Source organism: Schistocerca serialis, chromosome 2 (genome assembly GCF_023864345.2).
Source record: "Schistocerca serialis cubense isolate TAMUIC-IGC-003099 chromosome 2, iqSchSeri2.2, whole genome shotgun sequence".
NCBI classification, from domain to species: Eukaryota; Metazoa; Arthropoda; class Insecta; order Orthoptera; family Acrididae; genus Schistocerca; species Schistocerca serialis.
Genome location: NC_064639.1, coordinates 128,697,473 through 128,985,830, shown reverse-complemented (window position 1 = coordinate 128,985,830; position 288,358 = coordinate 128,697,473). Strand labels below are relative to the sequence as shown.

General features: G+C 41.1%; 2 protein-coding genes, 1 non-coding gene and 1 pseudogene across 3 annotated transcripts; 2 read left to right on the top strand and 2 right to left on the bottom strand.

The window, feature by feature from the left end:
• Positions 1–13,507: 13,507 nt before the first annotated feature.
• Trnad-guc (transfer RNA aspartic acid (anticodon GUC)) lies at positions 13,508–13,584 on the top strand. Its single transcript has one exon. It is a non-coding gene; the product is annotated as a tRNA-Asp (tRNA).
• A 106,478-nt stretch (positions 13,585–120,062) lies between these two features.
• Positions 120,063–121,132, bottom strand: LOC126455774 (piggyBac transposable element-derived protein 4-like). The gene is made up of 2 exons (XM_050091538.1): positions 120,238–121,132; positions 120,063–120,151 (listed from the first exon to the last, which is right to left on the bottom strand). Exons 1-2 carry the CDS (start codon positions 121,130–121,132, stop codon positions 120,063–120,065), a joined length of 984 nt encoding a protein of 327 aa, XP_049947495.1.
• Positions 121,133–165,109: 43,977 nt separating this feature from the next.
• On the bottom strand, positions 165,110–284,012 carry LOC126456820 (integrator complex subunit 4). Its single transcript, XM_050092617.1, has 17 exons — positions 283,720–284,012; positions 276,062–276,214; positions 262,966–263,094; positions 250,547–250,693; positions 238,733–238,900; positions 214,009–214,148; positions 212,850–213,042; positions 210,053–210,227; positions 206,877–207,082; positions 200,901–201,023; positions 197,224–197,359; positions 195,818–195,951; positions 193,092–193,265; positions 177,315–177,487; positions 174,981–175,145; positions 166,402–166,561; positions 165,110–165,751 (listed from the first exon to the last, which is right to left on the bottom strand). Exons 1-17 carry the CDS (start codon positions 283,771–283,773, stop codon positions 165,305–165,307), a joined length of 2,877 nt encoding a protein of 958 aa, XP_049948574.1. The 5' UTR covers positions 283,774–284,012; the 3' UTR covers positions 165,110–165,304.
• LOC126459000 (5S ribosomal RNA) lies at positions 208,511–208,628 on the top strand (annotated as a pseudogene).
• Positions 284,013–288,358: the final 4,346 nt, after the last annotated feature.

Below are 288,358 nucleotides of genomic sequence, written 5' to 3'. Positions count from 1 at the left end.
ATTACAGACATACATCATTTTACGTTCTGTTATAACCGCCAGTCGCGAATGGTTTTTTTTTTCTGTCGCAGTAGGGCCGAAATGCCGCTCAACTGCTCAGTTTCCACGTTTTCTGCGTATGACATTACTTTCAATTTATAACCCGCATCATATGAATACCTTTTACTTTTTCCATTACGAAACTAGCTATTAACGAAAATATTGTACTGTTACCGATAATACAAATCACTTTCAGTTCAAATTCACTGGCACCGTAGACTGCAGTGACGCATCATAGGCTAGACAGTGTTCAGTGTTTGCGTTGGCGGGGCGGGAGTTGTCCTACTCCTTTGTCCACATGGTGACTTTAGGATCTACCGGAGGTCCAAATTTATAGATAGAGGTCGTTAACAAGTACGACTAGTGTGGTACTTAGCTCTTGCGATGATGGCTGCGTTGCTGTCCTCATAGTATATCTTGGTTTCGTGAAGTCAAGAGGCGATTCCACTGAGAGGTTCCCGCCGTTTTCTTTGTGTTAGGATGAGACTAACTGGTTTGTAGGGAAACGTGGAATTTTTTTTTTTTTTTTTTTAGAGAGCAAGCGTTACTTTAGTTTTAAACATCACTATTTAATTAATTTATTCACATTTAGCACTTCTACACCAATATAAAATGAAACACTGTCTTCCATCACATCTGTATCACCACCTTCCCCACCCAACGCTAGAGATAAAAGACCGGCGACTGCGAACTTCGTCTTCCAAATATCCACACCCTCCCCACATAACCAAAGTTATCTCTTTTAGTTGCTAAACTCGCAGTCGAAGAATATATTTACATAAAATATTACACGTAAAGAAATTACAGACATACATCATTTTACGTTCTGTTATAACCGCCAGTCGCGAATGGTTTTTTTTTCTGTCGCAGTAGGGCCGAAATGCCGCTCAACTGCTCAGTTTCCACGTTTTCTGCGTATGACATTACTTTCAATTTATAACCCGCATCATATGAATACCTTTTACTTTTTCCATTACGAAACTAGCTATTAACGAAAATAATGTACTGTTACCGATAATACAAATCACTTTCAGTTCAAATTCACTGGCACCGTAGACTGCAGTGACGCATCATAGGCTAGACAGTGTTCAGTGTTTGCGTTGGCGGGGCGGGAGAGGGACAGTGCAAACTTGTGAATCCCCACAACTCACGTTCGTCGCATCGGTGCACTGCTGCTGCTAGTTGGATTCAAACTGCCAGTTAGAGATAGGTTTCCTGCGGCATCGAATATATGGCCATTTTTAAGATTGGCGGGAATTTTAAATCAAACACTGGACACTTTTATATTATTAGGTCTACAACTTTGCTTCCGCCGTTTTGCAGTAGATGGCAGTAGTGACAAGTGGGGTTCAGGTGGTTGGTCATAGGTGTAATACAATAAGCTTAGGCATCTGTAAACATAATGCCATAAAAATATTAGTCGATTTGTGATTGCGTCATAAGGTTATTCTCGATTAAGCATGTCAACTTACGTACCCATTTCTCGCCATTTGCGGGAAGTTTTAATTTTCTGCTTTAACGTGAAGAAATCCGCGGCTGTGGCTCTTAAAATGCTGGGCAAGACCAATGGTGAGGGAACTATTAGTGGAACAACGTGCAAAGAATGTTTTCAACGCCTTAAGAACGGTGATTTTGATTTCGAAGACCGGCATGGCGGTGGAAGACAGAACGTTTTCGTAGCTACTGAAACAGACGAAGATAGTCACAGGACATCATTATCGAAAGCAATCGTTGCGTCCGAGCCCAGCACTGAAACGCAAACGGCCACAATAGAGCGATAGACACGTAAAGGTAATATTGCAGCAGGTCAGTGCTCGACCCCACGTAGCAAAACACGTCAAAATATACATGAAAACGCTGAAATTAGAGGTCCTAGCCCTCCCGCCGTATTCTCCATACGTTGCTCTCTCTGACTACCACCTTTTTCGATCAGTGACATACAGTCTGGCTGACTAGCACTTCCGATCATATGAAGGGCTTATTTCAATAGTGGTACAAGTCCATTACCTCCACTTGTCTGTCTATAATGCTTCTGAAATGAATGAGCCAAACAAACAGAAAGAAAGGTTCATCTCTAGCAAGAAGCCATATGCGTGAATATTTCTCGTTTCTCAACAGCAGATTTTTCAGCGCTCATTTAACTTTAGGAGTCTGTATCTCAATATGGTCCGCAGCTCGTGGTCTCGCGGTAGCGTTCTCGCTTCCCGAGCACGGGGTCCCGGTTTCGATTCCCGGTGGGGTCAGGGATTTTCATCTGCCTCTAGATGACTGTGTGTTGTTGTGTTGCCTTCATCATCATCATTACAGTCGGAGGAAGGCAATGGCAAACCACCTCCACTAGAACCTTGCCTAGTACGGCGGTGCGGGTCTCCCGCATCGTTCCCGTACGCTCTGTAATGGAGTATGGAACTTCATCATCATAATCTCAATATGAACAAAAATGGACTTCTACCACTATTGAAATAAGCCCTTCACACGAAAAAGTGCAAAATTGAATCGATTCATGGATCCCCACAAAAGACGCCCAGTTCTCCCGCCACGGGATTCGTACGCTATCCGAAATATGGGAGAATGCTGCGTCCAGCGATCGGAAATACTGTGAATCATAATTTTTTTGTAAGTTTTTCTCAATAAAACCCCGAATTTCGAGATAAACGGTGGAAGCAAAGTTGTAGACCCAGTAATTTCGAGTATAAGACGCACCTGATTTTGGGAACCATTTTTCTAAGAAAAACCTGCGTCTTATAGTCTGTAAAATATGGTATTGGTGAAGAATCGTCCATAGCTGTCTGTATAGCATAACGTGCAGTGCGCTAGTTTGTGGGACAGCCCCAACGTTAGCCAAACCCAAATGAACGACCATGGTTAGTACACAGGCCAGCGGGAGCGTGCTTTTTAGATTGTCTCCAACGTTCGTTAAGGAAAATGCTGGGCTAGACCCACTCTCCTACTCAGATAACACGTTCCACGGACAGTTAAAATGCGACCACACGCAGTATAAAGTTCACACAAATTTGCAGGCAGGAAGAGACTCGAGTTCCCATCCTTGAGCAACAGACGATTACGACGACAGGATGGGCACCCGGCCACATAGTTAAACACACTACTGGCCATTAAAATTGCTACACCAAGAAGAAATACAGATGATAAACGGGTATTCATTGGACAAATATATTACACTACAACTGACATGTGATTACGTTTTCACGCAATTTGGGTGCATAGATCCTGAGAAATCAGTACCCAGAGTAACCACCGCTGGCCGTAATAACGGCCTTGATACGCCTGGGCATTGAGTCAAACAGACCTCGGATGGCGTGTACAAGTACAGCTGCCCATGCAGCTTCAACACGATACCACAGTTCATCAAGAGTGGCATATTATGACGAGCCAGTTGCTCGGCCACCATTGACCAGACGTTTTCAGTTGGTGAGAGATCTGGAGAATGTGCTGGCCAGGGCAGCAGTCGAACATTTTCTGTATCCAGAAAGGCCCGTACAGGACCTGCAACATGCGGTCGTGCATTATCCTGCTGAAAGGTAGGGTTTCGAATGGGGTCGTTGAAGGGTAGATCCACGGGTCGTGACACATCTGAAATCTAACGTCCAAAGTGCCGTCAATGCGAACAAGAGGTGACCGAGACGTGTAACCAATGACACCCTATACCATCACCCCGGGTGATACGCCAGCATGGCGATGACGAATAAACGCTTCTAATGTGTGTTCACCACGATGTCGCCAAACACGGATGCGACTATCATGATGCTGTAAACAGAACCTGGATTCATCTGAAAAACTGACGTTTTGCCATTCGTGCACCCAGGTTCGTCGTTGAGTACACCATCGCAAGCGCTCCTGTTTGTGACCCAACGTCAGGGGTAACCGCAGCCACAGTCTCCGAGCTGATAGTCCATGCTGCTGCAAACGTCCCCATCTGTTGACTCAGGGATCGAGACGTTGAAAGGTGGCTACACTGAGCCACTGCGCCAGAGATTGCGCCAAAGAGTATTATTAAGCCGCCTCCAGAGTGCTTGTCGAGAGCTCGTCGTAGTCAGTGCCTGTCGAGGTCTCGTGGTAGTCTGTGTTGAAATGTTGTAGCAGAGAGTGTTTGTTGAGATGTGCTATTAGGCAGTGCTTGCTGAGATGTGATATTGGAGAGTTCTGGTTGAGATATAATGTAAGAATTAGAATGATTTTCATCAATATAAATGAGGTAATTAACTCAGTTTGTTTTTATTTTAGTGTCCTAAATAATGCGTCATTACAGGTTCAGTCAACAAAGCATCTGGCGTGTGTTCTTGTATTAGAGTGTAATTCTACTTTCCTTGAGCAATTATGGTATTTCTAATTTTCTTTTATCACGTCAGTATAATTGGTATAATTATAAATTCTTGTCTTGTTGAAGAAGAACCGTGCCAGATGTGTACGTTGAGTCACACTCCCACACACAGAACAATTACATTTGTGCTGGGTTTTGTAGGTTTTATAGTTGCTGGGGACTTAATTAATTAATTGTGTTAACGAAAAATTTCATTTCATTCTTGTTGTTGTTCTTTGCAGTCAGATAGCGTAATAATACTAGTCAGGGCCAACCGTTTACGATACACAGCGTAATCGGACATAACAGCTACAAAAAACTAAAAGTATTTTTAATAATATTTAATTAAGCCCCCATGCACGTGGCGACCGCTGCTTAGGATCGTCCCTTGGAATTCTTCTGATTGTAAAAATGGTAGACCGTAGTATTGTTGTAGTAATTTGTAGTTTAGTAATTGTAGTCTGTATTGCATGTGTAGATTTGGTAATTGTCATTTTTCTAATGGTATTTTTCAAAATTTAAATTGTTGTCTTGTCTACGGGTTTGACAATTTAGTGCAATTATTTCGATTGTTCGATTAATCGTGTTTGAGGGAAACTTTTCATGTAAATGGTATTGTTGGAGATAAGGAGGCATTGTGTGTAATTTTCGTACAGTGACGAATTTTTTTTATGTTTTGTAAATGATTACGCGATCGATGAAGAAGGCAAAAATGATGGATAGTGAGAATGACGAAATTGTTAACATGGCGAACTCGCCAACAGAGGAAAACAGTGTGATGAATAATGAAGTGGAAAACAATGTAATAAGTCGGGAAAATAGTCCGGAACCTTTTCAAAATTTTTCTCAATCAGAAAATTCACAGAATACGAGATCAACGATAGAAGATTCTGAAATAGTATCGAACACAGATAGCCTTATGGCTATGCAGAAGGAAGTTAGTTTTGCGGGAAATGTTAGGGGCGAAAAGAGTTTCGAACCGGCTAACATGGAGCAGTTGATGGATGCTATATTAAATTTGGGATCTCGGTTAGACTTACAAATGGGAACAATGGAGCAGTTACGATCTGAATTAAAAACAGATAGGGGAACAATGGAGCAGTTTCGATCTGAATTTAAAACAGAGATTGGAACAATTAAAACAGAGATGGGAACTTTGGGATCTGAATTAAAAACAGTGGCAACACGTTTAGAAACAGAGATGGAAACAATGGAAACACGGTTAGACTCACGAATAGGGACATGCTTCAAAAACATGAAAGATGAATTAAAGAAATAAATCAGAGAAGAAGTACAACCGATTTTGAATTCTCACAATAATGGATTAATTGCAGTAGAGATTAGACAAAGGGAACAGGATAGAGAACAGGAAGAAAGAGATCGCGTGATAGTACAGAAATTTTCAGAGTTAAATTTACAACGTGCAAACGATAAGAAAGAAATATTTGAGAGAATCGAGGAATCGTACAAATGACAGATTAAGTAACCTAACACAACAGTATGAACAGTTAACTACTAAATGTGTTAATACTGAAACCCGAGTCGCGACACTTACGGAAGACGTAAATAAACAGAAAGAACAAATAGGTGATTTATCGGAAAGAGTTGAGGAGATTTCAGATAAATTGACAAGTCTTAGTTTAAATGGGGACAGAGATTCAGATGATACAGCACCATTGCCATTTGCAGAAACCGAAGAGTACCAGAACATAAATAAGCATGTTGAAAATCAGGGAAAATTTAATGAACGCGTTAAAAGAGAAGTTGAGGCATTACGAAAGCAAGTTAAACAGATCGAAGGCGAAATTGTAGGAAAAGACAGCAAAAGAAATTTGGAATCACAGATAGCAGAGGGGTTTGAAGAAAATAATTTGTTTCATTTACGGGATGCAACAAGAGAGCGCCAGGCGCGCGAACTTTACAATAATCGTCATTGGGACTGGGACAGACGCGGTAGGTCTTTGTCGCCACGAGGCGAAAATTTTGACTATAAACACTTTTTGACTGTTCGAAAATTTAAGATCTTCCGCAAATCTAAGAATGACATGCATCCATGTTCATGGCTAGATCAATTTACGTACGCACGTCCACCAGATGTGCCACAAAGTCACAAACTGGAAATTATGTGCGGCTATTAAAGTCCTCAGGGGATTCACTACTCTAAGTGAATATGTGCCGTAGCGAGCATAGGGCCCCGAGCTTAGTGGTGCTATTTCTCTTTTAGTTTTCTGCACCGCTGCCTACTCTTTTACTATTCTTCGCATCTGTCAAAACAACTCTTCGACTATCAATCTATCTAGTGAGTAAGTAAATAATAACCTGATATGACTAATTGTACCTAAAAGTGATTTCGTAAATTACCATTTGGACTTATTGTATCTTCATCAGCATTCATTCGTAGTTTAAATGAAATTTTACCTGTTTATCTTCGTGACAACATTACTTCATATGTTGACGATATTCTTATTGCTAAACGTTCTTGGGGTGAGCATAACAAAATTTTGGATTCATTATTACGTATTTTTGCAAATGTTGGCATTACAGTGAACTTGGAAAAATCTGAATTTTGTCGTTCTCAGGTGAAATTTCTCGGTCATATTATTTCTACAGAAGGTATTCTTCCTGATCCAGAGAAACTAGACGCTATTCGTAATTATGCTGTTCCTACTACAAAACGTGATGTTCGTAGTTTTCTTGGTGTCTGTAATTTTCTTAGACGCTTTGTTAGATTGGACAATTTGGCCACACCTCGTTTTTGCGAACTATCTGGAAAGTTCTTTTTAAATGAAAATCGGTCGACAGCTCTGTTTGGTTAGTTTGTATTCCTGATGAGTGGGTTAATAAGCTGATTTGGTATACGCATTTCAGTTATGCGCACTTTGGTCCCAGAAAATGCTTTCATAAATTACGAGAAAATTGCTACTTCAGTAATATGGAAAAACGTATTCGATCTGTTCTGGCCAAATGCAAATTATGTCAAAAGGCTAAGCCGCTAACAGTTTCTCACAGAGCACCGTTGTTTCCTATCATTCCAGCGAAATTAAAGGAGATGGCTGCAGTCGATTTGTTCGGTCCAGTGGTTCGTTCTACTAATGGTTTTGCGTACATTTTCGTAGCAGTGGAGTTGACGTCAAAATATGTGTGTTTTACACCTTTACGCAAAGCAACAGCTCGTTCAGTATCTAACGCTTTTATCAAACATTTTCTTAAAGAAGTTGGTCATGTTGATAAGGTTATATCAGATAATGGATCACAGTTTCGTTCTAAAATTTGGCTTCGTATTCTACAGCGTCGTAAAATTAAACCAATCTTCATTTCACTTTTTCACCCTCAATCTAACGCTTCAGAGAGATGGATGAAGGAAATCAATAAATTGTGTCGTCTTTATTGTCATCAGAATCACAGAACTTGGGATCAGTATCTTCATATTTTTCAAAACATTCTGAATGAACTCCCTAATGATTCAACTTCTTTACCGCATTTACTGATATTAAAAAACAAAGCACCAACAAATCGCATTTCTGAAATAGTTCCTTTTGCGCCTTCACGGAAATTGCGGCATTCTGAAGTTGTCAACCTGGCTCTACGAAATATTGCATCTGCGGCTGCTAGAAGAGAGAAATCAGCTAAGCGTCCTGGTCGTTTAAAAAATTTGTCAGTTGGTCAAAAAGTGTTAATTAAGTCTCACCGTTTGTCTCACAAAGGAAAAGGCTTGTGTCGCAAATTTTTTCTGCTTTATAACGGTCCATATAGAATTCGTAAAATTGTTCATGATAACACTGTCGAAGTAGAAACTCTTAAATCACGACGCTCTAAGGGAATACATCATATATCTAACGTTAAAATTTTTGTGGAATGACATACTTTTGAGAAACCAACAGCTAGATGTAAACATGCGGAGAGTACAAGGATACCGCGCTCTGTTTTGGCGGCGGCACATTCTCAAAGCAACAGTCAAGTCTGCGCGCAGCACAAGGCAGTCGTTGACCGCGAACAATTGCTTCCTACGTCACGCGTACCTACAGCTGATCGAGCGCTCAGTGCGAATGCACTGACAGCCGTAAACAAATACACAGTTTAATTTCTCCGACTAAATTCAGTATAAAGCTATAGTGACTTGATGAATTATGTTATTAACATTCAGTATTTTCCAGGATACGGTTGTATAAAATATTTAAGAACTTCAGGTAAATTCTGTGTGTCTCCGACGTTAAGAGGACTTGCTATCGAGAAATTTTCAGGAAGAATGTAATTTCGAAGAAGAAACTAATAAACTAAAAAGGGTAACTATTAATTGAGTTTATTTTTCAGGTAACATATTTCCACTTAGGTACGTACTTTAGACGTAATTTGCTGCTCGCGATTGCGTGATTCATACTTTGTGCTAAATTTCATGTTCTATGAATTTACTTGTGAAGCGACGTGCTTGCGTACGTTAACTGATTTTGACAATGATTATTAATGAACTGCGTTGTAACTTGTGTATATTATGCATCGCTTGGCTGCACTGCTTTTTCACTGATGTCATATTTTTTTTATTATGTGCATGCTGTGCTTATTTATTTAAATTATAATTGTAACCTGATTTATTGTGCTGATGTGGTTAGGTATGCAAGTTATACTTTGTGATTTATCTGCTTGCGCCTTCATGTTTACTTATTAAGATGACATATGAACATTTATTTGCTTATGCTGATATGATGCTAATGACATGTTTACTGCTTTGCGTATGGATTGCATATTTATACATATCTGTTGTTGTCATAACTACTCTTTAATTTGGTGTATAGAAATGCTGATGTACAGTGTACGAATATAGAGTTTAGGTTACACTATGGTATAGGTTACAGATTGTTCGCTTGGCAGAGCCTCGTTGTAAGGATTGTGCTGCATCCACTTTTTGACATTCTGTTCTCTACTGGTATATTTACTCGCTATTGCTTGTTTTTTTTCTTACGCTCAGTGCCTTATATTTTTAAGATAAGAAAATGAACTGCTATAATTCGACGAACGACATTAGTTCAAGAAACTTCATAGAAGTCACATGAGCTGGAGGTTTTATGGAAGCTGTATAACTTTATGCTAATAGGAAGGAGGCTAACGACATGACATACCATTACTAGGTTTAGACCATTAACAGTTATTACACTGCATTTTTCGTGAGCAATTGAAATAGGAAGTGACACTTGATACAAGAAATACTCCACATTTTTGCTTCTGCCATAATTCTTGAAGTGGTGTACACACTGTGAAATATTATGATTATTCACACTCCGTAATCGTACTTAACTACTGAGAGTTATTCGAGCTAAGTCTGTTAGAGGTCATGCATACATTTCTTTGTTTATAATTCATAATGAGTAGAAGATTTGGCTCAGATGGATTACACAGAGGTTGTGTGTTGACAATGTGTCTTCGGATTGTATGGGATGATGAGGTTTGCATTAGGATTTTATCTGTACTTGTTCGAGGAGACTGACTAGAGGAAAGAGTTGTTATGGAAGTGAAATGATATTGGTAATAAGGTTTATATGTATCGACGCATTGAAGAGGTATTATTGAGATTGTGTGAAGTTGATGATTATTGGAGTTTTGGTGGATAAGAGGTAAAGTAAGTGAGGAGCATATATTGGCAATAAGGTTTATATGTATCGACGTATTGAAGAGGTATTATTGAGGTATTATTGAGATTGTGTGAAGTTGATGATTATTGGAGTTTTGGTGGATAAGAGGTAAAGTAAGTGAGGTGCATATTTTTTTTTTGTTGGTCTTATGGAACAAGGAGGATGAAGATAGCAGACTAGAACACTAAAGTAGAAGGAAGATAGTCTATACACACTTTGTTAAATCACTAAGCAGTATATACTTTTTTTTGAAGGGAGGAAGTATTTGCATATCTTGGCTCACTGACAGTTGTTCAACAACAGTACATTTGATCTGGCTTGGCAAACATTGGTCTTGACATGATGACTATGACGTTGACTTAACTATTATTGACTGTTATACATTGCTGCCACTACTACTTGATACACATGATAAACATTAAATTTTGACAGAATTACATTTACACAGTTAACACTATTCAATTACACAGTAGTACTTAATGTGGATGAAAGATGAATGAGTGTGTTTTGTGTGTTTTCCTTTCCTAACCCTACCCACCTATCTCCTAAATATTATTTTATTTGTTTGTTGTGGTTTGCACTGACAACCATAAATATTATAGGTTTACTGATATTTGAGTATTTGTAATAGTTAATATGAAAATTATCTGACATCATTTGTGTGTTTGTTATGATTTGTATGTTTAGTGTAAAAGCATTTGTATGTGCATTCAAACTATTGTTCATGCCTGAACTGTCTGATTAGTGATGGTAAATATTATGAACTGTTCCCTGCACTTTTCAACATGATGTGTGACACTTAGAAATGTTTAATTTCTGCTGATGAACTGTGTGATCAGTGATAGTGAACATTATGGACTGTTACTTGTACTTTTCTACATGATTGGTGACACTTAGGAATGATTAATTTCTGCTGATGAACAGTGTGATTAGTGATAGTGAATATCATGGACCGCTCTCTGGACCTGCTCATCATTGCTAGGTGCAACTGATGGACTACTTGTATGGAAATGAAGTCACTTGTTGGTGTCTGCACCTGCTCAACATTACTGGGTGCACAGATGAAGCTACTTCTATGGAAATGAAGTCATTTGTTGGTGTCTGCACCTGCTCAACATTACTGGGTGCACAGATGGAACTGCTTCTACTGAAATGAAGTCACTTGTTGCTGTCTGCACCTACTCAACATTGCTGGGTGCCACTGTTAGAACTGTTTCTACTGAAATGATGTTACTTCTTGCTGCCTGCACCTGCTCAACATTGCTGGGTGCAACTGATGGACTGCTTCTACTGAAATGATGTCACTTGTTGGTGTCTGCACCTGCTCAACATTGCTGGGTGCAACTGATGGACTGCTTCTACTGAAATGATGTCACTTGTTGGTGTCTGCACCTGCTCAACATTGCTGGGTGCAACTGATGGACTGCTTCTACTGAAATGATGTCACTTGTTGGTGTCTGCACCTGGTCTCAACATTGCTGGGTGCAACTGATGGACTGCTTCTGCTGAAATGATGTCACTTGTTGGTGTTTGCACCTGTTGACCATTGCTGGGCTGGAATTATCAACTATTTGTTTTTTTTGAATAATTAAAAGTATTTTATGTGAACATTTGTATAAACTGATTTTTTATGTATTGTGTAAACTATTATGTAAAGCCACATGTATGAAAAGAATTTGTATTGCCTACTGTATTTTATATATTAGGTTATTGAAAGGTCAGTGCAAAGCCAAAATTTTAACTAATTATGTGATATTTAGGTATTAATATTATCTTTTATTTTTGTCTGTATTTTTCTGGACGAATTTGGTGGTATTTTCACCACCAATGCTGGCAAAAATACCATCAAATTCTGGCCTGTGGAGGAGGGGCATATGAAAGGTGGCTACACTGAGCCACTGCGCCAGAGATTGCGCCAAAGAGTATTATTAAGCCGCCTCCAGAGTGCTTGTCGAGAGCTCGTCGTAGTCAGTGCCTGTCGAGGTCTCGTGGTAGTCTGTGTTGAAATGTTGTAGCAGAGAGTGTTTGTTGAGATGTGCTATTAGGCAGTGCTTGCTGAGATGTGATATTGGAGAGTTCTGGTTGAGATATAATGTAAGAATTAGAATGATTTTCATCAATATAAATGAGGTAATTAACTCAGTTTGTTTTTATTTTAGTGTCCTAAATAATGCGTCATTACAGGTTCAGTCAACAAAGCATCTGGCGTGTGTTCTTGTATTAGAGTGTAATTCTACTTTCCTTGAGCAATTATGGTATTTCTTATTTTCTTTTATCACGTCAGTATAATTGGTATAATTATAAATTCTTGTCTTGTTGAAGAAGAACCGTGCCAGATGTGTACGTTGAGTCACACTACCACACACAGAACAATTACATTTGTGCTTGGGTTTTGTAGGTTTTATAGTTGCTGGGGACTTAATTAATTAATTGTGTTAACGAAAAATTTCATTTCATTCTTGTTGTTGTTCTTTGCAGTCAGATAGCGTAATAATACTAGTCAGGGCCAACCGTTTACGAGACACAGCGTAATCGGACATAACAGCTACGAAAAACTAAAAGTATTTTCAATAATATTTAATTAAGCCCCCATGCAACGTGGCTGCACGATCCGTAACAGCCATGCGGATAAGATGCCTGTCATCTCGACCGCTAGTGATACGAGGCCGTTGGGATCCAGCACGGCGTCCCGTATTACCCTCCTGAACCCACCGATTCCATATTCTGCTAACAGTCATTGGATTTCGACCATCGCGAGCAGCAATGTCGCGATACGATAAACCGCAATCGCGATAGGCTACAATCCGACCTTTATCAAAGCCGGAAACGTGATGGTACGCATTTCTCCTTACACGAGGCGTCACAACAACGTTTCACCAGGCAACGCCGGTCAACTGCTGTTTGTGTATGAGAAATCGGTTGGAAACTTTCCTCATGTAAGCACGTTCTAGGTGTCACCAACGGCGCCAACCTTGTGTGAATCCTCTGAAAAGCTAATCATTTGCGTATCACAGCATCTTCTACCTGTCGGTTAAATTTCGCGTCTGTAGCGCGTCATCTTCGTGGTGTAGCAATTTTAATGGCCAGTAATGTATAAACACCTGCCCAGATAATTGCGTGTGTTAAAGCGCCCGCTTCCGGGGTGGGGAAGTACGCCGGTCCCATTTAGAATAGGTTTGGTGGAATAACGATGAGGGCCATATAACTGGACAGCCTCGATGTGATTTGCACTATGGGACTCAACATCTGAGGTCATCAGTCACCTAGACTTAGAATTACTTAAAACTAACTAACAACATCGCACATATCCATACCCGAGGCAGGATTCGAAGCTGCGATCGCAGCAGCAGCGCGGTGCCGGACTGAAGCGCCTAGAACCGCTCGGCTACAACGGCCGGCTGTGTTTTAGGAATTCCCCACATCCCCCTAGGTGAATAACAGGCTGGTACCCACATCTTGGTTCAGATATACGCTACGCAAACACTTAGAAAGCTTTATCACACTTGCGCAGGGTATTTACTGTCCGCCCCCGGTAGCTGAATGGTCAGAGTGACGGATTGTCAATCCTTTGGGCCCGGGTTCGATTCCCGGCTGGGTCTGGGAATTTTCTCCGCCCAGGGACTGAGTGTTGTTATGTCCTCATCATCATCCTATCATCGTCATCGACTGCAGGTCGCCGAACGGCGTCAAATTGAAAGACCGCCACCCGGCGAACGGCCTGCCCGACCGGGGTCCTGGCCATACAATTAAATAAATAAGTAAATAAATAAAAGGGAATTTACTCTAGACGCAGACAGATGGACATGCTCTCGTGAAACGATTAGGAGACTGATGGCCTTACGTCAGTGTTGACCAAGAATTCGGATCACGGGCAGTGTCCTGGCATGAGTGCAGTCGTTTTCCGACTGAATGCTCGTTCTTCCCCCCCCCCCCCCCCCCTCGCCGTCACGGAATGCTGTCTGAGGAGGGGAAAGAGGGTTCAACCGCGAACGCACTACATTTGAATGGAAATGCATTTGCTCTGCATGCGACTTGGATTTATATTTCACAGTTCTCAACAACATAAATCATACCAAAAAAAAATTTCAGTATTATTTCGTTATTATGGAGGCGTTTGTTTTTTCCGCGCGCTGTTCGAGATTGGAATAATGGAGAATGAACCGTTTACCAGGCACTTAAGCGTATCCGTGTAGATGTGTAGACGTCATAATGGAGATTTTGAATCTCTACCCGAGTAAAGAAATGCAAATGCCCGGGACATTTACAGCGTAACAGGGTTTGTCTTTAAAACTGGAATTACTTTCCAGATCAGTCACTTACGTCAGCATATGCACATTACAGTTTTCAACTGAGGCGGCAAACCATCTCGAAAACAACTTGAAAACGGATGTAAGATTTGCAGCGTCCTCAAAACATTTAGGAAGCTATGATATTTCTGTGCCTTTGTTATTCTAAATTACGATTCAAACGTCCTTTTTGGACATGCGTGCCCAAAGGAACTTTGAATCGCAACTTAGAATAACAAAGGCACAGAAATATCGTATTTACCCGCCGACACCGGGTAAGCGACTGTCAAGTAAAATGCCTCACCTCTACAGGAATATGCATTATGGATATACAAGTATAGGTTCCAGGCGCATATGGAAGTTTGAGTGTGGCCGGGAGTAGTGCACGGCTAGCCGAACGGTAGTGGGACCGCTCGCGAAAGCGGGAAATCAAGACTCTAGAGTCCCAGTTCGCCACAAAATTTCATTGTCATCATTCTGTTCTACATTTGATGGACGCTGACATTCGCAATTACGAATATGTTTAACGTTCAGGAAAGTATCCTTGTAATTCTCACAAGGCCACTATGAATTCTTCACAACTCACGTTTTCCTTAACGTCAGTACGATTAGGGAACTCGACTGTGTGTGTCAAAATTTGTCCGTTCTACAATGCGATTTTCTTTCTAAATACATCCCCATCAAACCAGAAATAGCTTATTTCTCACCTTGCAGTGTCTTACTGTGGGCAGTCTGCAGTCGAGTCCACTTAAAACATCACATGTGCGATCCATTCCGGATGTTATAATTTCCGTTCCTGCACTCCATTTTCCTTCATAAATTCAACAATAACAGGTTTTGAATCCAAAAATCGTTCCAGGCATGTCTCTTGACTTTGCAGCAATATACAGGGTGGTCCACTGATAGTGAGTGGGTCAAATATCTTACGAAATAAGCATCAAACGAAAAAACTACAAAGAACGAAAGTCGTCTAGCTTGAAGGGGGAAACCATATGGCGCTATGGTTGACCCGCTAGATGGCGCTGCCATAGGTCAAACGGATACAACTGCGATTTGTTAAATAGGAACCCCCATTTTTAATACATATTCGTGTAGTACGTAAATAAATATGAATGTTTTAGTTAGGCCACTTTTTTCGCTTTGTGATAGATGGCGCTGTAATAGTCACAAACGTGTAAGTACGTGGTATCACGTAACATTCCGCCAGTGCGAACGGTATTTGCTTCGTGATACATTACTCGTGTTAAAATGGACCGTTTACCAATTGCGCAAAAGGTCGATATCGTGTTGATGTATGGCTATTGTGATCAAAATGCCCAACAAGCGTGTGCTATGTATGCTGCTCGATATCCTGGACGATATCATCCAAGTGTCCGGACCGTTGGCCGGATAGTTACGTTATTTAAGGAAACAGGAAGTGTTCAGCCACATGTGAAACGTCAACAACGACCTGCAACAAATGATGATACCCAAGTAGGTGTTTTAGCTGCTGTTTTGGCTAATTCGCACATCAGTAGCAGACAAATTGCGCGAGAATCGGGAATCTCAAAAACGTCGGTGTTGAGAATGCTACATCAACATAGATTGCACTCGTACCATATTTCTATGCATCAGGAATTGCATGGCGACGACTTTGAACGTCATGTACGGTTCTGCCACTGGGCACAAGAGAAATTACGGGACGATGACAGATTTTTGTACGCGTTTTATTTAGCGACGAAGCGTCATTCACCAACAGCTGTAACGTAAACCGGCATAATATGCACTGTTGGGCAATGGAAAATCCACGATGGCTGCGACAAGTGGAACATCAGCGACCTTGGCGGCATTATGGGAGGAAGGATAACTGGCCCCCATTTTATCGATGGCAATCTAAATGGTGCAATGTATGGTATTTCCTACGTAATGTTCTACCGATGTCACCACAAGATGCGTGACAGAATGGCGATGTACTTCCAACATGATGGATGTCCGACACATAGCTCGGGTGCGGTTGAAGCGGTATTGAATAGCGTATTTCATGACAGATGGATTGGTCGTCGAATCACCATACCATAGCCCGCACGTTCACTGGATCTGACGTCCCCAGATTTCTTTCTGTAGGGAAAGTTGAAGGATATTTGCTATCGTGATCCACCGACAACGCCTGACAACATGCGTCAGCACATTGTCAATGCATGTGCGAACATTACGGAAGGCTAACTACTCGCTGTTGAGAAGAATGCCGTTACACGTATTGCTAAATGCATTGAGGTTGACGGACATCATTTTGAGCATTTATTGTATTAATGTGATATTTGCAGGTAATCACACTGTAACAGCATGGGTTCTCAGAAATGATAAGTTCACAAAGGTACATGTATCACATTGGAACAACCGAAATAAAATGTTCAAACGTACCTACGTTCTGTAATTTAATTTAAAAAACCTACCTGTTATCAACTGCTCGTCTAAAATTGTGAGCCATATGTTTGTGACTATTACAGCGCCGTCTATCACAAAGCGAAAAAAGTGCTGCAACTAAAACATTGATATTTATTTACGTACTACATGACTATGTAATAAAAAATGAGGGTTCTTATTTTAAAAAACGCAATTGATATCCGTTTGACCTATGGCAGCGCCTTATAGCGGGCTAACCATAGCGCCATCTGGTTTCCCCCTTCAAGCTAGACAAGTTACGTGCTTTGTAGTTTTTTCGTTTGAGGCTTATTTCGTGAGATATTTGGCCCAGTCACGATCAATGGACCACCCTGTATAAAGTCTCTGTATTCTTCGTTCAGTTCCATAGAAAACTGTGTAAGGTGGCAGATTAAATGAAGGTCAGATCGGCACCTTACATGAGAGCTTTATGCATCGCAATGAGAAGGTGAATTCGGCGGTTGTGAGCAAATTTGCCAATCAGTACGTAATGCAAAATGGGATGACAGTCAATCGACGGTAATTAACACACCATTCCTATATAATGCATGTCTTTGAGCGTGATGTGGAACAAGCAGCGCGAGGCGATTGAGTTTGAAAGCCAGAGGGACAAGGGGAGACGCGAAGGCGCGCCACAGGGGTTACCACAGAAACCACTTAAATGGGTGGCAGGCGTAAAGTCAACAACCCAATTAGGTGACTCAGGTGGGAGAAACGCATGTAGTAGCACATCTGCAGAGAGACAGAGAAAGATCTTTAGAAAGTTGCGTTTCGGAATTCCACAGGGATATGAACCAAACCAGTGATGCATTTCGATCACATATCCAACGAGTGCGATACACGTGAAGGTCAGTGTACTTTAGACGCCTAGAACGGGCACAAAACGTCCGATTGGCAGAAACGAACTAGGAAGGAGAAAAATACTGAAGTTTCGACACAGTTTAATACACTCCTGGAAATGGAAAAAAGAACACATTGACACCGGTGTGTCAGACCCACCATACTTGCTCCAGACACTGCGAGAGGGCTGTACAAGCAATGATCACACGCACGGCACAGCGGACACACCAGGAACCGCGGTGTTGGCCGTCGAATGGCGCTAGCTGCGCAGCATATGTGCACCGCCGCCGTCAGTGTCAGCCAGTTTGCCGTGGCATACGGAGCTCCATCGCAGTCTTTAACACTGGTAGCATGCCGCGACAGCGTGGACGTGAACCGTATGTGCAGTAGACGGACTTTGAGCGAGGGCGTATAGTGGGCATGCGGGAGGCCGGGTGGACGTACCGCCGAATTGCTCAACACGTGGGGCGTGAGGTCTCCACAGTACATCGATATTGTCGCCAGTGGTCGGCGGAAGGTGCACGTGCCCGTCGACCTGGGACCGGACCGCAGCGACGCACGGATGCACGCCAAGACCGTAGGATCCTACGCAGTGCCGTAGGGGACCGCACCGCCACTGCCCAGCAAATTAGGGACACTGTTGCTCCTGGGGTATCGGCGAGGACCATTCGCAACCGTCTCCATGAAGCTGGGCTACGTTCCCACACACCGTTAGGCCGTCTTCCGCTCACGCCCCAACATCGTGCAGCCCGCCTCCAGTGGTGTCGCGACAGGCGTGAATGGAGGGACGAATGGAGACGTGTCGTCTTCAGCGATGAGAGTCGCTTCTGCCTTGGTGCCAATGATGGTCGTATGCGTGTTTGGCGCCGTGCAGGTGAGCGCCACAATCAGGACTGCATACGACCGAGGCACACAGGGCCAACACCCGGCATCATGGTGTGGGGAGCGATCTCCTACACTGGCCGTACACCACTGGTGATCGTCGAGGGGACACTGAATAGTGCACGGTACATCCAAACCGTCATCGAATCCATCGTTCTACCATTCCTAGACCGGCAAGGGAACTTGCTGTTCCAACAGGACAATGCACGTCCGCATGTATCCCGTGCCACCCGACGTGCTCTAGAAGGTGTAAGTCAACTACCCTGGCCAGCAAGATCTCCGGATCTGTCCCCCATTGAGCATGTTTGAGACTGGATGAAGCGTCGTCTCACGCGGTCTGCACGTCCAGCACGAACGCTGGTCCAACTGAGGCGCCAGGTGGAAATGGCATGGCAAGCCGTTCCACAGGACTACATCCAGCATCTCTACGATCGTCTCCATGGGAGAATAGCAGCCTGCATTGCTGCGAAAGGTGGATATACACTGCACTAGTGCCGACATTGTGCATGCTCTGTTGCCTGTGTCTATGTGCCTGTGATTCTGTCAGTGTGATCATGTGATGTATCTGACCCCAGGAATTTGTCAATAAAGTTTCCCCTTCCTGGGACAATGAATTCACGGTGTTCTTATTTCAATTTCCAGGAGTGTACAAGGGACATTGCGATTGGTAGAGAGAGTTTCCACAAAATGAGAGGAACGCTTCTATTGGTCGAAATAGGCAGTGACGTGAAGACGAATGAACCCAGGTGGGAGAGGCAGTTCGACCATGAATAGGAGAAGAGAGAAATTTTTAGGGACTCTTCTCTGAACTGGCGTCAAGTGCAGAACAGAGCACTTGCTCTGTACGATGCAGAGAAGAAATTTGTGTGAACACTGCGTTCACAGCGGATGAAATCCAGCTAGAAATTAGCTATAGCAACGCTTAGCTCCAACTGAGGAGAGACGAACCAGCCAATTAGTTACTTGTTCTTGCGAGAACTGAATGGGCACTACAATATGCACGCTGCTCCAACCGTGCTCTTGTATATCGCCACCTACAAAGACTAGGGCTGACTGTGAGTACATGTTTTCTTGCATAACGAGAAACATAGGGAAAGTTTCTGCTGGAAAGCTCAGCAAAGGTTTAATTAGTTTTATAAGAATTTCAGCGGAAGAGAGCGGCCTAGCAGACGGCAGCCTGTCGCAGGGAAATACTGCGTGCAGAGGCGTAAACTTATTGGTTTACCAGCTTGCGTCCACTGTAAACTCGAGCGACCTTGGGTAATCTTTCGCTCAATTTGTCACATAGCTAACCATCCACCGTAGACTTGATTGTCATACTAAATAGTACCGAACTTTGAACCGGAATCGGACAATTTACGTAGTACTGACCAACATCATAACGTATGTGTAGGAACAATTTTGTAAAGAAACTTCTAATTAAACTGCAATATTGTAGTGTTTAGGATTAATATTCTTTCTGAGAGTTAATATTTAATATTGTTGTGTATAGGATTATTTCACTTTTTGATGGTGAGATGCGTTATCCTGACACCTGTTATTATGTTGTCAAAAACTGTGTAAAAGCGTGTATTTTTGCGCTAAAAATTGCGACATTAAACATGTCATTTCACGTTACACAGTATTTCTCAATCCTAGAATAAGTAACTACGTTACAACTGTTGCAACTAACACTGGAATAAGGTGTGCGTCTTTACATATTTTACTGTTCGTACCATCAATATCTTTACGTGCTCCACGCCCGAAAATTTAGCACAGAGTTCTTTGATGTACAGAACAATGAACCCCATCTATCGATCGTCGTAACTTTTTGCTCTCTTGTTGTCAACTAAATTTTGATTCTTTCTGCATGTATTGTAATGTTGTGTCCGAGCAAGTTCGCAATACCCATCGATTACGCGATTGGTTAATACGTATTGAGAATTCCCATCCTTCTCCTCTGTGATTCCCATTCAGTTTTAAAGGCTTGTGACGATAGATTGCTACACTGCCTGTTTTTGCGCAAACAGCCGCTGGACCCGTGAACGTTCTACATATCACAAACAAATAGCAAAGAGCAAACAGCGCTGACACCACGATTCTACCGAAGCGAACAGACTTGTACCGACCAAAAAATGCCACACCACAACAGTAAACGAAATGTGCTGTACTGACTACTTCCGAGAACCACGGAGCAAAGCCGAGACAGGCTGAAAATTGCTAAACATTGAGTACAGTGGTGCCCATATCCAAGACGGTGTAAACACCAACGAAAAAAAGGAGAGCTGAAGTGCGTTTACATACGTAGCACGAGAAGGAATATCAACATTTGCGAGAAGTAGTCATAAAGTTGTAATTATCAACTCGAATTCTCGATGTCCATCGTCAATCCTATCTGATGCACATCCCACACCGCACAGCAGTATTCTGTAAGAGGTCAGAGAAGCGCAGTGCAGGAAGTTTCTGTAGCAGACCTGTTGCATTTTCCAAGTGTTCCGCCAATAAATCGCAGTCTTCGATTTGCTTTCACCACTATGTGATCGTTGCAATTTAAGTCATTTATAATTAAAATCCTTAAGTATTTAGCTACATTTATAGCATTTAGATTTGTGTGATTTATCGTGTAATCGAAATTTAGCGGATTCCGTTTAGTAATAATGTGAATGTCATCGCATTTGCGTTATTTAAAGTCAACTTCCATTTTTCACACCATCAGATATCTTGTCTAAAGCATTTTCCAATTAGTTTTGATCATCTGCCTTTACGGACAACGTCATCTGCAAACAATCAAAGAGGGTTGCTCAAATTGTCTCCTATATCGTTAATGTAGATCGGGAACAGCAGAGGGCCTCTAAGCGTAAATGGTTGGGAAAGCATACTTGACCTCTTAACAGCAAATAATCCTGGACAAATAGTGAGTATTGTGACGAATAAAGGGATTAGCGACCACGAGGCCGCTGCTGCTGGCTGAATACTGTAACACCTACAACCACCAAGAAGAAACTCAAAATATTTCTATTTAAAGAAAGCTGATAAAAATGCTCTTAATGCCTTTTTAAGAAACAGTCTTCACTCCTTCCGATTTGACCATGTAAGCATAGAAAATATGTGGAATGTTTTGAGAGAGATAGTATCGACGGCAATTGAGAGATATATATCACATAAATTAGTAAGTGATGGTACTGATCCCCCATAGTACACAAAACGCTTCACATCGCTGTTGCAGAAGCAACGAAAAAAGCATGTCAAATTTAAAAGAACGCAAAATTCCCAAGATTGGCAAAGTTTTGCACAAGTTGGAAATATAGCGCGTACATCAATGCGAGATGCTTTTAATAATTTCCACAATGAAATCTGGCAGAAAACCCAAAGAGATTCTGGTCATACATAAAGCACACTAGTGGCAAGACGCAATCAATACCCTCACTGCGGGATAACAACGGTGAAGTCACTAGTGACAGTGTCACTAAAGCAGAGTTATTAAACACGGTTTTCTTAAACTCCTTCACCAGAGAAGACGAAGTAAATTTTCCTGGATTCCAATCAGAAACAACTGCCGAGATGAGAAACATAGAAGTAGATATCTTCAGTGTAGCAAAGCAGCTTAAATCACTTAATAAAGGCAAGACCTCCGGTCGAGATTGTGCACCTGTCAGGTTCCTTTCAGAGTATGCTGACACAATAGCTCCATATTTAGCAATTATATACAACCGCTCACTCAGAGAAAGACCCGTACCTAAGGACTGGAAAATTGCTGTAGTTACACTAATACCCGAACAGGGAAGTAGGAGTAATTAGATGAAATACAGGCCCAGTGTTTTGGAATATATACTGTTTTCGAACATTATGAAGTACCTCGAAGAAAACGATTTGTTGACACATAGTCAGCACGGATTCAGAACATATCGTTCTTGTGAAACACAACTACCTCTTTATACTCATGTAGTAATGAGTGCTATCGACAGAGAATGTCAAATTGATTCCACATTTTTAGATTTGCACACAATGGTCTTCTAACCAAACTGCGTGCCTACGGAGTATCACCTCACCTGTGCGACTGGATTCGTGATTTCCTGTCAGAAAGGTCACAATTCACAGTGATAGACGGGAAGTCATCGATTAAAACAGAAGTAATATCCGGAGTTCCCCAAGGAAGTATGATAGGACCTCTATTGTTCCTGATCTACATTAACGACATAGGAGACAGTAGCCGTCTTAGATTGTTTACAAATGATGCTGTCATTTACCGTCTTGTAAAGTCATCAGATGACCAAAACGAATTGCAAAATGATTTAGATAAGATACCTGTATGGTGCGAAAAGTGACAATTGACCCTGAATAAAGAAAAGTGTGAAGTTATTCACAAGAGTACTAAAAGAAATCCACTAAATTTCGATTACGCGATAAGTCACACAAATCTGAAGGCTGTAAATTCAACTAAATCCTTAGGGATTAAAATTACCAATAATCTAAATTGGAATGATCATATAGATAATGTTGCGGGTAGAGCAAACCAAAGACTCCGATTCATTGGCGAAACACTTAGAAGTGAAACGTCCCCTTAGAAAAATTATTGAATTACTGTGCTGATAAATCTCTTACATTATCTGATTTTCAAACAGCTGAGCAAAACTGAACGTACTCAGACATTTCGCTCTTTACCTATTCTGATCAACACTAAACTGACACACAATATTTTTTTAGCGCAAAGCAATCTGACTTTTAATAATCCCTACAAAAGAATGGCCCTGACTAACATTAACCTATACCTTTCACAAATCACTTACCTCACAAAAATCTTCGTTACTCGAACTACTGCAATACAGCGAGCACCACTACTGCCAGCTAAATAAAAGATTGAAACTACTGATAGGCATAGTTAGCAAATGAAAGATTTTGATAGAGAACAAACAATGTATTTACCTTAATAGTGTTCAAAAGTCATAATATATATAGCAGTTCATGACATCCATTCTTACAAATGTACTGTTTCTGATGGACACACGTCCAGGTCATCCGCTCTCAAAAATCCGCCATCTCACTTCCCCACATCCACCACTGCTGTCGGCTCACCTCCAACTGCGCAACGCTACGCGCTGTTAACAGCCAACAGCCCAACATTACAATAGCGAATATTACAACAATGCCAACCAGCCACAGACTGCACACAGCACAGCCAGTGATTTTCATACAGAGCGCTACGTGACGGTGGCGTTACCAATATAAAAACCTAAACAGCCTACTTACAGAGGGTGCAACAGGTCTACTAAACAGAGACTGCTTACACTGCGCTTGTCCGCCCTATTCTGGAGTATTGCCCTGCGGTGTGGGATCCGCATCAGCTGGGACTGGCGGATGACATTGAAAAAGTTCAAAGAAGGGCAGCTCGTTTTGTGTTATCGCGAAATACGGGAGATAGTGCCACATACGTGAATTGTAGTGGCAATCATTAAAACAAAGGCGGTTCCCGTTGAGGTGAGATCTCATAAAATTCAGTCACCAGTTTTCTCCTCCGATTGCGAAAATATTCTATTGGCACCCGCCTACATAGGGAGAAATGATCATTACGATAAAAGAAGAAAAATCACGGCTCGCACAGAAAAATTTAATGCTCGTTCTTCCCGCGCGCCGTTCGAGAGTGGAACGGTAGAGAAACAGCATAAGGTGGTTCATTAAACCCTCTGCCAGGCACTTTATTGTGAATAGCAAAGTAATCACGTAGCTGTAGATGTAGATGTAAATTCCAAAAATCTCCTTGCTGTGTGTATAGTGAGTGCAATGGAAGCCACTGATAATTTCTGGTAATTCGTCCGTTGTATGGGGACGTTGAGCTGGGTGACGCCCGCCCTCGTGTTCGAGAGTATAAACGTCATACCAATTGACGGTTTTCGCCCTCTTCCCGCCTGACACTTTCTTTATTGCACCCAGCAACACGCCACGAGTGAAGTGCTGCTGTGGTAAAAGACTGGAGTCGTATTCAGGAAAATAGCGATGGTTTCCCTAAATCGCTTAAAGAAATGCCGGAATAGTTCCTTTGATAAGGTGACGGCGGATATCCTTCCCGAACACCAGCTTCTGCTCTAATATACTCGAGGTCAACGGGGTATTAAACCGTATTCCGCCTTCCTTTACCCTAACGACACAAGCGCAGCACTTACCTTTACGAGCACATGTCACACTCGTTCACATTGCACACAGACAAATTACACACAGCTTAAATATGAAGAGGAATCTTACCTCAATATTTCAGTGTGCCCTATACATATTCCTGAAAAGGGGCTATTTGTTCAGGCCCGAACACATTTGTTTACTAGACTAATCACATTTACTTACACTGTCGAAAGTAAAGTTGATAGTGGCATAAGCATTACAAAATGCCTCACTCAGTGAAATTTACAAACTGCTGAAAGGTGCTCAAGAAATTAAACGAAATTTTTAGAAGGAATACGTTACGTGACATTGTTTCTGCTGGCAACGTAGTGCAGTTCAGAGGAGCTGAGTTCGACAAACCTTCTGACGTACGGCCATATTTTTAGTTAAGCTGTTACGTGTGACGGCGAGTAGAATGCTGAAAGCGGCAACGTACTCCAAAAAACTAACAGATATAACAAGACTTTCAAATCCTTGGACGTCGTATCTGTTTGGCACTTAGCCGCAGGGCATCTGTCCTCGCGTTAATACAGCACTGTACATAATTATGACGTGTTACTTCTGCGCACTACTCAGCTGCTAACAGTCCTCCGAGCCAAAGTTCCCAACGCACACTAATACGGTCCTTCTCGACTCTGTGATACCTGCTTTTTTTTAGTCCCTATTATCTCCTTCTCTATATATAAAATGCAGTTTCCTGACTGACTGACTAACACACCATCGCCCAGCCCGAACCGCTAAGGACAGAAACTTGAGATTTGGAGAAGATGTGGATCTCACACTGCACGCGTCGTTTAAAAAGGGATTTTTAGGAATTCCAACCCTAAGGGACTGATAAAGGGGACGAAGGTTTTTTTTAAAAAAATGTCACTATTAAGGGAATTTTGAAGCTAGAAATAGGAAAGTTGGTAACTGGTACTCAATCAGAAACAAAAATAGCATATTTCAGCTGTTTTGGAAGATTAGCTGTATGGGCGTGAAATAGTGGATGAAATCCTTTTTTCGAAAATGTATCACTACTTAAGTAATTTTAAAGCTACATCTATGAACATAGGTATTTGACTTCTCGGTTACAAACTTAAAAAAAATACGTGTTTCAGTGTTTTTGGAAACTGAACACCTAAGGGGATGAAAATATTTTGTTATGATTAAATTTGACTTCAAAGTTAGAAACAAAAAAAAGTTTTCCGCTGTTTGCAAATTCAACTTCTATAGGGAAGAAACGGGGGATGAAAGCTCTTATGAAAATATTTCATAGTGGAAACAATTTTTTAATTAAATATATGATAATTTGTATTCGGGTTCTCTGTTGGAAATGAAATATACGAATGTCACTGTTTTTGGAAATTCAGCCGCTATGGGAGCGAAATAGCGTCACACTGATTCACTGACTTATCATCGCCCAGCCCAAAGTTTGGAGAGGGTGTGGATCTTATACTGTATGTATCGCTTAAGAAGGGATTGTCCGAAATTCCACTCCTACGGGGGTGAAATAGGCGATGAAACGCTTTTTGAAAGTGTGTCGCTATTAAGGACGTTTTCAAGATAGAACTTTGAAAATGGTATTTGGTTTCTCAGTGAGAGAGAAAATATGTGTTTCAGCATTTTCGGAATTCAGACACTAAGGGGATGAAATAGTGGGGGAAAGTTTTTTTTAAAAATAAGTAAGTACCAAAGAACTAATTAAGGCTTTTAAGGCTACATCTGTGACAGTTGATATTTGACTTCTCGATTAGAAATGAAAAATACGTAACTTCCTGACAGACTAACTGTGTGCCAGGCCGAAACTCGAACTCGGCCCGGCACACTGTTCTAATCTGCCAGGAAGTTTCACATCAGTGCACACTCCGCTGCAGAGTGAAAATTTCATTCTAAACAAAAAAAAAACAAAAAATGTTTCAACGTTTCTGGAAATTTAACCCTTACGGGGCTCCAATAACCGATGAAAATATTTAAGAAAATATTTCGTTACATTAAAATATTTTAAAACTAAATTTATGAAACTGGTACTTCATTTCTCGGTTAGATATAAAGAAATATATGTTAGGGGATGAAAGTTGCCATGAAAAATCTCCACAAGAATGCAAAAGACATGATTAACACTCTGGACTGTAGCTACCAGAATCGCTTTTTGGTCAGAAGTACGTTCGGAAAAGACCATGCTTATACGGCCCTAGTTATTGTGAAAAGTTTAAGAGGTGTTGCAATTTTTGAGCAACATAAAAATTCGATTAAATAGAAGCAAAACAATCTCTGCAGGACATATAGTCAACACTATCGAAGAAGCGGGGGGTAAGCTAATGGGAAATAAGTGGCATTAAGGGGAAGAGAGATGCGTGTATCTGTTGATCATCAGACTTTGCTCTAACGCTGTCGGTCTAATTTCCGTGTCTCTCGCTCTGTCTCGTAGACTGAGTGCCTGCGATACAGTTGATAATGATTCGCCCATTGGACGGATATGTTAAAGTTCGCTGACTCCTTGGTGCTATATCGAAGTAAGCCGTGTGCCGACACTAGTTTCGCACTATTGCCTTCCTTTCATTTCCGTGATCATTGACAACTACAGAGCACAGCAATATACGGCACAGTTACGTTTCGGTCATTGCCGACTGCGGTGGGCAGTGGTCTAAAGCATTGGACTCGCGGTCGGGAGGAGTGAAAATAAAACCTCCGCCCGGCCATCCATTGTGGATTATCGTGCACGTGTTTGGGCTTGCTGGCTGCTACTGATAACCCCAACACAAGCCGTAAAAAGAGTACAACAACAACTACTCCTCGGGCTATGAGCAATTTTTGGCACTGTATATGTCGACGACCTTCAAGAAATTATTGGAATATGTCCACTTGATATGTCAATATTGGCTGAAGAGGAATGACTACCACCACGTTCAGAATCTCATCGGACTGTAGGCAAGAGACAGAACATCACAAACATCAAACAAAGCCTCGAATTACGACATCTGAACCGCCCGCGAGGGATGACCCCGATCTGACGGGCCACGGAGAAAAACAAACGAAAGTACCTTTGGAGAAGAAGGCGTTCCAGAGCACAGTATCTGTGAATGCTCTCTGTACGTGTGCACGGTTACTGTTGGCTGTCAACAACTTCACTCAGCATGGAAAACCAGGTTTGAAGGAGATCCAACACCGCAAGCCAACAGGGCAGATCCTCGACAGCACTGTGGACGCAGTGTCCCAAATGGCATGGAAGCACATTATCATCTGAACCAAAACGCTCTCCCTGCCCTACTGGTCAGTGCAAGCAAGGAATCCAAGAGAGCAGGCTGACGTGCGGCAGCAGTAGACATGGGACGTGGCATAGCAGCATAGAACCAGGCGCTTTTCCCCAACAACTAGGCAGCACAGGAGATAACGACTGCAGTCTGAATTGAGAGGGGCGAATATTTCAGGCAATTTCACAGAGTCTTTTGTACAGTCAGAGGAGTCGGCAGTAAACCATCAGACTAGGGCGACACTGAGTGACTATTGGGAATCAACGTCGCAATAATTTTTGAAAAGATGGACAGTTTTCTGTGGTTACATACCAAAACAGTAGCAGTGATGCAAATGGTGGAGGCATATGTACCAGTAGTATTAATGGCGATGGTGGTAGTTTTAACAGTAGTAACAATAATAATACTAATAATAAAGTACTAGATATTGGCTGTCTGGCATTCGCTGATGTTCTCGCAGTACTCAGAGATAACATAGAAACCGCAGTAAAGCAAATCGGGGTACGGAAAGGAAGGCTGCAAAGGTCAGACTAAAGATCTCCTTTGAGAAAACAGAATACATGTCAAACAAAAAAAGATGCCCCAAAACAGATTACGACAAAATGTGGTGAGTCCAAGAGAGTTCAGATACACAAGAATCTTGGGGGGATGATACAAGTAAATGGAATAGAGAAAGAAATCCGCGAACAGAGAAATCATCTACCTGATTACTCTGCAATTCACAATTAAGTGCCTAGTAATGGGTTCATCGAACCACCTCCATGCCATTTCTCTACCGCACGCGGGGAAAACGAACACTTAAATTTTTTCGTGCGAGCTCTGATTTATCTTATTTTATTACAATGATCATTCCTCCCTATGTAGGTGGGTGACAATAAAATATTTTCACACTCTGTGGACAAAGTTGGTTGAAATTTCATGAGATCCTGCCGTTACGAAAATCGACTTTGCTTTAATGATAACAACCCCAGTTTGCCTATCGTATCTGTGGCACTCTCTCCTATACAACACGAGCTGCCCTTCTTTGATCTTTTTCGACGCCCTCCCGTCAACCCTATCTGAAGCGGATCCCACACCACACAGCAACACTCCAGAAGAGGGAGGAAAAGCGTAGTGTAAGCAGTCTCTTTAGTAGACCTGTTGCACTTTCTAAGTGTTCTGCCAATAAATCGCCGTCTTTGGTTTGCTTTCTCCACAACTATATCTTTGTGATTGTTCCAAATGAAGTTATTCGTAATTGTAATCCATAAGTATTTAGGTGAATTTACAGTTTGTGTTTTTATCATGAAACCGAAATTTATCCGATTCCTTTTAGTACTCATGTGGCTCACTTCACACTTTTCATTGTTTTGGGTCAATTCGCACTTTTCCCACCATACAGGTATCTTGCCTTCATAGTTTTGCAATTTGTTTTTGATTATATGGTAGCTTTATAAAAACGTAAATGACAATCTAAGAGAGCCGCTCAGGTTGATTCCTAAATCGTTTATGTAGATCAGGAACAGCAGAGGACCTATAACACTTCCGTGGGCAATGCTAGATATTGCTTCTGTTTTTCTCGATGACATTCCGCCAGTTACTTTTCTGACAGGAAACCACGGACACAGTTGCACAACTGAGATCATATTCCACAGGCACGAAATTTTATTAGAAGTCGCTTGTGAGGTTAGAAGTCGCTTGTGGGGAACGGTGTCAAAAGCCTTCTGGAAATATAAAAATATGGAATCAGTTTGACATCCCCTGTCGTTACGAAGTGGGACTTCAGGTAGCAAAGACAAGAAATAATTATTTGTACCTTAAGGACAAACTGTCTACGCGGTTCTTCCTTTGATTACTTTTAGTTTCTCAATGAAATGTAATCAAATTAAATAATCTGAAATGGTTTATAGATATATTCAAGTTGAGGGTGAGGACGCCAGAGAAAACCATACTGTCACGGATTAAGAACGAGTTACGAGTAGTCTTCGAATAAGATAGGTATATCTCTGAGCTGAGGTCTTGTTGTTGTGGTTGTTGAGCCCAGTCAGACGTCATGGACTGTCAGACGTGAGTTGTCAGTTAGTGTAGCGGTGTGGAGATGGGAGGCAATGTCAACTCGTGTCACGTATAATGGCAATTGTGCGTTCTGTTCTGAAGTTAATGTTCAAGGTGTGTACTTCCATGAAGTTTATTATTTCACTTCATAGAAGTTACAGGAGAGAAAAAAAATGTGTATGACAAATTATTTGCAGTTGTGTCCCAAAAGAGCCTTACAGAAAAATAATTCTGCAACAAGAAAATGAATCCGTATAACTGCACGGCGACTGAACTTCTACACAGGATCCGATTAACAATTCTTAGACGAAAAGAGGTCAAGGTACTGTCATAACTCGTCACTAAAACTTATAACAATAGAGAACAGTTCTGTACAAAAAAAAAATATTCTGTAGGAAGACGGTTTAGTTACGCTGTGACTGGGAACTAAATGATGGTATCGTAGGACTATACACAGTACAACATATTACCGGTGTCACAACTTCCAGTTCAACACATTTAAATACTATATTCTTCTTGATATAACATCTATTGGTTCAAATGGCTCTGAGCACTATGGGACTTAACATCTATTGTCATCAGTCCCCTAGAACTTAGAACTACTTAAACCTAACTAGCCTAAGGACATCACACAACACCCAGTCATCACGAGGCAGAGAAAATCCCTGACCCCGCCGGGAATCGAATAACATCTATTTATTACTCAATTTTTTTGTACTTTAATTACATTTTTTATTAGATCTGCTACAGTTAGCACTCATTACTTCATGAGAATAAAGAGCTAGTTGTGTTTCACAAGACCGATATTTTCTGAATCCTTGTTGGCCGTCTGTCAATAAATCGTTCTCTTCGAGGTAACCCATAATGTTCGAATACATGTTACAAATTCCTACTGCAAATACGGATCTGTAATTAAGCGGATTACACCATCGTCTTTCTTCGGTACTGGTTTAACGTGTGCAGCTTTCCAATCTTAAGGTACGGAGCTTTCGACGAGCGAACGGTTGTATATCATTGATAAATATGGGGCTATTCTGTCAAAAAGCTCTAAAAGGAACCTGACGTAAACAATTTGGACCGGAGGCCTTATCTTTATTAAGTGATTTAAACTGCTTTGCTACAGCGAGGAGATCTACTTCTAAGTTACTCATGTTGGCAGTTAGTCCTGACTCGATTTCAGGAATATTTGCTTCTTCTTTGGTAAAGGAATTTCGGAAAACCGTGTTTAGTAACTCTCCTTTAGTGGTGCTGACATCCGTAACATCACCATTGTTACCGTGCAGTGAGGGTATTCATTGTGTCTTTCCGCTGGTGTACCTTACAAACGACCAGAATCTCTTTGGATTTTCTGCCTGATTGCGAGACACAGTTTCGGTGTGAAAACTATTAAAAGCATATCACATTGAAGTTCGCTTAAGTTTCGAGTTTCTATAAAACTTTGCTAATCTTGGGCGTTTTATATTCTCTGACCTGCTTTTTGTACCATGGAAGATCGGCACACTCTCTTATTAATTTATTTGGTATGTATCTCTCAACTGACTAGATACTATTTCTTTGAATATAAACCACATCTGGCCAACGCTTACCAAGCGTATCCCTGTATACGTAATGATGATCCCTATTTGCTCAAGATTATTTATTGCAAAGAGGTCAAGTATTTTCTCGCGACAATTTACACTTCGAGTTGACTCCTGAACTATTAGTTCAAAATAATATTCTGAGAAAGCATTCAGAACGATTTCGGACGACGTTTTATGCCTACCGCTGACTTTAAACATGTATTTTCGCCATCATGTCGACGACAGACAGAAATCACCACCAACTATAATTGTATGTGTGGGGTTCTAAAATACCGATTTTTTTCTGCGTGTACGTCCCTTTGTTTGTCTTGCACACACTTTTAGACTGACGCCCTTTCTGTAATTTCCCCGGACGCTCTAACCTAAGAACCTCCCAATCCCGTCCACACAGCTCCCGCTACCCGTGCAGCCGTTTCCTGTAAGTAGTGGAGCCATGATCTATCAAGCGGAACCTGGAAATCCACCATCCTACGGCGCAAGTCGAGGAATTCGCAGCCTATACGGTCGCAGAACAGTCTAAGCCTCTGATTCAAACCCTGCATTCGGATCTGTCGATGATGTTACAGATGGTGAGCCCCGCCTTCATCTCGCAAGAAATCAGCTAGCCTCCCAAAACCAAAGAGGATCTCTTCCGATTAGACCCAACACACATCGTTGGTACCGACATGAGCCACCAACTGCAGTCGGCCGCACTCTGCGCTCTTCATGGCATCAAAAAAGTGGTTCAAATGGCTCTGAGCACTATGGGACTTAACTTCTGTGGTCATCAGTCCCAAAGAACTTAGAACTAAGAACTACTTAAACCTAACTAACCTAAGGACATCACACACATCCATGCCCGAGGCAGGATTCGAACCTGCGACCGTAGCGGTCGCGCGGTTCCAGACGGTAGCGCCTAGAACCGCTCGGCCACTCTGGCCGGCTCATAGTATCCAGAAGCAGGCTTTCCACATCTGGAATTACTCCTCCCGGTATGTACAGAGAGTGCACACTGGATTCCTTCCCCTCCTTGGAAGCCATAAGTGTCCCATTACGCGCCTTTTGGAGCTCCGAACCACTAGTAATCCCACCCTCTGTGAATGCCCAGACATTGCGGGCCGAGAAGCTTCTTCTAGAAATCGAAAGATGACTAGAGCATTCTGGAAGACTGGAAACATTTACAGTGGATCATGTATATACAGCGTAATGTGAAACTGAGACATTACGCGAAAACCTTAAACACAACAGGCACGTTTGCGATGGATCGGAAACGTGTACTAGAAAAATCACGAAATTAGAGAGCAGAATTATCGGAATAATCCTTGGGCTCAATAAGACAGACAAACGGCAGAGCAAAGAAGAGATCGAACAGGTACCTAACAGAGTACGTGATTTGAAGAAACGTCGACTGACATTTTACGTTCATACAAAGAGAATACCGAACACACGACAATATAAGCATATCATGCAGTACACAGAAAGCATTAGGAACGTGAAGTGGATAACCGTAGTCAGATATGCCACGAAGGATGCTGACACAACCGACTTAGATACATAAGACAGACAGACATTCGACTACAAAGTATTCAAGTGAGCCAAGAGACCACGAAATTTCAAGACAGGAACACCTTGGTCGGAAAATAGAAAGAAAATTCATAGTGAAAAGAAACCTCACATGAAGTAAACGTTTTACGCGGTCTTCTAGCGGCCTATACATGTACAATAACAACAATAACAATAATTTTTGCTATGTATTATACATATTTTATTTGAAGAGAATGTGGAAATGAACCTGTAAAAAATAAATTCGCCCTATCGTACGCGTAATAGGCAATAATGTAGATTAAGTGAACAAATAAAAGAAATTTCTAAACTAGTACAGACGATTTTCATCGTGGTTCCTTCGAGAAGATAGCACCGATTTCCTGCCACTTCCTTATCCAGGCCGTTCCCCTAATACCTCATCGTTCACGAAACGTTACACTCCAGTTTTCCTTCCTTATTCATTTCACCACTCATCTAAGTGATAGAAATGTTCATTTCAATGAGTTATGGGAGGAACGAAACTGTATATCACCTTCAATGGTTGGTAACCCCGTCGTTGAGCGCGCGTAACCCACACTTCAATTGAACCTTGCCAAACAGCAGAACAAAACTGACAGACTTTTCACTTGGCTGATATAGTTCGGAAGGCGTGTGATGCAGTAAGCGCACTACAAACGAAAATCAGCCTATTTGAATTTCAATGGCCAAAGAAACGAGTTAGGTAAACATCTTAGCAAGTATAGAGCGTTAATCAATTCGATATCGCAGTACTTATGTTTGTAAGAAATATTATGCAGTGTTCCTTCGGAAATGCATTCGTATACGAATGCATAGGCAATGCAGTATCGTATTTATCCGCCGATACGAGATTAGCGACTTTCGAATAAATATTTCCCTGGCTGGGTATCACGGAAACTGTACGTGTGCAAGTTAGCTACACGTGGACGACGACATATGGAATTCTGAGTGTTGCTGTGAGGCGTGCACGGATAGCCGAAATGCTTAAGGCGACCGTTCGCAACAGGCGAGAAATCCGGTTTCGAGTCCCGTTTCGGCACAAGTTTTCAATTATTATTTATTTATTATTTGATCTTCACATTACAGTCTATTATCTACAAAGCTAACATAGGCCATACAATCAGATTTTTATGGCTAGTAATAAATGTATGCATTAATTGTTTGTTCCTGCTGCTTATAAACATACATTTTTTAAATGCTAATTCTAAAAAAAAACTACTGCCCCAATTATTCCCTACCACAATAAAACTGGAATTTTAAAAAAAAAATCTTAAACAATTACGCTGCCATTAATGCTACTTCAGTGGTACTGATACTGTTCTGTTTATTTTCATATCCTAGGGTGCATCTAAACTGTTTATATATGTTTCCGCTGCTGGATCAGCCTTCATGATGGCCCGGTCAACAGCCTTGTCTTTTGGATTCTTTGGGCTTAGGGCAGCGTAAGCAGCGTTTCCGAATGCGTCAGGTTGAGACTTTCTTCAGTGCTGCTCTGGGACCCAGCTTCCTTAATGCCGGACGACCATTACCCGCTGCATCTTCGTAGAGCGCACAGTCCCTGAATGTGTGCTGTGGAGTGCCCACATTTCCTCGGGAGTAACTGTCATTAACTTGCCTTTTCATTTTGTACAGGTACGTAGCACACGGGCCATGATAAGTCAGTCCACTCGACGGCTGAAGAAATATCATTTTTAGTCTCTCCATGATGTTACGGAGAAATTCGTTTGTCCTCCTTCCGGTGCCTGAAGGGTACTATTCATTTTGCGGCAGAAACTTTCAATGACGTCATTACATTCTACAGGTGCGATTTCCCGTATTCGCAACTGTGAATACGTTTCCTGTTTATTATTTATTTTAATTTTATAGCTTTCATTAGACCAGTCTAGTCAACTGTTTAAAGGTTTATAGAGGTTGTTGTTATTTAGTAACACAATATAGTTCAATAATAATTCAATAAGACATTTCAATAGTGCAGTGGTTATACAGAGATTATAATTTATTATTATATGAAATGTGTTTTGCTCTTCTGTCTACCCAATACTTATTCATTCTTTCAGATATTTTCTTTCTTTCTTCGTCTGAGGTCACTCTTCCTGTAACCCCTTTGTTGATCTTCGTTTGTAGCCTGGTTTGTGCGTCTTGCAGTGTTCTGGTTTTCTCTCTTTTGTTTTTTAAGTCATCTACTGTAAGCTGGAGTTCTCTGATATCTTTCTTAATTTCTGTGATCCATTGAATGTTGATCTTACTATTCCACAATTTTTCTGTTACTCGTTCACTAGTTCTGTTGTATGGTGCTCTCGTCATATGCCCAAAGAGTGAGATAGGCTTCTTCCTGATCGTGCTCATTACTGGTTCAATTTTCTTGCACACACTTTCATTTAAAGCTGATCTCCAATGCCCATTTAGTTGATATTGTTTATCTATGCGTGTCTTAATTATACTTCTTTATATCTTCAGTATTTTGTCAATTTCTGCTGTATTAGTTACTTTGAAGATGTTTGCAGGTGCATATTTCTGGTTGTGTAACTGCTTTATAATATTTTAATTTTGCGTCTATGGATAAGCCCTTCAGCAGTGCTCTTGCTGCTAGTTCGCTAGGCTATTTTAAGATGTCAAAGGCCGGCGAGTGGATGTTGAAGGAAATACACTACACCCGTGTTCAGAAAAAAAAGATACCTTGAACGACTAGAGACAGGACGTTCATATTCACAGGACATGTACATTAGTGTGTTGTCCAGAAACGATTAACAATTGGACCATGTCGGCCCAGGGACTCAAGGTCAACATCGATATCTCGCCGCAACACCAGCTACCAGTAAAATGTGGCTGCTTCTCTAGTTGTGTCTATAAACCGAAGGTAGTGGATCAATGTGAGTTAAGCAGACGTACAGGATGCTCGAACCGTACCGTCCAACGAGTGAGTTTGAAAGGGGTGATTTCTTGCCATGAGAGAACGTGATGCATCCACCTGGGAAATTGCTGCTCGTGTGGGACGAAGTGTTTCGGCAGTGCAACGGGTGTGTGGAGAATGGTTCACGGAAGGCCGCAGAACGCGACTAGATGCGTCAGGTCGTACCACCCAGACCACCCCCGAGAAGATCGACACCTCAGCCGAATGGCATTGCAGGACAGATCTGCGTCCTCCTCGGTTCTGGCGCACCACTGGAAAAGTGTAGCACATACTACACTATCACGGATGACAGTTCGTCGCTGTTTATAACGGCATGGATCTCGTGCGCGTCATCCACTTCTCCGCCTATGATTAACGACTGCGCAAAAGCATGCTAGACGGCAATCGTGTGTTAAACGAAACCACTGGGAACAGGAATGGCATCAGATAGTGTTTTCGGACGAATCCAGGTTCTGCTTGTTTGAAAATGATTGACCCATTTTTGTTCGTCGCAGATAGGGGGAGCGGCATCACAGTGATGGCATTCGCACAAGAATACAGCACCAAATCAAGTCCTTATGGTGTGGGCTGCTACGGGGTACAATCACAGATCACAGTTCGTGCGCGTCCAGTGCACTGTGACCGGTATGACCTATGTGAATGACAGCCTGCGACCTGTAGCCGACTAACCAGCCGGAGTGGCCGAGCGGTTCTAGGCGCAACAGTCTGGAGCCGAGCGGCCGCTAGGGTCGCAGGTTCGAATCCTACCTCGGGCATGGATGTGTGTGATGTCCTTGGGTTAGTTAGGTTTAATTAGTTCTAAGTTCTAGGCGACTGATGACCTCAGAAGTTAAGTCGAATAGTGTTCAGAACCATTTGAACCATTTGAACCTCCAGCCATAACCTCTCTGCGTTACACCCCAGACGCCATTTTTCAGCGAGACAATCAACGACCACTTGACTTGTTGGTGTGACAGGATGTCAGCGTTTAGTCATGGCCCCCCTAATAAGAATGCTTGTAGCCAATCGAAAACGTGTGGGATACGGTGAAATGACAGGTGCAGTGCTGTGAGTCAGTGCCAACCAACACAAATGAACTTTGGAACCAGGTGAATGTAGCATGGTGCTATACCGCAGGACGCCTTTCTCGTCTTCTACAGGCCGACGCCATCACAAATGAAACAAGTTCTCAACCCTACGCCTACTAGCCAACAGGGCACATGACGAACAGAAGTGACTGAAACGCTAATCATTTCTGCAGAACATACTAACGTAATTGTCCTGTGAATATAAACGTCCTATCTCCAGTTGTTCAAGGTGTTACTTTTTTCTGACCGGTGCTGTACATACTCATTCAACATACACAGCAAATCGTTATTGAACCAACGAACACTCGACCAGGTGTCCACATTAGGAGATGGATCCCAAACTCAGTTCACCGCCAATCTTATGGTGTTACCGCCGGCAGTACGAACCGCAACAAAGCTTGTAAGATGGCTATAATTTCGCACCTTACAAGAACTCATCTACATACTTTGCCGTTATTTTCAACCGGAATTACGTATCATTTGGTAGGTTGTACATTGTATATTTGAATATTTAATGAAGACTGTCATTGCCACGAACACCTTGTAAATAGCTGTTAACCCTTATTACATGAAAGGTGATGGATTGTCTTTATTATCAAAATGGCGTAATGAATGATTGCCTATACTTGTAGAGGTTGGAACGACAGTGGAAATGGAACGGCAGGGGTAACTCAGGCGTGGGTGGAAAAGCCCACACAGGTGTGCTGGTCCTGCTTAGCACAAGAAGTAGCCCAAGGCGGACGGTCGAGACACCTGAGCGCTGGAGCACAATACGGGGTGCATTCAAGTTCTAAGGCCTTCGATTTTTTTTTCTAATTAACTACTCACCCGAAATCGATGAAACTGGCGTTACTTCTCGACGTAATCGCCCTGCAGACGTACACATTTTTCGCAACGCTGACGCCATGATTCTATGGCAGCGGCGAAGGCTTCTTTAGGAGTCTGTTTTGACCACTGGAAAATCACTGAGGCAATAGCAGCACGGCTGGTGAATGTGCAGCCACGGAGAGTGTCTTTCATTGTTGGAAAAAGCCAAAAGTCACTTGGAGCCAAGTCAGGTGAGTAGGGAGCATGAGGAATCACTTCAAAGTTGCTATCACGAAGAAACTGTTGCGTAACGTTAGCTCGATGTGCGGGTGCGTTGTCTTGGTGAAACAGCACACGCGCAGCCCTTCCCGGACGTTTTTGTTGCAGTGCAGGAAGGAATTTGTTCTTCAAAACATTTTCGTAGGATGCACCTGTTACCGTAGTGCCCTTTGGAACGCAATGGGTAAGGATTACGCCCTCGCTGTCCCAGAACATGGACACCATCATTTTTTCAGCACTGGCGGTTACCCGAAATTTTTTTGGTGGCAGTGAATCTGTGTGCTTCCATTGAGCTGACTGGCGCTTTGTTTCTGGATTGAAAAATGGCGTCCACATCTCATCCATTGTCACAACCGACGAAAAGAAAGTCCCATTCATGCTGTCGTTGCGCGTCGACATTGCTTGGCAACATGCCACACGGGCAGCCGTGTGGTCGTCCGTCAGCATTCGTGGCACCCACCTGGATGACATTTTTCGCATTTTCAGGTCGTCATGCAGGATTGTGTGCACAGAACCCACAGAAATGCCAACTCTGGAGGCGATCTGTTCGACAGTCATTCGGCGATCCCCCAAAACAATTCTCTCCACTTTCTCGATCGTGTCGTCAGACTGGCTTGTGCGAGCCCGAGGTTGTTTCGGTTTGTTGTCACACGATGTTCTGCCTTCATTAAACTGTTGCACCCACGAACGCACTTTCGACACATCCGTAACTCCATCACCACATGTCTCCTTCAACTGTCGATGAATTTCAATTGGTTTCACACCACTCAAATTCAGAAAACGAATGATTGCACGCTGTTCAAGTAAGGAAAACGTCGCCATTTTAAGTATTTAAAACAGTTCTCATTCTCGCCGCTGGCGGTAAAATTCCATCTGCCGTACGGTGCTGCCATCTCTGGGACGTATTGACAATGAACGTACCCTCATTTTAAAACAATGCGCATGTTTCTATCTCTTTCCAGTCCGGAGAAAAAAAATCGGAGGCCTTAGAACTTGAATGCACCTCGTACAGCGGCGGCCGCCCGGTGTTGTAACGGGGCCAGAAGGATAACCGGATAATACTCCGGAAACTCTGAAAACCTTGGACGCACTGAGAGGAACGAGGAAGCGTTACCTCGGAAATCACGCACGCTGGGTTATTTCTGAGGCTTTTTACTCTGAGAACGTATGAATTCCTAATTAAGGGGTATAGGTATTGCCCTCGCAAACTTTCCGCGCTGGATGACAAAAGACTAAAATATGGCTGATCGGCGTTCGGAAGAATCTGTAGAGAGGGTGTATGTTCCGTGGTTCTGAGAATATGATTCGCCTTCTGCAGTTACGAGGGAGGAGAATCGCGCTCTGCTGGGAAACCAGCGGTGGAGCGAAAGAGGTCTTCGGTTTTGAGCACCCGTGTTTGACGGTCACTCAGTATCAGCTTTTGTTGATACAGACGGACTTTCCTGTCTTTGCTCTCAGGAGTTTTTATAGTTAGTGAACGGTTAGGCACTGTACTGTTGCAAACTTATACTATTCTGGACTTCGCGTCCGGGTAGGGAGTCGTCATTAAGTACGCAGCATTCAGTGACTGAGAGCACTTCTTCTGTCTATACTCACGTTGAGACGTTATCAAAATTCCGTCCTTGTGGCCGGGAGTTTGTGTTTCTTGCCTGTAGAACACAGAGAGGAGAAGACAATATTAGATTATACTAGTCAGAGGACCGCTTTCTGCCGTCCTAGTGTTTGAATGAGTTTTTATTTAGTGGCTGGAGTTCTTCCATCGCCAGAGACGTGTACGAGAACCATCACTCCGACGCACCGGACGCAGTACATACGGTGTTATTGCTAATTGCTTCGGCTCATTAGACCTATAAAGCTAAACAGTTGTGATCACGTAAGTTTTATTTCCGCTGAGGCTGCACATCACTTAGATCATCTTTGAAAGTAGTGTCTTCTAGTGTTTGGTATGTAGTTGATGTTAGTCATCTCATGTTATTTATATAAGATCGCGTAGCTATAAAAAGGGGATCATTTGTGCATTTGATCAGCTAGATTAGTTAGGAAATTAATTTGCACCTCTTTATGCCCATTGGCCATTGATATATAAACTTTTGTAATATATAACGGGGTTTTAATCTACAATAAAAGGATAAGCAGAAACAACATTTATCATTTAATATTTACTAGTTCCCTTATTCATTCATTTACGTTTATATTGTAATTTACATGTTAAAGAGCAAGAACGAGGAAATACACTGCTGGCAATTAAAATTGCTACGCCACGAAAATGACGTGCCACAGACGCGAAATTTAACCGACAGGAAGAAGATGCTGTGATATGCAAATGATTAGCTTTTCAGAGCATTCACACAAGGTTGGCGCCGGTGGCGACACCTACAACGTACTGACATGAGGAAAGTTTCCAACCGATTTCTCATACACAAACAGCAGTTGACCGGCGTTGCCTGGTGAAACGGTGTTGTAATGCCTCGTGTAAGGAGGAGAAATGCGTACCATCACGTTCCGACTTTGATAAAGATCGGATTGTAGCCTATATCGATTGCGGTTTATCGTATCGCGGCATTGCTGCTCGCGTTGGTCGAGATCCAATGACTGTTAGCAGAATATGGAATCGGTGGGTTCAGGAGGGTAATACGGAACGCCGTGCTGGATCCCAACGGCCTCGTATCACTAGCAGTCAAGATGATAGGTATCTTATCCGCATGGCTGTAGCGGATCGTGCAGCTACGTCTCGATCCCTGAGTCAACAGATGGGGACGTTTACAAGACAACAACCACCTGCACGAACAGTTCGACGACGTTTGCAGCAGCATCGACTATCAGCTCGGAGACCACGGCTGCGGTTACCCTTGACGCCGCATCACAGACAGGAGCGCCTGCGATGGTGTACTCAACGACAAACCTGGGTGCACGAATGTCAAAACGTCATTTTTTCGGATGAATCCAGGTTCTGTTTATGCATCATGATGGTCGCATCCGTGTTTGGCGACATCACGGTGAACGCACATTGGAAGCGTATATTCGTCATCGCCATACTGACGTATCACCGGGCGTGATGGTATGGGGTCCCATTGGTTACACGTCTCCGTCACCTCTTGTTCGCATTGACGGCACTTTGAACAGTGGACGTTAAATTTCAGATGTGTTACGACCCGTGACTGTACCCTTCATTCTATCCCTGCGAAACCCTACATTTCAGCAGGATAATGCACGACCGCATGTTGCAGGTCCTGTACGGGCCTTTCTGGATACAGAAAATGTTCGACTGCTGCCCTGGCCAGCACATTCTCCAGATCTCTCACCAATTGAAAACGTCTGGTCAATGGTGGCCGAACAACTGGCTCGTCAAAATACGCCAGTCACTACTCTTGATGAACTGTGGTATCGTGTTGAAGCTGCATGGGCCGCTGTACCTGTACATGTCATCCAAGCTCTGTTTGACTCAATGCCCAGGCGTATCAAGGTCGTTATTACGGCCAGAAGTGGTTATTCTGGGTATTGGTTTTTCAGGATCTATGCACCCAAATTTCGTGAAAATGTAATCACATGTCAGTTCTAGTATAATATATTTGTCCAATGAATACCTGTTTATCATCTGCATTTCTTCTTGGTGTAGCAATTTTAATGGCGTGTAGTGTAATATCACCATTAAGAGATCCCAAACTCTGCTTCAGGGGGTAGCCAGACAGGGCCAAATCTTCATTCTCGATACTTGTTTTGTAAATAAAACTGCCTTTCCTGCTGCTAGCTACTTTATTTATCCCATACGCGTTCCGCCTTCACCTGTTGTAAGTGAATTGTTTGATAATCGTTATAGATCACACCGATGATGCCTTAGAAGAGGAGAAGGCGAAACGCGTATGGGATAAATAAAGTAAATAGCAGCAGGAAAAGGCAGTTTTAATTACAAAACAAGGATTTATATGCTTGATGCAGAGGATGGCCACAGAAACAAACTTGCTTCATTTTAGAGTTCAGTGTTTTCCGTTGCCCGCATTCATTTTTACACCCACCTGGAGTAGCATCTTGGAAGCTAACCGCATTGTTAATTCCTATTTGTCATCCTTACATAACGATGTTGTCGTTCATTGAGCCTCGTTGGGGTAGTGACTGGACCCTGATGTACGCCCGCCTTACCTCGCAGCCTATGGCAAGCGTTCTGTAATTGGCTCTACGGCCAGTTTGCGTGTCTGGTGCCGTTGGTGTATTTATCCTGTGTATGTGAATGTCATGATTGTATGTACAGTATAGTCAAGTATCGCGTTTGTGTTGTTGTTGATGTTGAGAGGAGGGAGAAGTGAAACACAGTGCTCGCGCTCGCCTTGTCCATCTCGACACAGACCACCGAACTTAACGGCGACATTCGATAGCCGGATCAGAAATACTAACACGAGCTCTCACTCCATGAGAGACAGCGGAGACGTTTGGAATTTAATTCCGGGCATTGGCGCGAAATCTAGTGGCCAGGAACCGTACGGCGCCAGCTTTCCTGTTCTTGCCAGCCAAATAGTGGCGAGAAACTTTCTTACACCACCTACATTCTCACCAAGTCGAGCGGCCCCGCTGTAGCAACCTAGGTGGATCGAGTAGTGTTATGACGGAGTGTATAGACTTGTTTGAGCGTCACAGTGGTGTCACACCCTCCGGCACAGTGCATGCAGCTGCTTGCCACACGGAGCTGTAGGCACATAGTAGGCCGCGCATTGTCAAGCCTGCGACCTTCGCGTCTCCAGCACGCGTCCTGAATCTTAACGGCGACCGTGCAATGACACCGGCTGTCGGTCTGCATACGTACACACTCTGCATGGGAGTCCCGCCGACCTATCTCAGACGAATATTTTGCAACGAGATACATACTCTCTGCGATGTTTCATTGCATGGATATAACATTTATTTCGCTAGTTTCCTTTTCCTTTTAAATTCGAGTACTTTCTGTATTGTTTAACCCCACTTTCTAGTTAATTAATGCTTGACATTATGATGGTGGCTTGTGCTGTGCTAAACAATGGTCGGTTTTGTTCCATATTGCAAACAATGATAAGCACTCGCAGCTGCTGTATTCGCATTTAGTTCCACCAACTGCCTACAGACTAGAAACTTCAACCAAGTGAGTATAAATTACGAGGCCTGTTCAGAAAGTAAGCTCCGATTGATTGCCAAATTGAAACCACAGTGAACATCAGAAATGTTTTACTTGTAACAATTAGCTACACCTTTCAGCTACTTCTCTACGTAGTCGCCGTTCTGACTTGGACTTTTGTCATAGCGTTGTACCAACTTTTCAATAGCCTCATCATAGAAGGCAGCCGCCAGTGCTTTCCGCCAGTTCTCCACGCTGGCCTACACCTCGTTGTTTGTGTCAAAATGTTGTCTTCAAAGACAGCGGTTCATGTGACCAGAGATGAAACTCAGGGGGAGACAATTGCGGACTGTATTGTGGGTAATCTAACATTTCCATTTGAAAACGATGCAGGAGCATCTTCATTGCCCCTTCAGAATGCGGCTGAGAATTGCCGTGAAGACGAAACAGCACGACAGTTATGTAATGTTAGCTGCATAGCTTCAGGCGAAATTTCTCACCAGGCCCTCGTACTTGGCGGCAGACACTATTTTCTAGACATCTTTACGCACTCACTGCGAGCTCAGAAATGAGAAGAGCGACGTGATGCTAACTGGGGTTATACTAGAGACACTACCCAACACATCTGTGCAAAGCTTTATCGGATTTTCATAGTCGTTTCCATTTCGCGACCGATCGGAGCTTACTTTCTGAACGCCCCTCGTATTTCACGTGCCGATTCATTATGTGTCAACAACATCTGCTGATTTCGTGTAACTGTTTTATAATAATACCTTGTACAATAAGAGAAAGAAGGAACTGTCCTGTGACCACTTCGGAAAGAGAGTGAGAGAAAGCAGTCGCATTAATACGCAATTACCGGTATTTGTTGTGGCGTGCTAGTGCGGGACTGTTTTTGAATCTTGAACGGTGCACTTAATGTGAAATGCTCGAGTGTGCCTTTTTTAAAAACGTATTTTTAAAAAACTGTTCACTGTATCAATTACAGTGAACAGTTTTATTTAAAGATTCAGGTGCCAAAACTATTAAAATGAAACTGATTGAAATGTCCAGTGGTCCGCTATAGATCTATTTGTTCAGCTCACTTGTAAACACACACAACCGGTTTCGGAACTTTTGAGTTGTATCGTCTGGTGTAAATACTGTACAGAGGCGCCGACTTGAAAATATTTGGGGGGGGGGGGGGCAAGAATCATTTCATTGGGTACTACATTTGACAGATAATTTTGCGTTTCCATCTACATGTTCGACACTCCAAACCAGTCCTATTTGCAGATGACACCAGTGTATTGATTGAAGGTGTGATTAACCCTTTAAATAAAAGAAAAAAAACCGCCACTATACAATTCCACAAATAGTAAAAATAAAAAACCATTAAAACCAAATATTTCTTTGGAAAACCAAAAAATTAAGTGTCACTGAAACAAAATTGCTTTGTTTACTTACAAGACAATCTGAAATTGAATTCCCACATCACATTCTTATATTCTAAGGTATCTAAAATGACCTATGCAGTGAGAATTATATGGAACAACACAAGTGCTGAAGGAGAGAGGCGTATTATGCACGCATACTTTCCCTTTTGAGGTATGGCATCGTATTCATGGGCAATTCCCCTCACAGCATAACAACTTTCAAAACACAAAAAAAGATTGTGAGGATAATGAAAAACGCAAACAGCTGAAAATCATACAAACTACGATTGGCTGGCGAATAGCCCCTACCCATCGACTCGCTGAAACGTCAAGCACAATGTCATTTCAGTCGGAGTATAGATCAGTAGTGGTAGAAAACAAATACATAAATAAAGTTGAAGAAACATACCTTGATTTTTGATGGCAAATGTAGTCCTCCTCAAATCATTCCTGCATATGAATTCACATATGGTGTCAAGGTCGAGTTTCATCGATTCATTTCTATGGGCGTTAAGAAGGGCGATGGCATTAAGACGATACTGCCTCATCATAAAACGAAGATACGTTTTCACCCTCCGCAGACAAGAAAACGATCGCTCAGTGGTGCAGGACGTTACCGGAATCGCCAGCACTACACGTATGAACTTCACTAGTTCAGGCAGTAGGTCAAACAGGTGGTTTTCCTGTTTTAGGTATTTCACTATGTCATCCAACGAACTAATATTAGCAGAATCACTGCTTCGGATAATCTCATGAAACATGCTTCAGTGGGGAAGCAAGCGTTCTTTGTCTATACCTGATCCGTAGAAAGATAAAATATCGAATGAACGTTTGTTTTCACCAAGAAGAAATTGTTCAATTTGAATTAAAAACATGAATGATTGAGTTTTGAACTGTGATTCCAAGAAGCTGATGGATGTATCCATTGTTTCATAATACAATCTTCTATTTGTCACATACTTCAGTGAATGTTTCTACAGACGAATTGATGGAGTCATCGTATTTCTAGGGAGTTTTCTTCTACGGGATAATTTTGGGGAATCAATATCCATATCTTGACATTTTGAAGTTACTTCACCCCAGAATGATTCAAAATTGTTTCTCATAAATTTAATAGAAGTTACAAGAGTGGAAATCATCTTATTGGCCTCCTTTAAGTGTAGGGATTTCCTCTATAGTGCTATGTATACGGTATCAATGTGACCAAACAATGTTACCAAAAGCGATAACATGAAAAAGCAACACAAGAAATCATATGTCTGCATATTAATCAAAAAGCCGTTTGCTTTGGCCCCAGTGTCTGAATTGTCATTTCTTGAAACATTTAGAAAAAATTCCTGAAATCCTGTATAGTTGGACAAAACTGAAGACATTGCCAAGTATCTTACGGCCCACCTTGTAGGACAGAGTGGTTTCAAATTTGTAGAGGCATCTGCCTTCAGGTGAGCAAAAAGATCTAATCTTTTAGGTGAATCTCTCACAAAATGTATTAAGTCCTTCATAACATTCAATGCATTTCGACATTCTGGAACTGCTTTCACATGTTCTGCAGTGTTAGATTTAAACAGTGTGCAAGGCAGTGCACAAACATAGCTCTCTTCTCCATTCCCATAAACTTTGCCTGGACACCATTATATAATCCGGCCATATTAGCTGAACCGTCAAAGCATTGGCCCCTACAATTAGATGTAGGCAAATCAAATCGTCCTAAAATGTCGATAATAATATCAAACAGAGCCTTAGCTGTGGTACTTTGTATTGAGTATAGCCCTAAAAAATATTCTTCAATCTCTAGCGAAGCAGATACTAAATTGCTCATTGGTGGCTATGTCTGTCGTTTCGTCTGCTATTATTGCAAAATACTCTGCATTCTTGATATCCTCCAATAATTTTCTAAGAAGTATACGACTTAAAATGGCCAAAATTTCGTTTTGCACATCATAGGATGTCCATTTGTAAGTTTCGCGCTGTAGCCATATTAAAAGTAGCTGGTTATCTTCACATCGAAGGCATAATAAATTGCCAAAGTTACTTGTTTCATCAGTATGCTCACGTATTGCAAGCCCCTGCACAGCTAAATAACAGAGGGAAGATACGATTTTTAGTAAACAAGCTCGGTTTTCTTTCATTTGTGTCAGTTTTTCTTTGGAAATCTGGCTAAATACACTGACATTCGATTTTAAAGATTTGAATTTGAGTACAGCTTCTCTGTGGCAGCCCGATGCTTCGTGCGCTTTTAACTTTCCTACCCCTTTCTTCCAGTTCTAAAAAGCAGTTTCCATGAAAGTTTTTCCATTTTGTGAGAAACCTGAAAACGATTTTCTTCTAACATTTGTCTGCAAATCTTGCAAAAAATAACATCTTTTACCTTATTGTAATCGATCCATGCAAATTGCTGTTTCCAAGAGGGCTGATAACAGCGTAGTTTTTTTTCAGGAACAGTGTTTTTTGTCATCGCCATAGTTTCGTCACTCGCTGTGTCTTTGTTGTCACACACAGCACCACTAACACTGGGTCTGGCTTTACCATCGCTAACACTTGCCACATTGTCACATTTCTTCCTAATTATAAACTTGTCCATTTTAAACTGGACAGTAAGGGACGAAAGATTAACAACTGAACCGAGTCACGGTAAGACTAACTAACCACTGGCGATGCCCAGCTCCGGAATATTTAAGTTCGCTTGCAACATTAGCTGAGGCCTGCGTAACAGTACTGTGCGCATAACAAGAAGTAGCCATGTAACAATAGTGTTGATTATTGTCAGGGCCGGCTCTAGGGAGGTGTGGCTAAATAAATAAAAAAATTAAATTTATTGATTTTTTGAAAAGAGGAAAAATTACGGAAATGGAACTGTAACTTTAGAATTTTTGAAGGGCTTTTTTACGGATTGTATTGACCAGCTTGAATGCGGACAAATTCAGTGCTGCGTGAAATATCCTTGTATTATAATTTGCCATTCCGATTAATTACATTTTGAATTCTACGTCATTGTTGATTTGATCAGAGTTCTCACCTTAGACGTAGAATTAGTCCTTCTGCCACAATATTAATTCATTAGTCGCCATCGGTGTTCTTCTCTTTGTTGACCGTGTGTATCTTCCTGAGTCGGCATCGGTCACTTCACGAAGACGGTGGAACCCAAGGAAACACAATGCTACGTCACTTTAAATAATTCTCGTAAAACTTATATACTTATCCCTATTTTTATTCACAACACAATAAGACTTGCTCTGCTCGTCGCACAAACCATAATTACTAACTATATGGCTGCCTTTCCGCACACTCCAAAAATCACGTCCACCCTCCACAAGGGAACAATCGAAAGTGTCCCTTAGCTCCTTGGAGTATGAAACAAAAGAGAATCCAATGTGAACATTACAAAGATTATAATTACATGCATCTCAATTTAATCTTTGGCGCAGCCTTTAAGGTATTGTATGTCTCTGCGTCGGAATGTGTCATTACAGAGGGACGAACCGTGCCATCGCCCAGGGCGGCAGATTTTTGGGGGCGGCAAATCTATCTTACGTAAATGAACGAATGTGAGAATAAATTGGAAATACAAATTATTTATAAAATCAAGGGTCTTACTGAAAATTATCTATGGTACAGAAACAGTGTGTTCCGATTTACGAAAGAAACGTTTCCTCCAACAGAAATGGCTTAAAATGTATTGCACTGTAAACGTATCACTGACTGCTGCTTTGATCTTAACTACATATTCACAACAAAGAGACGAAAGAGTGTGATATGTGAAAATAAGGCGTCATGTATGAAATATATTGTGGGAAAAGTTGACTATGTCGAAAAAGGGGGGGGGAGGGGGGCGGCGCTTGACATGTTCGCGCTGGGCGGCAAAATCCCTGGAGCCGGTGCTGATTTGTGTGGTGTTGTACCTAGTGATTGTCAATAGAATTTACAAAAATGAATGAAGAGTCTTTAACGTTTCCTAGTCCTTCTAGTGATCGCCATCAAATTCGGTGTCACTATTGCTCATTAGTTTCTTTTACAAGCTGCCAGCAGGCTGCTGTGGGAGGAAGTGGAGCTCGTCCTAGCAGCCAAGCTCATGGTGAGCTTTCGTTCCCCGCGTACTTCCGTACAGTAAAAGTGTGTGAATAAAATGTTCAAATGTGTGCGAAACCTTATGGGACTTAACTGCTAACGTCATCAGTACCTAAGCTTACGCACTACTTAACCTAAATTATCCTAAGGACAAACACAGACGCCCATGCCCAAGGGACGACTCGAACCTCCGCCGGGACCAGCCGCACAGTCCATGACTGCAGCACCTGAGACCGCTCGGCTAATCCTGCGCGGCAGTGTGCGAATAGTACAGATACAGGGGACAAACCCTGTCACGACAGTTCGGCATGTATGTTTGATATTGGGGGGGGGGGGGGGGGGGAGGCCCCTACTTTTAACTATTGCTATTGGGGAGGGGCACAAAGTACCTTGCCCCCCCCCCCCCTTAGTCGGCGCCACTGACACTGTATAAACGCTATGTTACAAGTCACAGGAAGCCGCAGTGTAACAATTCCCGTGCCTAGGTGAAGATTTCAACATTCCTCAATTGTTGCTGCTAATTTGTGAGTTAATCAAATATGTTTAAGTGCTAGTGATAACTTTTAAAGTGGGAGCATTATGAGTCCACACACAATATACGGAGTAACTTTTGAAACACGTGACTGGCTTGAAACATACACAGACGGAAAAAGTCACACTATCTAAAAATAATTTATGTAGTGTAATGAAATTCCGGGAATACATTCGTCTAGGTAACATATTCAAGTGATTAACATTGCAAGATCACAGATTTATGTAAGCTCGAGATAGGCTATTGCAAATGTGAAATGTTGGTACAGTAATAACTGGTGTAAACACCGTAATGTTGGAAGCAAGCACGCAAAAGCGCATGCGTCGTGTTGTACACGTACCAGATGTCAGTTTGTGGTATGGAGTTCCATGCCTGTTGGTCGGTCAAAACAGGGACGAATGCTGTTTGTGGATGACGCTGGAGTTGTCCGATAATGTCCCATATGTGCTCGACTGGAAACAGATCTAGTGAAAAAGCATGCAGAGAATGTTGGGCTACAACAGATGTTATGTGGGCGAGCGTTATTCTGTTGGAAAACACCCTCTGGAATGCTGTTCATGAATCGCAGCACGACAGGTCATATCACCAGACTGGCGCACAATTTTGCGGTCAGGGTTCGTGAGATATCTGGGATATCCACGAGAGCGCTTCTGCGGAGATAGGAAATTGCACTCCAGGTCATAACTCCAATTGTAGCTCCAGCGTGACTAGCACTTAAGACTGATTGGGTGCAGGTCGTCAGCTGGCCTCCTTCTAACCAATACACGGCCATCACTGGCACCGACACATAACCAGCTTTCATCAAGAAACACAACAGACCTCCAGCCTGCTCTCCAATGAGCTCTCCCTTGACACCACCGAAGTCGCAAATGGTGGTGGTTTGTCAGTGGAATGCACTCTGCAGGGCGTCGGGCTCGGAGCTGTTTTCGAAGTAACCGATATGTAACGGTTGGGTATGTCATTACGGTGCCAACTGATGCTCAAATTACTGCTGCAGACGCAGTGCGATGTGCCAGAGCCTTACACCGACCGAGCGAGGTGGCGCAGTGATTAGACTCGCATTCGGGAGGACGACGGTTCAATCCCGCGTACGGCCATCCTGATTTAGGTTTTCCGTGATTTCCCTAAATCGCTTCAGGCAAATGCCGGCATGGTTCCTTTGAAAGGGCACGGCCGACTTCCGTCCCCGTCCCTCCCTAATCCGATGACACCAATGACCTTGCTGCCTTGTCTCCTTCCCCAAACAACCCAACCCCCTTACGCCGAACGTGATGCTTTTCGCTCTCGGCTCGGCAGTGCCACGTGGTTATCCGTAACCCGGTTCTCTTGCAACCGAACATCCTCGTAACCACCGCTGCCAGCAATCGTGACCAGTGGCTGCATTCCTACTAAGTCTTTCTGCAGCATTGCACAAGGAAAATCCAACTTTTCGTATCTCTATTACACGACCTCGTTCAGACTCAGTGAGGTGTTATAATGGCGTCTTTGTCGCCTTAAAGGCATTCGTGACTAACATTAACTCACCACATCCCGTCTTAAAGCTTACTAACGCTCACTACCGTTATAGCGTGTATTTAAAGCAAAACCTGATTTGTGCTCTCTTAGTGGCGCTACTAGCGCCTGTCTTAGGCAACTGGCGCGAAATTGGAACAGACATCATCTTTCAGATTTTAGAAACACACCTATCAACTTTCGTTTATGTCGAACAATTCCTTCTTGCTGTTGCGATAATTTTCCGTCAGTGTACTTGTATTGACTAAAGAACCCAGTACGTTACACTAGTATGTTCCAGGGAAGCGAAAGCAGCAAAGGATATCCTCCAAGCGGGCGTAATGGGGACCTCTTGTAAAAGGTTTATTCAGAGTATGTTATTGTATTGTAGATCTAGTACTATTAATCGTTTGAAGTTCTGTAAAACATAAGTAAAGCAAGACATTCTCCCCGTAGAGTCCTCTAATCATACAATGAAGGCTTTCACGAGTGGATGGTACTGTTGTTGATAATTCTTCCGGGTTATATGCCCGTGGTCCATTCCATCAACAACAGTACCATCCGGTCGTGAAAGCCTTCATTGTATGATAAGTGAAGCAGTATGTATGTTTGAAGTACTGTAAAACATAGGTGAGACAGTATGTATTTTTGCTTTTTGTGGCTTTTTATCTTTTCTCTGTTAACGTTGCTTACCTTGAATTGTATTTATTTTGTATATGCAGAAGCAACGTAATATATTGCGTAGAATCAATATTGTTGTTTATTGTGTAATGTTAATTCCATTTATGTTTGTAGTTTCGTTATAATTTTAGGAACTTCGGGCCTTGACGAAAATGAATATCTGTAAATAATGTTACGAAGAGACAGCTGAGGAGCGATGGTGGTCTATGTTGTGAGTAATTTCCAAGAATGATTGCCTATCGAAGTCGCGGGGTCCAAACGATACGTATCGAACATGCGATAGTAAGTCGATAATGTGAGTCTCGTCGCGGGCGTTATGATCAATTATTAAGTGATCCTCCACATTACATTCCCGCGCAAATTATTTGTGACTTGATTGGAAAACCCATACGGTTTCTGTCGATAGCGAGTGTGATGCCTGGTGTTCCTGACGCTTCTTCGGCGTATTCTCTGACATGCATATCCAATCTAGAGAATTTGAAACGTCCCCTTAGAAAAATTATATATGACTGTCTTTAAACTGACAGACAATATTTTTAGCGCAACGCAGTCTGACATTCAAAAATCCCTACAAAAGAATGGCCCTGACTAACATTAACCTATACCTTTCACAAATCACTTACCTCACAAAAATCTTCGTTACTCTAACTACTGCAATACAGCGAGCGCCACTACTGCCAGCTAAATAAAAGATTCAAACTACGGAAGACACTAACTACTGATAGGCATAGTTAGCAAATGAAAGATTTTAATAGAGAACAAACAATGTATTTACCTTAATAGTCATAATATATATAGCAGTTCATGACATCCATTCTTACAGATGTACTGTTTCTGGTGGACACACCTCCAGATTATCCATTCTCAAAAATCCGCCATCTCACTTCCCCACATCCACCACTGCTGGCAGCTCGCCTCCAACTGCGCAACGCTACGCGCTGTTGACATCCAGCTGCCCAACACTACAATGGCGAATATTACAACAATGCTAACCAGCCACAGACTGCACACAGCACAGCCAGTGATTTTCATACAGAGCGCTACGTGGCGTTACCAATATAAAAACCTAAACAGCCTACTTACATAGCCCCCATGCTCCCCACAAAAAATTTTACAAATTGTTTTGGGCACTGGCCAATACAGAATTGAAAAAAATTTTCATAATCATAATAACAAATATATCAAATGCACACACTTATTGATACAATGTTGGTTAAAAGCTAAAATGTTCTCACAGTCCATAAAGACAGTCCTGATCATTCATCACAGTAAAATTACAGTGTTTTTTTTTCTCAAAGTCTGAGCAGTAAAAGAGAATGCACATGGAAGTAGTGGAATTCCATGCAGTCTTGAAGAAGTAGTGTTGTCCTTCCAACGGATAGACAGTGCTGACTCTTGACATGCAGAAAGGTAATGGTCCACAGCAGAGCAAACCCACAGCAAAGTCAGTCGAAGTTTTGAAGAATATTGGTAGGTAGGTCATCGCAGAGTAGACCCACAGTAGTCCTGGTAGAGATTATGGTATTGGTGGGCCACCAGATGTGCAGACCCACTGCAGTCCTTGTAGAAATAATGGTATTGGTGAGTCATCAAAGGTGTAGACCCACTGTAGTCCTGGTAGAGGTAATGGTATTGGTGAGTCATCAAAGGTGTAGACCCACTGTAGTCCTTGTAGAGATGGCTAGCAGCCATCCGTTGCGACTGTGCAGGTGCACAATCACCATCGAAGAGTCTTGTGGACAATATAGCAAGTCCATGAACCACCACTTGTGCACTCACAAAAATTTTTTTGAAATGTCCTTAGAACCAGCAATGCTGTTATCCAGTCCCTTGCTGAATTATTAACACACGTGCAAACACTATCAGTCCCTACTTCTCACATATTGTCCATATACTATGGACAACAGAAACGTGTGCAGTGAAATGTAACTTACAAGTTACTTAATTTGATGAACTGGTGACAATTACAATTTTATAACATAAGAATACAATTAAAAATGTACAAAATGCATTATTAAAGAACATAACAATACAGATAACATTTGTAGTAATAGGGGCATAACAAAAGAATAGAAATAAACATATACATCAGTGTTACAAGAATTATGAAATAAGTATATATATAAAATATCAGAATAACTTTTAAAACATCAACTTCACACATGAGCATTAAAATAAAACAGAATAAATAATGTCTAAGCATCTTTACAAGGTAAATAACATATTATCAGAAAAATTCTACAACATAAATCTTATTAGCTAAACACATACAGACAGGAGAAACACAAATTCACATAGTGTAATAACACAAAAATACAGGACAGGGTTTGTTTTCAGTGTAACATTTGGTACCACAGTCCAACCCAAAACTTCATTCCATAGATCTTTCGTCTTATTTCAACATTTGTTTCCACCAAAAAAATCCTATTTATCTGTATTTATATGTTCACATATTTCTTACCTCATTATTTATTTTCCATTATCTTACCTCATCATTTATTTCCAAGAAAATCCTACCTAAACCTGTTGTCCCTAAACCCTACTTTTTTGTTCATATCCTCTTTCAAAATACTTTTTTGGCCAAACCATTTTCTTATAGCTTCTCAATGGATTTCTTCCAATTCATCGCAACTTGTTCTCTTATATGGCCTACCCCATCTTTAGCTAACGTAAATCTACTGAGCTCAGATGCTAAACTAAGGGACAAGGCAATGCAGCAGCAAAAAACAATTAACACAAACAGCAATGACAAAAAATGCAAATTGGCAAAGCAAGCAGCAGTAAATTTAAATTAACAGAGAAAATGCAACATTACAACTATTATGAGCCAATGTGCAGCAACAATAAAAATCAGTAGTAAAACTGGCTTAACAGAGTAATACAAAGTGAAATTCAGTAGCACTATGCCTGGCAAATAGCAGCAACAAATGCTATAACTTATATCTAAACATGACAGAGCTCAAGCACAAAAAATAGTAGACTAAAGACAACAATGCAGATAAGGGAAATGTCTATTCACATCTTAATATCTATGTCATTAAAGTGGTGCACCACAAGAAGTTATTCTACCAAAGATATTACCAAGTAGTTGAAAAGAAAATTATGTATGCAGTAACTGTTATTAATCCCTTCTTATTGTTCTTTCCTTTCCAAGTGCTCCTTTTTCGAAGAATGTGGATCAAAAAATAATTATTTAATAGATCTGTTGACAGATAGTGTTCACATTAGCAAATGCATTTAATTTTATTTTATAAAACCAATGCTGCAACATAGCTGGAAACCAGATATCAAATTAAATAAGCAACTATGTACAAAGTAAAGCATAAAATAATCATTCAGTAGTCATGAGGCATTTCATAAGTTAGTAGAAATTCTCTCAATTCTCGTAGAAAGACACTTGTCATAATCAGGTGTGCAGATGTACAAATATTTCCCATCAATTCATAAGCATTTCAGCAAGTAGCACAAACTACGAGAAATCATATGTTTTCAAGTAATGAGCGTGTCATATTTGCGATGCTTTCTACGAAGGAATGTCAATAGCGAGGTTAATGGTCTTTTTTTCTCCACCTGTGCCTCTGAAAGGCACACACTAATGGCTTTTTCCCAGGCGACTATTGTGCAGCTGGGTGCCCGCCACGTATTACATGAAGGTCACTTAACTCTCCTACCGAAATATTTACGACAGCAGTTTGCGCTACAGTGACAGTCTCATATAAAAAATTTCACAGGTCGAGAATTTGCATTACAAATGTATAGAAACAAAATCCTATAAATACAACAGTGTCCAAAAAATTTTCAGTCGCATTGTGATACATTCACACATTTACACACGTTTCATAACTCTTTAAAGTACGATTCTTGGTTTCCATCATCGTTTTTCACAAGTCAGAGTCCCTAACCACTACTCCTTATCTTATTACACATATACATATTCATCAACACGTCTTCAAAATTTCCTCATAATAAATACAGAGCATAATCAAATTCCTCATATAGCATCTCATTGATCATAAACATACCTCAACAGCACAATACACACCGTCGTTGTAATAATAAATCATAACAGATCAATCACATCTCAAAGCCGTCGTAGCTTTCTGGATATTTTAAAACCTAAAAAAAATTCTCTACTCATTTCAAAAGTGTCATCTACCTCAAACGTACTTTAAAAATCATGATCCCATACCAAATACGACATTCAAAGCTCTCATAGTATCACAATGGTTCCGAAAAAATATGAACAGTTTACACAGTACAGACAAAATACAGTTTCATAAGTGTGAAGTTATCCAACTGTGTAATTGTGTAAACATGTGTCAATGTTTGTCTCTCAGTTAAATGATCAGATAGCTGTGTAATTCTGTGTTAGAGAAATATGGTACCGATGTGTAAAGTTGTATAACCAATACCATATTAGCTAGGGCACCTTGTGTTTGCCAGACACATAGTACACAATGTAGGCGTGTACCCCCTGAGGATTAATGAATAATACCCTCAGGTGTTACAGATTACAGCAATGGAATGAAATGTATCATGGAAAACCTTTGCATCATTGTACTTCAAATATCTTTAAAAATAAATGTTTTAAATACAAAATTAATCACTCAAATACGTGTACTGTAGCGCTAAACTGTGTGTCTTGTTGTAAGATAATCTCTGTGGAAGTGTCGTAGTTCTCATCCTCCGAAAGCTAAGTTCTTCAAAAGTCAATGTACTTACCTCATGATAAACAAAAGTGAATTCCTTTGCTTATAGATATCTTAGTTATTATGCTTATTGCCGTGATGAAGAAAGTACTGTGCTGTAACGTATTGTTGTGCTACGGAAAAGGCTGTCTCATTGTAGCTATACCACAAAAGTTACTACTAAAACATGTTTTACTTTCCAGAATAATTCAGAAAAACTGTGCAGATATAAAACAGAAACACCGCAAAAGCAACATTGTAAATTGTCACTCATTAGTATCGTCGTGATAAAATCGTGTAGCTGTCACATAAACTAACCACTGTGTCATCTGGTATCTCACAGAAAGTACTTTAAATCCAGAATGTATTTTCAAGTAAACCAAAATGTTGCATTACAATCTCATTAGCAGTACTGGTAAATGTTCTAAGTATGTGAGCCTTATAGTCGTTACGTAATCGTGCAACTAACAAGCAAGAATGTACACACACAATAACACTGTGTCGTCTGTTCACAATAACAATGCATTCGTAATTTCTATTTAAATAAGTTCTCTTGGTTCTTGACTGGATATTTAACTTCAAACATTGTTGCATGGTAACAATTTCTTAAGTCTGACAAAGCATACTGGCAAAGACAAAGTTAAAAAGCAGATTATCTTTCAATAAATGGTTTAACATGTGAAATGTGGTGCAGTCTTTTACCCTTTCCAGTGCGAAGAGTTTCAGCTTCAAAGCAATTATCATGTTGTATACGTCGGTAAAGAATACTGGAATTTTTCTCAAGGTTAGCTTATGTTATTTCTCTCTGAGCCAGACGGTGCACGGTGCACGTGGCTGCCTGCGGTGCAGGTCATTGTCTGCCTCTTTGTTGGCGCGCGTCGTTATTGGGATTTGGAGGTCTAACTTCTACAAATTCACCTTGTCGAGAGGGCCCTGCTCTGTTTGAATCTCGCCAGTTCTGATGGAATTCAGGTCTGTCGTTTTGTCGGTAGTTTACATAGTTTCTTGTTTGTCGGTCATGTGGTGGAGAATTTCTCTCTGAATCGTAACTGCGCGCTGAACTGTTCCGTCTGAAGTTATTCTGTCTCCCTTGATAATAATTGTTTTCGTTCCCATATTGTCTGTTTCTATGGTTATCTCTGTCATATTCATTACTACGGAAGTGCAATCTTTCTCTGTAACTATTACTACTCTGCCAACGGTTGTCATACGGGTGGTGTCTGTTTTGGTCACGATTTGTGTTGTGATCTAGCCTTGTCGTGTCCAGTTATTATTTCTTTCATCGCGGAATTGCGACGGATGTGACCTGTAATTGTTTTTTTCCTGTTTTCGCGTTCCGCGATTGTCAGTGTCAATTTCTAATTCTTGTAAGAGTCCCTGAAAAGCTTCAATGTCGTCTTTGCGACGTCCTGCCAAAATAATATGTCGTAAATGTTCAGGTAATTTGATTAAGCAAATGCGGATGAGTTCTGAGGGGCTGTATGGGTTTGACAGGTACTGATTCTTGTGCAACATGTCTTCAAAATATTTCACAAGACTGGAGAATTCAGATTGTTCGAAATGTTTCATCATTATGATGCTATGTCATCTCAAAATTCGGTGCACCTTGCCAATTTCTTTCATAATTTCCGAAATGCCCTGTGTTATTATTTTGTAGCTTCTCCGCATTTATATGTCCCTCTTCCCGTGTTGGAGCACGGGTGTCCTATGAAATATGTAATTTTTGTATCACTTGTGCCAACTCATATTGTACTTTCCGGATTTCTCTTTTGTATTGCGTATTAATTTGATTCTGATTTTGTTTGAATTTCTTAATTTGTTTATACTCTTCTGTGTCAGTGATGGCTACAGGTCCTGTGTCATTCAGATCATCATCTACCTTTGCAGATAAGTTAGTGAACTGATCCGAAAGTTCGGCTACTTTGTCCGATAGTGTACTTATTTCCTCAGTGTGTTTTTCTGAACCAAGTTTCAGAGTGTCCATTTGTATTGAAATCGTATCTACTGTGTTCTTTAAGTTTTCCTGAGTTTTTGCAAGTAGCGTAACCGAATCGGTAGATGCAACTGAGTCAGTTTTAGCCCACAAGGTCTCATGGTTTTCATGAACAATGGTTTGCAGTTCTTTTATGGCTGCTTCGTGATTCTGTAATGCATTTTCATGCCGTAAAAAAATAGGTTGAAAATGCTCACAAATTTGTGTTTTTACGTCATTACAGACTTTTTGACATTTCGATTCAATGTTATGTAACTCAGTAGTTAAATCTTCACGTGTTTGTTCAAGTGTGGTGTCTAACTTTTGAAGGTTTTGCTGTGTTTGTCTCTGATTTTATTCCATTGTGTCTAACCGTTGCTGTGTTTGTCTCTGGTGTTGTTCCATTGTGTCTAACTGTTGCTGTGTTTGTCTCTGGTGTTGTTCCATTGTGTCTAACTTTTGAAGATTTTGTTCCATTGTGTCTAACTTTTGAAGCTTTTGTCCCATTTGTTGCATTAATTGTAATAACAATGCACTGGTGTCTGAAACGTGTTCCTCAGTGCTATTCGGCAATGCATTTGAACCGCCAATATTCGCATTCTGAAAAGCAGAAAATGTGTCTTAACTTATTTGTGAAAACGGCGAGGACGCAAAATCTGAATCTACAGTATTTGCAAGATTGTGTCCTATCATTTCGGATTCCTGAGGCAAGATGTTGCCGACCGATCGATCGATAATGCTTCCCTGTTCACTAATTGTTTCACTGCCTACACCATTATTTGCAGCCCGCTCCATTTCCCTATTTACAATTACCAAATTACTACTTTGAACATTAGTTAATTCACTACATGGTGGCGCTAACACACTGCTTTCGTCTTCACTGTCATTTCTCAGTTTACTTTGGAGCCTAGTATTACGTTTTTCACACGCCATTATTGTCACAATATTTCCAACGACAACACAGAAAAGCGCAATTTGAAGAGCAAAATAAGAAAACACATTAACATAGCACTGAAAATAATACCTAGTTAATTGCAAGCGCAGCTGCGAAATACTTGGTGCAAATCTACATGCATGCCACAACTGTTTTACTGTACAACAATGAAAGACTGCAACTACAAAGGAGACTCTCTCTAAAATTACGCGCTAGCAATAAACAAAAGCTACACTAATTACACAAACTACAAGAAAATATCAGAAGATTCCAGTGAGGTATCCTTGGCTAAGGGTCGACATATGGAACGTCCCCTTAGAAAAATTATATATGACTGTGTTTAAACTGACACACAATATTTTTAGCGCAACGCAATCTGACATTCAAAAATCCCTACAAAAGAATGGCCCTGACTAACATTAACCTATACCTTTCACAAATCACTTACCTCACAAAAATCTTCGTTACTCGAACTACTGCAATACAGCGAGCGCCACTACTGCCAGCTAAATAAAAGATTCAAATTACAGAAGGCACAAACTACTGATAGGCATAGTTAGCAAATGAAAGATTTTAGTAGAGAACAAACAATGTATTTACCTTAATAGTCATAATATATATAGCAGTTCATGACATCCATTCTTACAAATGTACTGTTTCTGGTGGACACACCTCCAGATTAGCCATTCTCAAAAATCCGCCATCTCACTTCCCCACATCCACCACAGCTGGCGGCTCGCCTCCAACTGCGCAACGCTACGCGCTGTTGACATCCAGCTGCCCAACACTACAATGGCGAATACTACAACAATGCTAACCAGCCACAGACTGTACACAGCACAGCCAGCGATTTTCATACAGAGCGCTACGTGGCGTTACCAATATAAAAACCTAAACAGCCTACTTACATAGCCCCCATGCTCCCCACAAAAAATTTTACAAATTGTTTTGGGCACTGGCCAATGCAGAATTGAAAAAATTTTTCGTAATCATAATAACAAATATATCAAATGCACACACTTATTGATACAGTGTTGGTTAAAAGCTAAAATGTTCTCACAGTCCATAAAGACAGTCCTGATCATTCATCACAGAAAAATTACAGTGGAGTTCTGACGGACGGGGAAAGGAGGGGCTGTGTTGACTGTGGTGCTGCAAAGTCTGTAAAACTTCGTAAGAGGAATGTCGATGCTGAAATACTGTTGCAATTTCATTGCGGACAGTGCGGGAAACGAACGAGTATCAGGAAAATACGTGGTTCGACTCTTCCTAGTTATCCATTCAGACGAGCGTAATTCTTCTATCGTGCTGGATTCGAGACTACACGCTGCAAGCAACAGCATCAGAAAATGAGTTATCTGTAAATAACGTGTGTGACTATTTCGGGTTTTGCCGAGAAGTCTTTTACGTGGTAGTGACAAATCATAGTGTACCAATTGATGGAACGAATAAAGTTATAGAAGTATACGAATCTCGTACAACTAGACGGAAGAACGAGAGAGGACGACCTTCAAAAAGTGAAATCGATCATTTTTGGATATTCGGTGGAATAGAAAGAGAGTCCCGGAAGTGTTTCGTTGTGTGAGTATTGTCCCAAGACAAGGTCATTTTAGAAGGTCTCATAAAACACTTCATACTGCCTGGTACTAAAGTCATTACAGACGGGTTTTAGTCGTACAAGACTCTGAAAGCTGAAGGTTTCGACCACGAATTCGTGGACCATTCTGTGGTGTTCGTGTCTTCGGATGACCCCAGTGTCCACACTCAGAATATTGAGCGGCTGTGGAAATCTGTGAAGTCTTCCGTAAAAAGAGAAGGGCGTCCAGGACAAAGAGACGAACTGTACTCGTTTCAGTACCTCTACTTCCACAACTTGCGTTTGCAGGGAAAAGTTAACACATGCGACACTCTGCCGATATTCATGCGTGATATAGGCAGAGTTTACCCTGGCTATGAGAAAAGGGGAATTGTCCCTGTAGCGTATACATCACATGGACTTTCACATGACGATAACACCGACGACGAATAAGGTAAGTCGTCTCCTATGAAATTACAAATACTTTTGTAACGCTATTCTTTTGTCGTTGCTGTAGTGGCTACCTTAAACATATTCATAACGCCCGCCACGAGGCTCGCATTATCGATTTACTATCGCACGATCGATACGCATCGTTTGGACCCCTCGACTTCGATAGGGAATCATTCTTGGAAATTACGATGTTGAGTTGTAACTACGAGTTCAGTGAGGGTTTATGTATGGTGTATTTTGAGGGACCGGTTATCGGCGAGATAGTGGAATTTCAACACCAGAGATCGGTCAGCAGCCATCTCAGGTAGGATCAAGGATAGTAAGTAACAGGAAGTGTCGAACGCACACCTCTGCAATCACAAACTGTCGACTGTCAACCGACATTTCCTTGTGGGGACATCAACACAAATAAACTTCTATAGACAAATATTAGTTAAGTGTGTTATATAGTTTCAAGTCATTTTTAGTTTACCTTTTAACAGTTCTGCTTCAATAAAACCTCCAATTCAAATTAACTTTGTGCTGTTAAGGACAATTTCACTGTCACAACTCTACATAGTTGTCACATAACAAAGCGAGTTGACGTAACAGTTACAATTTAACTAACAATATTCTGAAGATACTAGGCTTAATAATTGAACAGTTTTGTTCTGTTAATGCTGTGACCTCACAGTATTAAAGATAGTGCTCGTGAAACAATAGAGGCATTTATAATGAGTGAACGATGACGAAGTCGAAACTGTTTACAGCTGCTTCATTTCAAGCCGGGTCATCACTCATTCTTCAGTGCTAATATTGACTTTATTCCAATCGAGAGTCATTTACTTCTTTCTTGATTGCACTGCTTAATAATTAAAGTTTCCCACCAAGGACATTCCGAATTCCAGAAGGTCCAAATAATCAATAATAAGCCATAACGCATCAGATTTGCTAGTTTTGTGAAGGGCGTTTTCGTACAGAAAAGTTGCACAGCCTACCCACATATCCATCTTCAATAGCAACCAATAACCCAGAGTTATTTATTGTTAGAGTAACTCATACTAAATAATATCGGCAGATATTTTATCTGTTTTTGTGTCTCACTTATATGTATTTATTTTGTATGTGATTGAAGTGTGCTTGTGTCCCGTATCTGTGACCTCAGTCACTCTTTCTTAGAGGTAGGTGCTATCTACCAGATAACATCAAGAGACATAGTAGTTCAGGACAGAAACAGACTGCCTAGGTGTTGGATTAAATGGGCAGGTGTGTGGCGCTTCTATCCCAACGGTCTACTAAACCTACACGTGTTACGTGCGATAAGACACTTCCAAGTTTTAGAAGGTAACTGACAAGATGGGGAAGGTAGTACCTGCGTATTTACTTGTAGGACACTGTGGAAATCGTTGTAGAACTTGTAGTCTAATGACAGACTTTCTCGTAAACAATTGTAACCGAACAACAATAGTCAATCGGAATGAATCAAAGCGAAGACGTTAGGACCGTTTTACTCTAATACAGGGGTTCCCAAACTTTTTCTCTGACGGAATTCTTTGAGAATGCTGATACTTTGATGGAATGACTTGTTCATTTTGAAGGTTAATAATTTTAAAAAAATGACGAATTACTATTTTAATCATAACAAATAACACAGAAATCAGAACAATGTTTTTAAGAAATTAGTGTCTTAAAATTGTCGAAAAAACTGTCATTTTACTATTAATTTTTCGCGGCGTACTTACTCAGTTCCCGCGGAACGCCATTGAGGGGAGCTGCTCTAACGTTCTCAATAGATATAAACGTTTTACTATGTAGGATCAGCAGCGCTATGAGATTGCTCGCTGACGATGGCGTTGTGTATAGGTAAGAATCGTCATTCGACGATCATAAAGTCATTGGACGATCATAAAGAATTACAAAAAGACTGTGACAAAATTTACACTTTGTTTAATGAATGACACCCCTCACTAAAATGGATGAGTGTGTTATAATACCTGTATAAAGAGAAGTAACATGATAGTCTCTGCAAGATTAGTGGTGGACATCTTCAGCACATCACGCCATATAAGAAGTAATCTGCAACGGGACGATCACGTAAAAGAAGTTTTAAAGAATGCAAACTTAGATTTGTTGGAAGAGTTCCGGGAAAATACAACACATCTGTAAATCAAATAGCAGACAAGGTACTAGTGCGATCAGTTGTACAGTATTCTTCCAGTGTTTGGAGCCCTTATCAAGTAGACGCGACAGCAGACGCCGGACGAATTCAGACACGCTGCTGGGATCGTAACAGGTCGGTATAGTCCACTTGAAAATCTTAACAGAAATGCTTGGGAAATTTAAACGGGGATCCTTGGGAGAAAGACGACGTAGTTCTTGCGAAACTTTCTGATTACATTTGGAGAACATGTGTTCTAAGAATACTGAGCGACCATTGTACTTTCACCAACGTATATCTCGCGTAGTGATCAAGAGTATAAGATAAGAGAGATTAGAGCACGTATTGAGGATTATAGATAGCCATTTTCTCTCGCCCAGCACGCAAGTGGTATAGGAAATAAAATCGGTAATATTAGTACGACGTAGCCTCCGCCACGCTCTGTGCAGTGGCTTGCAGACTACGCAGTGTGTCCCAGGAGGATCAATCATTATTAATGAATATGACAGGAACGACAATTCGAGGCAAAAAAAGGCTAGTAAACATGGTCTCTACAATGCGTACCTTAAAGAGCTACAAGCACTTCTTCATCTTTGACACTGCGAAACAAATCTCATCTACATCTACATTTATACTCCGCAAGCCACCCAACGGTGTGTGGCGGAGGGCACTTTACGTGCCACTGTCATTACCTCCCTTTCCTGTTCCAGTCGCGTATGGTTCGCGGGAAGAACGACTGTCTGAAAGCCTCCGTGCGCGCTCTAATTTTACATTCGTGATCATCTCGGGAGGTATAAGTAGGGGGAAGCAATATATTCGATACCTCATCCAGAAACGCACCCTCTCGAAACCTGGCGAGCAAGCTACACCGCGATGCAGAGCGCCTCTCTTGTAGAGTCTGCCACTTGAGTTTATTAAACATCTCCGTAACGCTATCACGGTTACCAAATAACCCTGTGACGAAACGCGCCGCTCTTCTTTGGATCTTCTCTATCTCCTCCATCAACCCGATCTGGTACGGACCCCACACTGATGAGCAATACTCAAGTATAGGTCGAACGAGTGTTTTGTAAGCCACCTCCTTTGTTGATGGACTACATTTTCTAAGCACTCTCCCAATGAATCTCAACCTGGTACCCGCCTTACCAACAATTAATTTTATATGATCATTCCACTTCAAGTCGTTCCGCACACATACTCCCAGATATTTTACAGAAGTAACTGCTACCAGTGTTTGTTCCGCTATCATATAATCATACAATAAAGGATCCTTCTTTCTATGTATTCGCAATACATTACATTTGTCTATGTTAAGGGACAGTTGCCACTCCCTGCACCAAGTGCCTATCCGCTACAGATCTGCATTTCGCTACAATTTTCTGATGCTGCAACTTCTCTGTATACTACAGCATCATCCGCGAAAAGCCGCATGGAACTTCCGACACTATCTTGTAGGTCTTTTATATATATTGTGAAAAGCAATGGTCCCATAACACTCCCCTGTGGCACACCGGAGGTTACTTTAACGTCTGTAGACGCCTCTCCTTTGATAGCAACATGCTGTGTTCTGTTTGCTAAAAACTCTTCAATCCAGCCACACAGCTGGTCTGATATTCCGTAGGCTCTTACTTTGTTTATCAGGCCACAGTGCGGAACTGTATCGAACGCCTTCCGGAAGTCAAGAAAAATAGCATCTACCTGGGAGCCTGTATCTAATATTTTCTGGGTCTCATGAACAAATAAAGCAAGTTGGGTCTCACACGATCGCTGTTTCCGGAATCCATGTTGATTCCTACATAGTAGATTCTGGGTGTCCAAAAACGACATGATACTCGAACAAAAAACATGTTCTAAAATTCTACAACAGATCGACGTCAGAGATATAGGTCTATAGTTTTGCGCATCTGCTCGACGACCCTTCTTGAAGACTGGGACTACCTGTGCTCTTTTCCAATCATTTGGAACCCTCCGTTCCTCTAGAGACTTGCGGTACACGGCTGTTAGAAGGGGGCAAGTTCTTTCGCGTACTCTGTGTAGAATCGAATTGGTATCCCGTCAGGTCCAGTGGACTTTCCTCAGTTGAATGATTCCAGTTGCTTTTCTATTCCTTGGACACTTATTTCGATGCCAGCCATTTTTTCGTTTGTGCGAGGATTTAGAGAGGGAACTGCAGTGCGGTCTTCCTCTGTGAAACAGCTTTGGAAAAAGGTGTTTAGTATTTCAGCTTTACGCGTGTCATCCTCTGTTTCAATGCCATCATCATCCTGGAGTGTCTGGATATGCTGTTTCGAGCCCCTTACTGATTTAACGTAAGACCAGAACTTCCTAGGATTTTCTGTCAAGTCGGTACATAGAATTTTACTTTCGAATTCACTGAACGCAAGCTCTTTGCTTTTCATATGTTGGAAGGAGGTAGTATGGAGCAAATCAAGAAAAAATAATGTCCACTAAACACAGTCTCTAAAGCGCATACCTTACGAACTATGGGCACTTGTTCAGTGGAAGAGACGTATTTCACAGTAGCGAAGTGGTCATAGCTCATAGCTCTTAAGGTATGCATTTTTGAGCCCAAGATTACTAACTTTTTTGCTTCGAATCATCGCTCCTGCCATATCCCTAAATATAGACCATTCCTCCAGGGACACCCGGTGTATGTATACGAAGCCCAGGATCTACGATATTTCCGAATCGGGGCAAAAAGTTGATAGTGGCGCTCCCCCCTCCCCTCGAGCGTTTGAGATAGGATGTCAAAAATCGAAAAAAAAATTTCGAAAATATGTTCATTTTGTAGTACGCGTCTTTCTGAAGAGTTAGTTTGGTGTATTAAACATGTATGTTCGAGGAAATGTAAGATACGTTATTTGGTCTTAGTGTGCCGAAGTGTAGTGCCACGCCTCTTGGTTCAAATGGCTCTGAGCACTATGGGACTCAACTGCTGAGGTCATTAGTCCCCTAGAACTTAGAACTAGTTAAACCTAACTAACCTAAGGACATCACAAACATCCATGCCCGAGGCAGGATTCGAACCTGCGGCCGTAGCGGTCTTGCGGTTCCAGACTGCAGCGCCTAGAACCGCACGGCCACTTCGGCCGGCGCCACGCCTCTTCACGAAGCACTCTTCTATCACACATCACTGAATTTCGCCCTGTGGAATTCAGACGCGTATATTTTGTAATGGAAGCCATCAAACCTATATTCAGGACAGTGGAAACTAAAATGTCCTACGGTGCATCTCCTGCTCCCAGTCGGCCGATTTGACATCCTACCTGCCTTAAAAAAAAATCTCACAGTTAATACTGGGTGGGATTATTTGTGACCAGGACAATAAGAACTGTTCAGAAAATTTGCACTCTTTATTGCCTATTAGCTAATAACTTTCTCTTTTGTGTGACATAGGAAACATAAAACCAGTAAAGACAAGAGACGAGCAAGACCGTACAGATTTATTCGATTCTTAGATCCCAGCATTTCTTCCTCTCTTATCTTGCTACAGATTTACACGGCTTGCTTTCCTGTCTGCGAACGAATCTATTGCCTCATGTTAAGTTCGTCAAACGTTTTGCTGCAAGAGAAATCGAAATCTCGTTGTCTAATACTGAAAAAAATGTTTAATACAAATAGTACCCAAGACTGGTGCGGTTTCTCGATTTGATTACACCTATTTAGACACTGTCTGCTAGATGAAACGAAATAGGCCTTTCCAAAATCGCAGCAATTTTAACACACGCCAAATAAGCGAGACAGTTTTGGTGCAAATGGTCATTTTTATGTACCTCATTTACATAGATAACACGACAGAACATAATTCATTATGTACCAATATCAAATGCCTGTTAGGCCTACTACAAACAAAAACTTTTATGTTAGGAAATAGTTTCACATTTCATTCATGAGCTCCAGTTTCTCAAGTATGAGATCGAAAAGTAGTAGCACGACATTTTTATATGAATTTGGAATCGTCATATTCTTGCACATAATTTGTGTGATATCCCCGCATCTTCTACTTCCTAGTTCCATTAAACAATCTTGTCATCACTAATTCTGTAACTATTCCTGGCATTGTCAAAACTTGTTCTCCGGGTAACTTCACTAACCCTGCCAGAGTCACCGGTTCAGTTAATTCCGCGTGCATTCCCCGGTTAGGTGTTACTAAGTGTTGGTACAACGCTTTTTCTCCGCTATTCCGAGAACAGAACTTTAGCGGCTGCTAACCGGGGACTGGCCCTTAGTAGTGTAGCGGTCTGGCAAAAATTTTCTGTCAAAATTTCATTTTCTTGGATACACCGAGAAGAAAATATGTAATCTTTCTTACCTATTATTCCTGTTAGTCGTTTATTTCCTTCTGGTTGTCTGAATTTATGGATTTCGCTAATAATTATAACAACGCTTATAATTCTCACACCCAAGCAACTACATAAAAAAAACAGCAATTGGCATTCACCTGTGTGGGTTTATTCGGCTCAGGTAGTGTTTTCATTTCTTGATGCGACAGGGATTCCCCTAGCAGAGACATCGTGTACACTATGCACACATTCTAAAATCAAGTTATGATTCGTTCAGAACTCAACTTAGAATGTGTTCAAAAATGTTCAAAAACTAACTGGGGTGCGTTTCAAAATCATATGAATAATGGATAGACCAACGTGCGCTGGATGCTAGGCGCTTTGTGAAACAAGGTTCTTTTTCTTCGAGTATATGAATTTGGCGTCCCCTGAAATTGCCGCCCGTGCAGATACCCCGGTTTGCCCCCAGCCCCCCCCCCCCCCTCTCTTCACCAGATCCGGGCCGGTGTATACGTAGATGTAGTTTCATTTCAAGTCATTACTCGAAGCCTCTCCGTACACCGCTTCGCTTAGCCATACACCAGCTCCGCCATTTTCTAATATCGTAATATCGCAAGAATACCTCTGCAGTGAATTGCCTGTCTGTTTGTACTACGTGAATCGATTTCAATGAAATTTGTCATAACGTAAGCACACAGTTTAAGTCGTTAAAAAGCCGCGACTATTATTCCTCGACAAATAATAGTTCCTTAGGAACGTATGCTGTTTAGTCTCCCTTGTGTGGTGGCAATACATTTCCGTGGAAGATCGGTGGCAGCGGGAAAACTTTGCAGAATCCCCAGCAGCTTGAGCCTAGTTACGTAGGTGCCGGTTGGGTGTGACACTACGATGGAAACTGTACGACACAACAGTTATGGGTAGTTTCCTTACGTTGGAGCGAAACCGTGTTGGGAGTGAAAGCAGCGAACAGGAGCCACGGCAGACTCGCTATCGCTATCGAAGCGCCGACCTTGCAGCATTCTCAGTGGGCCAAGAGGCTGCTTGACCTTCAGTCCAACGGTTCTCGGCTTTCCCAACAGACTCGCCGCACAGCAGCAGATAAGTGGCTCGGGCTCCGTGTTTCCTCTGTCGCGCCCACAAACGGAGCAACAATGCGACTGACAGCGAAAAATTGTTGTTTTTGTCGCGATCCTTCCTGTGGTTAACTTATCGAACTTACGAATTGTTAAAGACAGAATTTTAGCAACCAGATTGAGAGACAGCCATTTTCTACGCACAATACATCGACCTGGTAACACACGCAACTACAGTATTTGGGAGGGACTGAAGCAGTAGTCTAGTAGTCTGTAGGGCTGATTGATTTACTGCCTAAAATGCCAATCTAATTATTTCAGCATCATCTTACGTAATTTAACCACATTCCTTTACTCTCGTTTTACTTTTGTTCAAAAAATGGTTCAAATGGCTCTGAGCACTATGGGACTCAACATCTGTAATCATCAGTCCCCTAGAACTTAGAACTACTTAAACCTAACCAACCTAAGGATATCACACACATCCATGCCCGAGGCAGGATTCGAACCTGCGACCGTAGCGGTCACGCGGTTCCAAACTGACGCGCCTAGAACCGCACGGCCACACCGGCCGGCTTACTTTTGTTGATGTTGGTGTTAAAACCTCTTTTTTTTTAAAAAAAAATACCTTATCCATTCCATTCAGCTGTTCTTCCAAATCGTTTGCGGTCTGTTAGAGAATTACGACGTCAGAGGTAAACGTCTCTTATACCTATACGTAAATTTCCGTTCCAAATTTCTCTGTGGCATCCTTTACTGCTTGCTCAGCAAGCAGACTGAATAACATCGGATAGAGGCTACGACCCTGTCTCACTCTTCAAGTCTTGCCTCCCTTTCGTGCCCTTGGACTCTTATAACTGTACTGTGGTTTCTGTACAAGCCGTAGATAACTTTTCGCGTCCTGTATTTTACTCCTGCTATCTCCAGAATTTCTAGGAGTGTATTCCAATCAACATTGTCAAAAGCTTTAAGGGGAAGTTTACTTTCTTTGGCCCGAAAAAAGCGTGTTCTTTGAGAATTTTTTCTCGGGATGTGTTATAGATATCAATGTCAAATTTCGTCAAAATGTTTATTGACATTTCCTCTACAAACTGGAATTTTTTTCGACCGGAGGTGTCGAAGAGCAAAGGCGGAAGTGTCGTCGGGACGAAGCAAAATTTCGATGTAGACCACGCGCGGCACGTCACAGGTCAGATGGTTCGTCTGAAATCAAAATTGAGTTGACGTTAGCGAAGTATATAAATTCTTTAGGATTTGTACCTCGCTTCAGTTATTTGGGCCATAGCAAACAAAAGGGCGGTCATTTGAAAAAAATAGGGTTTTTTTCCATCGATTTTTCGACTTCGTCGGCCAAGTACATATATTTATAGTTGATGGATCGGAATAAAAGTGGTACAACTCCTAGACAATTTAGTTAGCTTCGTTGGAAACAAAGAATCATGCCAATCGGTTCAGTAGATTTGAAGTTACCAAACTGCACTATAAACAAAACGTCATTTCGAGAAAAACGCGTTTGAAGTTTTACCTACACATAAATGCAATATTATGCAACGTACGTTCAATCTGCTATTCCGGTTCCATAAACTAGTCCTTCCTCTTCCTCATAGAGGGCGCTTTGCTCGATCTGGGCCATCCTGCGCTGCTCCAGAGCCGCTCGTACGGCCGGTGACAAGCGGTTTTCGGCCGCTTGAATCCGGTGGTCGTCCGGATGCGTGGCGAACTGCGTCGAATAGGGTCCCAGGGTGACGTCCATCGTTGTCATGGCCTTCAGAATTGCTGAATACCATTCGTTGAAGCTGCTTACTGCCAGGAAAGTCGCAATCTCCACAGTCTTCGCACCAGAATGCAAATGCTTGGGGGCTAACTTCCAAACACACGCGTCCAAACTTTCATTTGAATTTTATGTGTTTCCTCCCAAACACCGGTACAATAACTCGTCCTCCGAAAGAAAAAACTGGTGCGTGAAAAAGGCCGATTTCAGGCAGGTGCCTTTTTTTGTTCATCCGCGAATAAGAAACAAATCCGTTCCGTATTCGGAAAAACCGTTTAAGGGGTGGATTCTAAACACTTTTATGGATCCAAAAATGCAAAAAAATATCGATTTTTTTAACCAAAAGATAGTAAACCTTCCCTTAAATCTACTAAGGCTATAAACGTATGTTTCCCTTTCCTCAACCTATACTGTAAGATAAGTCGCAGGATGAGTATTGCCTCGCATGTTCCTAAATATCTCTGGAACCCAACTGAACTTCCCTGAGGTCGGTTTCTACCATTTTTTACATTCTCTTGTGAATAATTCGTGCCACAATTTTGCAACCACAACTTATTAAATTGATAGTTCGATAGTATTCATATCTGTCAACACTTCCCTTCTTTGGAGTGGGGAATATTGCGGTCTTCTTTAAGACTATGGTTATTTCGCCTGTCTGATGTATCTTGAATAGCAGGTGGTATAGTTTTGTCGTGCCTGGCCTTTGTATACGTTGGGGATCAAATGCCGACGTCCGTCACTTACCAACTCAACCACCGAATCACACCATGCGCTACTGCACATTTCTTTAAAACATGAACTGTCGGAGGTCGGTGTCGAAACCTCACAAAATATAAGAGACACAAAGAAATAAGAAAAGGAGATTAGGGCTTAACGTCCAATAGATGACGAGGCCATCAAAAACAGCACTCAAACTCGGATTGAGCAAGAACATCGGCCAAACGTCGCGAAGAGGTTATAACTATGAATAAGTTTCTCTATTTGTTATCAGCTTTCATGGTATTTCTCAGACTTAAAGATCAACGGTGGGTAATTGATTACACTTACGTATGGCATATAATCTCAGGGCCTGATAGGTACCGGCCATGTGTAACACATGATTCATGAAGAGGTCAACACTTGTGGTTCAAACGGAGAGAGGTCAAGCGAACGGGAGGGCCAGTTTGTGTCAGTGTTTCCCGAGATCATCCGATAGCCGAAAATGGTCATCAGAAGCCCAGTTGAGGTCCTTGCCGTGTGTGCTGTGGCCCCATCTTATTTCACAAGCTCAGAACCTGCAATAGTCGTAATCGTGTTTCGTTATCGATCACTATGCACCGTCAATGCATTAGCTTTATCATCTTCAAGGACGTATGGCCCAGAGATCGTTTCTGACGTCATGATACACTAAACAGTGAATTTTAGCCGGCCGAAGTGGCCGTGCGGTTAAAGGCGCTGCAGTCTGGAACCGCAAGACCGCTACGGTCGCAGGTTCGAATCCTGCCTCGGGCATGGATGTTTGTGATGTCCTTAGGTTAGTTAGGTTTAACTAGTTCTAAGTTCTAGGGGACTAATGACCTCAGCAGTTGAGTCCCATAGTGCTCAGAGCCATTTGAACCATTTGAACAGTGAATTTTACAGGATGCAGTTTCCACTCTTGCATGGCATATGGGTTTTTACTGCCCCAAAACCGACAATTTCGTCTGTTAACAAACTCAGTAAGTGAAAAATGTACTTCGTCACTCGTCAGCAACCTGTGTATGAAATCATTGTTTCCTGCGATCATCTCCTATATTCGAACTGCAATACAAATCTTTGACGATAATCTGTGTGTGTTAACTGTTGGGGCAACGGCCTTGCCGCAGTGGATGCACCGGCTCCCATCAGATCACAGAAGTTTAGCGCTGGGTGACCATCCGGGCCGCCATGCGCTGTTGCCATTTTTCGGGGTGCACTCAGCTTCGTGATGCCAATTGAGGAGCTATTCGACCCAATAGTAGCGGCTCCGGTCACAGAAAACCGTCATAACGACCGGGAGAGCGGTGTGCTGACCACACGCCCCTCGTATCCGCATCCTCAGCTGAGGATGACACGGCGGTCGGATGGTCCCGGTGGGCCACATCTGGCCTAGTGACGGAGTGCTTTTTAATTGTCGCATCAGCTGGATTTTGTAAGGACTCACAACGAGTTTTAGAATTCGCCGAAATGACTGCTTGCCAACCCCAGTTAGCCACAACGTCTTCGCGTCGAAGTTCCTGCGTACTCTTCAACACTGTCTTGCACTCGTTGAATGTTGTCCTCTGAACCGGCCGATCTTTGTCTTACACGTCGTGGTAAATCGATCATCGAATCCCGTTGTCTGAAACGTTGAATCAAGCGACGGATCATGGATTCCGATGGTCCACTCCCGTCGTTGAAATGTTGGCGACATTCACGGTGTGTGAGAACAATCTGGTTTTCAAAGCGAAGGTCCACAATTTTGTTTCGTTGAATGGTGCTGAATTTTTCAGTAGGAAATCTCTCATCCTTCCTCTGTCCGAATCCCAAAGAAAAAAAGGAGAAAATAATAAATAAAAAAGTTACTCACAGGTGTAACCATTTCGTGACTTTTGGCCCACCCAATGCTATATCTATGATACGAAAAGAATCAGTTGTGCAATTATAGTGCTATTTATTTGTGAAAAATACGGCAACGTGCTGACCATTTACATGATTGAGCTGGACAAGTGGGTTTAGCATGACCTGGCCGAACAGCATGCTGTCACTTGTCTACATCTGTATCCTTGTCAGGTCCTCTAAAAACAAAATAAAAGCCCACTGTTGGTACAGGTCGTGACTTACATTCAAATCGTAAAATTAAATTCAAATGGCTCTGAGCACTATGGGACTTGACATCTGAGGTCATCAGTCCCCTAGAACTACACTTAAACCTACCTAACCTAAGGACATCACACACATCCATGCCCGAGGCAAGATTCGAACCTACGACCGTAGCGGTCGCGTGGTTCCAGACTGAAGCGCCTAGAACCGCTCGGACACACCGGCCGGCTGTAAAATTAATCGTGGGAGCAATTCAGTGATGTTATCAGGTACAAATACCAACAGGGGAAGTGAGTGACCTAGAGGGCTCAGAAAAGCACGATCATGTGCTTAGAATATAAGTCGCTCATCACAAAAGCATTGATATGAGTCATTCTCTGGCAACACTGCGCGTCTTACCGCGAGATATATTTCAGTGATCGCCAGCTCAAGGTCTAAAAAATAATTCCGGTGACGCGAAGAACAAAATATTGATATAACGGGACAAAAAACACACGCATTTCAGTGTTGTGACTCAGAGCTACAGTTCCGTCAGCTTGACCTAATTACGTTATCCGAACAACAAAGTTATCTGCTGGCCTGATATTGTAGGACAGATATTCAGTCCTTACCACAAGCAAAATTACACACTATTGTCATTTCATTATCAGATTTCACCCTGTGGCATACATTTGACTCTCTGCACTGAAGAACAAGCATATGTTACAATATCCAGCCATCGTTTGGAAAAGTAATTAGCGTGGCCTTTGATACTGGGCTGCTTCAATGAAGAATGTGAAAAATGGTGTTAGCCAGATGTGCATTTTGTTCTGTTCCACTTTCCTTTGACCACTTGATTGAAATTACACTTCTGCACATTGAAGACCGAATAGATGTGAAACAGTGTCAGATCAGTAGAAAAAGTTTGTTGTTGAGGGAGCGTAATTACTTTTACCTGAGGGAAATACAGCAATAAGTTACGATACTGAAGTATGTGTGTTTTCGGTTCTGTTGTATCGATGTCTTATTTCTTCTCATTACCAAAGTTCCTGTCCTAGACCTTGAAAAGGTGATCACTCAAATGTCTCTTTGGCATTCGAATGGCTCATAACAGCGATTTATATTCTAAGTGTATTTTCGGGCGTGTGGTTCTGAGCGTTCGGGGTCACTCACTTTCCTTGTAAGTTAAATAGTCGAGAAATTTCAGACATGAACCATAATACAGGGTGTTTCAAAAATGACCGGTATATTTGAAACGGCAATAAAAACTAAACGAGCAGCGATAGAAATACACCGTTTGTTGCAATATGCTTGGGACAACAGTACATTTTCAGGCGGACAAACTTTCGAAATTACAGTAGTTACAACTTTCAACAACAGATGGCGCTGCAAGTGATGTGAAAGATATAGAAGACAACGCAGTCTGTGGGTGCGCCATTCTGTACGTCGTCTTTCTGCTGTAAGCGTGTGCTGTTCACAACGTGCAAGTGTGCTGTAGACAACATGGTTTATTCCTTAGAACAGAGGATTTTTCTGGTGTTGGAATTCCACCACCTAGAACACAGTGTTGTTGCAAAAAGACGAAGTTTTCAACGGAGGTTTAATGTAACCAAAGGACCGAAAAGCGATACAATAAAGGATCTGTTTGAAAAATTTCAACGGACTGGGAACGTGACGGATGAACGTGCTGGAAAGGTAGGGCGACCGCGTACGGCAACCACAGAGGGCAACGCGCAGCTAGTGCAGCAGGTGATCCAACAGCGACCTCGGGTTTCCGTTCGCCGTGTTGCAGCTGCGGTCCAAATGACGCCAACGTCCACGTATCGTCTCATGCGCCAGAGTTTACACCTCTATCCATACAAAATTCAAACGCGGCAACCTCTCAGCGCCGCTACCATTGCTGCACGAGAGACATTCGCTAACGATATAGTGCACAGGATTGATGACGGCGATATGCATGTGGGCAGCATTTGGTTTACTGACGAAGCTTATTTTTACCTGGACGGCTTCGTCAATAAACAGAACTGGCGCATATGGGGAACCGAAAAGCCCCATCTTGCAGTCCCATCGTCCCTGCATCCTCAAAAAGTACTGGTCTGGGCCGCCATTTCTTCCAAAGGAATCATTGGCCCATTTTTCAGATCCGAAACGATTACTGCATCACGCTATCTGGACATTCTTCGTGAATTTGTGGCGGTACAAACTGCCTTAGACGACACTGCGAACACCTCGTGGTTTATGCAAGATGGTGCCCGGCCACATCGCACGGCCGACGTCTTTAATTTCCTGAATGAATATTTCGATGATCGTGTGATTGCTTTGGGCTATCCGAAACATACAGGAGGCGGCGTGGATTGGCCTCCCTATTCGCCAGACATGAACCCCTGTGACTTCTTTCTGTGGGGACACTTGAAAGACCAGGTGTACCGCCAGAATCCAGAAACAATTGAACAGCTGAAGCAGTACATCTCATCTGCATCTGAAGCCATTCCGCCAGACACGTTGTCAAAGGTTTCGGGTAATTTCATTCAGAGACTACGCCATATTATTGCTACGCATGGTGGATATGTGGAAAATATCGTACTATAGAGTTTCCCAGACCGCAGCACCATCTGTTGTTGACAATTGTAACTACTGTAATTTCGAAAGTTTGTCTGCCTGAAAATGTACTGTTGTCCCAAGCATATTGCAACAAACGGTGTATTTCTATCGCTGCTCGTTTAGTTTTTATTGCCGTTTCAAATATACCGGTCATTTTTGAAACACACTGTATGTGGTCTTAAGTTTTTTCTCCTTTTTTATGTATAGTGGGAGTTAGGTGAATACAAAGGAGGCTTCAGATCTTGGAGAAGCTGTGCAGAACAGATCATCACTTTAAAATTAGCCATAGCACATTACAAGAAATGAAATAAACCTCTTGTAATAACCTTCGTGGGCTTTAAAAACACCTTTGCCTCTATCCACAGACCTTCAATGATAAAAAATCTTAAAGATATTTCGGGCTCCATACGAAATTAATCAAATTGATAGAACTCACCTTAACCAACTCTGTATCAAAAGTCAAGTTCAGGGGGAAACTCTCTGAGCCATTCATCATATCAATCCTGTCTCCGGCCATCCTGATTTAGGTTTTCTGTGATTTTCCTAAATCGTTTCAGGCAAATGCCGGGATGGTTCCTTTGAAAGGGCACGGCCGATTTCCTTCCCAATCCTTCCCTAACCCGAGCTTGCGCTCCGTCTCTAATGACCTCGTTGTCGACGGGACGTTAAACACTAACCACCACCACCATTCATCATAAAAACATGTTTGAGACAAGGAGATTGCTTGACACCCCTGCTGTTCAACTGTGCTTTAGAATACATAATGAGGGAATGGTACAAGATTAACCCAAAGAACATCCAAATTGGAAGACCCAAAGACGACATAAGTTTAAATTGTCTAGGATTTGCTGATGACCTTGCTCTCTTGTCCAACAGTATTCAGGAAACCAAACAACAAGTTATCTCACTACAGAAAATAGCACAGAAAATCCGTCTTGGAATATCCTTTGAAAAGACAGTCATCATGTTAACTGACCCACCACGTAAAAACAAAATTGTCATAGGAAACCAAGAAATGAAAATTGTAGATAAATTTAAATGTCTGGGAGAAATTGTAACATATAACCTCAATGAAAAGCCAACATGGCATAACAGAATAAACAAATTGACTAGAGCACAATATATCACCAAGAACACCTACAACAAAAAGAGCCTATCAATAGCAACAAAATTAAAACACTACGAAACAGCCACTCAACCAGAAATAACATATGCAAGTGAAACCATCTTCAAAACAATTAACATTGCACAAATAGACAAAATATTCAAAATAGAGAGAAGAATCATCAGAACGTGCATCAACAAATCGTACCTGAAAGATCGACACTGGAGAGTAGCTACAGATGAAACAGTCTACAAGGAAATAGATCCGGTAATGAGTACAATCAGAAAGAAACACATTTCATTTTTCGGACATCTAATCAGAACACCAGAGAATAGCATCATCAGGAGAATAATAGAAAAATTGTGGAATAGTAAGTGCAACATTAAGTGGATTACAGGAATCAACAATGATGTTCTATGTCTGATGTAAAAAACTTTGTCGACGAAGATAGAATATTACGTTAAAATACTGCCTTCACTGTGCTTTGTTTAATATTGCGATTTTTGCACATTAGATTATAGTATAGCCGAAATTTTCCTGTGGTGTATTAAACGCAAATTGTCAGTATCATCTTCTACATCATTTTCATCACTACCGATGCAGCCTATGCTACTTCTGATGACTGTGAAAATATTCGTAGATCTCTCTGACGACGCACGTTTACGGTATGTTGTGCAAGGTAAATTGTAAGGTTTGCAACTTCAGTTACTTCGCTCGCATGACATACATCTACATCCTACTAAATCCATCAATTCTGGAAGGCCTGCAGAACTCATTCCAGTTAAGGGTATGCATGAGTCATTTTCCACTTTCCAGTCATAGTCACTGAGACATAATATAGGACGCGACAGTTGCTCTGCTGATTTCCAGTAAATGACTTACAAGTGAGCATTTTTATGTGGTTTTGGGGAACTTCATCTGTTGGTGTAAGTAACTTTAAATTAGAGGAGATTTCGCTTTTCGTTGAAAACAATTCACATAGTCTTTCGTTACACAAAAGTGAAAAAAGTTGATGCCCATCTTTCATTATCTTTTGCATCGTTCTCTTTTACACTGTGAGTTTAACACATTTTATGAATCCCTTTCCTTAATCTAATGCGTAGTTTTCGACATATTACAATATCTTCAGCAAAATTCTCCTCACCATATATTGTGTAATAAGACAAAATATATGACGTCATAAAAATTTGTGCCAAAGTGGCAACCGCCAGAATATGAGTTCTTTCGTATCTAACTGTCATCTGGATACAGGGCCGTTCCTAGGTGTTTTGCCGCCCTCGGAGAGAACTGAAAATTGCAAAACAACGCCCCCTCTTTTTTACTACCACCTGTCTCCTCGATATCCCACCACCACCATCATACAACGGCACAACAATGCAAATGTGAAGTTATACTTCTAATCATTAAATTAAGGTGAACAGACGTCCTTATTTTCTGGAACAATCCTCACTCTTCATGCTTTGTCCTCAATTCCTTTAAAATTGATTGAGAATAACAAATGTCCTCAATTTCTCATTTTTTGTCCTCAGTTTTCTAAATTTCTCAACATATTTGGGGTAAGAACTATGTGCTGAACAGTTTAAACTAGAACTCAACTGATGCAGTGCAATCAAATCTGACATGTTACTTATTGTATTTAATTGCAAGAAAATAGATTAATAAAGATGTGGAATTATTTTCTGATGCGAATGAATTTTTCGTTGAATTTAGAAGTCATGCTTTACTGACGGGATACACCCTGGAACATCAACTAGTGGATCTAGATAATCAGGGTGTAATTTCGTTTCTGTTCTAAATGTAACATTTTTAGAATGGGGAATAAATCTCATCTTTTTCAGCACCGACTTTCGTCAAAGTAGGTAAAAGCTTATTAGTAACTGTTCCGTATGCTTTTGAAAATATTTCAGTGTTTTAAATTTTTCTCTTTCATTTTTTTGTCCTCATTTGCTTAATGTTTTCGCTGTTTGATTTGAAATTAATTTTTTCCTCCCTTTGCCGCCCTAGGCGCCCACCTAGTCTTGACTAATGGTAGAAACGGCAATATCTGAAAAAGAAAAAAAAACTTTACACCAAATGTTATGGGGTAACTATTTTTTACATAGTTCACTGCCATACTAGAAATCCACTTTGCTTCGTTGTATGTTTTTATTTTGATTACAGACAGAAATTCTTACTGCAACCCATCTCCACTTGAACAGAAAGACAAGAAATGGAATATTTTCAGTGTCATTAAGAAAATTTTATTCGTTATCCAATGAAGTTGGCTGTATTAGCCAATGCAAGTCAAATTCTTCTTCTACTCGACGGCGGCGCCAAGAAGTCAGCGAAAAAAATCTCTTGGATGGAAAAAGACACATGAACAAAACAGCCATCCAAAACACCTCTGAGCAGAGTTGGCTGGTACCGAATAGTACATATTTTACACTATTGGCCATTAAAATTGCTACACCAAGAAGAAATACAGATGATAAACGGGTATTCATTGGACAAATATATCATAATAGAACTGACATGTGATTACATTTTCACGCAATTTGGATCCATAGATCCTTTGAAATCAGTACCCAGAACAACCACCTCTAGCCGTAATAACGGCCTTGATACGCCTGGGCACTGAGTCAAACAGAGCTTGGATGGCGTGTACAGGTACAACTGCCCATGCAGCTTCAACACGATACCACAGTTCGTCAAGAGTAGTGACTGGCGTATTGTGACGAGCCAGTTGCTCGGCCACCATTGACCAGACGTTTTCAATTGGTGAGAGATCTGGAGAATGTGCTGGCCAGGGCAGCAGTCGAACATTTCCTGTATCCAGAAAGGCCCGTACAGGACCTGCAACATGCGGTCGTGCATTATCCTTCTGAAATGTAGGGTTTCGCAGGGATCGAATGAAGGGTAGAGCAACGGGTCGTAACACATCTGAAATGTAACGTCCACTGTTCAAAGTGCCGTCAATGCGAACAAGAGGTGACCGAGACGTGTAACCAATGGCACCCCATACCATCACGCCGGGTGATACGCCGGTATGGCGATGACGAATACACGCTTCCAATGTGCGTTCATCGCGATGTCGCCAAACACGGATGCGACCATCATGATGCCGTAAACAGAACCTGGATTCATCCGAAAAAATGACGTTTTGCCATTCGTGCAACCAGGTTCGTCGTTTAGTACACAATCGCAGACGCTTCTGTCTGTGATGCAGCGTCAAGGGTAACCGCAGCCACGGTCTGCGAGCTGATAGTCCATGCTGCTGCAAACGTCGTCCAACTGTTCGTGCAGATGGTTGTTGTCTTGCAAACGTCCCCATCGTTTGACTCACGAATCGAGACGTGGCTGCACGATCCGTTACAGCCATGCGCATAAGATGCCTGTCATCTCGACTGCTAGTGATACGAGGCCGTTGGGATCCAGCACGGCGTTCCGTATTACCCTCCTGAACCCACCGATTCCATATTCTGCTAGCAGTCATTGGATTTCGACCTACGCGAGCAGCAATGTCACGATACGATAAACCGCAATCGCGATAGGCTACAATCCGGCCTTTATCAAAGTCGGAAACGTGATGGTATGCATTTCTCTTCCTTACACGAGGCATCACAACAACGTTTCACCAGGTAACGCCGGTCAACTGCTGTTTGTGTATGAGAAATCGGTTGGAAACTTTCCTCATGTCAGCACGTTGTAGGTGTCGCCACCGGCGCCAACCTCGTGTGAATGCTCTGAAAAGCTAATCATTTGCATATCACAGCATCTTCTTCCTGTCGGTTAAATTTCGCGTTTGTAGCACGTCATCGTCGTGGTGTAGCAATTTTAATGGCCAGCAATGTATTTGTTGTAATAAGCGTAGAAATCGAACAAAGATTAAAAAATTTTGACTCGTTCAGTTCCAAGATACATAGAATGAAATTACTAAATCAAACAGGCAAGGAAAAGAAAACTTAGTCTCATATTAATTTGTCCGTTGGCTACAAGCAGATAAAAGCATATTACGTAGAAACGTGCAACAGATCAGCTACTTTCAATTTTTATTGTAACCGATAAATAAACGCCGGCTGTTGCGGCCGAGCGGTTCTAGGCGCTTCAGTCCAGGTTCGAATCCTGCCTCGTGCATGGATGTGTGTGATGTCCATAGGTTAGTTAGGTTTAATTAGTTCTAAATTCTAGGGGACTGATGACCTCAGATATTAAGTCCCATTGTGCTCAGAGCCATTTGATTTTTTTATAAATAAACTGTTAAGTTAAAGTTTTGCGTTTATATGATGTTGCAAGTTTGTTGTGGTATCTCGCGTAGTTAAATGTTTTGAAGGCGGAGCGTTGTACTTCATAGGTACTGCATTTCGTAAAATACTTCCAGGGTAGGGATCGTACCATTCTGTAACACAACTAATATCTGACGATGACAGCGTGAAACTGCCAAATAGACTAGATGGAGAAAGTCTCTCACGCCATGTACATGCTACCATCCTATAGGACACATCGCGTGGTAACAGGTTCTTTATTGTCTCAGCAATGCTCTACCATTACTTAAGCTACGTGTTTGTTGCTCGTTTCTGTGGGGATTGTTATTAAAATAGCACTGATCGCTTTTCTCATTTTTTATAACAACACATTGGAAATTTTACGAATAAAAATTACTCGTTTTTTTAAAAAAAGGTTTATTTAACAAATAAAAATTTCGGTTTCTTTCTGGTTATTAGTAAAAATTTAAAAACAGCTGTTGTAACCGAGACCAAACAAATACCGAAAAATACCGGTTATTCAGAACTAAAATACCGTATCGGATGTCACCGGGCGGTTTTTCCCATCCCTAGTGCGCGGATTTGATCAGGATGCATCAAGCAAGCTACTTATCTAGCGGGAGGCCTGGCGAATGCTTGGTCAGAAGGCTGCGTTCACACTGCCGGCCGGGCCGAGCCGGGCCTGGCCGGGCCGCCGCCCGCTTCGATATCAAACACATGGTTCTGAATTGCGGTGTTCACACTGGCGGCCGGGCCGCGCCGACACGGCGTTCTCGCAAGCCGTCCTTGAATAGCCGATCGTGTGGCCGGTAGCCGGCGGGTATGTGGGACAAAGTTAAAATGGCGCGCTACTTGCTCAACGGTTACCTCTTCATCTGAGGGCCCAACACTTAGGCCGGTATTACACTATCAAATTTCTTTGTCAAAGATTTGATCAAAGATGTGATCCAATATTCCGTCCAATATATTTGACAAAGATCTTTGACGTAGCGCTACAAGGGGTATTACACTGTCATCAAATTTTTCGTCAAAGTTCAAGATGGCTGACAACAACTTGTTATTAACCGCAGCAGTTCTGCGTACTCCAATTGCATTGTGTGCACATGCGGAAAAGAAGTGGGGGGGATGATGATGATGATGATGTTTGGTTTGTGGGGCGCTCAACTGCGTGGTTATCAGCGCCCGTACAATTATCCAATCTTTGCTCAGTCCAATTTCGCCACTTTCCTGGATGATGATGAAATGATGAGGACAACACAAACACCCAGTCATCTCGAGGCAGGTGAAAATCCCTGACCCCGCCGGGAATCGAACCCGGGACCCCGTGCTCGGGAAGCGAGAACGCTACCGCGAGACCACGAGCGGCGGACAGAAGTGGGGGGAGAAAATGGAACCATACATACGAGGTTGACAGTCTTAAAAGTCCTGGGATTACAACTTGATAATAAATTCAGTTGAGAGGAGCACACCACAGAACTGCAGAAACGCCTTAACAAATCTGTATTTGCAATTCGAGTGTTAGCAGACATAGGCAACATAAAAATGAAAAAGTTTGCATACTTTCATTCCATAATGTCATATGGGATAATATTTTGGGGTAAATCTTGAAGTCAAACAAAAGTTTTCAAGGTCCAAAAGCGTGTAATACGTATTATTTGTGGAGTAAATTCACGGACCTCCTGCAGATACCTCTTCAAAGAACTGGGTACTTCAGATTCTTGCATTGGTACTGGGGGAAAATAAGAAAGAAAATGAAACTGTTGGCGGGCCAGAAGTACAGTGAGACTGTCGTTTGGACGTACGAGATTTGCAGGTTAGCTTTTTTTGTTTTGTATTTCATGCCTAGATACTTCCGTAGAGATATTGTTGCATGTGGATCATTATATGTAATGATTATTACAATACATGCAACGATATGTTTGTACAGTTATCTAGGCATGAGAAACAAACAAAAAAAAACTATAACTCTCGTAGGCCCAAATGACAGTCTCACTATACTTCGGGCTCGCAGGTTAACTGCTGCCTCTCAGTATATTTACTTCTTAATAAAATTTGTCGTAAATAATATATCTCTTTTTCCAACAAACAACTCAGTTCATACATACAATACCAGGAACAAAAATGATCTGCACAAGGACTTAAAAACACTTACTTTAGTTCAAAAAGGGGTCCACTACTCAGGAACACTCATCTTCAATAATTTGCCAGGAAACATAAAAAATTTAGTTAGAAATAAAGATCAGTTTAAAAGGAGCCTGAAAGACTTACTACTGGCCAACTCCTTCTACTCCATTGGCGAAATTTTTAATAGAAACAAAATGATGTATTTATTCATACTATTAGTATTTTTATTTCAGCTTAAAAAAATCGACATGTTCCACATCCACGAGGATCTCCTCAGCACGGATCTATGGAACGAAAAACTAATCTAATCTGGGTGAAGCCATGGGTCTTACGACGACACGACAAAAGCATTCAACAAAACTTGTTACGTGAGCTTACAGTGGAAGACGTCAAGTCGTACATCAATTACTTAAGAATGGATGAGCATACATTTCTGTATGTGCTCAATGAAGTGTATCCTCATATCACAAAGCACAATTTTCACTTAAGAACTGCTACATCTTCAGAAGACAGGCTCACTATAACACTCCGATTCCTTGCTACAGGAGAGGGTTATGTTATGTTAGGTTAGGTTAGGTCAGGTTAGGTTAGGTCTCCAATCTTCTTAATCTATTTTTTATTCAGGGTGCCTCACGTTGTAAAGCGCCTCATAAGCTTCAGACATCTCTATTAATTCTGTAGTTGTCGGCACACACCAATTGTATTTACCGGCAATGGTTATAAAAACACTACAGACCACAGAACGCTGCAGCGATGCTAGCGCTCCACGTGGTAACATATCGCATTGCAGTGAACAGAAGACAAGCGATTTCTTTGATCAAATACACGGCCTCGGCCTAGATTTGATCAAATATTGGACGACATTTGTCAAAGATCCCTATTACACTATCAAATATCTTTGACAAAGATATTGGACAAAGATATTTGACAAAGAAATTTGATAGTGTAATACCGGCCTTATCACCGGTACGAGAGACAAGGAAAAACAACTGCGGGTTCTACACATTAATGCTCCGTCTGTGTTCGGAAACGATGGCACGGCCAGAGCCATCTAGTGGCAGGATATTACAACAGGACTAGCCGAATACTGCCTACTAAAGAAGAGCACGCGAACAGCGCAGTGATGTCTGTTTTCAGTTTTGCTAACAGATTCGGAAAGAAATGAAACATGAAAAATAAATAACTCGAAAAGTAATTTCGTTGCGTCATACTGTTTTCAGCGTAATAAGCTGATTTATTTGGGATTACAGTCGACCCTTGCTGATTCGAACTTCGATAAATCGAACCTCTCGATAAAACTAAGTTGTATACGGGATACAGTGGAAGAATCACGCTTTACCCTGTATCAGTTCGATGGAGGGGTTTGCGTTTGTTGAAATCCGGGAGAACGTTACCTGCCATGATGTGTGGTGCCAATAGTGAAGTAGGTAGGTTATGTTATGGTATAGTGTTGCCTTTCGTTATTAGGAGCTGGTCCCCATATTGCGCTTCAGACAATGCTAAATGTTGAGGAACAGTTCGCAGACGATGATTGTATCAGCATGAAAATGCAACTTGTCATAAAGCAGCATCAATGAGTCAATGGCTTGTGAACAATTACGTTCCCGAAATGACTAGCCTGCCCCGATTGCCGATCTGAATCCTACGGAACACCTTTGGGATTAATTAGAACGTCGATGCCGCTCCAGACCCTAAATTATACATTTGATATTGTACGCTGCTATAAGGAGGCTACTACTATCGGAAGCACATAAGTTTCGAAGATGGCGTTTCTTTCTTTGTAGAAACATACTTACTTTACTTTTTCGTGTCCGGAGATTTGTTTCAAAGCCTTTCAGCCCAATGACGGGCCAAGTCCAATGTTTCTCTCTTCTCAAGCCATAGTTCGTCAAGGGTACACCTTTTGGGGCAGATGGAACACTGTAGAAGGTGTTCCATATCCTGAACTTCACCACAGTCGCATTTCTTGAAACATAAAATTATCTTTGGATAGTTTCTGGAATATTTAGACTGGATGTGCCGTCAGTCAAATCACATTACTCCTATATCCAGTAAGCCAGGAACTTCGAAATTAAAGAAACGCTATGGAATCCGCCAAGCTTTCTCAATATATCACAAAGAAGTACCAAAGTACCAACAAGATAAGCTCAGCCTCCCTTGTTCTCTCTCTCTCTCTCTCTCTCTCTTGGTCTTGCGGTAGCGTTCTCGCTTCCCGCTCACGGGGTCCCGTGTTCGATTCCCGGCGGGGCCAGGGATTTTCCCTGCCTCGAGATGACTGGGTGTTGTGTCGTCTTCATCATCATCATTCATCCCCATTACGGTCGGAGGAAGGCAATGTCAAACCAGCTCTGCTAGGACTTTGCCTAGTCGGCTGTGCGGGCCTCTCGCATCATCCCCTAGGCTCCTCGGAATATGGGACCTCATCATCATCATTCTCACTGTTGTTCAAAGAATGTTGCTTTTAGATGGTAGCTTTATTTTCCCTGGAGTTTCCTAGTACCTTTCAGCAAAGTGGAACTATTCCTAGAAGAAAATGTTTCAGATATCTGTATAAATTCCCGGCAAAGAGAGAGCGTTTCCAGCTTTTCTTATAGCACTTTTTCTACTTAAAAACTTCTAGGTGCGAAGAGGACTCAACTTTAGGAATGAGTTTCATGAATAAGGAATTATATTGGAGTTAACACATAGTCGCCATCAACTTCAAAGACAGGGAAGTGGTCATTTGGATAAGAAGGTAAAGCATAAAACATGACTTTGTTTAGGGAATTACAGTAAAATTGTACTTGATGAAGTGTCTCAGGAAAACCAGACGTGAAGTCCGAAATCCCACTCCTGCAGAATGCGACTCCAGAATGCAGAAGTAGCTTAGATTCACCAAGTTCCCCAAAGAGCTTGACCTTTTTTTAGCTTTATTGATCATTATATCCTCCGCCACATCAGATGAGGCTGGGGGTGGAGGTGGCAGAATTTACATTGCTGCTCTTCAGTCAAAGGGTAAAAAACAAAAGGTGTTGGTGTGGCTAGTACTACGAAGAAGAAGACAATGATATACCTGGCTTGTTCATCGTGTTCAGCTGCCACTACTGCAATGACTGCAGAACGCGAGGTGGTGAAATGGGTTCAGTGCAGCAGTGTGGCAAAAATAGCAGGAACAAGTCCTTGCAGAAGGACAACATCACGACAAGATCGTAGGAGTATTCTACTGGCTCTGGGGTGTAGACGGATGGCAACAGCTGAGAAGGAAAAGCGTCACCACAGCCTGTCAGGAACAGATTACTAGAAGCTGGGTTGCGACCTCGAATTGTCATGCGTCGGTTAACACTGACACCACGCCACTGACACCAGAGACCGGTATGATGTAGGCCGGGAAGTACAGTGGCGTTCTGTGTCAGTGAGTCTCGCTTCTGTTTGAAGCGGTCAGACTGGTGCCAGAGGCCTGATGAGAGATCACGGGATGCAGCGATTCTAGTGACCCATACTTCTACAACTCCTTGAATCATGGCTATGGGAAGGTACTGGATATGGCAACAGGATTAATTTGATAACTGTTGAAGGGAAGCTGAAATCTTGCCCTTGTGTGAGAATAATGGTGAAAGATACCAACTGAGCTGGACATGGCTTCTGGCAGCTATAAGGATATGCATCCAATGGACCTCCCGAGAAGCACATCGCTCTCTCTCAAACTCAGAGGTGGTAATCGAAACTGTCACCCAACAGGATAACTGATGGGAAGGGTAGCTGTGACAGATCAGTCCAAGGTGTTGGATTTTTTCAAAAAGTTTTAATAAACTTAATAGAAGGTGGTTCATCTATCTACTGAAATTAAGTATTGATCGAACCCGACCCCAGTTTACTGCAAATCCTCAATGATAACTACACAACACAAATTTTTAGACTAAGGAAATGATAGCGAAAGGAATGACGTACAAAGCCAGTGAAATAACTAATCTTTACAGATAGTGGGCAATTTCGACTAATACTTGATTTACTGGAAGAATGCTGCAGGTAAGAAGAAAGGAAAGAATAAACATTTCCTTATACATTACTGGAAAAAGAAACGATTGCAGTATCTGGACAGTGATTTCTCCGACATTGCCATAAGACGTGAGATGTTGGAAGCAGCTATGATGTCCAACTGAGGGGCTAATGAGCCGAGGAGGCCTAAGAAAAACCATCGAAATTCCGAAATCTAACTTAATCGGAACCATGCGCCTAGCGAACGATTCACAACTCTTATTGCCAGTCGTCTGTTCCGCATCACCATAGTACAAGCTGCATGTTTGAACGATGTGAGGTCCTGTTGACAGACTGGCAGCCGGCACCGCATTTCTCCCAGAGCCCCTCAGCATAGCTGAGTCCTCGCCGCTCCCAGGGCTGATTCCAAGCGTCAAGCATCTTTCCCGAACCCTCGAACCAGAGTGCTCCTGCGGTAGTCCCTCTCCGCTCCTGCTCTCTCCAAAGTTCTTCTAAAACTCTCTTCGCCAATGATAAGACTCCCTTAAATTCTGACCAACCAAAATGTCCGTAACAAAACTGCTAAAGCTCCAAGTTTATCAGCCAACCAATGGCCTGTACCTACACGAGCACGTTTCCTAGTAGTTAAGTGCCAAATTCCCATTCCTCATAGGTGTGTGTGTCAATGGGCTCGCAGTTGGGTCTGTGGTCTGGGTCCATCGGTTCTACTAGTGAGCCTTTACCTCCTTAGCTCAACTGCTGTGTGCTATCCCACACTCCATCAGTGCTGGCAGGTAGGGTCTGCCAAGCAGTCGCCATTGTCCACTGACAGTCGTACAGCTCAGCTGACCAGCTGGGCTGTGAATGAGCGCCTACATTCCAGGAAGGCCCGTCGCCCACCTCAAATAAATTCAATACACTGGTGCTCTGATAACATAGCTTTTGAAACTTCCTGGCAGATTAAAACTGTGTGCCCGACCGAGACTCGAACTCGGAACCTTTGCCTTTCGCGGGCAAGTGCTCTACCAACTGAGCTACCGAAGCACGACTCACGGCCGGCACTCACAGCTTTACTTCTGCCAGTACCTCGTCTCCTACCTTCCAAACTTTACAGAAGCTCTCCTCCTCATTATAATGTCGTTTTAAGATGGGGACGATGCACTGTTATGCTGGGCTGACCACCATCGAGAGAAAAAGAAACTGGGGGCCCCTGGTAGTCGGAGCTGAGCCAACAAATGTGAACAGAACAACTGCCTGCTCACACGTGCCTCGATGACTCATGGTGGCATTCTTCTGAGAAGTGGGATGGATGTCCCCTCAGCGACTACCTTCAAGTCACCGATCCGCGATCTCCATCTGTCCTCTCCTGAGCTCATTGCGCCTCCCAGACACACACAGCTCCAGAAATTTTCCACTTGCAAAAGCTGCCCACAAAGGAGGGAAAATAAAAATAGGATATCAAGGCTTAATCGTCGCAATCCCTGAGCAATACATAATCAGCATCATATTTTTTAATCGGTTCCCAAATGTCTCAGATCAGTCAATCAATTAAAGAAAAGAAAAAAATATAAAAATGACACGAGGCAGTGCAGAATAGACTGACGGATTTCAGTTGTAAACCATGTTCTTAGCTCCTTCATGACCAGGATGCGAAAACGCCCATTCTAGTAGTACCAGGTGGTTATAATTAAAGTGCAGCTACTCGCGAAGGTCCAATGTGGACTGTAACTATCGTATGGCAGTGAACTTGGTAGATGTGCTAATGCGTGAATGTGGTATTGATTTACTCCTGAAAAAAAAAATATTGTTCCAATCGTGGCCGGCAGGTGGAAATCTGACGTTGTACACTGTTTAATGATAACACTTCCACGTTGTTATTTGACAAGCTATAATGTGAGTGATCAATATGACTACTGACAAGAGAAACCATGCATTCATGTTTTATGCCAGCAGCAGCAAGAACAGTGCTGCACTCAGAGAGAATCCCCTATTCAAAGGTCAGAGGATAGCCCCAATGTAATTAAATGATTTAAAGAAGATTATAATGAAATTTGAAAACACAGGTTAACTTGCTGTGGCGCCTGGGAGAAGAAGGTTTAAAAATGGTTCAAATGGCTCTGAGCACTAGGGGACTTAACTTCTGAGGTCATCAGTCCCCTATAACTTAGAAATACTTAAACCTAACTAACTGAAGGACATCACACACATCCATGCCCGAGGCAGGATTCGAACCTGCGACCGTAGCGGTCGCGCGGTTCCAGAACCGCTCGGCCACTCCAGCCGGCGAGAAGAAGGTGTCCCATCCCAATGGAAGTTTTTGACAAGATTGCTGTTGCCGTAACTGACCATGCAGCATGTGCCCTGGGTTGTACTAATGGTCAACAGTATAGAAATGTTTGTGGTATGATCTACGCCGGTGCCTATAAGAGATCCCGATGGTTCAGCACCTGAAACCTGATGAACCGCAGCAAGGTTCTGAATCTGATCTTCGGTTTCTGGCATGGATTGAAGTTGACATGCGCCTGGGAAATATTCTATGGAGTGACGAGTCACATTCTATAGTACAGGGTGCAATGTAGACACCCAACTGCCGAATTTCGGGTGCTCTTAAACAGCCTGTTGTGTACGAAGAGCCACTGTACTCGCTGCATGTGACTGTGTGGAGTGGATTCACAAGCACCTTTATTCTCGGTCCATTTTTTTATACACCCAGAGAGCCTGTCAGGTGTACCATGTCTGCACGTTATTGAGACGTCCTTGTACAGCATGTGACTGATGCTTTGGAAGAGCAGAACTGTACAGAAACCACTGTCATGTCACGTTGCTCGCCCAGTGAAAGATCTGCGTAATGGGGCCTTCCATAACCGTGTTATCTCCAGAGGTTTTCCAGACGCATGGTCTCCTAAATCACGTTCTCAAAATCCGTCTGACTTTTGGGCCTGGGAATATCTAAAATTACGCATTTACCAGGGATACGTTCAGTCGTTACCTGATCTGAAGGAAAACGTTGCTCAGATTCCATAGGGGCTACTGCGAACGACTTTTGTTCACGTCGTTTTACAGGTGCAGCATCTCATCGACGTCTCCAGTGGTAGTATTGAACAAATTTGTAAGGAGTAATTAATAATAAAGTCAACATTATGTCTATCTCACTTGTTTGAACTTTTCTACCCATGCCCATGTAAATTGAAGGTGGAGGAGGGAGAAAGGAAAGGAAAGGAAAGAGATTATTGGTGTCAGTTACACTGGGACTTTATGCGAAATCTGCGGCGACAGGTGAAAATGTATATAATTTGTAATATTTCTGTGCGTCTGTCCGTAGCTCGTGGTCTCGCGGTAGCGTTCTCGCTTCCCGAGCGCGCGGTCCTGGGTTCGATTCCCTGCGGGGACAGGGATTTTCACCTGCCTCGAGAAGACTGGGTGTTCTTGTGTTGTCTTCATCATCATCATTCATCCCCATTACGGTCGGAGGAAGGCAATGGCAAACTACCTCTGCTAGGACCTTGCCTAGTACAGCGGTGCGGGTCTCCCGCATCGTCCCCTACGCTCTGTCGAGGAATATGGGACTTCATCATCTGTACGTCTTACTAGCATTCAAAAAAAAAATACTTGTAATATCTCTTTATATTCGATGAATTATTCTGATACAATTCTACCCTTGAATGACGTTTACTAATTTTCTATCTTCATTCTCGCAGAATCCATGCGAAAAGTAGTTCATACAATAGCTATGCCATGAGCGCATAAGTATTCTTTGTAGTACTCTCTCTGATGGTTGTTAGAAAAAAAGAAAGGGAGCTTCCGAGATTGTCTTCGTGCCGATTAGCCCGAGCTTGGTTTGAAGAATTGTAATCTGATTATTGAGATTTATGACAGAAGATAACTGAGACGAAATTGTACGATTCAAAGGGAAATAAATAAATAAATAAATATATATATATATATATATATATATATATATATATATATATATATATATATATATATATATATTGCTCCTTTATACGGAAGGTGTGCATTTGACAATTGAGAATTAACGATATTCATCGATATATTGCGTAGTTGTTAATCAGAAGGGAACTTCCAAAAGACTGGATACGAACCTGCATTTAATAATCCAAGAGCTCCATTACTTCTTCGGAAGGTTAAACTTCATCAAAGCCAAATATCCGCTTGATCTGAGGTTTCCCGACTGATTATACAACGCTCCCAAAATTACGAGGCATTTTATTTGTACAGATTAGCAGACTGCCGCAAAGCACGAGCCTGCAGAGAAGAAGAATCATCGCCTGATTTCATTCTAACAAGTAAAATTTCTGAATCATTTTTAGTGACTGAGCTATGACTGTGTTTCCTATCATGAATGATTGATTGCTCGAACGAATTGAGAGCTACAGAATTACGTAGAGAGGAGGAAAAATTACATACTTAAACCCAACTAAGGACATAACACACATCCATGCCCGAGGCAGGATTCGAACCTGCGACCGTAGCAGTCGCGCGGTTCCGGACTTGTGATGTTACAAAATAAAAGTGATGTTGTTATTCAATGGAAAGTTGGAAATTGAGATTTAGCTTACTGTTTTATCAATCGCAATTGGCGTAAGAATCATGGATTGACCATTGTCATAAAATATTGCATTATGAGATGTGAATAGTTTTTACTTGCGGTTTCGCGTGGCTTGAGGCAGTCTCAACTAGCGTGCTATTGATTAAGAAATTGCGTTATCGTCTTTCTAATTACTTCATGATCGTAGATACGATCATACCCGGTTGTGAAGTTATTGTTATGACAAAACAATTTCCTAAGGGACCAGAAAGTTCTTAAGGGCGCAAAAACAACTGTAACATCACACAAAAGGGAAATTCGATATTAAAGCTGATGCAAGAAGACGATAAAACAGTTTTCTTTTTATCAATGTAACACGCACATTAGACTGCTGATCTTGGTGTCTGTAATATTAGCAAAATGCATAATTAAAATGAAAATAATACTGAGGAGATAATAGGAATGAGCACTGCTAAATGATTCAGTATTCCCAGAACAAATATTTATTATAACTAAAACATATATCGTACCTTAAGCTTAATACAACAATGACGGTAGATTTTTATGTCCATATCATGTCCATTTAGCGCTCTTTTATATAGCCATTGTCTTCTTTGAGTCGCTCGTGCGTCGTCACGGTAAGTTATAACAGTTCTTTACACTTCACTCAACTCAGACATACACGTTTTTATACATTTAGTAAAAATTAGATCAGACTGCCACAAATCTGCGTCCGTCTTACTTCAGAAAAACAGTACAAGTCTTCTTAGCGCTCCAGGCTTCATTTGTTCTCCCTCGAACAAAATAGTGAAGGATCGTATATCTATCCGTATTTTTCTGTTTTTATTGCCGCCCAAAGACGACAAATTACATCACTAGAAAATTCCACCGTCGCTATGCGACGCCTCATTATACATTAATCATTATTTACAAACAAGTATTTGCCTTCTGGCTGAAAGTATTAACTACTCGTATTTGCTGTTTTAATGAAGTCAAAAATAGCGAATATCTCATTGCCTCCCATGAGGAGAGAGGGAATGCCGAAGGATTACCTCGATCCTCATGTCCTCATGAGATATTCGTGATTTTTGGTGTGACATTTACATAATGTTACTGGCGTACCATGTACTTAAATTGAAATTACATTTATAAACATATATCAGATATTTATCATTTTTCAAAATAAAGTTTTTCATTCTTTGTTCATCAGTCACTTCATTCCATAATACCAAGACTAACATTTATGTGCATTTTTAAGTTTGGTCCATATTTGCTTATAACAATAAGTGAACGTTCATTTCGCTCTTCAGGGGATAGAATTCAGAAATTACTTTCTCTTGAGCTTAACAACTAATACATGAGTACAGTGAGTGCTTATTTTCACTAAACTAGAGTGGACAATGTTCGAGCATCTGTTGACTCATTGTGGTTCAATTACAGTTTAATAACGTAGCACTACACTTCGTGATGCTTTCACTTTCTGTGTTAGCTGTCTACGGCGTTCATCATGCAGTACATCTGTCCTTTCCATTGTGGTGCCAGGAATTCAAGTGGTTTCCCGGGTTTTTATTTACAATATGAAACAGAAGAAGTGGAAAATTATTAGTATAACTTACAACCTATTGGATACATTTGTTAAGGATCGGGACTGGTCTGGAGTTTAGGGTCTTCCTATAGTGCACATTCATTTTCTTTGTCCATCAAGAGACAGGGTTATAATTCATTGTAGCAGTGTTCAGGAGTGCCGGTATTAATGGCTTTAAGGTCTGAGTAATCTAACAATCTACTTCTCACTCATCTTAACTTCAACTCAAGAAAATCGCTTAATTTACATATGAAGATGTAGTCACACAAGTGTACAAATGTCTTTCCTCCAGTATGTACGATGGAAGTCATGGCGGTTAGCAGTTTAAAGTTTGGATTGTTTCGTCCCCCACACGTCAGCCACTCACAGCGGCTGCACAGTGTTGCGTGAGCTCCAACACTCAGTATCCGTTCGCGCTCAGGCTGTAACAGAGCTGCTGGTCGTCGATTGCTCCCTTTTTTTTTTTGTGAACTTCGTATCACACGAGTGCATCGATACAAACACCTCGCGCGCGTTTCCCATCGGAGGAGCCGGACACTGAAGTTGCCTCCATACTTCTGTCAACTGCCTCCCATGAGGCTCACAGGTAAGTGACGACGAATGTTTTAGCTGTCGCTGAACTTAGAACAACACTGAACTTTGCGTTGCACCTGTTGTCGTAGCCTTGACTTCTTTTTTTACACTTGCAGTACAACACTACCACTAGTATACAGTGAACAGTTATTTTTATTATGCACGTCGCACTGTAGTGTGCATCTTCACACAGCATTCGTGCTTAGTTCCTTCGCCGATGGAGTTCATTTACAAAACAATCAATTTTGCACGTTTCCTCCACTGGTATAGAAAGACTTATATTCTACTATTTACAAAATATCACTTACGAGCTAATATTTACAATTAATGGTCACTCCTTTTGTTAAGTCCAGTGAACAACTGCTTTATGAATGGACTCTTTATATCTCAAGATTTGCTTTCACTAGTGAACCTAAAAATATTCTTTCAAACTTTCTTTTAAGTGCTCATCTCCTCATTATGAAAACTACAGGTTTCGCAACACTCGTTGCATTTATTCTTTAGTGCACCCAAGATCATTTTCTACTGCCACGCAGCATATCTACTACATAACGAGTACGCATTTAACGCTGAATCTTTTTTTTTTTTTTATAAATTTGAGGGCAGACTGGATAACAATAGGTCTCCCTCTTCGCTTCATGTACTCAGCAATCGTTCTCTGTTAAAAAAAATAGGGTAACGCGTGTCTACTATTTTTCGCATGAATGGAATTACCGACAGTTCACTGGGTTTACGCAACCGGTCCATAACAAACATTACCAAAGCTAGCGAAGTTCATCACGCTACGTGTCTCATTTCTCATAAGCACTGCTTTGCCCCGAAGCACACGTGCCTTTTACAAGTCGACCCTTGGTCTGGGTTAATGAACCAGGATCAAAAGGAACGGGCAGAAGGAAAATGGATTTCATAAGAGGAGTGTCTTAGGAGACATTTTTGCAATAAAATCTGCACGTAAATAAAATTATCGTAATAAACATAGGCACATATATAAATTTCAACCTCTTTCATTACAGCATGCTTTGCTACTTCTACGTCTTACTCTGGTTATAGTCAGTATTAAGTTTAAATATCACTGCATTGCTTGTTCTTTAGATTAGCCTTCAATTAGGGTATTGAATGGTCGCTAGATTACACTACAAATCTTCTGAAGATCTTTACTTGGACTTATTTATGATACAGGGGGCTTGCTGTGTGGTTATTTAGTAACTTGATTCTACTGAAATCAATTCGTCAGCTAACATTCCTCATATACTCTTTACATTGGGCTCAGATCACAGGGAAATAGTTTACTTTCATAGCAATTAATGGCCTCGTGGAGTACTTACGCTACATTATTGATGCTTCATGGTTTGCCTCCATTTGTACTGTATTTCACCTTACTTAGTTTACTACAGCTTATTGTCTCCTTGCGTGAACACATGCGGGTTACCACTTGTTTTTCCATTTAACAGCACGCTTTAACTGAACTTTAAGCTATTTCTTCTACTCCTGTCCACTGTCTGGAGTGTTTGAACATGTACCTTTTTTTTTTAAGCAGGTAATTTGGGCTTTTACAACAGAACTTCAAGTACTTACATTACTAAAAATAAATCTATCTTCTTGTACCTTGAGAGAAGTGCTTATTTACGCATCCTTCTCCATTTCTCACCTTTACATATTTGTATAGTTCCGGGCAATCGCCTCGCAAGCACTTTTTTTTTTAATACTAACTTAAAATTAAATTGAAATTCTTGGTGCAACCCCAGTTTCCTGCTTCAGCTTGTTGAAGAAATATCGGTTCATGTCCATCACTATAAACAATTTTTTCATACATAGCATTTAATACTTAAAGTTTACATGTAATAGCCGTTACCATGTAGTCAGTGCGCTGTTCAACACAATACTTATCATTAACAGTTCACACAAGGAAATTTCCAGTAAGCAAGAATTCATTTCCACGACAGTATTTAACCACTACCATTATAAAATTTCTTTAAGTCTTGATGGTGAAATAAGCCTTTTACTCTCCCCGTAGCCGGGTCAGTTAACAAATAACTCCCTATGTGCGGTTTCCTTAAAATAAGGTAAGGACCTTGGTACATATGTTGCCACTTGCGATTTTTCTTACATATTAATGATGGCTTGAAATGAGTCTTAAGTAATACCTTTTCACCTACATGGTAATTTACAACTTTGTTTACTTTTTTATCATAGCCTTTCTTCCTTAATTGAGCATTGGTGGTAATGGAACTTAAAGCTTCTCGAATTTTGACATCTAGATCTACCTCAGGGCTAGGTATCTTGGGAAGAGGATCAACCCACTCATTCTGTTCCTTCTTTCGAGATATCAACTCGTGTGGAGTAAAACCTGTGGAAGTGTGTGGCAAATTATTAACTATCTCCTCAAAAGGTGTCACAAAATCAACCCAACGAGTTTGCTTGTCTGGAATGTACGTCCGAACAAATCTGTTAAACTCCTTGAAGATCCGCTCAGTCAAATTCGACTGAGGCCTAAAACGTGATATTAAGATCTGCTTGACATTGTGATGGGCCAAAAACTCACGCCATTTGCGGCAAGTAAAGTTGGATGCATTATCTGAAAGTATAGATTCGGGGACTCCGAATCGAGGGAAATAGTCATTTTCAAGACAGCGTATAATAGGCGGAGCACAAGATGTCTTCATAACATACATTCGAACGTATTTAGTGAAGTTGTCGAGAACAGCAACGAGGTATTTGACACCTCCCCTACCCATCGGTAGAGGGCCAGCCAGGTCAATGCTAATGAGCTGATTAGGTCTTTCTGCGATGATCGGATTCAATGGAATTAAAGTAGGAATATTCAGAGCTTTCGCCTTTTGGCAGATGACACAGAATTTTAGCAACTTGTGTATCCGACGATGTAGGTTGGGCACATAACAGTAAGTAGCAATCTTCTTTTTACACTTCTCTGGACCATAGTGGCCCCAAGAAATGTGGGTATACCACAAAAGATGTTCGACAAAACTGCTAGGTATACAAACAAGCCAGTTGTCTGATGACACAGAGGTACGATGAAATAATACCTGATTATGAATCTTGAAGAATTTGGACAACTTATGGTTTGGATTTTCTTGAAGAAGTCTGATTACTTTTCCCCACTTAGGATCTGTGGTCTGTAGTGTCTGGATTTGCTTGCACAGTTCCAAGAAATATTTTCTATGAATGGGATCCTGCATAAGAAGAACTTTGTAATTCGACATCTGTTCTACCAACTCACTTGTCTCAGGCAGACCTTCTGGTGAACGAGAAAGTGCGTCTGCAATAATGTTATCCTTGCCCTTTATATACACAATATCAAAATCGTATTCTTGCAGAAATAAACACCACCTGGTCAGACGCGGATGTTGTAATTTACAGGTCAAAAGATACGAAAGTGCTTGATGATCCGTAAACACTTTTATCTTTCTGCCAAAAATGTAATAATTAAACCTCTTGAAGGACCAAATAACTGCAAGTGCCTCCAGCTCAGTAACTGAATAGGACTTTTCACATTCTGTTAAGACCCTACTCGCAAAACTAATCACTCTGATCTGCTCTGTTTCGTCTACTAATTCAATCTGAAACAAACAAGATCCAATTCCAACAAACGAAGCGTCTGAGGTGATACAAAATTCTTTGTCCATTTGTGGATGACAGAGAATGTTATTGTTTACAAGACCATCTTTAATTGCCTGAAAAGCTTTCTGACACTCTGGTGTCCAAATCCAATGCGTACTTTTCTTCAGAAGATTGTGCAAAGCGGGATTGTTCATTACTTGACCAGACAGAAATCGTCGAAAGAAAGACGAAAGACCGAGAAATCCTCTTAGTTGCCTCTTAGTTACCGGCGTAGGGAAATTCTTAATCGCAGACAACTTTTCCGGGTCGGGTTTAATCCCTTCAGGTGTAATCACATGACCTAAAAACTTTACCTCACGTTTTCCAAATTTTGACTTTTTCAGATTCGCTGTAACACCATGTTCTTGAAATCTCTGAAACACCTTTCGTAGAATAGCTAAATGATCTTCCCAGTTCTTAGTGGCTATCAACACGTCATCTACATAAACAGTTACCTCATCCAGAAGTTCAGGTCCTAACACAAAATCGAGAGCAGAAATAAATATTCCCGAGCTTACATTTAAACCAAAAGGCATGACCTTAAACTGATATGAGCGGCCGGCAAATATAAAAGCAGTATATTTTCTGGATTCCTTGGCCAATTTCACCTGCCAATAGCTACTTCTTAAATCGAGTGTACTCAAAAATCTAATGCCATGAAATTTTTGCAAGTGCTCCTCAAGTGCTTCAGGCCGAGTCCTTATCGGTACAATTATTTTGTTTATTGATCTGGCGTCCAGTACTAGTCTGACACTACCGTCCTGTTTAAGTACGGACAACAAGGGACTTGAGTACGGCGAATTCGATAACTCGATAACATCCCAACACAGCATTTTCCTAATCTCATGCTTTACAGCTTCTCGTCGGGCGTAGGGTACTGAATAGCTTGCTTTGCAGAACGTTGAGTGGGGAAGCACTTCCATTTTATACTCGAACCCTTTTATTACTCCTGGTTTCTTTGAAAAGATTTTCTTGTAACTTACTAATAAATGGAACAACTCATATTTCTGCTCCCCCCTGAGTTCAGTCGATTCCTTGGCTTTAGCATCGATCTCGTCTGTGTCAGGAAGTAAGTCTTCATACTCATTGTCATTTATGTCATCCCATTTACTCAGGTCATTTGTCTGATCAAAGCACGGTTTGGCGGTCCTCTGTCGTCTCCAAACCTGATGCAATGTCAACACTGCCTTCACTTTACTCCTTAACAAGTTAACAACAACTTGTTGTTGATTTACGATAAAGGTACACATTCCAGATTCAATATCTATCACTGCTTTTGTTTGTCGAAGAAACTCCATCCCCAGGAGACATGGAACTGACAAGTTCTTTACTATTAGAAAGTGGCAAAAAACCAAAACAGATTCTATCTGCAGTTGAAGCTGCGTCTGTAAACTAACTCTCTGTTTCAATGGACCAATCGCTCCCGATATGGAGCAGCCCTGAATCGGCAATGATAAAACTTTTGAAACAGAAGACACCTGTCTGAAGAGACATGATGACATCACATTGATGTTTGCTCCTGTATCAACAATGGCTGTGACAGGAATGTTGGCAATAGAAATCTTAATCGAAGCCTGGACCTGTTCATCATAAATGTCATTAATGTCTTGAGCTTCTAGGTCAGGTGCAAGGTCATCTCGTAAGTCGGTCTCATGGTCGTACCGTATCGCATTAACATACTCAGAATCAGAGTATTCGTTAGTACCCCCACTGGAACCGGCAGCGACCTCTAGGAGGCTGAAAGGTGCTGCCTCTAATTTTCCGCAGGATGTTTAACCTGTTTGTCATTCATGGCCCTAAGTGTTTGTTCCGTTTCATATTGGTGCTGGTTATGTGGTACAAATGCCGGTGTAGAGGGGTAAAATCCACTGGGTGCATTCACTTGTGAATAAAATACTTGAGACGTCTGCTGTCGCCCGATCTTTTGGTTGCCGGCAGAATCATTTCCTTGTGAAGGAAAGTTCGCATTTGGTACCGTTTGAAAATTGTTCCGCGGTCCTCTATTCTGTGAAAAGTTGTTCTGATGTGCTGGGTGGCCTCCGCCTTGCCCATGCCACTTGCTATTTTTCGACCTATAACTTTGATTGTACACTGGTCCATTTGAAAAATTACCAATCGTTTGTGGAGAATTTCCATACTGCTCAGGCGCAGAATTAAAGGGTGGGTTTCCGTACTGATGTTGTTCCTGGTGGTTGTAAATTGGGTGGTATCTCTGCTGATTACTGTAATTGGTTTTCTGCTTCCATTTAAAGTTATTGCCATTTGCGTTTTCATAACGGCTGGCAGGTTGGCAACAGCGGTCGCAGTAGCTCGCTCTCTCCTTCGGCGCATTGTTGTCCGCGTGCGATGCATTCTGCTGGCAGCCAGGGAAGAATTTGCCGCTGCCAACCTTGGAGCGCACATCCTCGCTAATTAAATCTAAGGAATCCAGAACAGAAAGGAATGCATTCGTGTCTTCTTCGGACACATTTACTAGTTTCTCTCTAATAGACACAGGGAGTTTGCTTTTGAGAATCATAATTACGTCCTTGGAAGAAATCGGAGAATCCCAGAATTTAATTTTTGCTAGATACTTCTCGAAGTATCGCCGGAGACTTCCATGCTTCTCATTGAAAATTTCCGCACCATACACCTCCTTCCTTAATCTTTGCTGTACCCCATTACTCCAAAATTTTGCCAAGAACATTTTCTCAAACTCTTCATAATTCCTACACGTGTCTACCATTTCCGTTCCCCATAATGCTGCGTCACCAGAAATAAAGCCAGTGACGAACTGAATACGCTGTCTGTCTGTCCAGCTCCTGGGAAATATGCCGGAAAAATTCTTTAGGAACACGATGGGGTGTATTTCTCGCTTCTGCGGATGAAAAACAGGAAAAGTGCGATGCTTAATCACACTTTCCTCTTGCATTAAACTCACAATTGTGGGCGGGTCATTTAGTTTCCCTACTCGGGACTCAACAGGACTGTCGTTTTGCATGTAATCAGGCGGTGAACGATAAGGAGTTGACTGACATTCGTCACCGTCTAAAGAGTTGTTCCCTATAGTTTGCGTATGTGTGTGCGGATTTTCTACCCAGTTTCTCAGCATTCTGACTTCGTCCACTACTTGCTGCTTCCACTCGGGAAGATCCCGTGTAAGTGTCCTCCGAATCTGTCCCAATTCAGAAACCACTGTGTCTCCAGACTTACCAGGAGCAGCTAAGATTTCATAAGTTACATCCTTGACAGTCTCCCTAAGCTCCTCCCTGACCTTCTTTTCGATAAAAATATCTTTACCCTTTATCCATTCACCGTAGTGTTCCGACAATGCCTCCGTGTGTGCTTTCACGGTGCTCTTAACCTGTTCTTCAATATTGATTGAGTCTATCTGCCTCGACAGATCCTCCACTACACCTTCAATGTCAGATACTGCATTTCTAACTGAGTTTATTTCTTTGGTAGCTGCCTGAATTTTTGTGTTTAATGTTCCAGATACTTCAGCTATTTCACTTTTCACCTGTTTCTGCATTTTCTGAATTTGATCACTGATCTTAGTTTGCACCTCACCCAAATGGGTATTTAATTCAGCCGTAATTTCTTTATGCAGATCTGTTTTGATTGTGCCTAGCTGTGTTTTTAATGATTCGCTTACAGCATCTAATCGGGCGTTAAAGGTCTCATTTTGTGTTTTTATAGTCTCATTTTGTGTTTTTACTGATTCGCTTACAGCATCTAATCGGGCGTTAACAGTCTCATTTTGTGTTTTTATAGTCTCATTTACTGCGTCAAACTGTTGTTTTAGCATTTCCATTAACGCACCGAGGTCATTTGTAGCTGCAGCGGGAAGAATTTGGACTTTAGGGTCACTTTCCCCTGTTACAGACATGGTTAGTTCAGTTTCCACACGGGAACCTACCGTTCGCGATCGTAAAGGGTATGGAATACTATTAACGTCTTCACTCCCGTCTCCTGTTGTCACCTGTCTCTGTTTACTATCTGCCATTTTCGTCAGTAAATCAGGTGCTACGTAAGGCTTTCGTCGTTTGTCAGTGACGTGGTGAGTCCGCTAAGAGCACCGCCCTCGCGTGAGCAACAAATGAAATTCTATCTGGCAAGAAGACAAGATGGAACCTAACCGTTTCAGACAAATGAATGAAGATGCTCTTCACTGCAAATTGCACACACTATCCACCATGTTGAAAATGTAATACAGCTATACTAACAATGGGGAGAAATAATTTCTATTATCAGACTACGAATAATTTTACTTTGAAAGATAAAATAAAGCAGATTTTCTATAGCGGGAAGGAGATAGAAAGGATGTGGATCGACTTGGAAAAGCAACGTTGCTACTCAAGCACTACACTGCGTATGCAAAATTCTGACTTACTTTTTGATGGCTTGGTTACCGCTATGTTGTCTCAGCAAATTCGCGTCTCTTTTCTTTTCCTTTCTCTCGATAATTAAACTGCGTTATCGACCAGCGTATTTTCTGTCTTACTCACAGAGAGATGATGTGTACATGAAACGAGAGAACATTTATTAACACAAGCACATAGAAAATTTTCCAAGAATCTGAACTAATTTTTGGTCAAGTCCCTGTTCGGGCGCCAAGTGTGATGTTACAAAATAAAAGTGATGTTGTTATTCAATGGAAAGTTGGAAATTGAGATTTAGCTTACTGTTTTATCAATCGCAATTGGCGTAAGAATCATGGATTGACCATTGTCATAAAATATTGCATTATGAGATGTGAATAGTTTTTACTTGCGGTTTCGCGTGGCTTGAGGCAGTCTCAACTAGCGTGCTATTGATTAAGAAATTGCGTTATCGTCTTTCTAATTACTTCATGATCGTAGATACGATCATACCCGGTTGTGAAGTTATTGTTATGACAAAACAATTTCCTAAGGGACCAGAAAGTTCTTAAGGGCGCAAAAACAACTGTAACATCACACAAAAGGGAAATTCGATATTAAAGCTGATGCAAGAAGACGATAAAACAGTTTTCTTTTTATCAATGTAACACGCACATTAGACTGCTGATCTTGGTGTCTGTAATATTAGCAAAATGCATAATTAAAATGAAAATAATACTGAGGAGATAATAGGAATGAGCACTGCTAAATGATTCAGTATTCCCAGAACAAATATTTATTATAACTAAAACATATATCGTACCTTAAGCTTAATACAACAATGACGGTAGATTTTTATGTCCATATCATGTCCATTTAGCGCTCTTTTATATAGCCATTGTCTTCTTTGAGTCGCTCGTGCGTCGTCACGGTAAGTTATAACAGTTCTTTACACTTCACTCAACTCAGACATACACGTTTTTATACATTTAGTAAAAATTAGATCAGACTGCCACAAATCTGCGTCCGTCTTACTTCAGAAAAACAGTACAAGTCTTCTTAGCGCTCCAGGCTTCATTTGTTCTCCCTCGAACAAAATAGTGAAGGATCGTATATCTATCCGTATTTTTCTGTTTTTATTGCCGCCCAAAGACGACAAATTACATCACTAGAAAATTCCACCGTCGCTATGCGACGCCTCATTATACATTAATCATTATTTACAAACAAGTATTTGCCTTCTGGCTGAAAGTATTAACTACTCGTATTTGCTGTTTTAATGAAGTCAAAAATAGCGAATATCTCAGACTGTAGCGCCTAGAACCGCTTGGCCACCGCGGCCGGCCTTCTAGCATTCACAGCACCAAATTTGCATTTGGTAACGAAAATTGGAACTAATTTTTTTCCAGTGTAAAATGGCTCCGCATAAATGGATTAGAACATCTACCAAGTTTTGCTACCATACGATAATTACAGTCCACAATGGATCTCTGTGAATAGCTGCACTTTACTTACAGCCGCCTGGTACAATGACGAGCTCACAAATTTCATGCCACATCACCTCGAGAAACGTGCCGATCCTTGATTGATCCGCCCGATACCCCGATTTGACTGGTATGCGATGGGAAGACGAATAGTTTCATACCAACCTCCAGCCAGTAGTCTTCATTAACTGATCCTGTGAGGGTCGCACATACTGATTTGATGGTGGGTATGAGATCTGAATGGAAGGAAAGTTTAATCTTTTAATACCTGTTATTTGACGAACATCGCCAAAAATTTTGATAAATACCAGGCTGGTGCTTCATGGTGTGAAACTTTTCACTTTCGACAGTGTACTTTAAATATCATTCAACTAAACACCCATTACGATATGGTTCATCAGTGTGAGATTCAACGCGCTGCAGTGAGGTAACAGCAGGCCCAGCATTCCTTATTACTGGGAATTAAAAGTGAAAAGATAGAAACGGACAAGAGGAGTGGGTCGAAATTCCTATCCAGCCATCCACATTAGGGTTTTCTGTGGTTTTCCTCAATCGCATAAGGCAAACGCCGCATTGTTTCCTATGAAAATGATCATGACCGGTTTACTTTCCTATATTTTCACAAATTGAGCTTGTGCTGCGTTTCTGATAAATACGTTGCCGACAGGACGTTAAGTTCTAGTACTCCTTCTTTTCCCAGCGAGTTACATAAACCAAACAAGTTACTTTACGAGCCAAGCACGCTAACAGCATTGTGATGATTATCCAGCACGATCATTCAGTTGCATTATGAGCTCCTTGTGACTAAAGTGATTTCTTTTTTCTCATTTATGCACAATTACTATAATTATTTAACGTCCTTGAAGAATCCACTTGTAAGGACACCGTTGTAACGGGTCAAGTCTGTATCGCGCTCGCAATGTCGTAATTTAAAATTGTGGACATTTTCGGGGCCCCCTCGACTCAAAATGACCTTATATAGACCGCAAGCAGTACTAGGTTAGGAAGGAAGATTTTCAATAATGAACGATTAACAGGTGATATTTTAAATGCAACATGTTCGTTTGTTAACGCTATGTCTCCTGTTTATTAGCACGATTTCAATAGAAATGGCATGACATTTATTGGCCGGGATATCCCATTCGGAGTTAGTCCGACGTATTGTAAGTATTTTTAGTTGACGCCACTTCGGCGACTTGCATGTCAATGATGATGAAGGACACACAACACCCAGTCTCCTGCCGGGAATCGAACCCGGGCCCCTCTGCGTGGTAAGCAGTAACGCTACCCCTGCGCTACGGAAGAAATGAGATATATCAGTTAAGACTCGTCTGTGTGCACACCAGTCATAACTGGTAAGTTTTCTGCCTTCCGTCGTGGGTAGAAATTATATAGTAAACTTTCAATAAAATACTAATTTGTAATTGAATGAGTAACATCAGTCTAAGATTAAGTAAAGCTGCAAATAAGGAGTAATTGAACACCTCTGTCAGCTTTGCCTAAAGCTCTTTTCTCGGCCAGGAACGCACTCTTTGCCTCTGCTGTCTGCTTTTGTCCTCCTAGCTTCCTCTGTCACGCTTTGGTTTGCTTCCTTAACTTTGTCTTCTTCGTGATCACCAATTTTGATTTTAAATTTCCCGCTATTCTTATTTCTGCTACTTCTCTTTACTTTTGTCTTTCTCCGATTTACTCTTAATCCGTATTCCGTACTCATTTGGTTGTTCATTCCATTCTACATATCCTATAACTCTTCTTCACTTCACTGAGGATAACACTGTCATCGGCGAATCTATTCACATCCTTTCACCCCTTACTCACACACCAAACCTTTCGTTTATTTCCGTCACTAATTCTTTAGTGTATACAGCGTGTTTCCGTAAAAGCGTACAAAAATTTAATACGGCATTGAGGATGCTCCACTGAATAATTTGAAGTAGAGAATCTGCGATTGGAGAAGCCAGCGTAAGGATATCATAGGAATAAAATCACATTGAAACTTCTTTATTAAAATATTTACTTAAACTGCTGATTGAAATTGAATTCAAGTGAACCTACTTTCTCTTTACTTATTCTTATCGTGTCAACACCCACCCACAATATTCTACTGCAACGCAATCTGACTGCTCAAAAAAAGAAAAAAAGGATAACCTGACTTCAAATAATTAATTCAAAAGAATGGCCCTGACTAAAAAGAAATCTTAACAATAACCTATACATTTCATTAAGCACTTACCTCACAAAAATCTTCATTACGCTAACTACTGCAATACAGCGAGCGTCAATAATGCCAGCTAAATAAAAGATTCTAACTGCTAAAGCCACTAACTACTAATAGGCATGAGGTTAGTAAAGGAAAGATTTTGTTGCAAATCAAATAATTTATTTTTTTTACCTTAATAATGTGACATCCAGTTCAGACACAAACATAAATCTTCATTGACATCAAGTACAAAGGTACATAATCATGAATAATATTCAGTATCCAAGTCGAACATGTACAGATCGCCAGCCTACGCTAACACTTCAGACCCCTACCCTCCATCAATGCTAACTTCTCACATTTAACATCCGTCACTGCTGGCCATTCGCCTCCAACTGCCCAACAGTACTTCCATCATTTTTGGCGACTAACTTCCAACTGCCCAACACTACTGGCGATCAACTTCCAACAACGAGTCGAACCAGCCACGGAGTCTCTTACAGAGAAAGCGCCGTCAGAGATCCGATGCAAGGCGCTACACAGCGCTGCCAACACACAAGCAGCCGACTTGCAACATTACTGTGTACTTTTTTGTTTACATTAGTTACTGCTAACTGCAGATACCATCATTGCCACAATAAACGTACCATTTGTACTGTGTCGTACTGTAAAGGATGAGCCAGACAGTAGGAGATTTTACTTTATTATATGAGCCTCCAAACGGTAACTTCACTTTTCCATTGCGGCCAAGCCACGGCCGGCAGTGTTAGCTGCCTGTAAATTCTTTCGTCCCACGGTTTAGCAAGAGGAAGTCAGCACCGACGAAGGGCACCTTTATCACGCGCCTCTCTCATGTGCTGACGAGGTAACGCCGCCCCAGGTGTCGCTTAGCAGGCAACGCTCTGGAAAATTCCATGCCGCCCGCACGGTTTGCTCGGTCCCGACCAATCAGGGTGGAGGAAGCCGCGTGGTGCGTCGAACATACCCGGCCGCCCGTCGCCGGGCTCGCTCTCTTGTATTCTTGCTCACCCGCGAGTCGGATGCGCGCCCTGTAGCACCGAGCAGCTCCCTCTTCTCCCGGTGCTGCGGCACTGTGGACTTAGTTTTGGCAGACAACCACTTTCGGTAGCTTCGCGAACAATGTTCGCCAAATTACAAGCTCTGGCTCACCCTCACCTCCCTAGGGCTATGTAGCCCCTTTTCATCATGCTTTAACCAATAAATGGCCTTTCTCTTAAAATTACCCTATTATTCCACAACGCCCACAGCCTGCCCATACGCCCATCCTGTACAGTACAAAATGTGCTGAAACTAACGACCATCAACCTCAATGCAAGCATGACATCGGCGTGCAAGGTTCTGACGCTACAAACATCCTTGTGTTTCGAAACGCATCACAGGCAGCTACGATTATGGCAACTAATTCTATCTCCATATCCACTGGAGTCTCATACACGAGTCACTTAAGATATCCCCAAAGGAAATAATCAATGGGATTCAGGTCAAGTGACCTCGCAAGCCATGGAATAGGACCTGCCCATCAAACCTAGCTTCCAGGAAATACAGCATTGAGAAGGTTGCGAGCATCCACTATGAAGTGAGGCGGTGCACCATCGTGTTGTGATTCATAGCATGTTCTGGCGTGGAACAATGTAAATACACTACAACAGAGCCACCTTATGGACAAATAAAGTAAACAAAGTCTACATCAAGACTTCCCAGTAATCAGGTGTGCTAGTGTAAGCTGTTGCTAGCACACCAGTCAGCTAAGATGAAGCGCGAAGGTGCTGGATCAAGTGTGCCTATCACAAGAGAGGCCAGAGGCACACCCACAAGCAACACGCCGCCAACACCCAGTTGACAGCATGTATTTAGGCCGCCGCCGGTGACTGGAGGGACTCACTGACTCACTCATCCAGTTGGTGTATGTCATTCACTCGTAGAGCAAAATTAATTCCTAACAGGCTATGACAGTGTATAGCGAACAGATTAGTGACTGTAGCAGGACCAGCAATGAGAGACAAAAGCTGGTGAGCTTGTACCATAACACATGGGCTCTATTCAAGTTAAGTAAATGTTTACGTAAATAAACAACCGTATGAATCCCCGTGTGCGTCTGTGTTGTAGAAAGAGGATACCTCTCACCCATAATAACATCCTCTCCCATGCTTCTTGAGGTATAAGACTGTGCTGTAGTTGTGTCCGGCTCTTCGAAAAGCGCGCCAGGCGGAGTGCTTTCGCTTCGCGTCTACTGTTTGCGGTGGCGCTTTCGGTTTGGCGCGCTGTTTGGATCGCTACCGCCTTCTGGCGGGAGGTGGAGCAAGTGTACGGTCACGTGACGATCTAGGCAGTACGTACTGGGCGGTGTCCGAGAGAGGTGGTGACGCAAGCGGAGCCCTGTTGTTGGGGGTCGTCAACGACTCGCCACGTGCTTTGCTCGACCTCTTGGCTGTCAGGGGCTAAGTCTGCCTTACTCGCATGTACATGGCTTATGAAACTTAGAAGTAAAAGGATAACCTTAGCAGTGTGTGTTATTTCACCAGCACCTCCAGGCCCCTACTTCCACGATAACGTTTTTGGAATAACATGTGTTGTGTTATGTTATGTTAACCGGGGACCTAGAAACGACGGAGAGGCTCCGTCCCCGCCGCAGCCGCAGTGGTCCAAAACCCGAAGACGACTACCGCAGTCCAGTTCACCCCTCCGCTGCCCCACACCGAACCCAGTGTTATTGAGCGGTTCGGCCCCCGGTGGACCCCCCCAGGGAACGTCTCACACCAGACGAGTGTAACCCCTATGTTTGCGTGGTAGAGTAATGCTTGTGTACGCGTACGTGGAGAACTTGTTTGCGCAGCAATCGCCGACATAGTGTAGCTGAGGCGGAATAAGGGGAACCAGCCCGCATTTGCCGAGGCAGATGGAAAACCGCCTAAAAACCATCAACAGACTGGCCGGCTCACCGGACCTCTACACAAATCCGCCGGGCGGATTCGTGCCGGGGACCAGGCGCTCCTTCCCGCCTGGAAAGCCGTGCGTTAGACCGCTCGGCCAGTCGGGCGGGCTATAACATGGGTACTGAGTTGTTTGTGAACCGTCAGAGGCTACGTCAGACTCTTCCTCATTTCCCTGCAGGAAGTAAAGAACGTACGTGTAACTAAACAACACATTACGTGTAAACTTGTATGCATGTTAGTTGTAAACAATCCCGAGGCAGGATTCGAACCTGCGACCGATGCGGTCACGCGGTTCCAGACTGAAGCGCCTAGAGCCGCTCGGCCCCACGAGCCGGCAAAATGTGGTTTGCTCACAGCAATCAAGCCTGTGGAGTAAGGAGAAAAAATGAAGAACATTAATTTTTCTTATGTTTTGTAAAAACTTCTGTCGGATTTTTCACCCATCTTGTACTCTCTTTCTTTTCCCGTCCATGGTAGAGACAGAGGTGAATTTATGTTTAGTTCACTAATAATGTGAAATATATTAATTCTTATGGTAATAAGACTATGTCGTTTACTAGTTCTTTATTTCACCTGAAATGTCTATCTGTGCCACCAGTACCTGAAACACTTTGGAGAAGCAACAAATTTAAGCGGAGCAAGCTGGACGCTGTTAACATTGTCTTCAGAGAAGAAGAGGGGGTAAATAACTTCAAGACCAGAAGAAATTGCACGTAATAACCTAACATTATATGATACATATTTTTGGTGTGTACGAAAAATCATAAGGCTGACTGTCTGGAGTTTGCGTCCCTGTGGGTAAATTTTCTGAGACACACGCTCCCAAGCGAACTCACTATTTTTGTGCCTCTTGTGCGACGCCAGAAAATTTCCATCGTAATTATTATTCTTAAAATTATTAATTAATCAGTAGAACTTGGTGGAGCAGTTCGTGGATCTGGTACACTGGAAGAGGGATTAGTGGACCTTTCCTTGACCTCTTCTGGGTGCAGATTTCACTGGGTGCAGTTGTAAGCGTATTGTCGTATCGCTGGCTTGGTTGCGGAGTATCTTTGCGGGCAACCGCGTCTGCAGAGTCGAGCACGGGACACGGAACTGTTATGCTGTGTTGTGTGTAGCTCTGCATGTGGGAGGCATTGTTAGTACGGAAGTTGAAGTGATACTATAAGTGCTATTACAGTAAAGTGATAAATTAAGCAAATGATTCAGAGGAAAGTGCGTCAATAAGTAATTTAAAAATGAGCAGTGCTGCTGATAACGCATTTGTGTATCCTCTCGTTGCGTGTCGTACTGTACAGTATCAATCATCTGCGCCATGTTCGGTCGCCCAGAATGAACTGATCTGAATCAGTAGAAATTAGTTACCATAACAGAGTGCAATAAAGTGCCAGTGTCTTGTAGCGAGCGTGAGAACGCGCGTTTTATCATCGCGTTTCCGCATTATCAACAATCAGCCGCGCCGCGACGGTTACGCGCACGCTCGTACAAGTGAGAACTGAGAACTGAAAAATTAACTTTACGAACACTGTTATATCATTGCTAGTGTCAAGCAGGACTGGTATCAGAAGAAATCTGTGTATGCGTGGCGAGCGCAAGAACTTTCGTTCGACTACTCGGCTTTCGTATCTTCAACAATCATCTGCGCCGTGTTCGGTACGCGTACGCTCGTCCAAGTGATATTCTGGACAGATAATCATCAAGATTGTTAATTTGGATAAACATTTACGACTTAGAGTGTAAACAGCGTAACCTGTGATTTCTTATCGTATATACTAAGATGGCATCTGATACCATCTTAGTATATATACATATATATGTACAGGGTGTTTCAAAAATGACTGGTATATTTGAAACGGCAATAAAAACTAAACGAGCAGCGATAGAAATACACCGTTTGTTGCAATATGCTTGGGATAACATTACATTTTCAGGCAGACAAACTTTCGAAATTACAGTAGTTACAATTTTCAACAACAGATGGCGCTGCAAGTGATGTGAAAGATATAGAAGACAACGCAGTCTGTGGGTGCGCCATTCTGTACGTCGTCTTTCTGCTGTAAGCGTGTGCTGTTCACAACGTGCAAGTGTGCTGTAGACAACATGGTTTATTCCTTAGAACAGAGGATTTTTCTGGTGTTGGAATTCCACCGCCTAGAACACAGTGTTGTTGCAACAAGACGAAGTTTTCAACAGAGGTTTAATGTAACCAAAGGACCGAAAAGCGATACAATAAAGGATGTGTTTGAAACATTTCAACGGACTGGGAACGTGACGGATGAACGTGCTGGAAAGGTAGGGCGACCGCGTACGGCAACCACAGAGGGCAACGCGCAGCTAGTGCAGCAGGTGATCCAACAGCGGCCTCAGGTTTCCGTTCGCCGTGTTGCAGCTGCGGTCCAAATGACGCCAACGTCCACGTATCGTCTCATGCGCCAGAGTTTACACCTCTATCCATACAAAATTCAAACGCGGCAACCCCTCAGCGCCGCTACCATTGCTGCACGAGAGACATTCGCTAACGATATAGTGCACAGGATTGATGACGGCGATATGCATGTGGGCAGCATTTGGTTTACTGACGAAGCTTATTTTTACCTGGACGGCTTCGTCAATAAACAGAACTGGCGCATATGGGGAACCGAAAAGCCCCATGTTGCAGTCCCATCGTCCCTGCATCCTCAAAAAGTACTGGTCTGGGCCGCCATTTCTTCCAAAGGAATCATTGGCCCATTTTTCTGATCCGAAACGATTACTGCATCGTGCTATCTGGACATTCTTCGTGAATTTGTGGCGGTACAAACTGCCATAGACGACACTGCGAACACCTCGTGGTTTATGCAAGATGGTGCCCGGCCACATCGCACGGCCGACGTCTTTAATTTCCTGAATGAATATTTCGATGATCGTGTGATTGCTTTGGGCTATCCGAAACATACAGGAGGCGGCGTGGATTGGCCTCCCTATTCGCCAGACATGAACCCCTGTGACTTCTTTCTGTGGGGACACTTGAAAGACCAGGTGTACCGCCAGAATCCAGAAACAATTGAACAGCTGAAGCAGTACATCTCATCTGCATGTGAAACCATTCCGCCAGACACGTCGTCAAAGGTTTCGGGTAATTTCATTCAGAGACTACGCCATATTATTGCTACGCATGGTGGATATGTGGAAAATATCGTACTATAGAGTTTCCCAGACCGCAGCGCCATCTGTTGTTGAAAATTGTAACTACTGTAATTTCGAAAGTTTGTCTGCCTGAAAATGTACTGTTGTCCCAAGCATATTGCAACAAACGGTGTATTTCTATCGCTGCTCGTTTAGTTTTTATTGCCGTTTCAAATATACCGGTCATTTTTGAAACACCCTGTATATATATAATTAAGTCTCACCGGCCACTTGACCATCTTCTTCCTCTGTGCGAATGCACAAACAGAGCCCGAACTCTTACGGGAATCGGCAACGCGCCGCGAGTAATGAGTATAATGGGCGGGGGCACTACGAATGTAGTGCTTGACAACACGTTGAGAATGTGGGTTTCGCGGGAGTCGTGCCAGAGATAAATCCCTGCAGTCGCGCTGTCCTCTGTGTCCTCGGTGGAGCAGATGGATAGAGCGTCTGCTATGTAAGCAGGAGATCCTGGGTTCGAGTCCCGGTCGGGGCACACATTTTCATCTGCCCACGTTGACGTATGTCAACGCCTGTAAGCAGCTAAGGGTGTTCATTTCATTGTAATTTCTTATCGTCTCAGAATATAGTTGTTCGTACCATACGTAGAACAGTGTTGTGCTTTGATGTTGAGTGTCTCCCCTAACTTGCTTGCATATTTAGATAGATAATTTCAGGCAAGCCAGCAGCAGTGTGGAGCAGGACAATACGACCACCGCGGAATTATCAGGTGCGTGGTGTGGACAGGGCGCACGGTCTAGAAAAGCAGAAGCGACAACCAGTTTAAGGGTCCCCCACCCCCACTTGTACTCCCGGCCGTGTTACACAGTGCAGAGAGATACCCGTGGGTTTCTCATCTGGCGCCGGCGGCAATGACCCACGGAAGGGTAGAGCGGCTGGGGTTGCGAGATTTCGTGGAGTTTCATCTCACCGACAGTAGCGGAGCTGATTCTGATGCGGCCTGTGCAGCCCGAACAAATCTCCTACATGGTAAAGAGAGGGGCCAAAGACTTAATGATGACGCCACATTCCCAGTCTCTGTTCCTGCCGGAAAAGACATGATAAATTACGTTAAATTACGAGCGCTACGAAGAAAGGGCCAACCGGTGTGGTGGAAGCAGCAGTGGTCCGTGTCGGCGTACGTGCAGAGGCTCCACAGGTGACTTTATGCTGCATGGCTGGAACAGTATGAGGACAGGAAAAACACCAGACCTTGCTCCCATGTATGGGAGGCACGTAACTTGCCCATTTGTGCTTAAATGTTCTACAAAACGTTCTGCTTCGCAATCAGATTGCGACAGGGAACGTGCACTTATCCCATGTCCAGTGCTGCTGAAGTTACAAAATTGTTTGAATTCTGCCGATGTAAACTGTGGTACATTATTTGAGACTATCACTTCTGGGAGTCCTGCAGTAGAGGAAACAGATGTGAGTACTTTGATGGTATTTGCTGTTGTGATCGACTGCACTGACACCACGATAGATGTTCCAGAATGGACCTGCATAATCAATGTGTTGTCACTGCCAGGCTGTACTGGGCTTGGGCCAGTCGAAAACTCTTCGAGGTGAGCAGTCTGGTGCACCACACATGCTTGACAATGAGAAGTCAACTGCTCAAACTGTGAGTCCATCTCAACCCACGTACAGTGGCGTCGGGTGAGCTGCTTTGTGCACACTATGCTCCAATGGCCTTGATTCAATAGGCGAAGAACTTTATTCTGTAGAGACTGTGGTAATTATCACTCGCAACTGATCGCTATCTGAGTGAAGAAGAACGACATCCTGTCGTACTGACAAGCCACGCCGAAGCGCAAAGTATCAGCAAGTCACTGAGTTGCAAACAGCTTTGACAGTATGTGGCCAACTGGTCCAAATGTATTGCGGCAGAAATTGTAGATTGGGATTCGCAGCCGTCACCTGTGCAATCCCACGATAATATGTGGGGAACACGTAGAGTGTTTCACGATCCTGCACATCAAAATGGAAACAATAGTCTTCAGATGCATCAATCGCTGTATTATTGCCAACTGGTAAACGAGAGACGATGTCTGAATTGAAATGTCTGGCTGTTGGCGTGTACCTGATTTCACTGATAAAAATGAAGATCAGCTTTGCAGCTTCTGCACTGTACGCGGCGGGACTGACTTGGAAGGGGTGAACAGTGGCTTGTGATGTGTCACTTAATAAAACTTCCTTCCATGAAGATACTGGTGGAACTTTTTGTACCGTAAGCAATGGCATGAGTTTTCTTCTGGAGCTGAGAGTATCTGCACTGCGCCTTGCTCAAGAGCTTGGATGCTAAAGCAGTCGGTCTCTCCATAAATCCAACTGTGTTCGAAAGCACTGCAGCCATCCTGTATGAGGAAATGTCGACCATAACTACGACTGACCCAGCGGGACATAAATGCATTAAACCCCTGTCACTCAACAATGCGTCCTTCATACGCTGAAAAGCAGTTTGACACTGCCGAGACCATACAAAAGGAACATTTTTTCCAACATATTCTGTGCAATGGAGCCGTAATGTGCTGTGCATTCGGAATGAAACGGATGTAGTAAGTGAATTTTCGACTTCCCTTACATTACTAGACGCCGGGAGGTCACGAATTACAGGTAAATGAGACTGTGAAGGATGGATGCTCTGAATGTTGATGACATGGCCTAAGTGCTCGATTTCAGTTTGAAAGGAAGAACACTTGTCTTTGCTGCACTTCAGTCCAGCAGCAGAGAGAATTTGAAATAAACTTATGGAATTAGAAAGATGTTCTTCGGCAGTACGACCCGAAACCACAATATTGTCCAAATAATTCATCTCTGAGGCACTGTAGCAGTCAACTATTCACGACAACGCTGAAAAATTGCATATGTTGAAGTACCATCGAAAGGCAACGTAAAAACTTGAATAATCCGCTGTATATTCACATTACAGAAAATATGAGGATAAAATATTAAACGAAAAACTTGAAAGTGGATCATTGAATTTCTTCAGATGTTTCGATAGTATACTTAAATAAAAATAGTAAAAGATAGAAATAAGCACAATTGTAAAATCCATGTCAGTAATTTATGAGCCAAATTGTTAAGATAAATAACCTCTGTACAAAAGCATATCATCATGTGTGGAAGACCTATAATGTTATCTCTGTGGACTACCTGTAAGAAGACCTTTGTAACTTTTTCGTTTATGTAAGATATTTTCGATGTGTAAAGGAACCGAACTAAGTAATCGCGTGTTTCTTATATAATGCAGTAAAAGTCAACGAAATGAAGCAGACTCACACATTGACAACATCAACAGAAATGGCTTAATACACACAAAACACACACTTGAAAATGGGAATCATTTCCCGAAACGCGTCGTGCGAAAAGTAAAATAAAGAAAAATCGTGACTGGTAGCAGAAGATTTATTTATAAACAAACCTGTAATACCAAATATATTTGCACTGTCCTTTGAACACAACACTGTAAATGAAACTGTCTTTGTAACATTGCGAAAAGTGGCAAGCAAGCTACAAACACCAAGAACTGGGATATCATGGACGGTATAAGCTGAAAGGTTTGCCTATGACTTGCGCATTTTTTACTTTCGTAACAGTTCTCTTCAAAATTGTCACTGAAGCTTCCTTAGCTAACTACATGCGAATATTGCGATTAGCAGTATGTAAAATGACAAAAAAATTTGTTTGCTTGTTGTTCATTAGGAGAGGATTTCTGAGACTTCTTCGACACTGGTTTCGACACTGACTTGGCGCTGTGACTAGCACTAAATGGTTTGAAAACTACGACATTGACGTTCATGGACTAACATTTGGAGTAAGGAACAGATTGCTTGTGTGACTTTCGCTTTGGAAACACACTGATTGTACATGTCCGTGCTTGTCGCAATGTAAGCACTCACGGTACGATTTAACACCGCATGCCATCTGCCTAGCACGCTGGTGGTGAAGTCTACAGCACTGTCTTGGCTCCGATATGGAATGACGCTGCACGTGAACCTGGCGCGCCACCTGTTTGCTTTCAACCCTGATTTGCACTACAGAAATGTTAGGAGAGTCAAAGACTACTGCAGCACTGATATAAGAGTCCTGTGATTCGATTAATTCTAAAACCTTCTCCAAACTCGAGTCCGGATACTTAAGTATTTGTTCCCTGATTCTACAGCCAGACACATTGTAGTCGACAGCATCTTGAATCATGGCTTCGCTGTAATATCTACCATATTCACACTTAAACTGACAATACTGGTCAGTTCTTGTTAACCTGCTACCCACTGTTTATAAGTATGATTACGTTGGTTATGAAAACGGAAAAAACTTGTAACGAGCACAGCCACGTTCATATTTCCATCAAAGTAATTGTCTAACGCTGAAATCAAGTCATCATAGTCAACAATTTCACGAAGGGTGGTGGCGAAAAGTTTTGCATGCCAGCCTGCAGACTACGACACCTATTGTTCACAAAGAATTCTATTTGCTGTCAATACTTTGAATATGATGTGCAGTGAAGTGGGCGTCGATCTGCGCACGATATTCAAACCAGTCTTCCTGCTGTGTGTCCAGTGCCCGGAACTGTGGCTTGAGGCGCTGCATCGGGTGCTGCAAGTGACGCCGATAAATTGGTTTGGGACTGCAGCAAATGTGTCATTTCTATTCTGACGGGGCCATCGAGAAATACAGGCCCTGTGGCGTATGTCACAGTACGTGACACTGTACGAGGTGCGACAATAAAGTAATGAGACTGATGTGAAAAAATGTTGCTTACCGTTTTAGTCAAATTTAGTGTTGTCTCCTTCAAAGTAGTTCCCTTCTGATTGCACACACTTTTTCCGGCGTTTCTACCATTGATGGTAACATTTCTGGAACTCATCTTCTGTTATATCCTCCAAGACGCTCGTCACAGCTTTTTGGACATCTTGTGTTGTTTGAAAATGGTGTCCCTTGACCGCCGTTTTGACGCTTGGAAATAGAAGAAAGGCGCACGGAGCGATATCTTGTGTATAAGGTGGCTGTGGTAGTACTGAAATTTGTTTTGAGGTTAAAAATTGCTGTACTGACGGAGCAGTATGGGATGACGCATTACCGTGATGCAGAATCCAATTATGAACGATGTTTGCACGGAAACGAAGAACTCTTTTACGAAGTTTTTCTAAAATTTCTTTGTAGTAATATTGGTCAACTGTTTGTCCAGGAGGCACCCACTCTTTATGAACAATTCCCTTGGAATCAAAGCAGCACACAAGCATGCATTTCACTTTTGACTTTGACATGCGAGCTTTTTTTGGTGTGGGTGATCCCTTTGAGCACCATTGCGAACTTTGGCGTTTTGTCTCTGGATGGAACTGAACAAACCACCTTTCATCACCAGCGATAACACGGCTCAACAATTCTGGATTGATTTCCGTTTGGTCTAACAGATCGGCTGCCACATTTTTCTGCGTTTCTCGCTGTTGTGGTGTGAGGTTTTTGGGGACCATTTTTGCACAAATCTTTATCATACCGAGAGCTTCAGTTATTATTAGACGAACCGTTTCTCGACTAATGTTCAGTTCTTCTACAATCATTTTCACAGATAATCTTCGATCAGATCGTACGAGTTCACACACACCAGCCAAGTGGACATCCGTTGGTGAGGTTGTGGTCGTCCACTGCGGTCTTCATCTTCAACATTCGTCCTGCCTTCACTAAACGTTTTATACCAATGAAAAACTTGAGCTCTTGTCATAACCTCCTCTCCAAAAGCCTTCTGAAGCTTACCGTAAGTTGTCGTCCCGTTTTCACCCAATTTAACACGAAAGAAGTGGCATACCGTTGCGCGATATTACGCGGTACCATTTCCGTGACGATAGACACAAACATGTGCTAACTTATTACAGCACAACTCACGACTGAGCAGTTGCATCGATGTGCTGCTTGGACTAGAAGCAGCTTATAGGCCAAGGTCAAAGATATTGTGCCTACGCAAGCCTGCAGGGTTGCCACATCTTGCAAAGAAAATCAGTCTCATTACTTTATTGTCGCACCACGTAAGTCTAACGAGTTGTAGCGATCGTCTCCGGCAGGAAGTGAGTTACTGTTTGATACCACTTTAATACTTGGTAGCGACAAAGTCAAGGAGTTTATTGGGTACCTTATCATTCACATACTGATTTCCCTCCTAGTCCCAGACGTTGCCAAGCATTCGCGATGTGTGTCGGGCAAGGCACCTACTGAGACATCACAACTTCGTTGCAGTGCCTGCATTTCCCGAGTTGTTGCATTTGCTGAGCCTGCAACTGAGTATCTTGACTTTGTTTCTGAGGTACATTGGCCATGATTCAACACACAAAAGACACTAATAAAAAAACAATGTAAACACTGGAGCTGTGAAGAATATCTCAATTAGAAGTCACAGTCAAGAATATGCAAAATGCAGTCTGTGGAACAAAAATCAATGAAAATAGTGAAGTGCAGGTCGGATTGTTCTGAAACATAAGAAAATTAGGACACAAGCAATGTGGTGGGTAAAATATTTTAACAGTGAAAAAGCAATCTTTGATTTACTTCAGATAATCTGATAATAAGGGAAGCAGTGGTTGGGAAGGGAGTAAGACAGGGTTGTAGCCTCTCCCCGATGTTGTTCAATCTGTATATTGAGCAAGCAGTAAAGGAAACAAAAGAGAAATTCGGAGTAGGTATTAAAATTCATGGAGAAGAAATAAAAACTTTGAGGTTCGCCGATGACATTGTAATTCTGTCAGAGACAGACAGACAGCAAAGGACTTGGAAGAGCAGTTGAATGGAATGGACAGTGTCTTGAAAGGAGGGTATAAGATGAACATCAACAAAAGCAAAACAAGGGTAATGGAATGTAGTCTAATTAAGTCGGGTGATGCTGAGGGAATTAGATTAGGAAATGAGGCACTTAAAGTAGTAAAGGAGTTTTGCTATTTGGGGAGCAAAATAACTGATGATGGTCGAAGTAGAGAAGATATAAAATGTAGGCTGGCAATGGCAAGGAAAGCGTTTCTGAAGAAGAGAAATTTGTTAACATCGAGTATAGATTTAAGTGTCAGGAAGTCATTTCTGAAAGTATTCGTATGGAGTGTAGCCATGTATGGAAGTGAAACATGGACGATAAATAGTTTGGACAAGAAGAGAATAGAAGCTTTCGAAATGTGGTGCTACAGAAGAATGCTGAAGATTAGATGGGTAGATCACATAACTAATGAGGAAGTATTGAATAGGATTGGGGAGAAGAGAAGTTTGTGGCACAACTTGACCAGAAGAAGGGATAGGTTGGTAGGACATGTTCTGAGGCATCAGGGGATCACCAATTTAGTATTGGAGGGCAGCGTGGAGGGTAAAAATCGTAGAGGGAGACCAAGAGATGAATACACTAAGCAGATTCAGAAGGATGTAGGTTGCAGTAGGTACTGGGAGATGAAAAAGCTTGCACAGGATAGAGTAGCATGGAGAGCTGCATCAAACCAGTCTCAGGACTGAAGACCACAACAACAACAACAACAATCTGATAATTAATTATATGGCTAATGACACTTACGTCAGTAGCCTGTTACTCTTGTCAAGTCCAACTAACTGAAATTCATTAAATGTTGACTAAGATTATTAAACTGCAGTTCATTGAAGTCTGTTCTATAGGTCTGTTCAAGTACCTATAGTAAACTGAAGAAAAAGGAATTAACTCTTTGATGCACAGATTTTATGTTTAATTAATTTTTTAATAAAACATGCATTTTCTATGTCTGGTGGGGTTGCTAATAAAGGAAAACATGAATTAAAATTTTTTATTGTATTGATTTTGGTTTTAGATGGTGGTATATATAATATACCACCATGCCACTTAGGGCCGTACCTAAAGTTTTTGAGATATCTTGGTTTGTGCTTGTAACTCACCTTTAAATTCTACTCTAAGCAGTAATAATTAGTATAATTAATGTAAAATAATTTTATTTCTGGCAATTGGTCATTTACAATACAAAATCAAATTACAAACCTTACAAATAAAATATGTTTCTTATTCCTTTTTGTGAAAATCTTGAAAGCACCTTTTTGTTTTGCTAAGGCACAAAGGCACTTTGCATTCAGCGCACATCCAGAAAGTGCGCACTTGCTTCTTTTTTGTACTGCATTTCGCACAACGTCTGGCGGTAGTACGCTCTGGCTGGTGGGATGAATTGTCGAGACGCTGGCGTGAGGAAACATATGGCTTGTTTTTCTTTACGTGGACTTGACTCTCATGAAGTCTAGATGGCCTCAATGGTGTTTTCTGGGTTACTAAGCTTTGCAGGATACTCATCCTGAAGACTTTGGCAGTCATTTTTTCTCTATCGCCTAGTTCCTTCCAAATTATATAGCTGTTGACGATACTGACATCAAGCAGGTGAAAGAATATTCGGTGCCACCACTTTTTACTTCTCCGGCTTATTTCATATGATTTTTTCAGTTGGTCGAACTTGTCGACATTGTTCATGTGTGCATTGTAATCCATCACTGCTTGAGGACAAGGTAGCTCTATGCGTGAACCATCTCTTTCACGGCGAGTCACTGTAGTAACTTCAGGACTGTGAAAATTTGAAAGGAGATGAACAGCTCTCTTATCTTTCCACTTCAAGTAGAGGATGCCACAGTTGCTGACCCTCCAGTCAAATTCACCTCTGCTTAATTCTTTGTCTGTTTTTAATTTGGGTAAATGTTTCCTTGTTGGTTGAACTGTCCCACAGGCATATATGTTTCTCTGCTGTAAACCAGCCAACAAGTTATAGCTATTGAAATAGTTGTCGAAATAAAGATAATGGCCTTTATTTACGAGTTCAGAGGACAAACTCAGCACTACATGCTCCCCAAGGCCTGTTTGCACTGTGTCACCTACTTTTCCGGTGTAAATATCAAATTTCAAGTTGTAAGAGGTCTTGTCACACAGCATCCACACTTTGTAACCACGCTTTATGGGTTTATCTCTCATGTATTGTTTCATACTGTTGCGGCCTTTGAATTTGATCATTGACTCATCAATTGCTAGGTGTTTGCTGGGTTGGTAACACTTGGAAAAAGATTCAGATAGTATCTTGATCACTGGTCGCAGCTTGTACAGTTTGTCATAACCTGGGTGTCCTTTTTCTGGATGCAATGTGTTATCATTCAGATGAATGTTCCTCAGTAACCATCCAAACCGATTTACTGCCATCAGAGATGCAATATAACGATCATGAAGTTCTGGGGCACTAGACCAGTAGTCTCTGTATGCTGGCATACGCTTTATACCCATCAAAATGTTGATTCCCAGGAAAGTTCGTATTTCATTGTCAGTTGTTGGAGTGAAAGACTTGCCAGATTGCGTCGCATATAAATTTGTTTGGAAAACGATTAGCTCAACTAGCTCTTTTGGAAATATTTTTTCGAATATATCGATAGGTTCTGGATCATCAATGTCCCTAATAAAAGCACTTGGTCCTGATTCACTGTCGAACTGCATTCCTGAGGTAGCATTGAATTGTTGTCCCCAAGTTGGCGCTGTGTCAGCAGCGCGTTTTGGCGGAGTGGACTCACTTTCTTCCTCGCTCTCTGAAACTTCGCCTTCAGACGACACAATAGCCTCCGCAACAATGCTTGCTTCATAATCAGATTCGTCATCTGTGGTGTCAACAGTGGAATCCTCGTCTGATGGAATTTCACACAATAATCGTTCGATTTCTTCATCTCGTAAGCCTCTTCTTGACATTTTCATTTTCAAACAACAGCCTGAATCCAAGTAAAGAATACGTAAGCAAAACAAAATGGAGAAAGAGCTAAAATAAGTCACAACACAATTAAAAACTAAACTTTGTAGCGGAGGATTTCGAATTTTATACTAGGAAACGAAATGCAATAGAATACTGCTACATGCACGGTGGTACAAATAATATACCACCAAAATAAATTGTATATAAATAACGGAAGATTGTGCATATGAATGTATACATGGGTTCATACCGTAGCTGTGACGTCCAAGATATGGAAAAAACACAGGCGCAACAAGAAATTCGTTATAAACCACTATTCACACGCAAAAACCATGCACAACTCAGCACGCAGCTTTCACAGTTGTAATCTATGCAATTCTTGGCGGGAACTGATTCCTTATAGGCAGTGAGTGCCATCTGTCTGATAAGTAGAGAACTAGGTGAGCATATTAGAGTGGTGGTCGTGCAGTTAAACCACTGTGCAAAGAGCCAAGAAAATTTTCAAAAGGTGGTATACTATGTATACCACCGTGCTCCAAAGAGTTAAAAGAATAAATGGTTCAAATGGCTCGAAGCACTATAGGACTTAACATCTGAGGTCATCAGTCCCCTAGACTTAGAACTACTTAAACCTAACTAATCTAAGGACATCACACACATCCATGCCCGAGGCAGGATTCGAACCTGCGACGTAGCAGCAGCACGGTTTCGGACTGAAGCGCCTGGAACTGCCCGGTCACAGTGGCCGGCGATTAAAAGAACAGATCCTCTTTGACAGCAGTTTGTGTTTGTTCAACATGCTGCTCGGTATCTCGTAGAGCTGAAAATATTAGCCAGGTGGCAGCCGTAGAATTCTGTATAGTCTACGCCGCTGCAACTGATGTTTCTTGTCATGCTGGAACCCGAAAAAGGATTCAGCGGAGCACTGACTGGTCTGCTTAAGGAGAAAATTTATTTCTGACGTAACGACTTTAATGGAAAAAAGTTCTACCGGAAGGTTATAGTTAAACTTTCCGTGCTTAACATGTTATGACACGGAATCTAATTACCGCACGAAGTACAAATTTAATAGCATTAATGTTCAGAGTATGGGGTGCATGACTTAAATGCGTCACAGCACCACCGTCCAGTTCCAACTATGGCCACCTGGTGCCGCAGTCAGTCATGGTGTGTCATAGTCTCACACACCTGACCAGCCGCAGTGCACTTATTGACGTGTCAATACGAGCTTGGACAAAAGGAGCAGGGCATTATTGGTGAAGTTCTGTTATGAAAACAACAGTAATGCTGCAGCTGCACTTCGAGAACATCGACGGCTAAAAGGATTACGGAAGGTTCCTCTTTCTCCATCTGCTCTGCAGAGCATGATTAAGAAGTTTGAACCAACTGGAGAGCTGGAAACAGGCCTACGACTGCTTGCACTACAATGGGTTGATGAAGTAGCTGTTGCTATGGCAGACAACGCTGGGCGCAATTCCCGATCGTCAGGCGGTGCGCGTGCTGTGTCACGAAAGTTGAACATCCCGTGGTCCACTGTACGGAAGGTGCTTCGAACCATTCTCAAATGGTGTACGTACAAGATCCATATCGTGCAGCAGCTTGCACCACAGGACGGACAACGGCGTGTTGTCTTCGCTCTCCACTTTCTCGCAAGGATTGAAATCGACGAGGGCTGGCCCTGCACCATCCTATTTACAGACGAAGCTCATTTTTGTCTGACGGGTGAGTCGAACAAGCAGAACTGCCGAGTATGGGGATCTTTACCTCCAGCCACTGTGCATGAAGTTCCTCTGTATGGCGAATGTGTCACCACATGGTGTAGTTTCACGGCTACGTTCGTCACTGGTCCACTCTTTTTTGAACAGGCTGGCGCTCAAGGACCAAAGACGTGCAGTGTGACTGGCCAGCGTTACTGCGATGTGCTTTTCCAGCATAGCATACCCGCCCTACAGAAGAGAGACGTGTTGAACTCAAAAGTTTTCATACAATGTGGGGCCCCACCATCGAATTATCAGCCGATCGTTTCCATATGCTTGGCTGGCATGATCATCTGATCTCACACCCTGTGATTTCTGGTTGTGGGGCTACCTGAAGGACAGGGTTTACCAGGGAAACATTCACACGTGTGCTGATCTGAAGCGCAGCATGTCAAGAGAGGTAGCCAGCATACTTACGGATAGACTTCATTCTGCTGTGCAGAATGCAATCCTGCGCTTTCAGACTCTTCTGGACACTGCTGGGCGCCATATTGAGCCCCTTTTGTAGTAGTAATGGTGCCGGTATGTAATAGTCTGATGTACGGTAGCAGCACATTAAAAGTGTTTCAGTTGAATTGATCCTCCATTATTTCTCTTCACTGTGTCCTTGACATTAATGTGCGAAGTTTGGTACTCGTACGATGATTGGTTTCCGTGGTATAACGTGTTAAGTAGAGAAGCAACTATAGGGTGTTTCACAAAGTTATATCAACCCTGTTCCTGCTCGACACGGGCGACGCAATGTGCAGACATGCCACGGGGGTATTTATTTTCCATGAAGTGCTTTAATATTACATGGAGTACAGATAGATGTCACATTTAACCAATCCAATCCATTCCCCACCAACACTGCGTAGATTACTGACCGTCGCCCTCCCGAATGCGAGTCCAGTGGTTAGACACTGGACTCGCATTCGGGAGGACGACGGTTCAATCCCGCGTCCGGCCATCCTGATTTAGGTTTTCCGTGATTTCCCTAAATCGCTCCAGGCAAATGCCGGGATGGTTCCTTTCAAAGGGCACGGCCGCCTTCCTTCCCCGTCCTTCTCTAACCAGATGAGACCGATGACCTCGCTGTCTGGTCTCCTTCCCCAAAACAACCAATTACTGACGTCAGACTTACAAATTAAACACTTCTCTGCCATCGTTCATAAGAACACATGTTACCTAAAAGCTCACTTAACAACTACAAATACACTTTATAAACTGAAAATAACTCCAGCATTTAAACACAAGTTCGGTGAAGTTATTTTGTCTTTATATAAGAGAACTGGGCAGGAAATTTTGGTAGCTATAGACTGTCTGTAAACTGAAAAACGAGCGGCACTACTGGTGGAGGACTAAGGGTCAATTTAGTCTGTAGCAGTGTAGAGGAGTGTGCCGAGATTTACGTAAAATCCATCCATATTCTTTTCTTGAGTTAATATTTTTGTAAGTTCCCCTCTATGTGTTTCTGTATGAGATTTATTTCGAATTTACCTCCCCCTCCATAAAAAGTCTACGTATCACTAAAACTATGTACCCACAAACTGTTATCCAACTTGAAGTCGTTTGGTAACCTTTGACAGAACGTAATTTGAGTTGAACTGTAACTGGTCTGAATACAACTTCTCTTCATATTAAATGCGCAACTGAAGTAAAACAATTATCTGGGTCCTAATAAAAATTTCCACTTACCTCCCCTCTTGACAACATTGTTGCAGATTTCTCGAAAGCATAACAGCAAACAGCAAGCAGACATCAGCTAAGCTACACTTTTATTTCTTAAATTAAATATCTAAACGATATTCAATTTGCTGCATACCGTACGGTGCAATGTGATAGTGCGTAATGACAAACCTTCTATAACTGTGGGATGGGGAGAGTAACTATTCCTATGAAATGTTATTCCAAGACAACGATATTAGAATGAAGTGTGTATTCAGAAAGACAAAGTAAAACTTTGCGTTATCTTCACACGTAACATAGGTCTGAACAATACTATACTTTAAAAAGTATACAATGATTTAAAAAGTGTATCATGTTAATAGAGAATTTCTATAAAAAGCAAACCGTTGAATCAGTTGATACGTCAACGCATGAATCAGCGAACTGGGTTGGTCTTTCGATCTTTCTCTCACCTCTGAGCACGTGAACAAAGTTAACTAGCTGACAATAATTATTCCGAAAAAACTAGCTACGCTGTGCTACGGTCTTACCTCAAACTTCTTCTCTGAGAAAAAAATATTCAAAATTTACATTCTTTTTGCCTTTCAATGTATACATCATATTCGTCTTTGCTGTGCTTTACGACAAATCTTTCTTCAGCTAATAGATACAATCACGAGTCAACATAGCACCACTGAATATGTCTATCACTTGTTGTTGTTGTGGTCTTCAGTCCAGAGACTGGTTTGATGCAGCTCTCCATGCTACTCTAGCCTGTGCAAGCTTCTTCATCTCCCAGTGCCTACTGCAACCTACATCCTTCTGAATCTGCTTAGTTTATTCATCTCTTGGTCTCCCTCCAAGATTTTTACCCTCCACGCTGCCGTCCAATACTAAATCGGTGGTCCCTTGATGCCTCAGAATATGCCCTACCAAACGATCCCTTCTTCTAGTCAAGTTGCGCCACAAATTTATCTTCTCTCCAATTATATTCAATACCTCCTCATTAGTTATGTGATCTACCCATCTAATCTTCAGCATTCTTCTCTAGCACCACATTTCGAAAGCTTCCATTCTCTTCTTGTCTAAACTATTCATCGCCCATGTTTCACTTGCATACATGGCTACACTCCATACAAATACTTTCAGAAACGACTTCCTGACACTTAAATCTACACTCGATGTTGACAAATTTCTTTTCTTCGGAAACGCTTTCCTTGCGTTAGGCAGTCTACATTTGATATCCTCTCTACTTCGACCATCATCAGTTATTTTGCTCCCCAAATAGCAAAACTCATCTACTACTTTATGTGTCTCATTTCCCAATCTAATACCCTCAGCATCACCTGACTTTATTCGACTACATTCCATTATCCTCGTTTTGCTTTTGTTGATGTTCATCTTATATCCTCCTTTCAAGACACTGTCCATTCCATTCAACTGCTCTTACAAGTACTTTGCTGTCTCTGACAGAATTACAATGTCATCGGCAAACCTCAAAGTTTTTATTTCTTCTCCATGGATTTTAATTCCTACTCCTAATTTTTCTTTTGTTTCCTTTACTGCTTGCTCAATGTACAGATTGAATAACAATGCGGATAGGCTACAACCCTGTCTCATTCCCTTATCAACCACTGCTTCCCTTTCATGTCCCTCGACTCTTATAACTGCCATCTGGTGTCTGTACAAACTGTAAATAGCCTTTCACTCCCTGTATTTTACCCCTGCCACTTTCAGAATTTTAAGAGTATTCCAGTCAACATTGTCAAAAGCTTTCTCTAAGTCTACACCTGCTTTCTTTGGGATTGGAATTATTATATTCTTCTTGGAGTCTGAGGGTATTTCGCCTGTCTCATACATATTGCTCACCAGATGGAAGAGTTTTGTCATGGCTGGCTCTACCAAGGCTATCAGTAGCTCTAATGGAATGTTGTCTTCTCCCAGGGCCTTTTTTTTACTTATGTCTTTCAGTGGTCTGTCAAATTCTTCACGCAGTATCATATCCCATTTCATCTTCATCTTCGTCCTCTTCCATTGCCATAATATTGCCCTCAGGTACATCATCCTTGTACAGACCCTCCATATACTCTTTCCATCCTTCTGCTTTCCCATCTTTGCTTAGGACTGGTTTTCCATCTGATCTCTTTACATACATAGAGGTGGTTCTCTTTTCTCCAAAGGTCTCTTTAATTTCCCTGTAGGCAGTATCTATCTTACCCCTAGTGATATATGCCTGACCTCCTTACTTTTTTCCCCTTGCCATCCTTGCCTAGCCAATTTGCACTTCCTTTCAGTCTCTCCATCACTTACCACACTTCAACTAAGAGTGCACCAGACTGCACAGAGGCAAAGACTGTCCCAGAACAAGACCAAAGACTGAAACTTCCTGGCAGATTAAAACTGTGTGCCGGGCCGAGACTCGAACTCGGGATCTTTGCCTTTCGCGGGAAAGTGCTCAAGTGGTAGTGCACTTGTCTGCGAAAGGCAAAGGTCCCGAGTTCGAGACTCGATCCGGCACACAGTTTTAATCTTCCAGGAAGTTTCATATCAGCGCACACTCCGCTGCAGAGTGAAAATCTCATTTAAGACCAAAGACTGTTTAACAGTAACATAACTTGCTGTCCCCCTGATTGCACATGGAAAACTTACAAAAACCAAAATGACATGTCCACCTTCCCCGAGTAGAATTTTGTACGAGAGTCATTTCAGACAGGAATGGGGACGAGGACAAAATTGTAAGCATTATGGATAGGAAAATACAAAATATGTTACAAATATAAAGAGAAAAATGCTTCACTTGAATATGAGTTAAAGGACTATAACTAAAAAATATTTACATAATTCAAGAATAAGTGAATTAAGACATCAACAGAATTCATCACACATACATTACGTATCATGTTTCATGATATCTATGAGAACGTTCTTGTTTTGAAAGTTTTCATGTCACATTTTGTATTGTAGTAAGTAGCATTGGTGACCTACTCTGTGTTCTTAGCACACAGGAAGTAGGTTAGTGTGTCTAAATCACACAAGGCTTACATTTCTGAAGCACAGAGTAGTAATTTGCACGATGAAAGTAGGTAGAAGAATATTCTTGTCACAAATGACAAAACTTTCTCTAGCTCGTTGCAGTTATGTCACTGTTGTTGAAAGTCGTGTGGAAGCAGACTCAGTGAGACTAAGCGCAGTTCTTAGATGACAACCCCACACACGCACAAACAGTTAAATGTCGTAGTATCTGATTGAAGCAGACCCACTGATAACTCCAAAGCCATCTTGTAGTATCAAAGTCAGTTGCAGCTTGTATTGGTGAAGTGCGCCAACATTTGGTGTAGAATATATCATTGTATAATCCCTGACAAGTCTGAATCATTTGCGCTAAATGGTCAGTCAGTTACAATTTGTTACATTCACAATTTACAGCTGCCTATATGAAGTCAGGAGTAATAAGATTTTACATAGTTGTACACATGGACTGCATGTGTAGTGTGATACAACAGATTGTTATGTCTGTAATAAAAGCAAGGAAAAATGGCATCGTGATATTACAATAACGAATTACAGCAACTGCAGACAATTAAATCATGTGAAACAGTGTACAATAATAGGCATGTTGAGAAACATTACTATATATGTACCGAATACCTACAGAAAATTCTAAATCTGCTCATATAAACATGTATGACAGAATGTAAAATACACAAAAGTATAGGGAATAAGATGGAAAGAGACACATAAGAACAGTGGTCGCACACAACAAATACATACATGAGTATAGTGGTCACACACAACAGATAAATACATGAGGATAGTGGTCACACACACACAGATAAGGAGCACACAAATATATATTTAGGAAAAACATGGATTACAAAGTAACCAAGGTTCACATCAAAGAATACCTCAAGCAGCCACTCAAACCTCAGTCTGTTACTATACCTAGTATGGTCAGTATTTACCATGCTACCTAGTTTTATTTCACCCTTTAGTTTGTGCACCTCTTAATCATTTCACCCATAATTTCATCAAACTTCCAGTAAATACTACTGTTTACTTTATCTCTTTGCTTCTTTCAGTCATATACTTCATACATTCTTGTAGGTTCACATTATTTAGCTCCATTGCCCTAACTATCCATTTGTCATCTTAGGCTGACCCAACCATTTCTCATATTTGCCCTACCTAATCATATTTGACACTTACCCAATCGAATCATTTCATCTCAAACTTGTCTTTGTAACCATTTCTTTGCTCATGTATATGTTGTAAGACTTCCTTTTTTACCTTTTTCTCTTTGCTTCTTCCTTACACATCTTTCATGACTTATGAGAGCTCACTACATACTATACATAACGTAATTATTGTACTGCTGACACTATCTCCTGTAGTAACAATTTATACATAGAATAGCCATTATAAAGAAACCCTATAAGTGACATAATTGTAAGAGGCAAATTCGACTTGAAAATTCTTTAAGCTAAAGCAATTCATGGTTTTACGTTGGTGGTTCTTGATTTTTGAGTACAAGTAACAAAGTTAAGGATGTAGAATCGTGCGCTATCTCATTCACGACATCTTGGAATGTGTGACTGTGTTGTCACACGTCTAATTTTGACGATGGCAATATATTCTGCACAGATTGTTAATTTATTGCATAATGCGTTCTGAAGGATTGGACTGAGGCCAACAGAGCGAAATAAAAACAGGTTTAATTTTGTAACGTCGTGAAGTGCGTAACCAAATTTATGAGCGAAATTGTAGCCCGTTGTCAGAAATAACTTTATCAATGTGACCAACTTCCCATAGAAAATTATTGAAAAAAATTTTGGATAATGTTTTGGCAGTAGCTTTACGTAAAGGAGGGAATGAAACGAATTTTGAAGTCAATTCAACAGCAACAAAAATGTATGAGAATCCACTGAGTGACCTGACAAGAGGTCGTAAAAGGCTACTGTGGCCAACTCTTTTAGTTAGAAGGAACTATGGGAAATAACCGTGCTCGATGAGTAATTGTTGATGGTTTTGCTGTCTGATACACTTTGCATTTTGCTAAAAGTTTGTGTTTTCTTTTCTGCATATTATTAAAGTAACAAGTGGTACGAAGTTTGTGAAAACATTTTCTCGGGCCAAAGCGAGCATAAATGTGTATACCAAATAAGCTTATTTACAGAATCATCGAGTACGCATACAACCCAAAGAGAGTCACTGGTTGTACGTCTTTTGAAAAGAATATTTTATGTACCAAATAAAATTGTCATGTTGCAGTGGTTTTTTTTTTGTCATACCATTTACATTTTACGTCTTTCCAAATAGGGTCTTTATCCTGTTCCTGCGCAGTTCTCGAAAGAAGAAGAGATAAAGTTTTCAAAGGCCACTTTTAGTATGTACAACAAATAAAGTTTTCCTCCAAATCATTATTCTTGACAAAATCAGTAGGAGCACGTTATAAAGTATCCGCTACAACATGTTGAATATCAGGAATGTGAACAACAGTGAAGATACAAAGCCCATAGTTTCAAACGATCATGGTTTAGTTTAGATTAAATTCAAAATTGGAGTGCCCGGTGATCATTGTACACCTTAGCATAAGAGCAACCTAAATGTAGAAAGTGCACAATTAATTGCCAATGCTTCCAACTCGGTTAAAGAATGATTTCTTTCAGATTTAGCCAAGACACGATTGGCAAAGGCTATACTTATCTGCACAGTTACACCATTCTCTTCAAATTCTTGGAATAGCTAAGCGCCAAGCCCAATTTTCGATGTGTCCGTTGATATGCAAAAACTCTTGTGATAAATCAGGATGAGCAAGTATTGGGGTGTACGGAAGTGCATCTTTCGAGCTTTGAAACTCTAACTGTGGTTGTTCACCCAAGTGCCATATAGTGTTTTTTTCCAGAAAGTGAACGTAATTTAGGAGTGGCAAGAATTTTCATAGTTAAAAAACGGCGGTAAAAATTTGCTAAATTTCATTGAGGGGATTGTCCTAATTGCTTCAGGTTTCTCTGAGTCTGGTTCAATACCTCCTGATGAAATTGTATGACCAAGATATTTTATTCTTACTTTTTCAATATTCTGGTTGTTCTAGGTTGACAGTGATTCCTGAATCCTCAAAAACATGCAATAAGCTTCTCAAAATACTGTTATGCAGTGACTAAGATTCTTTAGCTATAAGTATATCGTCAACATGGGATGTTACGCGTCTTTTCAAGTATTCATGTTAAAATAGTGTTCAAACCCCAAAAAAAGGCAGCTGACGAAATGTTGAGGCCAAAAAGTAATTTACGAAACTGGTAGACATACCAAAACGTAACTAACAATATATTTTCTACAATCTAGGTGCAACTCTTATTTGCCAAAAATTTGCATGTAGGTCTACACAAGATAAAATCTGCACACTATAGAAATTTTGAAAAAGTTCCTCTAATGTTTGTGGTCTATCTGTTTCTGCTGAAACAATAGTGTTAAACTGTGTAGAATCCAATACAAGTCTAATCGAGCCATGTTTCTTCTTCACAATATGTAATCGGCTGTTATATGAATTGACTGCCAGTTCTATGATTCCTTGTTCAAGCATGGACAAAATTTCTGCCTCCACTTTGTTACTGTAGCAAGCTGGAATGGTGTATGGTTTAACGCAAAACTTATGGTGCTCTTTGACCTGAAATTTATATTGAAAACCCTTAATAGTTCCTGCACGATGTGTAAAAACAAAGAATGTGTGCACAAAATGTCAAAAAGATTCTTTCTGTCGGTTTCTGTACATTGCGCTACGCTATCCTGGCTGAGCATGTATGTCGACTTCCTGATACATTTTATCGTGAAACCTATATACATAATTTGTGTAATTACGAAAGTTCTCTGATGGAAATTGCGATGCATTACCTGCAAAAAACATAAACAATTAATTTCTTCTTCTTGTTTCGAGATCCAGTCTTGAAACGTTAATGAAACTGACTTACCTTTCGCTGCCAGTCCTACTTCGGCGTCACTGAAATTCATAATGGGATTTATATTTGTTTAGAAAACCTACTCCTCATATTATTTCAGTGGTCAAGAGAGGAATAATCAAGAAATTCGTCGAAAACTTACAGTCTTGACACAAAAAGTGTAAACAGGTTTGATACTTTACGTCATTTGCATTTTAATCTTACGTAAAGGTGAAGTTCGACAATCTGTTTTCATACATTTGAGGAATGCAGTGTCACTGACCACAGAAATAGGTCTACCTAGATCAAGGGTAGTGGAAGTATTAGTGATCCCTACTGACATGTTTGTTATTTGATGTACTGCAGACTTTCGTTAGTCAACATTCTGTTCCAGTAAAATGTCTCTGATGTCTTCAAAACGCACAATTCAAAGTTTCGGCAGTTGCGTGTTTTGTGTGATCCACAGTATTGTTGTCCTGTACTGCTGCCTGTTCGTTGATTATATCGTGAATTTGGAGTTCTGACTTCTATTATTTTTATCTGTCGCACTGGATCTGCCCCTTCAGAATTTTGCCACTGTGAATTACGATGTTGATTACTGTGACTGAGTTGGCTTTGACTGTGTTGGTTGCTATTTGCATAATTGTTGTTGTGCCACGTATTTTGTGGATTTGATCTACCTGAATTGTGCCTATGAGAATATGCATGACTGCCATTTGAGTTAAGAGTAATGTCTGTGATTAGTTTGATTGTTATGGTAATTGTGATTACCCTGTTCTCATTATCGTAATTCCTGTGATGTCTGTTAATATGTTCATTGTCAGAGTTCCGCAAATTACTTCTCTCACAATAACGATTATTGAATTGGCAGAATTGTACGTCATACGGACGATATCAGTTATCCGATCTATTATTGTTTCTGTCGTTGTGCTTGTTATACTTTTTGTTTTCACGCGGTTCAAAAGCATATTGCGTATCATAGTTTCTGTTGTCATTTTTATTGTTTCTCGTTAAGCTGTTGTCACTGTCCAATTCTAATTCCTGAAGTAATATTTGAAATTCTTTTAAGTCATCTTTACATCTGCTGCATTCTCGCTTCAGGTTCATTTTCTAAATAGCCTCAGAGAAATTCTAATTTGTGTTCTTGTGGCCAATTTGCTGATAAAGAATATAGGAACTGACCAGTCCATGCTTGGGGGTGAGCTTCCATACTTTAATTCCGGGAAAACTTTGATCTACGTACTGTCAAGAAGTGTTTGTAATCGACGTTCTCATTGTTGTGTCAACGAGATTTTTCTCTATTGCATCACGTCGGTGATTCATTGTCGTATCTGGAAGCGTGGTACTGTTCTAGCGGAAAATCACCTAAACGTCATAAATTTGTATGATCACCTAAGTTTTCTGAATACGAATGTAAACGGTCAAATTCGTTATGCTTTCTTTCTTTCAATGCGCTCATTTTCATTCATAGTGTTCCCACAACGCTTATTTTCCCAATTAATTTTCTCCTGGTCATTAAAATTTATTAACGACTGATATTCTGCTGTGTCTGAAAATTGTACTGGCATTAGGTCATTTGAATATGTCTGCACTGGTTGATGAATTCTCGAGTTTTGTGGTCAAGTTGTCCATCCTTTCTTTAATCGCAATTAACTGTTCTTTTGCTCTCCGAAATTAAGTGTTAAGGTTTTCATACGTTCGCTGATTTCATCGAATTTTTTGTCAAGGTGTTTGCACTGTCCTTTAACATGTGTCACTATTGCACTCTGCATTACAGTGTTAATTTTAGCCAACAACTGGTCCTTATCATTTTGGTGATTTGCTTGCAAGTTTTCGCATTCAGTTTCCAGGTTACGTAACCTGGCATCGAAACTGCTAAGAATTTGTTGAAGGTCTTTTCAGGTAATTTCTTTTCTACGTGCTATTCTGTTTCTTCCTGTAATTTCTTATTTCCATTCTATAATTTTTTATTTGCCCCCTAACTGATTCATTATTTTCTTCCTGAAAGTTTCCTGATCTTTTACTCATTTAATTCTGTGATTTTTCAAACCTCTGACAAGGTGGTTCTAACAAATTTACCAGTTTCACGTCGTGTGACATCGTATTATTACTCACTGAAGGTGTCTGTTCAAAAAAAAACCTGATTCTGACGTTTCTTCTACTAGTTGTAAAATTTCGCATGACTGTGGCGGTTTTTTTAAGCTTTCGCTAGCCTGTGGCAACTTATCGCCGACCGACTCAGCTTCAGAATTTGCGTGTTCATTACCCATCGTTTGGTCTGTTTCATTATTGTTCGATAAATTGGTTAATAATTGTGGATCCTCGCAATTTTCTGCAATCTCATGTAAATTAAGGTATTGTTAGTTGCTAAATACTCGAGGTGTTTTACCTCTGTTGTCTTGTTTTACAATGGACTTTATATTGTTTTCTGTTGTGCCAAACATGATGAAATACTGTTCCTTGGAAAAACAAAATTGATGCAGTGACGAAACAAACAAACTGTACTATCATGCATGCAAATACTGAACAACAATTGAAATCCACACGGGACCTGTACTATTACGCCAACTGTTTATGTAATAAAATAATCGATAATCGTCACATGACACAGAATTTCACAAGTTGAATACAAAATTTTAAATGAATTGTTTGAAAATGAAGTACAACATTAGTAAAATTAGTACAGCGGTATTTTTTGCTTTCAAGAAATCCAACACTATCTTACTCCGTATTACCAAAAGAACCAACGAAATAGCCTGTCAGAAAAGGTAGACAACCCCACTATGTGTTTCCGTATTAAATTTAGTCCGAATTTACCTCCCACTTTGTAAAAAGTCTACGTATTACCAAAACTGTGTATCCACAATCTTTTATCCGCCTGAAACTCGTATGCTAATCTTTGACTAAGAAGAGCATAATTTAATTGAACTGTAGCTTGTCTGAATACAACTTGTCTTTGTATTAAATGCGCAACTCAAGTAAAAGAATTATCTAGGTCCTAATCAAAATTTCCACTTCTGCAACATTATTGCAGTTTTCTCGAAAGTACAACAGCAAGCAGGCAGCAGCTAAGCCATATTTCGATTTTTTAAGTGAAATTTCAGAACAATATTCGAACTGTTGCATACCATATAGTGTGGTAATGCGTAATGATAAACCTTCTTTAAACAGTGGGATGGGAGAGTAACTATTCCTAGAAATGTTATCTCAAGACAACAATTTTGAAGCAAGCATGTATTCAAAAAGACAGAGCGAGACTTCACATTATCTTCACACATAACATCGGTCTGAGCAATACTGTGCTTAACAAAGTGAATAATTCCAAACAGAAAAAGAAAAAAAAAACTTGCTCTCCTCCCTCTGTCTGAAGTGCACATCGATAACTTACAAAAATCAAAATGACTTTATATCTTCACTAATTCATATCTGTATCCAATGTAGTGTTACCATACTTTGTGGAAGATAAACACCACACAGGGAGTGTATGCGCATGGTGTAGCCAGTGATTCATAAGGCAAGCTGTGGAAGGGTCATTATAACTTTGTAAATGATCTTGTAGTGGTCTTTCGTGACGTATTGCGGTAGAGAGAGTGGAGACTCGCCTGATCGGTTTCCGGACCTACAAAAGAGTGAAATGCATGACAAAAATCTGGCGGTATGCCTTTCTTCACGTATGTAAAGACCTTCACACCTTGAAAACACAATTTATCCCTTAACGCGGTTCTGCTACACTTAGATATGGTACACACATTTAATATTTGCCCTTGAACCATTTTATTTAATAATAAACATTAATTTTTAATAATTACGATTTTTTCATCCCCTGCAATGTGGAAACTATTAGCCATAGAGAAAAATAAATATGGTTTTTTGTAGGAAATTTCATGTAGCTTTATTTTGTAGCGGGAAACATTTTTCGCTAGATGCCGTGGTTTTCGAGACGTTCAAGAAATGATCTTTAAACGCCGTAAGCCGCCCCTCATCTCACACCCCACGCGTCAGGACTCTTCGTGTGTTGTTCATGACACCTCCTCTACTACTCTACAAAAATTTGCGACTACACGAATTTTTCCCCCGGTCGAACTTTTTAGGTCTGCGTTGTCTGCGATGTATGTGAAGCCCATATTGTCACCAGCATATTGTCTACTTTTGTGTAACATTGAGTTTTCTATCATCTACTTTAATTCCTTACAATGCATCCAATGACAGCCAATTCTCCGTGCACCTCAATATTGATTTGTTGGGAACTGAAGTGCAAGAGTGAGAAAATTCCTAGGAAAATTTTATTTTAAAGATATTTGAACAACATTCGATGAACAGGTGAGTGTGTGGAACCAGTTACAAGTATTTTACTTATAAAATAATTTGTAATTTTCCTTCTTAAATTAATCTCATACATTCGCAAACGCATAATGATTGCTATGATGATGATGTCCACTGTATAACACAATTAAAGAAACACTTTTTCAAAACGCCGTAATTGTCTCCAATTGCGACGTAGAAGTTTGAAATTTTGCTCACAATTGCCTCCAACCTTCTTGTGCAACGGTGCAATAGTATGTCATTTCTGCGACGTCACCCTAGGGCTTCAGACAGCAAGGTGTCGGCACATTCGAAAAAAAGGCCACAGCACAGAGGTTAGGTGACGATGAGTTAACATCATATTGGCACCAAATTTCACTACATTGTGCCCAAAGCCACTGTGGACTTGTCACACCATGCGAAGGTCGTCACACCACCTCTTACCCACATCTCTCACCTTCTTTTGACGTCTCCGCGATTGAGGGCAGAACCAGTATTGAGATCACGCAGTAATGGGTGGCCGAGGAAACCATTTCAGGCACACTGCTGTTCGAGAGTGACAGGCACCTTACAAGGGAACCTCCCCATCGCACCCCCCTCAGATTTAGTTGCAAGTTGGCACAGTGGACAGGCCTTGAAAAACTGAACACAGATCAATCGAGAAAACAGGAAGAAGTTCTGTGGAACTATGAAAAAAATAAGCAAAATGTACAAACTGAATGGTCCAAGTGCAACATAGGCAACATCAAGGATCATGCGATCTCAGGAGCACTGTGGTTCCGTGGTTAGCGGGAGCAGCTGCGGAACGAGAGGTCCTTGGTTCAAGTCTTCCCTCGAGTGAAAAGTTTAATTTTTTTTTTATTTTCAGACAATTATTATCTGTCCGTCCGTCCGTCCGATGCGATCACTTTTTTGGGAGTGATTATCACATCCACAAGAAAACCTAAATCGGGCAAGGCAGAAGAATCTTTTTACCCATTCCCCAAGTGTACAAGTTAGGTGGGTCGACAACATATTCCTGTCATGTGACGCACATGCCGTCACCAGTGTCGTATAGGATATATCAGACGTGTTTTCCTGTGGAGGAATCGGTTGACCTATGACCTTGCGATCAAATGTTTTCGGTTCCCATTGGAGAGGCACGTCCTTTCGTCTACTAATCGCACGGTTTTGCGGTGCTGTCGCAAAACACAGACACTAAACTTATTACAGTGAACAGAGACGTCAATGAACGAACGGACAGATCATAACTTTACGAAAATAAAGAATGTAAATTTTTCACTCGCGAATACACTTGAACCAAGGACCTCTCGTTCCGCAGCTGCTCACGCTAACCACGGGACCATGGCGCTCCTGAGCTTACACTAACCTTGATGTTGCATATCTTGCCCATGGACTACTCAGTTTGTATATTTTGCTTATTTTTTTCATTGTTCCACACAACTTCTTCCTGTTTTCTCGATTGATCTGTGCTCAGTTTTTCAAGATCTATCCACTGTGCCAACTTATAACTAAATCTGAGGGGGGGTGCGATGGGGATGTTCCCTTGTTAGTAGCCGCCCTCCGTCGATCTGCTGTCATCGAATTCCCTGACGTAAGATATTGATGTTGTTATCTACTGTATGATAGTTAATGACGTCTTTGGATGTTAATTATTATTTCAACTTCCTATTTCTGACGTTGCTACTTATCCGCACTGTTTGTGATCTTGTATTATTTTTGCCCGGTTGGAAATGATATGTTAAACAGGTTGTAAGTCACAATTAACGCTTCGTAATATTTCATAAGCGAATCTTCCATCATCCAGAGATAGTTTGCAGCTTGCCAATCACTTAAGTTTTTTTATTTACAACATTAATTAAATGATCATGAATGATTGCGTTTTATATGTAGAGAAAGGGAGGGTTGATACTACAATCACTCTCACCAATTACGGCAACTAAAATGTACGTGGTTTTTATAGAGCGTCACTCAAAGATATTATAGCAAGGACTATGGTCAATTACTAAACTTCGATACATATATTCAATTTAACGTCCCTTCTTATAGTCCACGGATCCTGTTATCGTTATTCGGCATGTAATAGAGTTTAATACTGAGCGCTGCTCTCCCTCGCGCACACAATTCCTCAGACATTCTTAGTCCGTGACCTTACGACAAAATTCTGCCTAAACCTCAGTATAAGTTTCAACGTAAATCTGTCCTGTATAAATTAACTATAGTCACTTTTCTTTCAGTTTAACATAGTGCCTTGATCCCTTCCGTAGCATATCACACGGAAATTTTACATCGCACGCCGCAGCTACGTAGACTTAACTTAAAGCGCAGAAAACAAAGGAAGAGAACTAACAGTACCCGCGCATAGTTTACGCAGTAGAATGTAGAAACAAAAGTAGCCGCTTTGAACCCTCTTTCATTTCCCTGAGGCGCTGCTTTGCTGCGGGCGTTATTCTGATGAGAGATTGTATATCGATAATTTTAATTGAAACTTTTTCAATGCAGTTAATTATTTCCGGTATTATCGATCACCTCTCCCCTGCATAAAAATAAGCCTGACAATATTAGTCTTAATTAAAAGAGCGGTTATACCTTGCAGACAGGCTACGCTGCAGCTTTTGCACCTGTTAGTAGGCATGCGGAATCGGAGGGGTGTCAAGGCGGAGACTGTAAGTAAGCGTCTAGGACTGTGTCACTGTTGGACCCTGTACAAGTACATTTTTAAGGTATTAGACAAAGACGGGCAGGTGGCACCTAGGTTGTTTCCGGACTGGGGGTTCCTAGAGGGACCATTGTTGTTTTATTCACGCATGTTTCTACGTCGCACCTCTCATGATCACGCCTTAAGACGAGCGAAACAGAAGGGCTGGAAAAGCATAAACATCCGTTGCTGGTTCAGATCACGTTCAAATTTTGAACGGTCCCTAGCGGTTCCACCATGAACACCGGAGAAAAAACTGCAATCACACTGCACTCCAAAGGGGTGTGATCACGTCCAATCGTTTTTCTGCCCCATAGTGTCCCTGGACCCCCCATGAACCATGGACCTTGCCGTTGGTGGGGAGGCTTGCGTGCCTCAATGATACAGATAGCCGTATCGTATGTGCAACCACAACGGAGGGGTATCTGTTGAGAGGCAAGACAAACGTGTGGTTCCTGAAGAGCGGCAGCAGCCTTTTCAGTAGTTGCAGGGGCAACAGTCTGGATGACTGACTGATCTGGCCTTGTAACACTAACCAAAACGGCCTTGCTGTTGTGGTACTGCGAACGGCTGAAAGCAAGGGGAAACTACAGCCGTAATTATTCCCGAGGGCATGCAGCTTCACTGTATGATTAAGGCAGCAGAAGATCAAGTAGGTAAAAAGACGAGGGCTAGTACAAATCCTTGGATAACGGAAGAGATACTGAATTTAACTGATGAAAGGAGAAAATAAAAAAAATGCAGCAAGTGAAGCAGGCAAAAAGGAGTACAAACGTCTCAAAAGTGAGATCGACAGGAAGTGCAAAATGGCTAAGCAGGGATGGCTAGAGGACAAATGTAAGCATGTAGAGGCTTATCTCACGAGGGGTAAGATAGATACTGCCTACAGGAAAATTAAAGAGACCTTTGGAGAAAAGAGAACCCTTTGCATGAATATCAAGAGCTCAGATGGAAACCCAGTTCTAAGCAAAGAAGGGAAAGCAGAAAGGTGGAAGGAGTATATAGAGAGTCTATACAGGGACGATGTTCTTGAGGACAATATTATGGAAATGGAAGAGGATGTAGATGAAGATGAAATGGGAGATATGATACTACGTGAAGAGTTTGACAGAGCACTGAAAGATCTGAGATGTATGAGACAGACGAAATTCCCTCAGACTTCAAGAAGCATATAATAATTCCAATCCCAAAGAAAGCAGGTGTTGACAGATGTGAAAATTACCGAACTTTCAGTTTAGTAAGTCACAGCTGCAAAATACTAGCGCGAATTCTTTACAGACGAATGGAAAAACTGGTAAAAGCCGACCTCGGGGAAGATCAGTTTGGATTCCGTAGAAATGTTGAACACGTGAGGCAATACTGGCCCTACGAATTATCTTAGAAGAAAGATTAAGGAAAGGAAAACCTACGTTTCTAGCATTTGTAGACTTAGAGAAAGCTTTTGACAATGTTGACTGGAATACTCTCTTTCGAATCCTCAAGTTGACAGGGGTAAAATACAGGGAGCGAAAGGCTATTTATAATTTGTAAAGAAAACAGATAGCAGTTATAAGAGTCGAGGGACATGAAAGGGAAGCAGTGGTTGGGAAGGGAGTGAGACAGGGTTGTAGCCTATCCCCGATGAGAGGATATAAAATGTAGACTGGCAATGGCAAGGAAAGCGTTTCTGAAGAAGAGAAATTTGTTAACATCGAGTATAGATTTAAGTGACAGGAAGTCTTTTCTGAAAGTATTTGTATGGAGTGTAGCCATGTATGGAAGTGAAACATGGACGATAAATAGTTTAGACAAGAAGAGAATAGAAGCTTTCGAAATGTGGTGCTACAGAAGAATGCTGAAGATTAGATGGGTAGATCACATAACTAATGAGGACGTATTGAATAAAATTCGGGAGAACAGGAGTTTGTGGCACAACTTGACTAGAAGAAGGGATCGGTTGGTAGGACATGTTCTGAGGCATCAAGGGATCACCAATTTAGTACTGGAGGGCAGCGTGGAGGGTAAAAATCGTAGAGGGAGACCAAGAGATGGATACACTAAGCAGATTCAGAAGGATGTAGGTTGCAGTAGGTACTGGGAGATGAAGAAGCTTGCACAGGATAGAGTAGCATGGAGAGCTGCATCAAACCAGTCTCAGGACTGAAGACCACAACAACAACACCGGTGTCCCTGGAAAAGAGTTGAATCGCCCGGGGCATGACAGCAGTGTGAAAGTCTGTCAAGAACGTCGCCCTAATGCTCATCACACTGCCAACTGTCATTTTCGACAGCGAACCATAACGAAACAGAGTGATTTCAACGATGGGCGTCGATGTTCTGGCCTTCGTCGCAGAGGCATCAAAAGAAGGGGTGAAGTGTAGGTGACGGGGTCTGGCGATGTCCCCATCGTGTGACGCGTCCACGGTGGCGATGAGAAGAATTATTGTGAAATTTGGTGCCGATGTAACATCATTATCCCACCTTATACCTCACAAGTACTTCTGAGCTCTGCCCCCCTTTTTTTGCCTGTCTCTACACTTTGCTGTTTGAAGCGTCACGTGGAGCAACGCTTCTGCACGATTACAGAGGAAGGTTGTAAACAACTTTTAACCAAATTTAGAACTTCTACGTCGCAATGGGAGACAATTACGGCATTTCAAAAAAATGATCTTTTAATTGCATTTCACAATGTATGCTCCTTACGTAAATGAAAAACTCGAAAATCTATCGTAGGTGGCTGTTATTCGAAGCTGAGAATAATTTCCACTAGGCCAGTGAGACTGATCAGAGAAAAATAAAAATCATTATTTCCATCGCAAAGATTAAATCAAAACCGGTTAGCTTAATGCAACGCCGCATGTTAAAGCGGCAAAAAATCTGTATCTTCTACCTAAAAACGTGTCCAAGGCCACAAGCACTATCTCTACCTTCTGCTGAGTGGCAAACACAAAAAAATCTTAAACGTGCTAATATCTTAGATCAGTTTATGTTTTTTCCTTGTCTTGTAACCTTCTTAGAAACAGCCTGAAATGACTGGAAAACTCCACTGGCAGCAAACACAACACTGAGAAAATTCAGAACAGCAGGTATAACAAACAGGGTCTTTTCTCTTCATTCTCTATATTTATCATTACTTCTCTCTCGACTGATCCCTTTTTTCTTTCCTTATCTTATTTTTGATATTTTTTACCATTCTTGGCTTTACGAAACGACCACACTAACTAGTGAACGGAAAAAAGTACAGCTGTTTCTTGATGCACTATTATATCTATAATTGTATCGAACTGCTTATTGCCTCGCCCTTGCAAGAGAACAGAAAGGCTTTTTCTGCTATAAGTATTATCTGTTTCTGTTTCATTGGTGTTATAAGGAATACTTTCATAAATTCTTCCCAAAATTTTTATTTAACATTAGTTTGTTGTCAGTATCAAGGATGTAGATGAATCTGCTGGTGCTGATTATTAAAATAATACCAAAAAAGTTTCCAAACTGCATTTTCTAAGATAATAATTTCACAATTAACGTTTGAAGTTTATCGCCATATTCTGAACAGAACTACAACACTTCCAAACCGCCTAGTCCATCTGCACATTAATGAGGTTTTGTGATAGACATCAAATCAGGGAACCCTATATTGGCTTCTTCTCCACTATGCCTAACTATACTGGGCAATGCACTGAATTGTTTATAGTAAAAAATGCCCTTCTAAACGGTTGCTCACGTTCGACTAGATTTTAAAATAATTTTGGTAATCATATGAATTCCACCACTTCATAGTCTATCTCCGTTCCTTGCCTCCTGACTGCTAACCACAGTAGTCCATTTCCCCTCCTCATTATTTGAGCGTGACAAACACGTTACTATTGAAGTCTGGTGGAAATCTCTAACTTTATGCTTTTCTTTCCACATTCGTGCTCTGTCGCGAACAGCTTTCCATTCTGTAATACAACAGCCCCTGGAGCATCCTTCCCCCCCCCCCCCCCCTCCACCAAGAGATTTTACTTATTTTGTGGTTAACTAATTGTTTAATGTACAATTCTACAATGCACCTACACCAGTAATTAGTCTGTTTGAGGCAACCTAAGTAAATCTGAGTTTGCTATTGTATTCTGCGCTCAATAACAAGTTTGTTTTCAATAATTACTGAGTAATTGATCTAAACTTGCTACGCCGATGAGTCTGTCAATCAATATTTATTAAAAACCGTAATGACCTACATAAACAAAGCTTACAAATTTATTTTCGGCAAATCGGCTAACTGTTTTTGATAAACATTATTTGGAGTCCTCACACGTGGTAGGAATGCATTTCGTTCTTTCTTTCGACTGTAATTAATTAAAATGTAATATTATTGTTATTTTCTGGAAACTTGCAAATTACTCCGGAATTCTTAAAGAAATTATGTCCGCTTTAACACAAAATATTGTAAAGCATTATTTTCATAATTTTTCTGTATATGTGAATTACTTTAGTTACATACACATCTCTTAAAAGTCGTATGATTGTCAATGATTGTTGTAAATCATATAAACATTAGCGGTTTGCGTATATTAGAGAATGGGTTTCTTTCCAACCACCAACAGCACAGCATTTTAGATCTTTGTTTACATATTATTCGCCGCCGAACATCTTGCGTGTGAACAAAGCAGTATTGTGGAAAATTTGTATCTGGAATTTATTTCGTACATTGCACGATTAGTTTTGCATGTACAGCAGCACAACAGAAGAGCACAGGAATATTTGCAGCGTAGCTGTAACTCAGGAATGAAGATCAACAAGTTATGTAAATTCAACGAACACTTCTGGTAACAACATTTCATCTCTAAATTGATGAACAGTTCTGCATTTTTCAGTTCAGTCAATTCTGAGATAGTTGCATCTCAGCTGGTGGAGGCCCATTTTTTAAATTCTTGCGGTTCACGTTGTTATTGTGGCCGCGGAACTTGGTATAACTTTTGGCATACACTTCAACATTTATAAGTCTGCGAATATTTTATTCATCAGCACTGCATATTATACACGTCCCACGTCACTCTGACTTCTTCACTATCAAACAGTTCCATTTTAATTCCAAATACAAATATTAACTTCGGAGGGGTGTAAAAATACAAGAGTTCTTTGAGTTCGAGTGTGAGATTCCTCCGACTGCATGGTAAGTTTCTCAGCTTCCTACATTTTTGGATCTGATTTCTGCTTGCACTGCAATTCTGCATTTAGGTTGTACCTGAATTATTTAGGTAACTTCTGCTTTCTAAGTTCGACGTGTCAAGTCCTCCTTGATGAGTTCCCTGTATACAGGCAATTTTTTTTTATCCTGGCATAAATTTTTCTTCTATTCACGCTAGGTATGTTGCTCATTTTAATAAAACTAGAAATTTTCAATTTCGCTGTCAGCTAATCAGAATGTGATTTCTTACTCTACACACATAACCAAAAATGTAGCAAACATCAACAAAAATGTTGCAAACATCGACAAAAATGTTGCATTTCCTCGATATGTCGTGCAGGTGTATTTTTATTGCGACTGTTTCTGTGCCGATCGGAAGGCCGACACTGACGTTAGTAAACATCCACATAGTTATTATGCGGAGAGCATATCGTAACAGTCGGCCGCGACTGCAAGGAAACAAGAACTCAGACCAACCGCGGGAAGAGGAGCGGTGCGGGGGAATAAGCCCCGCCTCCCTCTCGAAGGGCTGCTGTCCTATGTCCGCGTTCAGTGCTTACACGAAAGCAGAACTGACATAATGTAATAGGGATCGCTGATTCCTTTTGTTGTGGAGAGAGGCGCATTCGAATTCCCTTATGCACCAGGATTAGTCTCTCCACTCATTTCAAAATATGGAAAGAAAACAAGCAATCCACAACACAAAGCAAATACGACTACATAAACGCGATCGTGGCTACAGCGCAATTGTTTGCTGCGGTTGGCAGTGGTAGTTCAGGCCCGACATCTAGCGGTATCTTGCGCAACCACAGCTCAAAACACTTCCCACCTATAACTGCCACTATATAGTGTCCCCATAATACTCATGAGCGCTACATATGGGTAGAAGGCCTTACTCGAATGGACTGCAGCATTTCAGTTGAAGGTAAAGCACCAGTAGGGACGCATTAGAGACGCCTGTGGGGCCGTAGAGCGAACATCCATCATGCCAAAAAAAGAGAATCTATACCAATGATCGGGTCTGCGTTGTCACGATACGCGAAGAAAATTTGTCAACTACGGAAGTTGCTCGTCATGTGCACCGGAATCAAAGTGAGAAGGTGTGGACACGAAATTGGTTCCAGTTGACAGATAATGTTGAGGACTTCCGTCGCATAGGCCGCACACGTTCAACAGGTGCACAAGATTATGAATGTCTGTTACTTTTGACTCAATGGAACTGAAGACTGAGTGCTCCAGAACTGAATTCTACGTTCGAAGAGGTAACAGGAGTCATGTATCGCGTAGAACTGTTAGGAGACGATTGCATGATGCGAATCTCCGTTCCTGACACACCACACATCATGGACTCCGTTACAGATAGGCAAGAAATCATACAGAATAGATGCCCCAGGGGTGTTGTTTACGGACGAAATTCGGGTCTGCGTGTACCCTGATGATCGCAAACATGTTTAGAGACAACCCGGTAATATTAAACGACTCCGCCATTGGGGCCCACATGTGCAAGAGGGTGATACACGTCTCATGGTTGGTTAGGGCAATCTCACTGTCCTACAATGCAAGGATGAGATTCTGAAACCAATCGTGGAACCGTATTGACAACATTTTGGTGACATCTCAATGGATGATAACTCGCATGCTCACCGTGTTGTTCTCCTGAACACTTTCCTTCAGCAAGCTAGGATCATCAGAATGGAGTGGCCTGCCTATTGCCCAATATGAACCCAACCAAACATGTCTGTGATGGGTTGAAAAGAGCTGTTATTGGACGTCGACAACGACCACATAAACGCTGGATGACTTACGCAAAAATCACCACTGAAGAGTGGGACACTATGGCTAATGATCTCATCGATGGTACGCCATGACGGATTCAAGCAAGCATCCGAGCAAGGGGACATCCTACTACATACTGGCATTGCTCAGAATTGCTTAAACCCCACTCCCCCGTGGGCAACAGACGATTTTGTAGGCACAAATATGATTTCTTGCTTGTTTTTTTTTTTTTTTTAATTTTATTTAGTGATCTGGACACGTTGAAAATGAATATATGCGCATGGCTCGGGGTCAAATTTTGTTTTCTGTGTCATGAGTTGCTTAATGAAGAAGTGATTCAAAACTTTTGACGATGTGTGTGTATTCACTATCATGTTTTTTTTGTTTTCTTTTGTTTTGTTACGTTTCTGTCTATCTTCATAGTCTCGCCCTTGGCTCAGATGCTAACCTTTCGATTACCGGTACCAAAAAGGTTTTCGTTTTTAATCAGTTCTGAGAAACTCGACAGAAGTTTTCTTTCTCCCATTCTAGTTTATTGAGATACAAACAAATTCATCCTCAGAAGAAAGAAACAAACATGAAGCTGTTGTACTTCAAGACATTAAGCATCTCTACATTTTTTAGAAGTAAATCTGTTTCTATTAGGAGATAGAATACCTCTTTTGACATCCATAAAAATCAGTGGGGCAAACTTTGTATTCCCTCGGAATGGCAACTGTACAGGTGTGGCAAATTCCTCAACATCCGTATTTTTCTGTAGACTATACTCAAATATGTCATCTAACTGCTCCCTCACGGAAGTAAACATATCCTATTGTTTTTCATTTACAGCAGCGTGTTCTTATAATCACATAATGGCTACTGTCAGGTACAAGGTGTACAACTTTGCTTCCGCCGGTTGCCGACAGGTGGCGACAACGGTAAGTAGCGGTCATGGAGGTAAAAATTCTACCTCCATGGCAGCGGCCGAAAGAAACAGATCGCAGACGTCAGGCAGTTAGCTTGGACCTCGGTCAACATAACCTCATTCAAACGTTAGTCGATTTGTGTCTGCATCATAAAGTTGTTCTTGATTGAAAATGTAAGTTTACGAGCCTAATTCTCGTCATTTGCGGGAGGTGTTACTGTTTTGTTTCAATATGAAGAAAATAGCGGCTGAGTCTCGTCGAATGGTCTCAAGTACGTAGGGTAAGGACGCTATTAGTGAAAGAACGTGTCGTGAGTGGTTTCAACGCTCCAAGAACGGTGGTTTTAACGTCGTAGACCAGTATAGTGGTGGAAGAGAGAATGTTTTCGAAGATGCAGAATTGGAGACATTGCTGAGTGAAGACTCGCGTCAAACTCTAGAAGAAATGGCACGATTAGTAGGAGTGACACAGCAAGCCATTTCAAAACATGTCAAGTTTACGGGCATGATTCAGAAAGAAGGAACTTGGGTCCCGTTTGAGCTGAAATCAAGAGATGTTGAATGGCGTTTGCGAACAGTTGCTTCAGTGGCAAAAACGGAAGGTATTTCTGCATCGCATTGTGACCGGGGACGAAATATGAGTTCATTACGATAACGCTAAACGCAAAAAATCATAGGGATATTCCGGCCATGCTACCACGTCGACGGCCAAACCGAATATTAACGGCTCCAAAATCATGTTCTGCATTTGGTGGGACCAGATCGGCGTTGTGTACTATGACGTGTTAAAACCAAGTGAAACAATCACAGGTGCTCGTTATCGAACGCAAGTAATGCGTTTGAGAAGAGCATTAAAAGACAAAAGGCCGCAATACAGCGAGAGGCACGATACATGCTTTTGCAGCATCATGACTCTCGACCCCACGTTGCAAAAGAGGTCAAAACGTACTTGGAAACGTTAAAATGGAAAGTCCTACACCACCCGCCGTATTCTCCAGACATTGCTCCCCCTGACTATCACCTGTTTAGATCTATGACGCATGGCCTGGCTGGCCAACATTTCCGATCTCATGAAGAAGTCACAAAGTGGATCTATTCGTGGATCGCTTCAAAAGATGAATGTTTTCGACGCGGGATTCGTACACTGCCCGAAAGATGGGGAGAAAGTAGTGGCCAGCGGCGGAAAATACTTTGAATGATACACTACTGGCCATTAAAATTGCTACACCACGAAGATGGCGTGCTACAGACACGAAATTTAAGGGACAGGTAGAAGATGCTGTGATATGCAAATGATTAGCTTTTCAGAGCATTCACACAAGGTTGGCGCCGGTAGCGACACCTACAACGTGCTGACATGAGTTTCCAACCGATTTCTCATTCACAAACAGCAGTTGACCGGCGTTGCCTGGTGAAACGTTGTTGTGATGCCTCGTGTAAGGAGGCGAAATGCGTACCATCACGTTTCCGACTTTGATAAAGGTCGGATTGTAGCCTATCGCGATTGCGGTTTATCGTATCGCGACATTGCTGCTCGCGTTGGTCGAGATCCAATGACTGTTAACAGAATATGGAATCGATGGGTTCAGGAGGGTAATACGGAACGCCGTGCTGGGTCCCAACGGCCTCGTATCACTAGCAGTCGAGATGACAGGCATCTTATCCACACGGCTGTAACGGATTGTGCAGCCACGTCTCGATCCCTGAGTCAACAGATGGGGACGTTTGCAAGACAACCATCTGCACGAATAGTTCGACGACGTTTGCATCAGCACGGACTATCAGCTCGGAGACCATGGCTGCGGTTACCCTTGACGCTGCATCACAGACGGGAGCGCCTGCGATGGTGTACTCAACGACGAACCTGGGTGCACGAATGCCAAAACGTCATTTTTTCGGATGAATCCAGGTTCTGTCTACAGCATCATGATGGTCGCATCTGTGATTGGCGACATCGCGGTGAACGCACATTGGAAGCGTGAATTCGTCATCGCCATACTGGCGTATCACCCGGCGTGATAGTATGGGGTGCCATTGGTTACACGTCTCGGTCACCTCTTGTTCGCATTGACGGCACTTTGAACAGTGGACGTTACATTTCAGATGTGTTACGACCCGTGGCTCTACCCTTCATTCCATCCCTGCGAAACCCTACATTTCAGCAGGATAATGCGCGACCGCATGTTGCAGGTCCTGTACGGGCCTTTCTGGATACAGAAAATGTTCGACTGCTGCCCTGACCAGCACATTCTCCAGATCTCTCACCAACTGAAAACGTCTGGTCAATGGTGGCCGAGCAACTGGCTCTTCACAATACGCCAGTCACTACTCTTGCTGAACTGTGGTATCGTGTTGAAGTTGCATGGGCAGCTGTACCTGTACACGCCATCCAAGCTCTGTTTGACTCAATGCCCAGGCGTATGAAGGCCGTTATTACGGCTAGAGGTGGTTGTGGTTTTAGGGCGCAAAACTTCTATGGTCATTAGCGCCCAGCCCGTGACGTAGAAAACCGGAAAAAAACGAAATTTAAAATCAGCAGCAATGGAAACAAAATCAGAAAATCTGAGAAACTAAAGGCAGAAGGAATGCTTAAAAGTCCACTATAGAAATAGGTTGGTTGTCCCCAAAAAAAACTTCAAATGACTGACGTCATTTCACTGTCACTAATAAACTGTAAAACACGGTCAGCTGAGCGCGTGTCATCTGCTAAAATCGACGATAGATCAGGCGATAGCTGTAGACGGGAGCGTAACGGATTAAAATAGGGGCATTCAATTAAAAGGTGTCTGACCGTCCACAGCTGAGAGCAGTGGGGACAGAGTGGGGGAGGATCACCGCTTAAAAGATGTCGATGACTATAAAGACAGTGCCCTATCCGGAGTCGAGCTAAAATTACCTCCTCCCGACGACGCGTTCGGGAGGAAGAGGTCCAAGCGCAAGGAAGGGCTTTCACTTCCTGCAATTTATTGTGGGGAAGTGTTGACCAATGCGCATGCCATAAATGAGTAACTTGGCGACATAAACCGCTCCGTAGATCGGTAAACGGAAGAGACCGAAGAGCTGGCCGAGGAAGAGAGACTGCAGCCTTGGCCGCTATATCGGCCGCCTCATTTCCACAGATACCAGCGTGTCCCGGGAGCCAGAGGAACGCCACTGAGACGCCCCCCAGGTGGAGCAAGCGCAGACAGTCCTGAATCCGGTGGACCAGAGGGTGCACAGGGTAAAGAGCTTGGAGACTTAGGAGAGAGCTGAGAGAATCTGAGCAGATTACGTACTGTATCCGCTGATGGCGGCGGATGTAGTGGACAGCCTGGAGAACAGCGTAAAGCTCCGCAGTATAAACCGAACACTGGTCGGCAAGCCGAAAGTGATTTGGGGTGTCGCCAACAATATAGGCACTCCCTACACCTAACGATGTTTTCGAGCCATCGGTGTAAATAAATGTGGCTTCCGTCATTTGTGCACATAGAGCAGCAAATGCCCGACGGTAAACAAGTGTAGGGGTACCATCCTTGGGAAATTGACATAGGTCTCTGAGCAAGTCGATCCGGGGACGGAGCCAAGGCGGTGCTGTACCCCAAGTTGTCAAGAAGGTTTTAGGAAAGCGGAAGGAAAGAGAATGGAGCAGTTGACGGAAGCGGACTCCCGGGGGTAGTAGGGAGGAGGAGCGGCCGGCATACCCGACATCAAAGGAGGCGTCGAAAAAAAGGTTATGGGCTGGATTAGCAGGCATGGAAGACAGATGGCTAGCATAACGACTCAGAAGGACTGCCCGCCGATTGGACAGCGGAGGTTCAGCAGTCTCAGCATAAAGGCTTTCCACAGGGCTGGTGTAAAAAGCTCCAGACACTAAACGTAATCCACGGTGGTGGATAGAGTCGAGACGCCGAAGAATAGACGGCCGAGCAGAGGAGTAGACTATGCTTCCATAGTCCAATTTCGAGCGCACTAAGGCGCGATAGAGGCGGAGAAGGACCACTCGGTCCGCTCCCCAAGAGGTACCATTCAGGACACGGAGGGTGTTAAGGGAACGCAGACAGCGAGCCGAAAGATAGGAAACGTGGGAGGACCAGCACAGTTTTCTGTCAAACATAAGACCCAAGAATTTAGCGACGTCGGAAAACGGAAGGTTGACAGGACCTAGATGTAAGGAGGGCGGAAGAAACTCCTTACGTCGCCAAAAATTAACACAAACGGTCTTACTGGGTGAGAAACGGAAGCCGGTTTCGAGGCTCCACGAGTGGAGGCGATCGAGACATCCTTGAAGACGTCTTTCAAGAAGGCTGGTCCGTTGAGAGCTGTAGTAGATCGCAAAATCGTCCACAAAGAGGGAGCCCGAGACATCAGGTAGGAGACAATCCATAATTGGATTAATGGCGATGGCAAACAGTACAACACTCAGCACGGAGCCCTGGGGTACCCCGTTTTCTTGGGAGAAAGTACGGGAGAGAGTAGTGTTCACCCGCACCCTAAATGTGCGCTCTGCCATAAATTCGCGAAGAAAAAGGGGCAGCCGGCCTCTAAAGCCCCAAGAGAACAGTGTGCGGAGGATGCCTGTCCTCCAACAGGTATCGTACGCTCTCTCCAGATCAAAAAATATTGCTACCGTTTGGCGTTTCCGGAGAAAATTGTTCATGATATAAGTGGAGAGAGCAACAAGATGGTCAACAGCAGAACGATGCTTTAGGAATCCGCATTGGGCTGGTGTTAAAAGACTGCGGGACTCCAGCCACCAAGCTAAACGGTAATTCACCATACGCTCCAAAACCTTACAGACACTACTCGTGAGAGAAATGGGGCGATAGCTAGAGGGGAGATGTTTGTCCTTTCCAGGTTTCGGAACGGGAACGACAATAGCTTCCCGCCATCGCCTGGGAAAGGTACTGTCGGTCCAAATTCGATTATAAAGGCGAAGGAGGTAACGCAGGCTATGGGTTGATAAATGCAGCAACATTTGGACATGGATACCATCCGGTCCTGGGGCGGAGGAGCGAGAAGAAGAGAGGGCATGTTGGAGTTCGCGCATGGAGAAAACAGTATTATAGCTTTCGCGATTTTGAGAGGAGAAAGCAAGATGTCGCACTTCCGCTGCACGTTTCTTCGGGAGAAACGCTGGCGGGTAATTTGAAGAGCTCGAAATCTCAGCAAAGTGCTGACCCAATGAGTTAGAAATTGCGACGGGGTCCACTAAGGTATCATGCGCGACAGTGAGCCCAGAGACCGGGGAGAAACTAGGCGCGCCTGAGAACCGTCGAAGCCGACTCCAAACTTCCGAGGAGGGAGTGAAGTTGTTAAATGAGCTAGTAAAGAATTTCCAGCTTGCCTTCTTGCTATCGCGGATGACGCGACGGCATCGCGCCCGGAGCTGCTTATATCGGATACAGTTGGCCAAAGTTGGATGGTGACGGAAAATGCGAAGAGCACGTCGCCGCTCACGTATTGCGTCACGGCATGCCTCGTTCCACCAAGGAACTGGAGGGCGCCGGGGCAATTCGGAGGTGCGTGGTATTGAACGTTCCGCAGCTGTGAGAATAACGTCGGTAAAATGTGTGACCTCATCGTCGACGCTGGGAAAGCGACGGTCATCGAATGTCGCTAGAGACGAAAAAAGTGTCCAATCGGCTTGGGCAAACTTCCAGCGTCGCGAGCGCATATATGGCAGTTGAGGCTGCAGTCGAAGAACACATGGAAAGTGGTCACTCGAGTGTGTATCATCAAGGGCGAACCATTCGAAGGGCCGAGCTAGCGGAACAGTACCGACCGCAAGGTCCAAATGGGATAAATTTGCCGTGGAGGCAGACAAAAATGTGGGGACCCCAGTGTTGAGGCAGACTAGATCCGCTTGGTGGAAGACGTCTAGCAATAGTGAGCCACGTGGACAAGGATGTGGAGATCCCCAAAGCGGGTGGTGGGCATTGAAGTCCCCAACCAGCAAATAGGGGGGTGGAAGCTGATCAAGAAGATGAAGGAGATCAGCTCGTGCCATTGGTGTAGACGATGGAATGTATACCGTACAAAGAGAGAACGTGTATCCAGAAAGGGAAAGACGGACGGCGACAGCTTGGAAGGAAGTGTTTAAGGGGATTGGGTGATAATGGAGAGTATCATAGAGCAGAATCATGAGTCCTCCATGGGCTGGAGTGCCTTCAACAGAGGGGAGGTCATATCGGATGGACTGAAAATGAGGGAGAACAAAGCGGTCATGGGGACGCAGCTATGTTTCCTGAAGACAGAAGATGACCGCCGAGTAGGATCGTAAGAGGATCGACAATTCCTCCCGATTGGCGCGAATGCCGCGGATATTCCAGTGGATAATGGACATAGGGTGAACAGAAAATGGAGGAACGTGACCAAGGGTGCTGTCAACTCAACGACTGCTCAGAGCTTGCGACCGACAGCATGGAATGGCATTCAGTCGAAGGCAGAAGATCCTGATCCATAGGTTGGTCAGGAGCAGCTCCTGCCACCAACGATCGGCCAGTTGACCGGCCACCAACAGTGCGCCTCGGCGACACAGAAGATGACCGAGGGCGATTTCCGCCAGGTGGTGCTGTAGATGGGACACGCCTTGGCGGAGAAGGAGAGGAACTGTGTTTCTTCGTAGCCTTCTTGGAGGTATGTTTAGATGAAGGAGGAACCGATGGTTGTGAAGTTGCAGTACGTAAAAACTCTTCACGAGAATGCTCTTTTTTTGAAGACTTGGCGTCTGACTTTTGGGCTCGAGATTTAGCAGAACCCGACGAAGGGTGAGCCATAGAGTGGGCAGGCGAAAGAGGTGAGGTTGAACGGGCGATCTTTGCGCTGGCCGATCGGACGACCGTGGTACTAAATGTGAGGTCGCAAGTCTGCGTGGCCGCCTCCTTTGTTGGCCGAGGAGAAGCAAGGACAGTACTGTATTTTCCTTTCTGAGGCACGGTGGGCTGTCGACTGGCGAGTAACTTTCGAGCAGCAAAGGTCGACACCTTTTCCTTCACTCTTATTTCCTGGATCAGCTTTTCGTCCTTAAAAACAGGGCAATCTCGAGAGGAAGCAGCGTGGTCACCCAAACAGTTGATGCAGCGAGGGGATGGAGGTGGACAAGCACCCTCATGGGCATCCCTGCCACACGTAACACATTTGGCCGGATTGGAACAGGACTGGCTGGTGTGATTAAACCGCTGACATCGATAGCAACGCGTAGGGTTTGGGACATAAGGGCAAACGGAAATTATCTCATAGCCTGCTTTGATTTTTGATGGGAGTTGAACTTTGTCAAATGTCAAGAAGACAGTGCGGGTTGGAATGATGTTCGAGTCAACCCTTTTCATAACCCGATGAACAGCCGTGACGCCTTGGTCAGACAGATAGTGCTGAATTTCTTCGTCAGACAATCCATCGAGGGAGCGTGTATAAACGACTCCACGCGAGGAATTTAAGGTACGGTGCGGTTCCACCCGGACAGGGAAGGTGTGGAGCAGAGAAGTACGCAGCAATTTTTGAGCCTGGAGGGCACTGTGTGTTTCTAACAACAGGGTGCCATTCCGTAATCTGGAACAAGACTTTACAGGACCCGCAATTGCGTCGACACCTTTCTGAATAATGAAAGGGTTGACCGTGGAAAAGTCGTGACCTTCGTCAGACCGAGAAACAACAAGGAACTGTGGCAACGATGGAAGAACCGTCTGTGGCTGAGACTCAGTGAACTTACGTTTGTGAGCAGACAGAGTGGAAGGTGAGGAAACCATTGCGGAAGAATCCCCCATGATTACCGGCGTCTCCGATGGCGCGCTCCTCCCTTGTGGGGGCCCTCACCGAGGGCACACCCGCCTTAGGTGATTGTTCACACCTCAGGTCACACCTCCCGACAACCGGACGGAGGGACCAATCGGCACTTTCGGAAGGTATCAGCTCGGGTAATCACCCCTCCCTGGGCCTGGCCGTTACCAGGGGGTACGTACGTGTCCTACCTGTCTACCGGGGGCGGGGAATTACGCGTTACCCCGTCACCGGCTACGCAAGGAAGTGCGTGGGTCGGCCTTCAGACACACACAGGGAGGAAGAAAGAGACAGGGAAAGGAAAGAAGAGAGGTCTCAAACGCCGCAGCGGAGAAAAGGGTAAAGAGAAGAGGTAAAGAGAAGAGGTAAGGAAAAGAGAAGGACGAAGAAAGATGAAGACATACAAGCAAGGAAGGCAAAGAGTGCGGTACATTTACAAGCGTCCGTCTCCGGACGTAGGCACAAACCATACTCCCCAGGGGGGGAGAAAGGGAAGGAAAGAGCCAGAGGTGAGGGGGGGGGGGCAAAGACGGGGGATGGGGAAGGATACGGAAAGGGAAGGTATGCAGCCCGGAAAGGAAGGAAGGCCACATTAGCTCGGGGTCCCGTGCTCGCTACACACGTATCCACAAAAGAGTTGTGGATCCCCTGGGGGTCAGTGTTTCCCTGTAGGCAACAACGCAATTCGGACGTTCCTGTAGAATCTTCAGCGTACTGGCATTGGTTTTCTGCATCTCATACATTTTTAACGACATGGGCTTAAGTTATTCCCTGCTAAGGGCAAAATTAAAATGTTCAAAACGTATCGTTCCAATGAGTCTACAGTTTCATTAAGAATGATTCTCACATCGCAGTCACACACTTTCTCCTTGATTCTTTGTATGGTTTCTTGGTAAAAGGGCTCCATGTAGCTTTTTTTTTTTTTTTTTTTTAAGTACTCAAACTGAGCATTGACATCTTTGTCTACTTTTGATGAAATCCCTTGAAGGCTAGATGGTTCACCTTCCTGAGTGAAATTCCTGCTTGTACAAGAGCTGCACATTAATCAATGTTGGATTCCTTCAAATTTTGGCTTATTGAAGAACACTGTTCAAATGCATTTCGTAACAGAGGTGGCTCCAAATTGTTTGTTTGAAGAATCTTGTTCTTTTAATGCTTGAAACTGGAAAAGTGTTTTATGATGCGATTTCGCTGTTGTTTTTATCTCACAGAATTCCTGAATCGCAAATAATTGGGTCAGGTACCATAATTCACCCCTTCACCTATTTTCATCTCTTCACCAATGGACTGCTGCAAGCTGTTGATGACTCTAGGGAATACTGACAGCATTAGTCAGTTGGCAGCAGTATCGCTGACATCTGTAGTCTGATTAATATTACTTCATGGTTGATACTTCACATATTGGAGGCACCTTACTTTAATCAGAGCGTTCAATGTCACATCTGAACTGTCAACCGTTGCCAAAATCCCACAACAAATGGTCAGTTCACTTCCAGTTCCTTGTCTGGCACTCTTTCTTGCTGTGTTTGGATCTGGCCCTTTTTCGCATTGCGTCACACATCATAAGCACGTCAAAAACAACACACACACATACAAAACAATGGTAACGAAATACGCACATTTCGTGCAAAAAGACAATAGATTCTGTTGCACAACACGCGATTCGGCTTCACTGATTCAATTATTATCATCATAGAGACCAGCTTACAGTAGGTACGACATGGCGTAAAACATAACTTTTTGAAGGCAGCAAATGATTGTTGTAGCTGGTTCTATAGATATATAAATATAACAGGACACTGCGAAGGGCTTTTGTAGTGCAGTAGTACAGTTAAAAGTTTGTGGTGTCGAAGGTTGTGGATTTAAATCTCGCCAAGTAATATTATTTCTTTTTTATTTTTAAATCTTTATCAGAATGACTCTGATTATCATTATTCTCAGTTAATTGATTTCAATCTTTTTTGTTGTTTTTTATCTTTTGTCATATCATGTTCAATTTTTATTGACTTTTTTATTTCCTCATACTTTTCTCCCTATCATTCTTTTTTCGTTTGGAAACGGCCTGTGTCGCCTGTAACCTGTAAATGAGTTCCAACAAGGACTGATCATTGGTCAGTATCACGTAGCAAAAGCGAGATGTTACATTTCCCTTTGAGCGCTGAAATGGAATTTCTTTGTCTTTAGTTTGCTCATACAGATCAGCTTTGAGTAAAGCGAGCATGGTTAATAGTTCTGCCGCATGTTGCTGACCGCCGTTTTCTCGGATACATTGCACGTCAGGTGTTAATTCAGGGCTACAGAACGCGTTGTCTGCCGCAGCTCCGTCACTGGTTATTTAAATCAGCTGTGGACATAGCAACTCGCGTTCCCGCCACAACTGATGGCAGCAGCTTCCAACATTGCTCAGCGTTAGCTGAACAGCATATCAGAAATTGTGAAGTGATCCGTTGTGTTTGCGTGTCGTCATTAAGCGACCGGTAGCCGATGTAGCAACAGTGTAATGCCAAGTGACAGACGTCAACTATTAAGTAATTTTAATCGGATTATAGTGACATTTTTGTCAAAGAGGTGATTTTGTTTTGAAACGTGCGGTTCGATGCGGTATCGTAAGTGTTTGAAATAATTATATTTCACTATCAAGGGATGTAATTTTGCAGTGTATTATTACCTATGAATAGTCTGTTTTCTCTTTTTTGACGTTGTCTAATGGCATTATTGTCTTCCTTTTGGGTTTGTCGGAATCGGCAACAATGTTTAAAAGAACCATTTACCCCAGTTTCGTCCCCTTCTGATGGTTCTAATTTCTTCCCGGGGACGAAATTTGGAACGGCTTTCGTTTTATAAATCTGTTAGGGCCTATTTATAACCGATCTAACTTAAAAAGTGTTACGTGAATTTGCCTTGTCGGGCAACCAAGATGGCGGTGGCCTCCTTTCAGAAAACTACATTCAAGATTATGAAGGCTTCTATGAACATAAGGTTCAACAGACTGTCTCAGCGAGAAGCTTATGCCAGTGTTTCTTAATAAACATCTCAGAATACGTAGAAATCAGTATCCTAGCAAGGATGTGCCGCAATGCGACAGGACACTTATGTCGCTGCAGTCATGGACTGTGCGGCTGGTCCCGGCGAAGGTTCGAGTCCTCCCTCGGGCATGGGAATGTGTGTTTGTCCTTAGGATAATTTAGATTAAGTAGTGTGTAAACTTAGGGACTGATGACCTTAGCAGTTAAGCCCCATAAGATTTCACACACAATAAAAATTAAAAAAAAATGTCTGTTGATCACTCAGACTCATGAGCAAGAATTGCAGAAGTTAACGAAAGTTTACTGTCGTCCAGTGTAAGCTGCAATGATGATGAGAATACGCACTTCATGTTGCTGAGTGTATAGTAATACTGACGGATATGTACTGCAGTACGCAGCAGTGGGAAATATTAAATAAAGGGCTCCAATATAACACCCAGTCACGGCTAGATGATGGGACAGGTGGTAGATTTAAAAATTGCGCTAGATGCGGCCACATGCAGCAAATCTGAAAAACTAAAAATGTTGTATAAGGTCGGTGATGTTATTAAAGAAGGTACCCAAAACATCTACTTCTAAAAATCAGGTAGTTTTAAATTCTATTAAAAAGAAACAGGTCAGAAGAGGCATTAATTGTACGGGCTGATATGGGAAATACTGCGGTCCATGTTTATAGGAAATATTATATCGCTAACAAATTGCAGTTTTCGAGGAGAATAACATGATAGATTACGATCCCACTAAAAATACGCGAAGGAGCTCAAGACGTGTATAGCCAGCCGTCCTAGTATTTCTTGTCCTGATGTCATACCAAAAATGAAAGTGATGAATCCTAGGCCATTGGCTCTTTGTGCACAGATTAAGACACGTACATATGGATTCCCGATACGTCTGATAATTAATGGTATAGGAAACCCAGGTGAACCTGCCACTAAATACATGCTACAGTTATTACCAAAAAATTTTGTCCATGAAGAAAATTTTGCAATCTCCAATAGAAAAGATTTGATTCGCATTCTAGATGGTAAGACTTTCCCACTTGACTCTGCTTTGCTCTCCTTGGATATTAAAAATCTGTATACTAATGTATCTCTGGATGAAACGGTCCTCATTATAAAACCAAATCCCCACAGATATTGGCGTCTGAGCTCAGACGAAATAGCAGAGTCAATCATCTTACTTAGGCTACTTACGTCCTACAATTAATTCGCTTTTAATGGTCAGTATTACAAACAGACTGATGATATAGCCATGGGCAATTGTTTAGCTGGGTCTCACGGATACTTTTGCTAATCATCTGGAATATAAATATTTTAGACAGAACAATGGTCTCTCTCAACAGGTACTATTTACTATTTTATCGTCAATATGTAGATGACATTATTATTATCTTCAATGGCCCTATTTCTAACATTACGTTTCTAGTTGAGACATTTAATGCCTTATACGAAAAGATGATGTTCACTCGTGAAGCGATGGACCATAAAAGGACACTAACTATTTTAGACCTACAACTTCAGCGTGTTGAGGGAACTACTCGGTTTGACACCCCCAATCCCGGTATCTTGGAAGTTCTATCAATTCAGAACGCATACGCTATGAATGTACTCCAAAATTTAGCTGTTTTACTCCATGTTATGGAGTTTTAATAACACATTTTGATTCGTTATTTTTTATGTAATCATTTTACCTATTCTTAGTGCTTTATATGGGGATACTTTTATTTTATTATGCCGTTTTGTGTGTCTGCATTGGCTTACTTACATGCATTTTAATTACTAGTTTTACGAAGTTTTATTTTTCGAAAATATGCCTTAAGCTGGTCATGTGCGCCACCAGGGTACTTCTTGCCACACCATACGTGGCACCTGTACCTCAACTTGTCATAGTAATACTTGTGCGCGTGCCAATATAGACATTTCTTCTGGTAAACCTTGCGGGATGTAAGGTCGTGGTCCATGAAACTCTTCAGCTCCTAACGTTTCGTCCAGTGCTTCGCTGGACATCTTCAGAGGGGTGTTTCTCCTCCGGTGAGTCTTACATCCCGCAAGGTTTACCAGAAGATATTTCATCCGGTCGTGAAATCCTTCATAATATAGACATTGTTCCGTGTACAGCGTGGCCCTATCTTGTACTGCCACGGCGGAATCAGCTGGTGTGCTCAAGGTAACATACGATAACTGCCCAAATTTTTTCCGCTTTCTCGATGTTATTCTGGTTGTTTCTCTCCTTTCACTAGGTACATTGCATAGTTTAGATGTTTCATGGCAGACGGATTATGTATTCAGCTACCTTGGTTTTTACGTTACATTATATGTGGTTTCATGAGTGATGGGTCACGTATCCAGCTACTTTTACTTAAGTTTTTATTGCTTTTAGTTCACATTGTGTAGACGTACAAGATGGAACCATGCATTTTTCCTCCATTTGTATCATGGTGTGGGTTCCTGTAGTCATGTCCTAGTTCATGAACCACGGGCAACGTATGAGTGGCCAAGTAAGTGGTCCCGACAGTCGGGATACCAGTTACTTTGGAATAAGGCTGGGCATCTCGGACATATTCTGAGTCGTGGTCACCTTTGTGCTCATACGGCAAAGACTACCAAATCCACCGGTTAGTCCCTCAGCCGTTAGGGGTAAAACCCAATGGGACTCGGGGCAAGTAAGGCTAGCAACCTGCTTCCCTGGTACTTTAAATATGATGCTGGCAACAATCAGAGCAAAATGCCTCGGACCTTTGGAGGTGACGGAGTCCCACCTCTAACTGACAAACCAGGGACTCCTAAGATATGACTCTGCAAACAAATGGTAATGAGATGGGGAGCTATTAATATCAATGGGGGCTACTCTTGGAAGAAGGTAGAGCTGGCAGAGGCTGCAAGTAAGATGGGGCTGGACGTTTTAGCTCTTAGTGACATTCGGGTAAGGGGTGAGAAAGAAGAAGAAGTGGGAGAATACAAGGTCTACTTGTCAGGAGTCAAAGCAGGAATAGCACAATGGGGTGTAGGGCTTTACATCAGGAAAGAAATGGAACCCAGCTTAGTTGCAATAAGGTATGTAAACGAACGACTGATGTGGATAGATTTGACAGTATCTAGCAAGAAAATTAGGATTGTGTCAGTATATTCGCATTGTGAAGGGACTGATCAAGGTAAGATGGATAGTTTTTATGAGGCACTCAGTGATGTAGTTGTTAAAGGACAAGGACAGTGTTCTGCTCATGGGTGATTTTAACGCCAGGATTGGAAATCGAACAGAAGGGTATGAAAAGGTTATGGGTAAATTTGGAGAGGATATAGAGGCCAACAGGAACGGGCAGCAACTCTTGGATTTCTGTGCCAGTATGGGCTAGGTAATCACAAACTCCTTTTTTAAACATAACAACATTCACCGGTATACTTGGGAAAGCAGGGGAACCAGATCTGTCATTGACTATATAATAACAGATCAGGAATTCAGGAAGGCTGTGAGGGACACACGTGTATTCAGGGGATTCTTTGATGACACTGATCATTATTTAATCTGCAGTGAAATTGGGATTGCAAGGCCGAAAGTGCAGGAGGTCAGGTCCATATGTAGCAGGATAAGAGTGGAGAAACTTCAGGATAAGGAAATCAGGCACAAGTACATAACAGCGATCTCAGAAAGGTACCAGTTAGTTGAATGTAGTCAATTACAGTCATTGGAAAAGGAATGGGCAAGGTACAGGGACACAGTACTAGAAGTGGCTAAAGAATGTCTTGGAACAGTAGTGTGTAAAAGTAGGAGGAAGCAAACAGCTTGGTGGAATGACACAGTCAAGGCAGCCCGTAAAAGGAAAAAGAAGGCGTATAAAAAAATGGCTACATACTAGAACTCAGGTAGACAGAGAAAGTTATGTTGAAGAAAGAAACAAAGCCAAACAGATAATTGCAGCATCCAAGAAGAAATCTTGGGAAGACTTTGGAAACAGATTGGAGACATTGGGTCAAGCTGCTGGAAAACCATTCTGGAGTGTAATTAGCAGTCTTCGAAAGGGAGGTAAGAAGGAAATGACAAGTATTTTGGACAGGTCAGGAAAACTGCTGGTGAATCCTGTGGATGCCTTGGGCAGATGGAGGGAATATTTTGAAGAGTTGCTCAATGTAGGTGAAAATACGATCAGTAATGTTTCAGATTTCGAGGTAGAATGGGATAGGAATGATGATGGAAATGGGTTCACGTTTGAGGAAGTGGAGAAAATGGTCAATAGATTGCAGTGCAATAAAGCAGCTGTGGTGGATGAAATTAAGTCGGAACTCATCAAGTACAGTGGAATGTCAGGTCTTAAATGGCTACACAGGATAATTGAAATGGCCTGGGAGTCGGGACAGGTTCCATCAGACTGGACAAAAGCAGTAATCACACCAATCTTTAAACATGGAAACAGAAAAGATTGTAACAACTACAGAGGTATCTCTTTAATCAGCGTTGTGGGTAAAATCTTCTCAGGTATTGTTGAAAGGAAAGTGCGAGTATTAGTTGAGGAGCAATTGGATGAAAATCAGTGTGGGTTTAGGCCTCTTAGAGGTTGTCAGGACCAGATCTTTAGCTTACGACAAATAATGGAGAAGTGTTATGAGCGGAACAGGGAATTGTATCTATGCTTTATAGATCTAGAAAAGGCATATGACCGGGTTCCTAAGAGGAAGTTATTGTCTGTTCTACGAGATTATGGAATAGGAGGCAAACTTTTGCAAGCAATTAAAGGTCTTTACATGGATAGTCAGGCAGCAGTTAGAGTTGACGGTAAACTGAGTTCATGGTTCAGAGTAGTTTCAGGGGTAAGACAAGGCTGCAACCTGTCTCCACTGTTGTTCATATTATTTATGGATCATATGTTGAAAACAATAGAGTGGCTGGGTGAGATTAAGATATGTGAACACAAAATAAGCAGTCTTGCATATGCGGATGACTTAGTTGTGATGGCAGATTCGATTGAAAGTTTGCAGAGTAATATTTCAGAGCTAGATCAGAAATGTAAGGACTATGGTATGAAGATTAGCATCTCCAAAACGAAAGTAATGTCAGTGGGAAAGAAATATAAACGGATTGAGTGCCAAATAGGAGGAACAAAGTTAGAACAGGTGGACGGTTTCAAGTACTTAGGATGCATATTCTCACAGGATGGCAACATAGTGAAAGAACTGGCAGCGAGGTGTAGCAAGGCTAATGCAGTGAGCGCTCAGCTACGATCTACTCTCTTCTGCAAGAAGGAAGTCAGTACCAAGACTAAGTTATCTGTGCACCGTTCAATCTTTCGACCAATTTTGTGGTATGGGAGCGAAAGCTGGGTGGATTCAGGTTACCTTATCAACAAGGTTGAGGTTACGGATATGAAAGTAGCTAGGATGATTGCAGGTACTAGTAGATGGGAACAATGGCAGGAGGGTGTCCACAATGAGGAAATCAAAGAAAAACTGGGAATGAACTCTATAGATGTAGCAGTCAGGGCGAACAGGCTTAGATGGTGGGATCATGTTACACGCATGGGAGAAGCAAGGTTACCCAAGAGACTCATGGGTTCAGCAGTAGAGGGTAGGAGGAGTCGGGGCAGACCAAGGAGAAGGTACCTGGATTCGGTTAAGAATGATTTTGAAGTAATAGGTTTAACATCAGAAGAGGCACCAATGTTAGCACTGAATGGGGGATCATGGAGGAATTTTATAAGGGGGGCTATGCTCCAGACTGAACGCTGAAAGGCATAATCAGTCGTAAATGATGATGATGATGATGATGATGATGATGTATCTGATTGGTTTCTTGTTTTCATAGACAAACTGATGATTCCCCAAAAGAGTGAAATTATTTATTGACAGTAAATAATTTCACAACAAAGACTGTTTTTGTTCGGAAACGATCTAATTTATTCATTTTTGTGCTTATTTCATATGGAAAAACAACGACTGGAAACCTGAAGCAGTGGTTGAAGCAGTACTTCTGGAGATCTGACAAGGATGGTTTTTCAATTAGCTGTGGGACACAATTTAACAAATCCATTTTGTAAGGCAACACAAAAAGCTGATTTAAGGTGGAAGAAATTCTTCCTAAAAAGGCATCCCGAATTTTGTATGAGAAGGGCAAAAAACCTTTCTATGGTCCAGTTTTGGGGGTTTACAAAGGGAAATGTGGACATGTTTTTCTCCATTTTAAAAGCAGAGCTTGATAGTATTAATTATTTTGCAATGATGATGTTGGAATTTTTGTTGTCCAGCATAAGCCTAGAAGAGTCATTGCAGCCAAGGGCAAAGAGCAAGTACAAAAGCTTGCCTCTGCAGAATGTCGAGCAACAATCACTGCAATCACCAGCATGTCAGCAGGTGTGCAATATGTTCCACCAATGCTAATCTTCCCTCAAGAACGGTGCATGAAGAGCCTTCCCTCAAGAAGAGCATTATCTACTCAATGGTGCACATCCTGGCTCAGTGGTTCCTGCTCAAGAGTCCAGATGAGTCAAAGGTCAATTTTTTATCAAATTGCTTAAGCACTTTATTAACATGAAAAAGCCTACAAAAGACAAGCCACTTGTGCTAATTCTGAATGGGCACTATTCACAGACTCGTAATATAGTCATCAACTAAGTTTGTGCAAATGAAATTTCAATAATTTGTTTTCCACCCCACTTCACCAAGTAAAAGCTTCTCTTTTTGCATTAGCCTGCAGTCATGCAGCAATGGTACAGAAAGTTATCAGTGGTTTTCGCAAGACTGGAATTGCTCCATTCAGCACAGAGATATTCAGCTATGTAGATTACCTGAGCCATTAGCAGGAAACTAGAAACCAAGTCAGAGTGGGAGAGTCATCACAAGAGGCCTTAATGACACTTCTAAGTTGGAAATCCCTGGTCCGAGTGAATTTTCTGAGCCATCTGTTGTTAGTCCAAATGATAGGCTTAGGCTTATCAAAGTTGTTAGCCCGCAACAACCTGCACAATACGAGGTTCACCATTTCTCATAATTGACTCTCTACAGAAAATTAATGCTCTGGAGTCAAATGACATATTTAATGGGCCAAATCCTCCCACATCTGTAATGGTAAAGATTGCAAAACACGGAACAAAATGGAAGCTGCATATGGGAAAAACTGCAGCTGGAAATAAAATGAGAGCTCCTAAACCTAAAAAAATCAAGATCTCATAATAGAACACCTTCAAAGAAGAAGGACATAGAACCAGATTCATCAAGTGAATGTGATGTCCCCTGTGTGTTGACAGATGATGAGGATGTAGACTGTCATATGTGTGGTAAACCTTTTCAAAAGATATATCATGCCACTTCTTCCTCTTCAGTCAGCTTGGGCAGATAACTGGCTTCATAACAACTCTTTGTCACTATCAGGTTCTGGATCGTCCATAAGTTTTTCACTATCATACAAGTCTTCTATGTATTCACATTCTTCAATATAGTCTATTGTATTTTTGTGATGTATATTATTGTGACTTTATAAATGCAGTTGCATTTCTCTCCTTTACTGTAATTTCTGCGGATCTTCTTTTGTGTTTGTAATGGCTAACAATCATGCTCACTGTATTTGCAGGATTCATTATCACACAATTACGTTGACAGTGAGAATAATGTGACAGTACACCACAAACAGATCGATTAACTGCCAATGTTGATGCAATACAGATAGGAGTTACTATTATACTGGTTTCATTGCTCTCGTAATGACTGTCTGGTTCCCGTACATGTTGCATCGGACACTTCGTCACGTGACTTTCGGTACAGTGCAGTGTGTGTCGACCACAGCATACACTGCAAATAACTACATTAGCTACTAGAGGGACACTGTTTACAATGACTACAGTTACCAAAGTCATGATATGGTATCAGACATAGCCCACTATGAGCAGAATATCACATCTCCATATCTTACACGGTAACTGCAATCACAACTTGTGGTAACTCCCTTGCAAGCATTCATGAAGGAGGTAGGTATATTAAAAGTATTTGCTGGGAAAATGGAACAAGTAATCGTGATACTCAAAGGAAAATAAAACAATAACAGCACTGTATGGTAAAAAATTTTATTGTGCATACACAAAACACACAATGAAATGTAATAAGAAGACAGCTAAAACTTGGGAATGTGTTCAATCTGCAACAGGACAACTGACATAATTCAGATTGCAGAAGAGAGAAATTTTGGGCATAGTCTAGATTTCTCTGCAAATGCCGAGCACTGAATACTTACACTGCAAAGGCCTTTTAGATGCCCCTCTTAACCGGTTTTGGTGAAACGTACACCTTGACAGGCTTGCAGAGGTCTAGAAGACACGGGTCAGCATCGGCAGGTGCACGGGCGCGTCGCGCTGCTGTGGCAGCGGCAGTTCCTCCCTCCACAGCAGCGAGGTCGAGAGCTAGTCCTATGTGCAAAGCACACGCCTCACTCCACACTTGGTGAGACACGAGTGCACGCGTCAATAAGCGTGAGGTGCCTGCAGTCGTTCCTGGCCGCAGATCTCCTCGTGGCGGTACGAGCAGGTGTGTCTGCTGGTCTGGATAGCGTACCTTGATACGCAACAGCTCGGGAGACTGGAGGTACCGCAGCTCTGCTTCGAGAGGCACACCTAATACAAGCCCAGCAGTGAACTTAAGTGGTGCGTCTGCATCACCTCCAGGTTCACATGCCAAGGTCGCTGTAGTCATTTGAACCTGTGCAGAATTGACAATCTTCAGATTCATATTAATTTCACTCAAAATAATAATAATAATAATAATAATAATAAATAAATAAATAAAAAATAAAAAAATTAAATGTGCAACAATATAATCTAGGACATTACTGATTAACAATAAAGCTGATTGATGTCAAATACTTGAGTAAAATCTTCCATGGCTGTACTACTTTCAATTAATAAAGTCATTCTAATAAAAGCCTCCCGTAAGTGGTGACATATTCTGTTACAGCCTTGGGCCAAGAACTACCCATACTCTATCTGAAATGAATAATCAGCCAAATTCAGTTTAGTCATCGAAGATTTTATGTATGTATTTGACTGCAATAAACCTTACTTTTTTTTCCAACAGTACTTTTCAGCCAGTTGTGAGGAACTGGCAAATACAAGCAGAACTGATACTTGCAGACAGACAGATTTGATTAATGAAATAAGCACAGGAAAATGAACAAGTAAACAATGGGGTAAAATTGGATCCAGAAATAAAAAACACATTTCTGAAAGAAATGGAGATCACAACATTTCTCAGACTTCTAAAGTTTTAGACTGGTTTATAAGCAATTTATAAAAATAATTAAACCAACAAAAATATGCTAAAGACTATCAATTACATTTTCCAATACTCACACTAGTCGTAGGCCTTAACTGTGGAACTGGAGGAGCGTTCTGTAAGAGCGGCAGAAGACAGCGTGCCACAGGACCTGGCTTTGTCTCTTCCAACTGAGACATCTCCTTAACCAATGAGGCAGTAAAAGCCTCAGGAGCAATGCCTCGTTCCCCAAGATACCTATACAATGTTCGTAACAGGAAAACAATGACTATTTATGTGAAAGTAACTAGTGTTTCCAAACAAATTAATTTTAAATTGAGGAAAATGAAGATAAAAATAAAAACATGCAATATGCAACAATAGCATTTCCCTATAGAATGCTAAAATATGAATAAGTAATGCTGGATTGACAGAACCTCAGGCAGAAAGCGATATCCAAATACAAACTTAGAGAGTGAGAGAAGAAAAGGAAATGATGTATAAGCAATACTTTCTGTAACTTCTCTTTGGTTGTTTTCATTGTAACATTCGCAATGTGAAAAATTTACTGCCTTAGTTTACGGGCTTATAGTAGTATGCTAGGGCATACAGCCTGAAATAATTAACTACTGAAATACAGGCTATGTCACGTATCTAGAGGTATATACAGAGCCCTTAAATGGCCACTGTTCGCTACAGTCAATCAGCAATGAACTGGTATAAAGAGTTCTCATTCAGTTTCACATGTTTGCAGTTACAGCTAAAGCTTATAATACACAAATGTATACTTAAAAAGTTTTAGTTGTGAATAGCATGAAAAGGCTAAAAGTTAGCGAAATGGATCCAGCTGCGATCTTCTGAACACTATAGTTATCAGTGAAGTTACATGCAGAGATGATTCTATGTTTCTTTTGCGAATGTTACAATTCAGTGACAACTCTGCCAACATCAGAGGAGATGGATTACTCAAAATCATGAACATTCTCTAAGCTATTGCAACACTCTGCTGTGTATTTAATCTGCATCAGTAGCTCTGAGCTGACAAAAACCTATTATTATTGAAAGGCACTTTGTCTTTCAAAACAATCATTCCATCAATACAGGGATAACAACAGAAACTGGGTTCTACAATTTGCAGAAAAGTGGTGAAGTCCCAGCTTAAACAAACACACAGTCTTTAGATCAACAGTTGGTATTCAAGCTCAGATTTTTTTCCCCGTCTTCACAACTATGAGACAAATGCATGTATTACTGTTCATAGGAAAGACCAACCTGCCAAAATGTCAGAAGTATCTGAAATGAGAGATATTAATTTTATGTTCACTAATATTATGCTTTACATTACATCAATACTTGTTCCATATATCATGAGTACAACACTTCATAATGATGTGGAACGTGTCAGTTTAACATAAGGTTTTATAATTACTACTTCATATCTAAAAATTCATCTTTACAGTAGAAGGAGTTGTCATTCAGAAATTCTTTTAACTTTTTTTTTTTAACTGTTGGTGTTTGCCCACCCTTAGCCTTGATGACAGCTTCCACTCTCGCAGGCATACGTTCAATTAGATGTTGGAAGGTTTCTTGGGGAATGGTAACCCATTCTTCACGAAGTGCTGCACTGAGGAGAGGTATCAATGTCGGTCGGTGAGGCCTGGCATGAAGTTGGTGTTCCAAAACATCCCAAAAGTATTCAATAGGATTCAGGTCAGGACTCTGTGCAGGCCAGTCCAGTACAGGGATATTATTGTCGTGTAACCACTCCACCACAGGCCGTGCACTATGAACAGGTGCTCGATCGTGTTGAAAGTGCAATTGCCTTCCCCAAATTGCTCTTCAACAGTAGGAAGCAAGAAGGTGCTTAAAACATCAATGTAGGCCTGTGCTGTAATAGTGCCATGCAAAACAAAGAGTGCAAGCCCCCTCCACAAAAAACACGACCACACCGTAACACCACTGCCTCCTAATTTTACTGTTGGCATTACACAAGCAGGCAGATGTGCTAGACGTCTCCATTCATGTTTCCACTTCACTATCACATCAGAAACAGTGGACCTTGGGGTGTTTAGGAATGTGGAGATCTTGTGTACAAACATATGACACAAGTGACACCCAATCACCTGACCATGTCCGAAGTCCGTGAGTTCTGCGGAGTGCCCCATTCTGCTCTCTCTCAAAGTCTAATGATTATTGAGGTTGCTGATATGGAGTACCTGGCAATAGGTGACACCACAATGCACCTACTTGGAAAAAATGTATGTTTTAGGGGGGGTGTCCAGGTACTTTTTATCACACAGTGTATGGTTAAACTGATACATTATGAAAATTTATTTTTTCACATTGCTGACCTATTCATTTTAAATGATTATGTTCTACATTGGTCAGTAACAGGATGAAAATTGTCAACAGCACATTTAGCCTGTGGCCTGAATACAATAAACATTGGCCTTTTGGGGGAGGGGGGGGGGGGGGGGGGGGGAGTGTACGGCAATTAGGTTCAAATGGATGTAGGATCTGTAGAGATGAAGAGGACTGCAGAGGGTAGACTAGCATGGACAGCTGCATTAAATCAGACTTCAGACTGAAGAGCACACCACCACCAACAACAACAATAACATGCAACAGACTGCCGAAAAAAAAAAAGGTTCAAATGGCTCTGAGCCCTATGGGACTTAACATCTGAGGTAATCAGTTCCCTAGAACTTAGAACTACTTAAACCTAACCAACCTAAGGACATCACACACATCCATGCCCGTGGCAGGATTCAAACCTGCGACCGTAGCGGTCCCGCGGTTCCAGACTGTAGCGCCTAGAACCGCTTGGCCACCCCAGCTGGCGTCTGCAGAAAAGCCTGCAGGAAAGGATGCTGGGATGATAATCTTCTATGATTTACGGGGATGCAATTTCCTAATGTCGGAACAAATGAGCACTCCATGAAAGATACCCTAATGGGTAGATGCATGGTTTGCTGGAAACATAAAGTGTGGCACCTGTTTTGAGCCTTACCACACAAAGACAACCATTAATCATCAGAACAGGATGAATGAAAATAGAATAACAAGAATCAATACATTTCTTGGGGAGGGGGGGGGGGAGGAACAACCAAGGAAAAGATTAAATGTATTTTTAACTTCGCCATTGCCGGTTCAAATTCCAGATAAAAAAGAAGAAGGATGTAAAATATACACACTGCGTGTAAAGATCTTTGCACATTTGCTTTAAAACTTTGGAATTTGTCCCAAGATAATTACTGTGCTGACAAATACACATACTGCAGATGTCTCTTTCACTTGTGGAGTACATGTTAAAATATGGCACACATTGTGTCAAATAGACAAAAATACTAAATGATCGTCTATTTATTATACAGAATTATTCATGTATTTACAAAACATGTTCATGCAACTTGATTTCCATGGCCTTGAAGATTTTATTGTACAACTGCAGATAACTTGTCATTCATTTCCAATCAACAAGAAGTTATCAGAACTTTACAAGATGCACTGCCAAATTCCTCGACAGGATAAGAGCAGTGCCATAAATGTACTGTTTACATAGTGTACTTACAGACAGGAAATCTGTCCTCCTCTAGTAACAAAGCACTCAATTAGTCTTGAGAAAAATCATTCATGAAGCAATCAAATAAATCTTGCAATACAATAAAAGCATGTTCTTAATGGGATTCAAAACAAATACCATTATTTATACAGGGTGGTCCATTGATCGTGACCGGGCCAAATATCTCACAAATTAAGTGTCAAACAAAAAAACTACAAAGAACGAAACTTGTCTAGCTTGAAGGGGGAAACAAGATGGCAATATGGTTGGCCCGCTAGATGGCGCTGCCATAGGTCAAACGGATATTAACTGCATTTTTTAAGATAGGAACCCCCATTTTTTATTACATATTCATGTAGTTCATAAAGAAATATGAATGTTTTAGTTGGACCACTTTTTTCGCTTTGTGATAGATGGAACTGTAACAGTCACAAACATATGGCTCACAATTTTAGACGAAAGTTTGGTAACAGGTAGGTTTTTTTAATTTAAAACACAGAATGCAGGTACGTTTGAACATTTTATTTTGGTTGTTCCAATGTGATACATGTACCTTTGTGAACTTATCATTTCTGAGAATGCATGCTGTTACAGCATGATTGCCTGTAAATACCACATTAGAGCAATAAATGCTCAAAATGATGTCCGTCAACCTCAATGCATTTGGAAACACGTGTAACGACATTCCTCTCAACAGCGAGTAGTTCACCTTCCGTAATGTTCGCACATGCGTTGACAATGCTCTGACGCATGTTGTCAGGCGTTGTCGGTGGATCACGATAGCAACTATCCTTCAACTTTCCCACAGAAAGAAATCCGGGGACGTCAGATCTGGTGAATGTGCGGGCCATGGTATGGTGCTTCGACGACCAATCCGCCTGTCATGAAATATGCTATTCAATACCTTTTCAACCGCATGCGAGCTATGTGCCAGACATCCATCATGTAAGTACATCGCCATTCTCTCATGCAGTGAAACATCTTGTAGTAACATCACTAGAGCATTACGTAGTAAATCAGCATACATTGCACCGTTTAGATTGCCACTGAAAATGGTTGCCAATTATCCTTCCTCCCATAATGCCACACCATACATTAACCCGCCAAGGTCACTGATGTTCCACTTGTCGCAGCCATCATGGATTTTCCATTGCCCAATAGTGCGTATTATGCCGGTTTACGTTACTGCTGTTGGTGAATGACGCTTCGTCGCTAAATAGAACGCGTGCAAAAAATCTGTCATCGTCACATAATTTCTCTTGTGCCCAGTAGCAGAACAGTATACAATGTTCAAAGTCGTCGCCATGCAAATCCTGGTGCATAGAAATATGGTATGGGTGCAATCTATGTTGATGTAGCATTCTCAACACCGATGCTTTTGAGATTCCCGATTCTCACGCAATTTGTCTGATACTGATTTGCGGATTAGCCGCGACAGCAGCTAAAACACCTACTTGGGCATCATCATTTGTTGCAGGTCGTGGTTGACATTTCACATGTGGCTGAACATTTCCTGTTACCTTAAATAACGTAACTATCCGGCAAACGGTCTGGACACATGGATGATGTCGTCCAGGATACCGAGCAGCATACATAGCACATGCCCGTTGGACATTTTGATCACAATAGCCATACATTAACATGATATCGACCTTTTCTGCAGGTGGTAAATGGTCCATTTTAACACGGGTAATGTATCATGAAGCAAATACCGTCTGCACTGGCGGAATGTTACGTGAAACCATGTACTTATATGTTTGTGACTATTACAGTGGCATCTATCACAAAGTGAAAATAGTGGTCCAACTAAAACATTCATATTTCTTTATGTACTACACGAATATGTAATAAAAAATGGGGGTTCCTATTTTAAAAAATGCAGTTGATATCCGTTTGACCTATGGTAATGCCATCTAGTCGACTAACCATAGCGCCATCTGGTTTCCCCCTTCAAGAAGAGTTTTGTTCTTTGTAGTTTTTTCGTTTGACGCTTATTTCATGAGATATTTGGCCTGGTCACTATCAATGGACCACCCTGTATATGAGACTGATGTCACAGACAAGCAGTGTATTTTGTTCACCATACAAAGTAACAGTATGCATTTGCTTACATAAGTACCACAAATAAAAATTATATCATAGATGGCCTATATCTCTCATCAACAAAGAAACAGCATAATCTACACACCAATGGAAAATATTTCACGACATGTGCTATAGAAATAACCACTTAACTTGAATCAAATTTGTTTATTTCTTGTTTTAGTTGAGCGAAGAATAGATGCAAATAGCATATTAAATATCTCAAAAACAAAGATCAAAATATGAGTGCAACAAAAGGTATGTTTATTGTCAAAGCTGTAAGAATTTTGTCCAGAAGTTCGAAACAGTTCAAAAAACTGCTAAGAGATGGTGCTGTACACTGTGCGGCTCAAACGGTATCAATGTGTATAATTAAACTCATGCAGCACATGCAGTCTTTGCAAGTATCTCACAATCTTTTCGAAATGTCCACCACTTCCAGTAGAGAGGTTGCACAAACGAGCAATGAAATTTACCATAAAATCGTGTAGTGTCTCAATGTAATCGTATTCAGATGCCACACAGATCGCTGATGCAAGCTCGTCCAGCATGTTGGAATGGTTCCGACAGACAGTATCTTTCAATGTGGCCCCCAAAAACGTTGTTGGAGTCAGATTGGATGAATATGGATGCCAAGCCATCTGTGCACCAGTAAGTTTACAATAATCCAATGCAGAAACTCTATTCCTGAAGTATTCATCGAGAAAGTAACGCATCTATTTGGTCCAATGTGATCTGACCCCATACTGCATGAATGACTCAGTACCTGGTTGATCCCCTAATGCTAGCTGTATGGCAGCAAAATGATCCAAAATTGCAATGTAACATTCACTACTGACTGTTTCTCACAAGAAAAAAGGGCCAATAATCCCTCTGCTGCATATCACACCCCATAGAGTAACTTTGAGAGAATACAATGGTTCTGCTTCACACAAAAATAGGGATTTTCAGAACCTCAACATTGTCAGTTTTGTTTATTCATAACCCCATTCATGGTGAAGCTGTTTCATCTATGAACCAGATGCAACCAAAATCAAATCCCTCATTGTCAATCATTGTGAGAATCTGGGTTACAAAGTCAGCCCTGAGTCACACAGCTCATTAGGTATGTCCTGGTGGCTTTATATTTTGAATGGAAACTTGTAGGCTCTGTCTCAGTACTTTCTGCATGCTGGAATGCTTCAAATCAGTCTCTGCTGCGTTTCTTTGGAAGGATTTTCTTGGATTTTGTTTAATAATTCCAGAAACTGAGGCGATATTTTCAGGAGTATCTCTAGTTTGCCAGGGGCCAACACTACCTACTAGAACATCAGCTAAACTGCCTGTCCATTGGAATCTGGTGAAGAGCTTGCAAATGGTTTTCACATTGGGTTCTTTTGGAAGATTAAATTATAACTGAAAACTGTGCCTTGATGCCATAGGACTTCTTCTGATCTGTGGTATTCCAGTACCAGAAAGACACATAGTTCAGTGGAAGACATGACTTCAACCTCTTCCCTCAATATGTTAACCTCCTTTCATGTTTCAATTGTGGAACTAATTGCTCTGAGTTGCAGTACACATTTACAGGCACTATATTTGCAATTACAGCCTATCCATTAGCAGCCTTCCAAACTATTTTGAAACTTCTGTACAATTACTGCTTAAGTCCTTATAGCTTTCCTAATGAATATATCATTTGTTGCACTCATCTATCACTCTTAGTTTTCAAGATATTTAATTTTGAAATCAGGGACTTCTTTGCCGGACAACCCATATGAAGGGACACCACACTACTGGTGTATATTGAAAGCAACACACAATTTTCTAAATGGGTTACCAGAATTGGATCAGAAACTATTAAAGGAAAAGCCATGTTTACATATCTGTGGATTTGTAACTACCACAACTTCGCAGTGAAGTTCAAAGCCCGAAACTAATTTTTATGCTAACAATAATGCTCATCTCGGTGGGGAAAAATCTTAGTGGCTGAAGAAGACATTGCAGAAAGCACTCTAGAATGTTCACCACAGAGCAAGGTAGGCTCCTTTGGTAACCCAAGCCCTGGCAGAGGTCCAAACAAGTAGATAAGGATGCAGTGCTCAGTTCAGCATTCAACATTTTAAATGTCATATCTTTTAAAGAATGGCACTTAGCTGGACATTCAAGGATTTTATACTAGTTCAACTATCTGAGAAAGACAAAGCAAACATCTGTTTTTAAATGCATGTTATCTATGTTAGCATAAAATGATATCTTGAGACAAAAAACAGTCATATAGCTTTTTGTCTTTGATGTTACGCATCTCAGTGACAATAAGAAAGAAATATTAAGGTCACTGCAAACACAAATTGGAATGAATGAAGACCCCCTTTTAACACTTTGAGGCTGTTTCAGACAACGTCATCTTTTACCTCGCATGATCTGGAACAACTTTTGCTTCCATCTAAGTAGCCCCGTACTAATGAAACAAAGCTAACAACCAATAACAGGAGGGATCCTTTCTGCACTGCCCACTTCAATGACCCAGCAACAATTATAATTCATCTTTTACCTTGCATGATCTGGAAGAACTTTTGCTTCCATCTAAGCAGCCTCGTACTAATGAAACAAAGCTAACAACCAATAACAAGAAGGATCCTTTCTGCACTGCCCACTTCAATGACCCAGCAACAAAACTGTGTTACTATAACGGGTACTTCTGACTGTATCTTTAGTATCCCCAACCCCAGAAATGTTTACCTGCAGGCAGCTGTAAGCCAAGCATCCCATGCATGTCTGCATGAGGGTTCGGACGTTCTGCTTCCAATAGATTGACTCACAAAGCGAGTTTTCATTTCTTCCCATGAGGGTTTGCTCCCTGCCATTATTGTGCCACCATCAGCTAGTAAAGTGCCCACACTAACAGAGCAGAGTAGTAGTGTCCTCATGACAGTGCAGATATTAAAGTATCAAACAACAAGGAGAGGTAGCAGTATGCTATCATCATCTAGATTTCAAAATAAAATCTAGTTTAATTCATTACATAATTTAAATTTTCAAATGAAAACTTACCTGTGTACATCCTCTACTTGCTCAAGGAAGTGGTCACAAAGAGCAAGTGCAGATGAATTACTGCAACGTACTATGTACACTAGCTGTAAAGCTAGTGCCTTCAACTTCAACTGCTTTACAAGTGCCAAGTCGTCTTCACTCACTCCTATGAAAAGATATTGTAACCTGCAATGACAACGGTGGTTAAAAAGATGAGTTAAAAAAATGTTTGTATCAATATTTTCAAGTGGTAGGTTCAATACATGCAATACGAAACTTCCAACAAATAAATGTAAAAAAGGAGTACAAAACACTATTAGTAAACAGGTATTGTTACATATTGCATAAATATATATGGAAGGGGAAAAAAGGGTGTGTGTGGGGTGGGAAGGGGAGGATGAGGTTTCAGCAGGCCAGTACCTCTCAACTCAAAACAGCATTACACAGGCATTCTGGAACTCTCCTTTTTGTCCCCGAGATTCAGTTTCTACAAAACTCGCCTTGGAAGCAAAGGGGAACCAATAAAATTCTGTAGGACACAAGTGTAGCTCGTTTCTTCAGGATCTCCACATGTCTCTTCATCAAATTGGCAAGCAACAGAAGAGAAATTGAAACATAGGAAAGCAGTATCCACATCAGCTTTTGAAATCAGAGTTTGTATGTCAAGGGACGAGCAGGAAAACTGAACTTGTCAAATGTTCAGAGGGGAAATCCATTCAGCATCCAGTATCATGTGACAGGTAGCCAAATACGATAAGACAAAGCAATAATTAATTAATGCAACTGGTCAGGTATGAAAATGTGGGATATTAAAAGTGACAGTGGGGCAGTCAATTATGTCAACATTATGGGTCGTACAGACTGAGAAAACAGATTCACAGAGACACTTGATGAAGAGAACATGAAAAATGTTCCAGGGAACTACATACAACTAACTGCATTAAAAACAGTAAATATGTTTAATACACCACAACAAACTACGTGATGCTGTTCCTTACACAACAAAGTTACATTAATACTTTGTGAGTTTAGATTTTTACAGAAAAATCTCACAATACTGCAACATATCAATTCATTTTTCTCATTAAACTGTGTTCAGGCGGGTTTTCAGGGTAATATTCCTGCCTTCTGCAGAAAAGTCTCTTATCCTCATAACTACACAACCATGACTTATGGCCCAGCTCAATCTTGCTAGGCTAACACATGTTGTACAAAGGTTACATAAAAGTGGCTTGGCCATGGCCAATTGCTGAAATGAATCTTTCTGAAAATAATAACTGTGTCCTGGACTGGGACTTGGAACAGAGAGCCTCCCACAAACCAAGAATCAATACAAGATGTAATTTAATTGTTTTATTCTAAACTCAGTTTCAACTTATCATAATAGTGGTTAAATTTATTTGATAATTCTGTTGTGAATAAAAATTTCTAAAACAGTTGAAAAATTATAATTAATGAATACACGAGAATAAATCATTACAGCGGATTTAACAACATAGATTCATTGAAGAAACAATACAATGTCTGTGTTGATTTCCCAAGCAAATGAAAAAGTGTGTGCAGCCACAGCACATTGTTACTGCTTGTTACATCTCTCTCCATACTGGTAGGCACTTCTAAAGTCAAGACTTAAGTTGATGGAACTGGATAGTGTTTCACAAAACAATCTTTTTTTTAAAGAAAGAAACTGTTGCTCACTTGCAAGTAGTGTATAAAAACAGAGCTTTTTGTGAGAGTGTGATTGGCAGCTGCCAACCACTGTACCCTGATAATGACTTATGCAAGTATTATGTCAGCTTAATGTTCATTTGAAGCAGTTTAAAGCCCATTATTCCCTTGAAATTCATAGGTGCACATAGTCAAGTATGCCAACTGACCAAAAACTGGAAAAATCAGTTATTCCATGTTGTTGCTTTAACAACAATAGTCTGAAAAAAAAACTTGTAAAACTGTTTATTTGAGCCATGTTCATTACTTTCAATGCAGCTACGAATGTGAACACTTCTAAAGAAGACAAAGTAATTGTCATGCCACACTCACTGCATTAGATGGCAGTATCTAAACATGGTACTGGGCTGCTTCTCTTACTGTAGTGCACAGTTTTTTTCCCCACTGTCCTCGAGTTTCTCTTTCCTTCTTCCTTTTTGACAAAGCAACAGCTCAATCATCCTACAGCTCCTCTTTCACTGTCCCAAAGAATGAACCTGTGGTTCTGAGTCCTCAAATTCCTGGGTTCAATCATTATACTTCTACTACCCAACAAGCAGTCCTCATTTTCATAAACTGTTCTGTAATATATGTTTTTACAATATTTATGTACAACAAAGTTTCATATATTCACAGACAGTTGCTCACCTAAGACAGTCATGCAGGAGCTGTGTGATGTTTGTGCGGACAGCAGCGCCCTGCTGGCTGGCAAGCGCTCCTGGACTAGCCCACAGGCGAGACTCTAACACTCGCGCCAGCATAACTTGGCAGTTGACATGAAGAGCTGACATACGAGCAGCATCACCAGCTGCACCACCGACCTGCAATAATACACATTTAAAAGTAATACAAGTATACTGACACACTTGAACTGTGTCTTTAAGAGTTTTACTTGTGTTAATTAATAATAAAATATTAGCAGTAACTGAAAAATAAAAAAAGTTCATAAATGAAACCAATGGGTTTAATTCCATGAACTTTCTCAAATGAATGAGAAGCAGCATGACTGATGATAGAATGCCCCACAGCTTGCCTTATAAAATGCTTCTAAACTTTTGTTTTATTGGTTCAATTCATGGTAAAGAGGAAGAAACCATAATTATTTACACTGCAGTATTTGCTAATGGCATAATGATATGGAGAGAAATTAAAGCAGAAGCCTAAGTAAACCATACCTTTCAACAATGATTATTCACAAACTGTCAAATTCTGTTCATCTAGTTTACTCAATACATTTGCCTACTGACCATTCAAATCTTCATACAGGCAATCTTGACAAATCAAAAAAATTTTATGGGTTTTGAGCACTCAATAAATGAAAGTGATTGTCAAGACAGACCAACAGCAAACACAACACAGTTCAAAGTCATGGCTGTCTATCACTCAGTAGTGGTATTGCTTTGCCATTCACTTCTTTATTGCACTCAACAATGGTTAACACAATTAAATATATAAATGAGTTGTAAAAATGAGTTCAAAAGTATAACTTTCAACTTGATACCTCTATGTATTCCTGAGAAAAAGGAGTTTTAACAGACAAATAGACAGACGGTTGGACAACAAATGATATTTTTCCCCTATATAACTACAAATTAAAAATGTTCTAATTTTTTCCTCTAGCTGTGCTATGAAACCTCATTTCTTGCCACATTTTATGGTTCTAGGCCATTTGGAAGAACCTGATAAGATTCTGATGAGTGAGTTTGCGAGTATCAAAAAATGTGACATTCATGGCCGCATCTTTTGACTGGGTTGACTTGGAAACTTCAATCTTTACACTGCCAAGGGGTCGTATATCTGTGACACAAATTTCAACTTGATATATCTACCCTTTCCTGAGAAAATGGGTTTTTAACAGTAAAACAGACGGACAACAAAGTGATCCTATATGGGTACCATTTTTACCTAATGAATAACAGAACCCTAAAAATTAGATAGACATGCTATAACTTTTAAGAAAATATATGGAGAAGTTTTTTTTCTGTTCTTCAAAGATACAGATAGCCATACTGTAGGTGCAACCACAACGGAGGAGTATCTGTTGAGAGGCCAGACAAACATGTGGTTCCTGAAGAGGAGCAGCAGCCTTTTCAGCAGTTGCAGGGACAGCAGACTGGATGATTGACTGGTCTGGCCTTGTAACACTAACCAAAACGGCCTTGCTGTGCTGCTACTGCGAACGGCTGAAAGCAAGGGGGATACTACAGCCGTACTTTTTCCTGAGGGCATGCAGCTTTACTGTATGGTTAAATGATGATGGCGTCCCCTTGGGTAAAATATTCCGGACGTAAAATAGTCCCCCATTTGGATCTCTGGGCGAGGACTACTCAGGAGGACGTTGTTATCAGGAGAAAGACAACTGGAGTTCTACGGGTCAGAGCGTGGAATGTCAGATCCCTTAATTGGGCAGGTAGGTTACAAAATTTAAAAAGGGAAATGGATATGTTAAAGTTAGATATAGTGGGAATTAGTGAAGTTCGGTGGCAGGAGGAACAAGACTTCTGGTCAGGTGAACACAGGATTATAAAAACAAAATCAAATAGGGGTAATTCAGGAGTAGGTTTAATAATGAATAAAAAAATAGGAATGCGGATAAGCTACTACAAACAGCATAGTAAACGCATTATTGTGGCTGGGATAGATACGAAACACACGCCTACCACAGTAGTACAAGTTTATATGCCGACTAGCCCCACAAATGATGAAGAGATTGATGAAATGTGTGATGAGAAAAATGAAATTATTCAGATAGTGAAGGGAGACGAAAATTTAATAGTCATGAGTGACGAATTCGATAGTAGGAATAGGAAGAGAAGGAAATGTAGTAGGTGAATATGGAATGGGGGTGAGGAATGAAAGAGGAACCCGCCTGGTAGAATTTTGCACAGGGCATAACTTAATCATAGCTAACACTTGGTTCAAGAATCATAAAAGAAGGTTGTATACATGGAAGAAGCCTGGAGATACTGACATGTTTCAAATAGATTATATAATGGTGAGACAGAGATTTAGGAACCAGGGGCAGATGTGGATTCTGACCACAATCTATTGGTTATGAACTGTAGATTAAAACTAAAGAAATTGCAAAAAGGTGGCAATTTAAGGAGATGGGAACTGGATAAACTGAAAGAACCAGAGGTTGTAGAGAGTTTCAGGGAGAGCATTAGGGAACGATTGACAAGAATGGGGGAAAGAAATACAGTAGAAAAAGAATGGGTAGCTTTGAGAGATGAAATAGTGAAGGCAGAGGACCAAGTGCGTAAAAAGACGAGGGCTAATAGAAATCCTTGGGCAACAGAAGAGATACTGAATTTAATTGATCAAAGGAGAAAATACAAAAATGCAGTAAATGAAGCAGGCAAAAAGGAATACAAACATCTCAAAAATGAGATCGACAGGAAGTGCAAAATAGCTAAGCAGGGATGGCTAGAGGACAAATGTGAGGATGTAGAGGCGTATATCACTAGGGGTAAGATAGATACTGCCTACAGGAAAATTTAGAAGACCTTTGGAGAAAAGAGAACCACTTGCATGAATATCAAGAGCTCAGATGGAAACCCAATCCTAAGCAAAGAAGGGAAGGCAAAGGTGGAAGGAGTATATAGAGGGTCTCTATACAAGGACGATGTTCTTGAGGACAATATTATGGAAATGGAAAAGGATGTAGATGGAGATGAAATGGGAGATATGATATTGTGTGAAGAGTTTGACAGAGCGCTGAAAGACCCAAGTCGAAACAAGGCCCCGGGAGTAGACAGCATTCCATTACAACTACTGATAGCCTTGAGAGAGCCAGCCCTGACAAAATTCTACCATCTGGTGAGCAAGATGTATGAGACAGGCGAAATGTCCTCAGACTTCAAAAAGAATATAATAATTCCAATCCCGAAGGAGTTGACAGATGTGAAAATTACCGAACTATCCGTTTATTAAGCCACGGCTGTAAAATACCAACACACATTCTTTGCAGACGAATGGAAAAACTGGTAGAAGCCAACCTCGGGGAATATCAGTTTGGATTCCGTAGAAATGTTGGAACATGTGAGGCAATACTGACCCTACAACTTATCTTAGAAAATAGATTAAGGAAAGGCAAACCTACGTTTCTAGCATTTTTAGACTTAGAGAAAGCTTTTGACAATGTTGACTGGAATACTCTGTTTCAAATTCTGGAGGTGGCAGGGGTAAAATACAGAGAGCAAAAGGCTATTTACAATTTGTACAGTTGACAGGTATTCCTGCTTAAGGGAAGTCTCTCTAACAAAGAAACCACTTTCGACAAAGCTTAGGTATCCGATTAATGAGGGAATTAGTATATTTCATCAAAACATACAAGGCATTAGAGTTAAAGTTAGTGAACTGCTTATAGATGTTGGCTCTGAAATTATTGGTATATCTGAACACTTCTTAAATAAGGAGATAATTCAGAGGCTTCCTTTACCAGGATACAGGTTGGCTGGCAGCTTTTCTAGGAGCTCTTTGCGGTGTGGGGGAGTAGCCATGTATGTGAAAAACGGTATCCCATTTGAGTCAATTGATGTTTCAAAGTACTGCACTGAAAAGGTGTTTGAATGTTGTGCAGGTGTGGTTAAATTTAACGGAGCTAAACTTCTTACTGTTGTTATTTATAGATCCCCAGACTCCGATTTTACAACATTTTTGCTAAAGTTAGAGGAGGTTCTTGGTTCACTTTATAGGAAGTTATATGTGGTGACTTCAATATAAACTGTATAAGTGATTGTGCAAGGAAAAGGATGCTGGTAGACCTCCTTAATTCATATAATCTTATGCAAACCGTATTCTTTCCAACGAGAGTGCAAGGGAACAGTAGAACAACCATAGACAATATTTTTGTTCATTCGTCATTACTAGAAGGGCATTCTGTTAGCAAAATGGTGAATGGCCTTTCAGATCATGATGCACAAATTTTAAGTCTAAAAGATTTTTGTCCTGCAACACATGTTAAATATAGTTACCAACTTTTTAGGAAAGCTGATCCAGTTGCTGTAGAGACTTTTGTAAACCTTATCAAGGAACAAGAGTGGCAAGATGTTTATAGCGCTGATACAGTAGACAATAAATATAATGCTTTCCTCAAGACTTTTCTCATGCTCTTTGAAAGTTGCTTTCCGTTAGAACGTTCAAAACAGGGTACTAGCACAAACAGGCAGCCTGGGTGGCTGATTAAAGGTATAAGAATATCTTGTAGAACAAAGTCGCAATTATATAAAAACGTTAGAAATAGTCACAATCTAAATGCAGCAGCCCATTACAAACAGTATTATAAGGTGCTTAAAAAAGTTATTAGGAAGGCAAAAAGTATGTGGTATGCAGATAGAATAGCTAAGTCTCAGGATAAAATTAAAACCATATGGTCAGTCGTAAAGGAAGTGGCTGGTCTGCAGAGACAGGTCAAGGATATAGAATCAGTGCGTAGTGGGAATGTCCGTGTTACTGATAAGTCGCATATATGTACAGTATTTAATAATCAGTTTCTGAATATAGCAGGTGAACTAAATAGAAACCTAGTCCCAACAGGGAATCGTATAGCGCTCGTAGAAAAAAGTGTTCCGAGACTGTTACCTGAAATGCTCCTCCATGATACTGACAAGAGGGAGATTGAGTTAATAATTAAATCACTAAAGACCAAGAACTCTCATGGATATGACGGGGTATCTAGCAGAATACTGAAGTATTGTTCCATGTATGTTAGCCCAGTACTTAGCCATATCTGAAACTTTTCCGTTAGGAGTGGTCGGTTTCCTGACCAATTAAAGTACTCGGTAGTGAAACCACTTTATAAAAAGGGAGACAGGGATAATGTTGATAATTATAGACCTATTTCTATGCCATCGGTGTTTGCTAAAGTTATCGAGAAGGTTGTATATACAAGGTTACTGCAGCATTTAAATTCACATAATTTGCTGTCAAATGTACAGTTTGGTTTTAGAAATGGCTTAACAACTGAAAATGCTATAGTCTCTTTTCAATGCTATAGTCTCTTTTCTCTGTGAGGTTTTGGACGGATTAAATAAAAGGTTGCGAACGTTAGGTGTTTTCTTTGATTTAACGAAGGCTTTTGACTGTGCTGACCACAAAATATTACTGCAGAAGTTGGAACATTATGGAGTAAGGGGAGTAGCTTACAATTGGTTCGCCTCTTACTTTAAGAACAGAAAGCAGAAGGTAATTCTCCGCAATATTGAGAGTGGTAAGGATGTTCAGTCCCAATGGGGCACTGTTAAATGGGGCGTTCCCCAAGGATCGGTGCTGGGGCCACTGCTGTTTCTTATTTATATAAATGATATGCCTTCTAGTATTACAGGTGATTCAAAAATATTTCTGTTTGCTGATGACACCAGCTTGGTAGTGAAGGACCTTGTGTGTAATATTGAAACATTATCAAATAATGTAGTTCATGAAATCCCGTGGCTTGTGGAAAATAATTTGATGCTAAATCACAGTAAGACTCAGTTTTTACAGTTTCTAACTCACAATTCAACAAGAACTGATATTTTAATCAGACAGAATGGGCATCTTATAAGCAAGACGGAACAGTTCAAGTTCCTAGGCGTACGGATAGATAGTAAGCTGTTGTGGAAAGCCCATGTTCAGGATCTTGTTCAGAAACTAAATGCCGCTTTATTTACCATTAGAACAGTATCTGAAATAAGTGACATTTCAACACGAAAAGTAGTCTACTTCGCATATTTTCATACGCTTATGTCATATGGTATTATTTTTTGGGGTAATTCTTCTGATTCAAAAAGGGTATTTTTGACTCAAAAACAGGCTGTTCGAGCTATGTGTGGTTTAAGTTCGAAAACCTCTTGTCGACCCCTATTCAATAGTCTGGGAATTTTGACATTGCCCTCACAGTATATATTTTCTTTAATGCCGTTTGTTGTTAGCAATATTAGCTTATTCCCAAGAGTTAGCAGCTTTCACTCAGTTAATACTAGGCAGAAATCAAATCTGCATGTGGAATGCACTTCCTTGACTCTTGTGCAGAAAGGAGTGCAGCATTCTGCTGCATCCATTTTCAATAAGCTAACACAAGAACTGAAAAATCTTAGCAGTAGCCCAAACGCTTTTAAGTCTAAACTGAAGAGTTTCCTCATGGCTCACTCCTTCTATTCTGTCGAGGAGCTCCTGGGAGAGCTAAAAAATTAAGCAAATTCCAGTGTTACATTATTGATTTTCTTTATTTAAACTAACGACGTGTCGTCTGAATATGTTTCTTATATTTCATTTTATCTGTTTCTACTATCGTGTTATAATTTCATGTATTGACTCGTTCCATGACCATGGAGACTTCTCCTTAATGTGGTCCCACGGAACAATAAATAAATAAATAAATAAAACCAAATTGCAGTTATAAGAGTCTAGGGGCATGAAAGGGAAGCAGTACTTGGGAAGGGGGTGAGACAGGGCTGTAGCCTATCCCCTATGTCATACAAACTGTATATTGAGCTAGTAGTAGAGGAAACAAAAGAAAAATTTGGAGTAGGAATTAAAATCCATGAAGAAGAAATAAAAACTGAGGTTTGCCGATGACATTGTAATTCTGTCAGAGAAGCAAAGGACCTGGAAGAGCAGCTGAGCGGAATGGACAGTGTCTTAAAAGATGGATATAAGATGAACGTCGACAAAAGCAAAACGAGAATAATGGAATGTAGTCTAATTAAGTTGGGTGATGCTGAAGGAATTAGATTAGGAAACGAGACACTTAAAGTAGTATAGGAGTTTTGCTGTTTGGGGAGCAAAATAAGTGATGATGGTCAAAGTAGAGAGGAGTAAAATGTAGACTGGCAATGGCAAGGAAAGCGTTTCTCAAGGAGAGAAATTTGTTAACATCAAGTATAGATTTAAGTGTCAGGAAGCCGTTTCTGAAAGTATTTGTATGGAGTATAGCCATATATGGAAGTGAAACATGGACAATAAATAGTTTAGACAAAAATAGAACAGAAGCTTTCGAAATCTAGTTCTACAGAAGAATGCTGAAGGTTAGATGGGTAGATCACATAACTAATGAGGAGGTATTCAATAGAATTGGAGAGAAGAGAAATTTGTGGCACAACTTGACTAGAAGAAGGGATCGGTTGGTAGGACATATTCTGAGGCATCAAGGGATTACCAATTTAGTATTGGAGGGCAGCGCGGAGAGTAAAAATCATAGAGGGAGACCAAGAGATGAATACACTAAACAGATTCAGAAGGATGTAGGTTGCAGTAGGTACTGGGAGATGAAGCAGCTTGCACAGGATAGAGTAGCATGGAGAGCTGCATCAAACCAGTCTCTGGACTTAAGACCACCACAACAACAACAACAACAACAACAACAACAACATGGAGGATATTAGTGTGTTGGTGAGACACTTTGTTTAGCCTGGGAAAATGAACTAGGGAATTTGCTGGCAAATTATGTGCCATGGAATACTTTCAATACTGAGGAAACATGACAATTTTTTCCAAGTGTCCTCCTGATCAGACACTGATATCAAGGGGGAAAACAGCAAGAAAGAGATGCAGTAATTAGCTCTGAAGAGGGACATTGTACGAAAGCTTAAAAACATTATCAGCCTTGTTTATGCCCCTATCAAAGAATCAACATTTCAACTATACTTCGTTAACTTACCTCCTCGAATATTTGTATTCCACTAAAGATTCTCCATCACTAAATAATCTCAATGATGTTACACACACACACACACACACACACATACATACACACACACACACACACACACACACACACACACAGAGAGAGAGAGAGAGAGAGAGAGAGAGAGAGAGAGAGAGAGAGAGAGAGAGGAGAGAGGAGAGAGGAGAGAGGAGGGGGGGGGGGAGGGAGGGAGGGAGGAAGGGAGAGAGGGAGAGAGAGAGAGAGAGAGAGAGAGAGAGAGAGAGAGAGAGAAATAGACAATTAGAGAATGTAAGGAATACGTAAATATATTGGTACAATGAAGGAAATACGCAGTCCAGTCACATTAATGTGAGCACCTGCCAAAAGCCTAAATGACGACCTATTGTAGCGCATATGTGCAGCAAGAGAGACAATGAAGGTTCTGGATGGTTCCGAAAGGGATGTAGAGCATGCTAATTCCAGTGGCATGGCCAACTGCACCAGGTTTCTTAGCTGAGGATCCCTGGCGTGAACAGCCTGACTGAGGTGGTCCTGCGTATTCTCAATTGGTTTCAAATTCAGGGAGTTTGATGGCCATGGCAATGTGGTAAAGTCATCCTGGTGCTCTTCGAATCATGCCCGTACGCTACCAGCCGTGTGACAAGTTTCATTGTTCTGCTGGTTGGTGCCGTCGTGCCAAGGAAGAAACAAACTGCATGAATGGTTTGGCATTATCCCCAAATGATGGATACTTGTGTTGATTCATTGTGCCTTCCAGAATGACTAAATCACCCAGGTAATGTGATGAAAACATTCCCCACACTATAGTGCTCCCTCTTCTGGTCTGGACCCTTATGACAATTGTTGCAGGGCCTTACATGCCAAAGGTCATCTGCCCAATGGATCATAAGACGTGATTTATCTGAATAGGCCACCTATTGCCACACAATGGAAATATAGTTGCGGTATTAGTGCGGAAATTTCAGCCTTCATCGTCGATGGACAGCAGTCAGCATTGGTGGGTGGACCACGTGCCTGGTGCTGAGCCCCATACACAGCAACATTCGTTGAACGGTCACTGAAGAGACACTGTTAGTAGCCCCTTGGTCCATCTGGGTAGTCAGTTGCTCAACAATTGCACATCTGTTCACCTGTACTCATCTCTGCAGTCATTGCTCACATCTGTCATCTATAGCCCGTGGTACACCACAGTTGCCTTGGTGCTGGTTTTAGATAGCGGCATTTTGCAATGTACAGTATACTGTAACAACAGCGGCACGTGATCAGTTTACAAACTTTCAAAAAAAACTTTGACCCTTGACCCGAAAGCCAAGAATCATACCCTTTTGGATGACAGACAGATTGCTTTCCATTCCCGCATTACACCAACAACTGTACTGATTTCCACAACCTCCCCCCCCCCCTCCAGGACACATTTTCTAAATGTTCCACTGCTAGTTCTGCCACCATCTGTCTGTGAGAGGTTATTGCATGTTAATATCAAACACAGGTGGAGGTTACATTAATGTTACTGAATTGTGTAATACAAAACAAAAGCAAATGGGCTTTCAGGAGAAAGCACTTTCAACTATATATAATTTGACTGAAAGAGATAGAACATGTCTTTACACGCACACCAAATAAAAAACTAAGCTACAGCCTACAATAACAACACTGTAGCATATGAAACATTTCAGTTTGGCCTACATGTTCACATTATTGTTAAAAAAAATACACTTTTTCATAAAAAGCACCATAACCACAAAGAGAGATTTATGCATTTTGTGGCAACTTTTACATTACTCTGATCCAAAGTCACAGTGCTGACAGAAGTCAGCAAATGCGTGCCAATAGGCTCTGCAGTTTGGGAAATGATAGGTATCCATTTTGTTACAAATGTGGTTTGGGAATTCTGAAAACATGTAGTCTTGTTGAATTCCCGTCCCCTTCTATCAAGATGGCAGATGATGTTGAGAGTATTAAGGGAAAAAAATTCCTTCTTCAGAAATAGAAAGACGTCATGCAGGTGTGCATTGCTGTACCATAGATTTGTTTGCAAGTGATGCCTTCAAAGGAGAAGTAATTGCAGGTGAGGATATTGTTGGTCATAGTGACGAGGAAGCAGATTGTGGGTTTCGATTCAGTTGGGTATTGGGAAAGGTAGTGTTCAATGGTGATAAGGCCATGAGCACTGGGGATGTTAGTGTAATGGAGCTGGCATTGACACTGATGAGCAGGGCATCATGTGGTAAAGGAACAGGAATTATGGAGAGTCGGTGAAGGAAATGGTTGGTGTCTTTTTATTTACAAGGGAGGGTTACTGGTAATAGGCTGAAGGTTTTGGTACACAAGATCAGAGATTCTCTCTGCGGGGACACAGTAATCGACCACAAACTGGCATTCTGGGTTGCTAGGTTTATGGACTTTTGGAAGTGCATAGAAGGTAGTAGTGCAGGAGTTGTGGGGACAAGAGGGGACAGAACTTTGGAGACATGATCTGGGATGGGCCTTAGGATTTGAGAAGGGAGATACTGTTGGATTCCTGGAATGGAGTCACTGTAGCAGAGTAGGAGGACATATCTAACAGTTGGTGAAGTCCTCTGCCAGGTAACCCCTGAGGTTCATAACAACAGCACCTTTCTTAGCAGAAAGGATTATCAGGTCAAGATCGGTTTTTAGGTAGTAGATTGCATTTCCTTGGTGAGTGACTGATTCGGGGAATGATGGTGAAGTAAGGTTCAAGGTCAGGAAATTCTGGAAAGTTAATATGGGGTGAAATACGGTTGGTTGGAGGAGTGAACTGAGTCAGGCAGGGTTCAATAACAGTTTCGGATTGAGCCTGATTGGAAGGATTGGTGGTGAAAAAATGTTTCCACTATAGGGACCAGTAGAAGAAGAGATGGGACAAAAGGTAAGGTCTTTGGAAAGGACTGATATTTCTGTGAGACAGAGGCTTTTGGAGGAAAGTTTCATGACTGTGTTATCGGTCTGTTTCACCTTTTGATTCTGTATGGTAGTGGGAGGGAGTTTCTGAGGGTGTTACAGATGTAGTTGGTCTGCAAGGATGGGTTAATTAGCTATGAGGGGATGCAGGAGAGATTACAGACTCTTGTAGAGGTGGTGGATACTGGTAGTCCACAGCAGGAGTAAGTGCTGAACAGATTCGAGAGTTTTTTTAGGTGGCATTGTGCACGTGTTTTTGTTCCTGAAGGGCAAGGGTTTCAGTCTGGGAGATAGGATGCAGGAATTTGAAGAGGTTTGGGCCTGATTTATATGCTTTTACAGGACTAGGTTGGTGAGGGCTACCTCTTTTCATGCACTGAAATGAGGTATTCTCTATCAATATCCTCCCAACCTGTACCACAATAGCATTCTGTCATCCACCTAACCTATGCAATATGCTTGTCCATCCTTTCTCCATTCCTACTCCAACCCCTTGACTCATGGCTCATACTGCTGCAACAGACATGGATGCAAGACCTGTCTCATACATGTTCCCATTGCCACCTAGTCCAGTCCTGTCATAGGGATCTCCCATCCTGTCGTCACAAGCAGGCCTATCTGTGAACGCAGCCAAGTGCTCTAAAAACTAAATTGCAACCACTGTACTGTTTTGTACATATTTTGTACTAACAAGCTGTCTGTCTGCTCGAATAGCCACTACCAAACTGTGGCCAAGAGACAACTGGACCACTCAAGTTACTGAATGTGATGGGCTTCACCTGAATGACTGCTTCACAACCTGTACCATCTGAATCCTTCCCACCAACACCAGCTTTTCTGAACTGTAGAGTGGGACTTTCCTTGCAACATATCCTTCGTTTCTATAATCCCCAGCCTCAATCTTCACTAGTTCCTGTTCTCTGCCTACCTATTCACTTACCCACTCCCACCCAAGCACTACACGCACCTTCTATTCCGCCAAATCACCTAAAGTCTTTGCCCCTTCTCTACGTCTCTCCTCTCCCTACTCTGCACCTAGCAGCCCTATCCCGCCCCACCATGCCCCTGCACACACACACAGGCAGCACAACATCATTCCCCACTCCTACCCTGTTATCCCTCTTTCTCCCCACTCCATGCCTCCTCCTTAGCCCCACCACACACTTCATATTGCTGCTTACATCAGATGCAGTCACAGTCAGGCCACAGTGGCTGGAGACAGTGGCCATACGTGTGTGAGTTGTGCTTGTGTGATGTGTGTGTTTTCTATTTGCAAAGAAGCACTTTTTCTGTCTGAACGCTTAAATGTTTAGCAGTCTGTAACTCAATGCCTCCTCTATATGGAGAGTAGCAATCTATCCCTGTCATGATATTGTTTTGTTATTCCATCCTGGACTTTCCATTGTTTAACACATACACTATGTGATCAAAAGTATCCAGACACCCCCAAAACATACACTTTTCATATTATGTGCATTGTGCTGCTACCTACTGCCAGGTAATCTGTATCAGCGACCTCAGTAGTCATTAGACATCATGACAGGGCAGAATGGGGTACTCCGTGGAACTCACGGGCAGGGTCAGGTGATTGGGTGTCACTTGAGACATACATCTGTACGTGAGATTTCCACACTCCTAAACATCCCTAGGCCCACTGTTTATGATGGGGTACTGAAGTGGAAACGAGAAGGGGCACTTACAACACAAAAGCGTACAGGCCAACCTTTTCTGTTGACAGACAGAGACTGCCAACAATTGAAGAGGGTTGTAATGTGTAATAGGCAGACATCTATCCAGACCACCACACAGGAATTCCAAACTGCATCAGGATCCACTGCAAGTACTATGACAGTTAGGTGAGAAGTGAGAAAACTTGGATTTCATGGTCAAGCGAACCTTCACATCATGCCAGTAAATGTGTAAGGAGCGTAAACACTGGACGATTGAACAGTGGAAAAATATTGTGTGGAATGATGGATCACGGTACACAATGTGGCGATCCGATGGCAGGGATGGCGAATGCCAGCGTGTGTGGTGCCAGCAGTAAAATTTGGAGGTGGTTGTGTTATTGTGTAGTTGTTTTTCATGGAGGGGGCTTGCACTCCTTGTTTTGCATGGCACTATCACAGCGCAGGCCTACATTGATGTTTTAAGCACCTTCTAGCTTTCCAATGTTGAAGAGCAATTCGGGGATGCCGACTGCATCTTTCAACACGATCGAGCACCTGTTCATAATGCACGGCCTCTGGTGGAGGGGTTACACGACAATTAACACCCCTGTAATGGACTGGCCTGCACAGAGTCCTGACCTGAATCCTATAGAACACCTCTGAGATGTTTTGGAATGCCAACTTCGTGCCGGGCCTCACCAACCAACATCAATACCTCTCCTCAGTGCAGCACTCCATGAAGAATGGGCTGCCATTCCCCAAGAAACCTTCCAGCACCTGATTGAAAGTATGGCTGTGAGAGTGGAAGCTGTCATCAAGGCCAAGGGTGGGCCAACACCATATTGAATTCCAGCACTACCGATGGAGAGTGCCACGAACTTGTAAGTCATTTTCAGCCAGGTGTCTGGATACTTTTGATCACATAGTGTAGTAAATTGTCGTCTAATGATTATGCAGCCCTAATTACAGTTCAAAAAAAATTTGGTTCATCCAAAACTATTATCTGTTGTCAATCTGCAAGCCACTGAATGTGCTGTCACCTCACTAGAATAATTAAATGCCCTATGGCTCATACTGCTGCTAAACTGATTATTTGACACCATCATATCTACTTGCACACCAGTTTCGTTTCTTATGTAATCAAGAAGCTTATCAGCTGGTCAAAGAATACCGAGTGTATTGTACTCTAATCTGCTCCATTGCATGAAAAGTTACTGAGAATCAAAGTCCAAAACCCAGATAGGTAGAGAATACATAGAGGGACATGTTATTCAGCCCTTCCTGCAACGCCATGCGTGCTACTAGCTGCCATGTTTTGGGAAATCATTGTGCTGTGTATGATTTTTTGAAGAACACAGTTTATGAATATCTTTTTGAAATCATGACAGCCATGTACTCAAGAGTATAAATGCATGCACACAACTTGAAAATAGATTGAAGATTGGTTTTTGACAGTAGCAAGAGGCATTACTCCAATAATGTTTTTGTTGCTTCAGGGCAGATTAAAACTGCGTCTTGAACCGAGAATCGAACTCGGGACCTTTGCCTTTTGTGGGCAAGTGCTCTAACAACTGAGCTACCCAAGCACAACTCATGCCCCGTCCTCACAGCCTTACTTCTGCCAGTACCTCATCTCCTATCTTCCATTCTGGAAATTTTTTGTTGCTTTCTATAAATTTTAAATGAAGTGTGCTTTCACATTAGGAAATATGGATTACAGACAAAAAGGCCTGTAATTTTCTGTGAACAGACAGTTACTTGTTTTAAATTATAACTTCAAATTATAACAGAACCCCTTGGACGCAAAGTAAGAAGTGCAAATTACTCTATGAAAGTATGCTTTTATATGTGGACAATCATTTTACAAAGTTTGGATCTACAACAGCTAGTTATGTATTTTAATTAATAACTTAATCATGCAAATAAAGTAAAATGTGCAACGTTTAAATTAGTCTGATGCTGAATCTCTGAATTCAAATGTAGATGGGTAGTCATGAGGCTACAGTGTGATGCAATACCTAACTGTTATTTTAATAAACCTATGATCAACCAAAAGCTTCTTGCTTCTTTGACTGACTGAGTGGCTTAGATCGTAATTTACCTGCTGTGTGGAATGGTATTTCCTTGCCCAGTGCAACACAGCTTTTGTTTTGAACTCGATATGAATGATACATACAACTGAAATTAATGTAACCTTTCTACAGAACATTTGTCTCCAAAACATTTGTTATTCTTTGAAAGTTTTCAGTAAAAACAGGATCCTAAACTAAATTTTGGCATTATATTCAGAGCTATAATTACTAAATGCTAACAATTGTAATCTTGTAATTTCCTTATACACAATCATGTACCACACCCCTTTCTTTTGACTACCAAAAGCATGGGCAGTATTGGCTCTCTAAAGCCAAGCATAAAGTTTGACATGTCACATAAACAAATGGTGATAGGTACCACCGCACATCGTAAATGATCCCAACCTCATACATGGATTTCAGCATTTTAGTTACTTTAACAATAAAGTAAACATTTGGGAGGTTGGCGAGACCAAAGGCGTACCCATCTTATGACACACCTCTGATACAACATTCCAAGACAAATGGATGCTGTATTGGACCAATGAGGCATGCATTTTTCAGCTTCACATGCTATACTTCTTCCTGTTTGACTGATACACCAATCCGTCAATGATGTCTGGTGCAAATATAATGTAGCTTCAATTTTCTAACAAACTGGCTCCTTTGTTAAAAGCTACCATATATGACACTCAATGAAGATCATGACAGGTTCACACAAAGTGCTTATCTTGTGCTAGGAATTTGGATGTAATGACATGAAATGTGATGATTTAGCTTGTCAGTCCTAATAAAGACCATAAATTTTCTCATGCTTCTTCAAAACATGACATTTTCCTACCCAGACAGTGCATTTTTGTTGTAAATATCTTTTAAAAAAGCTACTACTGAAAATTACAATAATACCATATGTTTTGTAGAATGCAAATGCATATTTTACATAATAGTGACATCTCTAGTGTCTTATACCTAAACAAGTTCCATCCAACATAATATGGGAGTAATATTTCATGTGAACAAAAAACTGAAGTCCCTAAATAAAGGTCCTGTTGGAAACATTGCTGATGTATATAAAGTTAGGAGATGGCCATGAAAAGGTGCACTGTGAACACACCTCTGCCAGCCTTGCAAGGTCTCTCTGAGCAGCAGCCAACAGCTCCGCTCGCACACGAGCAGGACCTCGACGTGCAGCTTCGAGTCGGGAAACCATTGCTTCCAGAAATCTAACAGCAGTGGCATTGGCTTCCTCATCTGCAACTACCTCACGAACACCAGAGGATCCTCCCACCTGTAACATCACAGTTACTGGCTGTAAGTACGTACAGCAACCAAATTATAAAACAATAAACAAACAAACATACAAATTAAACCACTGACGCAAATCTTAAAAAAGTATGTATGAAGTTACAGTCTCTGAATGACAGTTACCACTTGGTGGAATTCCTGTTATTTTAGAGTGGCCAAATGTTCACATTTCCTTATGTGATTTACTGCACGAACTGACAAAGTGGAAAATTAAAGCACTAAGAAACAAAGTCTTCAATCCGATCAATCCGAGTCCTAGGAAATCTAAAAAGGTATCGTTTTAGTAAAAGGCTAACCATTTGTATACAGAATACAGGAGGAGGAGGGAACCAAAACCATTTTTATGGGAGTATGTGGTCACATATGGTCAGTCCAATTAAAGTATTTTAAAGACTAAAGCTTTTCATTTTCAGGATAATCTAGCTCAATAATATTATTCTTTCTCATTTTCTTATTTCCTGACATAGCAGGAAAACTTGTGGTAGTGAAGTGTACTTTGTAAGAGGCCAGCCAGTGGAAGCAAGTGAAGTTGCAGTTCCCAGATTCACAAAACTTATGTTGGCACCATTTATTCTACAATTGTTTTGCTTTTACTTGTGAGATGAACTTCAGATACAAAATTATCTGATCACATCTTCATTACTGTTGATCATTACCACACTTCAGGTCATAGAATACTCCTCAAAACGATCTATACTATAATGTTTTACAGCCTAATCTTATCTGCCATCATACTTTGTCATATGATTTACGTTCTTCCGTAATCTGTTTCTGTCGATTATGATACTCTGGTTTTACCTTTTTACCATCATTCGCATACATTATTGTGGGTGGGCAACTTTGACCACTACAATTATCAGCAGTAGTAAAAATAGGAACTTCTGTGTTGTTCTAGTGCCAGAACAGCTGCTAAAGTCTTCAAAATTGCCAGTGGGAAAGCTATTCAGAAATATAGAATGGTCACTACAAAACATATGAGAAAATACAATATTTTCTAAAAAATTACCTCCACAGCATCTTCAAATATTTCCCTAGAAGTAATATCTGCTAGTGCATCCTCTCAAACTCCTTAGTGAAAGATATGTTTTCTTGTGATAGTTGTTCAGGAATGGTTCACAGAGAGATGTAGTGACTTCCAGGGAATAAAAAGGATACTCACAGTTAACATTTTCATTTTTGGGAAAACAAATATGTGGAAATAGTGATAATGGTTGCTCTTTCTCACAATTTTGCAAAAACTGCACCACCATTCAGCCTAGCTTGTTTCTATTGATTGTCTTTAACGGGATTGTGACAATGGACCAAAATCAAGTCATTCTCAATACTCGTACTTTAGTGTGGTACTCAAACTTTCCAACTTTTAGCAATAAAATAAAAATTCTAACTGTAAATGTGTGTGTGTTGATGAATTTCACCTCTTTTCCACCAATGACACATCAAAAAATTGATTCCATTCAAACACATTTATAAGCATCCATTGTTTTAGGCATCATGTGACTCAAATTATTGCGATTTAATGGGTTTACCACACAAAGGAATAATAATGCTTTTCCCCTCAACATCCCACAGATGCTAATGAGTATCTCTGGTTCTTTTCAACACATCTAATGCCTCCTCCAGTTAATTATGGTAGTGTATTATCCAATATGCTTCTGTAACTGCTAACAAAATCCCTACCAATAGCTGGTGAGCATATAATTAAACATAGGTGGTCACAACTGTACTGAATGAGATCTTTAACTGAGCATTCGTGGGACAGATACAAAATTATGGCTGAAAGGCCTAAGGGTTCTTACACCTTTAAATGTGAAATATATCATCTAATCAGGCACTCTCTTTCCTACTCACTTCAATATCATAATCATCAATCTGTCTTTATTGAAGGTAAAACGGCAATTGAGATTGATATGCACATGTAAAAGCCTTTCTTTCCCATTGCAATGGAGTCATTAAGAACTCCTGACAGCCTTCATCTTTCTAAGTTAAATGATAGCATGTAAAAAATGTATGGTTGCAAGTTAATATGGTTTACCATTCTGAGATAACAAAGTAAGGTGAATAAGAAATGTTTAATGAACAGTTGTGTTGTCACATCATTGTAGCATGTTTACACTTTCAGGTAGTATTCTGTTTGCATTTCATCATTTCAAAAGAAAAGAAAAATGAGGATAACATTATTTTCATACTCCCCTACCAGACTCCTTTTCACTCTCATTTTGAAGATAAATTTATTAGAAAGAAAAGACAAAGAAAAATCAACTGGAGAACCACAATAGAGTTCAATTAAAACAAAACATTGAATTCTTTCATTACTGTGTTATGTGCATCACTGTCCTCCATAAGGCATCCAGAACATCAAAAAAGTTCTCTCTCTTGTAAGAGAATAACAATGAAGTTTACGCTACGAATAAATTGCATGAAAACAAATGTCAAGAAACTAATAATGAAAATATAATAATACACAATCCAAATACCAGACTAATCAACAAATCATACTATGACAGAAACTGTATAATAAATCTGATTAAAACATACCTTGAGTGCAGGAACTAGATGAGGCATTGTATCTCGGAGATAACAATAATGCTTGTGTGTGTGTTCTTCAAACAACTGCAACATTGTAGGACAATGCTGTGCGGCGTTTAGCACGAGAATGAGAATACTTACATCTAACTCAATATTAAAGAAATATATGGTCTTGGCAATTTTCACACAACTGAAGCGTTGATCCATTTGGATGAAATAAATTTAAATTACTGCACTGTGCATGAGCAAAATGACAACATTGTTTCGGAAGGTACAATACTTCTAAAGGTACTATTAATGATGGCCAGATTTCTTTTTATAATAACAATTTTTGCAATCAAAATACCTGTAATTTAGGGATTACATTTAATTTGACATATCACTCATGTTTTTCAACTTAAAATAATGTAAAATATTAGTTCTGGTATAGCATTTATATGACTGAGAAATTAATCACACATATATTCAATTTGTCTTATAAAAGTTGCATGCAAAATTTTGAAAGACGGAAATTCAATACTTTTATTTATTTGGACATTTGTCAGGCTATAATGATAATCTCAGTGGTAGTAGCAGAAGTCGGCAAATCTCCATATTTGTATGCAACATAAAACACTGGAGGTGACTACTGGAAATCCCCACGGAGAAAAAGGAATGTACTGTGAACAATTTGGGCACCATAATGAAAGATTAAATTAACACATAACAAACAACTGAAACAAACTGCAGATCAAATGAAAGAATTAAAGAGGAAGAGAATAATATTACTTCAATGGTATTTACTGAGTGTTGATAGAGGCAGTTTAATAAAAGAATCTTTGGCTATTTTGCCCAAGAGAAAACAGAGGCAAAACGGTTTCATGACTGCGTTAAAGAAAAAGGCAGAGTGGACAGACAAAAATGAGTTCAGAGGTTTTTCTGAAAATGGTGGAAAAGACAACGATGCAAAGAAAAAATGGGGAAGGGGTGAAATGATACAATCAGAAATTAAGGGTGTGGTTTGCAAAATGTTGCTCTCAAAACTGTCAAAGGAACTACTAATGACATAAAGTGCAGTATAATAATCAAAATAATTCTAATAAAAATTACATCAAATGACTTCGATACACTTGTCACCTAATGTGCATCATTTTGCAATACACCAAAAGGTCAAGCTGACTGTGTAACTATAATGTCAAAGAAAGGTAGCTTTCCTCCATTATCACAAAAAACTTAAATGTTAAGAAGGATGCTGCTCATGTGATCACTGAATTTTTGCAATGTTCCCTTGTCATACGCCCAAATCAAACAGTAATCATCAATATATGGATTATTCACTATAAATGGTGCACACTAATATTAGCAGTGGTATTACCATTAATTATTGTGGTGGTAGCAGTAAAGATAAATAACAGTGTTTCTTCTGACAAGGATACAAGCTGGATCTTCAACATCTGGTTCTGGCATATCAAAGAATGGATGTATGGCAAGCAGTTCTGGCACAAGAATTAGTGTCAACTCTGGGTGCTGCTGCCCAACTTTCTGCAGGCAACACCAAGTAGACTTGCGATCCTGTAACATAACCAGCATTTAATTATGTACTAGATTCATTAATGACACAGGGGCTACAGATTCTCAAACACGGCACACACACTGGAAAGCTATCTAAAATAGCATCTAGGCAACAGCAATGTCAATGCATATAACTGAATACTCAGAGGCTACATGAGCATCTAGTTCAGCTGTTGCATGTATCACACAAGATGTGTTCCCTGCTTTTCTCCAGCATTTGGTTTTAGTTACCACTCTGCAACTGCTAGAGTTTTGTAAGGAAGGAAGATTTCTGATAACAATTCAAATTCCTTTGTCCTCAAAATAAAACACTATTAAATTCAGTATATACAACACCACGTTTTATTAGGTAGAATGCTAATGGGGTTCCAATATCCTCATCCTTCTCTGATGTATGTACTTGTCCACACAGCCAATTATTGAATGGTTTAATACATACTACTGCAGAATCCTTACCTTCAACTAAGGTATTTTTAAAATACATAAAATTATTTGTAATTCAGATATTGGTTTAAAACCCCAGATCCAAATATTATCATCATGTTACAATAATTAATCACTCTGCTGTACACTGTTCAACTCTTATTCATCACATCTAAACTGATTGTATGAAACTTTTAATTCCAAGTGACAAGGAAAGAGCAGAAATCATCTAAATGACACATATGAAATGGCGAACAGCTAACATAAAAAATAATAATATTTCTGGTTTTCAAAAGGAGTTAGCTAGTTAATTTCATGTTCCACGGGGATCATTTGTATGATAAATCATAATGACATGGAACGATCACTTTACATCCATATTGCAAATTAATTTGTAAAGATGGCTATGTCCTGAACATTTATAAGTTTTAAAAAATATATACAGACATCAGTTAGTAATTCCCACCCACTGCCTTTTACACATTACAGCAATAGAACATTTTCTACGGAATAGAAGGAATTGTCAATGAGAGACTTTTTCAGTTTGTTTTTGCTGCCTGTCAAACATTTTACACCACTGGGTAAGTTATCAAAAATTTTAGCTGCAGCACTGTGCACTCTTTTTGTGCTACAGGAAACCTTAAAATGGAGCAATGAACGTTGTTTTTCCTTCTGGTATTGTAATTATGTGCATCATTGTTCCTTTTGAACTACAGTGAATTATTTACAACTAACTTCATAAAGGAATAAATGTACCGTACTGTGAAGCAGCAGCCAGAATTCCCAATTCCTTAAACAAATCTCTACAAGACAATCATGGATAAGCAGCATAAATTATTCTTACAGCACATTTTTTAACAATGAAGACTGCCTTTCTTAAAGATAAGTTACCCCAGAACATTATTCCATATGAATGAGAATGTACAAAATATGTCAACTTCCTGATTTGTTTCGCCCCAAGGTTTGCAATGATTCTAAGTGCAAATGTGGTTGTACCAAGTTGTTTTAGGAGTTACAAAATGTGCTTTTTCGCATTTAAATTCTCATTGGTGTGGAGACCTTAGAATTTTGACATTTCCACCCTATTTCTTATTTCATTGTCATTTGTTATAATTGGTGTAGTGCCCCTAAATGTGCAGAACTGAATATGCCTGATCTTTTTAAAACTAAGGGCGAGACCATTTGCAGAAAACCAATCAATGATACTTTTAGAAACATTGTTTATCATTTCTTCCATTTCGGTATGTATTCTTGAACTGATTGCAATACTAGTGTCATGTGCAAAAACAACTAATGCTCCTTGTTGTACATTCGACGGAAGATCGTTTACATATGAGGAACAATAGTGGGTGTAAGGTTGAGCCTTGATGAACCCCATATGTGGTTTCTCCTCAGTTGGAATAATAGCCCCTACTTCATTGGTTGAATTACTATGTACAGCTGTCTGCATTCTTTTGGCTAGATATCGTATTATCCATTGGCTGGCTTTAACACCAGCCCAGCAAAGCTTCAATTTTTCTAGGAGAATACTATGATTCACAGTCAAATGCCTCAGATAGGTCACAGAAAATACTAACTGCCACTATTTTATTATTTAACGCTTGTAAAACTTGGTGAATGAACATGTAAAAGGTTTTCTCAGCAGAGTAAGTTTTCTGAAATCCAAAATGTGATTTGCTGAGAATATTATTCTTGCTCATGTGAGATACTATTTTAGAATACACCACCTTCTAAAATAATTTGAAAAATGATGTCTTCAGTGAAACAGGCTGGTAGTTATTCGCATCTCTCCTATCACTTTTCATATGGAGGTGTTTGATAATTGCACATTTCAGTCTCTCTGGAAAAATACCTTGATTTAGTGATGCATTACATATTTCAAATAAGACAGAGCTTATTATATGGGAACAAATCTTACGTACTCTTCTGAAACACTGTCAACATCACAAACGTTTATTACACACATTTGCTACCTGCAACATATCATTTATAGCCCATCCATCCCATTCAGAAGTGATATTATTCCATTCTGTGGCTACCTGTCCTGTCTCTCATGTGACTACATTCCATACAGCCTTAAGTCAAATGTTGGAATTACTGATTTCTGACATTATGTGCACATTCTTTGATTTTTTTAAAATGACTTTTCTTAGTAATTTTTCTAGTGTGTAACTACTACTGGACCTTCACTTGTTCTTGCCAACAGACACATTTCCCTTTTCCTTTCACAAGATACTTTAATCCCTTTAGAGAGAGAGAAATATGTGCTCCAACTTCTCTTCTTATATAAATCTGCTCTTCCATTCCTGCTCTGTGGCACTTACTTTTAATTCCAATATTGTCCAAGTTGTTCAGAGCTTGAATATCAGTTTAATACCCAAGATATTAAGGATTTATTTGTTGTGACATATAAATGTTGATCTTAGAACTTTATTCTTATTCTGTGAAAAGTTTCATAAAAATCCACCAATCCAATGACAGTAGATGAACAGTTTACTGCAGAAGAACTGTTACACTCACAGGGAAAGCAAAAATGTGTAGAAAGATTGGAGTGACATATCAAATGAGTAGACACGTGTAGACTCAAATGGACAGTATCAATTCTGTTTCTTTACTATCGTCCCTCAAACACATTTTTTGGTGAAGCGCAAAATCATGTATTTAATAAACTGATCATCCAGTTGATAAAACTTGTCGCAGCACTATGACAGACTTCAGGATAAAAAAAAAACATTTGTGCACTAAAACTCCATTAGAAATCGTTCCTCAGTAACTGGGCAATGTTGTTTATTTTGTGTTGAGGTATTATAAAATATTAGACATAGTGTCGATTTATATGCATATTTGTATTCATATCTATCCCACCATGACTTTTCACGTGCTGACATTATAAAACAATATGAAGACGAAGCAAACAAAATAAAAAGATACATTACAAATATTTTAGATTTCACTTTTGTTGGTGATTTAAGCTGAACCAATTAAAATACGGCTGAATATAGATGCCCATTCTGAGTGTCCAGGCAATATTTACAACTCCACGTTATGATTGTTATTTTCAACAATATATATCCAGTTTACAAAAACCCTTATTTTACAGAATCATGAAGAAACTTACAACTGGGTATTTCTTCAAGTTTTCCAACAGTGCTTCAACACACATCTGTAAGCAACCTTTGCTGGAGAGGCGGCATGAGGCAAGCATCTTATGTAGTCCTTCCCGCACATCAATGGAGAAATCCTACAAAGAAAAACAAAATTGTGTAGTGTAGTTAAAATTTAAACAAATTACAATACACTAGATGTGGCACACAGTGTTATTGTTAGGGGGTGCCTACAAATTATGCACAGTGCCAACCAGTTCCTGTTGTCAGACTGATTATGCCGAGTGTCAGACATAAGTAAAGATGATAGTCAAAAGTACTTACTTATCGGTGGACTGAACTTAAACACTCTAAACTACAGTCTATATTGAAATTCGGTTAGATTAGTCAGCAATCAACTGCTGTGTGAAGTTAAACTATTTTCAGAACTTTACATCAATGTCACGGCTTTCCTGCAAGCAAAAGCTGAACATACTTTTCTGTAGATTATTTTAATAAATGGTTGTCTTTGTTACTCCTGTTTATCACAGTTATTCTGCCACATCTACATCGATACTCTGCAAGCCACCATACGGTGCGTGGCAGAGGGTACCTTGTACCACTATTAGTAATTTCCTTTCCTGTTCCAGCCGCAAATAGAGCGAGAGAAAGAGGACCCTCTATATGCCTCCAAATGAGCCTTAATTTCTCGTATCTTATCTTCATGGTCATTACACACAATGTATGTTGGTGGCAGTAGAATCATTTGGCAGTCAGCTTCAAATGCCGGTCCTCTAAATTTTCCCACTAGTATTCCAGTTCCCAAAGCATCTCAGTAACACTTACATTCTGTTAGAACCTAACGGTAACAAATCTAGCAGCCTGCCTCTGAAGCAAATCTAGCAGCCTGCCTCTGAAATACTTCAATGTCTTCCTTCAATCCAACCTGATATGGATCACAAACATTCAAGCAGTATTCACAAACAGGTCGCACCAAGGTCCTTTTTGTCTAAGTCATCTTGTATCTTCCTACAGTCACTCAACTTTGACACTTGACTGTACACCACAGCATCATCAGTGAACTACCACAGATTGCTGCCCACCCTGTTCACCAATCATTTATGTATATAGATAACAACAGAAAAACAGAAAAGTGTCATACTCATACTTTTGGAGGTGGTATTCTGTGTTCTTTCACTGGAAGATGAAAAACAAAGCGATAAGTGAAAAAAATAAAATAAAAAGGATGTACAAATGGTGCAGGAGATAAAAAAATTCACTAAACTGTTATCACGACTTCTCTTGAGCCTCCATTTGTTTTCACCATCAGATGATTGATTTAGTCATCCCAGGTACCACCAAACTATCTTACCAAGTTAATTTATTCAAATAATCTACACTGTGAGTCCCTACTTTCAGCTGTTCTGGTTTCCTTTTTACAGGGTGGATGCAGATAATTCACTGTAGAAAACTACAAAATTACAAAGACAGAGAATGGCTGATCAGTACTTCAGTAGTTACCTCTAGGACAAAAATTGAAGCACTGTCAATACACACTTTAAAAGTGAAAACATTAATCCTAGCTTTACGATAATATTATTTCCTGCTTCAGAGAGTTGGTCCCTTATCCTCATAAGCAATGGCCCCCTTATACTGCAGTCCTATCTTTCTTTCCTCTCTGACGGAGGAACTAACAGTTTCAAAAGCTAGGGTCCGTGTTTCCACTAATAAATTGTATCTCTATGTCACCTTATTCTAGGGGATAGGTTAGGAGCACACATTTCACCTGAAGTACCATACAATTGAAAGACTTGACTGATATGGGTCAATTTCCCTCTTTCGGGACTCCACCCAATCATGCCATATGAGAATACCGGGTGATCAAAAAGTCAGTATAAATTTGAAAACTTAATAAACCATCGAATAATGTAGATAGAGAGGTAAAAATTGACACACATGCTTGGAATGACATGGAGTTATATTTGGGAGCGGGCGTGGGGGGTGGGGGTTCACAAAATGTCCGACAAATGGCGCTGGACAGCAAAACTGCTACCGTGACGGGTGAGAGGTACACCGATATGTTACAGAATCACATCATCCCCAGCCTGGCTGATAAACACCTGCTGGAACGTACATTGTTTATGCAGGATGGCGCTCCACCCCATATTGCTAGATGCGTGAAAGATCTCTTGTGCACGTCGTTTGGTGATGATCATGTGCTCAGCTGCCACTTTTGTCATGCTTGGCTTCCCAGGTCCCCAGACCTCAGTCCGTGCGATTATTGGCTTTGAGGTTACCTGAAGTCGCAAGTGTATCGCGATCGACCGACATCTCTAGGGACGCTGAAAGACAACATCCGACACAAATGCCTCACCATAACTCCGGACATGCTTTACAGTGCCGTTCACAACATTATTCCTCGACTACAGCTATTGTTGAGGAATGATGGTGGACATATTGAGCATTTCCTGTAAAGAACATCATCTTTGCTTTGTCTTACTTTGTTATGCTTTGTCTTACTTTGTTATGCTAATTATTGCTATTCTGATCAGATGAAGTGCCATCTGTCGGACATTTTTTTAACTTTTCTATTTTTTTGGTTCTAATAAAACCCCATGTCATTCCAAGCATGTGTATCCAGTTTTCAAATTTGTACTGACTTTTTGATCACCCGGTATACTTTTAAATTTGTAATTTTAAATCCTATCTTTATTCAATGCATCTGTTGTCTTTAATATTGTAAAATAACAGCCGACTAAATTGATCAACTCATCGAGGTTACAGTAACTGTATTATAGATGTGAATGTGGTCAAATTAAATCAGATTATGCTGAGGGAATTAGATGAGGAAATGATACACTTAAAGTAGTAGATGGGTTTCACTATTTGGGCAGCAAAATAACTGATGGTGGCCGAGGTAGAGAGGATATAAAATGTAGACTGGCAATGGCACAAAAGCATTTCTGAAGAAGAGAAAATTGTTAATATCAAATATAGATTTAAGTGCTAGGTAAAAGTATTTTGTATGGAGTGTAGCCATGTATGGAAGTGAAACATGGACGATAAACAGTTTGGACGAGAAGAGAATAGAAGCTTTTCAAATGTGGTGTTACGGAAGAATGCTGAAGATGGGTAGATCACGTAACTAATGAGGAGGTACTGACTGGAATTTGGGAGAAAAAGACATTTATGGCCCAACCTGACTACAAGAAGGGATCGGTTGATAGGACTCATTCTGAGAAATCAAGGGATAACCAATTTAGTACTAGAGGTAAGTGTGGGGGGTAAAAATCATAGAGGGAGTCCAAGAGTTGAATACAGTACACAGATTCAGGAGGATGCAGGTTGTAGTAGCTATTCAGAGTTAAAGAGGCTTGCACAGTATAGAGTAGCATGGAGAGCTGCATCAAAGCAGTCTTTGGACCAAAGACCATGTGAATGATGTGGATACACAAAGGAGGATGAACTTGTGATACTATAAGCTGAAGTAATAACAGCAACAGCATCTACACCAAAAACATGATTGTACAAATGCAGAAAATGATTTGATGTGATCCAATATTAAAGCTAAGAAATGTATCAAAGTAGGCATATCTGTATAAGCACCCTGCTCCTTTCCTTTGTAGTAACCCTGAGATCAAGACAGTTTTTTACAAGGACTAACATATTCCTTATCATCTTGGGTAGCCAGAAAATAGATCAAATGCCCTGTCCTGTGCATCATCCTTTTTCAATTCAGTCATCCAGGAAGATGGTGAGATCTGACTTTGCAACAACAACTTTCATTAAGATAGTGGCTATGCCTCTACTGTTTCATGGTAGCATGCACCTGTTACTACAGAGAAATATGCCAAGTATTTGCTTACTAACGAAACCAGTGGCACTATGCATTTCTCCGTCACAGATACTGAAATAATCTCTGGTAGCATAAGTAACTTCTGTGACTGCTGAATGATATTTCAATGTAATTCAGCCACTTATAAAATACAAAATACAATCACAGCATCTGTTATGATGTTACTGATGATGAAAATGGAGGAAGTTGCAGAAAGCTTAAATGGTCACTCATATATGACATCTCAAAAAACTAATACAATACACTACTGCTGCTCACTATATAGAGGAGACCTTAAGTCACAGACAGGTACAATGGAAAGACTGCTACACATTTTAACTTTCAGTCAAAAGGCCTACCTCTCAAGAAGAAAACACACACACATTCACAACCCACCACTCAACATCTCCTCTGTATGGTGAGTAGCAATCTATCCTTTTTATCAAACTATGTCAATCCAAAAATTATGTTCCAATGTAGTAACATCTTCACTGGATACAACTCATGATAAACAGCATTATCCACAACATTAGTAAAAAGCTACTCAAGTGCTGGTTGAGGACAAGGAAAATGCATGAAGTGTTTGTTTCTTGCAGGAAACAAAATGATAGTTAATACAGTGTGGCAATTAATTAATGACCACATTTACATTGAACATTATATATGGTACCAATTTGTTTTTCTTTATCTACTTCCTTTCAGATGAAAAAAAGACCAATATTTGCAAAATTTAGTGGTGTAACATGGAAATTTGGGGCACACAACAGTGAGGACCAATAGTGGAATTTTATTTCAAGCAATTTTTCAGTTATTATTACTCAAAGAAGGTTTCCCGTTACATTTGGTGTGTGTGTGTGTATGTCCTTCTCAAAAGTCAGTTCTGGGATATGTTGAATCTCACAGAACCAGTGACAGTTTAACTGATGCTAAACCTAATAAGTAAGCATTGATCTGTATGCAATGAAGAAACCGTTGAAAGCGTAAGAGTAGTAACCACAAACAGCGGAAAGAAACGTGCAAGAAGTTTATTACAAGAAATTGGTTCAACACAGACACAGTGTGCAACATCTTGAGACAAGATCTGAACTTGTATCCTTACAAACTTCAGCTATCTCACAAGTTGAGATAGCTGATTTTCAAAGTTGTTTTTATGCAACAATACAATTGGCTTAAACTTAGACAATGAGAATTTTGGAGAGCGGCTCATAATATGTGATGAAGTAAACCTCCATTCACCCAGTTACATGAATTACACAAATGTGAAGTTATGGACTGGACAAAAATGTGAGATTCATGAAAGCCATCTATGTAGTGTAAGAGTATGATGTGCAATATCAAGATCATGGACAAAAAACTCATATTCTTTTTTAAAAAAATGAAAATGGTGTTACTGTAATTGTTCATGGCACACACAACAGATAAATGTTTAGATATTGTTTTACTCTTGAGTTACAACACTGAAACCCCAGTTTTGGGGACAGCAAGACAGTTGAACAAGGAAATTATTGCAACAGACATTTCCTTATCAAGTTATTTCAAGGTTTGGTGACAATGAATGGCCTACCCGTACCCCAGAGTTAACTGCACCGAACTTCTTTTTATGGGGTTACTTAAAGTATATTTCAATAAACCAAACAACAAAGAGGACCTAAAGGCAGCCATTAGAAATGAAATTCAATTGATATCAAATAATACACTTCCACAAATTATGAACAAAGTATTAGTTCTGTCAGGAATATATATGATTCATGGAGGATATCTAATGCTGTAATTTTCAAAAAATAGGCAATGTTTGTTAGTTTCCTATATTTTTACCTATTACTTCAATCTGAAGTTGAAAGTTTGACACAAATAAAATGCACTAAATATAAATGTTATTAATTAATTGTCACCCTGTATTAATATATGAAGAAAAAAGCAAGGAGGAATAACGGAATAACATCAGCCAGTGTGAACAGAATAGCAGAAATAAAACACCAAGAACATAACAATGACCCTGTTTTAGAAAACGAATGTTAGATTTATAAACTTATTTCTGGCCAAACTGACCAGGTGTGACTGACTCTTCAAATGCTGCAGACTTCTTTGTAATGTTATGGTTATTCAACAAAAAATCTAAATGAACCAAAACAATATATCATCTTTTGCAGTTCAATTGACATTATTTGTACATTACCTTAAGAGCACCAAGAATTGTCTCCAGCTGATCTTCCCGTAATATAATGTGTCTGCTGATCTTTGTAAGACTATCTATAGCTTTAAGCCGAACTTCTTCAATCTCATCATTAAACATGTCCACAAGAAAGTCCAAAGACATTAGTGCAAACTGTGGATTGTTCATTGCCAGTGAACACAGTGACTCCACGGATGCATTTCTTACTTCTGCGGAAATAAGGAAATAGTAATCTTTAAAGTGTGAAGAAAATAAGCATGAAATCATCATTACAGTGATGAAACAAGTTAATTTAATTGCTTATTAAAATCACTGATGTTATTTTAAAATAATAAAAAAACCATTATGTCAATGATTCTAAACAGCAGATCTCAATATAAATTTCCGTTACATTAATAAATTTGACATCTGATTTTACATTACAACTCTCTCCCTTCCTTCTGCTTCCCTATCACATTCCAATTTAGATGCAGAACATCACAACAAAACAAAAACAAAAACAAAAAAGGGAAAGGAGATCACTTCAAAGATGACCACCTGAATGGGTCATTTAATACTTATCATCATCAACAACCACAGCTGCAAAAGGTTGCCTCGTGACTTCTTTGTTCATTATGGTCTGCATTCATGTTGCTCCTGTATAAATTCCCATATTGATGATCCATACTGTTAAAACTGAAAGCACTAATCCAACTGTTAGTTCCTTTCCCAGGGAGGAAAAGAACGATAGGTTGGGAATTGTAAGAATCGAGTCTAGGTCACTCAAACCTTAGAATAAGAAGCATTCTGTCTAATAATTTTATGGTGTATTTTCCTTTTAACAGAATTATATTGCCCCCTGTGAACCACTGACCTCGTCGACATGGGGGGACTGGGTCCACAAATGATACAAATAGCTGTACCTCAGGTGGCACCACAACAGAGGAGTATCTGTGGAGACGTCAGGCTGAGGTTGCCTGAAGAGGGGCAGCAGCCCTTTTAGTAGCTGCAGGGCAAGAATCTGGATGAGTGACTGATTTGACCTTGTAACATTAGCCAACATGGCTTTTCTGTGCTGGAACTGCAAACGACTGAAAGCAAGGAGAAACTTCAGCATTTATTTCTTCCAAAGGGTATTTAGCTCTACCTGTATGTCTTAGTGATGACAGCATCCTGTTGGGTAAAATATTCCAAAGATAAAATAGCCCCCATTTCGTTCTCTGGGTGGGGACCACTCAGGAGGGCATCAAGCGCAAAATGCCTAGAGGAATGAGTAGAGGACAAATGTGAGGCTGTAGAAACATGCAGGAGAAAAATATAGATTCCACATACAGGAAAATTAAAGTGACCTTTGGGGAAAAGAGAAGAGCTGCAGAAATATCAGCAGTTCAGATGGCAAGACAGTATTCAGTAAAGAAAGGAATGCTGAAAGGAATATATACAAGCTATCTATAAAAGAAACTTGACAATCATACTATACAAAGAGGAGAGGAAGTAGGTGAAGATTACACGAGAGACACAAGGATGCTAGAATTTGACAATGCACTGAAGAATCTAAGTGGAAACTAGACCCCTGGATTAGAAAATATTTCCACAGATTTATTGAGATCTTTGGGACAGTCAGTCATGACGGAATTATTTCACCTGGTAAGCAAGAGGCCAACGGTCTTGCTGCAGTGGTAACACCGGTTCCCATCAGATCACTGAAGTTAAGCACTGTTGGGCTGGACTAGCACTTGGATGGACGACCATCTGGTCTGCCGAGCGCAGTTGGCAAGCGGTGTGCACTCAGCCCTTGTGAGGCAAACTGAGGGACTACTTGATTGAGACGTAGTGGCTCCGGTCTCGAAAACTGCACAAAGCTTTTCACTATGTCGATTGGAATACACTGAAATTATGATGGTAGCAGAGATAAAATACAGGGAACGAAAGGCTATTTTCAACTTGTACAGAAACCACACAGCAGTTATAACAGTCGAGGGGCATGAAGGAGAAGTAGTTGTTGAGATGGAGTGAGGCAGGGTTGTTGCCTATCTGTGATATTATTAAATTTGTACACTGAGCAAGCAAGGAGGAAACAAAAGAAAAATTTGCAGCAGGGATTAAAGTTCAAGGAGAAGAAATAAAAACTTTGAGATTTGTTGATGACACTATAGTTCTGTCAGAGACCACAAAGGGTTTGGAAGGACAGTTGAACAGAATGGACAGTGTCTCGGAAGGGCGACATAAGATGAACACCAACAAAAGCACAACAGGGGTACTGAAACGTAGCTGAATTAAATCAAATCACACTGAGGGAATTAGATTAGGAAATGAGACACTTAAAGTAGTAGATGAGTTTTACTATTGGGGCAGCAATATGAATGATGATAGCCAAAGTGGAGAGGATATAAAATGCAGACTGGTAACAGCATGAAAAGCATTTCTGAAAAAGAGGAATTTGCTAACATCCAACATAAATTTAAATATTATAAAGTGTTTTCTGGAAGTATTTGTCTGGAGTATAGCCTTGTATGGAAGTGATGATAGATAATAATCAGTTCAGACAAGAAGAGAATAGAAGCTTTTGAAAATGTGGTTCTACAGAAGAATGCTGATGAGTAGATGGATAAATGTAACAAATGATGTGGTAGTGAATCAAATTGGAGAGAAAAGAAATGTATTGCTCAACTTGATTAAAAGAAGGGATAGATTAATGAGACACATTCTGAAACATAAAGGAATTGTCAATTTGGTAATGGGAGAGTGGGGGTAAAAATCAGAGAGGGACCATGCAAATTCAGATGGATGTATGTTGTGGTAGTTATGAAGAGATGAAGAGGCTTGCACACTAACTTAGTGAACTGCATCAAACCCATCTTCGAAGTGAAGACTACCACCACCACCAACAACAACAAAACCAACAAAACTATATTTAATCCATGTCTCTTATAAGTCAGCTGGCCTTCTGTAGGAAACCAGATATTATTTTCATTGAGATTTAAATTAACTACTTTCCAACTCCCCTCTTTAGATTTTTTTACATTCTCTTCAAACTTTTGGTTTCCTCTCACTGTGTTCTATAAAACTTGTACCACTCCACTAGCACTAATTTCCATAGGCAGCATGAGAGCTGTTTCCGAAGTCAATGTTTTGTGGTGTGTGAAAGATAAAATTTTGTGTTGATTTATTTGTTCCATATTTTGCTACTTTTTACCTACCTTGATACTCATCTTCAAGTCCATGAACAAACGCCCCACATGAACCACTATTAACAAGGCTCACTGATTCTGCATCAACCAGTTCACGTGGGGCATCATCTGCCCAGTTGCGGCCACTAGACCACTCTCCAGAAGTTATTGATTCCCAAGCACGTTCATGGGCTGACCGTTTCCGCTGCAACATAACAGGGACATCTTTTGCATTTTAGATTCCTGCACATACTTAATACTGATGTTTAGAACCAAACATCATGAGCAATAATTATACAGAATATTCTTATTTCTTCATTTCAAATGGACATCATTAATTTATCATGTCACTCAATAAATGAATAGTTCCTGTCTTTTCAAGAGGTTTTGCCACACGAGCAGCTTCGTTACAATCACAAAAAGATTTTCCTACATTCATCTTCCCATCTGACATTAACTTCTTACAATTGCAGCCAAAACATGTATGTTGGAGTGCTTTCATTATAAACAATGCTAATTTAACAGCGTGAGTAGCGAGCCCCTGTGTAAATTAGAAGGTAGTTCATGCCAAAAGAGTTGTAGGAAAGGGGTCAGCTGACACACTGTCATAGAGAGACAGGAGGAGGATGGGGAGTGGGACGGTGGGTAGCAGAAACCTTCAATGTTTCCAGAAAAAATTTTACTCTTCAGCAGAGTGTTTGATATTTTGGAATATCCTGCCAGATTAAAACTGTGTATCAGACCAGCACTCGAACCTTGCCTCTCTGACTGAGTTATTCAAGCATGACAGGGCCTCACAAGTTCACTTCTGCCAGCACCTCTCTCCTACTTCCCAAATTTAACAGAATCTCTCCTGCAAAAATTGCTGGAATAGCACTCCTAGAAGCAAAGATTGCTTTGAGTCTTTACCCGGCACACAGCTTTAATGGCTCTAAGCATTATGGGACTTAACATCTGAGGTCATCAGTCCCCTAGACTTGGAACTACTTAAACCTAACTAACCTAAGGACATCACAAGCATGCATGCCTGAGGCAGGATTCGAACCTGCGACCATAGCAGCAGCGCGTTTCCAGACTGAAGTGCCTAGAGCCACTCGGCCACAGTGGCCGGCACAGCTTTAATCTTCCACGATTCAATGCCATTTGCATTTTCTCTATTGGGCAAACAATTTCTGCAGCTGGGAAGCATTTTTTATTTAGTTGCATGTACTTTCTGGCTATTTCTTAGAATGACTGACTCATGGTACATTTAGTGTTTCCATGAGAATTAGTGTAAAATGGAATCATAAATTAGACTAGTAATCTGAAAAACAGTTTGTTTCACATAATACAGTTCATGATATTTCACACCTACAGCAAGAAACACAAATTTTGTTACTGCACTAGAAGGAATCTTGCTGAACTTTATATAGGGTGTTTCTAACATTTCTTCCACCAACTCTTAGGACACAGAAGAAGGTGAGCTGATAATGATTTCAATAGAATCCCATGTGAAGAGAGATACTGTTCACATGTCACAAGAACCACAGGAAAAGATTATAATTTGACACCATGTTGTCAATGAGGTATCAGAGATGCAGCACAAGCTTGGATTAGGGAAGAACCGTTGATGTGCCCTTTCAATGGAATCATATCATTATCTGCTTTAAGGAATTCCGGGAAATCATGGAAACAGTCTAACCATTCCACCACCTTGCTCAGTGCATGGAGACAGAAATGAGCGACTTAGATAAAAAGTACACATAATAAATCTTTATTCAGGTAAGCAAATATGCATTTAGGAAGGGTCACTAATGGTAGATCAAAATGAAGGGAACTTGGTTCTGACACAAATCGATGCTTTACCTAGAAACAGTGAAGAGGTTGAGAAATCTGCAAACTGGGGTAAAAATGGACAGAGACAGAGAATCCAAAGATAAATATAGTTGAAAAAGATGAATTCAGCATGGGGAGGGGAGGGAGGGGAGGCATTAAGTGGAGCTATAAAATATAGACTTGACGAGGGTAAAAATTCTAGGAGATACACAAAAATGGACTCTGGACTTGTGCATGCGAAAGAGATGTGAGGAAAGTACGGCAGTAGCAATGTGAGAGATGTCACTAGTCAGTAAATGAAAACAAATTTTGGATAAAAAAAAAAAAAAAAAATGTTCAAATGTATGTGAAATCTTATGGAACTTAACTGCTAAGGTCATCAGTCCCTAAGCGTACGCACTACTTAACCTAAATTATCCTAAGGACAAACACACACACCCATGCCCGAGGGAGGAGTCAAACCTCCGCTGGGACCAGCCGTACAGTCCACGACTGCAGCGCCTTAGACTGCTCGGCTAATCCCACGTGGCAAATTTTGGATAATCAGCCACTGAAATTGAGAACTGTCAAGTACAGAAATTACTGAAAATTCAGTGTGGCTTCAGTTGCCTGAAACTGTGTGTGTGTGTGTGTGTGTGTGTGTGTGTGTGTGACCTATTTTTGACAAAGGCCTTACTGCCCGAAAGCACTATTTGTGAGTCTTTTTGTTGTGTCTATCTGCAACTTAGCATCACTGCTACATAGTAAGTAGCACCTTTCGTTTCCATAATATTGTTATATTCCATCCTGGACTTTCCATTGTTTGAAAATTCAGACAAATATTCAGGGCACTACTGGTATGTTTACTTTCCTTGAACAAAATGTCATCCAAATGAGTGTGTTTCATTTGTATCATTGTGTTACAGACATTTTATTTGAATGATTGGTGTTAATTTTTACGCCACAGTTCCTTGGCATTATCTTTCTGAAATGTTAAAAAAATTAAACATGAAGTAAAGGCATATAGACTTACCCTCATATTTGACATGAGTTTCTTGTCTAGTGTCTGCTGGAGAAAGCGAGGGCTGATTGATGTCATTGAACCCAGCAGACGAGCTGCCTGTGTACGAACACGCATTGATAAGTCATTAATCATGTGACATATTTTCCCAAATGCATCATCCACCAATCGAATCTCCTCATCGCTGTCTGGTAGTGTGACAAGGCTGTATTATTAGACACAAAATTAGTGTATACATAAATTAGCATCACTGCTATCACTGAACATGACTAGTGAGCTATACAGACAAACAGACAGACTTTGAATGGCGAGCATTTATAAACACGCCTTTCTTACTTGCTATGACACATTTATTGTAAATACTTATTTTTGTGAATTTCTTTTGCCACTATATCTCTTCTTTTATCCCCAGCAATAATTAAATCTCTTAATTACATCATATTCCATCCACAAAATTTATCTGTCATTCTCTTGTACCTAATTAATAAACAGGAATAAGTAGGTTGGCATAAAAAAAAAAAACAACAACAACAACAGGCTACAGGTACGTATAATTATAGCAAACAGGCACTAGAACATGGTCTCAGGTGCATATAAAGTGTTTCTAATAAAGTTGTTCTTTAAGAAAGGAAAATATCAGAGAGAGAGAGAGAGAGAGAGAGAGAGAGAGAGAGAGAGAGAGAGAGAACTGTAAAATTCAGTATCTTTGGATTAACTGAAGCCTTTGATACCACTTAAACAACTCACAACCAAATTGTCGCCTTTCAACCTAACCTAGGCCTTGCACTATGCTACAAATCAGTCTGTCACAACAACTTAAATTCCAAAGTGTAATATAGACGCAAAAAAATATTGTCCGCATTCTGTTCTCTTACTGCTGGTGCATGTATGATGACACACACCTCACCATCATTACATCATAGGACGAAGCTGACAACCGGTATCAATAGGTTCAGTTGAACTGACTTTTTCATTTGAGTCCCAATGATGCACCGTTACACAAGCTCCAGTGAAAATGAATCTCCAGACATTTGGGCATGAAACTGTTTTTGGCAAATCTAAATAGCTGAAGAACACTTTTAGGAAATAAAGGGTGTTTTTAGTACTCTACCAATTACTCATTAGTCACAACAGCACTGACATAAACAGCTGCATGATTTTGCATACTTACTTTTCTGAATATGTTTGTCCCAGAACCCACACAATACGAAGTGCAACTTGTCGAACAATTTCATAGTCATCTTTGAGAGCCAAGCACACTTCTGAGTAGACAGAAGGATCTAATTTCAGACCACGCTCATGCAATCTTAGCTGCAAACAAAATAAAAGCAACACTTTTTTTGTAAATGTTGCATACTGCAGCATACCATTTTCATTTGAACAAATCTGCTGATTAAGTATATGCAGGCAAGGTAAAAATGATCAATATTTATGACAATATAAAAGTATATACTTCACAGACACTGATGCTGTCATGTGGCTAAATAGAACTAGACATATAAAATACAGTTAATAAACATAGCATTTTAGTATTAGTTGTAGCAATTTATTTGTCAAAGGATGGATCATATTACAATGTTTGGCAAATGGAACACCTAATTTGGCGAAAAAGGTAACACAGTATTTGGCAAAAAATAACTAAGACCCTGGCAAAGTAGTAACACTGAATATGGCAAAAACAGCAGCAAATTTGGCAAAAAATAGTAGTGATATGGCGAAAAATAACTGTCAAAAAATAACACAAATTTTGCAAGAAATAACACCAAATTTGAAAAAGTAACACCAAATTTGAAAAAGTAACACCAAATTTGAAAAAAATAACACTAAATTTGGCAGAAAATAAAATGTAATTTGTCAAAAAATAGCTCCAGATTTGGCAAAAAATAATGTCAAATTTGGCAAAAAAAGAGAAAAATATGCAGTTGAAAAATAAAGCAACAAAACTGGCATAAAAAAACCTGTAATTGGCAAAAAAACACTGAAACTGGCAAAAGACACTGAAAGCGGCAAAAAAAAAAAATTATATAAAATTGATAGAAATAAGCAAAAAAGTTGCATAAAACTTAGCAAACACAGTAACACCAAATTTAGCAAAAAAATGGAGGGCAACACCGAATCTTGCACAGAAAAACACTGGATTCGTCAAAAAGTAACACAGAATTTGACAAAAAAATAATACCAAATTTGGCCAAAAATAACAGTGAAATTGGCTACAAAATAAAACAATTTTTTCCTGTCCCAACTGATAGTACTGCAAAACAGACACAAAATTCATGAGGGTATTTTTGATCCAGCAGTGATTTTTTTCACCAGACGTGTTTCACTTTATTGAGATAAAGCATGATCAGTGGTCTGTAATTAAGTTTATTTACATTTTGATTTGCTTTTTAGATCAAAAAACAGTTCATTATGAATAGGTTGGTTGTACTTTAGGTGATTTTTTGACAGCTTTCTCGTTTACATCAGGGTATGCCGTCTGCTAGCACATCATTGTTTTTCTGTGTTAGACACCGATAATTTTCTTCTACTTTTTAGATGTTCCGCAGCACTACGCATTTCTCACAATGCACTTTTATGCACACCACTGTATTCTGTTTGTTTTCGTACTTCAAGTATGTGTTGCTGTTTGTGTTTTGTAGTCTTGTCAACATAACATGTCCACTACTTTGTCTTTGGCTTACAAATATTATTTTTTAAATTAGATTATTGTATGTGTGTAATTCTATTGAAGTACTGTATTTGAATGCTCTGAAGTGTTCTTTATATCTGTAATAACTTCAAGTTGAACAAATATATTTCAAGGAAGACACTACACATGAAAGCCACAGATCAAGTAAACACAGTAAGACGTGTGTACACTTTAACAGTCAAATCATAACTGAGTCCAAGTCTAGCGGCTGCCGGCTGGCTGGCCACTTAGGTGGCGCTGCTGCTGCATGGCTGGCAGGCAGTGCCGCATGTAGAGGACGTGCGTAACTGCGCGGTGGCACTTTGAAAGATCGGTGAGTCACAACACTTTTCCCCCCATTGAATTTTTTGCACAGGTCTTGATGGAGGTGGCCTGTAGATTACTAACGTCCATAGGTGTTGTTTGACTGGCCGTAAAGTCTTGAGGAGGAGGCTTCCTGTACGGACAGAAGTGTCCCCGATGATAACGGGTCAAGATGACAGGAGACGTGGGGGTCGAATCTGCTGGGGCCCTGTGCACCAATCGGCTATTGCGGCAAGTCTGGCTGTTTTAACAGGAGACATGGGCGATGTGTCCGCGTCCGTAGGAGAAGGAGGCGAGTAGAGTTGCTCCGACAGGTGATGGTCATCTGGTTCCTGCATGGGCATGTCTCCTGGTGGCGTCAGTTCTTGTGCTGGCACCGATACGATGGTGAGAGGACTGCGTTGTGAGTAATGAGAGATTCCAGTATCCCGAGCATCAGGTAGAGCCGAATGTGGTGTAGCAGCATCCAGAACAGGCGTTGCCAACACACAAGCCGAAGCTGGTCCGAATGACGCGCTGCAATACCCGTGTCCATCTGGATTTCGTACAGGCGTTGGCCAAGGTGTCGTAAGATGCGGCCAGGACTCCATTTTGGTCGCCTGCCATATCCCCATACCCATACAAGGTCATCAGTGGTCAACCGGCCAAGCGAAGGCACCCATGGCCGTGAGGTGAAAGGCCGCAGAAGATGAAGTAGCGTGCGGGACTGTCGGCCATGTAAGAGCTCAGCCAGGCTGTGGTCGCCCATGGGGGTGAAATGGTAAGAAGCCAGAAATTGGAGAAGCACATCATCAGCAGAAGAAGTCAGGAGTTTCCTCATCTGAGCCTTAAATGTGCGGACCAGTCGTTCAGCCTCACCGTTTGACTGTGGATGGAACGGAGGGGCCGTGACATGCATGACCCAATGACGGGCACAAAAATCCTCAAAATCGGAAGAGGCAAATTGTGGACCATTATCAGTAACAAGAGTAGAGGGAAGGCCTTCCAAAGAGAAAATGCGAGCTAGAGCATTGGTGGTTGCCGCGGTGGTAGGCGACATGCAACAGACAATGAAAGGAAAGTTAGAGTAGGCGTCAATAACGAGAAGCCAATAAGTACCCAAGAAAGATCCCGCAAAGTCAGCATGAATACACTTCCAGGGCTTCTCAGGCAAAGGCCACAGTGACAAAGATGACTTCGGGGCGGCAGTCTGTGACGCACAAGGGCCGCAGGCAGCGACCATGTGTGCGATTTCAGAGTCGATGCCAGGCCAGTACACATGACAGCGCGCCAGAGATTTTGTGCGAGAGACACCCCAGTGCCCTTGGTGAAGGAGGCGCAAGACCGAAGCACACAAAGACGCAGGTACCACAACACGCGGCGAAGCATTTTCGGTGGAAGGGAGGATAACACCATCCCTAGCCGTGAGGCGGTAACACAAAGTGTAGTAGTTCCGCAATGGATCAGAAGTCTAAGCGGACGGACGATCTGACCAACCCTTCTGAATACAGCGTAAAACCCAGGAGAGGGTAGGGTCAGAACCCGTAGGAGCCGCCAGCCGGTCCCCGGTGGAACCCGTCCACAACCCGCTGCTCGGCAACATCCAGGTGGAAACACAAAAGTTCGTCCCTATCTAATGCCAGATCAGGACCCATGGGAAGGCGAGACAGTGCATCAGCATTCGCACGTTGAGCCGTCGGCCGGAAATGAACCTCATAATTGAAACGAGACAAGTAAAGAGCCCAACACTGGAGGCAGTGTGCAGCCTTGTCGGGAAGTGACGTTGATGGATGAAACAAGGGAACAAGTGGTTTGTGATCCATAACAAGATGAAACTTGGATCCATAGAAAAAAACACCAAACATATGAAGAGCATAAATAATGGCCAAAGCTTCTTTTTCAATTTGAGAATACTTTTGTTGGGCATCCGTGAGCGTTTTGGAGGCATAAGCAACGGGGTTGTTCAGAACCGTCTGAAAAACGGTGCGCAAGGACTGCACCAACCCTGTATTGAGAGGCGTCCGTGGCAAGAACAAGATGTTGGCCAGGTCGATAAGTAGCCAGACACGGGGCCTGTTTCAGCATAGTCTTCAATTTCTGGAAAGCCGCATCGCATGACACAGACCAATGAAAAGGCACATTTTTATGCAACAGGCGATGCAATGGCTGAGCCACCAAAGCAGCAGACGGTAAAAACTTGTGATAGTATGCTATTTTCCCCAAGAAGGCCTGCAGTTCCTTAACAGATGTAGGGCGAGGAAGGGCATCAATCACAGCAACAGTTTGCTGAAGTGGACGAATACCATCCCCAGAGAGTTGAAACCCCAAGTACGTGATAGATGCCTGAAAAAATTTTGATTTCTGAAGATTACACTTAAGACCGGCAGTCTGTAAGACATGAAAAAGTGTGCAGAGATTTTGAAGATGTTTGTCAGTGGTGGAGCCAGTGACAACAATGTCGTCCTGGTAATTTATACACCCAGGGACAGTGAGCAATAATTGTTCCAAGAATCGCTGAAAGAGAGCAGGGATGCTGGCAACCCCGAATGGCAATTGTTGGTATTGATAGAGGCCGAAAGGCGCGTCAAGAACCAGAAACTGCCAGGAAGCAGCGTCAAGAGGAAGTTGATGATAAGCTTCTGACAGGTCAAGTTTAGAAAAATACTGGCCTCCAGCAAGTTTAGTGAACAATTCTTCAGGTTGAGGCATAGGGTAAATAGGGTAAGTGTCAATAAGGCATTGAGCATTTACAGTGGCTTTGAAATCGCTACAGAGATGAATATCACCATTTGGCTTAGCAACGACGACGACAGGAGAGGACCACTCACTGGAAGCGACAGGAATCAGGACCCCTGAAGCAGTGAGACGATCCAGCTCCCATTTGACCTGATCACCAAGGGCCACAGGAATGGGCCGAGCCCAAAAAAACTTAGGCCGAGCAGTGGGTTTGAGCGTGGTACGAGATTCAAAGTCGTTTGCACGGCCTAACCCAGGAGAAAAACGGGACGAAAATGTCGTCGACAAGGAATGTAATTGAGCATAAGGAATTTCATCAGAGATGATATTGACAGACAGAGTCATCTATGGAGAACCCAAAAACTCAAAAGGCATCGAAACCAAAAAGATTCTCCGCGTTACTGTGGTCAACCACAAATATGGGAACAGTGCGAACGACAGATTTGTAAGGTACCTCAGCATCAAATTGTCCAAAGAGAGAAATCTTCTGTTTATTGTAAGTCCGTAATTGCCTAGTGACAGGTGACAGGATTGGAGAACCCAACTGAAGATACGTCTGAGAATTGATGATAGTGGCAGCAGAACCAGTACCCACCTGCATGCGAACATCTCGACCAAGTATTTGGACAGTGAGGAATAACTTCGCCGAAAGGGAAGAAGTACAATTGACAGACAACACAGAATCAGAATCAGCGTCATGTTCATGAACATCATGTATGCAGTCGGATTTGCAAGCGGATGACACATGACGCTTTTTTTTCCATTTGTGACACACGGCCCAACGTTGTGGACAATCGTCTCGTGAATGAATCGTAAAACACCGCGGACATGAAGGAAGTTGCCGTGGGTTTTGCTGCAGTTTCTTAGAGGTTTGTTTCTGGTCAGGCCGAGGCTGCACTTGGGAGCGTACTGCGGCCACGTCAGCCGGCGGGGACACGCCACACGTTTCGTCAACATTGCACAGAGGTTGTATTTCCCCAACGTCACCCCATGCCTCTATTTGCACTCCAGCGGCGCGAGAAATTTCAAAAGACTGAGCGATGGATAGGACTTCATCTAGAGTCAGATTTGCCAACTGAAGGGCACGTTGCCTAACTTCTCTGTCAGGCGCCGATCGGATAATAGCATCCCGTACCATGGAATCGGCGTAGGATTCTTTGTGAACTTCAGTAACAAATTGACACTTTCTACTGAGGCCGTGAAGTTCAGCAGCCCAAGTGCGATAGGATTGATTCAGTTGTTTTTGACAACGATAAAAGGCAACACAAGAGGTGACCACATGCGTTTGCTTTTGAAAATAGATGGACAGAAGTGAGCACATTTCAGCAAAGGACAAAGACGCAGGATCTTTCAAAGGAGCCAATTGCGACAACAACCGATACATTTGAGGTGAAATCCATGAAAGGAACAGAGACTTAAATGTTTGTTCGTCCGCGACATGAAATGCCAAGAAGTCTTCCGCCGTCTCGTTGTGAGGAGGAAAAGTAGGTAGAGACGATGACGAGAGACACCCTGCATGCATTTGATGCCACGATGAAATCAGGAATCGCATTTGTGAGAAGTGTTTGCTGTTCTATGAGACCTTGCAATAGTTGCTCTCAAGTAGCCACAGAAACATGTGGGTCAATGATGGAAAAGAAAAATCCCATCCTCGTCGCCAATTGTAATAATTTCAAGTTGAACAAATATATTTCAAGGAAGACGCAATGCATGAAAGTCACAGATCAAGTAACAGAGTAAGACGTGTGTACACTTTAACAGTCAAATCATAACTGAGTCTGAGTCTAGCGGCCGCTGGCTGGCTGGTCGCTTAGGTGGCGCTGCTGCTGCATGGCTGGCAGGCAGCGCCGCATGTAGAGGACGCACGTAACTGCGCGGCGGCACTTTGAAAGATCAGAGAGTGTCAAATGTCCTGTCCATTATTCCAATGTATATCTTCTCACAATCTCTGCAACTGAGCTGATGGATACCACATTGTTGGTATCTGTTTAGTTTTGGGATGTGCTTTTGTATGGAACTGTTTATTTTGTAAGCAATGTTTATGCCTTGTTTTTTTGAATACATTTCCTATTTTATGAGTGAATTTGTTGTGGTAGGTCACTGTATGCCATTTTTTTGTTGTAGTGCAAGTTGTACGAGTTAGTGTGGTTTGGTTAGTATTCTTCCTTATTTGTCCCTTTATTTTTTTGTTTAGTTTGTCTACCATTGTTTCTTTGTGTCCATTTTTAATGCTATTTGTTTTATAATGGCTAACTCATTTTGGTAAATAGAAGTGTTTTGGGGGATCCTGTTCAGCCTGTTTAACATGTATCTGACTGCTGCTTATTTGTGGTTCTGTGAGTGGTTTGAAGTTTCATTTAAGGTAATGTCACTTGTTGTGGGTTTTCTGTATATGTCGAATGTGTGTTTATTATTGTCTTTTCTTATGGTTATGTCTAATAAGTTCAGAGTGTTTTCATGTTCTTCTTTTATTGTGAACTTTACGGTTTTGTGTATGATATTTATGCCTTTGTGTAACTGCTGTTTTCTGTTTTTAGGTTCATCTATCATGCAAATTATGTCATCCATGTATTTGTACCAGTAGATGATGTAGCTTTCCTTTGTTATTATGTCTTCAAATATTAGTTTTTCTATGTGATTCATGAAAATGTTGGCCAATGTTCCCAAGATAAGAGAACCCATAGGTAAACCTTCTTGTATGTAGTATTCTTGATTGAATTCAAAACAATTTTGTTGTGTTATCAACTGTAATAATTTTATGGCTTCATCTGTGTGTTCATGAGATAGCTGGTTGCGTGTTTTCAGATTTTATTCAATTATTTTTATGGTTTCATTAACAGGGATAAAAATGTACACACTTTCTGCATCGAAGGAGAGCAATGTTGCTGTGTCACAGATTTTAATGTCTATTACATGTTATACCAGTTGAGAGGTATTTCTGATTGTTCTATCATTTTCTAGTTTATAATACTGGGTGAACTGTGACTGCATTTGTTTTGCTAGCAGGTATGTAGGAGCTGCTCTGAAATTTACTATTGGATGGACTGGATATTTTTCTTTATGGACCTTTGGTTGGCATCTCATGTTGGGGGCTTGAGTTGGTTTTTTTTTTTTTTTTTTTTTTTGAGTCTCTGTTTCTCTCTGTAAATGTGTACTCTATGTTTTTGAGTGTGTTTTTAACATGTGTTTGACATCTGTTAGATGTTTTTTTTTTAAGAGCGCGAAACTACTATGGTCATTAGCGCCCGGTCCGTGACTTAGGAAACAGTAAAAAACCGAAATTGAAAACCAGCAGCAATGGGAACGAAAGTCATAAAATTGGAGAAACTAAAAGCAGAAGGAAGGCTTAAAAATCCACTACAGAAACAGGTTGGTTGTCCCCCAAAAAAGCTTCAAATGACTGACGTCATTTCACTGGCACTAATAAACTTGAGAACGCGGTCGGCTGAGCGCATGTCATCTGCTAAAATCGACGATATATCAGGCAATAGCTGTAGACGGGAGCGTAATGGATTAAAATAGGGGCACTCAATTAAAAGGTGTCTTACCGTCCACAGCCGAGAGCAGTGGGGACAGAGTGGGGGAGGATCGCTGCTTAAAAGATGTCGATGGCTAAAAAGACAGTGCCCTATCCGGAGTCTAGTTAAAATTACCTCCTCCCGACGACGCGTTCAGGAGGAAGAGGTCCAAGCACAAGGAAGAGCTTTCATGTCCCGCAATTTATTATGGGTAAGTGTCAACCAACGCGTGTGCCATAAATGAACAACACGTCGACATAGAACGCTCCGTAGATCGGCGAAGGGAATCGATTGAATAGCTGGCCGAGGAAGAGAGACTGCAGCCTTGGCTGCAATATCGGCCGCCTCATTTCCACATATACCAACGTGTCCCGGGAGCCAGAGGAACGCCACCGAGACGCCCCCCAGGTGGAGCAAGCACTGACAGTCCTGAATCCGGTGGACCAGAGGGTGCACAGGATAAAGAGCTTGGAGACTGAGGAGAGAGCTGAGAGAATCTGAGCAGATAACGTACTGTATCCGCTGATGGCGGCGGATGTAGTGGACAGCCTGGAGAACAGCGTAAAGCTCCGCAGTATAAACCGAACACTGGTCGGGAAGCCGAAAGTGATTTGGGGTGTCGCCAACAAAATAGGCACTCCCTACACCTAACGATGTTTTCGAGTCGTCGATGTAAATAAATGTGGCGTCCGTCATTTGTGCACATAGAGCAGCAAATGCCCGACGATAAACAAGTGAAGGGGTACCATCCTTGGGAAATCGACAAAGGTCACGGAGCAGGCAGATCCGGGGATGGAGCCAAGGCGGTGCTGTACCCCAAGTTGTCAAGAAGGTTTTAGCAAAGCGGAAGGAAAGAGAATGGAGCAGTTGACGGAAGCGGACTCCCGGTGGTAGTAGGGAGGAGGGGCGGCCTGCATACCCTACATCAAAGGAGACGTCGAAAAAAATGTCATGGGCTGGATTAGCAGGCATGGAAGACAGATGGCTAGCATAACGACTCAGAAGGACTGCTCGCCGATTGGACAGCGGAGGTTCAGCAGTCTCAGCATAAAGGCTTTCCAGACACTAAACGTAATCCACGGTGGTGGATAGAGTCGAGACGCCGAAGAATAGACGGCCGAGCAGAGGAGTAGACTATGCTTCCATAGTCCAATTTCGAGCACACTAAGGCGCGATAGAGGCGGAGAAGGACCACTCGGTCCGCTCCCCAGGAGGTACCATTCAGGACACGGAGGGTGTTGAGGGATCGGAGACAGCGAGCCGAAAGATAGGAAACATGGGAGGACCAGCACAGTTTTCTGTCAAACATAAGACCCAAGAATTTAGCGACGTTTGAAAACGGAAGGTTGACAGGACCTAGATGTAAGGAGGGCGGAAGAAACTACTTACATCACCAAAAATTAACACCAACGGTCTTACTGGGAGAAAAACGGAAGCCGGTTTCGATGCTCCAAGAGTGGAGGCGATCGAGACATCCTTGAAGACGTCGTTCAAGAAGGCTGGTCCGTTGAGAGCTGTAGTAGATCGCAAAATCGTCCACAAAGAGGGAGCCCGAGACATCAGGAAGGAGACAATCCATAATTGGATTGGTGGCAATGGCAAACAGTACAACACTCAGCACGGAGCTCTGGGGTACCCCGTTTTCTTGGGAGAAAGTACGGGAGAGAGTAGTGTTCACCCGCACCCTAAATGTGCGCTCTGCCATAAATTCACGAAGAAAAAGGGGCAGCCGACCTCGAAAGCCCCAAGAGAACAGTGTGCGGAGGATGCCTGTCCTCCAACAGGTATCCTATGCTCTCTCCAGATCAAAAAATATTGCTACTGTTCGGCGTCTCCGGAGAAAATTGTTCATGATATAAGTGGAGAGAGCAACAAGATGGTCAACTGCAGAACGATGCTTTCGGAAACCGCATTGGGCAGGTGTTAAAAGACTGCGGGATTCCAGCCACCACGCTAAACGGTAATTCACCATACGCTCCAAAACCTTACAGACACTACTCGTGAGAGAAATGGGGCGATAGCTAGAGGGGAGGTGTTTGTCCTTTCCAGGTTTCGGAACAGGAATGACGATAGCTTCCCGCCATCGTCTGGGAAAAGTACTGTCGGTCCAAATTCGATTATGAAGGCGAAGGAGGTAACGCAGACTACAGACTATGGTATGATAAATGCAGCAACATTTGGATGTGGATACCATTCGGTCCTGGGGCGGAGGAGCGAGAAGAAGAGAGTGCATGTTGGAGTTCCTGCATGGAGAAAACAGTATTATAGCTTTCGTGATTTTGAGAGGAGAAAGCAAGAGGTCGCACTTCCGCTGCACGTTTCTTCGGGAGGAACGCTGGCGGGTAAATTGAAGAGCTCGAAATCTCAGCAAAGTGCTGACCCAACGAGTTAGAAATTGCGACGGGGTCCACTAATGTGGCATGCGCGACAGTGAGCCCAGAGACCGGGGAGAAACTAGGCGCGCCTGAGAACCGTCGAAGCCGACTCCAAACTTCCGAGGAGGGAGTGAAGGTGTTAAATGAGCTAGTATAGAATTTCCAGCTTGCCTTCTTGCTATCGCGGATGACACGACGGCATCGCGCTCGGAACTGCTTATAGCGGGTACACTTGGCCAAAGTAGGATGGTGGCGGAAAACGCGGAGAGCACGTCGCCGCTCACGTATTGCATCATGGCATGCCTCGTTCCACCAAGGAACTGGGGGGCGCCGGGGCAATTCGGAAGTGCGTGTTATTGAATGTTCCGCAGCTGTAAGAATAACGTCGGTAATATGTGTGACCTCATCGTCGACGCTGGGAAAGTGACGGTCATCGAATGTCGCTAGAGACGAAAAAAGTGTCCAATCAGCTTGGGCAAACTTCCAGCGTCGCGGGCGCATGTAGGGCAGTTGAGGCTGCAGTCTAAGGACACACGGAAAGTGGTCACTCGAGTGTGTATCATCAAGGGCGAACCATTCGAAGCGCCGAGCTAGCGGAACAGTACCGACCGCAAGGTCCAAATGAGATAAACTTGTTGTGGAGGCAGACAAAAATGTAGGGACCCCAGTGTTGAGGCAAACTAGATCTGCTTGGTGGAAGACGTCTAGCAATAGTGAGCCACGTGGACAAGGATGTGGAGATCCCCAAAGCGGGTGGTGGGCATTGAAGTCCCCAACCAGCAAATATGGGGGTGGAAGCTGACCAAGAAGATGAAGGAGATCAGCTCGTGCCATTGGTGTGGACGATGGAATGTATACAGTACAAAGAGAGAACGTGTATCCGGAAAGGGAAAGACAGACGGCGACAGCTTGGAAGGAAGTGTTTAAATGGATTGGGTGATAATGGAGAGTTTCATGGAGAAGAATCATGAGTCCTCCATGTGCTGGAGTGCCTTCAACAGAGGGGAAATCATATCGGACGGACTGAAAATGAGGGAGAACAAAGCGGTCATGGGGACGCAGCTTTGTTTCCTGAAGACAGAAGATGACCGGTGAGTAGGATCGTAAGAGGATCGACAATTCTTCCCGATTGGCTCGAATACCGCGGATATTCCAGTGGATAATGGACATAGGGTGAACAGAAAATGGAGGAATGTGACCAAGGTCGCTGTCAACTCAACGACTGCTCAGAGCTTGCGACCGACAGCATGGAATGGCATTCAGCCGAAGGCAGAAGATCCTGATCCATAGGTTGGTCAGGAGCAGCTCCTGCCACCAGCGATCGGCCAGTTGATCGGCAGCCAGCAGTGCGCCTCGGCGACACAGAAGACGGCTGAGGGCGATTTCCGCCAGGTGGTGCTGTAGATGGGACATGCCTTGGCGGAGGAGGAGAGGAACTGGGTTTCTTTGTAGCCTTCTTGGAAGTATGATGTTTAGAGGAAGGAGGAACCGATGGTTGGGAAGTTGCGGTACGTAAAAACTCTTCACACGTATGCTCTTTTTTCGAAGTCTTGGTGTCTGACTTTTGGGCTCGAGATTTAGCAGAACTCGACGAAGGGTGAGCCAGAGAGTGGGCAGGCGAAAGTGGTGAGGTTGAACGGGCGATCTTTGCGCTGGCCGATCTGACGACTGTGGCACTAAAGGTGAGGTCGCAAGTCTGCGTGGCCGCCTCCTTTGTTGGCCGAGGAGAAGCAAGGACAATGCTGTATTTTCCTTTCTGAGGCACGGTGGGCCGTCGACTGGCGAATAATTTTCAAGCAGCAAAGGTTGACACCTTTTCCTTTACTCTAATTTCCTGGATGAGCTTTTCGTCCTTAAAAACGGGACAATCTCGAGAGGAAGCAGTGTGGTCACCCATACAGTTGATGCAGCGAGGGGATGGAGGTGGACAAGCACCCTCATGGGCATCCTTGCCACACGTAACACATTTGGTCGGATTGGAACAGGACTGGCTGGTGTGATTGAACCGCTGACACCGATAGCAACGCGTAGGGTTTGGGACGTAAGGGCGAACGGAAATTATCTCATAGCCTGCTTTGATTTTCGATGGGAGTTGAACTTTGTCAAATGTCAAGAAGACAGTGCGGGTTAGAATGATGTTCGTGTCAACCCTTTTCATAACCCTATGAACAGCCGTTACGCCCTGGTCAGACAGGTAGTGCTGAATTTCTTCGTCAGGCAATTCATCGAGGAAGCGTGTATATACGACTCCACGCGAGGAATTTAAAGTACGGTGCGGTTCCACCTGGACAGGGAAGGTGTGTAGTAGTGAGGTATGCAGCAATTTTTGTGCCTGGAGGGCACTGACTGTTTCTAACAACAGGGTGCCATTCCGTAATCTGGAACAAGACTTTACAGGACCTGCAATTGCGTCGACACCTTTCTGAATAATGAAAGGGTTGACCGTGGAGAAGTCGTGACCTTCGTCAGACCGAGAAACAACAAGGAACTGTGGCAACGATGGAAGAACTGTCTGTGGCTGAGACTCAGTGAACTTACGATTGTGAGCAGACATAGTGGAAGGTGAGGAAACCATTGCGGAAGAATCCCCCATGATTACCGGCGTCTCCGATGGCGCGCTCCTCCCTTGTGGGGGCCCTCTCTGAGGGCACTCCCGCCTTAGGTGATTGTTCACACCTCAGGTCACACCTCCCAACAAACGGACGGAGGGACCAATCGGCACTTTTGGAAGGTATCAGCTTGGGTAATCACCCCTCCCTGGGCCTGGCCGTTACCAGGGGGTACGTATGTATCCTACCTGTCTACCCGGGGCGGGGAATTACGCGTTACCCCGTCACCGGCTACGCATGGAAGTGCGTGGGTCGGCCTTCAGACACGCACAAGGAGGAAAAAAGAGAAAGGGAAAGGAAAGAAGAGGGGTCTCAAACGCCACAGCGGAGAAAAGGGCAAAGAGAAGAGGGAAGGAAAAGAGAAGGACAGAGGAAGGATGAAGACTTGCAAGTGTAGAAAGGAAGGAATTTGTAACAGTTTCGAGCGTCCGTCTCCGGACGTAGGCACAAACCATACTCCCAGAGGGGGAGAAAGGGAAGGAAAGAGCCAGGGGTGAGGGGGGAGGCGAAGATGGGGGACGGGGAAGGATGCGGAAAGGGAGGGTATGCAGCCCGGAAAGGAAGGAGGGCCACATTAGCTCGGGGTCCCGTGCTCGCTACGCACGTATCCACAAGAGAGTTGTGGACCCCCTGGGGGTGTTAGTTGGGTTTGATTTTAACCTTTTTATGTTGTTTTTGCTGATGAATTCTTCTGGTTTTTTTTTCTATGTATTCTTTTGTTTTCATGAGGACAACACTATTACCTTTATCAGATTTTGTTGTTATGACATTTTCTGTTTGCAGTTTTTTCTTTAGCTTTTTAATCTGTGTTTCATCACAATTATTTTTGAACTTATTGTTTTCTTTTTTTTTTTAATATGCGTTGCTATGTTTTTAATTTCTTCTTTTATTATCTCCCTAGTTAGCCCTGTGTTTACACTACTGTTTTCATTTTTTTCTTCTACAGTGAGAATATACTCAGACTTTATAATGAGATCTTGTATCTGTTGTTCATTTACTGGTGAGAGAACACTGTGTTTTAGACCTTTTTCTAAGAGCTGTTTTTCGTTTTCATCTAGTATTATATCCATAAGACTGAACACCCTAGGATAGAAATTGTGTATATGAATGTGTTTGCTGTTATGGGTCTTGTGTAAAGAACACCATAGACCAAGCAATATTGAAAACGATATGAATATTATAAAAATCAGTAAAGACAGACACCTCCTTCCTTTCCAAGAAAATTTCCACATACAAAAAGCATTAACACAAAATAAACAGTTGCTCAATGACCAGATAAATATTGGAAACCAGACTCTATATAGAATAATTGATTGAAATCACATGAAAAAGAAAAGAGCCTTTTCCATCCTTCACCCCCTCCCACAATCGTCCCCCCCCCCCCCCCCCCACACACACACACACTGTTTCATTTCACCTCTTGCTCCTCACCTTCTCCTCTAACCTACACTCCATCACACTGCTGTATACTTACGTCCACTCATCATGGTTTCACCCCCACAATCAATCAATGTCCATCACTATTCCTTCTCTACTCTTACACAGTATATAAATACACAGAAACAAACGTAAATGGAATTACACACATACAATAATCTAATTTAAAAAAGAATATTTGTAGGCCAAACACAAACATCAACACAAACTTTAAGTATGAAAAGAAACAGAATACAGTGGTGCCAATGAAGGTGTGTTGTAAGAAATGCATAGTGCTGCAGAACATCTAAAAAGTAGACGAAAATTATCAGTGTCTAGCATAGAAAAACAATGATGTGCTAACAGACGGCATTTCCCAATGTAAGCGAGAAAGCAGTCGAAAAATCACCGTAAGTCTAAACCATCCTATTCTTAACGAACTATTTTTTGATCTAAATAGCAAATCAAAATGTAAATAAACTTAATTACAGGCCACTGATGATGCTTTACCTCAATAAAGCAAAACGCGTCTGGTGAAAAAATCGTGCATTTTTGTAGTTGCAACGACGCATCAAAAATACCCTCATGAATTATAAAGCAACTACGGACATTATGGCCACAGAAATGAAGATATAAAATCATTGCCAAGGAACTTTTAATGAACTGAAATGTATGTTATTTAGAACAGAGAAGTGTAAAAGGCATTCTAGATTGATTTAAGCCAAGTCCTCTCAAGAGAACTGTGACAGATATATATTTCAGCAGCAGCCAGAACACCTGGTTTACTTCTTAATAGTTTGTGCTTTGATTTCCTTTTCTGAAGGCAAAGCATCAAGACTTCATAACAGGTTTTGATAATGTCAGATAAGTGTGATCATATTTGTCCCAGACATAATTTTATTTGCTGTCTATGCATTTGGTGGGTATTCTCCATAAATTGCCACTACAACAACCAGTTGATTTTTTGAAAGTTACTGTACGCATATAATTAAACAATTAAAAAACCATAACTACTACTATTAAGCAGAAACTCTGACATAGCAGTTTTTTGGGGGGGTGGGGGTAGGGGATGAGGAGTGTTTTAAACTATAGTTCCCTTAGGTACTGGTAAAGACTGAGCATGAATTACCACATTTATAACACTGCCAACCTCAGCAAATAATTGCAGTGTAGCAATTAACGAATGATTTGTATACTCTTCTTGCTTCGTTTTGTGTACTGCTGCTGCTGTATGATAGAAAGAGATGGGTCCCTGTTGTTCGGTGGAGTTCAAGCTTATGAGCTATGCCTCTAAACTGATGACAGGCAGTTTGATCCTGGCATCTTGATGGTGTGCTAACAATTGGTATGAATGGTGTCAGCCAGAGGTACTTGTGATTTAGTGGTCATGAAGTGGTGAAGCCATCTGGTAGCATTGAGATGCTGCACCCTAAGGCCCAGTGTGTGGATAAGTTGTTCTCGTAGAACTGGTCAATGTTTTCTTTTCTTATTTGGAATGAGTGAAGAGACTAATTCTGATCTATCAAGGGGTTTCAATAAAATTCTCACAATATCAGACTATATGTCAGTTTCGCTTTCGCAGAAGCACACACAGTACACAGTCTTAAGCCTGATACACACCAGACCAGAAATTTAGTCACGTGATGAGTGCTACACTAAACTTAGAGTCAGAATGGCATTGTTTAGTAAAGTCAGTCACCAAAATGATTTAGTGAGCTAAATCCAGCAAGTTGAATGGTGTTTGGTCAAGTAACTTTTCCCACCACAGCTCACATGCCAGTGGACACAAGTGAACAGCATCTGTTTAGTACAGCGAATTATTATCTGTTTTTGTTCCACTTCATATTCACAGTCATCTGTTTTTTGTGGATAAGCAACAAAGCTCACTGGAGCAACAATACAATGGTTAAGTCAGTTTCTCACAAATGAACACTGTTTGTTTAGTGCTGTGCATTACTGTCTGTTTTCGTTCCACTCTCTTTTCAGTCATCTGTTTTTTGTGGATCAGCAACAAAGCTCTTTACTTAGAAAAGGAGTACTTGCGTAACATGAAACGTCGACTGTACAAAAATAAAGCAGCCAATGTAGCTGCAATCACAGAGCTAGAAAGGATGATGGGAATACTGGGGTTTCAGGAGAAGGAGATTAACCAGATTAGTAAAAGCTTCATACACTTCAATAGGTTTGCCTTCACCTTACACTCCAAGTCAAGGAAGCAAGAACTCCACTGGAAGTGCATTGAGCATGGGAGAGACACACCCCTCTCTGCATGGAGAAGCATCACATGTTATCAGAATACTTAAAACTCAGAACAGAGGGGGTCAAAATGTAATGAAACATGAACACATTCTTCTCATTCGTAAATGAACTGGACACATTCTCCACCAGACGTTTTCACTTCATGAATGACAGCTGATAATTTTGATTTCATTTCATGTTGTGCAATGAAGTCTTGTTTTAAAATATATTTTGTTTTATCTTACAATAACAGGGTGTATATGCGGACAAGGAAAAGAAAAAATCCCTGAAATTTTTCCAGTTGAAAATACGCTTTGTCCCATGTGAAAATACACTCTTTCCGTGTTAAGTGACAGTGCACTTTCCTTAGGAACTGTAAATCCTTTGAATGGTTATGGTTTTATACACCGGCGTAGAATTTCCCGGCACTTTAGATAGCGAAACTCGGGGGAGAAAAACACGTTTTGGAAAGATCTTTGATTTGCAGCAACAAGTACGCTGCATATTTCCGTATTACGAAAGTGTAAGTGCAAATTCCACCAAACACCGCATGTTACTTTCTGAAGCACTGAAACTGAGATTGCAATGCACTTTTGTAAGCCAGTCACAGCTTATGTCATGTGACCCAGCCAGCCAATGACTGGATATTCAGGGTACAGGACACATGATGTAGTCAGCCAATAGCAACAACATTGTTAAGAGTAGCGCAAACAAACAAATAGGAAAAGTTAATGGTTGAAATTAATATACAGTGTTACAACAAGAAAAGCAAAGCTTTAACATATAATATTGGTCTCGAAGATTTGTGGGGACATAAACCACTGGCTCTACCTCCCAAAAATATCGCTGCCCTACCACAGCAAGATCAGTTCTCTGCAGCAGCACTCTATGCCACACGCTTTGAGAATAAAAGTACTCATAATAAGGGACAGGAGTGCGTGTGATTATTTATCCTCGTAATTACCACACCCGCTCTCCACATCCTATAGATTAATAAGCTGCAAGAGGTGGTAAGATTTTTTTTTTTTTTTTTGTGCATGTTACAATTTAAGATACATCACACAATGTGCCACAAAAATTTTTAACAATGACATAAATGTCAGATCTTTTGGGCTCAAAGTTCTTCTAAATGGCTCGTCCTCAAAACGCCGAGTTTTAAATGAGAGTCAAACGGTCTGTGATATAAGAAATTCATCATACATTCTCGCACATAGTTCATCTTGCATAAAAGGAAATATACTCTGAAACTAACGCTTTTCAAACCCCATTCGCAATATTTTCCTGTGGCCTGTTAGGTTCCTTTTTAGCAGTTGCCACAGAGCGCCAGATAACACGTGTCACCGTGCTTCGACAGCTACGACAACGTAGGAAGCCCATAGGTTTACACGTGTAAAACATTAAAAGAACTTACATTATGTCATAAAAGAAACAAGACATCGGAGGATGCTCCCAGAGCATTGGAATTTCGTGAACCATACTAAAATGCATAATTTGGCTTAAAAGTGCACATTTGCATGTCCAGATTCCCTATGAAGTAGGCCTCGATCTGATATTAAGCTTTTCAGTGTGGTTTCAGGATGTAAATTTTCTTGGAGTACCAGTACTGTATTATCTCATGCTTGGTTCTTTATTATGGCATAATGCCATTATTTGCTAGAAGATGAAAACGTGCACTTCAAATGCAATGAACATTTGACACAAGCCAATGGTGTGGAATTAAACACTTTGTTTCAAATAAATTGACTGTCTTGGCAGAAAAAATTACTGAAAGCCAAATTTCTTTAACAAACTGACAAAATTAACAACGTTGCTCTTCAAGGCGATTAATGCTTGACTGTCAGAAAGATAGAAATAAAATAAGATCTGAAACTAATAACATATTTTAGCCTTCCATAATTATGTGAACGTATTTTAATTCACTCGATGGCTCCAGGCCACAGAAATTCGTATTTGTTTTCATTTGACATGAGAGCTGCAAACGAAGAGGAAACAGCAAAACCACTAAACGTAAACACAGGTCACATGGAGACTACCGCCCTCCCCACTCAAACTCAGACTGCTCTGCGCATCCACACTGGATCTATGATATTTTCGAACCTGGCAATACTAGATAGGGGTGCCCCTCTCCCTTTCCTCAAGCATTTGAGATAGGACACCATGAATTTTAAAAAATCGACTTTTCAAAAATATGTTCATTTCGTAGCGCACATCTTTCTGAAGAGTGTGATACGTACAACATGTATGTTCGAGGAAATGTACGACATCTTATTTGGTCTTAAGTGTGCCAAAGTGCAGTGCCTCGCCTCTTCACACAGCATTCTTCAATTGCACTTCACTGTATTTCGCTCTGTGGAATTCAAACGTGTATATTCTGTAACTGATGCCATCAAACTATATTCAGGACAGTGGAAATTAAAGCATCCTATGGTGCCCCTCCTGTTCCCAGTCCGCCAGTTCTATGTCCTGCCTCTCTCTTTTTTTTTTTTTTTTTTAACTGACAATTAGTACTGGATGGGATTATCTGTAAGTGGGAGAACATGAACTCTTCAGAAAATTTGTACTCTTTATTGCCTGTTAGCTAGTAACTTGCTGTTTTGTGCGATATAAAATTAAATATAGGATACATAAAACCAGTGAATACAAGTGACAAGCAAGACACTTTTCTTCAATCCTTACGTCCTAGCACTCTTTTCTTTGATCTGGCTATAGCTTTACATGGTGTGCTTTATTTCTGTGAAAGAATCTGTTACCTCATCATCAAAGTTTGTCAAACGTTTTACTACATGAAAAATCGAAATGTCGTTATCTAATACTGAAAAAGCTGTTAATACAAATAGTAATGAAGACTGGTGTGATTTCTTCATCTGATTATGTCTATTTTGCCCATCAGCTAGATGAAAGGAAATAGGCCTGTCTAATATTGCTACAATTGTAGCCCTCAACAAATAAATGAAACTTTTTTGGCACAAATGGTCATTTTTATAGCACGACAGGATATAATTCACAAAGTACCAATATCAAACGCCTATTAGGCCTACTAAAAGCTAAATCTTTATGTTTGGAAATAGTTTCACGTTTCACTCATACGCTCAAGCTTCTCAAGCATTAGATCATAAAGTAGTAGTATGAAATTTTTGAATAAATTTGGAATCTTCATATTCTTCCATAATTTGTCTGATGTCCCTGTTACTTCGTCTTCCTCGTTCCAACAAATAATCTTGTCACCACTAATTCTGTAACTAATCCTGCCAGTGTCAAAACTTATTCTCTTGTTAGCTTCACTAACCCTGCCAGAATCACCGGTTTAGTTATCCCGCATTTATTCTCCGATTAGATGTTATTACTTGTTCATACAACGCGTTTTCCGCACTACTCCCAGAATAGAACTTAAACGGCTGCTAGCCCGAGGACTGTACAACTGGCCCTTACTAGTGTAGCGATCTGGCCAAAACTTTTCTGTCAAAATTTCATTTTCTTGGGTACACCGAGATGGTAACACATAATTTTTCTTACCTGTTTGATTTTTATATCCTCTCTTCACCCATTCGGGTTTATTCCGCTCAGCTCGTGTAGCCCCGCTCCTTTTGTCTGTAGGAAATTTTATTTCTAGATTCGACCGGGATTCCCCTGGCAAGGACATCATGTACGCCATGCACACATTCAAAAATCAACTTATGATTCATTCAGAAATCAACTTAAAACGCATTCAAAAATGCTCAAAAACCAACAGCGATGCATTTCCAAATCTTAAGAATAATCGATAGACCTACGTGCGATGGATGCTAGGCGCTTTGTGAAATAAGGTTTTTTCCTCAAAAGCATGGATTTGGCGCCCCCACTGAAACTGCCATCGGGGGCAGATACCGCGGTCCCCCCCCCCCCCCCCCCCCCCTTCCTACCCGGCCCCTAGATCTGGGCCTACGCAACTCAACTGCGCATGAGCTCGCTCACAACTGCTCGAACAAATCTATGTAAACAGTTGTGAAGTCACACTCATTGGAGGAAATTTGTTGTTATGAAACATTGCATAGCTTTCCCATAGGCTTTGACACATTTCACTGTCGGCAGACGCTTGTATGAACACGGTGTTTTGTTGTTGTCTGTGTCATGTTTCCTTTGCAACTTAAGTTTTCTTTACATTTTTTTCTCTCATTCATGTTTTACTGCCGCAGTATTACTCTGTAGTAGCGGGATACAGTAATATCCTTTGTTAGAGTATCGGTTTTTACCAGTCAAAATTACAAAAATTTAACTGAAAACTAAAACAATGAAAAGTTCCTGGAATCCTAAAAAATTCCCAGGATTTTTCTGGCTTTCTCCCAGATGAAAAAATTCGGAGGTTTTTCACGGATCTTCTGGTTTGTATACACCCTGAATAATTACTTAAAAACATATCATATTAAAATAAATAAAATATAAATACACAAAACCTTATGAGACAATTTTTCAGTCCTCACCCTGATGAAGTCCTTCCACACTTCATAAATAGCATCACAAATTTCTTGAAGAAATAAAGAAATAGTTGACTTCCCTAATCGAAAGAGGTGTGTCAGGGTCCTTAAACAACATCCAGTGGCAAATGGGAACAACACTAACTGCAGTTTACTTTCTACAAGTGTGGCTTCTATTAGATGAGTATCTGTGTACTGAATTTTACTACACACTTCTTATAATAGAAAATTGATGCAACTTTCCGATATCCTCAGTGCTGAAATGCATTCTTTTGGGTCTTCAGTTGTGAGTTCTTTCAGAAGCACAATGGATGCTCCATGCAACTCTCTTTCTAGTTTGGTACTCACTTTGTCTTTCTCTTCCTTGCAGTTTCAATTTTTACTTTCACCTCTTCAAGTGCAACAATTGCAGCAAGATGTATGGCTTGGTTAGCTCTCGCGCTCTGAATCGCGTTGCAGTGCAAACTTGACAACAGGCAACACTTGACTGCCAATTAAATCAAGAGCAAATGTGTATTTACATACTTGCTATTTTGCTTTCAAGTAGAGCTACTGAATCACTTGGTACTTGACTCAATTATTCGTCAAGTGTGAACCAGCCTTTAGTGTACCATCATTGTGAGAAGGAGGTGAGGCTTTTTCTCCCAAACAGTTTCTTTCCTGTTAATGGGCATCTAAGTTCTCATTTATTTATGCTTGTGGCCATCTGCCAAGTTACAATGTCCACACTACACTACTACAGTTACAGTAACAAGAGCAACAATATTAACAATAATTATTCAACAATGATTGCTTTCTGAATAGACAAATTTTGAATTATCCTACCAGAAATGGAGAATATTCTGGAGGATCAGATACCATTTACTTAGTTCTGTGGAGCTACTGCTGGATGGAGGCAGGAGAAATATCTACACACTATAAGTACAAAGGATATGATTTATGTTTTCATGCTCTGGGCCATATTAGGTTCACTGAGGAGTGTCAGTGGCTGGTTCACAGTAGCAAAATTAAGACATACACTCATAAGCCCTAATCTTCCCTGCATTTACAATTGACCAGTTGTAGCTGTCATATATTTTATAAGATTTCATGTAGTACTCAGTGATACTTATTAAAGACATGAAGAACCTCATTTCAATTGTACTGGTTCATACTGCAAAGTTTTAAGGAAAAAATGAATACTGGCTGTTCCAACAGCAAAAGAATATTTTATGTAAGGAACTCAAGACAACCAACTATATGGTCCAATAACTCATCTTTTGAATTTTCAAATGCTAAATGTATGTACATCTTACATTCATTTCAAATATACATAGTGTCCCATTTATCCTGACCACCCTAAATAACTGTTTGTCCAGATGCAAATTACAAAATGTTTCAAGCAAATGTTCTTTAGCCATCAGGGGGACATCAATCAGCATGATTGCCTTCGTAGTAGCTTTGTTTTTTTTACAAAGATATGAACAGCGGTATGACTTTTTAAAATGGCACCCTGTATTTTTTATTCAGTAATTCATTTCCTCTCCTAAAGACCTATTAAAAAAAGTACCACAGTGTACCATTCACTGAAACACAACATTATTAATTACATAACTTAACACTGACATTGACGCTCCCAGCGCTTAGTGCAGGTACTGGCGGTAATGGAACACATCCATGTGCTGATGTTGACAGGGGAAAAATGTAGTAGACTGCACACCCATCATTCTGTCAACCATTGTCAGCTGAAGAGTTCTGTGAGTAGAATGTACACCAACAAAGAGAAGATAGAAATGCTGCTCATCTGTGGGGAATGTAAGTTAGCAGAACAGTAATTGCAATAATGTTTTCTTATGTACGGGTACATTAAATACAGTAGTTTAGTCCTTTTAAATATTGTTTTGTAGAGTAGTCATACAGTACAGGCTGCCCTACCTACAAACTGCATCAACATTATGTTTCTTTTATTGTTGTTATTGAAGGTAGGCGAAATGCTATGCAGGCAGCGGAACTGTACAGAGAGCAATATCCTGACAAGAACCCACTTTCCTGACAGATGTTTTCTCGTCTTGTTGAGAGGCTTCAGGAAACGGGAAGTTTCAACCCATGACAACGCAATCGTCGTAGCACTCGCACAGACGAAGCTGACAAAGTTACTGTTCTTGTTTCTGTTGCTATGAATCCACATGTGAGCACACAACAGCTTGAACACGAGACTGGCATTCCTAAAACCAGTGTACGTACACTGTATTCTTACAGGTCACCAGTTCCATCCTTACCATGTACACCTACATCAAGAATTGCATGGGAATGATTTCCAGAATCATGTACAGTTCTGTCAGTGGGCACAGCAGCAAATCCTTGCCAACCCAAACTTCTTCTCCAATATTATATTTATCGATGAATGTTCCTTCTCAAACAAAGGACAGGTAAATACAAGGAAAATGCATTATTGGTCCAACGACAACCCACGATGGCTTAGACAGGTGGAACATCAGTGTCAATGGAGAGTTAATGTCTGATGTGGGACGCTTGGTACTACAATTATTGGCCCTTATTTCATCAATGGTAGTCTAAATGGCACAGGGTATGCCAACTTCCTCAAATGAATTCTTCCTCCTCTTCTGGATGAAATGCCGCTAAGAACCAGAATGCTTATGTGGTATCAACACGAAGTATGTCCAGCATGCGCGTAGTGTTCTGAACCGAAGGCATACTGCCAGATGGATTGGTCGAGGACAAACAGTTACTTGGCCTGCTAGGTCTCCTGATTTAAATCCTCCAGATTTTTTTCTTTGGGGATGCATTAAAGACATTGTCTATCGCAATATTCCAACAACTCCAGAGGATGTAGGAACGTATTGTGCTTGCTTGTAATTCTCTTCAACAGGCAACACAGGAAGCAGTAAATAATTCTTTCATTCAACGAGTGCACCAGTGTATCGGTGTCCAGGGTCACCACTTTGAGCACCTATGAATGTTCTACTCCTGGGCAATGGCACAGGAGAGTCAAAGTCAATTTTGTATTATGTTTTTACTTGGTTTTCATTTGTTTTCTGACAACTCCAGCAAGTGGATGAGTTTGTGATCCCAGGCTCAAAGTCATTGTTGTGTTATGTAATTGTAGGAGAGGAAATGAATTACAGAATAAATAAATACATGGTGCCATTTATAAAAAGTCATATTGCTGTTCATATCTTCGTAAAAAACAAAGCGACAACAAAGGCAATCATGCTGATTGATGTCCCCCTGACAGCTAAAGAACATTTGCTAGAAACAATTTGTAATTTGCACCTGGACAAACAGTTATTTAGGGTGGTCAAGATAAATGTGACACCCTGTATATAAGAGAGAGAGAGAGAGAGAGAGAGAGAGAGAGAGAGAGAGAGTAAAATCTTCAACACAACTTGGACGTTAATAGAGACAAGTTATAATAATACAGGCTTCTTGGGGTGCTAGGGAGTACAGAACTTCCACAAGAATCCCAGTTTGCTTTCCTCTCCGTATTACATTATGAGAACAGGATCTAGCTTACACACATTTTGATGATCTAAATGAAATTCAATAATAGTAAACCATTAAGGAAAGCAACATCTGCTCACCATAGTATTGAAGGCAGCGCTGCGGACACGAGCTTCCTCACAATGGGTGTAGTCCCCAACAAGTCTCAAGAGTGGTTGTATAGTTCCAGCATCAGAACTTATAGAAACTAATTCACCCATCAGCTCCAAACATTTGCATTTTACAGAATGGCTGGTATCTGAAAGATACTGCAAAAATATGCATGGTAATTGCACTTTATATATACAATAGATACTTTTAATTAACAAGTGGCAGCTGATATTACTATCTGCTTTGCTAAATGAATTATCAGATTGAAATTTGTATAAATTCGCTTTTTCATTTATTTATAAATCAATACTAACTCATTATCTACTTCAACATACAGGAGAAACTTAGGCTACATATAAAAAGAGGATACTTAACAGTACACAATTGTAGACTCTACTGCATACTGTCCAAAATACTTTTAAAAGATGTTGATAATTAAATTTCAAATGTAATAAAGTTTGGACAATTTCCAACTTACATTAATAGCAAGGGAAGCAACCTTGGATATATATTTCAACACCAAGGTGATAACATGAAGGTTCAGTGACTATAACTTATCAATATGATACAAGCTTGAAAAACAAATTAACTTGACAACTTCTATACAATACATATACAAGAATTACAAAATCTTCTCTATAAACCTCCCCCCTTTCATTGTTTCCTTTGCAGAGATCCAACAACTGTAGCAGAACTTCGAACCTGTTGTTGTTTCAAAACTTCAGAGAACAGTTTAGATACAGGTTTCCAAGTGAGCTTCGTATTCAAATGGCATTTGAAACTGTGTGCTGATCCAAGACACAAACTCAGAATCTTCACTTTCATGGACAATGTTCTTACCAGACATGATTCATGACCCTTTCTTCACAGCTTCAATTCTGTCAATAGCTTTCTCTTACATTCCAAACTTTATAGAAGCTCTCCTGCAACGCTTGCTGGACTAGTACTCTTAGAAGAAAGCATATAATGGAGAAATCGCTTAGCCAAAGCCTAGGAATTGTTTCCAAAATGAATCCTGCATTATGCAGTGGAGTGCGGACTGTTGTATGAAAAATACATTATGAAGCTTTTCTACTGTTATATGTTCACATGGAATGTGTATAACTCACTCTTCTGGGAAATACAGCAATCTCTTTTAACTGTGGTTGTCACATTAAAAAATACCTCTTTCCTTAGAATCACAATCAACAGACAGAATGTTTCACTTCCAGCTACGTATACACATTATTTGTAAACAAACTCTTTGCAACTCACTTGCGCAGTCCTAATCAGCAGAGGCTGGCAATCCCAGAGTAAATACCACAGAGGGGTTATCAAATATCAATTTTTAATTCCATATTTTTGTAAAAATTAACCTTTATACTGTTACAATACAATGGATGTCCCTCCTAAGAGTCATAATGCACATTTTTTCTGGTGTTTTCGTAGATAGCTCCATTGTAATTTTTGCAATGGAGTCATCCCAAACAAATTCTGCTCACCACGTCTTTCGTGCAGGAAAAATAACCAGTACCCCGACAGCGACAGAGCAGAGCTGCTGCACACATTGTGTTTTAATGTCCCTGTTAATACATACCAAATAAAACAAACACAGAAATAGATTAATTATTTGGGACCAGTCAATCAAATGTGTACATTACATTCCACTTTAAAAAATCATTTTGTTCATAATGTGAAACAAACCAATGCTTTCTGTCAACAACGGGCACTGCACGAAAGACGTGATGAACAGTTTTCGTCTAAGGTGACTTCAGCTACACACTGCAAAAACAAAATTGCAAATATCTGTTGAAACACCAGAGAAAATGTGCCTGATGACTCTTAGGAGGGGCACCTTATAAACAAACAAACAAACAAACACACACACACACACACACACACACACACACACACACAAAAAAAACCATGCTGTCAGTTTTTAAGGAAATTCAGAAGACATATCATCGAAGTTACAGTACACATCTAGATATTTTAAATGACAGTTTCTATAAATAACATTAAACATGAAATACAGCCACCCATTATACCACAGGTGCTCCTGCCCATCTAGCATTAGAGTTCAAGGGGTTGTGATAGATGCCTGAGCATTCCAAATAAATTAATATCATACCGCCACAAACATATTTCACTGAACTGTATTACACTTTCCCGTCATTCCATATAATGGAATCACTGCACCATCTTAACCTTACTGCAGGGCTCCTACTGGTAAATGGAAGTTCTGAAGTTGGCACTGGAATCAAATGTGACAAGAGAACACCAGCACCTCGCAAGACATAGGGCAAGGCCCACTTACATCACTGCCACACTCAGCACTTCCGCTATGCTATGCTGAATGGCTTAAGCCTCACCCAGTACTAAAAGACTACCACATACTACTCAAATTTTAACAGTCAGTGCCACCAGCATTTCTGCTTTCTTCAGTCCAAGGATTCTCTCATGTACATTAGAATGGTACAAGGAGAAGCATAACGGCGTGACTAACTTTTTAGCAATACCTAAATGCCTATACCACAACAAACACAGATATTCATCAGTTTTCTTATACACTCCTGGAAATGGAAAAAAGAACACATTGACACCTGTGTGTCAGACCCACCATACTTGCTCCGGACACTGCGAGAGGGCTGTACAAGCAATGATCACACGCATGGCACAGCGGACACACCAGGAACCGTGGTGTTGGACGTCGAATGGCGCTAGCTGCGCAGCATTTGTGCACCGCCGCCGTCAGTGTCAGCCAGTTTGCCGTGGCATATGGAGCTCCATCACAGTCTTTAACACTGGTAGCATGCCGCAACAGCGTGGACGTGAACCGTATGTGCAGTTGACGGACTTTGAGCGAGGGCATATAGTGGGCATGCGGGAGGCCGGGTGGACGTACCGCCGAATTGCTCAACACGTGGGGCGTGAGGTCTCCACAGTACATCGATGTTGTCGCCAGTGGTCGGCGGAAGGTGCACGTGCCCGTCGACCTGGGACCAGACCGCAGTGACGCACGGATGCACGCCAAGACCGTAGGATCCTACGCAGTGCCGTAGGGGACCGCACCGCCACTTCCCAGCAAATTAGGGACACTGTTGCTCCTGGGGTATCGGCGAGGACCATTCGCAACCGTCTCCATGAAGCTGGGCTACGGTCCCGCACACCGTTAGGCCGTCTTCCGCTCACGCCCCAACATCGTGCAGCCCGCCTCCAGTGGTGTCGCGACAGGCGTGAATGGAGGGACGAATGGAGACGTGTCGTCTTCAGCGATGAGAGTCGCTTCTGCCTTGGTGCCAATGATGGTCGTATGCGTGTTTGGCGCCGTGCAGGTGAGTGCCACAATCAGGACTGCATACGACCGAGGCACACAGGGCCAACACCCGGCATCATGGTGTGGGGAGCGATCTCCTACACTGGCCGTACACCACTGGTGATCGTCGAGGGGACACTGAATAGTGCACGGTACATCCAAACCGTCATCGAACCCATCGTTCTACCATTCCTAGACCGGCAAGGGAACTTGCTGTTCCAACAGGACAATGCACGTCCGCATGTATCCCGTGCCACCCAACGTGCTCTAGAAGGTGTAAGTCAACTACCCTGGCCAGCAAGATCTCCGGATCTGTCCCCCATTGAGCATGTTTGGGACTGGATGAAGCGTCGTCTCATGCGGTCTGCACGTCCAGCACGAACGCTGGTCCAACTGAGGCGCCAGGTGGAAATGGCATGGCAAGCCGTTCCACAGGACTACATCCAGCATCTCTACGATCGTCTCCATGGGAGAATAGCAGCCTGCATTGCTGCGAAAGGTGGATATACACTGTACTAGTGCCGACATTGTGCATGCTCTGTTGCCTGTGTCTATGTGCCTGTGGTTCTGTCAGTGTGATCATGTGCTGTATCTGACCCCAGGAATGTGTCAATAAAGTTTCCCCTTCCTGGGACAATGAATTCACGGTGTTCTTATTTCAATTTCCAGGAGTGTATTTTGCCAGATCCCCTAATACAACAAACAATTTGCCCTCTTTGATAACTTGCTCCAATTAAATTTTTTCAGCACTCATAAGTGAGCTGCAGTGCAAAACTTGCTATATCTCTTAGCATAAATAATAAGTAAATTTAAAAATACACTACTGGAAATGGAAAAAAGAACACATTGACACCGGTGTGTCAGACCCACCATACTTGCTCCGGACACTGCGAGAGGGCTGTACAAGCAATGATCACACGCACGGCACAGCGGACACACCAGGAACCGCGGTGTTGGCCGTCAAATGGCGCTAGCTGCGCAGCATTTGTGCACCACCGCCGTCAGTGTCAGCCAGTTTGCCGTGGCATACGGACCTCCATCGCAGTCTTTAACACTTGTAGCATGCCGCAACAGCGTGGACGTGAACCGTATGTGCAGTTGACGGACTTTGAGCGAGGGCGTATAGTGGGCATGCGGGAGGCCGGGTGGACGTACCGCCGAATTGCTCAACACGTGGGGCGTGAGGTCTCCACAGGACATCGATGTTGTCGCCAGTGGTCGGCGGAAGGTGCACGTGCCCGTCGACCTGGGACCGGACCGCAGTGACGCACGGATGCACGCCAAGACCGTAGGATCCTACGCAGTGCCGTAGGGGACCGCACCGCCACTTCCCAGCAAATTAGGGACACTGTTGCTCCTGGGGTATCGGCGAGGACCATTCGCAACCGTCTCCATGAAGCTGGGCTACGGTCCCGCACACCGTTAGGCCGTCTTCCGCTCACGCCCCAACATCGTGCAGCCCGCCTCCAGTGGTGTCGCGACAGGCGTGAATGGAGGGACGAATGGAGACGTGTCGTCTTCAGCGATGAGAGTTGCTTCTGCCTTGGTGCCAATGATGGTCGTATGCGTGTTTGGCGCCGTGCAGGTGAGCGCCAGAATCAGGACGGCATACGACCGAGGCACACAGGGCCAACACCCGGCATCATGGTGTGGGGAGCGATCTCCTACACTGGCCGTACACCACTGGTGATCGTCGAGGGGACACTGAATAGTGCACGGTACATCCAAACCGTCATCGAACCCATCGTTCTACCATTCCTAGACCGGCAAGGGAACTTGCTGTTCCAACAGGACAATGCACATCCGCATGTATCCCGTGCCACCCAACGTGCTCTAGAAGGTGTAAGTCAACTACCCTGGCCAGCAAGATCTCCGGATCTGTCCCCCATTGAGCATGTTTGGGACTGGATGAAGCGTCGTCTCACGCGGTCTGCACGTCCAGCACGAACGCTGGTCCAACTGAGGCGCCAGGTGGAAATGGCATGGCAAGCCGTTCCACAGGACTACATCCAGCATCTCTACGATCGTCTCCATGGGAGAATAGCAGCCTGCATTGCTGCGAAAGGTGGATATACACTGTACTAGTGCCGACATTGTGCATGCTCTGTTGCCTGTGTCTATGTGCCTGTGGTTCTGTCAGTGTGATCATGTGATGTATCTGACCCCAGGAATGTGTCAATAAAGTTTCCCCTTCCTGGGACAATGAATTCACGGTGTTCTTATTTCAATTTCCAGGAGTGTAATAAATGACCAATGTAAACACTAGCTCAGTAGTCTGAATTCAAAAGAAACACTAATTTCATCATTTTATTATTAACCATAATTTGTTTCGGAAATTTTTCTTTGATTGCACATAACTGAAATTACAGTTCTTTGTTGATGAAATCTGAAATCAGATGTGGATTATCTTTAAGCACCCTCAAGCAGCTACAAAAGTGACAGTGGGCTAAAGAAGTATTTTGTGAAGAATTTTTTGTTGGCTATTGAACCCACCGAAACAAATTCGGAGGTAATTTCATATAATATGGCATTTATGAGGGCTATGTTTAAAAATTTTACAACAAAATAGACACTCTTTGATACAAATCACTTTATTGTTTCTCAAAATATTCATGTTTAAAATTTACTACTTCTGTATGTGTTCAAACCAATATTGGAAACTTTTTTTTTTTCACTCTGATGTTGGTACCACAAAGGCATGGTTTTTGTAGGATCGAGCACCTTGTTAAGGTGGTGATCACTGCCCAAGCGTTATACAATAATCATGACAAGTACTGCACAAATAAAGAAAGAAACAATCATTTTGTTGGAAGCACTCTGTGAAAGAACCTCTCATGCTGCTTTCAATTCATCTTCAAAGATCTTAACAGTCAACTGCTCCTTAATCTCCAGCTCATATAAATATATTAAAGGTTTGTCTCATGTTACAATAATGTACACTCTGACATACTAGTCTGCTATTTACTGCTATTAATCATTAATGTTGAGCAAGACCAAACCTGTGTGAAATACAAGCCTGGTTTTTCTCTCTAGTAATTGTTTGTTTACTTCTGGCAAAGACAGCCAAATGGACCCAAGATATGTGGTTGAATTTTAAAATTATTTAACTAAGTTCTGGTGCCTAGGTGTCAAGTACAGACCCACTGTGTCACTCATTTAATCATCACATAGTTTACAAAAATTTAGGTTGAATGCAGGCAGGAGTGTGATAATTTAAATAATGTTTGCAACTTACACAATTCTGACTGTAAAACAAATAAAGTTTATAGCAATCTTTAAGTTCTTTAATTCACTCAACTAAAGGATGAATGAAATCACTAAAAGCAGCACCACATTAGTGTTTGCTACTAAGTTCATTTAACTACAGGAAATCACATGCAGGTCCATGGCTAGGGTACAAATGTAAATGTTCTGTTGGAGCAGCTACAGCAATATGTGTCCTAACTACTTGTGCTCAGGTAAATCAGCCTTGATAGCCACAAATTATTTGCACTCTTATAACTCTGAACAACAAACATTTACTTACAAATACATGTTGATGATAAGTAAATCCTAAATTAACTAGGCAAGGCATGTCCCCTAATCAGCAAAGAAGTTCTCATTCTCTACTACCATGGAGCATTGCTAAGCAAAACAACTAGTGAGGCTGAATTAAATATCTTGTTGGAAAATGAGTTCAATGCCCAGAGGGTCTTCTTCAGTCACACTGTGAGTCTGTTTTGGTTGGTAGTACTTGTGTTTGAGTCTGAGGCCAGCTTGGAGGCACAAGTGTGGGGGGCAATTCTGGAAATAGGTATGTCTGTTTTATCCTGTCATGTGAGACAGCAGTATTTTACCATTTAGTACAATATCCTGTGTTTTTTCTCCTCTTTTGATCAACTAAAGTGTGCTTTTGTACAGAGCTTGTAAAGGCACTTTGACATCATCTGTACACAACATAACACGCACGCATGTTTGAAGATCGCAATGCATGAAGGTAGATGCTGTTCCGTGTTGGAGGCTTGATGTGGGTAAACACGTGCAATGTGGTTCCTCAGGCAACAAATTAAATCTGATGGGTCCTGGTCTGGTAGCTGTGAAGATCTCGGATTGATGTACTTGCCGGGCAGTCAAAACTTTTGCCTCATACGAGCTCCGCTGACAATGAATCTAACTCAATTTTGTAAGTAGAGTACTGGTCAAGTAAGACCATAGGTATTGCAGGTGCCCAGTAGGTGGCATGACATATTAATGCAGCCTTTAAAGAACGATGCCATTATTCGACCATGCCATTACTCACCAGGTGCACTTGTGCGATGCACACTGTCATGTCTGGAAATTCTCCAATGGACACACTCACATGACAGGCTATTTTACTGTGCTGAAATTGATGGCATGTACTAGCGCACTAATGTGATCCATCTGCAAATCAGGCCAGACAAAACGTTTTGACACAAGTTGAGTCGATGCCAGCATGTCATAGGTTGATGAGGCTGTTGAAAGGACGCCTGTGGGAAGTGGGTGGCAGAGAGGGGTGAGACCTTCCACTGGAAGTCACAATATAGTTTGATATCAGAACCAAGAACATCTATAAGTTTTAACTGAAGGCTAGATGATATATTGTGAAGTAGCTTCTGCGGTTCCTCATTAGATTCCTGTGCAGTTGCAAGCCGAACAAAATAAACAAAATTTGCCACACTGTCAATCTGTGACAGACAGTCAGTGGCCACACTGTTTGTGCCTGAAATGCAGCAGATATCAGTGCTGGATTGAGCAACAAAGTCCAAATGGTTGTACTACCATGGTGAAAATTTGTCGTCGTTCTGTCCGAAGGCATAGATAAGTGGCTTGTGATTAGTAAATATCATAAATTCTCTAGCCTTCAACAGTGGTCAAAAGCATCTGACTGCTTCAAATGGCTCTGACCACTATGGGACTCAACTTCTGAGGTCATTAGTCCCCTAGAACTTAGAACTAGTTAAACCTAACTAACCTAAGGACATCACACACATCCATGCCCGAGGCAGGATTCGAACCTGCGACCGTAGCGGTCTCGCAGTTCCAGACTGCAGCACCTGGAACCGCACGGCCACTTCGGCCGGCTCTGACTGCTTCATATACAGACAAAGGCTCACAATCATAAGAACTCCCGTTCCGCTGAGAAACAGAGAGCTCATGCACCATCAACTAATGTAGCGAATAAAACAGCTGCTCACAGTGTTTCATAGATGTGAATGAGATCGTGGGCCAGCCACCAGAGATGTTCTGGATTTAGCATCAACAGTTGTTTTGTTCAGTGACACTCCACGCGAGAAGAGAGAGAGAATATCTTCATTGAAAAGAGATGCATCTTCCCGAGTGTTAACTTACCGCAAATTTCTAGGTCTTGCATATCATCAACATGTATCTGTAAACAAACTTTTGTTGTCCAGAGTTATAAAAGTGCCAATAACTTGTGTGCTATCACAACAGTTTGTACTAGTTCTTCTAGTATCTGTATGCTTATCGCTACGGATCACCAATGTCCGAACAGCTATGACGATATCCTTCAGAACTACTTATATGCATGTGTTCAGGCAAATCAGCCAAGATAGCACAGAAATTAATGAATGCTCAAAAAAACACAATTATTTACAGATACACGCTGATGATAAGAAAGACCTTGATACTTGTAAATTGAAGTAAAATTAATGTTAGGCAAGATGTTTGTCTGTACAGCAAAGAAGTTCTCACTCTTTACTCCCATGGACCGTTGCTAAACAAAACAACTGCTGATGCTGAATCAAGATTGCCCCTGGTGGCTGGTTCGCAAACTATGACACTACAAAACACAGTAGCTGACTGTCTTATTCGATACAGTACCAACCAAACAAGCTCTCAAAAAATCAAAGTTAAATCATATTCACTTGCATAAATTTATAAGTCCAACTGTAATTAACAGAAGATAAATTGCAAGATCAGTGTTACTTTTCAAATTTTAAAGTTCTTCTCAAGGCAACTCATGGAAGTACAAAAGTTTAACACTACCCTTCAAAAAATTCAGAAAACTACTGTCTGATGAAAACTGCTAAGTTTCATATGAAAACTTTTGAATACTACAAGTCCATACTGTTGTATCGAGATATTTTCAAAGTCCTTGGTTGTCAACAGAAAAATTCCAAGTCCACAGAGCTGTATTGTGAAACTGAACTGTGAAAAATTCCAATACTTCACGAAGTAGCTCACTAGTCATGTATCCTCTCCTAAGGCTTGATGTAAACTGATAAGGAGCTTAGATGGCTGTTGGCTTTCATAAATTTTCTTCTGTCATCGCAAATGTCCAAAAATACATTTATCATACAATATTTACACATGTAAAACACTTATTCCATCACTGTTCTGGAGTGCATCTGGGATATTATTAACTTTTGTGCCGACAGTTTGGCTGACAACCTTACAGCCATTGTCAAGGCAAGCACTTGCAATATTTTTTAAGCACTTTACACTATGGAGTAAATGCACATGCAAGTTAAAAAATCTTGCAAGCCACTCACCTTGAGAATGGCTGAAAGGTTGTCAGCTGAAATTTTGGTGAAACAATTAATAATGTCCTCGATGTGCTCCCGAACAATGGAATATTCAACTGGGAAAACTTCAAAAAACTTATTTACAGTAACATTTTTTCAGCTTTACAATGCTGTCCTCAGAATTACAGTGGCTAGACTAGTTCCAAAGATATTAACAGTTTTGGCAATGTGGTATCTAAATAATGCAAGTTTGTTACTAAATAATTAAAAACATGATGAAATGAACAAAAATACTGGAACATATCTTAGCCTAATTTAGCATACTCCAACTATCATTTTTATTCATACTTTGCTGTACATCAAAATTGAGGTTTTTCTGTCACAGAATGCACCTTCTCGGCTATAATTAAAATTTTATTAAAGTTACAAAAATCATTAAACAAGCTTTGAAAGAGTTCCTCAAGTGCTTGGTTTGTAAGAGTCAGCCTAGTTGTTATATAGTTGCTAACTTTAACATTTCATGAATTTCTATAAAAAAAAAAACTTTGGTGAGAAATAACTTGAGAAAACAAATGGTCCAATCGAGGGTCTGTTTGGGTGCTTGTACTTGTCTTAATTTCCTCTTTCCATTGGTATATTTATATATTTTCTGGCAGTTTTAGATCATATTTTGCTAACGTTTGGTCTGTTCAATTAACAATAAAGTCTCTCATTTCGCCATGATGCAGCTTCACACTGCCATACACTCTTAACAGTTGCTACTGCCATACACACTTAACAGTTGCTGTCCTACGCTTTTTTTCCGGCATCAGTAAAGCTGGCAGTAATGCTTTCTTGCTACCCACTGGCCCCAAACCCTGCTGTATCATGTGCTCTAGTGTCCGCCAATTACAAACTCTGAAACTGTCATATGCTAACCACCTGACCCAAGCTAAGCAGTTCAAAACAGAGCTAATGTGTCAGAAAGGATGCAAAGAATGTGTCTGTGTCTGGCCAGCCTAAACTGTTAGCTGTCATAGAACCTTGCATGCCCCCAAGTCCATCCTAGAGTGGCCAAGCATCCATTAGGTCAGTACAAGGCACTTGCACACAGCTGCGTCTGTCATTAAAGTTCTGGCATTTAGCCACATCTGGCTGTTATCTCACAATATGGATATTGCATTTCCTTGGTTGAATTTATTTAAGATATCTTTCCCTCAACTGATACAAGTATATTTTCGAGCTTCAAGCAAACTGTGCAGAATCGTTGGGAATAGATCTTGTTCACGGCTAAATGCTTGTGAAAAATCAAATGTACTGCAGTCTTCAACAAGCATAATGCTGTCTCTAGCTCAAAGTAAATCATATGCTGATCCAATTGAATCACGCTGCACACAACACTGATACTTTCTGAGCAACAACTGATTTTTTTTGGTTCTTCATGCAATTCATCACTGATGGAGACATGAATAAGCTGAAACTATGCAAAACAATTACCCTCTGCCATATAGCATATGATGGCTTGCAGAATATACACGTACTTTTCTGAAGACAATTGATCACTACAATCTGACCAAACTGATTTGAGGCATTGTTTAGCTTGATCTTTATGAGGAAAAAAAAAAAAAAAATCATCCAACAGTAACATCCATGAGAAATTTTCATTTTTTTCACAACATTCTTTCCTTAAAGTCCCAATGTAAACAAACTATTCAGACAATTTCCGAGTTGCTATTATTTTAACACTAACAAATTGCAAATGTTAAAACAATAGTAATGTCAGGTCTCAATGGCACCATTTAGTGGTTACTGCAATTTTGAACCTTCATTAGTGCTAAATGAGAAAATAATTCCAAGCAACTGTGAAACGTGTTTCAGTTCTGTTACATCAATAAAACATATGTTTTGAGAAAGTGCCCTGTTCCTTTTCACACTGTGCACAATGAATTTATTAGCAATACTGTCGAAGCCACACCTTTGCTATTAAGCAGACAGTATATTAGACTGCTGTTAGGCAGCAATAACAAAATTTAAAACATTATTACCTGTTTTACAAAGGAGACAAGCCTGTGATGTGTTGTGACATTGTCTGGCAAAAGCTTTCCAAGTTTCAAAAGTGATGATATGCCTTGTGATATAACTTTATGTGACTCCTCATTCTTCATAGCCTGCATTACTTCTTCAATTATAACCTGCAATAAAAAGTATTTCATTGTATTTCATTCATCTGATACAGATCAAAATTATAACTAAGAATAAGTAAAAAATTTCCGTTATGACAAATCTAATATCTTTTTCCTCTTATTATCTCTTGCATTGCAACTTTCTAATAAAAGTATACTGTAAATGATTAGGCATAAAATTCTATTTCAAAACTTTCACTGAATCATTAGGCTCTGACACATACATAAGAGACAACCGCCAAGGAGATTAGTCATCTGAATTAGCAGCCAGAAACACTGATTACCAACATTCAGACATAGTCAATTTAGTTCACTAACACCTCAGTTAAGCAAAATCAAATAACAGGAAAGTCCAGGTCAGAATATCAACAATTATGGAAAGGATAGATTGCCACTCACTGTAAAGATGACATGCTGAGTTACACACAGGCAAAATGGAAAAACTATTACATATTAAGCTTTCAGGCAAAGCCTTCATCAGAAAACCACCCATGCAGTCACAAAAGCAAGCACACCTCGTACACTACTGATCACTATCTCTGGTTGCTCAGGCCATACTGAATCTGAAACATGTCGAATGGGAAAAACAATCCATAATGGAGCGGCGAAGGTATAGTGGGGTATGGGTTGGGTAAGAGGGAAATGTGCTGCCTGGCACAGTGTACAGGCACTACAGGTGGCAGACAAGGCTACCCGGTGCAGCATCTGGATGGTGGATGGTGTATGGAAAGGGGGGGGGGGGGGGGAGGGGAGGGTGGTAAGGAAAAAAGGAGAGAGGAAAAGAGAGGAGCAGAGAGCAATATAAGATCAGTGTGTGCATTGCCAGAGAGCAATGCACAATGAAAGTGAGGAGACCTGAGTTGGGAGGAGATGATGGGGCAGAGGGTATGCGGACAACAGATTACTGTAGGTTGATCCTATCTGCGCAGTTCAGAAAAGCCGGTCGTAGATGAGAGGGTCCAGATGGCCCAGGTTGTGAAGCAGCCATTGAAATCAAGCATGTTGTGTTCAGCTGCATGTAGAGCAACAGTGTGGTCCCGTTTGCTCTAGGCCACAGTTTGGAGGTTGCCATTGATCCTGGTGCATAGCTGGTAGGCACTCTTACCAATATAAAAAGCTGAGCAATGATTGCAGCAGAGCTGGCATGTGACATGGACATATGTTTCAGTTTCAGTCTGGCCTGAGCAGCCAGAGATAGCAGTCATGTGTAAGTGAGGTATGGTTGCTTGTGTGAATATGTGTGCATGGTTTTCTTTTCTAATGAAAGCTTTGGCTGAAAGTTTAATGCAAAACAGTATTTTTGTTGTGCCTGTCTGCAACTCAATGCCTCATCTTTACTGTGAGTAGCAGCCTATCCTTTCCATAATTTTTGATGTCTCAGTTAAATACTCAAAACTATAAACATTCATTCCCAGTAATCAACAAGATTTAATGGTGAGATTAATATTTTACCTGTTCTTTTCTGGTTCTACTGGAAATGCACCAGCAAAACAGTTTAGAATAAGTGAAGTAGTCTAATGATTGAATGACTTTGGCTATGAGATGAGGATGGCATAGTTTACCTAAATGTACGCAAATCTTCATTTTACTTGCCCTGTACACCAAATTATCACTTTAACAAACACAAACATACACACAAAATTCTAGCTTTCGCAACCAACGGTTGCCTCATCAGGAAAGAGGGAAGGAGAGGGAAAGACGAAAGGATGTGGGTTTTAAGGGAGAGGGTAAGGATATGTGTGTGTGTGCGCGAGTGTATACCTGTCCTTTCCCCCCCCCAAGGTAAGTCTTTCCGCTCCCGGGATTGGAATGACTCCTTACCCTCTCCCTTAAAACCCACATCCTTTCGTCTTTCCCTCTTCTTCCCTCTTTCCTGATGAGGCAACCGTTGGTTGCGAAAGCTAGAATTTTGTGTGTATGTTTGTGTGTCTATCAACCTGCCAGCGCTTTCATTCGGTAAGTCACCTCATCTTTGTTTTTATATATATTTTTTCCCACGTGGAATGTTTCCCTCTATTATATTGAAATTATCACTTTAATAAGTCATGGTTGTAAAATACTAACACAAAAGTTTTACAGATGAACTGAATAACTGGTAGAAGCCTACCTTAGGGAAGATCAGTTTGGATTTTGGAGAAATATAGGAACACAGGAAGCAATACTGACCCTACGACTTATCTTAGAAGAAAGGTTAAGGACAGACAATCCCACGTTTATAGCATTTGTAGACTTAGAGAAAGCTTTTGACAATGTTGATTGGGATATACTCTTTGACTTTCTGAAGGTAGCAGGGATAAAATACAGTGAGCAAAAGGCTATTTACAACTCGTATAGAAACCAGACAGCAATTATAAGAGTTGAGGGGCATAAAAGAGAAGCAGTTGTTGAGAAGGGGGTGAGACAGGGTTATAGCCTATCCTCAAAGTTATCCAATCTGTACGTTGAACATGCTCTAAAGGAAACCAAAGAAAAAATTGGTGTAGGCATTAAGTCCAGGGAGAAGAAATAAAAACTTCGAGGGTCACTGGTGACATTGCAATTCTGACAGAGGCAGCAAAGGACTTGGAAGAGCAGTTGAAAGGAATGGAAAGTGTCTTGAATGAAGGTTGTAAGATGCATATCAATAAAACAAGGATAATGGACTGTAGTCGAATTAAATCAGGAGATGCTAAGGGAATTAGATTAGGAAATGAGACACTTAAAGTAGTAGCTGAATTTTGTTATTTGGACAGCAAAATAATTGACAATCGCCGAACTAGAGTTGATATAAAATGTAGGCTGGCAATGCAAAGAAAAGTGCTTCTGAAGAACATCAATTATAGATTTAAGTATCAGGAAATCTTTTCTGAAAGTATTTACAGCCCTGCATGGCAGTGAAACATAAACAGTAAATAGTTCGGACAAGAAGAGATTAGCTTTTGAGATGTGGTGCTATGATTAGATGGGTAGATCAAGTACTGAACAGCACTGAGGAGAAGAGAAATTTGTGGTACATACTGACCAGAAGAAGGACTCGGTTGATGGGACACAAAGCATCACCAGTTTAGTACTAGAAAGAAGATTGTGTGTGTGTGTGTGTGTGTGTGTGTGTGTGGGTTGGGGGGGTTAAAAATCATAGAGAGAGATCAAGAGATGAATACAGTAAGCAGATTCACTAGGACGTGGATTGCAGTAGTTATTCAGAGATGACGAGACTAGCAGAAGACAGAGTATCATGGAGACCTACATCTTACCAGTCTTCAGAATGAAAACCACAACAACAACACTTTAACATAACTTACTCAGTACTGGTAAAGTGTTCCATATTAGTAGTTACACGATCTTTGTAATGGATGGGTAACAATGTCATTGATCAGTGAGCGTAGTGTGGGGTACTGAATAGTTCAACTGAGTTGAATATTGCATATTTCTTTCTAAACAGAAATTATACACTGTATTCATTAAAAAGATGAACAATACGTGCACATTATTCAGACACCAAGATAGTTGGGGTTTTGCGCAAGTGGTACTTATTCATACCAACAGACACTTGATGTCAAAGGGTAGTGATGTCACAGTCATCATTACAATGCTTTACGAAGTACTAAGCGTTAGTAGTGATTATCTTTATCTAAAATAAATAATTAAAAACGTGCTGTTCCATTGCTGCCCTGTAGGACACAGCTGTGCCCAGGTTCGTGACAGCTTGCCCACGGGCGCAGCTGGCGTCAGCTACCTGCTACGCAGCCCTAGCGTGTACACAAGCAAATCGGCACTGTTGCCCACGTTTGCTCGGCCAGTGCAGTGTGGTCACATACGTTACTGCCCAACTACCTGAGGGCCGCACGACAGTGTGACGATGAGCCACCGCGCTGCATCCCAGCTGGCACTAGAGCTGGAACAGCCTGCACTGCACCTTTATTTAGTGATAAACCTAATAGTATAAAAGTTTATATAATATAAAAAAGGGCTCTCAGTTTAAATTTGCCTAACACATTTCCCAGCAATGATAGGCTTATCACAGACCTCAGTGATGCTATCGCCACTGTTGGTTCGCGTGTTACATAAAAGAATCAGAGTCCATAATTTATTCTTCAATTATAACACAAAGTATTTGATAACTTTTGAAAAAAAAGTAAGAAAGAAAAAGGTCCAAATATACCTCAATTGTTACACTAGGATCCTGCTCTCAATATACCCAAGAAACAGAGGGAACCACCAGAGTACAGGAAAATGTCAAGTGACGACATGAACAGAGGAACATTGGGGATGCTGGTTATAATGACAGCACGCCAAGTGCGGCACTGGAGTGCGGATCAACTATGCTGCAGTGGTTCCCAAACTGGGTGTAATTACCCCCTGAGGGGTACCATATAACTCTGTGAGATGTACATGGTGACAATTACTAAACTATATGGAAAAAAAAAATGTAAATTAGAAACTACAGTGTGAACACAATTTATAAAACATGTAAACGTCACTACAGGTATTCAGATTTAGGTTATGACATGTTTGACATGCCTGCGATCATTCAAGATGATGTGGCTCAGGTGAATAGTGAAATTCTGCCTGACCTGCTGAAGTCTCAGAACATCGATGCTGTTGGTGACCTCCTGAATGGCTGCCTTGGTTTCAGGGTTATTACTGCACACCTTGTCTTTAATATGGCTACACAAAAAGGAGTCGTATGTGTTCAGATTCGGACAATATGGCGGCCAATCGAGGCCCATGCCAGTGGCCTCTGGGTACCCCAGAGCCAGTATGCAGCCCCCCAAACTGCTCCTCCAGAACATCACATACACTCCGGCTTCAGTGGGGTTGAGCTCTGTCTTGCATGAAGCTCATCTTGTCACAATCAGGTTCACTTTGGATAATGGAGATGAAATCATCTTCCAAAACATTCACATACCGTTTGTTAGTCACTGTGCCATCAAGGAATATCGCACCAATAATTTTGTGATTGGACATTGCACACTACACAGTCACCTGCTGAGAGTGAAGAGACTTCTCGACCGTGAAATGCAGATTCTCAGTCCCCCAATGCGCCAATTTTGCTGATTGATGAACCCATCCAAATGAAAGTGGGCTAAACCAAACCATACATACTATACTGATTGCCATTAGGCCCTGTGGCCAACCGAGCAGTTTCAATGTCCTAACTCAAATCGTGCAGAAGTTATGATGATTTTATTTCATATAGTTAAATAATTGTCACCCCGTAAAATAAAATGTGTTTGATGAAGATTTAGTGACCACTCTAAATGATTTTTTTTAAATAATTGCTGTTTTAATATACGGGGTGTTCAATTTATCCAAAGATATAGAAATACCTCTAAAACAACACATTGGATCCAAGAAATTTATAATTAAATCAAACGGTGGAAATTCCAGGATGGAATGTAAAAATATTATGAAAAGGACAGTTGCTACTCACCATATAGCGGAGATGCTGAGTTGCAGATAGGCACAACAAGACTGTCACAACAAATTAGCTTTCGGACAGTATGGCCTTCATCAAAAATAGATGATGACACACACACACACACACACACACACACACACACACACACACACTGCAGTCTCTGGCAAGCAGTGTGGCTTCAATTGCCACAGACTGTAGTCGTGTGTGTGAGAGTTGAATTTGCGTGAGTGAGTGAGTGAGTGTGTGTGTGTGTGTTGCCTACTTTTTATGAAGGCCATACTGACTAAAAGCTAGTTTGTGACAGTCTTTTTGTTGTGCCTATCTGTGACTCAGCATCTCCATTATAAGGCAAATTACTAATTAAAATTTGTCTGTCTCAGAGGAGACATCCCTTGACACCGGGGCAACTTTAATATCTTAAATTGGAATGCCCATTTTTTATTGGAGATTTGGATTCTATGAAAGAAAACCTAAGTTCTGTCTGGAAGACATTTTTTGTTACATGACACATAGTGCAATAATCAGAAAAATCAAACTGGGTGAAAAATTGTATGTTTCAAAATGCTGTCCAATGGTACATGAATTAACACCCCAACTCCATGGAACGAGAGTGGCGCAGGCAATTATTTCATAACATTTAATGGGACTATACTGAGTGTTGTGATAAGTTGTAGCTCGCCACATGGCCACACCAGCGCACTCACCAGTCCCCCCGTTTGTTTTGTCAGAGGAATACAATGTTGACAATGGGTTTCCCATTAAAAGTTATGAAATAATTGCCTGTCCTACCCTAGAAGTGTGAAGATGGGGGGTTAATTCAAATGTCATTGGACGGAATTTTGAAACATACAATTTTCTACCCATTTTGGTTATTCCAATTATAGTGCCCTCTATTGCCAAATGAGAAGTATGTTTCATACAAAAATTATATATTTTTTTTATAGAATCTGCATCTGAAATAAAATATGGGAGTTCCCATTTAACACTTCAAAATTGCCCCACTCAGGATGGGAAGGCTGAGTTTGGTATCACTGGATGTCCCCCCTCAGAGATAAACTTATTTTAACTATAAATTGTTTGGATCTGATGTGCAGTTTTTGCAATATTTAACTGTCTTCACATAAACTGAACATTCTCTATAACTGATCATCGTCATCAGCAATCTTATATCCACTGATGGATAAAAGCCTCCTCTAGACATTTCCATGCACTGCGAGCGTCAGCGATACAAATTACCATTATGCCTGCATTTTTCCTAATGTCATTCTGCCTACCTTCCATTAGTCTGACCTCTCAGTCTTCTGTACTTTCTTGGAATCCAAAAAACAACTTCCTCTGGTCATCTACCACCCATCTTCTGGCTAATGCTCAGCCCACCTCCACTTTTCTCATCACTATCATGGTTATGTCTTCCATTCTGGTCTGTTCTCTAATCCATTTATTTGCATTTCCCATCCCTCCCAATAATTTACAACATGCACCTCATTATTGGTCAATGAGCCACCATTAAATTTCGAATGATTTCCATGTTAAAAGGCCATGTCTTAACACAGTGAATAAAAACTGTGTCATACAAACCATTTGTGAATGATCAGTTTCATACACACTTAAAACTTCATTTTGAAAACTTATCTAGTTTACCAGGAGGATTCTAGGCTATTTTTACTCTTCTGTTTATCTCTCTACCTGTTCATCCAATGGTGGCAGTTTTTGTGCGTAATCAGTGATATATTCTAATAAAAAAACTGTTTCTGATTTGGAAAACAGACAAACAAATATTTGTCTGCAAAGAAAATTTTTTGTGAAAGAAGGAATATTTACAGATAATAAAATTCAAGTGTAAGTACAACTTCTTTGATCTCAAGAAGGCAACATATTATAAAAAGATTTTCATCACAGATAACTGGCCTGATTTTAGCATAAGGTCTGTCGTCAATCAATGCATTACTGAAAAAACTCCTTAAGAATACAGATGCCATTTGCCATGACTTGACCTTCGACTACGGCAGCAATGCAAAGAAAAGTGGAAAACTGAATGAACTTGAGCAGGATTTATGATGTGGAATGGCAGACCATGAACCAAAGATTATTTAAAACAAACTATTAAAAATAAGCAAAAGGAAACATCCTATCGACTCAATATTTCTTGGTTTCGTGAAAAAACATAATAAAAAATGGGTGAGTTTCAGCTGTTTGAATACTAACTAAGTACAGTTATTATAAATAATTTGCCACTTTAAAAACAAGAGAGTTAATTTTTTACAATCTGATGTTTAATTAGGTCCCAAACTTTATTCAGGTATTGTATGACATCTGATCTCATTCTGGGGTAATGGTCTCTAAAAGGTTAGAAACCACTGAACCATGGAATGCCTGACCTACCAACAACACCTCCTGCTACAAATATTAGCTTCTTCTGTCACCTGGTATCAGTCCATCAGCATGCTGGGTGATGACTCTTATTCTGCTGTTAAATACTGTGCAAGTCTGACAGAGCGACCCGTTTTCAAAAGCTACAATAACACAAATTCCCACAGGGTATAACTTAGGGCTTCCATAATTGCAAAGTTAATGAACCTCTCAAGGAAGGTGGTGAACACACACACTTAATCAGCTGAAATAGGAAAATATTATCCCAATAATATGCTAATTTCTCTAGCTCATTATTTTACTGTCAGACCAATGGACGTGCCAGAAGCATGCTACTGACAGCAGTCTAAAATTCTACAGCAGATTTCCACTCCCTGATTTAGAAAATATTGACACAAACATGTTATTCTGTTGCCATTCGGCTGTTGAAGCCATACATGTAACAATAAATATCACCTACAATTTCCCAGTATATAACAGGTTTTTCATCAGCACAGCAAGATACTAAAAGCAAAATAATCCAAATTGACACTTTATTGTCCCAAAAACAAAATCTAACCAGCGGTGAGAACACAAACTCTGTCAGCACTAGAGACTTGGATACTGTCCCACTGAGTTATCATGCGTATGCAAGTGGGCTCACATTGCTGAGGACCATAGGACTCAGTTCATCTTGATTCCAGTAAAATGTAAGTATTTAAATGCGAACATTTTTAGGTTAGGCTTTACCATGACTGTTACTGACATTAAATAAAAAACAAGTTTACTGTTACCAGTCACCGTGTTATTTTTTCCACGACAGGTTTCGAAGGTTTAAACCTCCATCATCGGGTGGATTTACATTAGTTAGTATTACATATGTGTGTATGTTGTGTTACGAATTTGGAGGAACTTGTGGCACTGCCTAGTCGAGAAACAAGACACTGTTTCAGAATATGGTTTTGGATAACTTTTGACAAAAAATTAAACTGATATCTAATGGTAAACTTTAATAAGTAAACTAGAGTACCTCCAGTGGTCACAGGTTCCTTTTTCTGTCGTTACACTTCACATGTATACTGCCACATTTGTAAACAAACACATATGGCGTCTGGAATCAGCTGGGTGCAAGGTTCGTACAGCAGAAGAGAAGACATAATCGCAAAGTGCAAAGAATATACATCGTAACAACATTATTACAGAATAATCGTTTAAAGCATTTGGAGGTGTTTGTTTTAAGGTGTCGAATATATGTGTGTGTACTTCAGGTGGTATATAAATCCAATTTTGAAAGATTAAAACAGCTAAACATTCGTACTCGTTTATACAATCAGGTGAAATGTTAAAATGGCTTAAACTTTATACTTGCTAATAACAATTAGGTGAAATGTTACCGGCTTGAATTACAATGATCATATTGGCTACAGCAGTAAAATCATACATAGATGCCAAGATGCCACTCTTTGAAGAAAGAGAGAGAGAGAGAGAGAGAGAGAGAGAGAGAGAGAGAGAGGGAAGAGTGATTATATGAGAGCAAACATTTACATGGCAAGGAGTCTTAAGATTACATGTTGCATATATTAGCTGCCTAAAGGTTGGGGTAATACACTGGTTAACACTATAAAATATGCAGATAGATATACATTTGTGCCAGTAGTTGATGTACATACAGTTTTAAGCTGACAAGGGGTATAAGCTGTTGGTGTGATGAATTATCTGTGAATGAGGTCAATCTCTTGTACTCTTGGCGGCTGTCAATATTTATGGTAAATATTAGGGTGTGTGTGTGTGTGTGTGTGTGTGTGTGTGTGTGTGTGTGTGTATTGTTAAGAGTGTAGGCAGTTGCTGAAAACAGAGATGATACTATTGTAAATATTGTCATTTTTGTCATTTAAGATGGGTTCTGGTTGATTCATTTGGTGTTTGTATATTTGGAGTGTTTCAAGGATGTCTAGTTTTCTGCCTTTTGGTTGGATGTGTAGGATGCTAATACTTGTGTAGTTAACATGATGTTTTGTTTCATGCAGGTGGATAGCTATTGCTGATGTGTGGTATTTTTTGTTTTTTAGTGCTGCCATGTGTTCCTTGAACCTAATCTCAAATGATCTGCCTGTCTGGCCTATGTAGAAGCAGTCACAGTCCAAACATTCAATTTTGTACACACCTGTGTGATGAAGTGGGTTTTGTGTGCCAATGTTGTGGGGTAACTTCTGTCATTCCTTTACAACAGACAACAAGAGTGGCATCTATGTATGATTTTACTGCTGTAGCCAACATGATCATTGTAATTCAAGCCGGTAACATTTCACCTAATTGTTATTAGCAAGTATGAAGTTTAAGCCATTTTAACATTTCACCTGATTGTATAAACGAGTACGAATGTTTAGCTGTTTTAATCTTTCAAAATTGGATTTATATACCACCTGAAGTACACACACATATATTCGACACCTTAAAACAAACACCTCCAAATGCTTTAAACGATTATTCTGTAATAATGTTGTTACGATGTATATTCTTTGCACTTTGCGATTATGTCTTCTCTTCTGCTGTACGAACCTTGCACCCAGCTGATTCCAGACGCCATATTTGTTTACAAATGTGGCAGTATACATGTGAAGTGTAACGACAGAAAAAGGAACCTGTGACCACTGGAGGTACTCTAGTTTACTTATTAAAGTTTACCATTAGATATCAGTTTAATTTTTTGTCAAAAGTTATCCGAAACCATATTCTGAAACAGTGTCTTGTTTCTCCAATAGGCAGTGCCACAAGTTCCTCCAAATTCGTAACACAACATACACACATATGTAATACTAACTAATGTAAATCCACCCGATGATGGAGGTTTAAACCTTCGAAACCCGTCGTGGAAAAAATAAAACAGTGACTGGTAACAGTAAACTTGTTGTTTCATTTAAAATGTAAGTAGCTATTCAAACGGTTCTGTGATATTCCACACGTGTCACACAGTCATTACAATAATACTGCCATTAGTTAAGACATGTGTGGTACCTGTGAAAACAGTTTACAGGGATGTTAGAATAACGTCAATTTAAAAAAAAAAAAAAAAAAAAAGCCATTGGACTAAAATCTGAAATAAGAAACTCTGTTGCTGATTAAAGAGGTCTTTTTGTATAAGGTGTACAACTTTGCTTCCACCATTTGCCAATAGGTGGTGACAACCGTAAGTAGCAGTCGAAAGAAACAGATCACAGACGTCAGGCAGTTAGCTTGGACCTTGGTTAACATAATCTCATTCAAACATTAGTCGGTTTGTGTCTGCATCATAAAGTTGTTCTTGACTGAAAATGTCAGTTTACAAGCCTAATTCTCGTCATTTGAGAGAGGTGTTACTGTTTTGTTTCAATGTGATAAAAACAGCAGCTGAGTCTCATCAAACACTCTCAAGTATGTATGGTAAGGGCACTATTAGTGAAAGAATGTGTCGTGAGCAGTTTCAATGCTTCAAGAACAGTGATTTTTAAAATCATAAACCAGCATAGTGGTGGAAGAGAGAATGTTTTTGAAGATGCAGAATTGGAGACATTGCTGAGTGAAGACTCGCAACAAACTCAAAGAAGAATTGGCATAATTAGTGGGAGTGACACAGCAAGCCATTTCAAAATGTCTCCAGGCTATGGGCATGATCCAGAAAGAAGGAACTTGGGTGCCGTGTGAGCTGAAACCAATAGATGTTGAACAGCATTTGTGTGTTTGTGAACAGTTGCTTCAGAGGCAAAAACGGAAGGGATTTCTGCATTGCATTGTGACGCGGACGAAAAATGGGTTCATTACTTTAACCCTAAACGCAAAAAATCATGGGGATATCCCAGCCATGCTTCCATGTCGAAGGCAAAATCGAATATTCATGGCTCCAAGATCATGCTCTGCATTTGGTGGGACCATATCGGTGTCCTGTACTATGAGGTGCTAAAACCAAGTGAAACAATCACAGGTGCTCGTTATTGAATGCAATTAATGAGTTTGAGCGGAGCATTAAAAGACAAATGGCCATAATAGAGTGAGAGGCACGATAAAGTGATTTTGCAGCACACCAACACTCAACCCCACTTTGCAAAAGGTCTTGGAAACATCAAAATGGGAAGTCCTACCCCAGCCGCCGTATTCCCCAGACATTGCTCCCCCTGACTATGACCTGTTTAGATCAATGGTGCATGGCATGGCTGACCAACACTTCTGATCTCACGAAGAAGTCACAAATTGCATTGATTCGTGGATCACTTCAAAAGATGAACAATTTTTTCGACGCGGGATTCGCAAACTGCCTGAAAGATGGGAGAAAGTAGTAGCCAGCGATGGAAAATACTTTGAATGATACATGTGTAACAAATTTGTTTCATTAAAGCCTCAAATGTTGGGGGAAAAAACAGCAGAAGCAAAGTTGTACACCTTGTAGATTAAAAGTAAACTAAGATTCTTATGGTTTCCTGCACCTATTTCAGATTTTACATTGCAAAGAAAGAATGCAAACATACAATCAAGTAAATGTAGCCACGGACATACTCACCTGTACATCTGCACCTGACTCTTTCCCAATATCACCAAGCAAAGATAAAACTTTAGCTCTCACAACAGATTCTTGCTCTCTCTGGAAATGCTCAGCAAGCTTCTTTATTGTGTCTGGTAAATCTTTCTCCTGTAGTGAAAAAGAATGACTTGTTACTGAATGTGCACAGAGGTTTATAGAAATAAAATTATATTTCCTAAACTGCATGTAGAATATTAAATTGCTACTCCAATCACACAATAACAATCTGTAATAAATGAAAATAAAATATCAGGATCTCATCCATACTATATGTTGTTTAAGCACTGAAAGTTTACTTATGTAGCACTACACAATATACTGATACTACAAGTTACCAAGTTGTTGTTCAATCAAACAACAGCAATTACTTTATTACAACTATTGAAAAATTGAAATCATTTACAAAACCTGTTCTTAAAGAACAATTCTGATGTTCAAGAAAACTATGGAAAATATGTAAAATGCTGACCTGAACAGAATTTCTTATAACAAAAAGCTGCTATGCTATTGTTGAGCAGGTGACTTGTTCCACTGTTTCAATAGTACTAAATTAACACCAGTAGATGGTGGCAATAAGTCAAATGTTTAAAACATTCCACAGCTCAGTGATTAATGTATTTAACACACAAAAAACTGACGAAATAAATGTAAGCCAATGGGTCACCTAAAGCACTTAAATGAAATAAATACTAGCCAAAGAATTCTAGTCATGTAATATGCACTGCTATCCCATCTATAATGTACATACCACATACAATGTTCCCATTTTGAGTTTCATCAATGAACTGGACTACAAAAATACTATAAAATTCACTTTTCATAAAAATAGAGCCATATAAGCAAAAATTCAGACACTTGATGTTTCTAAGCTCTCCCTAATGTAATTTATAGAAAACCAAGCAATTACTAACACTTATCAGTCAAGTGCTCACTGAATATGTCTTAATTACTATTTCCTCGAATACATACTGAAAAACAAATTTGTGTCTCAGCCTTAACACAAAAAAGGAACTCTTTCATTTGTGATTTTCTCATATTTTGTACTCACAGATCATTTTCTGCATACTGTAACCCATGAATATCCGAGAGACAACCATGTTATCGACACTGACTTTTCAATTTATTTTACTGTACCGAACTTCTATGTGCCCCACATTAATCATCATAATCATCTTGACAGAGAAAGTGTCACACAAATAGCAATAAGTGAACACAGACTGTATGCTCACAGATGGTGAGTGATCAAGACTGTGAAGATTTCTCGCTATTTTCCCTCTTACATAAATTACATTTTTGTTGTTCATGGCTGCATTTGCAAAGGTTTGCTGTTATCAATGCACAACCTATCTTGGCCTACTGCACTCATGAACACAAATTGACAATGAATTTAGATGGATGTTAATACCACATAACTGGGGAAAACAGATGATTGCGTCCCATTCTTTGACAAACATGGAAATAATTCTGCGGTCTAAGGGCAGTCACAAAAACCCTGAGATCTGTATTTTTTGGTATCATATAACGGGTGCTGATGCATAATCTCAAATCAATCCTTTTACTGCAATCTAGTCACCAGAAAAAGTAATCTGGAGACACTGGAGTTTGAATACACCTTTATTACAGTAAGTAATAATCGATCAATAGAAAATCCAAGGTGGATTGTAACAATATTATGAAAAGGAAAGTTGCTTCTCACCATATAGCAAAGATGCTGTGTGGCAGATAGTCACAATAAAAAAAAACTGTCACATATAAAGCTTTCAGCCAGTAAGGCCTTCGTTAAAAATAGACTTTTCACACACACACACACACACATACACACACACACACAACTCACACACGACTGCAGTCTCAGGCAACTGAAACCACACTGCGAGTAGCAGCACCAGTGCATGATGGGAATGGCGATTGGGTGAGGGTAAGGAGGAGACTGAAGCAGGGAGAGGGAGGGATAGTATGGTTCGGGTGGTGGACAGTGAGGTGCCACAGGTTAGACGGAGGGCAGGGGGATGGTGGAAGTGGGGGGGGGGGGGGGGGGGGGAGTAGCAGAGAAGCAGAGAATTAAAAAGACTGCATGTGATGGTGGAATGATGGCTGTGTAGTGCAGGAATGGGAACAGGGAAGGGATTGGAGGGTGAAGCCAGTGATTAACAAAGGTTGAGGCCAGGATGGTTGCAGGAACATAAGGTGTATTGCAGGGAAAGTTCCCACATGCGCTATTCAGAAAAGCTGGTGTTGGTGAGAAGGATCCATGTGACACATGCTGTGAAGCAGTCACTGAAATGTCATGTTTAGCAGCATGCTCAGCAACAGGGTGGTCCACTTGTTTCTTGGCCACAGTTTGTCGGTCGCCATTCATGCGGACAGGCAGCTTGTTAGTTGTCATGCCCACATAGGATGGAGTACAGCGGTTGCAGCTTAGCTTATAGATCACACTACTGGTTTCACAGGTTACCCTGCCTTTGATGGGATAGGTGATGCTTGTGAACGGACTGGAGTAGGTGGTGGTGAAAGGATGTATGGGTCAGATCTTGCCAGGGGTATGAGCCATGACATAAGGGATTGGGAGCTGGGGTTGTGTACGGATGGATGAGTATATCGTGTAGGTTCGGTGGACGGCGGAATACCACTGTGGGAGGGGTAGGAAGAATAGCAGACAGGACATTTCTCATTTCAGGGCACAATGAGAGGCAGTCGAAGCCCAGGCGGAGAATGTAATTCAGTTGATCCAGTTATGGGTGGTACTGAGTTATGAGGGGAATGCTCCCTGTGGCCGGACAATGGGACTTCAGGAGGTGGTGGAGACTGGAAAGATGAGGCACGGGAGATTTCGTTTTGTACAAGGTTGAGAAAATAATTAAGGTTTGTGAAGGCTTTAGTGAGAGCCTTGCTATATTTCGAGAGGGAGCGCTCATCACTGCAGATGCGATGATCGCAGGTCGCTAGGCTGTAGGAAGGTTGTTGTTGTTTTTGGGGAAGGAGACCAGACAGGGAGGTCATCGGTCTCATCGTATTAGGGAAGGACGGGGAAGGAAGTCGGCCGTGCCCTTTGACAGGAACTATCCCGGCATTTGCCTGGAGCGATTTAGGGAAATCACGGAAAACCTAAATCAGGATGGCCGGACACGGGATTGAACCATCATCCTCCTGAATGCGAGTCCAGTGTCTAACCAGCTGTAGGAAGGGACTTGTTGGTATGGAACAGGTGGCAGCTATCAAAGAGAAGGTATTGCTTGTGGTTAGTACGTTTGATATGGACGGAGGTACTGATGTAGCCATCTTTGAGGTGGAGGTCAACATTTAGGAAGGTGGCTTGTTTGTTTGAGTACGACCAGATGATGCAAAATGGGGGAGAAGTTGTTCAGGTTCTGGAGGACTGTGGATAGCATGTCCTCACCCTCGATCCAGATCGCAAAGCTGTCATCAATGAATCTGAACCAGGTGAGGGGTTTAGGATTTTGGGTGTTTAGAAAGGATTCCTCTAGATGGCCCACGAAAAACCTCTAGATGGCCCATGAATAGGTTGGCACAGGATGTTGCCATGAAGGTGCCCAAAGCCATACCCCAGTGTAGCCTGTGCCAATATGGATCCTTCCCACCAACACCAGCTTTTCTGAACTGAACAGGTGGGAACTTTCCCTGCAATACATCCTATGTTCCCGTAACCCTTCTGGCCTCAACCTTCGTTACTCACTGTCCTCACCCTCCAGCTCCTTCCCTGTTCCCATTCCAGCACTACACAGTCACCATTCCACCAACATATGCAGTTTTTTTTACTTCTCTTCTTCTCCGCTACCCTCCCCCCCCTCCACTCCACCATTCCCCTGCCTTCCATCTAACCTGCAGCACCTCACTGTCCACTACCCCTACTATACAATCCCTCCCTCTCCCTGCCCCAGCCTCCTCCTTACCCCCACCCAGTCAGAAGGAAGGTACACTGCTCAGCATAACTCAAATTTTCATGTAACAGTAGTTACATAAGTCACTTTTGGCTACTATAAAAAGCTGTTTGAACATGTAACAGTAGTTACATAAGTCACTTTCGGCTACTATAAAAAGCTGTTCGAAATTACTCCTCTCTTTCAATGTTGATCTTTTTACTAGTATTTATTTTATCAGCTTTCTTCATATGATGCAAGGAAGTGTCCATATTTAGTTTCTATTTTAGAAATTATCCTTAGCATGGCACCTCTTGTTCAGACTGACATAACAGCTTTTGCAGAGAGAAGTGCCCATGAATTAATTCTGTGAAGTATGATATGAGAGCACTGCTCAACTTATTTTTTGACAGTTTCTTTGAAAGTTTCCGAAGTAACTGTAGGATCACTTTCGATGTACAATATCAAAATACCTCAATACAGTAAATTCATTTCACCAAACCACAATGTCTGCATTTATATCAATTAATTAAAAATACTTAAACAAATGCAATGAAAGTTTGCAAGAAAAGTTCCCCTGGAAAAATCCAAGTTCAGATATGTAATATATGATTAGAATGCAATCTTCTGATACATACATGAAGCATATATTGATTTTGAAATTTTTATTGTGATTTCATTTCTTTGTGTTCCTCAAACTTTTATCCCCCTGTTAACCCGTCTGAAGCAACATATTACAAACACCAGCTGAATGTGCGGTGTTGCCCGGCTATTTATTTATTTCAATTATAGTAGTCCATGTTCTCCTGCCCCCTCACACTGTCCATCTCCTCTGCCCCACTCTGGCCATTTCCTTTTTCCCCCTTCTTTCTGTCCACCCCCCCCCCCCCCCGCTCTTGTCCATCTCCTTCCACACTTCTCTGCATCTGCTGCTCTGTCTTCTTTCTGTCCATCTCCTCTTCACTTTCTCTGTCCATCTCCGTCTCCCTCCTCTCTGCATCATACAATGGTATAATTTTTTATGTACCGGGTGATCAAAAAGTCAGTATAAATTTGAAAACTGAATAAATCACAGAATAATGTAGATAGAGAGGTACAAATTGACACACATGCTTGGGATGACATGAGGTTTTATTTGAACCAAAAAAATACAGAAGCTCAAAAAATGTCCGACAGATGGCGCTTCATCTGATCAGAATAGCAATAATTAGCATAACACAGTAAGACAAAGCAAAGATGATGTTCTTTACAGGAAATGCTCAATATGTCCACCATCATTCCTCAACAATAGCTGGAGTCGAGGAATAATGTTGTGAACAGCACTGTAAAGCATGTCCGGAGTTATGGTGAGGCACTGGTGTCAGATGTTGTCTTTCAGCATCCCTAGAGATGTCGGTCAATCACGATACACTTGCGACTTCAGGTAACCCCAAAGCAAATAATCACACGGACTGAGATCTGGGGACCTGCGAGGCCAAGCATGACGAAAGTGGTGGCTGAGCACACGATCATCACCAAATGACGCGCACAAGAGATCTTTCACGCGTCTAGCAATATGGGGTGGAGCGCCATCCTGCATAAACATCGTACATTCCAGCAGGTGTTTATCAGCCAGGCTGGGGATGATGTGATTCTGTAACATATCGGTGTACCTCTCACCTGTCACGGTAGCAGTTACAAAACCAGAATCATGCATTTCCTTGAAGAAAAAAGGTCCAATAACGGTAGATGTGGTAAATCCAACCCATACTGTGACTTTCTCATCGTGCAATGGAATTTCCACGACAGTTCTAGGATTTTCGGTAGCCCAAATTCTGCAGTTGTGCGCGTTGACAGACCCTCGGAGCGTGAAATGAGCTTCGTTGGTCCACAAAACGTTACTCAACCAATTGTCATCTTCCGCCATCTTTTGAAATGTCCACACCGCAAATGCCCTCCACTTCACTAAATCACCAGGTAACAGTTCATGATGCCGATGGATTTTGCACAGATAGCATCGGAGGGTACACCTAAGTGCCAACCAAACAGTAGTGTATGGAATGCCGGTACGACGTGCAACTGCACGAGTGCTGACTTCCCCATGCATAGATGAACCTGCTACAGTCTCCATTTCTTTCTGAACTGTCTCAGCAGCATTACGCCTTGTGCTCGGTTGGCCACTATGGGGTCTATCATCTAAACAACCCGTGGCTTCGAACTTCGAAATCATTCTCGCCACAGCCGCATTTGTCAACAGACCTTTACCCGTTCGAATCCCCTTCCTATAGCGATAGGATCGTAATGCTGAACTAGCACATTCCCCATTCTGATAATACAGATTCACTAAAAGCCCCTTTTCAAGTAGCATCAAAATGCTGCAACTGATGGCGCATCTGATTCTCTCTCTCATTACAGCTCCTTTTATACACGATTGTCATGTGCAGTCACTGACGTATGCTGACTTTTTGATCACCCGGAACATTCAGCGGCATATGTGAATGCCGTCTGCTAAATGTATTGTGCATAGAGTTAGTAGCAAAGAAGTAATAAAATTAAACATCATCATGTCATGCCTGATGCGACAATTTTACTGCATGAACAGTGAAAATATAACACTTTTTTCCTTTCACCATTTTGTTGGGGTTGTAAGTGAGAAAAAGTTTTGAAAGGTTTGAAATTGTGCAAAGTTTGTAGCAAGTCATTCAGTGCTCTTGTTCTCAAATAATGGATTGCGCGCATAACACAATGTAGAAGTACAGATTAAAAACACTGAATATTGTTCAAACATTGTATTCATTATTCTGAATAGTATCACACAGCACATGTCAACCAACAGGAGTATTTTCACACATATGATAAAGTTCAAAAGTCAAAAAGTAAAGTTTTTTCAAGCAGTAAACAGTATATGTTTTTCCTTAATTCACATAATATTCTTCAAAACAACATGTAGTACCTTCTGCTACACACTTTCTAAAGTAGGCTATGGTCTTATTCAGGACTTAACCTATCTGATTATCAAATTTCACTGAAATCGGTTCAGTGGAGTAGTAATAATAAATTTAAATGTCATACGTGATGTGGCAGTTCTTCACATAGGCCTATCTCAGTATTTTTGATGTTGTGTACCCCGATCTGTATGTTGTACAATCATATAATTTTGCAGGTGCATTCTGTGGTATGTATCAGGGGTCACCAAACTAAGGCCCGCTGGCCAGATCCGGCCCATGACATCAGTTCATCTGGCCCGCTACTGGTACTTAAATATGCTTCATAAAATGTATAGAACACAAGATGATGTGAAACAATTTAAACTTAAATATTATACTTAGAACAAAAAGGGATATTAAATATTATTTTCGGAATAGCAAGACTGGCTGCTATGTGACTTAAGCTTACCATTTTCAGTTTTAAATTATTGTATCTAGATATAGTACAGAACCTTGGTGGGGCACACGCTCATTATTTTGTCAGTTACCCAGGCCACCATGAAAAAGTTTGGTGACATCTGGTATATATGAATGATGTTGTTGTTGTTGTTGTTGTTGTTGTGGTCTTCAGTCCTGAGACTGGTTTGATGCAGCTCTCCATGCTACCCTATCCTGTGCAAGCTTCTTCATCTCCCAGTACTTACTGCAACCCACATCCTTCTCAATCTGCTTAGTGTATTCATCTCTTGGTCTCCCTCTACGATTTTTACCCTCCACACTGCCCTCCAATACTAAATTGGTGATCCCTTGATGCCTCAGAACATGTCCTACCAACCGATCTGTTCTTCTAGTCAAGTTGTGCCACAACCTCCTCTTCTCCCCAATTCTATTCAATACCTCCTCATTAGTTATGTGATCTACCAATCTAATCTTCAGCATTCTTCTGTAGCACCACATTTCGAAAGCTTCTATTCTCTTCTTGTCGAAACTATTTATCGTCCATGTTTCACTTCCATACATGGCTGCACTCCATACAAATACTTTCAGAAATGACTTCCTGACACTTAAATCTATACTCGATGTTAACAAATTTGTCTTCTTCAGAAACGCTTTCCTTCCCATTGCCAGTCTACATTTTATATCCTCTCTACTTCGACCATCATCAGTTATTATTCTCCCCAAATAGCAAAACTCCTTTACTACTTTAAGTGTCTCATTTCCTAATCTAATTCCCTCAGCATCACCCGACTTAATTCGACAACATTCCATTATCCTTGTTTTGCTTTTGTTGATGTTCAACTTATATCCTCCTTTCAAGACACTGTCCATTCCGTTCAACTGCTCTTCCAAGTCCTTTGCTGTCTCTGATAGAATTACAATGTCATCGGTGAACCTCAAAGTTTTTATTTCTTCTCCATGGATTTTAATACCTACTCTGAATTTTTTTTTTGTTTCCTTTACTGCTTGCTCAATATATAGATTGAAAAACATCAGGGAGAGGCTACAACCCTGTCTCACTCCCTTCCCAACCACTGCTTCCCTTTCATGCCCCTCGACTCTTACAACTGCCATCTCGTTTCTGTACAAATTGTTAATAGCCTTTTGCTCCCTGTATTTTACCCCTGCCACCTTCAGAATTTGAAAGAGAGTATTGCAGTCAACACTGTCAAAAGCTTTCTCTAAGTCTACAAATGCTAGAAACGTAGGTTTGCCTTTCCTTAATCTTTCTTCTAAGATAAGTCATAAGGTCAGTATTGCCTCACGTGTTCCAACATTTCTACGGAATCCAAACTGATCTTCCCCAAGGTCGGCTTCTACCAGTTTTTCCATTCGTCTGTAAAGAATTCGCATTAGTATTTTGCAGCTGTGACTTATTAAACTGATAGTTCGGTAATTTTCACATCTGTCAACACCTGCTTTCTTTGGGATTGGAATTATTATATTCTTCTTGAAGTCTGAGGGTATTTTGCCTGTCTCATACATCTTGCTCACCAGATGGTAGAGTTTTGTCAGGACTGGCTCTCCCAAGGCCATCAGTAGTTCTAATGGAATGTTGTCTACTCCCGGGGCCTTGTTTCGACTCAGGTCTTTCAGTGCTCTGTCAACCTCTTCACGCAGTATCTTTTCTCCCATTTCATCTTCATCTACATCCTCTTCCATTTCCATAATATTGTCCTCAAGTACAACGGCCTTGTATAAACCCTCTATATACTCCTTCCACCTTTCTGCCTTCCCTTCTTTGCTTAGAACTGGGTTTCCATCTTAGCTCTTGATATTCATACAAGTGGTTGTCTTTTGTCCAAAGGTCTCTTTAATTTTCCTGTAGGCAGTATCTGTCTTAGCCCTAGTGAGATAAGCCTCTACATCCTTACATTTGTCCTCTAGCCATCCCTGCTTAGCCATTTTGCACTTCCTGTCTATCTCATTTTTGAGACGTCTGTATTCCTTCTTGCCTGCTTCATCTACTGCATTTTTATATTTTCTCCTTTCTTCAATTAAGTTCAATATTTCTTCTGTTACCCAAGGATTTCTACTAGCCCTCGTCTTTTTATCTACTTGATCCTCTGCTGCCTTCACTACTTCATCCCTCAGAGCTACCCATTCTTCTTCTACTGTACTTCTTTCCCCCATTCCTGTCAATTGTTCCCTTATGCTCTCCCTGAAACTCTGTACAACCTCTGGTTCTTTCAGTTTATCCAGGTCCAATCTCCTTAAATTCCCACCTTTATGAATATATATGAATACTGTCTGCGAAATGTGTCTTGAATACAGTAAGTGGTAAAGAAGTAATAAATTAACACTAGAAGGACCGTACCAATCAATCTGACCAGTGAGTGTTGAACATTTAATAAATAGTGTACATTTTAATTTATGGACGTTATTTTTCATGACTATTAATGTGCCTTGGTGGTTTGTAATTTCTGTAAAAGACAAATGGCTATTACAAAAACTGAACAAATTGTAGACACTATTACCTTAAAGGACTGCAGCCAGTCATTCTGGTGAATGATATATTTTTTACATTTCATGCTTGTAAAGGTGCAACAATGGATTTTTTCAGCCACTTGACTGATTTCGTTTTTATTGTTGTGATCTCGTACCTGTCCTCACTCTCTTTATATTTAAATTTATTTAGTGGAAGAGTGCTGTTCTCTGTCCATATGCTGTTGTCTTCAGCAGAAGTTTAGCGCTTCTCCTCATTATTATGATGAGACAATGTTTTTGTTCAGATGAAAAATTACTGAATTACGTGAATAGTTTACCACAAGAATATTCTGAAGGGGGAGGTATTTTTGAATGTCATGAGTTGGATGATACAGCTGACAAAGATTATAAAGATGACACGGAATATCAGCCCCACAAAGCAGAACAAGGCAACAGTCAGTTGCAGCAGACAAACAAACACAGAAGAAACTCCCTGAAAGTGAGAACAGTTACAATTCCACTAAATTTAGAGCTGATATTCTGGACCAAATGACTCGTCTTTACACTAACCAGTTTGGCTGCCACAGATGGCCTATGCACTTGATTTTCAACATCCTAGATCTCGCTAGAATCAATGCCTGGATCCTCTACAGAGAGACAACAGGAGAAAATGTCAGCCAAGGAATGTTTCTTTTCAAATTAGTGGAAGAACTCTTTCTGTGTATTTACGATCAAGGAAAGGAGCTACTCATACATTCATTGCAATCACTGAAATATGTAAGGTACCGGTATAAAAGACCTGCCAGACAGGAGAATGTAAAAGTTCGAACAAAACTAAAAATCTGTGTGTGCAATGCAAGAAATTCATATGTAGTTCATGTGCTGGAAGTGTTCAATACATGTGTACAGTGTTTTGATGAAGATGGTGGCTTTGGTTGAAAAGATGTCATAGAGAGAAAAAAAATGCTATTTTCTCATTATTACTACAGCAATTTGTGTCCATTTTTCTTTATTTTTTGTACCAAATATAGGTTTATGACCGGTTTGTGGTTTTGACTGAGTGCAAGTCATACAGATAAAAAATGTACTTGTATAATTATGTTTTTTTGCACTTACAACATATTCTTTATTTCGACCTTTTGTATTTAATTAACTATACTTTCTATAGAAAATAACTTAAGAAGTGAAACTGAAAACAAAAAAAAAAAAAAAAAATCTTCACTGGTCAAAATGACTGGTAGTGGTCCTTCTAGGTAGTTCACTAATGCCGGTTCTCCTCATGTTCAGTGTAACGCCTGATGTGAAAATGAGCAGGAAAATGTAGTACGGGATCAACTTCTTTCGTACCTTCATTTTGTGGGGTGTGTTGCTGAGAAAAAGTTTTGTAAAGGTTTGAAATTATATATAAAGATTGTTGCAAGTAACTCGTTCTCAAACACTGGATGAATACAATATTGGTCATTTGTGCGCCTTGGCCTACATTTCTTTTCCACCCCCATTCCTCTAATAGGCAGGTAGTTCTTATCTCCACAGCGATTCTCTCCAGGTAGTACGTGATATGCATACCAATTCTTGCTGAAGTCAGTTCAGTAGTTTTGGAGGACATGCGGAACAAACGTACATACACACAAATATGCACACATACATTTTTATAATATGTATGGCTTTCTTTTTTTCCTGTGATCTGATTTTGATGAAATAAAGCCCATATGGTGCCCAAAGCTATAGTCAAGTTACTTGCGAAAACCCATGAAAATTTGTCTAGTAGTTTTGGAGATTAGCGTGTTTTAACAGAGACACAAGAAAATTTTAGTAAAACTTTAAATTACAATGTCTTTTTTTCTGTGATCTAGTTTTGACGAAGCAAAGTCTATACATTGCCCCAAGCTACAATGAAGTTACCAGTGAAAACCCTATACGAATCCATCTAATTTGGAGATTAACGTGCGTTCAAAGATAGATACATCGGTTTACAATTTTATTATTAGTTTAGATGATTTTTACGTAAACACAACCAGCAATCTGTGAGGAGCCCCGAGTACTATTTTGATCAACAATATCATATAGAAAATTTGCATTCAATGTTTTTGCAAAGTACAGAGATATTAATTTTATTCGTAATACACTTAGTAATCATGATGTTGGACATTTTTGATACCACAGGAGAGACGATACAAACCACTACAATAAAAGGAGTTGCTTCAGCTGAAGGTTGACAGTTGTGGACATCTCTGGAGTGTGTAGAGATAGTTTGCGATTCTGGTAATTTGATTTTTATTAAATGGTACTGTGGCTACACTGACTATGCCAGATGGAAGTGGAACAAAATGTCTTTATTTTTGTACTGGATAATAGATTACAAGATGTTTTTGTTAATTGTTTATAAATTTAAACATCTTCTCAAACATAAATATCCATGGGAGCGGTGGATTTGAGAATTTTCTGATGATGGCTCACTTTTTAGGGTTCCGTACCTCAGTCAGTAGAAACAGAACCCTTATAGGATCACTCTGTTCTCTATGTGTCTGTCTCTTAAAAGCCCTTTTTCTCAGAATGGGTAGAAATATCAAGTTGAAATTTACGTAACATATTAAGGTCTATGTTCCTTGTTGGGGTTAAACATTGAAGCTTCTAAGTCAATGCAAACAAAAGATAACAGTCAATTATATCACGTATTTTAATATTTGCACACTCACTCATCAAAACTATAAGATACTTTCCTTTCCACTAAAATCGTGGAATTTGGCAAAAAGCATGGTTTCACAATACAAGCAAAGAAACAATCCAAAAATTGTTGATTTGTAATTACATGTGAAAAAAAAAAAAATTTTTTTTTGTCATTTGTTATCCATCTGTCTTCCCATCCGTCAGTCTATGAAGACCTCTTTTTCTGAGGAACGGGTAGATGCACCAAGCTGAAATTTATGTCACATACTAAGGTCTATTGTTCCTTAGCAGAGCAACAAATGTAAGACAGTAAGGCAGAGCAGTCAAAAGATGTGGCCATTTATGTCTCATGTTTTGATACTAGCAAAATCACTGATCATACTTCCCATTGACCTTTTATTAAAAAAACAACTAAGTATAAGCAGATCTCAAGCTTCCAGTCTCCTCACCACTCTTCCAGTCTCCTCACCATTGCAACTAAATTCCGCCACTTTCTTTTTGTGACTTTTACAGAAGTCGTATATTTCTTAAATTACAATTTTGCTACGGTGAAAAAGCTTCATACAGACTATGTGAGTACATCTACAAACTCTACCCAATCAGCAAAATTCAGAGCCGTCACTGTAAAGTGGAAACTTTATGACTTCACTTTTTAATTATTATTTTTTTTCCAAATTTCCGTGAAGTATAATCACTTACCTGAAACTTCTGGGAGTCAGATATTCTCAACAAAATCTGCAATGCATCATTACTGGTTTTACTCTTCTCCAACAAACCAACATAGGCAGCTGCAGAACTTCCTGGAGTGATCTTCTTTGCTAGTCGTAATTTTTTTAATGGTTTTGGCTGTTCCTAAAAACACGAGATAATAAAAAAATGTGATTAGTCTTCATATGGTGATCAGTGGGGGACAGCTCATCATCATTACATAGTAGTCATATCACAGCAAAGGATGACCCAGTTTCATTTTTTCTGGTCGTGATTTATAAAACAAATAAATGAATTCCTTTGGATAAAGCTCCAGTGGTTTTGGTGATATTTTCTGCAGTCACTCGTTCAAACTGAAATTCATTTAAACTATGGACAAAGATAAGCAAATAAAATATCTTCAGAAATGAACTCCCACTGTTGAACTTTTTTAGTCTCCCTTAAAGTTTATGTCTCCTTGTCTTTCACAAATTGGTTAATGGCACAAAGTAATGCTAATTCCATATATGACAAGATAATTATGAACAGAAATAATAGGATGGAAGGTACCACCATACATCAACATTAATTTCTCTCTTTACATCTGCAGCACTCCGAACTTTTTCCTTCTCTAGTCAATTCTAAAAGTAGAGATTGAAAGATCAGCAGTGTTTTCAGTTTTGTTTATGTCCCTGTCAACTAATCAATGCCCTAGCTACATGATGAGTTGTTACCTTTACTCTTCATGTTATAACTAACATAATTTGTATTTCACAAATGACACAAGGAATTGTAAGGAAACAGTATGCACTACTACAATCCTCTTCTTAATGGAATGTACAAGGTGTAGTCATAGAGTTTTAATTATCACCTGAAAAAACAAAGCTATGTAATTAACTTCTTTGTTTGTGTGCGGGTACACACATCTGCAGTCCTGATACAGTCTAAAATGCCCACACCCAAATACCACAGACCAGTGCTAGAGGGCCAGAGCAAGAAGGCACATCCCATATCCACTTCATCAGTGGATTTCACACCCTTCCCCCCTTTTTGGAACGTGCTATGATGCTGTGGCACAGGATTTTCAACGTGTACCAAGACTGTATGCATGTACCTGTAACCAAAGTAAAAGTTAATTACGTAATTTTTTATGATAATTTAAACTTTATGATTACTTCTCATATTCTGTTCTCTCTGTTGCCAAATGTGTGGCACCTAAATACAAGAATTTAGAGTGTAACGACAGGAAGGTCACCTCCAGACAATCTCAATAATTCCTGATGTTGCTTCAAGATATGAGGTGCAAAATCTACATGCAGCAATTCAATGCTACATTTCGCTGGAATATCCAAGCTCTCACTGGCAAGAAAGGACACATTTATCAGCATCTGGCAATTACCTGTATGTGATAGTGCATAATCATTTAAAAAGTCTTCAAAGTACTTGGTCTGCTTAGAACTGTATCGACCAGAACACACAAAATATATCGACTTTTAGAATCTGAAAGGAAATGTGTTCAAAAATTTAAATATGCTGATTATCTCTCGTTTGTGCAATATTTTCTAGGTGTGAGTCAGTCCAATAAGGATAGTTTTCATTGAAGAAAAATGTTTCATTGATGTCAGTCTCACTAAAGCCAGAGCACTAGTTCAGTTGGAGGAGCAGGGTGTTGGAACTGACCACAGTTTGTTTAAGGAACCATCCTAGTATTGACCCAATGCTATTCCAGGAAACTACAAAAAATCTTAATCGGGTTGGTCACATTCATCCTGAATATTTGGTCTATGCCCCTTCCCTTGATGACTACAGTAATATATGGTGACTATCTAGTTAATGTGTATGTTAGCTGCTCTGATTGTGGTCTTAAGGATAAAGACTGGGTTGATGCAGCTCACCACACTAGTCTTTCCTGCGCACACCTATTCCTCATTAGTTATTTGATCTACCCATCTACTCTTCAGCATTCTTTTACAGTATCACATTTTACATGCTGCTATTCATTCACATTTCACTTCTGTACAATGCAACATTCCAGAAAAATATCTTCAGCAAAAACTTCCTAACACTTGAATTTGCATTAGATGTTAACAAATTTCTCTTCTTCAGAAATGCTTTGACAAACCTTAATATTTTCATTTCTTTTCCCTGAACTTCAATTTATTTTTCAAATTTCTTCTTTGATTCCTTCACAGCTTGCTCACTGTACAGGCCATAAACCTGTACCACTCCCTTCTCAATCACTACTTCCATTTCATGTCTTCAACTCTTATAAGTGCATTGTGGTTTCTGTGCAGGTCGTAAATAACCTTTCACTCTTTTATTTTATCCCCGCTACCTTCAAAATGACAAAGCATGTAGTCCAATCATCAGTGCGGGGAGGGGGGAACTTCCATGCACAGGCCGTGGATAGCTCATCAGTACTGACTGACTGCCGTGTCTTCCTTTGCCAAAGGCATCACCTAGATGTTGTATGGAGGAGCATGGGATCAGCACACCACCCTCCCGGTCACTGTCAGATTTCATGACCTGGAGCTGATACTACTTGGTCCAGTAGCTCCTCAACTGGCATTATGAAGCTGAGTGCCCCAGTCCTCCCACCAAGGAAAAATCTCTGGCAGCACAGGGAATCAAGCCCATGTCCTCTGAACGGCATTCAGCTGCACTGATAACTCGCTATGGAGGCAGGCAGCATTGCGAAAAACTTTCTCTAAATCTACGAATACTATAAATGTAGGATTGCCTTTCTTTAACTTGTCTTATAAGCTAAGCCACTGGAACAGTATTGCTTCATATATTCCTGCATTTCTCCAGAATCCAAACTGAACTACACCTTCATCCATACTCTGCAAACCACAATCCTTAGGGGAGCAATAAGTATGGGTTTGTAGTATATTCACAGTTGTCATTTAAAGCCAGTTCTTGAAGCTTTGTAAGTAGACTTTCTCAGGATAGCTCATGTCTATCTATAACAGAGTCTGACAGTTCAGTTTACACACAGCTACTTGTATGAGTCGACCACTTAGAACAATGACTCATTGGTATTATAGTCATAGTACACTAAGTATTTTCATTCTGTGAAGTCACAAATTTATATTTCTGAACATTTAAAGCAAGTTGTCAACCTTTGCACCACTTTGAAAACTTACTGAATATTTCTGGATCATCTTTCAGACTGTAATTCATCAAAGATAACTGTATCATCTGCAGAAAGTCTGAGGTTACAATTAATACTTTCCAAAAGGTCATTAATATACGAGATGAACAGCAAGGGACCCAACACACTTTCGTGGGCACACTCAAAGTTACGTCTACATATGTCAATGACTCTCCATCCGAGATAATTTTCTGCGTACTACCTACCAAAAAACTCCTCAATCCAATCACAAATTTTGCTTGATTCCTCGAAATCAGCTTCTATCATTTTTTGAATTATTACATTATTTTCCCCTCAGTCATGTATCTTGCTCACCAGGTGGAACAGTTTTGTAATGACTGGCACTGCCAAGGCTATTAGTAGTTCTTACAGAATGTCTTCTACTATAGCGGCCTTTTTTCTACTTATGTTTTTTAGCACTCTGTCAAATTCTTCTCGCAGTAGTATATCTTTCATCTCAATTTCACCGATTTTCCCCTCCCCTTCTATAATATTGTCCTCAAGCTTGTTTCCTTTATAGGGAATCTGTATATTCGCCCCACCTTTCAGCTTTCCATTCTTTGATCAGTACTGGCTTGCTTTTCTTTTCTTCAAAGACTTCTTTAATTTTCCTATTGGTGGCATCTATCTTTCCTGTAGCCATGAATAATTCTAGAGCCTTGTATTTGTGCTCTTGCCATTCCTGCATAGCCATTCTGCATTATCTGTCAGTCTCATTTCTTTGACATCTATATTTCCTTTTGACTCCTTCATTTGCTGTAAGTTTTTTTTTATTTTTTATTTTGCCTCTCAACAATCAAATTCAGTATGTTCTGTGTTTTCCACAGATTTCTACTAGGCTTTGCATTTTTACCTCTGTGATCTTCTACTGCCTTCCCTATTTTATCTCTCACAGCAACTCGCTTGCCTTCTACTGTATTCTTTCCCCCCATTTCAGTCCAATGTTGTCGAATACTCACTCTAACACTCTCAGAAACTTCTGGTTTCTTCGATTTATCCAGATCCCTTTGCCTTAATCTTTACAGCTTTTTACAATTTTTTTGCTTTTAATCTGAATTTCATAAACAATAAATTGTGATCAGAGGATACACGTGCTCCCAAAAATGTCTTCGTCTTATCATAATACAAAAAGTATGAAGTCTTTCAGTGTCAGCAGGTCTCTTCCTTGCATACAACCTTCTTTACCGATTCTTAAATTATGTGTTAGCTGGTAGGTTGATGTGGAGGAAGAGACCAAACAGTGACGTCATTGGTCCCATCGGATTAGGGAAGGACAGGGAAGGAAGCTGGCCATGACCTTTCAGAGGAACCATTCCGGCATTTGCCTGAAGCGATTTAGCAAAATCACAGAAAACCTAAATCAGCACGGCTGGATGCAGATTTGAACCGTTGTCCTCCTGAATACGACTCCATTGTGCTAACCACTGCGCCACCTCGCTCGGTGATGTGTTAGTGATGATTACACTATTCTCTCTGCAAAATTCAACCAAGCAGCTTCCTCTTTCATACTTTTTACCTAGTCCATGTTCTCCTCCTATTTTTCCTTCTCTTACTCTTCCTACTACTGAATTTCAGTCCCCCATCACAATTACATTTTCATCTCCCTTAACTGCCTGAATACTTTCCTTTATCTCACTGTATAATCTTTCAATCTCTTCATCGTGTAAACTAGTTGGCGTATAAACTTGCACAATTGTGGTGGGTGCTGGTTTTGTGTCTATCATTGCTATAATAATACATTCATCATGCTGTTGATAGTAGGGTACCTGCATTTCCATTATCTTATTCATTATTATGCATACTCCTGTATTAACCCTATTTATGTTGATAACCCAATACTGACATGGCCAAAAGTCATGTTCTTCCTGCCACCATATTCACTAATTTCTATTATGTTCAACTTCAGTCTATCCATTTCCTTTTTATATTCTCTAACCTAAGTATAGGATTAAGAGATCTAACATTCCACAACCCGCCCCATAGAATGCTAGTTTTGTTTTTCTTGATGACAAAGTCCTCCTGAGTAGTCCCCACCTGGATATTCAAATTACAGGCTATGTTATCTCCGAAATATTTTACTCAGGAGGATGCCATCCCCATTAAGCCACACAGCTGGGCTGCATCACCTAACCGGAAAAAATAATGGCTGTAGTTTCCCCTTGTTTTCATACAGTCGTAGTACCAGCACATTATGGCTATGTTAGCCAATGTTACATGGCCAGATCAGTCAAGTCATCCAGACTGTTATTCCTGATGAAAAGGCTGCTGCTCCTCTTCAGGAACAATGGGTTAGTCTGGCCTCTCCATACATACTCCTCTGTTGTGAGTGCACCCATGATACAGTTATCTGTATCCGTACCACAAGCCACCCCATCTTGACATGGTTTATGTACTTACTGTGTGTTAAATGATGACATCACAATGATATTACATGCACGAAGCTTGAGTATGTGTAGCAGTACAAAAAGTGATGAATTCTTCTCGGGTTATCAGCTCCAGCTTGTGACAAGTCATATATGCTTCCCAACCTTTACTCCATTACTTACATTTATACACACTATGTGTTCTAAAAATGTGTGCAGAATATCAAAATGAAACTACAAAACCAATATAATGACAATTGGCATAAAAATTCACTAATCTTAGAGATGACTTAATAAATAAAGAACATAGGCAAAATCAGTGGTCACTGCAACTGCACAGAATACCCTAGCACACCTCCCATCAGACCCAAATTCTCAACTTACCCACATACTACAAATGTAGTGCCCTGGCCCATTATCCTCATTACTTGTGGTGTTTTGCCGATTGCCGTAAGAGTTTGAGCCTGGTGTGCATCTGTGCTGGAGAGAGCACTGGTCATCTTGCTGGCTGCTGGATCGAATAATGGTGTCTGTTCTTTCAGTTATGTGTCCGAAAAAACAGACACTATTAAATAACTTCTGTAATTTTTAACTGTCAATGTTCTGAAGGCATAACGGGAAATTTAAAATGCCACAGCATTTGCAATGTCTTGTGTAGTCCAGTGGCTGGATTTGCTGACTGGCAAGATGCAATTCTGGGTTCTATTCAAACTTCTTGGCAGTATTTGTGGTGTAATTTTAGATGTACTCCAGATTCTGGGACATTGTAGGTGTTTACTGGATATAATGCTAGGATCACTAAAGGAAATTCTGTGAGGAATGTAAAAAGGAGTATTGTTAGTTCAGGAGGCAGCCTGGCTAAATCTATACTCACATGTGTTTGGATAATAAACATACTATCAGAATTTGTATTAACTGTGTGCTCTATTTGATGCAATTACTGCATGTGACACATGTCTCTGGTGATTAAAAGACACAGCCAGTGCTGATACTTTGAAATATTAACACTACAGTGCATCCAAATTAGGTTATGAAAAACCCATTTTGCAAATGAAAAACCCACCACCTACACACCCAGAAAACTAAGTGCTAATCTCAGTCGCTCCTTACAATCCACGTTGGCAAAAGACAAAAGGACATAAAAATGCTGATGAGTCTACTACAAATCAGACATCCAACAATGTTTTCAGTAGATGCTGCTTAGAAACAAGCTGAATGTTTGAAAATTTACACTGAGTCTCCATACAGAGCAGGTATAATGAGACAATGTGCCTCACTAGTGTCTGCTTTAATTGGATGGCTTGGGCTGGTAGTTGTTCAAAAACAATGAGGATATATTTAACTGATGAGATATTTCACATGAAAATGAAGAAATTTTATGCAGATAACCCCCAGCAAATCTACTTAGTAGAAGAACTGAAATAGTGTGCAGCTTTAGGGCAGAACTATGTGCAGGCATAAAACTATTGAATTGTTTCCACCCTAATATCTCCAAATTTCCCATTACAGAACTATAAAAGAAGTTAAAATTATGGCTCCTAAACAATCCTACATATTCAATTGAGGAGTTTCCAGATTTAATACACTCATATGACGGAAGACCCTCTTTCTAAAAATATATGAATCTCAGATCTTAGACTGTGTCATAAACTGTAAATTTCTTCATCTATATATTGCAATAGCAAATTGTTTTTACGTATTGTCCATATATGTAACATTGTTGTCTCAACTAAATTTGGAAAAATTTGTGTAGATAATATGTAACTCTAGTAATTAATGCTGCGACTTATCCAGAAGGCTGGCACAATTTTTTTTTGGATCCACTTGATGTTGGATCAAAAATAAATAAGTAAATGAAGTTACAAAGACCGTGTTATTAATTTGTCTCAACAGTAACGAACATGTTAATGACGAGGCCCACGGTTACCTTCGGCAGGCGCTTAAGAGTGTACTATACAAGAAAATTGGTAGGATTATAACTCTTATATTCTTTGTCATCGTTTTGTCAGTCTCCGCTCATCATCAACGGTGAAGTATCCAAGGCTACAATGGAATGTCACTCAAATAAGGAATCGCTTTTGGATCCGTCCGAAAGCGTTCTGTATTTTACTAACATTACCGCGAAGTTATGATTATAAAAATGTTGTAGTTACCTGTATAACCTGGCTGTACTCAGCAAGTGCCCGCTTCTTCAACAATGCTGCCATTTCGTAACAGATCACTTGCAAAACTCACATGCAATACCGGTACCGCATTACGGTATCAGATCACTTGCAGAACTCGGATACAATACCTCCACCGCATTACGATATTTCCAAAACATTCACTGAGAGCTCACGTCTAGTGCTGCTTCATGTAATTCTTCATGGATGTTTTATTGTTAAATAATGTCACTGTACACAAAACACAGTGGGCTCATGCACAAAACATTACATTCAATTGTTTACTAAATTATTCTACTACAGTAGTGACAACTGTCCAACGACACCATTATGACTTTTTTCATTGCCTGGTTGCAGTAAAATCGCTGGCTGATATCGCCGATATTATGACTGGAAAAATCTCCAGGAAGTATAATTATTATACCTCCATGAAAAATCTATAGCATGAGAATTCACTTCAGGACATGGCCGTCTTTTTTTTTTTGGAATGGCCAAAAGTGGTGTCACAGGAATTTGGGTGTATTCACGAGCAACTTCCGTGACGCCTCTCGATTGGCAGCAGAGTGGCCTCACTTTCGCTGTATGTGATAATAATAATAAATTATAAAAAATAAGATTTTATTGTCGTTACGCTTACAAAAGCAATAGACAACGTCAAATTACAACATATAAACAAAATTATATGCAGGAGTTATAAGTATAATATTACAATAGTTTTATAAATAGTCAATAGACAGGAGATACAATATAGGGTGCCCCAGCCAGTAGTTGATCATCACCCAGTAGTTGGTCAGTTTCATTCTAATCTTTAAATTATAGGAGTTGGCAGCACTGACACTTTTAAAAATGTAAGAGAATAATTATAAAGAACATATGTTGGCAAACCTGTTTCTTCTATTGTTACAGCAATTGGAGGGAACTGATAGGTTTGAGAAAATCTTTCCTTTTGTGCTGTGCTGAGAAGTGGAGTGTCAGAGCGTCTAGACTAATTGTAAGGTAGGTTACAGTGATACAGATATTTATTGACACAAGTACTAAATACTGAAATATGATGAACTGTGTTAACAGATAACTCATTATGAATGATTGATTGTATCATTTATCATAAAGGAAGTGTAAATTATTGCTTCAGTCGTTTATAAGGGGGGTGAGGGGATACCAACTACTGGAGTGCATGAAAGCATGTTTTCCAGTAGTTGGTCATAATGATCAATTACTGGTACTTTTTAGAATGTTGTCACAAAGAGTTGCTTTTAACCATGGACCAAGTAGGCATTCCTTTCTTCTGTCCCATACTGATGGAAATGTGAAATTTATATGGCTCCCAGTAGTTGATCGGGGTGATCATCTACTAGTTTACATATCATCAACCAACAAGTATTGAGGCATACAAACAAAATTTTCATTAGTCATTAATTTCATCCCTATGTTTACAGGAGTGAAATCTGCAGACTGAATTAATATATGGTTCCAAAAGAAGATAAGTATTCTGAGGACGACTTAAAATGTGCAGTAGGAGTTCAAGCAGGTGGCAGTAGTATGAGGAAAGCTGCAAAACATTTTGGTATTTCATTCAGTACGCTAAATAATAAAATTAAAGGAAAAGTACCTATGCATCGTAATGTGGGACCAAGTTCAGTTTTGACAGAGGCTGAAGAGAATTTACTGGTTAGCTGAATCCATGCCAACGCTAAAAAAGGCTTTCCTATACAGCAAAGGACGCTGTATGAAACTGTGAGTGACATTGTTTTGGCAGTTGGAAGAACTACACCATTCAAAGATGGAAGGCCTGGTAAAAAATGGTTTAAGTCATCCATGAAATGCAATCAGAACGGCGTGCTGAGAGCATAAATACTGCCAGAGCAGCAGTTACTGAGGAAAATATCAGGCAGTGGTTCAATGAACTTCATCAGCATCTTCAACAGGGTAATAATTTGGACATTTTAAATGAACCAGATAGAATTTATAATGCAGATGAAACAGGATTTGAAACATGTCCTGAAACTGGGAAAGTTCTGGGTCCAATTTCTTTTGACAATCTGTATTAAGTCAAAAGTGGCAATGAAAAGGAGGCCATTACTGTAAAGACAAATTTCAATGCTGCTGGAGACACTGCACTCCCAATGGTCGTGTTTCCACTACAGAAAATTTCAAGGGACATATCCGAGAATTTGAACAGTGAATGAGGCGTTGGGCGGTCAAAAAAAGGCTGGATGACAGGGGCCCTCTGCTTTGAATACATTGCCAACATTTTCCTTCCATGGCTGAAGAGTCAAATTTCCTGTTATTTTATTGGTAGATGGGAACAAATCTCATACATCATATAAAGTTGATAAGTTTTGTGCCAACAATGGGATAATACAATTTGCATTGTGTCCAAATGCAACTCATGTGCTTCAACCAGCTGATGTGGCAATATTTTCTCCCCTGAAATCTGGATGGAGAGATGCTGTATATAATTGGAAACACTAAACTGGTAACAAAGTTGTAACAAAAACAGTATTTGGCCCATTGCTTGAGACTGGTTTCAATGAAAAGGCTACTCCTGAAACAGTGAAAAATGGTTTCAGGAAGTGTGGTCTTTTCCCTTATGATCCTTATGCAGTGGACTATCCCAGATGTATGTCCAGCAAATCTAGACATTGTGCACCTGTGATAACGTGTGGTTATGCAATAAAACCATCATCATTTGGTGTTGAACATCTTTTGGATTTTGAATCTTTAATGAAGAGAGGTAGAGCAGAAGAATTCCGTGCAGCAGAGAAAAATGGATGGGAAGGCGATCCAGGAGCAGAAGAACTGTTTCAGGTTTGGTATAAAATTCGTGCTACTTGTAAATCACCTTCAACAAATAAAACTACAGATACTAACATGCCAGCTCTGCATTTATGTAGTACAGAACAATCCATCCCCACATCAGAAAATCCAGCAGGAGATCCTCAGGTGTGCACTAACAGCAAAATATCTTCTGACTCAGAAGATGAATCATCCACATGTCATAATGAAAAGTCAGGAGATCAAGATTCAGTACAAGAAAATGACAGTTCAGATCCTCCTCAGCCCTCTTCACATCCAGTCAACCCTGAAGCAGACACTCCAAAACGCCATTCATCCCAATCATACCATATGCAACAACATCCAAACAGTGGATAGACTGGAACAAATCAAAGGAAGAACTAAAAGCCAACACAGAAGCTGCCAAACGAGCTAGAATAGAACAACGTAAAATGGCAAAACAGGCGAATGAGAAAAAAAGAAAAAGGAAGGAAACTGTTTCCAGAGGCTGAGAAGGAAAAACCACCAAAAAAGAAACCTGTAAGAAACGACAGTTCAGAGTCAGAATCCATCAGTGATGAATGGAGTCCTCATGAAGACACATCAGAAAATGAGTCTGATGGTAATAAAAACCTTGCTACCACTGGGAAGAGACATGACATTGGAAGGCCTGCATTTAAAGAAGGAGATTTTGCTTTGATCTTGTTTCTAGGCCAAAAGAATAATAAGTATAAATTTCTGCACACTGTTCAAAGAGTTACCACAGAAGAGGACATTGAGGTAATGGGTTTGAAAAGCTGCAATGAAAGAAATACACTGTTTGAGACTGATGAAGATGATATAAGCACTGTTCACTCTTCACAGATTTTAGCAATTCTTCCAGAACCCTCTATTATCTCTACAGGAAGCAGGCTGTGTTACAGGTTTCAACATCCTGTTGGTATTGGAAAACTGGAATGAAACTGAGCAGACTTGTGTATAATTTACTGTTGTGTGTAGACTACTACGTTATATTGTTTTATTTCATTGAAAAAAATTGTTCAATATGTTAATAATTCATGTAAGTGTGTTAGAATTAAGTTCCCAGATGTAATTATCAATTTAATGTCAGATGATTTTATTTTTGCATATTGATCAACTACTGGACTATGGGCATTTTGTGGAACTGTATGGTCAACTATTGGTAGTTTCTGACCACTGTAACTGAAATTCAGAAAATGTAGGGAATAAGCATTTCAAGGTTAATTGTATGTATGTCATTCTTTACATGAAACTTTTCTCTGTGATATGTGTTGTTATCAACTTACTCATTCAAGTAGATGCTCTATGAATAATATAAATGTAAACTCAAATTGTTAATCGATCAACTATTGGCTGTATCACCCTATAAAGTGAGGTAGTACAACCAAATCAAGCAGAATGTACCAGTACAAAATACAGGAAAAATTCAGAATACAGAATACCAGTACAGGAAAACGTATTATATACAAAGAAATATTACATCAGATTATAATAACTGCCCTTTGCAACTGTGCAGAGAAAAACAGATTAATGCTTATTACTAGCTACTAACAAAGAGGTAACAAGAACTGCTAATGAAATAATTAATATTATTACTAGCTACTAACAAATAGGTAACTAGAACTGCTAATGAAATAATTAATATAGTATATCGGGAGCAGCCAAAGTTCATAATATTATTTGTTTTTGACTGCAATCAAGAAATTCATCAACGGAATAAAAAGGATGCTCGACCAGCCACTCATACAGTTTTGGCTTGATCTTTTCAATAGGACAGAGTACATGGATTTTCAGAACATAGTGACATAGTGGTCAATGATAATGATAATTCATA

What these genes read in the sequence shown, in the direction of transcription:
- LOC126456820 (XM_050092617.1), bottom strand. Translation starts at nt 283,773, where the DNA reads ATGGCAGCATTGTTGAAGAAGCGGGCACTTGCTGAGTACAGCCAGGTT. An exon ending in CTGACTCCCAGAAGTTTCAG is followed by an intron (nt 263,095 to 276,061) that starts GTAAGTGATTAT and finishes TTTTCACTACAG; the next exon opens with GAGAAAGATTTACCAGACAC. An exon ending in CAAGTAGAGGATGTACACAG is followed by an intron (nt 166,562 to 174,980) that starts GTAAGTTTTCAT and finishes AACATTGTATAG; the next exon opens with GTATCTTGGGGAACGAGGCA.
- LOC126455774 (XM_050091538.1), bottom strand. Translation starts at nt 121,132, where the DNA reads ATGTCAAGAAGAGGCTTACGAGATGAAGAAATCGAACGATTATTGTGT. An exon ending in TGGGGAGCATGTAGTGCTGA is followed by an intron (nt 120,152 to 120,237) that starts GTTTGTCCTCTG and finishes GCTGGTTTACAG; the next exon opens with CAGAGAAACATATATGCCTG.